Here is a 262,316-nt window from a genome sequence, read left to right on the forward strand (position 1 = left end):
CAGATGCAGATGATGGTCTGTCAATTTGCGGACCCATGGTCAGGCCATCATGATGACATTAACACTCCAAGAATGTCTGTAGCGCTCACTCTCAACCATCTTTCCACCCTCAGCTCGAGCAATGTAGGCTAATTCTTCCATGCAGAATGTGGATTGTTATGAGAGGTTGCTTGTACAGTATGTTTGTCGAACCGCAGGGCTCGCTCTTTAGGTATGCTTTGTTTTTTTTTGTATTCGGGGTGTATGCAACCCCTCAATTTGTGTTTGTCAAAAAGTTTTTAAAAATAGTTTGAATCTTAAAGGTGTGTGAAGTTTGACTGAGGAAGATGTGATTTTGCAGCTCTCAGCCTGTTTGATCCATACTGGAGCTGCGGTGGTGCATCAGACGGTGGAAGTGAGGACACATAACAAGACCCTCCTCATGCACCACTGAGGTCCTCCGGGATCTGACCATGACGTGCACATAATCTTCAAGTACTTTGAGGTGGTCAAGCTCACTTTAACCGGCTCCATCTCAGCACCTGGTTCCAGTCTCTTGTCCTCCTTTCTCACTAACCTTTTTTCTCTTAGTATTGTGATAGCAGCCCGGATATGATTTCATGAAAGAAAAATTTAAACAGATCAAGCTTGAGCTGCTGCTTTGAAGCCTTCGATGGTGGTGTTGACAGCAGCTACTGGAGCGCCTAATTAGGCTGCAGAGACAGCAGCCCTGTGAGGGCTCGCTCTGACGCAATTTGGAAGGAACCCAGCTAATGCCAGCACCATTGCAGAGATGAGAATATTCAAAATGACTGATTAGTCTCATACCGTGTCACTTACATCCCTCGCATAGATTTAAATTTCGGATGTAATAGACAAACCCTTTGGTAAGTTGTTAATCTATTAGCACACTGATCAAAAATGTACGATTTAGCGGGAAGTGCCTCATGTTTGATGTACAACCTTCTGAACAGAACTCTTGGCTCTGAGCTGCAACTTGATAAAAAATCAGAGGCAGGAAAGTGGAATGACTTTCGCCTGTTAAGCCAGCTTCCTGTATGGTGCCCCGCTCTGCAGGGCCTGTATGAATTAAACATGGATTAGGGCCATTATAAATGACGGGGTCAGAACAGCCAAATAGGGTTGGTGGAAAAACAATGCGACCAACAGAATCTATCATCTCTGCCAACTCAGTGAAACTTAGTCAAGTAAGGCCAAGTCAGCAAGTCTAAGACTTCAGCTCCACTGAATACTCCGAGCAGTGAGATGAACTCAGCCTCACTCAAACGAGTTTGACAGTAATGGCTGGAGATGAGTGGTTGTGTACTGTGGTGTTGCTGCTGGTACGTAGTCAATGATTAGCTGATAGAGGCTGCTGCTTTATTGCTCTCTTATTAGTTCACACATGCATGAAGAGTGAGATGTCCTTGACAGGCTATTTCTCATGTGCTTAAAACCTCTTAAGGTCACCTACAGGTTGTAAATGAGATCGTATATCACACTGGAGATCATATACGGGAAAGAAATGACAGGAATAATCAACCAATCAGTTTTAATTATTTCACTCATTTATCAGTTGGGACCGTTGTCTGCTTTAAACTTTAAACTAAAACTATAGGTTTAGTTTAGATAAGTGGCAGTTCCCCTTTTTACTTTACAAATGTAGTGTAAAGTGTAATCTCTGGAAGCTCATCATTATTATTAGGTCATTTAATCCCACAGATCATCAACTATGTAGCCAACTAGCCTAATATTGCTGGTTTTTATAACTTTACAATAATGTACAACACACCAAACACATGAGAACTGTCTGTCCTGAGTATTTATAAGTTTCTGACTCTGATGGAAGATGGGAAAGTATAAAAATTTCCCTCATATTACTGCATTTCTTAACTGCATCTTTCACCAAATCCCATATATTTGCACTTGTGTGGTGTGTGCCGGCGTAGTGAGATGCTCCAACACTTTCCACAAGATGTTCAGAGAAAGAAGTCTGATAGTGACTGAGTGTCATGCTCAGTCCTGTCACTGCTGCTGCAGCCTCCACTGCTCCAACTCGTTTCCTCTCATTGGTTCGTCACATTTGCATTTGCTCTCCACTGCTGACGCGTGGTGCCAAGATCCTGACAGCATCATCCAGGTTTTCACCGGGTGAAACCGCACAGGTCTGGCCTTTGTTATGAGGACCAGGAACAGATTAGTTGCTGAAGTGGACTCTGGAGGAATGTTGGGAGTCGACCAAAACACATCGGTCTCCTCGTGACAGACAAGTATAGATATAACATGTTGTGCCGCTGAGCTCAGTGAACCAGTGAGAAGTCAAAACATCACAACAAAGGCATAGATTTAACTGAACCAATATAAAGTTTGCCTTGAGCAAATGGAGAGTGTGTGTGGGAAATAAACAGACTTCATCTTTTGTGACACTGAAAAATTGAGGAACATTTCGACTTTTTCCCCTGGATAATGCATGCATACGCCTAATTATTTAACATGCCGTGTATATTAAAGGTTCAGTTCATGTTTATGTGCCGTGAAGGAAAGTTGGATCTTTGCTGCGAATTAAAATATTCAACTTATTTTACAGGGAAGATCTTACAGAATCAAACACACTGATTTGATCTCGTCCTGGTTTCTGTTCATTTTTAGTGGCATCCATGCATGTTTCAGCTTAATGCTGTAAGATTTAGTAAAGTCCCAGTCAGGGCTCAACTGGATGACATTTATTTGCCAAATTTATCAAAGAACTAATCGCCTTTTCCACTTTATCTTGAAAAACGTGGCTAATTCTGGATGATAATTAACAAAATCATATGGAGCTGCACGAGTTTTTGAATAACAAGTAGTGTTCATTAAAATGTTAAATGGATTGTCAATACACTAATTTAATTATCATTTATGACATAGAACCAGTGTTGTGTTTACACCTCCAGCTTTAATTAGTCTCCCAATAATTGATCTCATGTTCTGCCCTCTGAATACACCCTATAGCGTTGGTACAGTAACTACATAAATACTGGAACTGTCTCAGCAGCAGTCCAGAATGAATGTGAGAGTATTACCTTCACTAAGATCTCATTCTCTGAAACCCTTTCCCTGATTTAATCTTCTCTTCTTTCTACGTACGAATCTTCCCCGGTAATGAACCCAGCCTCTTATAAAATACTCTGAAACCATCTAATTGTACATTGCTAACCAAACAGATTCCTTTGTTGATTACTGCAGAAACAAATACAGGCCAGCTGGAACATTTCCAGGGTAGATTTGGCCCTAAAGAAAGAGGAGCTGGCAGAGACTGGTGGGCTTGGAAGGTGGCAGAGACCCTCCTTGGACTGACGGGTCAAGGACTTGAGTCATACGTCAGTGTACATCTGCAGCTGTTTGTCCTCATTTTTGTCAATAGTTCAGTTGCAAAATGTAAATGATAATACTTTTGTGTTTTTAGATGCTTGAATGGTTCGTGTTTTGACATTAAATCCGACATCAGTGATGCAACGTGCCGCAGAAGTGGAGAGATTTTATCTCAGATGACCACAGTGATAGTACTCCCGTGTTATTCCTCCTCTGGTGTTCCTTCTCCTCTATTGTTTTATACGTGTATCTGACTGTGGGTGTCCTGCAATGTTAGGATGACAGTATCTCCCACATTCTTTTTTGTCAGATAGACTATCGTCTAGTGTGGTCTGAAAGGTAAACAGGACCAGGGGGGAGTGGGGGTCTGGGAGTCTGTATTCCCTCCTCAGTGTCAGAGTCAAGTGTTAGCTAATGGAGCCTGTCAAAATCCCTGTAGCCTTAAACCACCTGCCTTGAGAGACTCTGTGTGTGTGTGTGTGTGTGTGTGTGTGTGTGTGTGTGTGTCAAATCACTATAGTTGTTCCCGCCAGCCCTGCAGCTAGACTCAATACTGTGCTGTCACACTTGATTTACACACTAAGTGGAAAGGAATTAATGCTGCAATTTATCTTAATTAAGCCTCAGTAATCCCGACAGAACTCTCTTAACTGTGACCTCGTGACCTCTAAATAAAAAAGGCTTCTGTGTTTACAGTCAATATGCTAATAGGCATCGCATCATTTATATTTGAGGAGGAAGAAATTTGCAGTATGTTTGTGTGTTTGATGAATATTGAAGCTGAAAACACTCTGTCAGAAAGACAGAAATCCCTTATTCAAAACCCTTTATAACAATTAGCCACAACATGTCAACTTAATTTCGTTTGGAAGTCCTATTTTGCCAGTTTTTCTCACTAACAGTCACTAATGTTAGCCGTGTGCTAAGCTAACTGGTAGCATAGATGTAGCATCAATGTTATGTAAGCGGAGAGTCATGGCTGCACAGACTGTTGGCTGCTGTGTATCGCCGTTCTTCATTGAAACATTTCTGTTTAGATTTAATCTTCGAGTCAAACTAAAGAGTACCTCATGTTTATTTTTTTTCTCCTTGTATTTAAAAGATTTTTGTACCAACTCAGGAATGGATCGTCACGTCAGTGTCATGTTGCGGTGAAAAATATCTACCATCATTAGTGCACCGTATCTCCGTGTTCTGTGTGTCTATTGTGTGTCTATTGTCTATTTTCTGACCTAAACAGCCAACCCTCATCCTCCTCAAGATCCAAAACCTCAATGCTCTGCTGCTGGTGTTCACCCAAGCACGGTTCATTCATGCTGAAGACAAACCGCCGTTCGGTCGACTAAACCCGACTCTCTTAACTCACATCACCAGCAGCAGCAGCTGTTACAAGCCACCAAAAGTGCTGGAAAGTAGCTAATGTATGCTGAGGAGGGGGTGTATTTGTAGCTGCAGGAATTTCAAATCCTTTATTGTGTGGTTTTTTTGTTGTTGTTTTTTTTACACCAGCAAGGCTTGTAGTATTTACTGAGGTACAGTATAGATGAAATGTCTGAAGAAGAGACACAATGATTTTTGCGCCAGTTATAGAGGAGTATGCATGATTTTGAGGCGGTTTTGCTGAATGCAAGATGAGATCAGTCTTCCTGTAATGAAATCTGTCTTTCCTGCATCACTTTACAGGCTCCTGCAGCTACTGGAGCGAATTAAGTATGGACCAGAGTTCCAAAACTGACCTATAAGACCGTCATCTTCTGCCAGGGACTCTGTAGATAAATAAACACAGCACCTGTGGTTATGACGTCTTCCAGTAAGAGGAGACCAACCGACCTTATCATTTAAATGCAGTGGTGAGTGTTGTAATTATCTCCAGTAATGAACCTGAGAGCAGAATGGTAAACCCAATCTCAGGGTCTAAATGTGGACTGGAACAGAACAGCCAGACTTTAAAAAAAATTAGTATCCTCCTCTCGAAGATGTATGATCTGCTTTCAACATCTCTCTTTGCTTTAAGACTGTTAACAAGACAGGAAAAGCACCTCTCCGTGGCGATTGTCCCCTGTAAAACTGGTCAACTTGTTTCCTGCTATTGAGCAATATATTGCTCATCGATATTTAGAGAAACTATATCCTGACACCAAACACGATCTGCTATGGTTCTGTTATGTAAATGATGTCTATTTTCAGACTTTTCCACGTTTTTTTATTTATTTATTTATTTATTTTCCAGGCAGGAATGTTTATTTTCCCAACAATTAGTATAGAAATCCTGAACAAACAAGATTTGTTAAGTTGTCTCCATTTAATTTTCTATTTTGTCTGTTCTTTTTTTCCCAATTATGTGCACACACACACACACACACACACACACACACACACACACACACACACACACAGCATACTCATAAGCAGTAATCAGGGGCTCAGTCTCTTGCTCAAGGACACGTTGGCACAGAGCACTCCTGGATCAAACCAACAACCGTTCCATTTCCTGACAGCTGTTCTAGATCCAGAGCTACAACAATTAAAAAAAGGAACATGAACTCCTCGTCAGACTCACTGCACCGTTTGTTTCTGTACAAAAAGATGATGATACTCATTTCTAGTTTTATATTGAATGTTAATGTGCCCTGATCTTCAGGTTTGTGGGCTCCTGATGGGACTCATAGACTAAGCTACAGAGAGCAGTGTGATAGGGGGTGTTAGCTGTGATAGCTCAGTCGATATTTAAAAAATGTTTACAATTACTTGTTTTCCCCTGTCTAATAGTACTTATGCAAAGTGCATATTGTGTTTATGTTGCCATCTTATATTTTTAATTCTCTCCCATGCGTGTTTTAACGTGCACTAGAATTGCCTCGCATGCAGAGACAATCAAGGTTTATTGAATCGTACTCATCAGATGGTACAGCGCACGCGAGGAACTGTGCTTCTTCCTGTCTTAATGGCAACACGTAACACTTTGTGCTTGTTGAGATGCTCTTGACTGGATAAATATGAGATCTTTCCTTCAAAACAACGGGATTTCATCAGCTGCAGCCGTCCGATTGATGCACTCTGACATCAACGCCCTGCTGGGTTTTTTTTTTAAGGAGAGTGTGTTCCTGTGTATAGGTTCCACATCAGCCCGCGTGCGTGTGTGCGAGTGTGTGTGTGTATTTCCAAGGCTCACTTTGAGTCAACCCAAAATCAGTGAATGAAATCGCATGATGTCAATGTCCCCTACGCTACACAGCAAGTGTGTGTTCTCCTTCTTTGTTCCGTGGAAACTCCATCCAGCTTCTCTGCCAGTCATCATGGATCAGCAAAATATCAAGCCAAGGAAATTTGCAAATACTGAGTATGTTCTTCCCAGATGGCGTGCCGGCTGTCTCAGCCAAACATGATGTGCATGTGCCCTCAGCTGCGCATATGAAAAAGTATAAAATGCTCTCTCATAAACATGAAAATCTAGCTGCAGTCTCAGCTTGTCATCCACGCTTGGCCATGGCTATATGCTCCCACATCCATCCACAGCACAGACTTTATCTCAGGATTCCTGAGTGGTTAGTTAGTCCACATGCTTATCTGGCTGCTGAGGCCAAAGTTAGAGTGCATGTGTAGAGGAAGGAGCACTTTCCCCCCGTGCACCATAGTAATAACAAGCCCTGCTGGATTTTCTTGCCCAGCACAGATTAGATCAGAGCCAGGGCTCGATGGTTCAGACTGCCTGAGAGCTCCAAGTCTTTGGCTTTTACCACTTGGACTACATGGAGGCCCTCTCCCCAGGGAACAGTACAGTTGAGGCCAAACAGAGTAGAGTGCTGCAGGGAACGTCCAAGTGCAACACATATTGGTCTGAGCACCAGGAAGAACAGACAGGAAATGACCTGGGCCTTTGGAAGTCATTAAACCCTTAATCTGATACCACAGGGACACACTTAAGCAGCTCCCATCACCATCATGGATATTTTATCCAGTCTTTCCACTGATTATTGTTTTTTGTTTTTACAGCACAGCAGACGGCGTTTGATTTATTTCTCATGATAGCTCGGTTAAATTATTAAACCTATTCATGTGGTTCATCATAATGTTAAACACATCGTGGAAAAGTCATTTAAAATTGTGTTGTAAAAGACACTCTCCCAGAGATATATTTGAAATAATAATTATTTGAACTCAAATCATTTTGAACTTTTTAATCTGCAAAAAAAGGATTTTTTTAATTGCTTTTTCTCTCTCTCTCTCTCTGCTGTTTTACCTGATTTTCTTTTTTTCTCTTTTTTTTGCTTGTTTTGTGTAGCGGCAGTGTTTCCATATGACACATCCCCCATGAGCATCAAACCTGTATAGTGAGAGGAACAGTGCAGTCCAGCGGTAGGGGGGTGTTTAAATTTTTAAACATATGCCATTTTTGCACTTTAATTATTGAAAGCTCCCAGTGAGCTGTGAATAACTTGAACATAATGCAGGCCAGGGCAACACTGCAGCAGCGTACTGTATCTTCTGAGGAGTGCTCCTCGTATCTGCGCGGTTACTATTTCCTGAAAGAGAGAGAGGAAAAAAAAAATCTGGTTGTTCGCATCGCTTGGCTCAAGTCGGGAAAACGTTTTGTCAATACACAAACAAGTTATCGCTGAAAGGGTCTTTAATCTCACTGATTGGAGCGTACACAGGAGAGTGCAGGAACAGGATGGAGTTCTTTGCTTCACCTTTGACCCACATGTTCAACTTCTGCCTCACAAGCAGGTAAATGTTAGTACAGAGATAGTTATTACATAAAAACTACACACCGCTCTCAAGTAGGTGCAGTGCAGGCATTTCCTTTGGTCACTTTTGGGGACTTTGACACACACACACACACACACGTGTTTTTTTTTTTTTTTCAGGAGGCACCTGTTCTAGTCCTGAGTTGTTCAATAGCAACACTTTATCATGGACGTGCAAAACACCCATTTGCATCTGCCTGAGGTGAAGCAGGCCGTCAGTTGACTCTGATGAGAAGTAATTCACATGAGTGTGAGACGTGCAGAGCACCTGCTGCCGCACACGTGGGACATTTGTAAATGTGTGTGTTGTAACCACAGCTACAATCTCTCCTAAACTCCAACCATTTGTTGTATGTGTCCAAACCTGACTTTACCTTCAGCTAAACCTTGGTATGTTAGAAAGTACGTTATCAAAAAGGCTGTTGGCTATGAAAGGCTTTGGACATCCTTGTAAATTGTTTACTGTCATGTTCACAGTTTACAGTCGTTGCAAACGAGACACTGTTGTTTGCATCTCCTGCTCCAAATTCTGGTGTTCTTGAAAGATGAACTTGGCTGCTGGAGTCTTTCGTCAGCCTCCCTGGCCAGGAAGATTGTTTCTTATTGTTTCATGATGAACATTTGGATGCTTGAAACCAGTTCAATCAGTGGTGATATGTGACGGGTAAACCTGCACATAGCAGCAGCCCTCTGGAACAGTGACTGGTCAGTGCCACTAGGACTGCAAACAGAATCCAGAATCCTGTCCCTGGCCTATTGATTAATGAGTATTTGAATGTAGATGCCTGTTTGCAGGGATGGAACATAACTCCTTTTGTCAGGAAAAGTACATGAATTTTTTGGGGGTCCTTTTTTTCTTGCCCAGGATGTTTCTCTTCAAATATACGACAACTGTATGACTGCACTTCAGCTCCAAGGCCATTACTCACCTGTGCATTCCTCATCCTCAGTCATGATTTCAACAGCAACTCCTATCACCTCTTGCCTTTCCTTTAAAGGCGACAAGGGTCTGTTGGTACAAAGTGTCTGTGCATGTACCAGGCTCTTATAAACACTCTGACACTCCTGGGGAAATGTTCACTGTATCCTGGGGCTCACACTCAAACACTCCGCTGTAAATTGCCTTCTGTCTATTGAACCAAACCTCTTTAGCTCTAAACAAAATGACTCAGATACAGATTATAATCCAGTAGAGTGTGTGTGTGTGTGTGTGTGTGTGTGTGTGTGTACATATATATGCATATATATGTGTGTGTATGTGTGTGTGTGTATATATATAATCAATCAATCCAGGTTTTGGTGGTAAATGGAACACACATCCGCTCTCAATGCCAACTCTAAACCTCTGTTTAAACAACATCAGTCAGAGCAAATACTATTACCAACAAAGCACTGCATTTATAGGTTAATCCAGCCAAATGCTTTTGCTGGGTCGCTGTTAGCTGACTGTATTAAATTTGTGGCAATTTCCATGGCAATCTAGTAAACACAGTGCTTGTCCAAGGGAGAGAGAGAGAGACAGAGAGAGCGAGAGAGAGAGAGATTCTTGACACAAGAGAGAAAAAAGCAGGACAACAAAGGGAAGATGAACTGCTTCAGTAACTGGTAGGAGTGTTTATATTGTTAGAACCATCAGTTTTAGCCAGAAATTCCTTAACAATTCTTACTTGTGCAGAAATTTGTGGGCTTCATATCGTCATGTGATGGCAAAAAAATTAATATGGCTTACCAAACTATCTATTTTTAAATTATTAGGAGTTAAATTAATAAAGAAAATCACGATTTCTTATCAATAGCTGGTAAATTAAGGATTTTTGGAGATCTCGGAAAGGAAGAAGTTTGCATATTATTCAGAGGATGAGATAGGGAGCAAATTTCTCTGCTTTTATTGTCTGCCTGATGTCATCAAGGGTCACAGGTCACAGTGGTTCGGTGTGAGCGCTTCCAACGTCAGCCATCACTGACAGGAAGTATTGTAGTTTTCTGTCGAGCAAGTTGGACTGACAATATTGGTTACCGAATGAAACAAGATTTCTATTTGGCTTTGCTCATGTAAACACCAGCGTTCATCATCGCAAATACAGATTAGAGGCAGCTGCTTTGTTTATTTGTGCTTATTTAGATCCCCACTAGCTACCAGAGAGGTAGAAGCTTCTCTTCCTGGGGTCCGCAGCAATTAAAGAAGCAATGAAAACAAGCAGTTCCACAACAGTAACAACAACAAACACCTATAGTAAGTCTATAAACTCCAAAAACAAAAACAAAACATTTGATACAGCTCTTCAAGTGCCCAAAGCACATCGGCTAACAAGCTAACACAGACGTTCACTCACCTGTCTGCTCAGCTCCAGGTGAATTTGAACAAATACATCACAGCTCAGATGCCTGTTGCTGCTCTCCGGTGCATTCAAGTTATGAAAATTGACCCAGCGACTCTCTGTGACTCAACTAAGAAACAAATCAACAAGGTCTTCAACTCGCTGGCTGTCATAGAGGACTGGGAGGTGAAGGATGAGGCTGAGGACCATTCACCTGCAACGAGTGTTTCAGGCCTCGCTGAAGAATAAGAACCGGAATCTTAGAAATGCCTCTAATTTAATCAAAGAGGGTGCTTCAAAGCGCGCCGGCAGGGGGCCAGACACCCCCGCACTGAGAGGGCCGCTTCTGCTCCTAGAAACCCAGCTGGAGCAGAAGGGAAAAGAGTTGACCAAGTTACAGGGCTATAAAAAAAATGAGGAAGTTAGTTTTGCGCACGAAGGAGGCTGGAGATGAAATCGAGACGCTGGACACACAGAATAAGCAGCTCCAGGAGGATGTGGACAAGTTGGACCAGAAGGAGAAAGTCTCAGTCAAGAGAGAAATTCTGAGACTCAAAGAAAGTTTGACCTGTCCAGCGACCATCTCTGCCAGTCAGAAGAGGACAATGAATGACGCCATGATGGCAACAGTGCATGAAGAAGAGTGGAAGGAAGTGACTGTGTAGGAAAGATGAAGACGTTTTATGGTATAAAAAGATCTGTGACTTTCAGGAAAAGCTGCGCTTAACCCAGTTGGAGTTGGAGAGAAACCAACATTGTTAATCTGCATAAAGTCCTGATGATCTAGGTGGTGGCGCCCCACAGAGACTTCCTCAGGTGGAGCGGGACACAGGAGACATGGAGGAGCGCATCGAGGAGCTGAAGGAGCATCATGCTGTGTTGGAAGCTGTAGAGAACGAGGCGCTTTGAATTGAACGGCGGGTAAAACGGGCAAAAGCTCCTTTTGGGAGAAAAGACAAAGAAATCAAACGCTTGAGAGCACGAGTCCGGCTCTGCTCTGTGTTTCTGTTAAACAACACGTTCTTGAATGATCTGGCAAAGATCTGCTGGCTGATTTCAGGGATTTGTTCACCTTACCTGGGCAGACGCTCTTTAGCTTTGCATGGCTCTTTGGTTGCAGATAATCAGTACGGACATATTCAAAGGAAGGGTTTTTTTTGTTTTTTTTTTAATACTACGTATGCGCTTTGTACATAAGAGGTGATTCCAAACAATATCAAGCACACAGGCCTTAAATCTTCATTCGGGTCTGCGTTGAAATTTGAGATGTTTCATGGCGTTCTGGGTAGATCTGCTGGAGGTGTGAAGATGTTGCGAAGGGAATTTAATCCTGTGTTATGAAGTAAGTCATGAATATCCTGTCAAATCCTGCTGTTTGAAACATTAAAGTAGCACATATAGCAGTCTGCAGGGCCTCATGAGCAGCAGCGGCACAGATCATGTGCCATTTTCCCCTGATGTTTACAACGCTCCGGCTCAACCAAATGACAACTGTAAGCTTTTAGAGAGGTCTCTCATTTTTGTCAGTTTACTTAAGACAGCCTTTCCACTATTAAATGACGTCAAACAGCCACTGCGAAAGACTAAATAGAGCTTTTTAAGTCTGTTGCCGTCTACACAACTGTCCTCACACTGTTCTTAATGGGAGATTTTTACCACCCCCCCCATCCCATCCCCTTTCTGTTTCGGCTGATGAAAAGAGCAACGCAAAGTGGAAGAGATGCTTTATATTTTCATTTTAAGAGGCAAAGACTTTGCCTTAAAAGTCTCTGTTTAGGGTATCAGTGGTGTAGGTGTTTCCCATAAAATGTTATTAATAGAGGAAGGAATGAGAGAGTGAGAGTTTGTGTACGGAGGTCTCAATCTGCCTGCTTCCTCTTGAGGGGCCACACACTTTATGGATCACTTCCTCCACTTCTCTAATACAAGAATGACCTGACGTGTGCTGGCGCCATGCTCTGTGATGGCAACCAGGATAAACGGTACAAACAGCACATGGCAGGTTAAAAGCCTTTTTCCCAAATAAAAGTTATAACGAAGAATCAGAGGAGAACAGTAAGAGATGAAGACCATATGAGATCTGATGAGCTGATCGGACACCCAGGACGAGTCTGCTGTTGTCTGTGTCCCAGGAACAGGAAGCCCTGCCTTTGCCTCACTCTGTGTTTAGGTGCCCGTCCGCTGTCATTGTCTGCTTTTTGTTGACCGCCAACACTCCGTAGGTCAGCCAAAATCTGAACTCATCAATCTCATCATGTTTTACAGTTAATCACCTGACAAATGATTCAGAAAAAAAGGAAAGAAAAAAACAAAACGGCATCAGAAAAACGTCTGCTGAGGTGGATTTGGCCTCAGGAGAGGAAAGTTGATTTGCAAGCTCCACTGAAAGCCCAGAGATGTTGGCTGATTCTTCGTGGTACCCTAAATTGTTCCGTAGCGTTTCAGTCCCTAATGATTGTTTGTGTCTGGCATTTGAAATACCAAAAGCATGTACTCGAGACTGTATGAAGTCCTCCCTACACTGCCAGACGAATTCTCCACGAGCATATTTACACCCCAGGAGGATAAAGTGGACAGCCAGCCTGGCAACGCTACTGAGTTATTATACATCATAGATAAGTTCAGAGTTGAGCCTTATTTTGACCCATCGTATCAGGTATTTTCTCTCATAGTACCAGTTTCTAATCTCAGGATTGATACAAAAGAGCAACTCTCTCCTTCTCAAACCTAAAGTCTCTGTTGTTCCCGCAAACATATCCATGTCCGTATCCCTTCACTCGAGGGGGAGAAACTCTGAAACCAACAGAGCAACAGCTGATGTGGGGTTTTTCACTGACACAAGAATTCACGATGAAAATATTAGGAAGATATTGATAAAACATTGAATTTGATTATTTGTCTTTGAGAGAAATAGATTTTTAAACATGTCTATTTTTGGCAGATGAATTCCACTCAAAATAAAGAAAATCAAAAAGAATAATCACACTGATATCAGTATTTTTTTTTATTATATCGATCACAACTGAATGTTTTGACGTTGTTCAATTGGTGTTTTGGCCACTAGAGGGCAGCAGAGACAAAGCTTAAAAACAACTTTGACACATTATAAGATTTTAAATTCGAACAAATTCAACTAAAATGAATGAGCATAATCTACATGCCTGAGGAATATAATCCAGCATTTATTCTCCTGTTATTAATCTTCCAGTTCTGCGTCCACTATGTTCTTGACCGTGTTTACCGGCTTGTTGCTAGCTCTGCCGTCTGGGAGAGGGAAGGAAACAGTGAAGATGAGGGCGGTACAACCAGAAGAAGCGTGCTAAAAGACCACGTAAACGGGTTGAGGAGGCATTCGGGTCTGGTGATTCCCTTGTCCACATATAGGCATCACACTCATGCTGGCTGTAGATTTAGTGCCATATCCTGATGTTTCTCCGAAAGGACTCACTTTAGCCTCACTAAAAACATGGCGTTATGGCTGGGAGCTCCAGCCAATTCACCAATCACCATTCACTTAAATGGTTAGGGAGATGAATGCAACGCCTTTTCCTGGGAAACTCCAGCAGTGTGGACTAAAAAAAAGTCCCCGGTATTCCACTAGCTTGAAGGTGAGTAGTTAATGTCAGATTTTACCTTTTTTAGGTGAACTTTCCCTTTAAAGTTACTTCATTAACACCAACCATGTGAAGCTATTAGCTACTAATATCTGAGAATCCTCATCCTACTCTGAGCCACTCACTTTTATCACGGTTGTTAAACAAGTCTACATCTTAATAGTGCGAACTGTTGAGTCCATTTCCACTGTCTGTGACACACACTTGTTTTAGCAACAATGTTCTGATACTTCAGTCACATTTAAATCCTTTAAAAAAAAAAAGAAAAAGAAAGTCTAAGATTCTCCATCAAACTTTGGTTTGATTTTTGAAATAAAAACACGGATTTCAAAAAAATGTCAGCTGCTCAAAACCTGAAAAAACAGACGTGTTTTTTGGTTGCGACTTGTGCATTTTTTTCTTCATCCAGTTGGCTTGGAAGGAGTTTCATCAGCCCGAGTCTCATGGGATTCTGGTATCCCACAATGATGCTTGTGATCTTTCAGTGGAGGAAAATCAACAACACTGGAATTCCACAGTTTCTCCCGATGACGATTCCCTTTGCGGGCTCTTCCAGGTAATTAGTTCTTTAAACATACAAAACAAGGCAGAAGTATGTTGTCGTCAATAAGAATTTGCTTGATTGTTGTTTGTGATGATGCTTAGCGGAAAAGCTGTCCATTACTTTCATCCTTTTTTCCTCCACTGGAAAGTTGCTGTGAAGCACTTTAGCCATGACCCTGTGTTTCCCTGACAAGTGAATAGAGCCTAAGGATCTGTTTTCTGGGCCCGAGCTCCCAACAGCATCCCTCATGTTTAGGAAAACATGTAAACTAATGTTGAAGAAGTAAAAGTGAACAGTCAGCTCCCTTGGCCTTTCTTTCCTGCCCCACATGCCCATATGAAAGCTGACTTTTGTGTGCTGGCCAACTTTCATACAAGGTGGACGACCGGTGTTTTTCCTGGCATGCCTTGTGCAAACATCGAGCGATTACACTGGGCTGCCTGGTGTGTCAAGCCGTGATCTACAGTTTTATTTTGCATTATTTGAGACTGCTTAGGAAGTAAATCTGCTCTCCACAGAACAAAAGAGACATAGATATATAATGCAGGTTCCTGCAGTTTCCCTGGGATAGCATAAATCCCGGGCTCAAGCAGATATCTAAGACAAGCACCACATCCCTCACCAGCTAACTGGAACATGGTCTGAGCGAGCAGCGGTGGCAGAGCAGCTTTGAAAACTTTGATCTGAAAAATTCAAAACTTGCATGCAACTTTCCCGAACTCTCCTCAATATATATGCAATAAATTGTGTGGCTCCTTTCCCGCTCAAACCTTGGAATTGCATTATTCATCTGAGGCGGTGTTTCAACTTTCTCTCCTTCTCTGCCCGCAGCGCTGCCACCCACATCAGTGAATTAAGTACCCGTCGTCTAATTCAGTCCCAATATTCCTCCCCATCATTCTCCACTAACTCAGCTGCTAGTCAGCACATGCATGTGCCGGGTGAAAAACTAGATTTCCTTAATATCAGACAAATTGAGATAATGTGATAATTATGTGTATATTATTAGACAAATATCAGGCCAATCTGAGGTGCATTCAGCGTGATAAGAATCTGTCCTGATTTCGCTTCGGTGCTCATTTCATTTTATTCATTCAATCTTTATTTCTCTCTCTCTCTCTCTCTCTCTCTCTCTCTCTCTCTCTCTCTCTCTCTCTCTCTCTCTCTCTCTCTCTCTCTCTCTAATTTTTCAGCCACACTGCCCTCTAGAGCTGCCAGAAGAATTTAATTAGCACGAGTTTGATGGAAACTTAAACAGTTCCACTGGTTTAACTTAATTTCGGAGGAAATATTCAAGTATTCAACACAAATATTCATCACTTTTTCTCTGGTGAAAATGAACGACAATTAAGATACTGAATATCAGAAGAAAAACAGCTATTGACAGTGCAAAGTGATTTTTAGTCAAAAAAAAAATCATCTGCCTAAAGTGTGTGTGAGTGTGTGTGTGTGTGTTAGTCTGTACTATAACCTCTGCTCTAGATACAGTATGTAAAAGTCGTTCAATGACTAGAGTCAGCGGTGTGTGATATCAGCCAGCATGGAGGGACGGTGGCAGGATGTCATCATTCACAAGTGGCTGCAATGACATGAACTCACACAGGATTTCTATCAGGGATGCACCGAATGTCCTGGGCTGACATTAATGTTAGAGATAATTTTGGCCCAGAGGGAAAAACAATCATAAAAAATATCCATTTCAAAGTCTGCAGCATCTTGGAGCCTTCTATCTCATCATCTTGATGAATGGAAGTCCTTCTGAACCTCTAATGTAACGTCGGCCACTGGCATCTGTGAATGACGTCTTATGTGCCAATAATCTGATGACAGTCAGCCAAGCAACCACTGGCAGACGTATTGTTGCATCCCTAATTATAGGGATATTAATATTTTTATGTAAGTGCTATGCTGCATGTCATTCTATAGCTCAGTCCTACAGTCCCGTCGAGTGTAGTATTTAAGCTGGGTTTTTGAGGAACAGTTTGTTGAACTTGTCCCAGCCACGGTTGTTGCTCCATTCCGCTTGGTGTTTTCAACATCAGGCCAGACGCACGTTTCTTAAGACAAAGGAAGAGGGTCCGTGTTCTAGGGTGCTCGGCGTGGAAGGCTCTTGTTCCGTGGGTGCTCCTGCAAATCTGTGTCCATGCTTAGGGTTAGATGAATGGCTGTGCCAGAAAGTGTGTGCGCACGTGCATATCTGTGGCATTTGTGTGTGCATGTGTGTGGGTGTAGATGGATGTCCGCAGCACGTCAGTGGAAACTTGGCCTTGAGCCAACCGTTGCCCATGTGGGCTGGTAAACACGCTGGATGGATCTCACTCTCCGCACATAAGTGTCAAACACAATGTAAACTTGTCTCCATCATTTCATTCAGCGGCTTCTTTTTCCTCTTCTGTTACTCTCTCTTTCAACTCTCACACATACTTTATTCAACATAGAAGGTATAAAATAACAAGTTCATGTGATCTGTGATAACTCCATCCTCCTTCTCTGTGTTTTCCTGCCAACCAGTGATGAAGCAGGCAGCTGTTTGTGGTGGGGAGTTTTAGACGCGATCACCGAGTCCAGATTAGCTGCAGGTGTAAATCACGTATACGTCACGCCATCAGTGAATTTTTTTTGCTTTTGAGCACAATCAGAGCGGAGTGGCTGCAGGGAGAAGTAGACGGATGGTAAACAACTCTGTAGGAAACAGGCTTTTGGATATTCTCACTTCCTGAGTATACATCAAATCTGTCAACTACTGCCCCAGAGGCCAGCGTAGGTCTGAGCGAGGTCACGTCAGACAACTGCCCCCACTCAACATCCAAACCAGATGTCTGATGAATTGCTCCTCATAAAACATTCCTACTTTACAATGGACCATGAGATTGCCAAATAGGGTAAGAGAGTTACGTGTGTAGTCGCCACTCATTCAAACTCTTAATTCATAACGGCATGGAGACACAGGAAGAACTCAGATCTTATCCTGAGAAGCTGTGGGGCTGAAGACTGTAGCCATGTATCTTTATTTGTCACAAACTACACATGAACCAGAGAGCGATGCTGGTGTGTTTGCTTTCACTTCTGATGACACGGGTGCTTTTCTAGGTATTCCAGATCTTGCATCGTCATATTTCTCTCCTCTTTTTTCTCTCGAGCCTACTAATACTACATAACGACACACAAGTACGGTCATTTTAAACAAGCTTGTTCTCTTTCTATGATGAGCGTCACAACATCAACACACCAACGAAATGGATGCGTGGAAATCTGCAGTTTACTGGCTCCTCTCGTCTTCGCTCTCTCTTTTCTTGCTCTTATCAGTTTATGGAGGAAATGTTTCTGTTTCTGTCATTTTAAATAAAACAATCCCATGAAGCACTATTTTATTTAAACCCCCCCCCCCCAAAAAAAACCAACAAAAAAAACGCCAAAACACCACTTACCTACAGGCTCTGATGAGGTGGAGGAAAAAAACAAACAGATGTTGCAAAGAATCTGTCACACCCGTAGCAGGCAGCTGTCTTGTGATACCCTGCATTGAAGGGGTTGTGTGGCATTCAGTGAACATGTGCTAAGAGGTGATGGACAGGACCTGGCCTCCTCCTGCTCCTATCGCCCCCTGTTAGCGCCTCTTCTCCTCTCCTGCTCCCAGCTAATCACAGCTGACAAGGGATACACAGGACTGTCTCTGCCTTTCTCGGCCTTGGGGAACGAGGACATGTAGAAACGTGGATTGAAGGTGAAAACAAAAGATTTTCAGAACATCCGCGTCAGAAATTCCTTCTAAATAGTAGAAATCTGTCTTTGGTCACAATACTCCTGCGGTGAGAGGACCAAACATTGGAAAATGTGGCCTCAAAAGAATTTTCAAGAGAGTTTGACTACGCGGTTACATGTGCATGAGCGTCATCCAACGTGAATGAGATGACATGTGCTTGCATGGCTGTAAATATCCATGCATTTGCATATACAGCTCATATGCACCTTATGTGAGAGGGTGTGTGATCCCAGGAGAGCATTACATGAACATCTGAGGGAACACACGTGTGCCTTCTGGACTGCGAACGCATATGCACACGGAAGATCTGCGTGCTGAAACATTGATGGAAACCGTCCACCGTGACGCAATGCATCATCAGTGACACTTAAAGTGAGATGAATATTTCAATGACCCGGTAGAGTGGAGACATTAGGAGTCAAGCTGGAGGGCAACCACCGGGACTATTCTGGGAATTTCACAGCAAAACAGTTTGCATGTTTAGTGCCCCCCCCCCCCCACCTTATTTGCTCATGTCAGCATTCACACACATTTTTCCTCAACTGCAAATCTGTTTATACCCAAGCAATTTTAAAGCCTTTGGTTTGGCTTGCAAAAATATTACACCAAAAAAAAAAAAAAAAAAAAACACCCATCAAAAATGCCACCACTGTGATCCAATATGAAATGTTTGTTTTAAGCCTTAATTCCACTCAGAGAGGAACCCTCTCGAAAAATATAGGTCATCTCCATTTTGGCTTTGGTGTAGTTTAAACAGGAGGGGGGGGGGGGCATGTATATTTATATATTAAAAAAGTAGGTTTAAACATTAGTTTATTAGTCAGATCTAGTGAGGACAACGCCTGCTGGGCTGGCTGAGAGAAGATTTGGTGGTTTCACCGCTGCTGCAGTATCTTGCTCCCTGTGCAGAGCAGGAACTCGGGGGTGTGAATGAGCTGAGACTCGCGGCTGGATTTGGAGAGCTGGTGACAAACACTCCGGATTTGTCCCTCAACGCGCCGAGCTCCAACCTGACAGACACGCGCCCAATCAGCTTAAATTCCTTAACAGCGTTTTTTGTTTTTTTTAATCCTCGAAAGTAACGGGAGACTCAACAATTTCAGCAGAGATCCGGGAAGTGGCTCAACAATGGACACAGTGAGCGCGTCTCATTGTCGCATGCTCACGGAATAATGGGATGGATGTTGTGCACGAACTCCCGCTGTTGTTGCACGGACGCGTCTGTGGAGCCACAAAGCAAAGAGGATGACAGCACGAGTCAAAGAGACGGTGCGCCACAAAGGAGGGCAGCGCAGGACGCGTGTGTGTGCAGAGGAGCGGTGCCCTAGATCTGTATAACATCTGAGTTACTCTGACATCCAGACTCCTTTCATGCTGTTTGGCCAGCAGTTCCTTCAGTCGCACCTGGAAAAACAGTGAATGCGTCCAGTGGCTGCACATCTCCATGCGTAAATGGAGACGCATCTGTGCGCATTCGCTGTGCCTTTTCATTATGCGTACAATAAATGATGTTTGTTCTGTCACAAACTCCTCTCCTGTCCCATGACCACGCCGGTATAGGTGCATTATAGACTTCCTCATACTTCATATGAGTGATGGCGATGTCTGCAGAATCTGACAGTACCGGTGCGCAGAGTAACACTCGTGAAAAAAGCTCCAGCGCACCGGACCGCAATGGTTATGTGAAAACATGTGTCGTCCCACTGCGCCCTGATCGAGACTACGAATCGTGGGTGAGGCTAATGTTCACCAAAATATGGAGTTCTCAGAGACTACGGAGTGCGGTGTGTGTGGGGTCGCTCTCGGTTTTTCTCGCTCTGTTGGTCAAATGTGCAGACTGGAAGGCTGAAGGCAGCAGCGGCAGCGCTGACAGACTCTCGCATTCATCGTCCCCCCTCCACTTTGTGTCAGGCTGCGCGGCGGAGCTGTTGCAAACTTGCTGGAGTGTGGTTTCACCGTTGTTCACCCTTGTATGTGCCTTCTTTTGGATCGGTGTGTACTTAATCCGCTGCGGGGTTCTAATCCAGACCGCCCTCTCCCTCCTAACCTTGTGCTACCTGGGTGAAGCAGCTGCGTGGTCTCTCCTAGACGGGACAGATGAGCAGCTCTTTTCATTCACTACATCGGCCGTGGTCGTGCTCCTCTGCCTGGCCACCGGCGCACTCATGGTAGCGCGGCTGAACCAGGGCATATCTGTGATCGTTTTCATCAGCATTGTCCGGACTATCTCGCTCCTCTCGCTGCACAAAGTACGGGCCACTTGGAGACCGTATGTAGCCTACCTCGTAGGAGTGCTGGGCATCCTGCTGGCGAGGTATGCTGACAAGCTCCTTCCCAACCAAGGGAGACACAAGGAGGGCTGCACCCCCGTGACTGGAGCCAGGGAAGAGGTCCCTGTATTTAAAAGACGCAGGAGGTCCAGTTCTGTGATAGCCACAGACATGGCACACAGTCAGTCCAACAGTAAGTCACATCGCCGGACCTCTCTGCCATGCATCCAGAGAGACCAGGTAAGACCTTTCTGTCCCGTTCAACTTTTTCTATTTCGTGTTTTCCTCGTTCACTGTCAACTTTAGTGTGTGAGGTGGAGAGATGGCAGGATGGAGCAGTCTGAGGCCAGTACATTGTGGATTATTGGCTGTTTATGATAATGATTCTAAGAATTTTTTTTTTTTTTGTAAATTATAGATTTTCTGCCTGTAAGGTAAAATAGTTCAATCACATATGCCACTAATCCAGTGGAGCAGCCTGACAAGAACAAAGAGTATTGTTATTACAATTATTGTTATTCAGTGTTTTCATGCCAGTGTGTGTTAACATTGCATTGTGGGTTCTGCAGTTTGTTTTGGTGTGTTTGGTCTTTTCATTTTTGTCATTTTTATTTAAAAAAAAAAATTAAAAATGTTTTTACTGTCCTGTTGTAAAGAGACAACCTCAGACACTGGAGGGCAAATAGACAAAACCATTTTACATCCACACATTTGTCAGTGTGACTTTAACTCAACACGGCTCATATAATGCCTCAGTGGTGATATATTTTTAATATATCGGGATATGCTTCACTAAAAGCCTCAGTTATATCCAGATTTTCAATATTTCATGTTGTGCCCCTCAGACTTATTGAGGTGATGTTTTTAATTTGTGTTTATATATATTGTTTCAAGTGTAGCTCTATTCTGCCTTGTTTGAATACAATTAAAACGTGGTATCATGTTGCTGAAGGGATGTTGTGTTTTCTTGTGCTAATGAGAGCTGAGGATGTCAGTGATTCATCTCATCCCTAATTATTGATGTCAAACATTTTCCCCTGATCCCTGAGTCGCTGCCACACAACTGAGATCCTGCATTTTAATCTTTCTGTCCTGCTCTGCAAAGGCACTTGCTTCTCATCACTTATTGCAAGCCTTCTGTTCTTAAACCTTAGGAATGTAGAAGCTTTTAAACCTTTGATACTGATACACATGCATACCTGTGCACTCTTAACCGGACTCATATCAGCTTCTCAGCCCTCCTTCTGGAAAATCATTGCGCATGCTGAGCGTGTGAATGGGAAACAGTTTCCTCGCAGTGATCAAAGCTCTCGTTGTGACCTGTCAGTGCGGTTAGGTTGGGAGATGAGAGGGTCCTCTGTCGGCCCTGGCCACTTGAAAGGTGCCCTCAGCTCTCGGGGCTAGTTAGCGCTTTAGTGTGTGCTTGTTTTTCTTTGTGGTCTCACACACACACATACACATACACACACACACACACACACACACACACACACACACACACACACACACACTCAGACATATACATAAACTGTACTTTAAAAACTCTTATTTTCTATTCAAATTTATTGGTTTTTACCTCTGATTTAGGTTTGATGTCTGTCCACTGCATTTTATGAATTCCATGAGCAGAAGTCGCCTTGCTTCAATAACGGAGTGAGGATGTATCTTTCTTTTAGGCTGAGTGATGATCTGGAAAATGGCCGGCAGTATGGATAACTTAATACAAGCATCTGCACAGATGGCACAGAATATTGCACACTTTACAGAGCAGTGCTTCAAATAACTGAAGGAAGATCTTCACAAATAACTTTTTAAGGGATACAGTAAATTATTTATATATAAAAAGAAAATAATATATTCGAGACATTTTATTATTTATCTATTTGATCACATTGTTGAGACATAATTCCCTGCTAAGAGTAACAATTAAAAAGGTGAGTCTATAAAATAAGATTTGTTTCTTTGTCACTGTATTTTTCATTTCATTTTCATCATGTGAGTGTACTCATCTGCAACATTTAACTTTTCCCTCTAGTAATGCAATACTTTACTTCTTATACATTAAACAAAAGGGGACGTGTGCATCCATTATGTTTGGATTCAGACTCCATTACTTTAAGGGATTCAAGATGGCGTTACTTAAAGAATAATAAAACAGCCCTACATGAAGACGGTAGTCGTAAACAGCTCTTGGCGATGCAGCCACAGCTACAGACCCATGTTACTCTGTTCTAGAGTTTCATCCTTGCAACGACATCCCAGTAAAATCAGAGCGGGATGGAACGACCACATGGATTAAGTTGGTAGCATCATGCAAGCAGGACTCGCACCTTAGCCATTCTTGGGCCCTCTGCTGAGAGCTGATCTCTACTACATGTTTGTGTTTATGTATGTAGAGACTTCATGTATTTCTGTTATTCTTAGGTGAATTAAGAATATACTTGATACACTATCCCCTTGCGCTCACTCCGGCCTCTGATATCAGGCGGTAGTGCGGAGCAGCTGACCAGTCATGACCTGCCTGTAATTGAGACACACATGGTGTACATATGCTGTCTTCACTGTGTCTTGTCTGTGTGGTCTGTAATGTGTAAACAAGCCCATGCTGACCCACACTAGTCATCACCTTGCTCACACAGGGCTCTGGCCTCCCTAAGGGGGGTCAAATGCACGTTTTGGGGGGCTACAAGGCAACAGCCACATGGTGACAAGACGAGGGGAGATTCCAGACGGTATGAACTGTCTGACTGACTCTGTCTGGAGGAAGAAAAACATCGGCAACAGAAGTAGATCCTCTCAAACTCAACGTCCTTTTGTTGTGTTCTGTAGAGTTATGATGTTTTCAAGAAGCGGTAGGAGAGCCATGGCAGGGAGAAGATCTGCTCTTTGTTGCCCTGATGATGTTTGCATTAGCGCTGTGTGCTTTAAGTATTTGAAGAATAGTGTGGAGTTGGATGACACTTGTAATTTTTTTTTCTCAGGAAGCTTCTCTCACAGACCTTGGAGCGTTATATAAAAGCCCTTCAGATTGATAGTCACTGTGTAAAAACAGTTTACTCAGAAAATAAATAGAGCAAAGAGGAATTCCTCTGTCTCTTCTCCCTCACAAGCCTTAAAGCTGCCATGTTGCCCTCTGCCGCTCTGCCAAATCCATGCTCCGAGGCTGCGCTACAGTCTGCACAACTGTAGATTCATTAAACCGCTATTTTCCCTCTTTTTGATTACAAATTGCCTGCCAGCATCCATCAGCTCACTAAGTAGGTGCATTTCACAATACCGGGGTCATTCTCCTCATCATGGGCGTAATAAAAGAAAGTCATTATCAGCTGATCTGATAGCAGTTAGCGGGGCCCTCTGAGGGATAGATGTTCTTCTTGGGTTAATACGAAATGACAGGCAAGTCTTCTGTATTTCAGCTGGGGATATTGCACTGGAGGAAGAGGTGTGGACTTGTGGTGTGGATCGCTTTTCACAGCGTGTAAGGAAATTTGAGTCCAAGGTTCTCCTGCTGCAGACATCAGCGCTGTCACAGAACTTTTTCTCCTAGCAAGCAGACGAAAGCGGTGTATGCTGCCAGTCTGCAAGACATGTTTCTAACTAAACCTGCCCGAGCTGCAGAGTTTGAGCAGAAGCTGATTAAGCGGGGAGGGGAGCAAACATAAGCAAGGTGCCTCTGGATTTTAGACGACCGTCTTTACGAGATGTTGGAAGCAATTCCCATTTCTGTTTGTATCTCCTCCCCTTCTACTGAGCTCTACTCTCTGTCCTCCCACTGACACCAACACAAATATTATCCCAACCAGAGGAGGAAATTCTTTCATAACTTGGATGATAAAGATATTCTTGAAATCTATGTTAATGACTTCCTGTGGAATGGGATCCAAACACAATTACTGTTGCTGTTGTAAATGTTTCCTGTTACGCTATTTTTGCTGCACCATCCATAATTGAATTGTGTTTTGGATGGGGGAGGTTGTTGATAGCCCGTAGGGCAGTGATTTACCACTGGGCCACTGCACACTCTCATCCCAAACAGCTTGTTTATATTCTGAACACATAGCCTCATGGGATATGATGGGTTTTCCTTTTTTTAAACTTTGTTTTCCTTTTGACTGGACAGGCTTCTGGGGTAGGAACTGTCTCAAAAAGCCTCCCGTGCGTTTGGAGAGGAAGCTGATATCAGCATGGGGTTGTGTGTCTTGTCATTGGACGATCCACTTCACGCTTTCAATTCCCATTCAGTCCTTGTCTATTAGCTGTGCTGTGCGTGTGTGAGGAGGCAAGGGGTGGAGGAATTGGGGTAGGAATGAAAGTAGGTCATTCGAGGTTTTGTTTAGTAGCCAGGCAAATCAGCAGGCTTACTCTTACCCCCATAAATGGTGGAAGATTCTTGCATTCGCCTGATACAGTGAAGCAACTTTGAGCGTGCTTGTGCTTCAGATTTGCATGTTGGCTCCCCTGCATGAAGCCACATTACTCTGGGTTTGTTCTGCGGCTGAGTAGACAAGGACTCCTTGCTCACATTTCTTTGTCCCTCCAAACAGACAGGAAGTGGTGAAAGTGATGTAGTGTCTCCCAGCTGTTTAAAGGATAACTTTGGCTAATATAGATTTCACCACTGTTTCTATCAGTTGTGATAACATTGTACTGACTACAGTCATTACTGAGATCTGGAAATACGCTGACATTTGCAGAGCAGAACAGTCAGATAAGACACGTTTTAAACTTTTAGCTAGATGATCTAAACCAGTAGTTTTCAAATGGATTCCTCCTGTAGAGCATTTATGTAAAAGATGTCTGTATGAAGAGACAATGGAGTCATTAAGTATGCCCTTGTAACCGCAAAACAAAACAAAACAAAACAAAACAAAAACACTTAAATGCTACATTTAAAACATCAGGAATCCTTCATTAAATGCATGGCAAACCCACAGTTAAGCAAAGATAGCACTTTATCTGCAGCTGCTGTATTTCTGCTTCATTTCAATCTGATGGCGGTAAATAGCTCTTCTCACTAAAATGAAAATATTTGGTCCACTTTAAAGGTCATTCCACTTCAAGTGTGCCAGGACTGGAGTTGTCACGAGCTTTAGGGCTCACCTCCTTAACTCTAAGCAGGTGGCAAACAAAACATGGAAACTTGGCTTGGCTCTTAAGTAGTTGTGGCATTTATTCACCAACAAATAGACTAAACTGTACACGGTTGGTACGAGGCTGAGGCGTCATTAATTGATCTGTTTTATTTCAGAATGCAGCAATGTCCACTGCACTTTAGCCTCAGAAATGTTCAAGGTAATGTAGCTTGCATGGATGCGACCACACTTGGTCAATAAAAGGGATTTGCAGATAAAAGATATTTTATTTAGAAAACTGAGACATCACCTTAACGTTACTCAGAAATGCAGACAGGCTATTTAGAAACTAAAATGAGCTAAGGTACAGAAAAATAGCAAAACTAGCTTAGCTACATCCAATAACTGACTATATTCCAAGCCAGTGCTATCTCAGTGTGGTCAGAATTTAACCAAAATATTTTTCTATAAGCCTGGGTTTCACAAAAGACACTTTGGTTGCCCATATTTTGCCTTTATAGTCTGGTATTTTATGAAGCCGGTGCCAGCAGCTGAGCTGAACATAAAGACTAGAAGCAGGAAGAAAAAGCTAGTCAGCTAGCACAGCTCTGACCATAAGGGGAAAAAATCTCCTCAACATAACAGACTTTTGTGTCGGATCTGGGACTTTAACTTGGACGCAGCCACTACTCGCTGTTTCCTCTCACTATAAGTTCCTCTGTAGTAGACTGGCATTGTCCCTTAAGCGCCAAATTACATGGTTCACCCACTTACTCCCAATTCTTTCCTTCATTCCTTCTGATTGAGGTGATCGGAGACTCAAGGATACCAGGACTGTATCCTTCGTCGCTCTCTTTCCAACTTCCAATCCTTCACAACGAACACGATCTGACTCCCTACTGATTACCATGGAATATATATATATATGTGTGTGTGTGTGTGTGTGTGTATATATATAGAAATATATGTGTGTGTGTAAGGATGTCTATGTGAGCATGTAAGGAAGTGTGTGTATAGATGTGTGTGCCAGCAGCTTGATGGCTGCCATCTGCTGCAGGCTGAGAGGTTGAATTCGCTCGGAGAAACACGGGGGGCCTCAAACCACAGACACAACCCGACGCAGCTGGAACTGCTAGACAGGCCTCCAGTCCTGACACACAGCACACATATTAACACCTCAGGACCCTGATAATTGCCTAGCACTGGAATAGAATGGCAAAAATCTAGGGTTAGGGTGTGTGTGTGTGTGTGTGTGTGTGTGTGTGTGTGTGTTTGTGACACAGTGAGAGAAAGAGAGAGAAAGAGAGAGACTGATGAGGACTAGATTACACACCCTCTTCTCTTCTGTTCTCTGTTCTAGACTAAAGTAATTATGTCACTCAAGTTTTCTGTGTTACCATAAGAGACAGACTATTTCAGTGATGGAGGTGAACAGAATGTTCCTGGAACAAATGTGTATGTCCATGACGGAGGCAAGTGTGTATGTTTGAGTTTGACTTGCATATTTGGTTCCAGGTATATGCATGAAAGGTTTGAATACGCATAGCCTACTGAGTTTTATCACATAAACGTGTTTTTGACAAAACCAGCAGGCATGACTTTGTACATTCTTAGGGCTGGCAGCACAGGAGGGTTTGTCACTCCCAAACTACAAATAAGCTGGTGAGGCCTCCACTTCAGTTGTGCATGTGCAGCGCTCAAGTCAAACAGTAAGAGGAAGATGTGTCCAGCTTACAGAAATTCAAAAGAGGAAGGGTTTGATCAATTAATTCCTCCTGCTCAGCTCCTGCCTTCACCTCAGTGTTCACCTCAGTATGAACCGGGGATGATTGACAGATGTGTAATGTAATTTCATGAGAACACAGATTTATCTCTTGTTCATCCCCCCTCACTTTCCCTCACTGGTTGGACGGTTAAACGAACTGGGATGGATATGGAAAGTCATAAATAGCGGATTGTGTTAATGCGGACCGGGCAAACCTGGTAAATATTCAACACTCATAACCTTCGTGCTCAGTTGGTCATTAGACCTGGTACAGAAAGACAATTTAACCCTTTTGTGAAAGGGTGCAACGGTACTGTCTCCTGCCTCAGGTGGCCCTCCTGTCCTGTTCCCACTTTCTGTCTCTCTACTTTGTCACTATCCTACTCACAGTAGGCAAACTGAATAACAGTGTACATAAATAGGGTTTACTGAGGGAATTCACTCAGGCGTTTGTATGTCAACTGTCATTTCTTAGTGTAGCTTCTGCTCCAGCTCACTTTACCCCTGTGATGCTATGAGCAGCTACATTTGCCAGAATAGAATGCAGTCCAAATCTGGAAAATGTTTCATTTAGAGCAATGGAAATGTAGAATTCAGTGTAAAATGTTCATAAATGATAGTATTTTATGAACTGCCTTCTTCCAAGGAAACAGTGCACAGATCAGGAAATGCCCGATCAATGAAATCTGCAATTTTCACTCCAAACACAATCATCACACTTCAGTCTGTATCAAAAGAAGACTGAGGTTTGATTCCCACCTCTTTGAATTAAACTGGTTGTGTGCAATGTCGAAGAAATCTCTTCTATGCAAAAGATGGGGACGTTAATAGGTGTCAGTCTGCATCCGGTGTGGTAAGACATCACTTTAGTGATCCGAATCCAACATGTTTGCCTTTCATCTCTATTTATCCTCTTAAAGGGCCTTTTTAATCACACGAGGGGGCCACCTTTCAGACAGTGAGCCTTTACATGAGGGGGCATTCCTGCACTCACCCAGTACGAGATTAACTGGAATGTGCAGGTTGAGCAGCCCTTGAAGGACAGGCCTGTGGGCTCATTCAGCCAACCCCCCCGACCCTTCTCTCCCTGTACACCCTGACCCGAGCCAACACCACCATCCAGGACTGTCACCAGGTGTGCAGCTGGCCTCTGCCGAATGAATAGACACTCTCACATCACCCCGGGAAGTGTGTGCTTGAGTGTCTGTGTGTGCATGTTTGTGAGAGCAAGGTAGAGGCAGACACAGGGGGGTTGTGTACTCCTGGATGTAAATAGCTGCAGTCAGTAGAATGTGTGGAAAACAAATGGAAGAAACAACTGTTAATTTCCCGTCTCAGAGGGTGCACGAGCACGTTTGGGGCAGACACGTCCCAGAAATTGATCTCGTGGCCTGTGATTGGTGTCCAGGTTCAGAGAAGAAGTGCAGATAATCCCTCTGATCCAGTCTGGCCATTGTGTCTCTGTTAGAAACAGTGCAGGCCACAGTTGCTGCTGCTGCTGCTGCTGCTGCCGCCGCCATGATTCATTTAATAAGCAGGAACATTTTCAACTACTCTGACTGGAGCTGTCCAATAAATTCAAGCATGGTCAGTTAGTAATTGAATATATATTTCAAGAGTATGACAAGGTAGCTGCTTTCACTGATGGATGGTTGTATTTAGTTGTCCATTGCCTCGTGGGTTATGAATGGCTGGATGTATTTTTTAATTTCCCTTAAAAAAAAAAAAGTGAATACGTTTCATAGACACAAAATATTTAAATCTTTCTCTTTGTGACCTTTGTCATCCTGGATAAAATAAGGTGTAAGAGATCTAAGAGTGTCAAGCTCCAACTTTGAAGTGAAATTCTTTGGACATAAATATGAGGTTTGCAGGCTGCATGTCTGTGTAGCTCAGTGGTGTAGTGCAAGGAAATGTGTTATTGTAACCTCTGCCTGGTGAGCCCTCCCCGTCCATCCAGCCTGCTGCCTCACTGGCTCGCCATGAGCCTGTCTGTCCCTGCAGCCAACAAGGCCTCTGCTGTTCCCCACTCAATGCTATGTTTTACTCTCTAAATATGTTAGAGAAAAAAAAAATCCGTCTGTACATCTGTCTGTCAGTTTGGTTATTTCACCCCTTGCAGGGGCTGGAGTCCCAGGGTTTGGGTTGAGGGCTGTTTTCTCATAGTCACTTCCAATTAGTCAGATATTAAAAGTGCAATTTCTCTGCTGAATTTGGATGATGTATACAGGTTCTGTATGAGTTAAACTGTTATAGGTATGCCTACTAACAAATAACAATATCGAAATAGATACTGAGTTCAGTGGTGTGCAGCCATTTCGGTAGCATCTTTTCTGAATGACCGAAAATAGTCAGCTGAAGGAGGTGAGTTATTTTTATCCGTCAAAAATAGCAGTACATGTGGAGGGAAATGACAAAAAAAAAGGATATTTTTACTCGGATTTTTAATTCTTTCCTGTTTGTATTTGTTAGCATCGTTCCCTCAGACCATATGTGGAGGTTGTTAATCAACTTTTTTCTTTGAATGTACAAAGCACAATAAATATTTAAAGGGTACTGCATGTCATCTCAAGTTCACTTATTTTGCTGAGGACAGCCTCAAAAGCCCAGAAATATTCCACACTCGCAGGATTTTTACTTTAAAACTCTGTTATAAAGTGCGGCTCTGAGAATGAGTGTGACGAAGGGGCCGTGACTTCAGTCCTCAGCTGGCCCCCCCAAATTCAACTTTGTATCCACGAGGACTGTAATAAAATCTACAGTACTTCTTTAACAACTGGCAAATAATCACAGACGCTCTGGAGGACAAGCTTGGCAAGGTCTCATTGATTTTTTTTCCTGTTATGCTGTGCCTGGAGACACTAAACAATGTCAGGGCTGATATGTTTTTGTGTAGGTGACATCCGTTTATACTTGGCCACAATCGATGGCTGAGAACAGCCGGGTGTGTGTGTGTGTGTGTGTGTGTGCGTGAGTGCGCGTGTGTGGGCATCCAGACAGATTCTGCATTGTAGAGATAGAGGGATGTTGGTCAGTTAAGCTTACCAGGTAATTTCTTTTAACCAGTTAAAAAAAAAAAAAACCTAAACGATGGCCTCTTGTTCAGACTGTGTCTTCACCTGGAAGTGAGAAGGTCAGGCCATTGAAGCATGTGAGCTTTGTTAATAAGGCGCATGGAATTGTTTCAGGAAACTGCAAATGTATTTACATCCACAGCTCTTCATCTACCAAGATAGCAAATTCCCTGTGTGGTTCTGAAACATGTTGTAAAAAGAGAGTGAGAATTGAAAACGGGACTGACAACATGGTTATTGGGGTTGGACCAGGCCTATGGGTCCTTTACTTTAATGGCTATGTGCCCGGGACTGCCTCAAGTTTCTCTCCTCACACACTCTCTCCCTATATAATGTTTTCCATTAACCGCTGTTCCATTCATACTCTGGCTGATTCCTGCCTCTTTTCCTCTGGGGCTGGACAGCTTAAATTAAATCTCCATACCTCCTGTGGCGGACACCTCTTCTCCTCTCTTCCTCTTTTTTAATATAAAGAGTTTAGTGTCAGGTCTGCCTGCTCAATGCAGTTTCGCAGCCTGATATCGCAACAATGCTTCTGAGACCACATTGTGATTTGGTCTTTTTTGAGAACAGTGCTACCAACTTTGTCAGTAATTCTATTACTCTCTTTCATCCTATTGACATTTTTATCATGTTTTTTTTCCTCCGAGGATAATCAACCCTTCACTGTGTGTCTTTTCTGTCATGGTCAAACTCACTTCTGTGTTAAGATTTAAGAATTGTGAGAGCTTCGGCAGGTGATTCATCAGGGCTTCGGAGACAGCTTTTCCATTGTAAGGATGAGGAATGGCATGTGGTGGTTTTGGCAAAGCTCCACAAACTGGAGAGGCAGAAGGACTTTTGACGTCACCGGGAAACGTGACCCACTTCTCAAGAGGCGAGGAGCCTTGGGCTGGTTGAGCAGATGTTGCACAGATGAGCTTGCACGGATGCACACACACACTGAACTACACACATGTGCATCTGCCCTGTACGCACACGTTCTGCTCTTTATTTTCCATGAAGATACAGACAGAAAATGAATCAATTGGTCAGCAACATTAACGGTACCTCGTTTGAGCTCTTGGTTTAGCAGATTTGTGAACTGATGTAGTCATCTTATGCACTGGCAGATGACTTAAGACAATATTAGCTATATTTGCATCAGGTCATATATGGATGATTTTCTCTAAGCTAGAGTTTAGAAATAAGCCTGAAGCAGCTCGGGATGCACCAGTCTAGTCTTGATATTGACCAGTACCTAAAATAGCTGGATTGGGTCTTGTCACAATGGGGCTGATGCCCTGTTCTGATTTGGTGCTGTGTAAAGAGGTTTAATGAAGGGGGAATCAGCAGAAGCACAAAGAAGATACAAGGCTAACTGCTAGCAGCTAACCAAAACAAACTAGCGATTACATCTGTTATGCTGGCTGATGTCCATTCATTGGTCAGCAAAATGGATTACATCAGTTGTTTAAGGGCTTCTCAGGCCAGCGTGAGGGACTAGTGTGTCTCTGTGTTTATAGAGACATGGATTAATAAAAGCATCAGGGATGCCATGATCCATCTCGGCAGAACGGCCAAAGCGACATTACTAGCAGCAAGCAACAAGGGGGTGGGCTGGATGTTTATATCAACAAATCATGATGCCGTGACTCTGAGGTAATTTCTGAGCTCTGTTTGTTGCATGTTTATTATCATGGATTACAGACTCTTCTACCTGCTGCAGGAGCTTACAGTGCTTGTGATTGTTCAAGTTTATGTAGCAATGAGCGCTATTACCAAGGAGGCTATGAGTGAAATTAGTGCCATCAGTGAGCAACTGGGAGTTCATCCCTGATACAATTTGTGCATTGCAGGGGATTGCAACCAACCAAAGAAATCGGCGCCAAGGAGTAATTATACAGTCAATTCAAAGCAATTTGCCAACTTTTTGGGAAATATGTGTAATGTCCATAATGTTTAGTGCCAGGCAAGTAAATAGATGCCCTTCTCTGTGTGCATTACTCCAGGCCCCCACCGACTGGCTGACTGCTTGTTAGCTTAGCTGCAATGAACGCAAGAGGTGAGGCAGTAGAAAGCAAAGAAAATTCACTCCACTTTAATGTGGATTTTACATGCATTGATAGGGTTGTGCTGCACATTGTGAAAAAAACTGCAAAACCACAAGATGTTTTGTTTTTTTTTTTTTAGTTAGATACGTACCTGGAACTACTTTTCTGGCTGAGCAGAGGGGCTTGACTCATCACCTCAAAAGCCTCATTGTAATTTCGGTTACCAAAACAAAACATTTGTTGACATCTACAAGAGTGACTGAGTGACCGTAGGCAAGAGTCACGGCATGTGTATTTCTATGTAATTGAACACCACAAGCAGAGAAGTCATCTCCTCAACCTCAACTCCACTACAAACATCTCCCTGGCTTTTGGGCTGCTGTCACCTCAGTTTTATTTTGTGAGAGACAGTCTAATCTCTTAAAAGCAGAGATAAACTTTTTTGTGGTTTCAAAAATGACACACTGTGATTCAGGCTTTAGAATGACGGAGATCAAAGTCAGAGATCAAAGTCATAACCCCCAAATCAGATTGCCAGGGAGGCTTCATGACACCATGCTTCTTATGACCCTTACCAGGTAAAGGGGTGGGGCATGTATGACATCGCATGACCGTCACTAAATGGTTTGCTGTATGTTGTCACTGCACTTGTGAGAAAAAAAAAGTGGACTACATGGTTTGTATCTATCATATTCATATTCAAGTATTGGATCAGAACTGAAAATGGTGCTTCGGGACGAGCAGCTTCTCCACTATGACTTTCAGCTACGTGGTTACATAAACCAGATGTAGCAAAGACCAGGTGAAGTTGGCCCCACGAGAGCCATTATTCCAGTTCACCACTGGCTCCTTCCTGCCCATCAGCAGTATCTTCCTCCTCCTCTTTGCCATCATTCATTCTAATGTTTCACATGTTACATAAAGCTTTTCCTTTTTGGTCTGTCAGCTAGTTAGTTAGTTAGTTTGCAGCAGGATCTCGTCATTGCTGATATTTGTGCCTTTAACGTGCCTAGTTCTCGTTCTACCAGACTGGGTAAGCTGACATACATTCTCACTGGAGCATTGCTAAAGCCCCTATCTCTTGTCTCTTAAGCCTCTTATTTGATTTGGGTTTTCAATAAAAAGTTGAGTGGACCATTTTTTCTTCTTCTTCTTCTTCTTCTTCTTCTTCTTCTTCTTCTTTTTTGTTGTCATTTTTATTGTAATGGTTCATCCAACAATCTGTTGCAGGTTTTATGCAAACAACACTAATCCTCCATTCTAACACTTCATCTGAGGGTATTTTCCGTGGTAAATTTCTTTGTGATTATTTTGACATGTATTTTTGGATTTGTCATACATGTCTATGTCCATAATAGGATAAGAACATTTCTCCATTCCAAAAAAAAGTTGCATTGCTTTGATTTCTGCCAAGCCACAGCTGGCAGAGTGTCTCCGATTTCTGAGAAGTATCTGCAGAATGTCCCAAATCTATGGAAAAGAGAGACATCAATGACTATTGATCTCAGTTATAATCTTGGCTGTGTGATATTGATTTGTTCATAATGTTTATTTTTTGTTTAATCTATCCTGTTTTGTCTTCTTTGGTTATTTTCTCCAGGGAAGGGTTAGGAGGTTATCGTCTCCGGCAGATGTTTGGCCGTACCTTTTCTTGGCACGTTTAGAATTCAGGCGAAGTCGGGAAAACAAAATGGTTGCTCCTCCAGTAACAGGCTGCTTGCACTGTCTATGATGAGCTCATTATTTCTGAAATGGCAGTGGTAATGAAGATTGGTCACCTTCAAGAAGCAACTCAATTTACTGTGACTGAGGTCTTTATGTTTCTTGTCACACCCAGCTCCTCGCCGTTACACACGGCAGACGGACATTGCATGCTTCCAGAGATTATTCCAGCTTCATCTCACCTGTCGATATTGTTGATTGATTACACGTTTGCTCTTGGATGTAAAATACGAATAGTAAAGACGGGACGAAAGAATCCTTAAAAAGTGGACGCATACGGGACGCACACCTGCTCAAAGGAGAGCGGAGCTTGTGATGTTACCGCAGACGTAATAACCATTCATTCATTTCCACGTTGGCAATATGTTAAGACTGATCCAGGGGCCGGTAGATGAAAAGGTCAGTGGCTTGTTTTGAGTGAGTGTAAGATTTCCATCATCACGCAGCACGCTCTACCAGGCCCGGTCCAAACTACACAAACAGTTTTCTCTGAAGCCCCCGACAGCCTCCATTCTGCCATTAAGTCAATAATCTGTCCCCACTCTCCTCCTCCTCTCTCCCCATCCCTCACAAATGACCTACTGTTAGTTTACGTTCTTCCCTTTTTACTTACCCTCAACAAAGCTTGTCCAAACAGCAGCATAACTTTCCCTCGATGTGTTTCCACTTTCTCCCACCGTGCCATTTTCCACAAGTCTTCCACTTTTTTTTTCTCTCTCCCCTCCCCACTTCTCACCCAGCACCTTTCATTGTTTCCAGACAGTGGTGAAACATATTAAGGGAAACATGTAGAACGGTAGAGTCTGTTTGCACGAAGAAAGACTGGTACACACATGAACACAGACACAGACACAGACACACAGACACACACACACACAAACGCGCGCGCAGTAGGAATGTTTCCAGGAAAGTGGCATCTGTGCAGCCCATTAGAAGGGGATTCACTGGACCTGTGCGGGCCTTTTACATATGGTGGTCAGCTGCTGAAAGGAACTGAAAGCAGAGGTCACGTTTTAGAGAAAACATTAGGGGAGATGATGCATGTTGGATAAAATGGACACACACAAACACAAACACACACATGCTCTCCCTTCAAAGTCATGTAGTGCTTTTCTCCACTGCCCTGTTACCATCCCACTGGCCAACTAGTTCACATCTGCAAGACGTGGCTGCAGGTTAGAGGTTCCAGCTACTCTTTGGCTGCAAGTAAACCTTCATTCTTACTCATATGTAGCCTCCACACATTCTTACATTAATGTTCTCCTGGGTCATTCCTTGAATCATAAGCACTTAAAACTTTGACATTTGTTTCTAAGGAAGTCTGAGGAACGTGCGGGTGTGGGAGAGAACACTAAGAGGCCTTTCAGAGGTAACAGCACAATTATTATTGCAGGAAAAACCCCCGCTACTGTAAAACTTGGTCAGATGCCTCTCTAGAGTGCAGTTGAACCCATTTTAGTGGGAGAGGAGGCTCCAGTGAGAAACTTAGGAGAGGTATTGTGTAGGTTTGGAGGAACTAAAGTAAGCAGGGGGTCTTCTGCTCAGGCAGCTGCAATTCATTAATATATTTATGTTTGCAGGTCTGAGTTGACTGGACCTGGAATGAACCAGGATGCTTCCTGAACACTGTTCTGCTCTTGTATCTTATTTTAATTTTTAACATTTTTAATGCCATTTTGCCAAACCACAATTCCTCTAAACACAGGATCATTTATCCGGACTAATTTAAAGGAATAAGCAAAAATAATGCAAAACATCCTGTAAGCAATCATTTTATGAAGCACAGTTCGTGTCGTTATTACACACACTGAGTGACTCTGACTTCTCTGCTGTGCAATCAACTGCTCTCACACTGTTCTGCTCTTTCTATTACTAGAATCATGTCGTTAGCTCTCCATGAGACGGCCGTGTTTACTGTAAACTAAACAGGTGGTTGGCAGCGGGGAGAACGACAGCTTTTTTGTAATGAGAAGAATCCGATCTTTTTTTTCTCTCTCTGAACAATCTAAGTATTTTTCATTAGCTAATACTCATATGATACTCACAATCTATATTTTTAGGGGATTTTTTTTCGATTCTTTAAAAAAAAATGTTGGGCCAATCCTCAAGTTGGATTGAGTCTCATCTAAAGCTCCTGATCTACTGAAGACGAAGCTCCCTCATGATCTACCGGATATCTTCATACAATGAACATTTTACCGCAGAGGCAATGAGAACAACTTCAGTCACCAAGGGTCAATTTTTATTTAAAAAAAACAACAACTTAACTTAATTTAAATAATGTGAGAAGTTAAGATAAGGTTGTTTTTTACTGAGTTCTTTTAATTTAATATCACAGCATGATGTTGTAAAAAAAAAAAAAAAGGTTGTTTTTCTTCATTTGTTGTCTTTAACAATCTTCTTTAACCACAAGCGGTCACGTCATAAAAAAATGTAAATGGTAATATTATTATTGTTATTATTGCAATTTTTTTTAAATTATCGTCAAGGCTGACATAAACCAAAACAAAAACGTCCACAAAACAGTCTAAAGTATCTTTCCAGGAAAATGTACTGGCAGAGAGTGCAGCCACACACACAGAGACACACACACGCACACACACACACACACACACACACACACACACACACACACACACTTGAGATAACTCACATGATAGTCGCTGAAGTTGGATTAGTTAATTAGCTAGTTGTAAAGAAAGTGTCTTACATCATCTTCAGTGAGAAATAGGAGTACTTTGCTCATTTAACATGATATGCTACCTTTGTTAACACAGTATGAAGCAATAGAATTACACGCAATGTGATTATCATTTTCAGAGGTTTGTCAGTAATGAATTTCATTAGGAAAGTAACTCAATCATCCTGCTTCAGATCATGTTTGGAGATCCTCCCATGCTTTTAAATGTCAGTCATATTCAGGTAATCTTGTTAGAGCGAATTTTAAAGAGAAAATGTTCCTTCTGGGTGGTATTTGGTTACTGGAAGCGCTGCCCTCTGGGATGATCTTGCTCACGTTGTGTGAAGATGTGTGTTGTGTTGAAGCACCTGGTCAGAGCCCAAGGCAGCGGATGTGGCTGTGCAGGAGGTTGCATGAATACGAGACTCATTAAGTTAACTGGCCTACCAGGTGGACTGCAGCTTGCAACCACATGCACACACACGCACACGCACACACACACACACACACACACACACACACACTCACATGGATGTTAGCGCTGCGATGCACAAATGTCTACATATGTGTCTCAGAGGGTGTTCAAATACGACAGGTTTACATTCTTTGCAGGGACAGACAGAGGGGAGGGAGAGCTTTTGGGATTGTAAACCTCTAATCAGATTAAGTCAGATATGGTATCATTGTAACCAGATTAGTGATGAGGCAGGGTATAGTATAACAGGTTTTGGCTAGTGCTCAGTCACATTTGTGGCAGAGAAGTGACATGGAGCGCTTGTCCCAAATGCAATAACTGAACTTGCATCATGCACATTAACAACAGTCTTAATTGCCAGAGTGGAAGAGCGATTGATATTGGATGGAGCTCACGCATGTAACATTTTGTCCAAACCCAGAGCGAGATAAAGTCTGAACATTCAGTTTTGATTGGAGCTACAGCGTGTCTTTTGATCAGTGCTAATTTGTCATTCATTGCAAGCCTTTTTCCAGGAAAAACAATGGAGAGCGTTGTTACAAAACTTGAACAAGCACAATAATTGCTTGACCAGCAGTTTCCCTTCCCGAAAATACCCATGAATATTTAGCAAAATGATTAATAAACATGAGACACACTCACAACCATTAATTAAGGCTTCAATGCAAATGGTCGTTGCAGTCTGAGAAGAGAACGAGAAATACTCCTCGCCCTTTTCAGAGGAGAAAAACAGACATAAATAAACCGAACTGCAATCTTTCTCAAGTTGCTTTGCTTCCAGGGTCCAGGTAAAACGCATGCTTGCTCTCCGTCACACTGTCATGGCCGACTGGTGCACTTGAATACAACTAAGCTGATGATATTGGTTACACCTGTGCTTTTCCTGCTGGGATAAGTCTAAAACTCTGGTGTGAAGGAGGCTGTTCTCCATCACTGACCCTCTCCCACGCAAGGACCGACTTCAACAGGTCGGTGGAGCCAACAAAGTTCCTCAGTCCTTGTCTTAAAAAGGCATTATGTGTCTGTTTATCAGGGAATGTTGTGTATCCAACGTGCGTTTCTCGTGTCAGAAATCATTCTCATTCTTGAAACCAGACACACTTGATTTCTTTCTCTCCAAAAGTTAAAACTACTTTTTTCTTTTAAGTACAGTGACCCTTGCCGTCTGTCTGGACTTACATAATGGTGTTGGGAATGCGAAAGGCATCGTTAATGGAGTCTGGATCACATGTTTGTCCCGGTGTACTCGTCTCTGATAGGCTCGTGCTCCTTAATTACCAGAGTGACTGTTTATCCACACTGTTTGCCTGGATCCTTATCAGCCCTAACAGTGTTTTAACTTCTAGTGGAGAATGTGTGGGAGATGGTAAGAGGAAGTGTGTGGTGTATGTGTGTTGTGACGCACTATAGTGTACATGTCACCTTACACGTTTGATATACTTTGTCAAACAAGGGTCGGATTTTGTGGAATGCACAACACCCAGATTCATGCCTGTGATATCTGGGTTGCGGTGATGAGGTAGTGTTTGCACGTCTCATTGTTGGGATGGAGAGTCAGCAGCAGTCGCTGAGGTCACGCTGGTGTAGAGGTTTCAGAGTGTTCAGGTCATTACCTCATTCCTCAGCACTCAGGAAAATGTTCACTTTGCTCCCTTTATATTACAAATCAGAAGCACTTGTAAAATTGTGGCAATTTTACAGAGTCTGGATTTTAAAAATGCTCATACATTGTTTCTCCAAGGCGGAGCTGAGAGAGTGTGTTGGTACTTTGAGTGTACATGCGTCTCCATATGCCTTGCGAGCATATGTGAGTGCGCATGTATATGCAAGCATGTGTGTAACTTGAGCTCTGGCCATCTCCCTGTGTGTGAGTAATGGTCCCTGTTTTATTGGTTCGCTCCTCAACAGACTATATGAGTAATCACATAATGCCTGCTCTGACGTCAGAGCTGTTTCCATGGTAACACAGTGCTCCCCAATCTGGGGAGGTGCTTTCTTTTTTTTTTTTTTCCCTCTTTCTTTCTCCCACATCTCTGCCTATGTGCTCTCAAAGCTCCGGCTCCAGATGGAGACATTACTCCTTGAGCTAAAATCACCTCCCCCTAATCTATCGTTTCACAGTGTGCTCGAATGATTAGAGTTCCGGACTTTGCTCTCTTTTACCTTCCACTTCTTCTTTTTTTCATTTCATCCCCATCTATCTATGTCTCACTCTGAGCCTATTGCGTCACTGTCCTTCTTTTAGTCATCTTCTGTCTCTTCTTGCCTCCCAGCTCTTTCATGATTAGCCCACATTTCACTCTGTCCTCTCCGCTTCCGTCTTCTTTCTTCCCATCTACAAACTCTGTAATGCCAGACAAACCGTCTCTCCTATTTCCACGCCAGATGTATTCATTTTTCTCCCTGCCTGTCATGCACTGTTGAATTCCACTGAAAGGCCGACCCCTCTCATTTTTTTCTACAAGCTCTTCCTCTTTGCAGTTCTGACTTTTCCGTTCTCTGTTCGAGCATGGGTTAGAGAGAAGTCGTGGATGAAAAGAAAACATCCTCCCTTGTGTGAATGTGTAGGATTAATACTGCTCCAGCCATTGCAGCGGACAATGAAGCAAACGGGAGTGAAAGAGAGAAATGTGTCTCTCAAGCAATATCGTGAGGAATCATGCAACATTTTATTCATTCAGTTTTTTCATTTTGGTTATTCTATCAAAAAGGTTTTGTTGCCAGAATCTATCAGGGTTCCCTGGATGGATTCCGAGGCCGAAATATCAAAACACCAATAAATAGGCAATCATGAGTGTTCAGCTAGCAGAGGCCGCTATGCCTGGTTAGCCGTTAGCACGATGAAGCGCTTAATAGCTCTGTGCACATCTGTTGTCATTGCTCAGAGAGCTGAAAGACTTACACTGTCTATTTCCTTCCCTGATTGAAAGTGGCGTAGCACTACAAAGGAAAATGGCATGTTTTTGTCTCCCAGACCCTGATCCACAACCTCTGCTCTGTCATGTGAATGCTCCACGCTGACTCTGTCACTCACCTGGTCAGGAGTGTGATTCAGTGGCTTACGGTTAAAACGGATTAGTTGTCTAGGTGACACGTTTGGGTTGGGAGCAGGACGGCTGTAATAGACTCTGTGTCCCTTGCTAATCAAGGGCCCGGCTCTCACAGGCGTCTGTCTTCATTTTACAATCAATTATAGCGCAGTGAAAAACAGGCCATCTAACACAGGTGCCTGTGTGTGTGTGTGTGAAGTTTCCCCGAGGATGTGTGTGTGTGTGTGTGTGTGTGTGTGTGTGTGACAGAGAGAGAGGGAGAGAGAAAGCACATAGGTGTTCATAAGCGCTGTTGTGTGGTTCCGTGTGGTTTGCCAGAAAGGCAGCCGTACCAGATGATGGTCATAAAAAAGTGCCACTTTACAGCTCAGCCTGGAGTCACGGCTGGGTTTCTGGCTGGCTCCACCTTGACTTGTTTCACAGGCCTGGGGAGAAACACTTTCAGAGGCATTAGTGTGTTGTTACATGTGACTGGAGTTTTGACTCTGGGAGCATTATCAAGCCATAATCCAACTAGCAAGGGCTTTATTAGGGTCCATCCTCCCAGCACAGGTCCCCTCAGTTTGGTTCTGACCTGTCAGCTCAGTTGAGGGATCGAACACAGACAAGGACAAAGTGAAGCCTGGATGGATTTATGCAGAGAGGATGTTTGAAAAGTGTCTATTTTTTGATTATTATTTGTAGCTCTCTGTTCTTTGCTTATTGCAAATTCAGCGCACAAATACAAGAGATGAGTATATGAGTGTATCCCAGAATATTCATGAAGTGAATCACTCTCATCAGTAATGCTGCCATGTTGCAGCCCATCAGTGTTAATCTACCACTTGCTATCAGGACTGGAATGAAATGTGACGTGAGGAAAATGTATTGTTCTCCTAAAACAATCTCCCTTCGACCTGACAGGCATCATTTAGCTTTTGGCCTCCAACTTCTGACAGCTCGTGATTGTTGCGTTGATTACTTCTGTAATGTAATCACAGATGCAGGTTTGGTGAAGCTGTGGCTTCTTCCTCCATTCTCATCCCCGACAGTATGATTGCAGAGTATATACCCCCCCCCCCCTCCCCCGCCCCCCGGTCATCTGCAGCAGATTCTTTTGCATCAGAGTGGTTCGACACAACTAATCAGATTATCTTTGAGATTATAGAGATAAATGTGCAAATGCTTTTTTTCAGCTGGAAAAAAAAGGTCAATTTACACTTTCTCCAAATTTCAATGTTAATTTCAGGGTAGCTATTTTATATTTCTGTGTCTTGGTGCGCAGTGCTACCTTGTGAACCGTGCTGTTTATGGCCCTATTTTATGATACCTTTCTACTAGCCTATCTGGCTAATTAATGGAACTACTTCCCATTACACTGGATTATCCCTTCCACTGGGCATTTTTCAAGCCAGAACTGTGAAAACAATCCTCGCTGATGGTCGTCATTTATCTGGAGTTGCAGATGTTATTTGTTTCTGTTTTTACATGCTTCACATAAAGTGCAATTACGGTAATTATAGATGAGAAGTCACACTAGCTTCAGGCTACCCCCCCAACGTGCATGTGAGGTGAACCTCTGCGGAACACAATCCTAAACCCCAAGATTCATCTATCTTTTCCCTGCTTGATTAATTATCCTGTCATTATTTTTAATTGTCCAATTAAGAGAATAACAAATTGTGTATTTGACAGAGCAGTGACTGAGTGAGGGTAAACACAACCTTCATCCTGCTTACATCACTCCATCTTCTCTTCTTCACATGGTAGCAAGATGAGCATGCTGGTCCGTGGAGTCTGTGGACCACAGCGTAGGGAGCTGAATGTAAAAGGCCAAGAACTCAATAAATTGTTTCCTCAGCTGTGCTACAACATAGACTGATTACGATATGTTAGGAATTTCGAAGACTTGTTAGAATCGTGTTTTCTTAAACTTTCTCTATTTTGAGGGGCTTGTGATTTTCGGAATGCAAACATTGAAGTTACCATTTTGTCAAGAGGGAAAAAGTGTTTTGTTTTTACACAACGTTTTTCTGAAGAGGCTGTAAACAATTGAAGACTGAATCAGTGTCTCCAGGATGACATGCTGCAGTCGGGCACCTGTAAACACAGTCCTACCTGCAGCGCCGGCATTGAGGGATGGCCCACCTGAGTCACTAAAGAGATCATTTGTGTCAAAACAGATAAATGGTTCAATTTCTTGACTATCTTTGCTCAGGACATCTATTTTTCATGTTTTAAAAAGCTCTCGTCTTACACAGTGGTTTCCTATGGGTGCTCATTAATGAAGTTAAATGCAAATGTTAAAAAAAAGATCGTTTTCTGGGCTGCACGGTGGTGCAGTGGTCAGCACTGTCGCCTCACATCAAGAAGGTTCCGGGTTTCGAGTCCCGGCTCGGGCGTGGGATCTTTCTGTGTGGAGTCTGCATGTTCTCCCTGTTCCTGCGTGGGTTCTCTCTGGTACTCCAGCTTCCTCCCACAGTCCAAAGACATGCAATTGGGGACGAGGCTGATTGATACCTTAAATTGAACGTAGGTGTGACTGTGAGTGTGAATGGTTGTTTGTCTCTCTATGTTGGCCCTACGATGGACTGGTGACCTGTCCAGGGTGAACCCTGTCTTTCGCCCATAGACGCTGGGATAGGCTCCAGCCCCCCCGCGACCCTTAATAGAAAGGATAAGTGGAAGACAATGAATGAAGATTGTTTTCTGCCAAAATATTACATCTTGTTATACAGTGTCCACTCAAGGAGAACACTGCATTATCATGAAGGGTTTTGTTAAAGAACTCACAGAGTTCATTGTTTAAAGCACAAAATTGTGTTCTTTGTTCAGTGCAGAATTCCACAGTGACTTCAAGCACAATACAAAACTCTTCATTTGATCAAAACTACTTTCTTTCACTCTCTTCACTCAAAGTCCCTCTGGTGCCAGAACTTAAACCACATGTGGGGCTCGAGATGAAAACCTCACTTTCCACTTTCAAAGTCCTGCTCTTTGCTCGCCCACCAACCACCTCACCCAGCTCCCTACTGAAAACAGAGTGCTTCGAACTCAAAAAATGCTGCCTATCGAAGTGATCAAGTCAGTGATTACATTGGTCACAGAACATAATGTGGTAAAAACATTATCTTCTGTTCTCATTCTTATATGCATTGTGCAACTAATTTTTTTGGTTTGAAAATATTATAGCAACAATTATCATTGACCATCAACAATAAATCTGTCTGTTCTGTAGCCTTGTCAGGCAGGTGAGGGGTAGCGGATTAATCTGTGCACTGTAATTTACTTAATCTGGGCAGTGTAATCTACTACGTGGCTAAAATAACATCTCAATACATAACTAGAAAATCTTTTTTGCATTTCACAAGAACTATATGATCAGGAATTTAAAGGTGCACTAAGCATTGTTGCACGATTTCATTTTTGCCACAAACCGTAGGCGTCTCCCCTTGATCCACTAGCTGCCTGCCCCTGAATACACTATGAAAAAGGTCTCTGGAGACAACACGGGGCTTACAAACGCCAAACAAACATTGAGTGCACAGGATGTGCACATAAATATAACACACCCCATTCCAGCCAATCACAGACAAGACGGTTGGGGATGCGTGTGTGTGTGTGTGTGTGTGTGGGGGGGGGGGGGCGTAGCACACATGCATACATTGGGGAATAAGCAGAGTCGATTGAGTAGTGTAGAAGCAAGCTGCTAGATAGCTGGATGCTGTCTCACAACTCAACACATACACTTTAGGAAATGGCCGAGGCGACCAAAGGAAAGACGCTAATTTTAAATGTATCAGCTGTAACTCATAACCTTATATCAAGAAGATATTGCATAAAGACTTAGAAAATAAATTTACTCACCAAACAGTTGGAGATTTCTCACTCATCTTAGCAAAGTTAACGCATCACAGGTCCACTTTCAATGTCGATGCGCGTTCGTGATATTTACAGAAACACGGGGGGAGGGGCGAACTTGCTCTGTGTTTGATTGGTGTTTACAACGAACGTCAACGGAAGTGACGTCAGGCAGCAAGCTTCGTGCACCTTGAACTACTGACTGAAACACTTCAACTGTACATTTCCATAAGTGCATTATACTGCGGGATTCTCATTGCCACTGTCGTCTTTTGTAATTTGAGTCGTCAAGTCAGGTCAAGTCAATTTCATTTGTATAGCGCCAAATCACAACAAAAGTTATCACATGACACTTTACAAGTAGAGCAGGTCCAGTACCACACTCCTTCAAAGAATTTACACCCAACAATTCTCCATGAGCAAGCACATCCTGCAACAGGTGACGAAAACCTTCCTTTTTACAGGCAGGAACGTCGAGCAGATCCAGGCTCAGAGGGGACGGACGTCTGCTTTGACCGGTTGGGGGGAAAGGGAGCAGGAGAGCGAGCAGGGTCAAAGACGGAGAGAGATAATGGAGATTTGAGATAGAGAAAAGATGTAATCTCCTACACAACAAGCAAATGCACAAAACATATGCCGTTTAAAATCGAGGTATTCATGCATATTTATGTAGTGAGTTGTTTGTTCCTTGTTTCCATCTCTTGACAGCAGTTTTGCTATTATTTATGGATTTCATGCAGCAATCTGGAACAGGAAGACATATTTCAGGCAATAACAGCTCATGAGCAGTCAACTTGTTATAAAAACAGATGGCAAACACAAAGTAATGCTCATTTATTTTTATCGGGAAGAGTTAAATATAGCAAACACAGGCCCAGTGAATGATTGCTGGCTTTTATAATATGTGATCTCTGCTCCCACCATTCTGCATCTGAGACGCTATCAGTGAGAACTGAGACAGATGAATGTGAGGAATGTGTGCTGACGTCATGTCGCTTCAGTCACATGGCTAGGTAAACACAAGTAGCTGTTTGGCTTGGTGTGTGTGTGGGTGGCACTAGTGGCTCTGAGCGAAACGATCCAGGAGCAGAACCCTCCCGCAAGAGAGATGTGCTCCATGTTGTTGTGAATAGAAGAACAAATGCTTTGTGTATTTTTATCAGGATTCCTTCCATGTTTAAACAGCAGTCTAACAAAGTTTTTAACAGTGTTTTCTTAACTTGTGGTGAGCCCAGTGCTCTTCCAGATCCTTAGCACACATCTGTAATAGTCTTATAGAGTATATAGTGTATGTTTACTGTGCACATTTATATGAATGCACACACGGACATAAAATATAAACACACAAAAGAACCTTTTTTGGATGTCTTCTACTTTATACTGCTACTCTATTAAGTTGTAGAGGTAAATATAGAATATTTACTCCTTTTAAATTTCAGGTAAAGTTACTTTTTATGTGTAAACTTCCTTTACATTTGAAAGATTCTGTACAGAGCAGTGGGCAGTCGCAGAGCAGCGTCATCTGTGGTTTACCAGCGTCTTGGTCAGAGGAACCAACAGGCCTTTTAACTCCTAACATGTACACGGCTTCAGATTCTTGAGGAAATGTTGCCTGGATGCTAACACACCAATTAAAAAATGAAAAAATCTTTGCTATGGGCTATTGAATTCAGAAAGCAGGGATCACTACTGTCCAACACTGCAGCACTGGTATGTTCACAGCAAGTCACATACTGTCTCCCTCTCTTAACGCTGGCAGAAAACCAGCTGTCTCCATGTTTGCCTCAGTGTCCACAAGCAGGCCCGTTGCTTCACTCACCTCCAAAGTCTGGCAACATCTCTGAATCTGCCTTTGCTTGATAAGAAATCACTGTTTTCTCACCATGAGGTGGAGAGCAGAAGGTGAGGAGGCTAAGTGGACACGTATCTGTGTTGCCTCCGGCTACGTCAGGTCCATCTCATTGTTCGCAGTTTGAAAGGTCGGCAGCAATGGAGGTCAAAATTGAAATAATGTGAACCCTCAGCGCAGCACCTGGTCTCCATGCCAATGTTAATTCACCTTGTCATCACTGGTTTCGACAGATATTTCGCTGACAAGCGTTCTAAAAGCTGGTGACACTGTTGACAGAAGCTGCATTGCTTCATCACCTCTCGGGTATCAAGCAGCTCGGCCGATCCAGGGAATGTTAATTCTGTTGCCTTTGCTTGCCCACCCATCCTCTCCTCTGCATGCTTCAGTATCTCCTCCAGTTAGTTCAGTGGTAGCATGATTCCTGTCCTGGTGTTTCCCTGTGTTCTATTTTTGTTGCAAGAGCTTCAGACATAGATTGTGTTCCTTTCAAGTTTGATGAATTGTAGTCATGTGCTGATGCAAATGTGGAGTCTGACTGCCACAACTGCAGCAACAAGGACTTGGGGGGTATATGAATAAAACCACAATGCAGCGTATCTTGCATTACTCACACGTGTGAAAGTAGAACAGAATTACTCTTGAGTATCTGCGTTATATAACTTCAGTACAGCTAAGCTAAATCATTGAGTCAGCAACACTGGTGCAGATAAATGTTGCTCTTGTTTTATCGTCCCGGCCTCTTTTGCAGCCTATTGTTCCTCCTCCAAATGGCAAAAATGTGAATGCTGTCTTAAGTCATTAAGAGAATTTTTGAAGTACATATTGATTGTTGTATTTTTGCCTTTCTCAATTAAATGATTGAAATATTTCTTCCGCTGCTGGCCACCAGTGTTGTAAACAGAATTACAGCATGTATCTACATAAATATTCACATGTTGAAGTATACGTGTGTCTGCAGTGGCCCTGTGAACACTGGGTGGTCCAGCAAAGACCTCTACTGGAACTATACATCACGATATACCTTTGCCAAAAGTATGACTGCTGCTGGAAGCGGTGACAACATATTATTACTTCACAATCTAATCACATCATAGATCATTTCAGCGAGCGGCACAGCGAGCTTTAAGATAGCGTATAGTGTTTAGCGCTGGCTGAGCCACACCGAGGCCCAGCAAGGCTGTGATTGAAGATGGTGGCTCTCTGTCTCTCATGGACTTTGCAGCCTCCTATTTCCCCCAGAGGAAAACTAGCAGCTCCTACATTTTGGATGCCACCGTTTCCAGGCTGGCTTTCAGCACAGCGGCCCAACGACTCTGTGCTTTAGCTTCATCGTCCCAGCAGACCCCTTCATTCCTTCTACACGGGGAACTAGAGCCCTCTGGGAATTTCACTGATAATGTGAGCTTTTTACAAGCTAATGGTGGAAACCTGCCCATGGGGCTAACATGAGCCTCTTTTTTGGGGAGCAGATTCTGTAATGCAAGCCCTTCCACCTGCGCACACACACACACACACACACACACACACACACACACACACACACACATACACACAGAGGTACACAAATGGTTATTAGAAGATGGTTTTCACACACACTTTGATGCACACACACTTCCGAGCTTCCAGTTATCAGTCAGTGCATAGGTGCTCCTCTGACTGTACGTTTACACACATTAGTGATTTATCAAGGACGGAGGGATGTGATTTAAAGGCGTATGCTTGAGGGAGCAGTCACTGTCTGTTTATTTACTGGAGTCCTGTGGGAATCTTGATGAGATTGTAAATGTTCTATGTGCAGCTGAAAAAATTGGTATGAGTGTGTGGTCCTCTCTCTGATGAGCAGAGACGGAACACACAGACCTTGCTGAGTCAGGCCTGTGAATAAAAGATGAAATAATGTGTGCACTGGAGGCAGCATGCGTGCTCAAATTCACATCCTTCTTTCATAACATTGCCTTTGACTGAACTCAGTTGTCAGATTCTCATTCTGTATTCACTGAATTATAGCAGAGCTTAAGTTTGAATCTGCAGCTAGAACAGTGCGCTATCAAAAAGTTTCTCATGCGGTTGCTCGGTCGTTAACACGACCATAAAGTGCACTGCATTTGCATCAGTTCTTAAGTCAAGGTTGGATCCAAATTGTTTGGTTATTCATGTCCTCATTAACTTGTTCTTGACGTAGAGAGAAATATTGTTGCTTGTACCAGTCAGACTTACAGCTTCATAAAAAGATTTTACAGTGCACTGTGAACTCAGCACCCAGCCCTGCCGTCTCAGACCGACCCTGTGCACCACTTGCGCAAATCTATCAATTTTTCATAGTTATAATCAGACCTATGGGCAACAAAACAGGGAAAAAATACCTCTCTTTTTTCTTCCTGCATTCCTAATGCAGTGACCTTTTGTAATGTAATTCATAAATGTTACAGAAGGTCTTTAAGATGACACATAAATCAATATTCTAGTTCCATTTTGTAATAAAAGCTCAGCTGGAAAATGCCCAAGTGACTGAAGGGCTAAATGACTGATGTGATTGATGATGGGGAAATGCACTCTTCATCTCAGTGCTGTCCGTCTTTATGATGAACATGAAACTAGGCCAATTGCACAAGAAAAGCATACAAGGGAGATTTGGTCCGGTCCTGTTGTGTCTAATGAGTTAATCTACTTCTTTGTGTGTTAGACAAGGAAGGAAAACCGATCCTACCCAGTTTATTCTGACATAATACTTTGCAGTACAGTAAACCTACAATTGTTGTTATACACTGAAGCCACTGTGGTTTAAAACACACAAAGCTCACTGGCACCTTGCAGACTGAAGCAGAGAGACTTGTAAAACAAACAAACAAGTGAGTGCTGTGTTCCCTTCTCAGCTCTCAAGGCCCCAGCAGTAATCCTGACTGGACCATTATACACTAATGGCTTTGGCATGCTCTTTTGAGGTGGCCTGCCAGGTCTACCAAGCCAGATCCTCTCCTTTTCACGCAGCTCAATGTGCGGAGCTGGGAACCCTAACTCCTGGACAGAGCCCGTGTACACAAATAATATTACAGGAAAATAAAAGTTTGTCGTTGAGATCACGAAACCATATGCATTAGGGTTTTTATACAATGGAAACAGGGTTTTGAAATAAGTCTTTGGGAGATTTTTTTTTTTCTGTTGACACATTTCACACCACCGTTTTTGAGGTCAGAATATGGGGTACTCCCTTTGAGGTTTTCTGTGTGCCATCTCTTGGCCTTCACCCTGGGAGATTGACAGATCTATCTCTAGAAGAGATTCTCACGGCGGGTTTCTTCTAGAAACAAGCTTTCTTGAGTCATTTAAGAAAAAGGAATGTAAATAAAAAAGAGACAAAGACGGTAAAGCTGAACTGAGGTAAAAACAAAAAAGTACAATATGTAAAATAAATCCTGACTTGTGAGTGTTTTAATGTCCATGCAAGTGTGTTGGCTGCGTGTGTTTAGAAGGCCAGTGACAGAGAGAATGTGCAGATGCCAAACAGCTTTAAGGTGTGTATGTGCTAATCTTTGCTTGCACAAAGTGTGTTCCTCATTCCCTGCACACCCACCCCTCCGCTTTGGCAGCCCACCTCAATAGTTCCCTTCCCTCAAGTGATGACGCAAATGACCCCTGATGACTGACCTGCTCGGTAAAACCTGTAAAACATTAGCCAGCTTGAATAGGAATGACTCTCCATATTCTCCTCCCAGCAGGCAGACAAGACGGGAGATTTATAAGTGTCCTCCCGGTGGACAACTGCTGCGTTCATGTTGGATGAGGGAGAAAGTGGGGAGAGGCTTTTTTTTGGAATCACCTGGACACAGAGCCAGATAGTTTGAGTCAGAACTCTGTACGTGCCTGGACTCAGAGCCTTTCTCTCATTCTACTGTATGTTGAACACTCCTCGATTCATTCTAATACTTTTATATACTTTCTTTCTTTCTTTCTTTCTTTCTTTCTTTCTTTCTTTCTTTCTTTCTTTCTTTCTTTCTGGCATTAGCATATTAATATTAGCTGGAACCCAATTTGATTCGGGGCAGTTCATGTAGACATTTTCAGAGGAAATTCTGAAAAAGTAAAAAAAAAAAAAAGCATTATTCAGTGCATTATTATACAGATGTGGAAGTGTAACAATGGTGCAACATTCCCAGCTTGAACAGGCAGTGTGACATGGCTCTAGACCGTATAGACAAGACATAGCTAGCATGATGCCACACTTTGATCAGTGAATGAGTTTTTCATTTTGCACAATAACACAAAGACGTGTTGTTAACTAAATGTAAGGGGCATAGGAGAGCAGTAGCCTGGCCGACCTGTTTGTTTTTAACCTATAAATAATGTTTGACGTTAAACATAACACAGAAAGAGATGAGGGAGATTGCAGGTTGAAGGCGCTTAGCTTTACTTTTCAGACTGGTTATAGAATCTGTAGTCCCAGTTAGAAATCCTCAAGACTGACTAAATTAATCTGGCGTGGCTACTCAGGGAAGAATAAATGTACTGTAGTGCACCATGCAGACCATTAAATCATCAATGTTTTCTGCTAAAATGCATCCAAAATTTTATACTGATACATTGACCAGTCATTCAACACTATCATTTTGTAGCGATGTTGTGAATATACATGGGAATAATCTTAATGAAACTGTCATCAAACGTAAGAGCAAACCAAAGATGATGCTAATTGTGAGAATACCTTCACCCGCAGATGAGAAACAAGATTACACCTCGTCTTCAAAGCCGTGCCGGTTTTAACACCCATGAAAGTGAGTACATGGATCATCGATTGTTGCCTCGATGGCTTACAGCTAAGCTGCTGTCATTTCTGAAGGCTTCATATAGTGAGACTTTGTAGAATCTGACCTACTTTTCTTTTTTTGTCATTGGAAGTGAAAGTGAGTACAGGGATGACTGAGTCAAGCACTGCAGACTCAGATTATCTCTGACAGGGAGCACCAATAAAAGAACAAAGTACGAAAATATTCAGAGTCCTTGAGGCGGTGGATGAGAGTCTAAGTGCAGGAGAGTGTGAGTGTGCACACAAAGGTAAAGCGGGCGTATGTGCGAAGTCATGACTTTGCAGACCTCACTGTGAGTGCGAGCATGGTGAGTTTAATTGGATAGTGTGGTGGTGCATAAAACCCCTGGGTCAAGCTGATTGGAAATCCCGCAGACTGATCCCGAGCTCTTCAGTGCTGCCTTAATTAACCCAACCATACTGTAAAATCAGCACTCTCTTTTTTGTCCTCACCTCCAACCAGGAGCACTGTAGCCCACAGTTCCTGTAATTGTGTCCTCACTGGACACTGAATTTGGGTCCCAGTATATCCAGTGTGTTATCAAGCTCAACACAGCTACTGAAGATCGAGTAGACACACATCCACTCTGCTCATGTGAAGCCAGTAATGAGGGATAAAACAGGACGTGGGGGGGGGGGGGGGCACATAGAGGAAGAAAAGAATGAAGCCCTGATCATGAATGAATGATTAAGAAACACTAGCAGATATCTGGCGCGGAGCTATATTAGGACCAGGCAGTTTCCGGCTCAGTTTCCAGACAGATTTGAAAAGTGCTCTGGAGTAATTTGATAACATTCAGCCGGGCTCATTTCAAGGCCTCAGGTTGATCGTGGGAGAGCGGAGACTCGCTATGGGCAATGCTGCTGAGGCACCCACCACTTCACACCCACAGGGAAGTGGTTCTCAACTGGTTATTGGCAGGAGCAAGTCAAACAACAATATTTTCCTGTAGTTTGTTTGTGCGTTGACACCATGGTGTTTATCCAGAACCTCAAAGGCATGGCAGCTTGCTGTGGGCTGTGGCTCTGAGCCACGGTGCTGGACAGAGCATGGTAGCAATACCCTGGCATCCATACTGCTGCCCTCTTAACACTCTGAGTGAGAGGGAGGCTGGGACTTTACTTGGCTGGCACTTCTTTGAGTCATAGGAGTGCAGCTCATTTACAGGAGGCAGCGGGTATATTGTCACTGGCTACATTCGTCCCTCCTCTGCCTTTTTCATACAATCTACTCATAGTTTCCTCGTCTTTTTTTCAAACTCACAAAATGACAAGACACACTGATCTCTGGACACTGATATATGTATCCCTATACCAGGACATGACTAGAAAGCTTGAAGGATATGTTTAGATTTTTCCGACTTAACTTACAGACAGCACATGATTGCACACTCCAGCCAAATTGGCTACTTCTGGTTAGCCCTTTGCTAAATTGAATATTGACCAATAATTGAACCATGGCCTCCCTCTTCAGACTTTCGTACAGTTACCAGACCCAAGGGTTGTGTGTTGCTCAAAACAGTTTGTCAACCGATTAAACGCTCCTTTCTTTCCTAGTGGGGAAAAGTCTTCTTAGACCACATGCATCACATGACAAATGGGGGAGGGGCATGGAAGTTAAAGTATTTTCATCAGATGAAAAATTAGCAGATGCCTCTCAATGAAAGAAGATTCATTAAATTTGTTTTTTACAGGAAAAGACAGGGATGTCAGTTAACTACACTGGAAGAAATGAAGAATAAAACCTACTGTCCTGATACTATGAATGAAGTGTGTTAAACTTCAGCTGAAACTCCATGGATTAGCATAGCATATTGGCAGCAGCACCGTAGTTCGCAGTCTGGTAGGTTGTGTAGGTCAATTGTCAGTTTCCTTACACCAACATGCCGTGATGATGGAGTATCTGTCTGCCACATATTTCGCCTAGAGTAAAAAAGAAAGTGGGAAATTTATAATAATCAAACTGCAACTTTGGAAGATGCCAAAGCTTTAATTTGTCTGGACTGCTGACATCACCAAATGATTTATCCTCCACCATGGATTCACTTCTCCTTTAAGGTCTGACCTCAGTTCATTAAAAAAATATCACCTCTCTATTGTCACGCAGATGAATGTTGGGACATTCATCACATCACTGGAAAAGTCACATCCAACAATAACAAACTCCAACATCAACATCTTGTTCAACATCGCAAAAGTCAGTCTGAGCAGGATTCACAGGGATTAACTGTTGATGGTGACGTCTGCCAGTTTCACACAGTGACCAAGACATTCTTCCATGGAAATGCACGCTGAATGTCATTGTCAAGTGCTGTGAAGACAGATAACAATTAGTCTCCGTTATGGACTTGTTGCTTTGGATACAGGCATGACAAATACAGACATTGGAAAATGTATTAGGGCTGCATGGTGGTGCAGTGGTCAGCACTGTGGCCTCACAGCAAGAAGGTCCCGGGTTCGGGTCCTGGCTCCAACACGGGATCTTTCTATGTGGAGTCTCCATGTTCTCCCCATGTCTGCGTGGGTTCTCTCTGGTACTCCAGCTTCCTCCCACCATCCAAAGACATGCAATTGGGGACGAGGCTGATTGATACTCTAAACTGACCGTAGGTATGAATGTGAGTGTGAATGGTTGTTTGTCTCTCTATGTTGGCCCTGTGATGGGCTGGTGACCTGTCCAGGGTGTACCCCACCTCTCACCCGTAGATCCTGGGATAGGCTCCAGAGCCCCCACGACCCTCAACAGGAATAAGCGGAAGACGATGGATGGATGGATGGAAAATGTATTAACCAAAACTATCTTCATCACTAGATACTAGACCGCTACTACGGAAAATAAGGAGTGCTGGACCCTGGGCGGGTAGCACTGTGGTTCCCAAGAATAATGGTGTATTTAAAAATATTGAAAATTTCATGTTTAGGAGAGAGATAACAAACAGGATTACAAATTGGTACAAGGCTTATCTTTAGTATATCAATAAACTGGACAACAACATGAGTCATAACACCTCAGGAAGTGAAGAGAAGTGAAATATTCCCAAGATAAACAGCCTCCTATTGGAGTTATGACTGTTGGGGAGCAAATTTGGGTGAATTAATGGTACAGTCACAGAGTGCTTGGAGGCCAGGCTGGATAGCTGTTGTGTGAGTCAACAGGGAACTTGAGACCAGTGTTTGTTCACCGCCTCTCATTGGAGATCAACATTGGATTCTTTAAGTATCATGATTGTTCCCAATCTTAACCAACTGGTAATTTATCCATTAAGAGAAAGAACATTTAACCCCAACAAAGTGGTCATTTTTATCCAAACCACTAACCTATACTAAATACTTCTTCTAACCCAAACTGTATCTTTTCTCTAAAACTATTAAGTTGTGTTTCTTTCTAACTACCTAAATCTCAACCACACCATGAAGGTGATTTAGCTTTCCATCAGTGGCATGTAAAGAAAAAGTGTCTTCCTCCTGTCAGCAGCATTGGACGTGTTATATTTGCCATTTTGGGGGTGAATTGTAAAGAACACAATTTGAACAAATGGAAAAAAGTAAGAAAAATACTTGATACACAAGATATTTGCAGTACAAACTGTCCAGTGGCAGAAGAGACAGTAAACCACTACAGGATCAATGTCTACAGCAACAAATGAAGTCTTTATTTGAACTGCAGTAAAAAAAAAATCAAGAAATTTGCATATATATGCATATTGATTAAATATGTATATACACACATATGAACACGCATATATACATATATGTATGTATATACACATACATATATATCTTAATATATAATGCAACTGTATGATATATGAAATAAACAACAAAAACACATCTATCCCAATTTTAGATGACATAAATACAAACATCAATCCAAATACTGTATATAACCCAAAACCATATAAATATAAACATCATCCAAATATTGTATATAACCCAAAACTATATAATTATAAACATCAAATATTGTATATAACCCCAAACCATATAAATAAAAACATCAATCGAAATATTGTATATAACCCAAAACTAAATAATTATAAACATCAATCAAATATTGCACATAACCCAAAACTATATAAATATTAACATCAATCCAAATATTATATTCAAACCAAAACTATATGAATGGAAATATCAAAATATTGTATGCAAGCAAAACCTATAAAGATATAAACATCTTTCCCAGTACATGAAATAAAAGATGTTCTTTTAGCTCAGTGGGATTTTGCTGCTTCACGTGCACAATCTTCTTAGTGGAAAGATCCCTCACTCGGCAACATTAACATTCAGCATGTTTCTTGAGAATATCACGCTGGATCATGAAAGTACAGTAAATCTCCTGAAAGAATTTCTAATGGAGCCCCAGTCCCATAAAAATGCCTCTGACCTTATTGAATGTGTCATGTTACTCTGGTATCTATAGCGCCGTGATTGAAAGACATGTTTTCATTTTCGGTCGACATAAATGTTTTTCTTCTGAGGACTGGGTTCAGCCTCTTGTAAATTAGAGTATCGCTGTGATGGAAAGCCACTGCTAGACCTGGCTGATTCACAGTAATAGAGCAGCATAATGAATCTAGCAGCGGGTGAAACAAAGGGCAAACTTCTACAAACTTGTTATTTTTCCCAGTAGGTGCACTGGAGCTGTAGGACAAAAACAAATCCATTTGGCAAGTTTACTGCTTCAGCTGTGTTGCAGGGCTCGACTTTGTCTATTAAAAAATAGGTGATATAAGAAATCGCTCATGAGTGGTTTTAACTCTTCAGACATAAAACTGGCAGCGAGTTGACTTATATTTTAAGTATAATCCTCGACGTCTCTCTTTCATCTTCCCGAAGCAAAACAAGGTAATAAAGCTGAGGCTGTTGTTATTCTTTTTCTTAGTTTTTATCACATTGTCTAAAAAGGATTAACAGGCTTGAAGAGAGAGCTACAGCTTTTTCAACAGTGCTATATTTCTTCTTACATATTGACCTCTGTGAGATTATTATGACTCTTATTTTCAACTTTTTCAGATAAATATGATTTCTTTTTTTTTTGTTAACTTCTCATCTTCCGACACTGGGGGCTGGAGTTTTTTTGTTTTGTTTTGTTTTGTTTTTCTCTTACAACTGGTAAAAGTATCCAAACAAAGAAAAACATTACTTTACTCAGTGTTTTGTTTCACGAGCACTACGTCGTCCACCAGTAATTTGTTGATTAACTAACCTCAGAGGAGAGAGCTCCACTCTGAGCGATTCAAATGTTATGCTCAGCTTGGATTTAATGTAGGTTTTGTTTGAGCACATCAAAAGGTACATGTCTGTCTCTCAGAGTATGGAGATAAAAGTTGAGGCTCGGTGGTGCCTGAAGCCTGGTAATACATGTGTGCACCTGGAGAACATCACCGCTCCTAGAACCTTCTGATAGAGCCGGACTCATCTCTCTGCCGTCAAAGCAGTAAAGTAGCTAATACTCTGATTTACAGCAGCTTATATCTCATACATGAGCCTTTAACACAGCTGATGACTTGCCTCAGACAGACATCAGGTATGGTTTAAGCGTGACAAGTTACTGCAAGCACTTGATCGAGCTCTGAAGTGACTCATGACACGCTGCAGCGAGAAAAATGGAGAAGGAGAGAATAACAAGTCTTGAAAGTAGAGCTGCTACTAATGGTTATTTTCATCATTGATCGATGAATTGCTTGGTTGATTAAATTTGAAAATATTCATCACAATTTCCCAAAGCCCAAAATGACATTGAAGTGAAGTTCAAATTACTTCCATTGTCCTTCCAGCAGTTCAAAAAATGAAGTTTAGGCTGAAAAAAGGATGAAACGGTAAATTGCTCATCCTCTTCTTCCTATAATGATGTCTTTATGGCCTAAAGTATGATTTATGAATGGTAAAAACTAGGACTGGCTCATTATGGTAAATCAAGTTATTAATACTTCAGAATATTTGCACCACAGCCCTTGTAAGAAAGGAAATAGTGTTAATGTACACACTGTATACAGTATTTAATTTAAAATTGAGATATGTTGAGTCAGGTTTGAAACAGTGATACTGATTTAACACAAATAGCCAGACAAACAAGAACAAAAACTCCTCCAGTGTATTTGTTTAGTTAAGAAGCATTGTGGGAAACCCTCTTAAACACCCCCCCCCCCACACACACACACACACACACACACACCGTCAGACAGGCTCCTTACAATGGTTGTAACCCACAGTTTTTGTTGTGTTTTGCCTCACAGCATGACACAGCTCAATGACCACCCATGACATTCAATTACGCCTGAATTATCATTTTATTTTTTATTCTGAGCTCCTTGACTTTGTGTGGGAAGGAGCAATTTGTCACAGCGACATGCTGGGTTTCTTCTCAGGTCTGAAGCACAAAGTCAGAGCAGAGGCAGGGAGTTAAAAGTTGAATTGGCTCAACTGCAACACTGAAAATTTGTGACAGACCTGCAGTGATGCATGCGGTGACTCCCAGGAAAGTGGAAAATGGGTTTACAAGGCTTGGGGAGGACACAGTGGCTGGTAATTAGACAGCATATAAATCCTCAGTATCAACCAACCCTGTAGACATTTAGTGAGGAACTACTGTTGAGTAAACTCAACCTGAAATACATTTGACATCTGTGCTTTACGGAAGGAGACTAAATTGACAAAACCCATTTTTTTACATTTACGAACCTTTCCATTCCACTCATTGCATCACCACTCATGCTCCTCCTCATTCAGGCTGCAGCACAGTATACTGTTGCTCTGAGATGTTGCTGCCAGCTCTGTTGTTGGACGCTAACAGAAACAGGATGTGCGGTGCAGTGGTTTGACCATGTCTCTGTCTTTGTTTTCTCACAGATGCTCCCCCGTTCAGATTGGGACCACAAGAGAGGCTCCCGGGGATCACAGGTTAGTGTTGTCCGCAGGAAAAGAGAAACACTCAAGCTAACAGTAATGACAAACAGCTGAAAGAAAAACACACACGTCCTCAGAAACTCCCAGATCTCTCGCTGTCACACACCTTATAAATGACGTCAATTTAAGTCCCACCACCAATGGGCCTCTTCATCCACTCTTTTGAGCTGTGGTTAAACAGCATGTCTCGAGGTGTCACTTCCCACCAGAGTCCTGGTTGTTACCCTAAAGGACCCTGAAGGTCTGTGATTTGGCAATAAGACGCTGCAAAAACCATTAGACGACAGGAAATGAATCCAGAAGGACTCGGCACAAGGGGACCCATGCTTGTAGAGGGCAACCACACACAGCCACATCGTCAGATCCCCGTTCCCATTTTTGGGAGGGGAATGTGAGTGTGTATGTTTGGGAACTGATGCACTAAGCGGCTGCAGAGCCACAGGGCAGGACTGTGGAGTACATGAAGAACAAACAATGCCCTTGGTTTTGGCATGGCCATATACAGTATGTGTGTGTTCTGCAATGCTCCTATCGGGAGGATATCCTCCTGAAATGAATAGACAGTGTCAAAGCTGACAGTGTAGATAGCAACAAATGCCGCAAAGTTATGCTTAGAGGGAAAAGTGGGGTTCATGAATAGTGATCATAACACTGCAGGGGCTGAATATGGCTTGAAATCAATCTACACGCTGTATAATTTCCTAGAGATGCTAAGACTCGAATAGCGGTGTATGTGTTTCCAAAATCTGCGTTACAGTATTATCCCACTGCCCCCAGGGCTCAGAAATGTTCAAACAGAATGTTGCTCTTTTGATAGATTGTCCAAAGATCATATCACTTTGTTATTTGGGGTTAGTAGGCAAGCACATATTCTTTGATTGATGCATTCCCTGAAGGTGCCATTTAGACTCAGTGGTCAGTTCAGTCTTTTTTTTAATTTTTTTTTTTTTATTTGGATTGGTGCTCCGTGTCCCTCAGTGGAATCCTGTAATAGTCCTGAGACTGACGAGATGTGTGAAAAGTTGAGGCTTATGTTGGCATCCCTCTTCATCTCGTGGCTGTTTTCTCTTGGCTCTCCTTTCCTGGACCGGGTTCTTGGTCGGAGAGGCTGGTAGCTTTTCATTATGCCATGGCACTTGGTTGCATGTGAAAATCACACACTGGTCTCTTTAGCTGGTGACCGGAGAGTTTGATTGATCTCTTCTGTGTTGTATTCGCCAACATGCACACATTAGCAGCCTCATTTTCCAAACCGCATTTGTTCCCTCTTGTCCAGTGCTTGCGGTGGATGTTTTAGCTTAAGAATTGACAGTGAAGTTATGTATGGAAAGAGCTATTTAAATATTTGCATTTGACTTGAAAACACATTGGTTTTGGAACATTATCCGACAAGATTATGGGGCTGAAGGGTGTTTGTAGGCTCAGATCTTTTGTCTGTTGTTCTGAATTACAGAATAGCAGGAGCAGCGGCCTCCCAACACTCCAAACATTTGAGAGGAACGTTTCTATAACTGCTGGTTTGAGAGTTCAAAAGCCTCACTGGGCCTTGTTCTGGATGGTCCTGTCATGACAGTCTAGTGGAGTATTTACTCATTAAATCCAGTCCTGTGACCTCAGTCTCAGGCTTGGGTTGAAAACATTGAAGAACCTGAGCTCTTGACTGTCCTCCGCCTGGAAAATAATTGGATCTGCCACAAATGATACAGAGCCATTAGCAATTATGAAACGCCTACTTTTTATGATGTGAAATGATGACCACCTCTGGGCAAACGGAGTGAAATTTAAACTACTTTTTATTTACGGCACGCCTGCTCAGTTTGCAAGATTTCTCCAGACTGGGAACTGTGCCTGCTGCTCGGCTGTTGATGGATATATGTTGAACCACTTGTATCGTGCTGTAAATCATTGCTAACTCATCGCCCAGCCAGCTGCATCTCTTTTGTTGGCCCTGTACATCCCAGCACCTCTTGCATCTTTCTTTTTGTATGTATGTATGTATGTGTGTGTGTGTGTGTGTGTGTGTGTGTGTGTGTGTGTGTGTGTCTCTCTCTCTCCCTCACTCTTTTTTTTAACCATACACAGCTCTTTGCTGGAATCAAACACCCTGAAATATGTGGGAGGAAAAACTTGCCTCTCCTTGGAGATGGAGCGACTTCATGGGTCAATTAGCATGATGTTTCTCAGTAAATCTTTAACGAGGCGCTCATTTTCTTTTGTTTTGTTTGTGTTGACTCCCCCCCACCATCTACAAACACACACACACACACACACACACACACACACACACACACACACACACACACACAGACACCCCTTTTTAATAAAATATGTAATTGCGTGAAATTGTGTCCCATACCTAGCTCAGCAGAGCTCCAGCCTGAGGTGCTGCAAAGGGAGTTGGGTGGCGGTGGGGGTTCAGGGCTTGTAGGGAAGCGTGGTGCCGGGTGTAGCTTTGAGGCTGCCAGTGACGATTTCTCAGTGGAGTTTAGTCTTACTGCTTTGCTGTGATTCATACCGTATCACTGGTCTGTTATTCTACGTGGAGGATATCATCATCTCTCAGGCTCCTCTTCAGCTAATCCATCCAGACAGCTGGACAGTAATCAGGACCATTACACTCACTACATCGCCACTGAAATATAAAGCTGCATGGTAATGATTTTTCAAAAATGCTTTGTAAATGAAATTATGAAACCAACCTAAGGCAAATAATGGATTTAAGTGTTTGTTTTTTTTAAATGATCACTTTATTCCCCAGCCTCTTCCTCAGCACATTCCTACATTTCTGAATGTTAAGATTTGTGCGGTGGGCTAATTTCAAAATAAGCATGGCAGTGTGCATATCTATGAGGCTTATGAGAAGTGAGAATTGCTTTCATTACTGAAATGTCTTTACTTAGAGGATTAAATATCTCTCTTTCTCCAGCGTAGGGCCCTGAGGCACTTGTCCAGTCTAACTGGACCAAATTTTCAGGAGAATCTCACATATCACTCTCATTTTATTGTAAGCTGAGAGAATTGCCTGTTTAGATGAGAGGTTACTAGTGCGTAGAGTGGACCGTGTCAGAAACTGTAAATATGTGAGCACTCTGTCTTTGCATAGCATTATTAATCATCATAAGACAAGAAGATCTAGCATTTTGTTTGCACATCCAAATGCACTTCATCTGTTTTACAGAGTTATTGGCAAAAACCATGAGGAACACCAGCTATCATGTCTCCATTGCTCAAGTCTGTTACAACAGTTGATGGCATTTTTTGGAATAAATGATGTTTTGAATGATGAGATACATTCATGCATGTGCGCATATTTCTCCAGCTCTAAATGTGCGCCCCTGCAGATGGAGAAACACGCCTGCATTATTTGATTTATACATTTGCCTTTTCTTCTATATATAGAATAATATATATCTATATGATGCATGGGGGTGTTTTGATATTTAAATCATCAGACACAGCAGAGCAGGGAAGAGGAGAGACTGCAGACAGATAGCTTTTTGCTCTTGAGGAGTGATCACTGCTTTGTTTTGACTGGCGCTCACTTTGGTTTACATGAGCTGTTGTGCGGGTGTTAATCTACGACGTGTCTATTGACTCGCTGTTCCAAACTGTGTTCAAACAGGCGGTTAAAAACCTTTGGTCATATTGTACTCTGTTGTTACTCATTGTAAAATGTCATAACAGAATGTTTGTGCTTGGTGTTTGACTTGGCTTTTTGGAAGTCATAAAACGATTTATTGTCAGTTTTGTCAAATGTAGCATGTCCACAAAAGCTAGAGGCTTGGGGCCAAATATTTACTCCTTTTGTGACCCGAGGTGCTGGCAACAGGGATCGGATTAGGAGGACCAGTGGGTGTGCTTGAGGCTGGGATCAATCACATCTGCTCTTCTCCTATATTTTAGAAGCAGTTTGCTTCCTTCATTAATTCATGCAAAATACCAAACAGTTGCAAGTAGAAAAGAACCCACACACTTCTAGAGAAATTAACTCGAATGACTGGATGTCCCTTTCCTGGCAGACACAGTCTTGCCCCTGACTGTGTGAGTGTTGCCTGTAAGAGAAAGCAAGACAGGTTTTATTGTTTCATATTTAAAGTTTATTCTCATGTTGTTAAACTGCCTAGTGGTGAATCTCATATCCTACATCACGTACTAACTGGAAGGTGAATATCTCAGCAAAGAGTTGTGTGAGCATGGATGGAATTTTCCCCACATATTTAAACAAATACATTAACAAACTGTAAAGACAAAATCAGTAAATGAACACACACAATTGATTTAAATAACTGTGTGCACATCATGGAATTTACCTCCTTGGCAGATATATCCAGCTTGTGAACATCCACCCCGTTATTGTCAAGGAAACTATTGGAGAAAGCAGTGAAACGATCCATCATAACATCTGTCCTAAAGCTCTTTGTTGTGATTCTTGCTGTGCTTTTCCCAGCCAGGGGTGACTCTCAGAGGCTCATACGTGATCTGTTCTTGCAGAAAGTGAAGCCCGCTTTTACAGAGGTGGCCATAGCTGATGAGTTGAAAGTGATCGTCTAACCTGACAGGAAACTCTTATATAACCTTTTGATATTATGTAACATACTCGGAATTTGATCTGTTGCAGGATGTTCATTGATGATTCCCAAGTTTTAGGTTGCAAATTGTTGGAAGATTAAGAACATCAGGAGATACTCAGCTTTTAAAGGATAGGTAAAACTTTTTGAGTTTGGATTTCACATTCCTTTTTTTTCCCATGCAGGCACCTTACTGTTATAGCTCAAAGCTCTAAACTCCTTGTGCTACAAGCTGCCTGTGAGGTTCACACAGATGATTTTTATAGGCATTAACCATATACTTTAACAATTTATAAAGCAGCAAGGTAATGACTTGTATATTCTATCAGGCAGGTAGTGTTCCAGGTCGTAGGAATAGGAAAAACAAGATCTCTGCTCTAAACATTTCTCAATTACCACTCATGCACCTGGAGCTTCTTGTGACACTTTATTTCTCGTATCTGATTTTGGGCATTCAAGAGAACTTTCACAGAAAAAACAAAAATGGAGAGATTGTTCTGTAATGTAAATTTGCAAGTATGTTTGAAATTCAAGTTTAATGATCAGAGGAAACAGACAGAAAGGGCTGTGGTATTTGCTTTAGCTCGAAAAGGTATCAAATTTACAGCAACCAGAATGCACCGGGTTTGTTGCCTCAGAAGCAAAAAGAAGCATCCGTGTCACCTCTCTGCAACAGAGTGGACAGGCCATTTGAATTTGGGGCTGTAAGGCATCGATCTTTCTACCGCTGGCGGGTTAAATATTTGCATCCTTGTCATGACATATATCTGATTGAAAATTGTCAAACTTTAGATTTAAGTAGATTGTTCTTGAAGCAGAATCAAACCCAACACATTCATCATACCCTCCCCCTTTATGACCACTCAGATCCAGTTCTGGATTAAGTCAACCTGCATGGCACAAAGCTTATCCTATTTGCAAAGCGTGATTTGTGTGTGTACTTGTGCTGCATGCTCAGGATAAAAGCTTTTCTGTGTTTTTTTTTATGTGCCAGAGTCACTGTGTATTTGTGTCTCAGCCTTAACGCGTCTTTTCTTATGTTTCTCTGAACTTTTATGTTTGTCGAAAAAGCAGTGGTGTGAATAACAGGGAATAAAGTGGTAGTTGCCGTGCCGATGTCTGCGTACTGCATGCACAGAGTGTGGGGTTGCACGCATGTGTATTTGGAGATCCGAGACCCCCTAAGGGTCACTGTTGTCTTTGTTCAGCCAGATGTTTTCCAGCAGCCACATTCTCTTTTACCCCCCTTCGTAAACTCTGAAATCAGCCTGTAAATGAGCTGAGAGACATGTGTTTATGTCTGATCAGGACAGAATGAATTAGAGTATCAGAATGGAGGAATAATATAGAGGAAGAAGACATAGAAGACAGGAGCACAATAGTCTTCTGTCCAGAAATACGAGTCATCTTACATGAGGTTTCCTTGTCTTTAAAAGAGATTAGTCCCAGAGCCTCGCAGGCATCGCATTTATCAAGACGTGTCAGTCAACATCACATGTGGAAGAACAACCTCACAGGTGAACACATACCTTTTTGTATTCCTGAGGACCGATAGGAAAAGTGTATAAAAACAGTGACCTATCTGATATGACTAGGAAAATAAAATGCGAAACCTTCACTATTCCCGCAGGTGGATACGAATGAAAGGTGCTCACACATGTGTTGTTCGAGCCAGCCTCCTGCCACTTAGCCAGTATAAACAGAATAATTCTGGGTGTCTGGCGACTGGTGTAAATGTGAATGGGACATTGGGGGAGGAAAATCTGATAACATTCTTTGGGCAAAATGAGAACTGGTGAGCCTCTTAGATAAATGGACTGACAGCCAAGACTGACCTGTGTTTAGTTGTGGTTGTTCAAATGGTGGAGGCACAGCAATTAAGAGTGCGTTGTGAACTTTTCACTTTCCGCTGTCGAAACAAGGCCGGCTCACACTACGCTGGTACCTTCAAAGCTGCAGGGCAGACAGGGAGGAACAGATGAAGGCTACTGGCCATCTGAAGGGTCGGGAGGGATAAAGTTCAGAGTCTAGCTGACTGAGACATTACTAATGCACAGATGAGCTGGAAATGTTTCATCTTGACATTCAGTTTAAAAGCCTGCAAGTATGTCAACTCCTTCCACAGTGAAGTACTACTCCTTTGCACATCTCCATATTTTTGCCTTCTCTGAGCTCAAAGAAGCCATATATGGTGTAGAATAAAGCCTTTGATGCATGAGTGAATCTATCAACAATAAAATAGTGCACAAAGCTTGGCAGACTCTCAGTCATGGGCTGTGATTTAAAGTCGCCCTAAAATAGCATAGTCCAAAATCAGCCGTCTATTGTTTTCTATATCTTTGTGTTGTTGTGCTTGGGTTTTGTTTATGGATATAATTTGTGGGTTTTCCCTGAGCTAAGTGCACTTTTAAAAGAAAATTTGGTTATGTCTGTATGCTGGATCATGCATTTTCTATCCACATGGGACAAAGCTCTGGATGAATGTTAATTTTTGCTGCTGTGTAATTGGTACCTCACATTATTTTACATGCAGACTCTCGCAATTTGCAAATCATCATCAAACAAGTCTTTGTTGTATCAACCACATTTGCAAATTAAATCTGAGTTATAGAAACGGAAAATTAATATTTTATACTATTGGTATATAAAATGACAATCTGTGACAAACCTTCTGAGAATTATCTCCTGAATAATAAATTTTAGCTTATTGTGTCATTGTCTGGTTCATAAAAATCGCCAGGAGGCAGGAAAAACACTTCAAAATAATTGCTAAAAGTGCTACAAAGTTTTCCTTTTGAAGACAATACATCACTGCGTTCAAGCCTTGTTTCTGCTGGCTCAGGTTGTCAAAAGAAATCTGCTATTGTGGCTTTAACTGAAACTCATCCTACAGCAACGTCGGAAAGAAAAGTAGGAAAGTATGTTACAATGATTAACAGAATATAGGCACTAGTTTACTTTGATAAGTCTCATTATCAAATGATAAAGCAGAATTTTTTCCACCCTTTGAGACTGAATTATTGATTCGGTCCAGTATTAGTTGAGATTATTATGCTGGGATAGAAATATGTACATACTGGTTTACTGAGAGATTGTTTTTACTGTTACCGCACGTGCACTGGTGTCAGGTCAACATATAAACTTTATCTAACTAGATGTGATCTCGTGCCTGCAGCTGCCGGTGGTGGCCACCTCACACCATCATGAGACAAGCGTTCCCCATTTAACATTGAAATTATAAAGGTTTGTGTTAAAATCAATAATCCAAAAGGAACAAAATTCCAAAGCAATAAACTTCTCAAATGAAGCATCTTATCTTGTTTAACTATTGACAGAAATCTTAAAGATGTTTTATAATCAATAATCCAATGTGGCCACCACAGGAAGTTAGAAACAGTGACCAAGAACAATAGGGATCCAGCTTAGACTGTATTGAGAACATGTGTTGGTGAAACAGTTCTTAAGATACGGTCCAGACACGAATGGCGAGTGGCGGCGGGTGTGGTAGCGGTTACAGGGGTGAAAATGTTTCAGCTCCGCTGTCAGCAGCAGGTCTTTCCACTCTTGGAACAGTATTTGCTCTGGTGCAGGATTTCCTTTTGTCTGGCAGGAGTCATGCTGGTCCAAATGCTTACGCTAACATGATGGTTCGCAAGGAGCTGAGTGCCACAAAGGAAGCCAGTGAGAACACTGTCCAATGTGGTGCATCATTATTTTATTGCCACATTTCATGAATATGAAAACAGAAACTATTGTTTGTTTTTTAAACCTTCTACATCATACTGCTCGTACTCTTACCCTCTACTCCACTCCTCCCAGGGCGGCTCCCTCCAACTCACTCACATTAACGCTGTTATTTTCCTGCAACAACATGAAGATGGGAAAATAAGGCCTCGCTTTAATATCGGAATTATCCTTTAACCGTCAAATCAACGAACAATGTTTCCCTCGTAATCTCCTTTATAAAAATTTCCTTCTCCCTACAAGTAGGAGTTTTGCACTTTTAGGTTGGGTTATGTACTGAACTATTTCCTGGCCAGCATCCATTACTTCCTATTTCCAGTCCTGTCCTCAGTGTTAGGTTGCCTGGCAACCAACTAAGACCTCAGGTCAAATTCAACACACCCGCCAAGAAAAGGTGCAGCACATTAAGAAAAAAAAAGAAAATTCAGTATTTCTTTTTGTAATAATGAAATTAACTAGACATTTATGTCAAAATCACATGATCCTGCCTTGTAGTTTTGCATTAGCGCCATAAATGAGCCATCCTGGGGAAGAACTGCCTTTAACCTTTTGGTTCAATTATAAATCCAGCACCAAGATGTTCTGTATATACTGTATATACTGTATTTCTTACTGAACACACACATACTATTGAACAGGATGTGACGTCAATGTGCAACATGCCTGCTTCCTCAAAAAAACTTCAACTCAAATTATTACTTAGCATCAGCTCCCATTAGCCACCTATTCACTGGTGTCTACTTCTCCTTTTCTGTCTCACACAGTCATCAGGCACCACCGTCATGGTGGATATTGCCGTGATGGGAGAGGCCCATGGACTAATCACAGACCTGCTGGCTGACCCCTCTTTGCCCCCCCACACCTGCACCTCACTGCGGGCTGTCAGCAACCTGCTAACCACCCAGCTCACCTTCCAGCCGCTGCACAAGCCACGCCCTGCTCCCCTACTTAACCCCGGCGATACCTACATTTGTTCTGACTCGGAGGAGGGACCTGAGAAGGGAGAGAAGACGTCTATCCATAAGGTGAGAAAATGAATCAAGTTCACCCAAACATCAAACTTCACATCAAAAGCAGCCAACATTCTTTTTTTTTTAGTGAAGTTGCTGAAATAATCCTTAGATGGAATTGTATTCACCTTATTAAGGCCAAATGATTTATACACCACACAACACTCAACACACGATCTTTTAGCCCACGTTTCAGCTAATGAGTGCTTCCTGCTCTCAAAGCTTTTAGCATCAAATGAAGGAGTGTATTTTCTTAGAGTTGAGTGAAGAAAAATATAGCACGTCTACTGCTCAGAGCACTGTTCTCCCTTTCATAGCCACAGCTGTGTCAACATGACAGATGTGCAGAGCCAGACGGTGTGTGTATGAGTCGAGTAGAAGAAGAGAGCGAATGCATCTCTCAAAAGGTTACAAAGAAGAACGACTATGTGACACATCTACCCACAACTATACATTTACATTAAATCAGTTAGTCAACAACTTGGTCCAAAGCGGCTTACGCTATCACATCGAGGGTTTTGAGCCAGCTTTGCGACACAGTCTTCACCAGCTTTCCTGAAGGGTTTGGTAGCATTTCTTTGATTTATTTTAAAGAAGTGTAAGAAGTTAAATTAATAACCTGAGTAGGGGGGGTTTCTCATTTCTGCTGAAAGATACCAAATGAGCGACTGACCCCGCATAGCAATGCAGGAGTGAGGTGACCCGCAAGGCTGGAGGAGCGTGGCGAGTTTTGGAACCTAACCGTAGATTACAGATTGGATCTAAGTATTAATCTGAGATTTTCTTAGCAAAGATCTCCAACCTGGGCTTCCATGGAAGCTGTTGTGGTCAACGGCTGCCCCTCTATTTAGCCAGTCCCTAGGCTGAGGTGTATTCTCACAGTGTCTGAACTTTATAAAAGCGGAGTGGAGAGCAAAGCTGCCCTCGTTAGGCCTCGTCTCCCGAGAGACGCCATGCCCAGCTCCAACTGCCTGGGAGAAGAAAACGGAGGAAGAGTGACGTCGGTCAGTGGAGGAGTGAGATGCTCGCTTCTTTGCCCCCTGGCTAAGAGTTAGATGTTTGTCCTGGTGCATACTGATGCGTTTCAAGCACTTTTTCAAGACTCATTTTTGTGTCTCACAAAGACATGCTTTCCATGCAGCAGAAGAAGGCAGCACAGTCACACATTCCTAAAGCTGTGCTTAAACTCTGAGCAGAACTATGTAACATTAATTGCACACAGATATTTGTAAAGACAGTTGACACTTACAGGCTTCAGCTGTTATTTTTGTCTTCGTTTCTTGTGAATGCTGTTGCTGATTGATTGTGATGCTGCAAAATCACATTGTAGAATCCACATTTGACTTCAAAACATGTAGTATGTCATCTTTTATGCATGTTTTTTAATAAAATTGTTGAATAGACTGCAATGTGTTATAAATAATTCCTCATTAAACATTATGATATCATTAGACAGTTTTTTGTGAAGAGCTGATATGTTTTGTGTTGATTATGTGTCAAGGTTTAGTGAGTACAGATTATTATTTTCAGATTTGTTCAGACTAAACTTGAAATAAACTTGTCGTCTTAATTCTGCTGAGATTGTAGTGAGGGGTAATAGTTGCATATTTCTTCATTATGGGAATAATTAAGTGTTCCTTAAACCAGGAGCATGTGCTTGTATGTGACACCTTGGTCTTAATGGGCTCATTCAGAATTCTGAGACGAGCGATACTGGGTCACCAAGCAGAAGAAGACTGAGAGTCTGCCATGTTTTGTGCTGTTCTGCCAAGCTGCTGCATGGCACCGAACAGATGGAGGCATCACAAGGACACAGACCGCTGGGATTCCAAAGAAAGAGCAAAGAGAAGACAGAAAAAGAAATGAACTGAGACAAACAAGAGAATGAGAGGCAAAGAGGCAGAACCTCTATGATGAAATGTATCAGTGCAGTGTGATTTTATACCATGGGGAGTCTTGTTAGCTCCACTTCCACTCACTGATGACTCTCCTTGTAACCAGCAATAAAAAAGAAAATAAAAAGCTTGTAATTATTCAAACCTATCTAGGTTGTTACTACCTGTGTAATTAATTTTTTATCTTGGTTAGATGCTGGGAAAAGTCATCTAAATGATCCATCCGACTGAAAAAAATGAATGCACATTATATTTTTCTTGCAGATGGGAGTACTTTTAAATCTTTGATCTAAACGCAAACACAATTACAGCCATTTTATTTAATCCTGCTGGGGGAGAGAGTTTTATTCATTTATTCAGAAGGGTTTTTCTTCTAGTGTTGATATTGCATTCACTTATTTTTCTATGTGTGCTCTGTATGTATGCAGCGTCTGAGGCGGAGTCTCCATCCCGGCCTTCTAAGGAGGATCTCTTCCACGTGGACGACCACCACCTCTGCCACAGGCCTGCCTACCATTGAGCCAGGGCCCGTCCGAAGGGACCGCAGTGCCAGCATCAAACCCTACCATGAAACACTTACATGCAGGTACCACGGCTGAATGACTGATGACATTTCTATTTCTCTCTCACAGTTTCTCATCTTCGCAGAGAGTGACTTTACTTAGAAAGTGCAGTCCCTTGTCTTCATTTTTTTTTCCACTTGCTCTATATTTGATGTATTTGAAGCACCCAAATACTCCCTGTTTTACCACCATTTCAACTGATTGGTTATTCAATACCAATTAATTCCTACAATCACGGGAAGGAAGACTCCTACAGTGGCTTTGACATCGTGACACATCAGTCTGAGGTTTATGAGGTCCATTCCAAGCGGTGTGGCTGTAGTTATATTGAAGACATCAGCATGACTGAACAGTAATGGCGCAGCGGTTCAGAAAAGGATGTGTGTGCAGTGGTAGCCAGAATGGAAATGTGCCCCACAGGCAAACGTATTAACCTGAATAAGTAAGAAACACATCCACTCTCAGTGCATTAGTGCTGAAGATAGTATGAGATGCATTCTACACAGGAGTATCATGAGTAGGGCCGTATGATGCTAATACAATGGAGGATGCGTGTTTTTGTTAAAGACTTGTCAGACGGAAGGCTGCAGGTTTGTGTGCATTCATGGGCATCATGGACGCATTTGTATGTGTGGTGGGATTTGTGCTTGGATAACTTTCTGGTTCACACACACATAGTAGGTGCCAGTATTGCTCCTTAATGCTCCACCTCATTGAGTGTTTTTCATTTGCCAAAAAGAGGCAAAACACACTATCAACATATATTAACATTGTGTTCATCCTGTACTGAAAATCTGATATCCTTGCAACCCTTAAACAGTCATCCAACATGCTTTTTTCTGGCATTTTTTTCAGTAAATCACACATGCATTAAATCTAGAATAAACACAATATTAATTTATTAGTAGTTATGAGGGATAAGTGAAGTATTTCAGCTTCATTTACAGTGAACTATTCAGTATAATTTACTGTGATCAGCGCAGAGATTACATTCCTTACAATTTGCGAGTGATTACTGTGACGTTATGTTTGGATAATCTTAGAACAGCTCAGGAGAAAGCATGTTTTTTTATGAATTTTCAAAGTGCTAGATTCCACTTGGAAGTGTTCAGCTGCGTACGTGTACTCGAAAATGAGTTATTGCGCATACGATGTTTTTATAACGTGAGAAGGCAAGCAGCACTCGACAACACATGCTCACTTGCTCTGTTGGCTCTCAGCAAAAAAGAGTTTGTTTCTTTTTTATATTTGATCTTCTCAGTTTCTCCCTTGTTGTGTTTGTGTCATGGCTGCAAGAGCCTTCAGACAGAGGCTAGTGTTTGTAAAGACAGATGCTTCTTGGCTACTCTGATCAGCACTATAGTATCACAAATGCATGCAGTACAGATTAGCGGTCAGGCAGCTAATGCCCAATTTAATTTAGTATTTAACTGTGTGTGTTTGTAGTGTTGTTGCTCAGAGTTTAATCCTCAAATGTTAAGAACATTTGCCTGATGTCTAAAGCAATGCTGGATATTCATTATTTATGTGCAGCAGTGCTGCAGAGAGCCATGTCTGGTGTCTGACTCAGAGACACGCTGCAAACAGTCTGCTTGAATTCAAACAATACTGGTTTCAAATGTTGAGAACTTGTTCTGATCTTTTTCAATTTTTGTGCAATTGCAGGTGAATAAAATGTTAACTTAACTCTGGTATTCAAATATTTGTAATTCTGATGCATGACTATTTGTTTCCAAAGCAAGAAAAATAAAGGACATTCTGTAAACCTCTGTACATTCTGTACAAACAGAATAGATCTAATAGGCATTTTTATTAAAGTATCTCAAATATTTACTTCACCATCCAGAGAGGTTCTAGCTAAAAAGTAGTTCATTGCCATCGGAAACCCCACAAACTTGCTAGAAAGAGTTAAAATTGAAACGAGGCATGACTGTGCAGGAGCAGGGTATCGGTCCTGTCTTCAATTAATTTAGAAACAAATTTTTTTCATAAATAGTTTTGGATGGGTTTGACGTCTCGAGAGCATGTGCCATTATTGTTTTTATTGTAGATGTTGAGACCATTGACAAGTGGAGCCAGTGATTTTAAGAAATATGTATTGAATTGTGATTATTGTGACCTGTATTTTAGTATGATTGCAATATCAGAGAAAATGTTAATATCTTCATTATTATTCTCGTTTTCACTAAAAACACCATTAAAATAATTGTAATGGGCTTTTATGAGTTTCGTCAGCTCATGTGACACCTCACTAACTGCTCTGTGCTACTAAATCATGTGTGTCAACGCTGTGATCACGTTTTTTTCTTCGTGTGAATTTATTTATTTATTTTTTGTGCATATTTCAGCTCAGATTGGAGAGTGTTGCACAGGATGTTTGTGCACTAAACAAGCCCTTCACTTGCAGTTTTAGAGGGTGTTGGTGAAAAAGTCTGCCTCTCACGTACCAGTGCTCAGCTCTCTGCTGGCCCACTTCTAGTCACATGACTCCATCTCTGGTGTTTCCTTCAGAAATGCATCTAATAAAACGCACTTAATACTCGTACAATTCAGGACTCGTGCATCCTTCATACCTTTGGTACCTTATGCTCTGTGAAAATCAAACTTATGAGCAGCCTTGCGCAGGGAGGAATTCAGCGTGTGTACTCTGCATGCTAGATTGTTTACTGTACCGTGTTAGCAGCACTAAAATAAATCTCCGCACTCTGTTTTGGTTTGAGAATTGTGTGGCCCGAGTCCGTCATCGCCTTTTTTGTGTCTGTTTGCACGATGGCAGCACAAAGTTCTGTAAATATAAGCCCACCGAACAGTTGTTGTACACAAAGACCCTGTTTCCTGGTCTTAAAGCTTAGCCCGGCCCAGTAATATGGCCACTTATGTTGGTGTGAGTATAAACAAACACCTGGGCCTCTCCTTCCTTTCACCAGAACCCCACAATTATCACACACATTCACACTTGGACACACTGTCACAGCTGCTTCTTCTGGCTGGGGGATACACAGACACAAACGGAGAGTACAGACAGTCTCTTGGTTTAGTTGACTGAGTAACACCTTATTTAAATTTTGTGTTAAGCATCTGGCTCTCATTCACATGATGAAAAAGAGAGCTGGCGAACTGTTTAATGGCAACTTGCTGTTGTTTGGATCAAACCTGGATGGTTCGATTAGCAAAAAGGCAAATGGCCATCTGTTTGGTGGGCTTCCATACAACATTTACAAATGTGAGGAGAAGAGGGGAGCGATGTAGTGACGTATGAAGCGTATTAATTTATTTACAGATAAAACAAAACAGCAGCAATCATAGCTGATATGTAATGAGTCATGTAAGAGAAGGGGGACAGAGCGAGAGAGCACATGGAGGGAAAGAAAAAGAACACATGGCTTCAATTGCCTTCTCTCTGCTCCATCATCAAATCTGTATAATCTTAATTAGGACATTAGGCTTTTTCCATCATGTCAGCGCTCACTGACATACAGTGTTTAAATGGAATAACACCAACTTCAAAGTGAAAATATCTGGCTTTTTTTAATCACACAGACACAATATAAAAGGGGCGATTGAATACACTTCTCTCGGCTCCAGCCACTGTGCCGTTATCTTCTTCACGTCATCTGGCTCAAGTGTAGGTAGATTACTGGAAGCAGAAATAATGGCTGCTGTGTTTATCGTGGCTTGGACACTGTCCGTTTGGGCTATGAACCAAAGGTAATCTGTCAACCTGCTGTGAGTGGTTCAGTATAAAATCTGGGAGTAAACTACAGCGAAGGGGGACGGGGGGGTGTGCAGAGTCCAGTCAGAGCTTATTGCATGCTTTGAAACATTAAGATAAACAAAATGGAAGGAGGAGAGGCTGTTCTCAGAAAAAAAAAAACAGACAATGTTGCAATTTAGGCAGAATTTGCTTTTGCAGGATAATTAACTTGATTAAGGCCTACATTTAAGAATGCCAACGTGCTTTAGTTTGAGAGTCTGTGAGAACAGAAGTCATTTTCCAGGAACAGGCTTCCACTTGACTGTTGTGCAGCACTATGACGTTTTTTCTGCAAAACTGGAGACGCAATCTGACCTTTGACCTTTTTCGTATTCGTCTGTTTTGCTTATTAACTTACTTTTTTCCTCACACCAAAGCGACGTCCTTTGCAACGAGCCACTCTGCTGCCTGATCATGTTGAAAAATAGAATCGATCATGAGGGCTCCTACAAATAAAAGTGCATTTTACCTTTGAGAAAAAAACAGCATAAAAAGTGTGACGTAATTTGAAAGATTATTTTACACATATTTTATTATTCAGCATTTAATTTATTTGCATGTTTATTTTTTATTTTTTTTTCATCTGGCAGACCAAATCAAATCTAATGGCAGACTACCCGTCTCCACTTTGGGCAGCCCTGGTTTATGCTTCTAAATGGAAATAACTGTACAAAGCACAGCAGAGGAAATAAAAGGAAATGCTGCAAGAGCTTTTTCCTCATTCCCCCAGGATTTCTATAAGTAACTAGTTCAGTTAATAGCTTAACACTTGAACAACTGCAACAATTGCACTTTTACGTATCATTCAATTATTTTTTTTTAATCTTCTCAAAAATGTGTGTGCAGTTCCAGATTTAAAAAAAGCACTACTCAAAACAAATGAAGATCACGGTCTGTTTCACAGAAACAGCACATTGTGAAAACCTGTTTTTGTGTTCCAGACTGAAATAATGTCCAGTTTTAACATTTAGCTGAACGATCCTCCCTATTAGACAAGTAAATGTTAGGGAAAATATTCTGTTTGCCATGTAAGAGGCAAGAAAACATACTGGAATGTGTTGAATTTGAACTGTAGTTATAGCTTTCAAGCTAAGTGTAGCTTCAGTGCTAACTACTGTGGCTACACGTTTTTTTTGTGATAAAAGCAAAGTCACTTGATACCTGACTACCAGATTCCTCAAGTGAAAATGGCTGGCATTCTTATTTACATTCTGCGCTGAGGGCTCAATGTCAGTAGCTGAGGTTATTCTGCTGCATTAGCAGAATTGGAAGCATAGCTGCCAGTTCTTCAACTTTCATTAAAAGTAAACCTTTTAAGCCAAGCACCAGTGCCTGCCCAGACCCCCCTGACAATAATGTACTAACTGTTCGCCCGCCAAACTATCAAACTATTTTATATTCCACACCTGCTAGGCATTACACACAGTGCTCCGACCTGGCCATGCAAACACAACAGAACTTTCTTTGTTGGGGCCTTAGAACCATTAGGCTGGGTGGGTGCAGCTCAAACGTGTTCAAGAAACAATTTATCAGAGGGAGATAGACACACTACAGGCCTTTGTGCTCCCTGTGACACCATGCTCTAACGATAGGCATTTCCTGCCCCGAGAAGGCAGGTTTTACAACATTTAAGGAGAGGTATTTTAATTGGAACCACCTACAACCTGACAGTGGCCTCAGAGGAGAAACACGGAAAAGCTGTTGGGAGCAGATCGGGAGGCTCCCCGTGGTGTCACACCGACACCGGTCTGTCGTTAATCTGAAAATGATGGACTCCCCGCCTAATGAGTCTTTTATAACAGCACCAATAACAGCGACTGTTTCGAATTTGCCATACAAATCCATAAAATTCACAAATGATTTTTTTTTCTCGTCACATCTGCACAGTGTCTGTTTAGTATGGGGACAGCACAGTAGGAATCCCATTAAGTTTTTGTCTTGATAATTTCTGCCAACTGGTGAGACATCAAAGACAGATGTAGCGAATGGCATTATTCCCATGATTTTGGCTCAGGTACAGACAGCCTATTTTGTTTTCTACAAGCAATAACACATGTACAATTCTGTCTTTGTCCCTCCCAGTGCTTTTTATATGAATATTCACTTTTTGGGCTTGATTGTTTTTTTTAATCAAATAACCAAAAGCAACTTTGATGGTAGACACCGTCGGAGGATTATTTAAAATTTGCTTCAAAACACATTTCTGCATTCGATTCTGCTGTTACGGTCCATGTAGCTAATCCTCTTTTCCATTCTAACTTGTTAAAATATTCTTGTCCACAGTTGCGGGAGACCATACATCAGGCTGAGCCATGGGGAGGGCTCTATAGACAAGGGAGACAGGATACCACGGTCAGGTACGCACTCAGGCTGCTCTCATTCTATCAACCACTCCCATTAAGCAGCATGTTTAGAGTGTTATTGGATGTATGATCTGTCATTTTTTCCCCCTCCTTCACATTCACAATGACAAGTTTTCATTGAAAAACAAAATTTTTCCACATTTGCACATCCATGTAACTCAGGAGGTTTCAATGTTTGGGAAGTCTGCTAACACCCCTGCCAGTTCGGAAACTCCAGCATTGCTTTGTCGAGACAGTAGACCTCTGAACAGGATGGCATGGTCACCAAACTGATTGCCTGGCCTGTTAATGCAAATGAATACTGAAGTCACAGAAAATTGAAAAAAAAAACAAAACAAAACACAAGCTTGCTGCATACAGTATATTTGCAACTTTTATAGAACAAGTCAACTTCTTGTTTTCACATACAAAAAAATCCAACCCGAGAACTTTTCAAATCTATTGACACACGATCTGGCACGCTAGGACTGTTGTTTCTGATTTTGCATATTGATTGAAGAAGAAAAGCAGCAGGATAGGAATTACTTTGAGCTCCCTGTGAAATGCTAGGTGTCATTCTGTCATGATCACACAGTAAAACAATTTTCAACTTCATACAGCTTAACATTTAAAAAACACTCATGGCTTGAAATTAAAGACATACCGAGCTCAGATCATCCAAAACACTAGATCGCAATGCAACACAATGCTACAACCAGAAACAAAAACACATTTTGTGCTGTATTAACTCACCATCATCATTTTGAAAAATTACAGAAGATAGCTAACAAGACAAAGACTAACTCAGCTCCCCCAAAAAAGAATAACAATGTATTCTTTCCTCTAAAAGGCACGAGTGTGACGTCTTTTTATTACCTCTTTTAATAGCAGAGGATCAAGTGGTTGTGTCATCAGACTATGACAGCACCCACGAAGCCAACCACAGTGACAGCAGTGATGTAGCACATACAGAGGAGGACACAGAAGGAGGAAAAACCTCTACTCAGAATGTCATCCTCCACTCACTAATACCTCCTGAGGTAAGATGAGGCAGAACTCAAGTCGCGTTAGGAGCCTCTGATACCTCCGTACAAACGGAGTTACACAGGAACAAGTGTTATGCCCACTTCTCTGGTTACTTTTCATCATGTGTCACTTATAGGACAAACCTATTCTGGCTCCAGAGCCGTTGATAATGGAGGACCTAGAGCCTTTGATGAGTCAGCTAAACAATTGGAACTTCCCCATCTTCAGCTTGATGGAGAAGACTAGCGGGAAATGTGGACGGATCCTCAGTCAGGTGAGTGCACAGTGATGACCAGGGTCGCAATCTGATGAAATCATACAAGATTTGGACCAAAAAAAATAAACAATTAAATGCTTAAAAAGTATTGAAATCACTGAGAAACATTATTTTCCTCACATATAGTTGCATATCTGTGCCTTCTCTTGCTTGTAATATATTATTCACTCAAACCAAGGTGACGTTCACAGAACCTCTGAGAGTTAGATTTTTGTTTTAGGTCTCTTACAGGCTTTTTGAAGACACCGGCCTGTTTGAGACCTTCAAGATTCCCGTCAAAGAATTCATGAACTACTTCCATGCCCTTGAGAATGGTTACAGAGACATACCATGTAAGATACATTTATCTCTGCTCCCCCCCTCCCCCGTCATTCAGAGTAACCTTATTTGCAGCTGTAGCATTAAAATCAGCCACTAGGGGGGAATATTACATCGTTAGTCACAAATTAATGACTGAGAACAGCTTTTATGTGAACGCTATCAATAAAAGTAACCCAACACTGCACCCTAGTGGAGGAGACCTGAACAGTCTTTTATTTCCTGACCCAGATCACAACAGGGTCCATGCCACAGATGTGCTCCATGCAGTCTGGTACCTCACCACACAGCCTGTTCCAGGTCTGCCCAGCCTCATTACTGACCACGGATCTGCCAGTGACTCAGGTCTGTACACAACTGATCTTGGTGACAGTGAGCTCTTGAGTTGATACCAGCAAAGAGAACAAATGTGCTCACAAAAGCTTTTATTTTCAGCTGTGTAAACTTTTTCTAAGCCATTCATGACTGAACAAAGATTTTCTATATGTAGGCCAGACTTCATTCTATTTTGATTTTTCCATGCCCCTGCAGCCTCACTTTCAGCAGTCTTGTTAATGTCAGACCAAGAAACCTGCAGGAGTGTGTCTTCTTATCCAACTCAGTTTGTCTTATCTTACTCAGGCTTTCGGCACTTGCTTTTACGTACCAAACACTATTTGAAGTTTAGAACAGCATGAAATTGCAGGCAGATTAGAATTCCCTCTCCCTTTCCATAACCTCATTTGTATGCCTTACTAGGGCGATCCCTTTGATCCACATATAAGTGGATTTGAGTGTTCAAATATGTGTATGTGTGTGTGTGCGTGCGTGTGTGTGCTCACGCGTTTGCGCGCATGTGTGTGTGTGTATGCACACGTGTGGTGAATGTGTGTTTGTGTAAATTGCACCACCCTGTACCTCACCCTCTACCTTTTGTCTGCTCCCCTGTGGCTAGACTCTGACAGTGGAATAACTCACAGTCATATGGGCTTCCTGGTTTCAAAGACCTACACTGTGTCAGAGGATGGTTATGGCTGCCTCTCCGGCCTCATACCTGCTCTGGAGCTCATGGCCCTCTATGTAGCTGCCGCAATGCATGACTATGACCACCCTGGGCGGACCAATGCCTTCCTAGTGGCCACCAGCGCCCCACAGGTACTCAAGATATTCAATTCATCATTTGGAACAGACGTAGTATCAGTATTAGAGGATTTTAATCTTCTCTACCTAGTCCATCTATTGGCAAGGTTCATCTATTCAGAGATCTCCTGTTTCTCCAAGTTGTAGAAAAGTTTTCAACAGAACTATCAGCCAAGTTTAATCACGAGTTACTTCTGCATCCTCGTAACAATCTGACAGTTGATAATTTTTGAATTGCTCAATCATCCAGCTTAACCTGCTTAAGCTTAGTGGGGGTCACGGAGGTAGCACTTCTGGCAGGGGACATCAGACTTCCTTTTCCTCAGTAACATTAGCTAGCTCTGACTAGGGGACACCGAAGCATTCCCGGGCCAGCGTGAAGATAATACTTCTGCCTGGTCCTCAGTCTGCCCTGTGGCCTCCTCCCAGCAGCCTAGAAAACCTCCCTTGGGAGTTGACCAGAGGGCATCCTTACTAGATGCCCAAACCACCTCAATTGTTCAACCAGATCAAGAGCAAAAGAGGCTGCTGGAGCACACAGATCAGCTTTGACAGTATTTATTCAGGTGCACAGCTGACCTTCTTCAGAGCATTGACAGGTGGAATTGCGTGTATTTCCTTTTCTCTCTTCAAACAGATACACTATTTTGTCTGTCTTTTAATGTCTCCTAAATCCAGGTAAACAGTCTCTCAGAATACTTCTTCTAACTTTTAGGTATTTTTGTAGTTTATGTAAATCTAAAGCGTGTGTGTGTGTGTGTGTGTGTGTGTGTGTGATTGTGTGATTGTGTGTGTGTGTGTGTGTGTGTGTGTGTGTGTGTGTGTGTGTGTGTGTGTGTGTGTGTGTGTGTGTGTGTGTGTGTGCGCGCGCACAGGCAGTGCTCTACAATGACCGCTCGGTTCTGGAAAACCACCACGCTGCCTCAGCCTGGAACCTCTTCATGTCCCGGCCAGAGTTCAACTTCCTTGTCAACCTGGACCATGTAGAATTCAAGCGTTTCCGTTTCCTGGTCATCGAGGCCATACTGGCCACTGATTTGAAGAAGCACTTTGATTTTCTTGCTGAGTTCAATGCTAAGGTAGTTTTAAAAATTGAGTTTGCATCATATCGCTAGACTTTATAATAATATTCCAAACATCCTGGTTTATATATCTAATTATATTGTTATTGGAACCAAATTGTCTTAGTCTGGAACACTTCAAATGAATCAGAATATTATTCATTCAGGCAAGTTTGTTCTATAAAGGTGCTTTCAAAAATGTTAATATCACAGCTTTATTTGAAGGACTGTTCTTTGTGCAGAACATTGAAGTACTTTCAATATGTTCAGCGGTGTCCTGGAGCTTTTCAGGAATTCCTGCAGACAGAATGTTGGCCCTGGATTTGAGGGTCTCGGGTTTTTCCATTGTGAATATTAGCACAGGGGTGGTGCTTGATGGCCAGGGTCTGTTAGCTGGCACAGAGTTTGCTGGCTTGGCAGTAAATGTATCAACAATCATTCTCACTTTATTGCAGACTGCTGCTCTTCTTGGAAAATAAATTAGCCTTTTGTGAAGTACCCATCAAACCTTGCACTTGATCTGCTCAGCTTCCCAGATTAGAATGATAAGAACTCTGGGAGTGAGTGATCTTCCCTCTCAAGACTGAAGCTCATTATGTCTAACTAGAAAACCCATTTGTCTTCAGCTGATTGTTTCAGCATTGGGAGTAATGCCTTATTCACATGTTTTAGTGTTGGAAAGTTCTTCGAAACAAGTTGATAATCAAAAATACCATTGGTCTTACCAGGAGACTTCACGACTAACTCAGAAAAGTAAAGCGGTCAAGCCTGAAGTGAAATGCAAAAGTTACATTTAAATGGATTTTAGTCTGTATACATTTAGTTTTATTCATGTTGTGTCTTTTCTCTGTGTAAATTCTGATTGAGTACAATGTAATGAATAAAATACACTATCTTAACACCCCAGGTCAGTGCCATCACGTTTAAAGAATATGTAGACACTGTTTTCTTTTCAATACATTTTAACATGTGGTTGTTAATCCTCCAGGTGGGGGATGATCCAACTACAGGTATTGATTGGTCCAATGAGAACGACAGATTGCTTGTCTGCCAGATGTGCATAAAGCTGGCTGACATCAATGGGCCTCTGAAGGTCAAGGACTTGCATCTGCAGTGGACAGAGGGCATTGTCAACGAGTTCTATGAACAGGTATGTCCGCCCTTGTTTGCACACTACAAATTACATTATTCACTCTGATGTAGGAATATGGGGGTTCAGCACTTGCCTGGTTTTAATCCTCCCTCACTGGGAGCCATAGCCCATCATCCCTCCTCAGGGGTGCCCCAAGACCAGTTGCTGGGGCCCCTGCGCTGTGAAATATACACTTTCTGTTTATCCACTAGTGTTGCTTCCAGTATCATTCCTAGGCTAGATGATACCAGACAATACCATCATTCCCACTTGATAACCACAGTCTTGGATTTCATGGCAAAAATATCTGCGTGGCAATACTTTCACAGTGTAGTTTTATGCCTCATGTTTTATATTCAGTGCTTCTATAACAAATTGAATCAAGGCTTTCCCTAAACCTAATACCAGCCAAAGTGACATTTCTTACACTTTGTCCCAGTGGCACTGAATTACCTCTAATCTCTGCTAATTACCTCTGGGTCAAGCACACCACCCCTGCTGCTTTAGCAAGGTGACACAATAATATTGTTACAAGTCACTTGGAAGGCTGTGGGAAATGCTGCAAAGTAGTGCTGCGACAGCACATGAAGTGGTGCAAGCAGGGTAGAGAAGCAGCATCTGAATACAGCGACTGACTTGAGAGCTCCGGAGTTCCAGAAAAATAGGCAACAGGACAACTTGTCATTACAGAACATGTTGCAACATGCGTTCGCTTAGTCATCCAGTGCTAGAAACCATGTTGCCAAAAGCTCGTAGAGGAGATTTGCTCACCATAGTGAGACACTTTCTCAGTAGACTGTGACGTGTGTATTGGGACGTTTTGAATTTATGTAAAAACGATTGTAACAGTTACATAGCTCCATGTATAACATTAAGCTTTCTCAATTAATATACAGTTTGACACTTAATGAAGAACCAGTTACATATATTAATTTATTAAACATCTCATTTCATGATGGGAGACAACATTCTTTGTGTTAGCAACTCACTGCTCAACTGACAGAGACATTTTCTGTACCGTGTGTGAGTTGGCACCTTGAGTTTGTTAGCAAGCCAACCAGAAAACACTGCAGTAGCTGAGGTTCATTCCCACACATATACAGTAGGTCTCATGTTTTTCACACAAGCTGCTGTACCTCACCTTCACACCATTATTCCCTATTTGTAAGGAATTTTAATTTAGATTAAAGTAGGTCCCGTCAGCTCCAGTTATTTCCAAGAAAATAACCAAAATTTAACTGGAAATTCATAGAAACGTATATATTATAGGGACACATTTGGTGGTGATCACTTCGATCATTCATTCCAACTGTCATACTGCACGTTTTGTAGGCTCTTCTGTTTTGCTGTAAACACCAAACTTCAAACCCAAGTCTTCCTGTATTTGCTTGCATTTATACCAGTTTCACCTATTCATTTTGGCCTCTGTTGTTCAGTTCTATGTGATGAAACTCTGACCGTGCTGCATTCATATATCTGGTAATTACTACAAGTGTCATGCATACATAGGGAGATGAAGAGTCTAGTCTCGGCCTGCCTATCAGCCCCTTCATGGACCGGGCAGCACCACAGCTAGCCAAACTCCAGGAATCTTTCATTACACACATTGTGGGACCACTGTGCAACTCATATGACTCAGCCAGCCTCATGCCTGGACGATGGGTGGAACCTAATCCGGACGAAGAGCCAGAAAGCACGGAGAATGAGGATGAGGATGAGGAGGATACCGCTGAGGAAGACACATCCACCAGCTCAGAGGCATCACGTAAGCACACATCTGCTATACAGCTTTAAACCTGAAGTAGTGGGACAAGCATGAACTAGAGGTGGTTTTAAAATGGAGGTAAAACATAGGTTTAATATCATGTGAAAAAAATACCAAATAACCAGTTAATTAGATATTCAGTTGAACTTTTGACAATTCTCTTCATTTTTGAACAAGGCACAACTAATGACTCAAAAATGCATCATGTATGTAAAGAACGGCAGTCGTCTGTTTACATTTGCTGTTGTTTCAGCCCTCCTGGATGATACAATATGATTCCAGGAAGGGGGAAGTGATTCTAGTACCCAAACATTGCCTATCACTGATTTATCTTGTTTGAACAAGACTCCACCATGAAAGCGCGGCCCTATTTATTATTTCTACTTTGAAGCTAATTTATAAAAGAAATGACATCTTAATATGTAGCAAATCCTTAATCTGGTTAGACTAGAAACAGGATTTACCCTTGAGGGTCTGTAAATGATCTCCCAATAAATCAGGATTTCCAGTTAAGTTGTTTTTGGATTGTTGATTTTTTTTCTCTTTCTCTTCAGAGAAAGCTGCTTCCAAGAAGAGGAGGAAAGTCTTCTGCCAGATCACCCAACACCTCCTGGAGAACCACGAGATGTGGAAGAAGGTGATTGCCGAGGAGGCACAGAAACAGGGCCAGGGAGCAGAGTCCGGTCATTTAAACAATGTAGCAGAACCAATCTTGGCTATTCATGAGGAGGAAGAGGAGCCCGGCAGTAGAGAGGAGCTGGTAGAGGGAGAGGATCCAGAGGAGGGGGTGGAGGATCCAGAGTGGCCTGTGTCTCCGCAGGAAGGGGAGGTGGACCCAGAGTGAATGAACCCATGGGAAACATGGCGTCAGTCGGGACAAGGACATGAAGAATATTTCTTTTTTGGTATCCTATCAACTGACTCCTGTTTTTGCCAGCACATCACTTAGACACAACACTGTAGATGTTTGGGAAATGTGTGCCTATAAAGAAAAAGAAAAAAAAAACAGGGTGGGAAAATTTGTGCTTTTACACATTTTATCTAATATCTTGTTTCACCAAACATTTAAAGGAGCTTTCCATATTGCAATACGGGATTATCCATGTACTTTGGGATTCAGACTCTTTTGCTACTGCCAAGAGAGGAGGAAGACTGGCTGCACAGACCTCAACCACAGTGTGGTAACACAGGACTGCAGAAATTTGCTGCCAATTTATACATAATTATTTTCTGAATGCAATTATATATAGACATCACCATTACTTGTACTTGTGTTTCAATTATAGCAAGAGATTTTGAGGTCTGACGTGGACCGTATATATGGATTATAAAGGGAGTTAATCAAATGAGGAACATTGGTGCATCTTCCTTTTGCCAAATTTAATCACTCACCCATGGGCTTTGGTATTCACAATCAGATATTTATTTTACATTTGTTGCCAAAGTACTTTATACCATTAAGTGTAGCCATATAAGTTTAAGAAAGGAGACTTCATGCTCCTCATAGTCTTTTTGTATGTGTCTTTAAATCATTGCGCTCGTATGCACCATTCCTCCACTGAAAACATCCATACAGTACATTTGAGTATTTGTGTTGTCTTTCATCTCCAATCCTGAGATACAAACACAATAACTGAAGGCGTCATTATGCCTAAAATTGTAGCCTGCACTGACAAAGCAACCGTGTTTTGTAGGAATTTGAATCTGTCCTGAATACAAAGCAAAAAAAAGGGAACAAACATACTCTGCATAAACACCGTAGCGGTATTTAGGGGGAAAAAATAAGGGAAAGAAACAAATAAAAGCAGTAATCCTACACTCATAAGACACAATAAAGAAGCTTTTATATAAAACTGAATACATGTAATGCTACAGCGTTCTTTGTCATTAGATATAAGCAGTCAAAACAATGCAACGTCCTTTTACTTCACTATCCATTTTTACTCTTTGACTGAGTTCTCCCTCTGTATGCTATTTAATAGTTACTGGAGCACCTGTGATGCTGAACTTTAACCCTCAGGAAACCTTCTACTGTTGAGATTCAAAGTTTATTACCTGTGAGGACAACAACAACAACAACAACATGCTGGTATATCAAGGTAGTTTAGACCATGTGCATAAACGGCTTAGAGCAAAGCTGAGTTCTATGCCACAACTCACCACTTTATTTTTTTCCTTTTATAACATCTTTGCAGATAAGCACAGAGAGTCTGAGTTTCTCTCCTGGCACCTCAGGGAGACATTAATTCTTTAGGAGCAGACAGTATGCGTGGGACTTGTCAGTTGGATGAAGCTCTTCTGCAACCTACCTGTCTTATAAATAAAATCCGTTGCAGTGATGATACATGTCGGAAATTATTCGGGCAAATATAGCCAGAAATATTTTCCACATATAAAGAATGTTGTCTAAAATCTACTTTGATTAAAGAGCGAGCTATGTTGCTACGTTTCCCTCCTCAAACAGTCATATTTGTCAGATGACCTGCCCTCTGCTCAACGTACTCTGACAAATGGTGGGGGAAGCTAGTGAGAGCTAAACAATGTCTGAAGGTTGAAGTTCTTTCTTCACTGACACTAATATGCACTGGATAGATCAAGTATGATTCACCTTCTCAGCTGTGACCAGGGCCCCAATCACGACTAAAATGTGTTATTTGATCCTTTTCACTCTGTAACTCATTTGCAGTTCATTTGGAGTTCACCCCAACTGGCTCTAAAATTTTGTGAAGCTTCAGTTTTTTGCACAACTATGATTTTATAACATGGGATAGGCTCCTCCAGCCCCCCCCCCCCCCGACCCCCCGATAAGTGGTATAGAAAATGGACTTATGAATGGATGGAGGATTTTAGGAACATGCAAACTTTTGGCACGACCACAGAGTTTAATTGTTATCATTACATCAGTGATACGATTTGTTTAAACATGATGAGCATCAATAGCATGTTCTTCACAGAGACTGATGGCATAAATGTCCTGACTTGATCCATGAGACTAAACAACAGTAATGATGCAGTATTGTAAGAGTCATGTGATGCCCCTCAGTTTTATCTTGAGGGAAAATCCATTGTGCATTTGACTGCAGAGTTAATGTAGTTGGAAGCAGAAATATCCCACTCTTCTTTAATAATTCATGTTAATGTTGAACAAGTGTGAGATAGTAAGTAGATCTTGAGTTAAATGAGGATAGTCCGCAACACTGATTTGGCGTGCCACATATGAGTGCAGTGAGGCAACATGTATTGAATTATCCACTGCTAATCTTGCAGAGTTCTCATGACCTACATGCAAGTTTGCGTTGCTTATGCAACACTCTCAACTCAGAGTGCATCACCACTCTATTCAAAAGTCTCTAATGGCTGTAAACATCGACAAGCTGAGAAGCATGGATGGCAACCGCCAGAAAAGATGTTATAAATCTCTGACCACAGTGTCATCCATGACAGACTTGTGTGTGTGTGTGTGTGTGTGTGTGTGTGTGTGTGTGTGTGTGTGTGTGTGTGTGTGTGTGTGTGTGTGTGCCGAGTCAAATAAATTGAAGGTAATTTGTTGGCTGACTCCTTACAAAGTCATTAGACGATGTTCTCAGAACGAGTTCAGTCTCCTCTGGTCTCAGATATGTCATTGAACATGCCTGCTGCTCTGATCCACCTTGAATGAGCTCGAATCACTACAGACACATTTTATTCAGTTTAAAAAGTTTTTGTAAAAGGATCCAAAATTGGGAATGCATCATCAACTTCTCTTTTTCATTTCATGCTTGCACATTCTATTATTACAGAAAAAAACTCACCAAAAATCCCTCTTTTGTGAATGTATATTTGTTACACAGGAACCGTAAGGGAGTGTCCATTTACGTCAATGTCTATTTGAACTATTCCACTGGCCACTCCAATGCATCTACAGTTAAGTAAAGAAGGTTGAGGTGATGCTGTACGTAATTATTCTCATATTAAATTGTTATTTGCAGAAGATTCTGTAGCATATTTCTTCTTGCGCTTCCTCTTCTGCTTAAGCCTGAGGATTGGAGATCTTCACTGGCGACAGTAGCCAACCATTCATTCATTTTGCATCTGTAAAGGTGACAGGATTCTGGCCATGGTGGAAATTATTTTACAGCGGACAATGGTTGCATTTGGCCCCCAGTCACATCAGTCTGAAGTCAGTATTTGCATTTGAGCCAATACATTACACCAGTTTTGTACTTCTTATGTCTTGATTGATTTTACCCGAGTGTCAGTACTTAATCACACTTGTAGCATAATTGTAATCATAAGAACCAAACGAGCTTTACAATTATGTAAACAAAATTTAGATGAGTATTTTTATATAGTTGACACATGATTAAATAATGCATTTCTTTCTTCTCACCAGTACCTTGCACTTATCACATGTACTAATAATACTTACACCATGAAGAATATGTCCAAATACACAGTGTGTGAAAGTTAAATCATTTCTTTACAGGTTGATGCTCCATTTTGTACAATAAACATATATGCTGTACAGTAAAGAAATTTTAAAACTACAAAACTCTTTTAGATATACATTATTTATTTTTACCATTTTGTAATTTAGACACTATACTGTAGCTTCAATATTGCCAGACTTACTGGAAGTGCCTATTGGTATTATGTATCATACAGTGAATATATTTGAAGATAATTAGAAGTTGTCACAATCTGAACTATGTGGATGTTGTAATGTGAATACATTGAATTACAAGACTATAATTTCTGTGGTATATCCCTGTGTCCGTCTGTCAGTTTTTGTATGTATTTATATTCTTATAGTTTACAGTCGTGCAGCTCTGCGAGGCCGCACAGGGAGATGAACGCTAACGTCGACATTTAAACACGCTTGCAATGATAATGGTAATGTGCTGATGCAAGGCAAGTATAATGATTATCACCAAGATCATCTTAATTCAGTGTGCTAGCATGTTAATATTTGAATATTTACAATGAACACAGAAGACAGCTAAGGACGACTGAGTGTATTATCAATCAGTATTGTCATAGAGTGTAAGACTTGTCCCTGCCTGGTGTTACCCCCATGGAGTTGGTGAACGAAGGCATTCTGTGACAAACACAGCAGAAAATAAACGATACAAAACCTAGTAACTTGTTACTATAGGTCATGTGACAGTGGAACTATTGAAAGAAGAAAATGTTGTTCTGCATTGCAGGAAAAACAATACATTTAGCAGAAAGGGACGGTGAATTGAGGTGGTCCTATATTTCTGGTCTACTAATAGCTGGTACTGGTTTGTAACCCTGTCATAAATTTTGCAGTATATTGAAAGCATCATCAGTTTTCAAAGGCAGTAGAATGCATTAAAATGCACGTGTCCAGTCTTGTACTGTTAGATGGTATAAAAAAATTGTAGTCCCTGTGATACTTGACAAGGTCGTTACTGAAAAAAGAAAAAAAATACATAATAGTTATGTAATAGTTGGTAGCGATTTGGAATCCCAGATCAGTTTAGATGAAATGGATGAAAAAATTACTATATATTGAAAAAAGTATATATATACATATATATATATATATATATATATATATATGTATATATATGTATGTATATATATATATATATATATATATATATATATATGTGTGTGTGTGTGTGTGTGTGTGTGTATATATATATACACATATATATATACACACACACATATAAATATATAGATATAGATATAGATATGCAAAGTATCTGACGTATTAAAAGGCAATAACAAGAGGAGCATCTTATATTTCCAGGCTAGTATCTGGTATTGAGTTTGACAAACCAGGTCACATGATATGGAAGCTGTTCAGATTTAAAGATGAATTTTACATTGAAATGTTGTTATTCCGAATCCATAAATTTGTACAAAAACAAACAAACAAACAAAAATCGACCTAGTCTGTAAGATTACCACGTGATCTCACCGAGTAACTGGCCGATATTCTCTCGCAGTAGAGCCCTATAGTTCTCGCTGCTGTCTGGGACTCATCACGTGTGCCTGTCTGGGAACACTGTGCATCGTTTCTACCGACACACACACTTCCTCCTGCACCACCGAGCTGCATGGACACGGTCAGTGTGTGGAGTCATGCTATGTGATAAACCACAAGAATCAACCACAGATGTCGATGAAGGACACGCACTGAAAGCGTCAACGAGTTGGGTAAGTCATGAAGATCATTACTCCTGTTATCAGTATGAGTCTTGATATTTTCATGCTTGCAGCAACGATGGAGAGTAGTTTACAGTGGTTCATTAATCGAAAAAGCGAAATAGACAAAGTCAGTGAAGCATCAAGTCTGCGTCAACAGCGCACAAAGCTGCTTGTTGAGAGTTTGTCCATTTCTCAGCACTGATTGATTGATTGATTGATTGATTGATTGATTGATTCAACTGACTGGACGTGGTTTCACAAATAACTTTGGTTGACTGGATATCTTTAAACTTATCGCAAGTCTCTTATCTTGTGTTTGTGTATTAAACATTACATTGTTTGAAATTAATCGAAGTTGAGTCTTAAAAAAATGTATGAATGCAGCATTGAGATTTTATAGGTACAACCCCTGTCAAGAATCCTGGTCGAAAATCGTCAAACCACTGTCTTCAAATGACAAAAACTTTAACTAAATATGAATATAATTCTGAAATCCCACTTTAACACTCAGGTGATTCAGATATTAATGATGTCACCTAATTTGTAAAAGTCAGCATTTCACTTTAAATCCTCTCATAAATTGTGTTTTTAGTCAAAGAGGTTTGTGAGAGAGAAACTTCTCCAACGTCAAGCTGATCTGCACCTGTCACCCGCCATGCAGATGTCATTGTTGTCATCGTCATCATCATCATCATCATCGTCGTCTACCACTTTATACAGTAAGGTTGGTCTGGGTCGCGGGGGCAGCAGCCTCAGCAAGGAAGCCCAGACTGTCCTCCCCCCAGCCACTTCCACCAGCTCTTCCAGGGGAATCCCGAGATGTTCCCTGGCCAGCCGAGTGATTATTAACCCTCCAGCGTGTCCTGGGTCGGCCCTGAGGCCTCTTCCCAGTTGGACATTCCTAAAAAAAACAACTCCCGAGGGAGTCTAATAGATGCACCCTACCCGGGTTCAGGTCGGGCCTGCCGTTCCTCCCAATCATGCCCCTCAGGTCACACTATCGTTGCCCACGTGAGCGTTGAAGTCCCACAGTAGGACAATGGAGTCCAGAGTCAGGGCACCATCCAGCACCCTTCCCAGGGACTCCAAAAAGGGTTGGTATTCTGAACTGCTGTTTGGCGCATAAGCGCAGACAACAGTCAGGACCCATTCCCCAACCCAAAGGCGCAGGGAAGCAACCCTTTCGTCCACCCCAAGATACAGGCACAGAGTCTGGGGGCTGTCAGAAACCCCACCCTGGCCCTCAACCTCTCACGTGGAGCAACTCCAGCGAAGGAGAGAGTCCGACCACTCTCAAGGACTTCAATTCTGGACCCAGAGCTATGTGTCGAGGTGAGGCCGACTATATCTATCTGGTAACGCTCAACCTATTCCACCAGCTCCGGCTCCCTCTCCGCCAGAGAGGTCACATTCCATGTCCCAAAAGCCAGCTTCCGTGTCTGGGTATCAGACAGCCAAGGCCCCCATGTTGGTCTGTTGCTCAAACCACACTCCACGGGTCCCTTCATGTTCCTCTTGTGGGTGGTGGGCCCATGGGGGGACGATTCCATGTAACCTTTTTGGCCTGGGCCCAGCCGGACCCCATGGACCAATTACCAGGCGCTTGCCAATGGACCCCTACCCCAGGCCTGGCTCCAGGGCGGGGCCCCGGTACCACTCTGGGCTGGGTACACACACCCTAGTTCTTGTGTCCATGAAAGGTCTTTTGAACGGTTCTTTGTCTGGGCCTTCACCCAGGACCAGTCTGCCTTGGGTGACCCCACCAGGGGCAAAATGCCCCTGACAGCATAGCTCCTAGGGTCATTAGGGCACTCAAACTCCTCCACCACGTTAAGGTGACGGTTCCAGGAGGAGGACGCAGATGTTGTGATGGATATTCTGTTTATTTTTGTATGATATAATGTGTGTATGTTAGTAGTCTGTTGTATGGTCATTTAATATTAACCATTACACTAAAACAATAAAATATATGTTTTTTTTTCCCCACAAGTGTGAGTTAAAGCAACTGCAGCAAGTACAGTAGAAGTAGAAGAAGATGGTCCACGCTGCCAGAGAGAGCTGCACCCTGGACAGCTGTCCCCCCTCAGCGCTAAAGAAATCCTGTCCTGCCACCCTCAAGGTGACTTAGCTTCCTTCTGCTCCAGTTTTTTGCTAAATCTGGTCAAATCCAAGTGGACTCAGAGGCGTCTTGATCTGGTTATCTCAAGAAAAGACAGAACTTTATATTTATTTGATAATAGCAAAGTTTTACTATGCAGATATTTCAGTGTGAGAAGAGTCTGAGAGGGTGAAAACATTCATCTCCCCACCTTATTGAAACAGCTTCATATGACTCACGAGAACACAAGACACAAGAGTGTTGCAGTTTGTTAGCACTTAGAAAGACTTAGAGACCCTTCATCCATGTTTTGGTGAATGCACTCTTTGTGTGTGTGTGTGTGTGTGTGTGTTTCATGTCAGCGGGGGAAAATGCAAAAGCCTTCTCTTGAGGCGTTTCTGCATTGATTTTATTCAGGCAAGTCATTTAAGAAGCAAATTTGGTATGGCTGATTAGCAGAGTGAAACCCCCTCAGGCATGTGTATGTCAGTTTAAATTCATGACTGTTTGAACACACACGTCCAGCTTAAACTGGACATAACACTTGTTACTTTTGGGGTTATTTAATGACCTTGCGAAGTGTTGAAGCCCCTTGTGGTCTTTGCACTCAGTTGTTAAATTGCTGTGAGACATTTTGTGCTTCAGTAAAAGAGGTTAAAGGCTCTGAACCCCTTTGCTGGATTATGGACTTTGATTAAAAAGCTGCTTAGTGAAATACTTGCAACTGCTAGCAACATTAATGAAGAATTCCAGTTAAGCTGCCTTTTGGTTCACGTGTGTTTTCTTCTGAGTTGTAATCCCACAATGGCCGTCTCAGCATGGATCCTTTGACACAACCTCCGTTCACCCAGAGAGAAGTGTTTATGTCTGCCTGTGGCACACATGTTGATCATAAAAGCAACACTATATTGGTTGTGATTAGATTACTTCAAAACGTGTTTCCCTTTGCTGTGACACAATAACAAATTTAGTAAAACTAAACCATGTATCGCAGCCTTTGCATGTTCTTGTCCACTTGCTGCTGTTTTTTTCTTGCTTTGCTCATTCATCACCTTACCTTGGAAAAAAAGAGGCATCAACAAATAAAAATGCTAATGTGAATAATCTAAGCTCATGTAAATACCAATAATATTCAAACAGACATTTCTGTGTTTTCTCTGCAGATGTTCCTGGCAGCTCTGTCCTTCGCCTACTTCTCAAAGTCTTTATCTGGCAGCTACATGAAGAGCACAATTACCCAACTAGAAAGGCGGTTTGACATCCCCAGTTATCTGATCGGCATCATAGATGGGAGCTTTGAGATAGGTGAGTTTTTCACATTCATATACATTTTTGCTGCATTTCAATACAAGAAAAGACAGAAAATAAATGCCCGGTTAACTGTAAATGTGCCAATATTCCTGTGAAGCAGCAGTAATTTTGGAATAGAGGGTTTATTTTTATTTGCATAATTGCACAACAGACTTGGGGTTACTCAATGAAGTGTAATATTACTTTTGTACAAAAACAGACTTTTCAAAGTTCCTTGGAGTCAGACCTGTGTGTGTGTGTGTGTGTGTGTGTGTGTGTGTGTGTGTGTGTGTGTGTGTGTGTGTGTGTGTGTGACAGAGAGAGATATTGCACAAAAACCTGCATGCAGAAAAATAGATATTGGGTGTGCACATTAACAAATGTTTTACTTTGAATAATAACAGCCATATTAATCTAAAAACATTTTAAATGTATATTGATTTTTGAAAAATAAGAAAATTAAAAGTAAATCATCTCCATCTGTTGTTCTGTGTATCTCAACCCTGCAGGGAATTTGTTGGTGATTGCCTTTGTGAGTTATTTTGGTGCGAGGCTTCACCGACCCAAGATCATAGCAGTTGGATGTGTCTTAATGTCTCTTGGGACCCTCTTGATCGCCATGCCTCATTTCATCTTTGGCCGGTAATGAAAATGTCCTTTTCTTGAGTGTATTTTTGTCATTTGAATCCCTGACGATTCACATTGTGAGTATCTAACAGTACCTGATACTTTCTCCCTTCCCTTGTTTAAGAGTCACATTGGTATTTTGTACGCAGCTACAAGATCCAAACATCAGTCCGATCTTCTGTGAACTCAACTGGTAACGTCTCTCCCTGTCCAGCAAGTTCACCTGAATCCAGTGGGCCTGGTGACAGACCCACTATACTGCCCTCTAGAGGTGAGACCGGGAACTAGTTGAATCCTCACTGTCAAGAAAACATTTGAATCTGAGGTGACTGTGAGTGCCTGACATGATTATTAAGAAAATAGTATTTGTTTTTTTAAAGTATTTGGAACAATTTTGTTTTTTGTAATCACTTGAAATTTAGCTCGATTTGTTGTTTTCTGGTTATCTGTAGACTGCGAGCGAGAGTCCAGTGCGTCCATGTGGTTCTACGTGCTTTTGGGAAATGTTCTGCGTGGCATCGGCGAGACTCCGGTTCAGCCATTAGGAATCTCCTACATTGATGATTATTCCCAGTCAGACAATGCTGCCTTCTACATTGGTAACTCCCTCATTGACTCACTCTCTACTGATGTCCATTTACTTTGATACGTGTTCAGTCTTTACAAAAGGCAGATTACATTGACTTTACTGTTACAGAAGCACACAGCAAATTATTAAATTTCTTCAGAACTGAGCTTCTAAGTGGATGTTGAATGTTCCCAAGTAAATAAATCTTTATTTGTTGTTTATTACAGGTTGTGTCCAAACCGTGTCAGTTATCGGTCCTGTCTTTGGGTACCTGCTGGGGTCGCTGTGTGCTAAGGTCTATGTTGACATCGGTTACGTGGAAACTGGTGAGTTAGGTCAGGAAACTTGTCGACTGATGTTGAACATGTCAGGTTGTTAGTGGACACGGCAGTAATTTACACTTCAGGGATTCACACTCTCCTCTTAAGTTATATTTTTGAAACGCTATGTTTTTTCGGGCCCCTGGGGGCATTGCACAATAAATGCAATATAGGAAGTAACACTCTGTCCATGTTCAGGAAGGTGGAGCTAAAGGTGGATTAAGACCAGAATAGAACAATAAACAAAATAAAACAAGTGGTCAGCTGATAGGGTCTTGGTGGTCAAAGGTCACATGTTTTTGGCGCTACTCCAGAATAAACCTATTAAAAGAAAGATTTCATCCAAATATCTAACAGCATGAAATCACGCAGTGATGACAGTTGATAGTGTAATGTCAACATGATTTCCAGCTGAAATGCCTTCTGGTTAATCCACCAAAAAAAAGGAACTATATTATTGGAAGTAAACTGCAACTCTACTGTTTGCTGTTCCTTTGATGAATGCTCACACCTTTTTGGAAGGATTATTACAATAATCTAACTCTGGTCGTTATGTTGTCACAGATTCAGTGACTATTACTCCCAGGGATGCCCGCTGGGTGGGGGCATGGTGGCTGGGCTATCTCATCGCTGGTACCATCTCACTGGCGTCTGCTGTTCCATTCTGGTTCCTGCCCAAATCACTGCCGGTGCCGGTGGATAAACACGATAGCAGCTGCACTCCAGAGCAGACCAGGTTCATCATGGATTCCCCAACCATGGCGCATAAACTCAGACCTGAGGAGCCTGTACATTTACACCAGATGGCCAAAGGTGTGGTTACACCCAAGTTGGAATGCTGATGAAAAAAGAGTGAGAGCGAAGCCTCCTTTCTGTTCATCGTTCATATTCTTTCCATACAGAGTTTGTTCCTGCGTTGAAAAGTCTCCTAGGAAACCCTGTATACATCATTTACCTCTGTGTAACCATCATCCAGTTCAACTCTCTCATTGGCATGGTCACCTACAAGCCCAAGTACATCGAGCAGCACTACGGTCAGTCAGCAGCCAAAGCCAATTTCCTCATGGGTGAGCAGAGTGTTTTTATCTTTCCTAAAATTAACCCTATTTTTTGTCTGATCAATTCATCTTTAGAGGAGTTGCAAGCTTGCGTTTCTTCACTGAAAACTAAGTGTTGAAGGGTTAAAAGGGGTGTGAGTTGGATGGTCAGCTTTACTGCACTTGATGGATATTCTGAAATGACAGACGTTGACTTGGAATGAAAGGATCCTTTAATTAAGTCTTGTTTTGTCTTCCTTTCCCTTTTGCTTCAATTTTAATTTTACAAATCCTCATTTGGTGCATTTGCTCCTTGCCCCTCCCAACCGTCACAAGTCACCTTCGTCTTTAATGATACGACTTCCGTGAAATGTCAAATGACCCAAACTATGTTGATGGGAATGAGTGTTCTGACCTTTAGCTCTTCTGGGGAAATGTTGTGCTGTGTGGTGTTGCACTTGTTCAAGTCATTTCCTGATCCTCCATCTCCTATAAGGATCTGTTTTACTCTGCGGTTTGGTCAGGAATGATCAACATCCCGGCTGTGGCCCTCGGGATGTTCTCTGGAGGAGTTGTCATGAAGAAGCACAAACTAGGTGTCATGGCAGCAGCTAAGTTGGCCTTTGGGGCCTCCCTGCTGGGCTACTTCCTGTCCCTCTTTTTCTTTGCCATGGGCTGTGAGAACTCCAAGGTGGCTGGAATCACAGTTTCTTACACAGGGTATGTGGCGTAGCCGAAAATGTATTGTTCGAACTAAGGAGTTGGGTTTGAATTAATGAGCACATTTTCTTGTTATATTCCATACACAGAAAAGGTCAAGGCTATCTATTCAATGTGTTTTCCATTTTTTGGGCAGTATATACATTTTCTTCCTGTTTCCTTCCCCTGCAGACTGGACGTCTTATCTTATCACGAGTTATCTCTCTTCAATGACTGCAATTCTGATTGCTTGTGCTCAAGTGGGGAGTGGGATCCTGTATGTGGAAGGAACGGGATCACATACTTGTCTCCATGCTTGGCTGGGTGCAGTTCCTCCATCGGCTCCGGCAGAAACACGGTTAGAGACACGCAGAAAACTGTGGAGAAACATAGATTGTCTAATTCCGTATTTCGCCACAGAGTTGTCTGTTTTGCTGAACATATTCACTTGGTTCCATTTGCTGATCCCCTCTTAGTCTTAAATAACATTTGTATTTTCAGGATGTTAAACACTCGTGATTCAAATTGTGATTTCATCAGTTAAATCACTGATATTTTTATCTGCAACACTGTACACACAGAAATGGATATTGTCTTGAAATTATTTGCAAAATCCCATCGACTGTATGTTTGAGCACACCATGTTTTGAATAAGACTGGTATCACCTCTGAGTTGTTGCTTTAAACTCTGAACTTGCAGACGCAAGATTTATCTCTAAGTGTTTTCGGATGTGCTTCCCCTCATCTGCCATTGAATAACTAACTCTTTTGTGTTCGCTCTTCATCAGGTGTTTGGCAATTGTAGGTGTGTAGCACTCACCGATGCCAGATCAGGCAACCTGACAGCCACGCTGGGCCACTGTCCACGCAGAGACAGCTGTGACAAAATCTTCCCATATTTCTTGGCTCTGTCTGTCCTCAGTTCCTTCATCATCTCCCTCGGGGGAACACCTGGCTTTGTGCTGCTTGTCAGGTCTGTCAACACCCCCCGAAACACACTGGAATCATTAATTTCACATGCACATGATTTATGAGCAAAGACATTTTATAAATAACTCTAAATGTCAGAGAGTTAAGATGTTTATCAAAGCCAGTTTTCTCTTTTGTACCTTGAAGCTTATACATATATTACCCATGTGCAGGTTTATTATATATTCCAGTATAAATGTTTGTCTGCTTTAACGCATCAGTGTTGTTTCTACAGATGCATCAGGCCGGAGCTGAAATCCCTCGCTCTTGGAATCCATACACTGGCCACTCGCACTCTGGGTGAGAAACATCTTTTATGCAACAGTCACTGAAGTTATTGTATGTTGGAGTGAGCAGAATTAGTTTAGCCATGTGTGCTGTACTGTATGTGGTTCTGTAAACAAAATGTAAATATACTTAAGAATACTATTCTTTCTCATTTTAAAGGAGTTTTTCATGTGTTGGAAAACCTGTATTTACTGTTAACTGTCTAACATTTTTCAACAGCGGGGATACCCGCCCCGATATACTTCGGAGCCTTAATAGACAAAACCTGCCTTAAATGGGGATATAAACTGTGTGGAGGAAGAGGAGCATGCAGAATATATAACACCTCAGCTTACAGGTAATAGGAGCTTTTTCAAAACTTCACTTTATTTGACATAATAGCATACAGAACTTCAGAATACACATTTACAAATTTGATAACACATTTAAGACTTAGTCTGCTAATTCACATGACCGAAAACACTGAAACTGCACTAAAATGATCCTGTGAGGCTCCATGAAACAGATATGATGTTGGAAAATGTATGTTGCTGTGCTCGCCATCACTGAGGCAGAGTAAGTTTGGTGCAAGGGTGGTGGTGCTGGCCCTCAGGGATGGGGTGAGGGTTGTGATCGCCATTTTAGTTGCAGCCTAATTCCAAGAATTTACATTTAGAAAGCCACGAATCTACCAGGGACTTGGAGGCTGAAGCCGTATTTGCAGAAAATAATATGTTTTTTCCATTGCATCCAGTGACAGTTGGTATTTCTGACTCCTGGAAGACCCGTCCACCTGATATCGTGCATGTTCACGTTGCAGCACAGTGTGGTCACCAGCTGTGACATACCCGATGATGTCATTGACTTTTTCATCTGATTGGATTCTTTGAACTCAACTGAAAGCGTGCAGGAATTCATTTTTCTTCTTTATTCTGATGTCTGTCAGTAATGAGAGAGCCAAGTATGGAATTAGTAGTAGAGTCATGCAAAATTATGTAAAAATGTGTGTGTGGACTTGTAGCTTGATTCAGCCGCGAAATAATTTGGAGCAGTTTATTGTGCAACAATATCCCTTTTTCTTGTTTTTGTAGGATCTTGTACTTGGGCCTATCACTGGGCCTGAGGGCTATCTCTTTCTTTCTCTGTATTTTGGGCTTCGCTGTACTCAAAAGACACATCAAGAGGGAGGAGGAAAGTACCCTGAGCAACAGGGCTGCAGAGCTGGAGTCACTGAGAAAAGACGAGAGCTGCTCCATACACTAAACAGTTTTATAGTGGCCTTGGACTACTATCCTGGCAGAGAGACTCGCCTCTCCACTGCCCTCCAGAGTGCTTCACATGTAGGGAGGAACTTGCACAGTGGACGCTGTTCAAACATGCAGCATATGTGTTCGTACAGCTGATGTATAATAATTGAAATAAGGGCATTTTTTATTAAAAGCAATGCTGTTTCTAGAATCAAATACAGGTTTTTTTTTTTACAAATAGAAAAAAATGATTGCCTCATTTTTTATATTTTACATGTTTAAAAATGATCGGATCAATTGGTATTAAAACTGTAGATTTTAATAAGATGGTGTAAATAGTATTATCAGTCTTTTTGAATAAGTATGCACGTCACCTGAATTCAAAATACATGCATTAGTGAGCCAAACAATACATTAGTTACCAGTTACCAGAGCAGCAATCTTTATATATGAGGAAATATGAGCCACCAGTTTGCCATTTATAGAAACAGATTTGTGATAAAATAGATGGACTTTCATACGCATCTTTGTTAATTATAAGAAATCACCATGAGCCTCCTGTGACATTGGTTAAATAAAAGTAATGTGCAATAAAAGAATACTTTTGTACGTTCATGTTACAGAGTTAAGAGAGAAGATTTATGCTATCTAAAAGAGTCCAATCCTGTTAAACAGCTTGCAGTTTCCAATCCAATCAGTCATGACATACAGTATCTACTGGGTCCAAACACAGACGGAAAGTGAAACGTGTAACAGACATCAGATATGGCCACTGCTGGATTTCTGTGTTTTGCACACAATCCTGTTGCGATCCAGTGAAAATGAATCCAAGGAGGATGGAGAATCGATCCCCGGACATCTGACGTCTACTGAACCTTTTTGTCTTCACTGCTCTGGAGATTCTGTGGATTGAAACAAAGAATCCCAGAGGTGTTTGGGGGGTCAATGACCAGTACATTTGACTGAGTATGTGTTTGTTCACACACACGCCTCGGGTAACTGTGTCTGTGTCAGTTGCCCTACCTGGAGTTGATGATGTTCCCTCAGTAGTCTGTCGTACTCTTTTGCGAGACCTTTGGACTGCCTGGTCATGGCCTCCACCTCAGTGTGGGACTTGTGTACAGCTGCACACGCAAGCAAACAAACAACAGTGCATCCATCAATTACTTTTGTCATCATCACTGTCGTCTGGAAGTTTAGATTTGTTGGTTTTGTCTGGTGATGTCTCATAGGGAGCTTTTATGAGCCATTTTTTTTAAGACCTCTACTTTTTGAAACTACAGTGGATCTTATGTAAAGGTCAGCTCACCCTCCTCTGCCGCCTTCAGTTGACCCGCCAGCCTCTCAACCTCCAGTTTCAGCTGCTGCTCTTTTTGTAACATGGATTTTTCCTCATCCAGGAGAGCCTGCACACAATGGATTTTCTTCAGGTGTCAAGCTAACGTAGTGCAGTACCACAAACACAACTGTAAATCACAGGAACAACATTCTGTGTGATATCTGTCTCTGTCTCACTCTAGTTTTTTTTTTTTTTCATTTAATTCTCCAGTAAATTTTAAGGGAACTTGTGCATTTGGTGTATTTCTATAAAGGTGTCTGAGCAAATAAAGCGTACAAAATGACTTTGTACCTTAACAATAGTTTAGGCAACATTACACATGGCTGTATCAAGCAGTGGAGGAAGAGTCTCGGCCATCTGAAGCAGTCTACCAGTGACAAATGCGGGAGCCTTGAGGAATTACTTCCAGTTGTCAAGGTGTCTGGTCATGCCAGCAAGTATGTGCCGTGGTGTCTGGGGAGGAATACTAAGTTCGGAGTTGGGGAGAATTCGGGAGGATGTTGGCAATGGAATCAGACGGTCACACAAGTTGCAGATCCACTACATCAGAAAATGTTCACCAAAATATTTTTTTATCTCCTATTTGCACTTTCACTCGTTCTTCAAAAAAAGGAGGAGTCTATTTTGCACTGTATAAATAAAGGGACTTGATATGATAAAGGTTACAGCATTCACAGTAGGAATGAAAAGGAAAGTCATCAGCTTTGTAGGGACCACAGCTAAATCTCACTTTTTTGAGGGTCAGGTTGTCTTCCTGATGCTGCTTGGCTGCTTTGACAGCGCCGTCCACCTGAGCCTGAAGACCTGCACTGTTGTCCAGGGTGACGGCCACCTGGTTGAGCAGGGTGACAATCCGACGCATGATACTGTGGTGATAGAGGAAAATAGTTTTTATTGGGTCAGAGAAGAAAGATAAAACATCGATGGGAGATTCTAACTGTGCGATGTCCAGCACACTCCGATTAGAGTGAATGTACTGTACATTTATGTCTAACAAAATAGGACTAACAGCCACAGGAAGAGAGAGAAGCCAGAGATGTAGAGGTTCCTCTGGGCTCTGAACAGCTTCATGTGATGGTGATCGAAAAGATTCGGGCTGAGTTTGGCGTCGTGCATGGGATCAGGACCTGAGTACTTCTGTACCTCCCGGACTGCATCTGAGGGACGAGAGGGCGACAGAAACACGATGAATGTCCAGGCTGAGCGGTCAGTTCAGTCAGGGTTCTGAAATCTCTCTCTCACACTCACCACAAAATTCTTACCGAGGAAAAGAACAACAAGGACCATGATCATAGTGAAGAAGCATTTGTTCCAGTACGGTGATAACCAGTTCCATATCCGCCAACTGAAAACGAAACGCCATCTGTAAAGGGTGGAGGGGGGGTCATTTATTTGTCATTATTTCCCCAAGGATCAACAGAGAGAGATAATTCCAACAAACTGTTGGTGATTTGTGATTTTTTTTTTTAATCTACACACACACACACACACACACACACACAAATGTGAATGATGAAGCTAGCCGTGTGTTGCTGGATGAGCTGATGCGGTTAGGGGTTGACTTGATGGATCGCTCTACCTCCGCGCTGATATGAAGGGTAGACACAAAATGAGGTTGACAGCGATCTCTGCATAGAGGAAGAAGGCCACAGCCGTCCACTGGAGAGTCATCCTGTCTGATTTCCTGGAGAGATGACAGGTTAGATGGTCCGTATTACTATGCTAATAAGAAAAGAATGAATTAAAGAGGACATTCCACTGGACTGATGGAACTGGCTTTTTTTTCTTCTTTTTACCGTGACAACTGCATTTTAATATTTTTTTCAGCCCTTCTTCTAATAATAAACATTTATTAAATGGCATATGAAAGAAAACCCAGGACACAACTACATTGTGCAGACTTTAATTACCTATATTAGGAAATTAAAACTAAGAAAACATAGTTTTAAGGATAAAAAAATACAAATAGGCACTTACAGATATTTTCCCTCCTTTTCTTATTCAATCCACACATATTTCACTTGATGCTAATGAGCAGCTAATAGTACAACTGTCCAAATATGTCTGTTTACAAACTCTTAAGTGAATCATTTGGAATAATCCACCTTTAATTTTGATCATCCAGCTGAAACACTCGGATTTCAGATGAAAAACAATTACATGTCCTTCAGCTCAACAGTAAACACGGGCTAGTGAGCTTTTGGCTGAAGTAAAAGTTTTTGTGGATTCCTGAGCATACAAAGAAAAGAAGCAGCAAATTATACCAGATGTACGTGAGAGTTTTGAAACAGGCATTCGTGGAGAGTTCTGCTGTTGTCCGGTACCTTTTAGCTTCCTCTCACATCCTTCATCTCTCTTTAAGATGAAGGAGAACAAAAAAAAAAACCAACCATCTTCGTGAACTCAGGACTACTGCAGTATTTGTGAATACTTGAGAGCACAACAGTGGATATAAGACACAATACTGGATACTTCATTTTATGATTATATGTATTGCATCTTCAAATATTAATCAAGACAAAGCGCAACATACTTTTTTCATAATATAATGTATTATCATTGTGTTATACAGATTATTTCCATACATAATAGAGCATGTCATGTTCTCTTGACTGGTTTCAGGAGAAATATAGTTAAAATTGTTAATATCACTCATTTATGCATGGAGGCTTAACGTAAATAAACGACAGTAGACTGGTCGTTTGTGTCCACACTTGTGAACTGTCACTGTCCAGGCCTGCAGGCTTCCAGAGCCTGAAGCTATTTATAGGCTTTTACCTCCAGGACTCTCTGTCGTTACAGCAGTTTTATCTTGGGTTCCCGTTTCATTCAAACGTGTCAAAAAACAAACAAAAAAAACGAGCAGTATAAAGACAGACGCACCTACCAGGTGAAGTTATGCGATCAGAACAAGTCCAGGAAAGTCCCGAGCCGCGCGCACGAGCTCATGCGCGTGCACACCGACAACAGCTGTAAGTAAGTAGAGAATCCGGCTCTTATTAAAAACAAAAACAAACAAACGAACAAAAAAACTGTTGGTCCCACTTGTCACTCTCTCTCTATCTGTTCTTTAGATTCAAAGAGTCGTTGTCAAAGTCCACATTGGTCACTTTCTTGCTCTCCTTGCGGCTCTTGGGTACTTTGACCGAAGTGTGTGTGGGTGTGTGAGGGCTTGAGTGTGTTGTGCCTCTCTCATGTTTCATACCGCGGCACCAAAATAGCAGTCTGTCTGAGGAGGGTCACTCAGCCTTTTTACGTAAATTATAATGCAGTGTTTATTATTCATCACCTAACTTTTAATAGACCAGCAGCCATGTGCTCCAGATTGGCAGGGCTCGTGCACAAAAGGCAACCAAACAAAAGTCCACAAGGGGGCGATATCATCTAATAATATGATCAGTGTTTGACGAGACGAACGTTTGTACACGGCTGCAAATACCAAGAGATTTGTGTTCGATTCAGTGACCACGAAACCAAATGTGCCTTATGTGCTGGACAGATGCTTGCAATCATTTCTAGGTTTTGGCCTCAGATACCAACAGATATAAATATTGTTCAATGAAATACAATGCAAGCTAATTGGAAAAGCTTCATCTTTACAGCACAACATAACCTTGTGTCTGTCTGTGCTTTTTTTTTTTTTCAAGGATCACAAACAGCTATTGGCCTGCTCATAAACAGAACTGACCAGCGGAGACTGAGGGAATTCTTGAGCTTAGCCTTCAGCAACGCCCATCCTTTTGAATAATGAGATTTTTAGACTGAATTCGACACCCAGGAATGATCTGTGTATTTTACCCTCTCCGCTGTATCCGCCAAGACTCCCTCCTGTGCTAGAGACTGATAGCTGCTATCCTCTCTTGACTGGATCTCTCAGGAGTGTGGAGGAGCAAAATGTTTACAGCTGCACTCTGTGATAGCTTTTTGAAAGCGGGCAAATGACTGTGGCGGAACTGAATGTGCTTTGATTGCTCTCGTCTCTTCAGCATCACTGAGGTCGCAGCTCAGGAGAGCAGAGAGTCATTACTGCAAAATGCTTCCAATAAGCAGATGGTCAGGCTATGATGTTAGCGTGTTTGATGGAGTGTAATTCATTGTACTCTGACATACATTTCCGTCAGAAGAAATGCTCATCATGCAGCAGGCTTTGGACATGTTCTTGATATACGGTGCATTTAATTTATTCTTTATTTTGGAGATATATTTGCAATTCTGAAAGCTATAAATATGTACATCAACAGACATGCTTGCCAGCTGTGTCCTATTATGATCTCAAACTACAATCTTTGAACCATAGACTGAAAAGCAATTTGTGATTCCATGTCTTGCTGTTCCTGTGTGATTCCTCTGCGTTCTAGTAGGATATGTCGGTCCCCTTAATTGTTATGTGTGTAGCATGGGGTGTACTCACAGTTATTTATACCCTGAATGCCTCCAGAGAGAGGTGTCCATGTATGTATGCTCCTCGTGAATATCTGAGCTCCTCACCCCGTCCCGGAGGGCCAGCACAGACTCCCCGGAATGGAAACTTATATGCTTTCAGTCGTTTGCTTTCCGTCACTCCCCAAACTTATGACCAGCCGAAGGTTGGAATATAATTTCAGCAGTAAATTGAGAACTTGGCCTTCCAGTCAAGCCAGGAGCATTTTCAATATAACAGTCCAGCACCAACATGCTGGCGGTGCACCTATCTGTGTTTATCATGATCTAACCCTCATCCGTGAGACACCATCAACATGGTTTCATCATCAGCTCCATATTGGTCCCATATATATATATCTGACCTTGTGGGTTACTAATGGCAGCAGGAGTGGACTGCATGTGGGGCATTATGAGCAGTGACCTTAGCCCCCCGCAAGGTCTCCGTACAGTTGACAGTGAAAGGTGGTTATCAGATAAACATGGTTCCGTCTTGACCTTTATTCCATTAAATTTTCACCAAGCTTCGTATCGCCTCATTGCGTGCTGGGGGTCAAGACCACCACCCCTGTGTGTGTGTGTGTGTGTGTGTGTGTGTGTGTGTGTGTGTGTGTGTGTGTGTGTGTGTGTGTGTGCGTGCATGCAATGCACCACTGAGGGGTTCAATGGCTGCAACAGCCTGAAAACATATAGTGCATTAAATACTTCATCTCCTCTGTCCTTGCCCGAGGATGTCAGCTGAATTCAAAGATTCCTTAAACGTGGTTTGCCTGACCAAACACCCAGCCGTGGTCCGTATTCTGCACCTCTGCCAAAAAATGCCTGAGCTAAGCCTTTCCTGTCCACCCTGACTCATGTGAAGCCGTGTCTGAACTGTTCAAAGCTACTTAAACAGCCCGTCAAGCATTAAAGAATTAAATAAATATTAATTAAACTCGATACATCCTCTAGTTTGAACTCTTTTTCGACATGCTGAAAAATTACTGTCGATGAGGCGCATGTGGGTCATTTTGACACTTCTTGTAAGTCCGCACTCAGAGGCAACCCACAGAGAGTGGGCGTTGCAGTTTACACAATTTGGACTCACAGTATATTGTTCTACACATATGCGGTTGTTGAATAAGAAACCCAGAGATCATGAAACCTCAATATATTAGCAGTTTCCTTGCCGCATGCAGTGGAATGTTGTTTGAAACAGGAGTGGCATCCCTTTCAGCAGGGGGCTTAATCGACTGCTACCAGAGATGTGGTCAGATCCCTAAAATCGTACTGCTGGAAATACTTTAGCCCATAAATTGTGAGAAAAACACCTGCGTTTTTAGGTAAAGCTTCATGTGTCGTTACATCGTGTTTCCGGCTGGTTTAATGACACCGGCAGACTTGTCATTGCTCTGATGATCTATATACTTCAATAGCGCCGAGCTGGTTGTCTGACATTTAGCTGAAGATGAAGACTGTAAAATACAATATCTCTGAGTCATGGATAGATGGCTGCGTTAGAAGCCTGTCAGAAGCAAATCAGAGCTGGAGAGAATGAAAATTTATCCAGCAAGAATGACCTCCAAAAGCTTTATTTTTGGCAACTAAATACAACACCACACAATATTAGTGGATTTCTCAATGCCAGAATCTGAAAATCTTTTCAGTTTATCCTTGAATCCCAGTGCATGTTTGAGCTACATTTGATGAAAATTCCCTCAAAATGTTCCAGAGATATCGCAACAATGAGAACGGGACGTGTACAGATGCATCTGTTTGTATTTATGGACAACCTGAAAATATAAAACCTCAATTACTCTAGATTCTCTTGGTGCTGAGGCAAAAAGAAGAACAACAACACGTATTTCTCTCAAAAAGCTGTACAGTACGTACATTTTCTATGGATCCATAGATAACAATTTTAAGGCAGATGCTTAGTTGTTTTTGTACAGGTATTCTCCTTTATTGCCATAATTATTTTCTCTCCATAAATGTCATCTATTGTAACGGTTATTTTCTTAAGCAGCTGCTCATGATGAGGACATAATTTTTAAATATAGTAGGTTTTACATCCTTCCAGACACCTATAATAATTCTGTCAATGCAGAAAATGACTTGAAAGGATTTCTTCCACAATCCAAGTTGCTCAAAATAGCTCGTGCCACTTTACAACTACACTTTGACAAAAGAACAGTTGATTCTGTTAGTCATTTTTTTTTGTGGTTTCTGAATAAAAATACTGCCACTATTGTGTCAGAGACGAGCTGCCTGGCTGTATGAACGAGCTCTGTTTGTGCTGGTCCCGTTCATATCTTTCCATGTGGAGAGAAGCGTGGCGGTATCACTCGATGGTAGCCATCGCTGTGAGAAGAGCTGGAGGGCAGCAATCTACTGCCTGCTGTCTCCCCTCTCACACACAGTGGTTGACACTCTGTCACTGCCTGATAAAATTTTTGGTCTGACACACGGATGTGCGCACAAACTAGCTGCTCTTAATGGAATAGACACATTGTTGAATATATGCCTGCATGAACGCACACACAAGCAGACACACGCACACACACACACACACACACACACACACACACACACACACACACACAAGATCTGGCATGCAGTCACCCTGGCAAAAATAAAAACAACTTTTGACCTTTTGTTCATATTTGTGGATTGAAAAGATAAAATACTTGGAAAAAAAGTGAAGTTTTCTACAAAATTTAAACCAACTTTTTTTTGGGAGTTTGTACTAAGCTTTTATAACATGAGCAACTTAAGTGGACGATGTCTATTTTAGCAAGGGTAGGTTTCCTGATCCCTGTTTACCCTGCAGGATTCATTTCTACTCTGATGTACTAGTGGCTGATAAGCCCTGATTTGTCATTAGACATATGTTCTCTAGTAATAAAAACAGCAGTCTACACATCATTGATTCAAAGGAACACCAACGTATTATTTCCTCCAGGATGAGCAGCGATGCGCTGAGGTCGTAGCAGGTGGGGGTCATACTCCTGGTTTTTATCTCAGCTGTAGATGTCCTTGCACCCAGATTATAGCTTGTACATGATAGCATTATCTTCCAACACTACAAAATGTCCCTCCATCTCATTAAACGTGAGAGTAACATTTGCAAAAATGACCACAAGCCACAATTTGTCAAGCTGTGCTGGCTGGCGTGCTCAATTCACTTTCTTCTTTTCTACGATAGCAGAATTACAGGTGAGTGTTCGCTGACCTAATGCAATAGAGGCTCCATACAGACAGACTAATGTGATTTTCTGGGCTTTTATTATGTGTCTGTGGCTGGATGGAGAGGGGCCCTGAAGAGATGGCATCTGATTCAGGGATGGCTGTAAGAGAGGGAGACATAACACGGACAGCAGCAATAGCAGCATTAACGCAGAGTATCTGGGAGGAGGAAAAGGACACACCAAGGTCAAGTGATTGTAATAACAGAGAAGCATCATTGAACCTCTACTATTGACTGTGGTAATGTATGACCCATTTCCCTCTCTGTAGGTCACCTCAGGTAAGAGATGGTGGTGGCCTGCTAACCAGATTCTCCTATATGTTAGCTGTTGTTTGTACCCATGGCAGCAGTTTCTAAATGTCAATATAAATAAAGGTGATCCCACATGGGCCGAAACGGTCGATACGGTTGATATCAGAACAGTCACATGCATGGCTGATAGTCATTGATTGTCATTTATTGAGGGGTTTTTAACAAAATGAATTTCTAATCTGATGGATGTTTTGTCAAATTGCAGCCATATAATCTTCCCACTGGCTGATATTTTTGGAATTACATTCAAGAAAAAAGATGTCACTGTCAAAATATACTGTAGTGTAAGATGCATCTTATGCTGTAGCAGTTTTTTCTCAAGCACTGGGTCGAGGCCTTTGACTGGGCCATAAGCGCCTTACTGTGGGCCACCGTAAGCTTTGAAGACATTGCAGTATTAAAATAAGTATTTAAAAAAAAAAAGCCATCTTCAAACAACAGTGTCAATTCGAGACGCTCGGTTTGGCAGGCTAACCGTGATGTGATGAATAATGGAAAAGCTTTTGAGGCGTACACCCATACATTTTTAAATAACCTGGTTGTTTTTATTGTATTCGTTTAATTCCAGGGCTCCCATCTGTGTAAGAGGGAATGGAGTTGTAAGATTTAATTAATAATTTTAAAATAGATTATTTGATAAGAATGAAATAGATTATCCAAAAATAATTAAAACAAAATTATGGGTCATGGCACACCATAAGTATAAATATATGAGCTTGAACCCCTTCCTCAGACTTCACTGGCCAGATCTTAAAAAGATTGTTGATGCATGTCACATTAATTTTAGCTCTATTAAGATACACTTTTGTGATACTGAATCCTTTTAATGATCTTCATTAATCAATACTTTGTCCGGGCTGGTTTTCCACCTTTGTTACTTACTTTCAAGTTATTTCACTGAAAAAAATAACTTTGGGACACAACCGAGGTCCCAGGTGACTGCCTCATGTTCACCACTTCACAGTAGCCTTTATACCCTATTATTTTGGTACGGGTGTAATTTAATTAGAATATTTCAAAATCAAACTATTGCTGTTTTGCAGCTGTTTAACAGAGGAAAGTGCTATTAAAAATAAAAGTGCATCCACACTGCGTTAGCTGTGGTCTGGCCCCAGGCCTCTGAATCGCTGCCCACATCTGCCAGTCAGCACCTTTATAGGTGGGATCAAGGTTAGGAACGTCACCTGACTGTGTTAGAGCCAGAATCCAGATAAATATAGAAACAAGGGGAGATAAACACTGTTGCAGCTACAGAGGCTGCCAATGAAACTGAAACATAACAAGTTTGAGCAACACAATCAATTCACTTCATGTCTTTAAAAGACAGCTTTACCATCTTCCAAGAGCAATTAGAAAAAAAAAACTTTAGCTTATAAAGTCCCCATCTGGTGAATATGGTAAAATTTAACAGGGAAGAGTAAGTGCCTGTTGTTATTTGTCCCTTGATGGCCTGAAAGGAGGAAGGGAAAGTAAAAGAAGCCTAGACATTGGGGTCACAGTGATGAGCTGCAATTCATCAGAAAATCAGACTCTGTAGGCCTCATCAGTGTGCTACACCTGAACAGGGAAAATAAATTGCGACATCAAAGTCTGTTGTCCGTTTAAATAGTTTTGGTGTTTGGGGGATAATTTTAGAAGGTAATTAAAGCAAAGGATTTTTTTTTCAGCAGCACTGATTAAGCCTGGAAATGTACCTGTAATTGTGGGGAGATTAATTTTTCAGTATGCATCACGAAGGCAACTCTTTAGTTATTTACTGAAAAACAGAAGTCTGTACAGTTATATTTTGTTACTCCAACTTTGAAGTCTACATTGTCACATTTTAACTCATTCATATGTGAGTTGAATTTGTCCTCAGGCTCAGTGTTTTGTCTCATAGGTCATTTTCCCTCCGTGGTTGGCTAATCTGTCGCTGGCTATGATCCCGTCTCCACTCTCAATCACAGGCATGCCCTCAAGGCACCGTGACATCCACACTGCCTGTTTACAGCAGGGTCATAAAGAACCTCGGCTGCATCAATATTCCCATATCAGCCCTATCTGTTGCACTACAAACCACACACTGACAGCCAGAGAAGCATCTGATGGAGGTTGTGTAATCACTCTGCTCGCCAACAGCTCTGTGCTCGCAGGATCTAAAGGGCTCTTCAATTTTCTACTGTACCTGAGACAGCAAAGGCGTAATAAGCTCATTACTGAGATGTACCATGGAGCACAGTGTGCATTAGCGTATGTGCGTGTGTGTATCTTTATGCATGCATGTGAATGTACCGTGTATATCCACATGTTGGAGAGCATGTGATTCTTGATCCTGGGATTGTAATGAAGATAGCTGGGAGGCTAACTGAACATGGCTTTATATGCTAATGGACATTGTAACTCTGCATCTAGATTTGGTATTAGTGCACAGACAGAATATAATAAGCTGACAGCTTCTCCTTGGAGTATCATACAACTGAAAATCTTCTTCAGCTGCCTGAATAAATTATTCCAATTTATTTAGGGCAAACTTGGTTCGTAGATACGTTGAGCCAAAAATACAAGACGGACTGCTTTATAATCTACCAGCACCAGCCTCATGGGAAATACAATTCCTCTCTTATTCCTTGGCAAACAAAAGAGAACAAGCGCTACAGTGCTACAGTTGATGCACAGGCAGAGAAGAAGAACTTAATTATCTAATATTATGTATTGTGAAAAGAATCTTTTATTAGGCCTTCAAGACTTTCGCAGTAGTTCTTTATTGCAGGTATGAATTTGCTTTTGCGAAGAGAGAGTTTGACTAGTTTTATTAAAAACAGGCAATTTGAAAAAACAAATATTTTCAACATTTCCCATATATATATATATATATATATATATATATATATATATATATATATATATATATATATATATATAACTTATATTGGCCAAACATGTGAGGATTATATTGTTTTTGAGGATTTAAGTAATACGTGGGACGGTCCCTCTGTGAGGCTGTGCGTCATTCATCACACCAACATAAGGCAACAATAGATTTTCCATTTGGCTCAAACTACGGACTGTTCAAGTCAAACAGCCCTGGTTTTTGATTACATCTGGTTCGTGTCAAACAATCTGATGAGGACCTCGGTGTTCTGTTGTGTCTGATGAATGAGAGTGCTCCTCTCAAACTAAAAGCAGCGACTGCTAACAGACCATAACTTCTGAGCTTTGGCAACACACCGCGTAAGCTCCTTTACTGTTTCCTTTCCTACCGCTCCATGTTTGACCTGTTATTGTTGCATCCTCATACCTACAGATTCATTGCAGTTTGCAAGCCTTCCCACAGAGGGCTCTCAGGCAATAAGGTCAGTGGCCTCTGGGGAATGCAGGGTCTGGTGTCAGAGCAAGTGGCACGGTGATGGATGGGTGTAATCTCACAGCTGTTACAGAAACACCAACACTTAACTTGGAGGAGGGGAGAGTAGGAATACTTTCACTGCTTTAGGTGAGAGAACACAAAATTTATTATAAATATACATATACATAACAATTCCTACTTTTATCTCTCTCTCTTTCTCTCTCTCTATATATGTATATATATATCGATCTTCCTATACTGTACATGTATTATGTATGTACACAATGTGCTGTAAGTTAACGTTACAAAAGCCATGCAATACCTACAGTACAGTATATGGTGTATCTATGAAACCTACTTTTGTTTTCAATAAATAGTAATAAATTATCCACCTCTTGTTTTTGTACATTCTATTGCACATATTATTTACATAACTGCTTTGGATTAACATTTTCCCTTTATTGTCATGACGTGATGTCATTTTAGCTGCTTTTTTTCTTCTTTTTTTGACGGTAGCTTAAAGATATGAGTTCCTTCACTCCACATCCTCAGAGGACAGACATTTCTGTCGAACATCTTTGTCCTCAAATGTCACCTTTTTGTTCCTCTTTGGGTCGATCCAGGAGTTGTGGATAATGGCATTATTAGGGGTGGGGTCTGCCTCAATGATTGACACCACTCTTTTCTTCATTTTGCTTTTCAGGACTTTCTGGAATTTCTGCCTCGTGAAGGCGTAGAGTAGAGGGTGGAAGATAGTGGTCCCATAAGCCATGACTAGGAAGCCCAGTCTCAACTTGACCATCAGGTCACTTGGGCCCATGCTGAGGATGACTGTGTTGAGAACTGTGATGGGTGTCCAGCACAGCAGAAAAGTAGACACAATCAGGAGGGACATCCTGAAAACCCTTTTTTGGCGCTCTCGCCTCTCTCGATGGCGCTTTACAGCCCTGCGTAAGGCTATGATGACAGAGACAGATGTACGCATGCCCAGCGTGGGGTTGCGGCTGCTGCTGCTCTGAGATGCATCTGTCGCCTCTTGCTGCGTTGTCATGGCTGTCATGGATGGACGTTTTTTTCTGCGAGCCTTCTTCTTCTGTGAGGCATGAAAACGTGTTCCAATGCGAATATTGAGTGCCTGCAGGATTTTTGAGTAGGTGATGAGCATGACAACAGCAGTGAAGAAGAAAATGGGAATCTGAGCTATCAAATGGTAATAGAGGCCCAGTTCTGTGTAGTACTGGTTGGTGTGGACCACATTCTCCACCACTGTCTGGTTGAGTTCAGCATGACCCTGGGCAAAAAAGCCCACCTCAATAAAGGGCACCAGAAAACTCACAAAGGATAACACCCAAATGGTGGCCAGTAGTGCAAGGGCACGGCCCATAGTCAGAACACGGTTGGCTGGTTTGACTGAGATGTCATAACGATCGAGGGTTATGGCAAGCACGTTAGCAGCCGTGGCAACACTAGCAAAGGAGACGCAGGCCTCGTGGAAGCAGCAGACCAGGGCAGTGTCTCCCTCCAGGGAGAGCAGCACTACCACAATGGTTAGAGGGATGCAGCATACACAGACCAGCACGTCCAAAACATGGAGGTTCATAGTGACTATGTTACTAACAGAGCTAATGAGGTTCGACTTCATACAGTAGAGGGCAAGCACAGTGAGGTTAGAACTCAAGCCCAAGAGGATCTCCAGCATGAGAAAGCCAGTTATGGAGACCTGGAAACTAACAGGATAGGAATATGGGCTGGATGTTGCTGGACTCATGGTGCGGGTGATGGGTTCAGTGTTGTCGGTGACCGTGACGTTGCTCATGGTGGCTTCTTCTTTCAGGCAGGGGAGGATATGCATTATCCTGCGTGTTAGAAGAAGAGAGAAAGACATTTTTAAAGAGGCAAGATGTTTGTGTTTGTGTATCTCTAAAATGTGAAAAATGCACTTAGAGTTTGAGTGAGAGCAGGCGCTTCAATTTGACTGGAACTTTTTGTACTATCATGCCCTGCAGAAAAGATTGCTTCACTTCAAACTTGGTATGACTGATAACTATTATTCAGATCGCTTCTATTTTTTTTTCAATATAAACATCCTCGATTGGATGGGTCACTCTTGTGTTTTAAATTCTGAGTATGAAATATTGCAATTCTAAGGTATTTTGTGGCTTAGTCCCCCCCCCCCCCCCCCCCCCCCCAGCATATACTGATTCAAAATCATAGTTTTAAAGTAGTCAGCAATACTGCATGAAATGGGAGATATCATGACAAGGGACAAAAAAACACAATGAAGAAAGAAGAATTTTAGAGTGTTCGATGGAATCATAATTCCAATGATAAGGCAGGTGTAAAATTACTTGTCATGGTAATTGAACTCATCATTTTTTGTCAGAACCTAGTAGGTGACTTATGACAACAATGTTCTAAAAGTCAATCATGTTCTCCTCTCAGGTCTCAAAGATGCACTTCAAACACATTGTGTTGGACCGATAAGTGCATAAAAACTCAAGGAGAACTGACATGAATACACATGCACTCTAGACTTGATTAAAATAACTGATAAGCACATGCAATATTAAAAACCTCCAACCTTCCCTCGAGAAGTAAATCTGATTTGAAAGAGACACCAGATGATATGGAGAAAAAACAAAAGGTTTCTAGTAGTATTTACCCTTCCCTCCAGCACTATCTGAATACCAAGGCTGTGTAATCAGGCCATAGAGTCCATGTTAGATCCACAGAGACGAGCATCACATCCAAACATAGCCATTGAAAAGTGTTTCCGCTCCAGCAGAACTCTCCCCAGTGAGGCTTTTCCTTTCACTGTTAGTCCTTTCCAGAGAGGCTGACAGCCAGAAAAGCACCTGTCCGTCTCACCAAACACTGTCTACTGGCTGCCAGCTTTTTCGTCTTGAACTCAATGGCAAGAAAGCGAGGGATCGGCCACCTGCATCCAGGAGTGATGTGACAATGTAGGCTAATGTCCTTTACAGACTTTTTCTTAGACTGGTTGGTTTACTTTGGTGATAGTGGAAGGGTTGACGGATGAGTGGAACAGTGATAATACGTCGGAACCACCTCCTGTTTATAATCTCATGGTATTCCCATGCAGGAGAGACAAAGCCAGGCAAGAAAACAAAGAAATGCAGACTCGTTCCTCTGCACAGGGTTGGAATGCACTGCTTGTAGTGAGATCCAAATCCGTGCTTTCTGTCCCCAGTGACAAGACAGTGTTCAGATCTATAAATGTGAAAAAAGTGTTATATCCATTAGCTTGTATTCCAAGAGTCAGAGTATCTCAGTCAGCCATAGATTCCCCACTGTACACCATAGTAATGTCCAGGATCTATCCAGGAGAGGTCAGTGCGTCCAGGCAGCGTCCAGGCCCATGCCTCCCCTGGGAGCACTAATGGAACAGGCCTTCACTGTGCACCTTTCTCATCCGTTTCAGCGCGCCTGGCTCCAGCCGCCATTGACTTGTAAATCGAGCACAGGTCTCCAGTTTGCCCCGCGACATGCTGAACCCTGAATCACTGGAGATTGCGTGAGCTGAACAGATTAGTAGAATACATGTGTGTCCAATCACCATGACGTGTGATCAGCATGACATTTTCTAATAACAGTATTTATACGTGAACGTGTTGGTGGTGGTGGTTGGGGGGGGGGGGGGGTTGATACAGCAATTCAAGAGAAGGTTATCCTCTGGCAGAAGTAGCAGTCACTTCATCCGCCTGTTAGATATTTTGTACAAAGATGTTGGACCAGAATTTGACTTAAGGAGGCAGGAGTTGCATACAATATCACCCCTCTGTCCTTCAGTCCCGCATCTTCCTTACACGGTGCCTGAAGAGAGAGAGAAAGAAAAGGGTAGGGTAATGGATGATAGAGATAGGGAGAGTAGGAGGAGTAGGAGAGGGAAGTGTGGGGGATGCATTAGTGAAAATAAACATATCGTCAGTAGAGAGGCAACAAGGAAAGCCTCATTAGCATAGCAGCAAGCCTCTGATGTCTTATCGGGTTTCTGTGTTTTGCATGATGAACTTTACATCTTTATTATTGCATTAGCATAACTGTCAACTAAGGGCTTGCACAAAAACATTTTACATTTCAGCCAACTAATTTCCGATTCAAGATCAGCTAAGTAATAATTGGCTATTCTTGCTGTGTGCAAATTTTTAGAGGAAAATGCTTGTTGTAAATTATTCGATTCACTTTTACAGCCAGAGAGGTGATGAAATAGTCATGCAATTTTCATGACAGGGATTAGAGCTTTGATGCCACATGATTCCTTCGGAAACTTGTTTAAAAAAAAAAGACATGGATGTGTATGTATATGCGATCCATGTTAACTCCTTAGGGGAAGATGTCGGTCATTCTTCAAGGTTGTAGCAGAACGGGATGTCATACTTAAAGTATGTATGTCAGTCAGCTCATACGGACCATACTTGTCAGCCATGCAACAGGGATTAAGTATGCATGATGAATTCTATAAATAGGACATCAAGTTTCTCATTTGATAAAACCTCACTGTTTTAAATCGAATGTGTGTGTGTGTGTGTGTGGTTGTGTGTGGTTGTGGCAAGACAAACACAGCGTACAGTCTGGGAGTATATATGCACAATCAAAAGCTTATTAGAGTGTTATGTTAAGGAATTACTGGTTTGAGGCTGAAAATGCGTGTTTTTCAATCCATCATAAGTAGGTTACACTATAACCATAACCATATTTTTTTAAATAAAAAGTCAGACAGTGATAAAAGAAAAATCTAATCCCCTGCAATTGTGTTTTTACCTGGTGGCAGATGTTTGTCATGGATTCTTTGCTGCCACATACACTCTCCTCAGCCGACTACTACAAATCAAACCAATAAGTGGAGTGCCCCATCATAACACAGCTAAACTCACCATGCAGGGTAAACACAGATGCCTCACAGCTTGCCAGGACACCAAGCTTTCCAGTCTCCAGCCAGCTTTACAACAATCTAGGTCGACTGACACAAACTGTTGGTTTATCTTGTGCCCCTTCTAGCAGTAATCCAAGAATTAGGACTGAATATTGATGAACATATGAGCCTCACACAACTGACAGATGTTCCCTCCTTCCTGACTCCCAGACAGAGAAAAACAAGTCCACAGAGAGATTAGTCCTGACAGGGATATTGGTGAGATTCTTCTTTTCCTTCTCTTGTCCCCTCCATGTGGACTGGTGTGTGAATACTCTGTTGGACTCCCTCCCTGCTTCACTGTCTGGATAGGAGTGCAAACCATCACACTCCTGGTATCTCTATCTCCCGCTCTGCTCTACTCTCTCTCTTTCTCTCTCCCTCACCCCCCCCCTCTCTCTCTCTTACTGCGGAGGTTTGCGGTGCTCCCCCATTCCTGATTGGTCTTCTATAATAGGTTTAACCATTTCATGTCCATTGAGGGGAGGTATTTCCTTTTGTTCTGACTCTATTCGCTCTTCCCTGCCGGTGACTCTGACATCCCATGTGGGGCTGTAGTGATTCGGAGGAGAGGGAGAGAAAAAAAGCTACTATGCTTTAGCACAGGGACTTCAGATGCCACTGCACTACACATACAACCTGCTGCTGCAGAGTCAAATAGGCAGACTGTTGAAGGAAAAACAAATGCTGGGATGATGTTTTAATTATCCCTCTCTCAGTATTATGTAGAAGTGTTTGTTTTTGTACTGATTTTGCATGCAAGCATGACAGAGGCAGCAAGACTGACAGAGAGAAGATACATTCATGCAGCTGTGAGTGGGAGATTGTGCAGGAAAGAAAAAAAGTCAGAAAAGAAGAGATAGAGGATAGTGACTCAGATTGATAGTTTCAATTAAGTTGGTCTGTCAGATCAGCAGGAGGTTGACCACCATCTTTTCCTTTGTCAAGGCTCGTTTATCAAATGCAATTATTGCCTGAGGGCATCTTGGCATCTGACAGCCAACCGGAAAAAAAGAGGAGGGCAAATGTCGCTCTGGCGTGGCTACCTGATAAACCACCATTTAAGTCCACAGAAGATGCATCAGGGGGTGTTATTCTGAGGGTGACAGCTTAATAATTGCCCTTTGTCAGGAGGATATTTCGTTTGCTACAGAAACATTTAAACTTGACTTGCCCTTTGGAACATCAATCAAAGGTTGTTCCCGTGGTAATGATCGGTAATAATGATTGATTCATCAAGCTAAAGAAAATGAAGAGACAATTACACTGACAAACTGCTACAGGTTTCTCAGATGTGAGAATATGGTCGTTTACTAGGTAAAACACACTGGATCAATTTGGGCTTTGAGAAATGGGGATATTTTCCATTTTTTGTGGCATTTAAATCCAACTAAAAAGTAATCAGCAAATAAATTGACATTAAGAACAGTCATTGTAGTCGTACACCTCATTCCGACAGGTTTACAAATGAATGTGTCTAAATGGCCCACATGTGTCTGTGGACTTCACATGTTGGAAAATAGAGATCTAAAGAATTCCAATTCCATACTGATAGCCTGTTTTCCTGTATATTATAGATATCATTGACATTGTTATGTTCAGGCGGATTCAGGCAAAGTTATGGAATGGAGTCTTGATCACTATGAGGATCAGCAGCATCCCTCTGATATCCAATATGTGAATGAAGGCAGCTAATCTGTAAATAAGCTCAAAATTAGCGCCTGATCCAATGTCCCATCTCTTGTTGGAAGTGTCAGAAATGACACTGGATCCAGTGAATCACAGTGATTGCCAGACCACCATTTATTGGAGGATTAAGTTGACTGAATACTGTCTGGTTTTTCGCACTGCATTACCTGTAGCTTGGCACGTGTGGCCGCGGGGATTCTGTGTGTGTTTGAATAGAACGATTTGAAGTTTGACAGATGGACAGTAGGGATCAAGTCTGTGCCTGTTAAAGTGTCAATCTTATTCTTATCCACGTGCTTATCAGGGAATTTGCATGAATGTGTCTTTGCATGTGTACAAATACACTCTATATTAGTGACTGCTTCTCGCCTGAGGTCTATTTACAAGCATCCATCAGTCAGACTGTAATTACACAGCTCATCAGCGGGAAACAGATTCTGTGTATCTGCATGGTAGACGCGCATTGAAGGACTGACATCCTGACGAGCTTGGAAAACTGGACACATGTATGAGAAGACCAAACCGAACATTATTTAAATTATGACTGTTCACAGTTTGACGAGTATTGAACACGCTGCTGCAAAAACACTGCAATCCCCAAACTTCAGAGTTAAATAGAAGAATGATGTTAATATTTCATTCCCATTAATATTTAATCCAGCTTTTTCTCCCTGTCCCCGGTCTCCACTGTCTGATATTCACTAGCTTCAGTTTTTCTTCCCTTTCACTCTGAATACCTTCAGACGTCTGTGGGTATGTTGCGTACATGTATGTGCTTGTCTCAAGTGTGCCTGTCACACTCATTGCATGTTCACAACCTCTTTGGCACAGTGTGTGTGGTGCATCGGTGAAGAGCACCCTCTCTGGCCCGGATTCTTCAGATACAGGAGATGCAGATGTGCCGTCAGAGGCCATCTCATTTCAAATCCACGCTTTGCATGCTAAACATCAGCAGGCAATTGTGCGATGGAGGGATGGAAACCCAGTGGACCCAGCACACAGACTTTTATCTCCTCCCTGCAGCAGGCATCCTGCACTTCCATTTGGTGCCACTGTGATTTGCTCTAGATTGCTCAGCACAGAGCTAATAAAGTGTCTGCTTCATAAGTTGTGGCAGTCTGTTGTCACCACCTTTATTTGAAGTGACCTGTCGCAGGCTTGTTGATATGAACCAGAATATATAGATGATGATGATGTCCTCCTTGAGTATGTGGCTAATTCTCTAATATCTTATCTCAACCATGAAACACCACAGTGAATGTCATTGCATGCGTGAAAGGAGCAGTCCAGGGGTAAAGTATATTTTGTATTAATTAGAAGGCGATCTGCTCTGGCCTCAGTCCCAGTGTCCCTTTTGATCTCTGCTTAGATAAGAGATGAAAGTACCCGGATAAAGTACAAGAAGAAGAAAGAGGGAGAATCCACTCTTAAATATTGATCAGCAGCAGCTAAAGATAAAATACAGCGTGGTTTCCACATTCCCTCCTTTCCTCAAGTCCACTCATTTCAAAGCCCTGTGATCTGCGATTTGTTCATGAAGCTCCTCCTTCTGTGTATTTATGGGCTGATATTAATACAGATTGTGTGAAAATCTTGAACTTTTGCCAGTGATTTTGGATCAACTGTGGAAGCGAACAAGATACAGTGCAAGTGAACTAAATGACAGGGTGTTTTGTTTTCTCTGCAGCAATATGTGAAGCAATCCAAGCTGATATTCCACACATGCATGTGTCCAGGACCAGACAATAGCCTCCGTCACCTTGTGGTGGCCCACTCCATATATCGTATAAAATTAATAACACCAGATGCCCACATGTGGAAACGTGGGATCAGTCTTCAGGGAAATGTAACCTTTCTTTCCCCATGCAGGTCTTAATGCTAAAACAGTTCTGTTTGGGCCTGGTATTTACTCTACTATATTACTGTCTCTTATCTTGCTACAGCTGTTTATAAAACACCAATTTGTTTGCAATTTGTATAGAATTCATTAAAAAAAATTGTCCAACAAGGCATTTTCAGGGTTGATTCAAAGCCAGTGCCTTTTCTTGAACCAGTTCTTTGTCTTTTGACTGCCAAATCGCCATCTCCCAGCCAGGAAAAACCTCTAATCCAAAGATGAAGAAAAAAAGCAAAGCTTCATTATGAAAATATGAAATTACAACAAGCAGCATCAAAAGTACCTAGTAAATGCTCTACTGTTATTTTCATCTCTAGTTAAACCTCAAAATGTTGTATTCCACATTCACGCACACATACACTGTTGCCGGAGGCTGCGATGCGAGGTGCCAGGAATATTTGACGCCCCACTCCAACTCCTGAGCAACAGCCAACCCGTCATGCCCAGGTGAACTATCAAAGCCAGGAACAACACTTGGAGAGAGATGGTGTTGTCCACTATTATTGATGCTGTTGCTCCTGCAGTGGTGGGAAAGAAGAAAATGCATAAGACACACAGCAGTCTAGCAGGTGGAAAAGCAAACAGGTTTGCAGCTCTGAATCAGAACAACTACCAGCCGAGGACTATTACTGTCTTTGCTTTAATGGAAGGGGTATGAGAGAGTTTCAATAGGCAAAATTAACCTTTTCACACTAATGATATCAATAATTTTCTGTGTTTTGAATACTGAACAGACATGTCTGACAAGCAAAATTTACATATTCTTTATGTCGTTCTTTGTCATGGTCCTGCAGTTATCACTCAAATGCTGTTATTTTAGCATTCCCTCACACTCAGTCACTCACTTCCTCTTGCTTCAGTGAGATATGAGCTCTGTAGTCTGCTTGTGATTTACGGTCTAGCTGATATTGGGGGTCAGTAAGGTGAGAGCCATAAAGCAGAACCAGGTGAAGTCAGCTGCTTAACCCTGACCACGAGGTTAGGGATTATCCATGCCGCCTCTTCAATGTCCAACACTCCCCTACACACACATACTGTACATGTTGGTCTTGGACACATTCTTTGCAGTTTCCTGCTCTACTGTGACCTCCTTGCTGTTCTCAGTCACTGAGAGGAACAACTTCTTTTCCATCAGCCCCTCAGAAGTTGTCCACTTCCTGTCACGGCGTAACATCTGTTTACGTTAGCCATGTCAAAGAGCATAATGAAGGCGTGGGAACGCAAGGGAGAACATAGGGGACCCCACACTCACCCATGGGGAGGTGTGAGTACAGTGGAAGGCTGAATCGTTGTGGAAGCACGTAGAGGACAACCACACATACTCTTCAGAGAAACACAGATGCACATATTTATAGTCCCTCCTTCAAGCACTCAGCCATCAGAGGGTTTGGTGTCAGTCGTCTCATTTTAACTGGTCATGGTGCTTCCCCTGAGAGTTCAGTGTTGGCTAAAAAAAATTCTCCCTCAGCAGCTAGTGGACATCTTTTCCACTTGAGGCTAAATAGGTCAGCTGAATCTTAATTATTCTTAAATGCTTAAATTGATTATTTTTCATGCCTTTTTGTGCAAATGGCATTTCTTCCCCGGAGGCTGTGTATCTGTGTGTTTGCAGATGTGTTTGGGTTATTAAGAGCTGAGTCTGCCATGCTGTCTTTGGCCTAATCCAGTCAACCCCATTGGATTTTTGACTCAATGTCTATTAATACCATGCCTTATCCCTGTGCCCAAGGGCCATGGGGGAGAGAGAGGGAATTCCCCTCACTGAAGAAATGACCTGCCAAGGACTACAAAGACCATTAGGCTCTGAAGGCCACTGCAACAAAGACATGACTTCTTAATGGAGCACAATGACATTTACTGCCATTTTATGCTATTGTCACAGAGTAGTAAGTCATTATGGAGCTGCAGTTACTATTTCATTCAAGTAATTTGTCCATGTCAGGTTACTCCAGTGCTGGGGAAGAGGAAATTGACCAAAGTTTGAAGAATGCCAAAAAATGTACTGATTTCTCACCCTGACAATAAGCTACAATAAGGGAAGCTACAATAGCATCCAGCTAACTACGATGCCAACATTTTGGTTAGGTTGAGATGCATGTAGCTTTTGATTTATAGGTGAGAAAATGAAGGTGGGTGGAAGAAGATGGGGACGTGTCAAAAACTGAATACTGCATGAAAGAAAACTTGTCAAGCACACGGTCAATTAAGAATTTTTAACTGTTTCCGATGTTTCGACACAGCTTGTGAGAACCAAGTACCAAACACTTTAGTAGAAGGATGTGTGAGGGTGCCAGATTCCAGGCAGCAACTATGCTTTTCTCACCTGCAACTTTAAGTGGAAAATGTACACAACAACTGTGACTAAAACACTTTGCCAAAGCATTTTTAAATAGCTGTTTTTTATTGTTGTATTTTACAGTGTATCTGGACATAATATTCAGGTTTGCTTTGGTTTTGGCACAAAAAGAGTTTGGGCTCAAATATGCACTTTTGTCTTTTGTCAAGATCTTGTTTGTGCCAGCCAGATTGTAGCATCTCCTATTGGCTTGAATGGTTTGACTTTCGAGCTGAAAGTCCATTGCAACCCTAACATAACAGGTGCAAATGCCGTCTTGTACATCGAGGGCTCTGACCATTTGTCAGTACTTGACAACCTGGGATGGCAAGAGAGTCAGAGTGCTCGTTTCCACCAGGTAAAGGTAAAGGATTGTTTTCTGTGTTGGGCATTTGGGTTAGTTGTGTGCGTGTGTGTGTGAGACGCTGATGTATCGTGTGCACAGTTTGCAGCAGAGGGAGAAGATGCTCTCAGCAGGAACATTACGTACAGTACATGTGCTGATGAGCCCACACACGAATGCAAAGAAGGATTTGCAGTTAGAACACTGTCTCTTTGTGGTTGCTGGCACCAATTACTGCCTGTGTTTTTTTTTCTTTTGTACCTCCTCTAAGTTGTAGTCTTTAGGGGATGGATGAATTAACCTCAGATAGATGGGTCTGTGAACACCAACAGAGGGCCCACTACAAAGCAGAGATACTCATCCTTGTACACGTACGCATTTATTTCCACACATGCCCATAAACCACTTTTTTTGTCTCTTGAATGTCCTGTTTTAGATGAATTGTAATGCCTGCGGGGTGAGATGCGGTATTACTCCTTGCAGACACAGATGCCATGACACCAGCCTTCCCTTCCTCAAACTGCCTCTTCTCTCCTCCTCCTTTCTGATGCCTGCGCCTATGTCCCTTCCTTCCCACTTTCTGTGGAAGCACCTGATGATAATTAGCCCATGCTAGCTGTCTTCTTGTGCCTGTCCCTAGTCACACCTTGTCAGCGAAGCCTCTCTTGACGGCATTCCACCACTAATGGGCCACCGCCTTGGCTCTGACAGGCAGGATCTTCCTCAGCTGCTACCTCTTCATTAAGGCCTGCCTCCAGCTAGTGAGGCACAGAGATCAACACCTTTGTCTCAGTGTCGGCTCCACCAGCTGGGGATCCTTACAGAACCCCTGCTCCTCCCTCCTCACAGGTCAACACGCATGCCCTGATATATATACACAACATACAACTCGTCAACCTCAATACACTTGGCAGCATAGTGCAAGTGTATATATGAATGTCTCCTCTTGCTCAAAGTGTGAACTGAACGAATGTAAATGCAAAGCCTTGATATCAGTCACACCTCTAACCAGTTAACTCTCAGCAGAACCTGCGCAAAAAAAACGTTACAGCGATATTTCACCCAAAAAGTGTTTTTTTGCCTTTCAGCTCATGAATATGTTTTTCCTTCCTGCGTCCCTTCCTCAGGACTCCAGAATGCGGAAAGTGCCAGCAAAATACATTTAGCTTGAGGCTAATGCTGACTGATGCTAACAACTATTACAGCAATGATATTACAACAACAGCAAAATAAAGTGTCAGGCGCATCATCCACATCTTCACTTTCTAGCCATTTACTCAATAATCTAGTCACTCTCATTTGAGCATAAAATATGAATATGCTAGGTGGTTGTGCTCATAGTGGTCATAATTTGATTGTTTGAGCTTAAAGTGTTTGTGGATCGCCAAGACGACAGCTGGATAAGACCTTGAATACATTGTCAAGACTCACATTTGTGAATAATCGGGAAAAAAAATCCAACCTGTTCATATAACTGACATTTTCTTTCCGTAGTATCCAGGAAGAAAATGTCAGTTATATGAACAAGTTCAATCCAGCACCAAATAACTGCACCTTGATAGCTTTAGAATGAAAGATAATCTGTTCAACTATTTTTAAAATGAGTGAATTACAGCAGGTTATGTTGTTGTAGAGGATCAGACACACCAGGTCCAGACTCCCATGTGTCAGTGGGACGACTGCTGTCCGGTATCACAGTCTGTGTGGGTGGCAGCAGTGGGGTGTTGGCCCTGCCTGTGGGCGTACCAGGCTGTTGCCATTAATTGTCTGGCACAGAGTCAAGGTAACACGGCTGGTCATCACTGTCAGCACTTTACTGTCATACTGTAACACCACCAGGATTTAGGTGTATGCATGCAGGTCTGTGCACAACGCAAGTGAGTTATGTTTACACAATTTATTCTTTTCCGTGTTTCATGATGAGTCATAGTGGATTGGCAAACTAATTCTATATCAATGCGACCTTGCTGATGACATCGTCGCTGACTCATATGCGGCGTTGTTATATGTGCATCCTGGGGTGTGCGTTCAGTTTGTATCCTGTGATTAAATACTTCTAGCCGGCAGTGTCACAAGAAATCATGCAGTTGTTCATTCTAAAGTCGGAAGAGCCAAGATTATTAGTCAGATATTTCTTTGGCATTTATTTATTTAGTGATCATTTCCAATTAAGTAATGTTTGCCTCTGCTGTGAATTAGTCCCTCTATCAGCATGGAGGATGCTGATGCTCAGAGGCTCTTACTCATCTCTGCAGAATGTGAATTGATTGTATTTTATCCAGGCAGAAACCCAGGCAGGGTGAATTGAACTGAGAGGGAGGCGATGTAAAGTTGAGGTAGACAAAAGGTCTGCAGTAAGTATACAGTCCTCTCTCGTGGTAGAAGACACAAGGTATTTAAACTTATTCATCATCATAGTAAAAATAGAAAATGGATGGTTACCAGCACCAGTATATCAAATCTGTGATGGCTGACAAATACAGATTGTCCACAGACTGTCCACAACCTCCTTCACTCTCCAAAACTGAGTTAAAATAAGCTAAAATAAGCTGAAAAAGCCACTACAGAGCCTTAGTTCGACATGTCCTCCTACTGTGTGTGTACAATTCCCGAAGTAAAGCCTGCAGAGTTTTACAGACATGTATAGAAATGAATGTTTGAATATGAATCGTTTTCAAATGAACACAATTAATATTCAAAGACAGCATTTAGTGTTTTTAGGCCGAAGTCCCATCAGCCAATATTGAGGATCAGGATTTATGATCCGTCCTGCAAGCCACCACCGGGGCGATCAAGATCTGATTTCCTTCACTTTTGCTGAGCTCTCATGGCATCCATGTTTATGTAGTCTATGATATCAGTGCATCAGAATCATACAGTGTTAGTGGACACCTTCACTCATATCTGCATTAGTTCTTGTGTTATATAGCCTAGCTGTAATGATCTTACACTTCAACCATATTAATGACAGCTAGGAAACTGATGTATATATTCTTGGGGTATTTAAATGTTGGATGTGATAAGCCATGAATGCACAGGGACTTATAAACAGGCTGTTTAGTGGGCCCTGTAGGAAGAGCCTCGTATCATTAAACAAACAGATTAGATTTTGGTTCCACTTGACAAATTGACTGTAATTTCTTTTGCTGCCTGGATGATCGGTAGAGATTGGATTTCTACTGGGCTCTGTAAAAAATTCACAGGAAAGCATTAGCAGAACAAACATCTAACAAATCTCTGTCTTGATTTAAACACACTTTTTGCACTTCCCAGAGACTGAGAATCAATTTTGCATAAAATAAAACTGTTTTTTTTTGGGGGGGGGGGGGGGGGTCTCCCATATGAAACAAATAAACACTAAAGTTACTGCTTGCAATCTGAATTATCAACACAGGTTTTTTTTGTTTCACCCATGAGGAAGGGATGTATAGCTGAAAGACATGTGAATGCGAACTGATTTAAGCAATGGATAAATGATCTGTCTGTGTAACTGGAGTATCAGAATTACTAATCTTTGGTGTCCCAAACAGGAGAGATCTCAAACAGGAAATGCATGTTCTCGTGCCAAACATGGGAAGCAGATGGCAAGCAACAGGGTCCTGTCAGTCCAGGGTAATATGGAGGCTCAGAGTTGGTGGGGTGCACATTTGGAAGAAAATACAGCAAAAAAAAAAAAGAAGTCAGGATGGATGACATCAGGCCATCTGTCTGCATTACAACAAGGTGCCATTTTTAAGAGGGTGGAAAACTCACTCCTACTCTTTCTTCATATTTGGTCCATACTGCAGATAGCACGTAACAACTGTGCTTTTGCCTCCTCTGTCTTTGACTTTTTATGCAACTGAATCCCACATTAGTCGTTTCATAATGTTGTTTTTTTTTTCATCTCTTAAAGATTCTCCATCTTTTAAAGGAGAACACATTGTGGCACTGATGTTCTGTTACTATCATTGTGCCCTCCTGTTTCTGTCCCCCTTCTCTCTCCCTCTCTCTCTCTCTCTCTCGCTTCGCACCTGTGATCTTGGGCTACGTCAGGTGCGTTTCCCGGTGGGAGGCCAGACTTTCCCTCTATTTTAGATGATGATTGAGACATAGAAGCTGCCTGGAGAAGGAGGCAATGAAGTTCACACACATGTAAGGAGCATTCCGGCTGTTGCCAAGTGTATACGATTTTTTTCTGCCCACACACTCAGAAGTCCAGGAGATGTGTGTCTGGGCCTGGCTTAGAGGCTGCTGGCTTGCTCTACTGTAGCAGGTGGTGCACATTTTTCCATGTACAATGAAACACTAAGTGTAGGCAGCAAAGAGGGGGTGCTGTCATCTATTCTTGCATCGAACACTGTGCCACTTTATGGCAGAAGAAATGGTCACGTTGTACGAATGCAGTTTATTCTGACAACGTTTCAGAGTTATTTCCAGAATTACACAAAACTATATTGTATACTTTGTGAACAATAGGTTTCTCAGAAGACTTTTGAGGTTTGTTGTCATCTTTTTAAAAAGACCTATACCAGAGACGGTGATCCGTAATATAGCCTTTATTATTTACGCACAGGTAATAAACTGGAACATGCTTTGAATTATTTAACTTTTCTCAAATATAAAAAATTCTGAATCCTGGACACTTCTTTATTTTTGCAGTCAAACAGAGACCTCCATCACAGGCTAAAACATGTGAATACAGGCTTTATTTGAGAGGTTTATTGTCAGAATATTATCCAGTTATTCCAACCTTGTATCACGCTGTCAATCAAGGACACACCTTTTTTTTGTGTGATGTTTTCATTCACCCAAATTTAAATGCTGTGTCATATCTTTATAACTTTTTTTGGTTGATAAGCTCAGTGTTTCTGAACCAAACATAGTCTCCTTACCAACACTTGACAAGAGCAGACAGGGATAATATGATGACAACGTCTGCAATAGGAGGAAGAGTCACACTTGTGGTGTAGGACCTAAACTGGAAGAATACTTAATGATGTATGCAGGTGAAGCACGGAGGCAAAAACAAGACGTGAACTAAACTGGCAGATGATTTGACAAAACTAAACTAATGACACTAAAATAAACAGGTGGCTGAACATCAAGGCTGTGGGCTGATTAAGAAACAGGGCTGGAACTGATGGAGACTGATTAATTAACGAGACAGGTGTTCATTGCTAACAAGGAGGGAAGTACATCACGCAGGAAGTGCAGCTAACAAGGATGCAGGAGGGAAAATGTTTCAAGATAAAGCAGGAACTAACAGGGTTTCACCAACATAAAACAAGACAGTATACTGTATACAACGGAATTGTTGATGCAGTTATTTTATAAATGCATTTTAATTTTGTTGGGGTATTTTTGTAATTGTCGTAATTTTAAAAACACTGTTTTTTTTACTTGATTTCGATTTTGCAACATTTAGGTGATGCATTCTCAACATTATTGTGAATCAGAGCTTTCTCATTGTTGGTTAAATAAATGTTGATTGAATGAATAAATTATTGAATGAAAAATACACACTAAAAAATAACAACAAACATTAAAAAGGCAGTTTGTGATTGGTATAACTTCAGTGTCCAAAACTTACATTCAGCTAATTGGACAGTGACCATGAGACTGCTGTTGCTGAGATTCCCATTTTCAAATGGAAAGTTTTATCACAATCTACTAAACATCCATCCATCCATCCATCCATTTTCTACTACTTATCCTGTTAAGGGTCATGGGGGGTCTGGAGTCTATCCCAGCAGCCTTCAGGCTTGAGGCAGGGTTCACCCTGACAGGTCACCAGTCCATCACAGGGCCAACACATAGAGACAGACAACCATTCACACTCACAGTCACACCTACAGTCAATTTAGAGTATCAATCAGCCTCGTCCCCTCTTGATGTCTTTGGACTGTGGGAGGAAGCTGGAGTACCAGAGAGAACCCACACAGGAACAGGGAGAACATGCAGACTCACACAGAAAGATCCCATGCTGGAGCCAGGACTTTAACCCGGAACCTTCTAGCTGTGAGGCAACAGTGCTGACCACTGCACCACCACCCAATATACTAAACAGTGAAGCTTAATCCCAACCAGACCTTTGCTGAGCTACATCATTGATTCTTCAAGGGATTTTGTGCCATCCGGCTGTGTTTTTGCTCGTAATATGTGATATGCTATGTCTCCAGAGATAGTGTGATGTGTATCCATGGTTAACAGAAATCTACAATCCCAGCATTTTATTCTGAATCGTGTTTGGAATCCTCACCAAAGTATTTTCTGAGGGCTGAATATATGTGCTGTATTACATCTAGAACCGTGCCGATCAGTGGAAGATAGGGCCAGTTTAAGATGGTATTCTTTTTATTTCTTTGATGGACAACTCAGTTATTGTTCAGGTGCACCTTTTTACCACATTCAATGGAAGTCTGAATGTCACGCAAGGTTTTTTTTTTTTTTAAAACCCTACTTAAAGAACACAGGCTCTGTGTCTGCTCTTATCATCATGACCCAAAAAAGTCAAAGAGAATTCAGGGGGGCATTGCCCTGATTCAGACAGAATCCACATGCAGGTCCGACATAAGGATGAGGGGCGAGTAAAAACAGGGATGGAAAAAGTCATGGAGATAATCCCTGCGTTCTCTGAGCAACACTTGAAGTTTAGATATTATGCAAATCATTCAGCCAACCATTGGTTATCACAATTAGGATTAAGGTGGGGCCTCTTGGGATTATGAGCCACATTCATTCTTCCCTGATTGGGAAGTTAAAACCTTCTATTTGTAATGGGCAGAGAGTCTACGTCACATGGGATTATTATTCCTATAGGTGCCATTTGTAAGGGTTCTCTCTGTGAGCAGCTCAGCTACTTGAATCTATCATGCAAAGTGTTCTATAACATGAGTCGCATACTTTCTGAATAAATGAGCTGTATCACTCATCTCAGCAGAGCTCAATACACACTTAGCAGACAAGTATACGGAGGACTGCGTCGTCTTGCAAGTGAGTCACAAATGTAATATTGATTTTCCTCTGTATTCTATAAATACTGCACAGCAACCTCTGTAAATCCATCTACCCCCATCATCACTGTCATAATAACATTTAATAGAATTTGAGTAATGTCTGATGATGGGCCCAGCTTGTCCAATTCACAAAATATGATATGCTCGGGTAGCTCAGGTCATAATATTTGATTGCATCTTTTAGCAAGCACTTCTAACGAAATATAACAAACTGCTACAGCTTGATGTTGCATTACAATCACGTAAAGCCGAAATCATTTGCATGCTGCTTGTAGTATTATGGATATACTGTCTTATTTGTGCAAAACTCCTTCATTCAGAGGCGAAGGTATCCTGTTTTCCTGTGTGAAGCCGAAAAAATTAGATACATCTTTGTTGCAGAAATACTTTCACCTCAAAACGTCTCTTGACCCTGAAATGTTATTTGATGAAGACATTTGATTTCTTGTTATTCCTTGAGCCTCTCCTTCATTTTGATGTGTTAAGTGTCTGCTTGCTTTACTCGTGCAGGAATTCACCTCACACATTGCTCAAAATGACAGATTTTTCTGTTCTGCATTGCTTTGTTTACTTCTAACACCATCACCCTCTTTCCATTCACCCCCACTCCCACCACCTCCCCTTGGGCAATGGGAGCTGAGATGGAAGGAGAGATGGATGATGTTGTTTTGAACTGTGACATGTCTCCATGCAAGTCATTCCATTATTATTCATAAATAATTGGCCAAGACCGTCTGTGGGAACTATTTATAGAGCTGATTGCTGTTTTGCCAAGGAGCACAAACTCTTACAGCTTTATTTCTTTGCCTTCTCTTTCTTTTTCAGCCAAGTGAGAACCTAACAGAAGTTGCTGTTGCTGTTTTCATAGACTTCCTCTTGAAGCACCTGACCTCGAGTTGAAACACCGGTCATACGCTACCGTTAGCCAAAGAGATAAATGGAGGGAAAACGTGTAAGGTATTGATTCAAACTTTGTCATCTCACTTCTTCAAGCTGAAATCTCTCTCAGTTTAGAACTAGCGTTTAAATATGTTTGGCTGTCTTTCACTGGCAGCCAGCAATATTAAGTCCATCTCTCTTCTACGGATCTATCTTCTACTTAAGTCGAAAATCAATACGGACCGGAGAGGCCAGTCACTTATACTGGATTAGACAGAAGCACTGATCCTGCCCAGACAAATAGCCTGCAAACACAAGAATCACTGTTCATTACGTCATCCTTACACCACAAACCTACAAGCGCCATTATTTGTTTTTGTACGTGAGTGTTTTTGTCCGGACGTACCAGTTGAGCTTCCGCCAACAGGTTCTACAACCTAAACATAGTTGTTTGTTCCCATCCTCTGATATGACACATTTGTTTCCTTTGCACCCCAGTCACAAATCAATGTGGGAACATTTTGTGATAAGGCACAAATGCACTTGCTCAGAGTGAGGGAAACATCATGGTTTGAGCTCTCATAAGCACATTTGTTAAGGTGTTTTGACTCTGAAAACTGAAAAAGAACAGCCATCTCCTGCTGCGGGGTCCATCACAACAACGGTCTCTATTCGCTGCTGGCAACAGAAACAGGATTTGAAGTCAAGTACTTGTCCACACTCAACCAACACACCAACCTACCTCCTCCTGATAATTTTTACCACCTAATTTTTCTCTTTCCTGTGGTCATAGTTTATACTTTCAAAACCTATCCAGTCATTTTTCTCGCTGTAGACTGTATTAGTACTTAGCATGCACAGTTGAATCGTTCACAATGCCCTTGAAGGTTGAAAGTCTGTGTGACAAAATGAGCAAGGCGTCTAAGCAGAGAGAAAAAAAGGGGGGAGAGAGAGAAGGAAGTAATCAGATTGGGGACAAAAGAGTGGATTATTTAGCCATCATGGTTCATTAGGATAAGCCCAGAGCCTTCTGGTGAATATTGCATGAGAGTGTTAGATGAGAACAGATGAAAGGGAGACCAGCACAGCCAAGTCGCTCATAAACATACTGTACTGTAGATTTCATTGCACTTTTGCAAGATGTAGCTTTGAATTTGAATAAGCAGCAGAATGAGAACAGAAGGTGAAAATCAGATATTTATTTCTTTTTTTTTGGGGGGGGGGGTGGTGAGGTTAATGCAAGTTCCCTCATTCATGTGGGATTAAATAGGTGCAACACAAGGCTTCACAATCATCAGCCAATGTCAGGTCACTGTTTCTGCTGAATCAGGATATTTGAATGCGGTACTCTGAACTTGAGAAAAAAAAAAGATAAAAGAGAGAGAATAGCGCGAGGCAGGTAAGGTCCGAGCCTGTGCGACGATTAAAAATTCAATTTCAATCACAAGTCAGAGATTTGCATGTGCTGTCGCAAAAGAACCTTTGCTGCATCGCCTCTTAAAGCGTCCCATCTCCTCTGCAGCGTGACAGCATGAGAACATAGCTGGAATGCAGAATGACAAGGCTGTGTGTTAGAAACAGTCGGCTGTTATTAGTATGCAGCATGTGCCCATCTTGTCTGGGCTGGACCTTTGCAGAACTCTCTCCCCCAGAGCAGCAGATAAATTGCCTGTGAATAGAGCAGCTGAGGTAAGTACGTAGCATTTTCTATACAAGGAGATTTTTCTAGTGTTGCTGGATGAGCTCCACACTCAGTAGTCACAACAGTCTAAAATACAGGAGTAAAGGGTCAAAGTTGAACTTCTCTGTAATACTGCATGGAGACAGAGATCCACAGAGAGAGAACCCTATTAAGACCTGTGCTTCAGCGGCTTAGCTCTTAACTCCTGAGTGAGTTTTATCAGAGAAGCCCCCTCAAGCATGACCGCAGTAATGAACCTATTAGCCATGAAATTGACTTTTCCGATAAATAGGGAACAGATGACAGTTTAAAGGACCAATTTTGCATTTCAACTCTTTTGTTTGAAATTCAAAATTACATTTCAGTACTTTTTTTTATTTTCAGTGACTGGATTTGCACTTATGTGCACAGATTTGTCATCATCAGATTTTCCTCTGAGCGTTTGTTTATTTTAGTGTGCTGCGCTAAAATAATTTGTCCAGTTTTCTCAGGTAACGCATTAATCCCAATATTGTGTTTCTAAAGTATTCAAAGTGCAATAATGGTTATATTCAAAGCAGTGTATTGATAAATGATTCAGTCAGGTCATATAAACCTCTCTGTCTCCTAAAATATCATTTCAATCAATCAAACTTCCGAATGTCGTTTTCCAGATGGTTTGGAGGGTACTTTCAAAACTGCCTCTTTCAGTCCACAGCGGGGTCGTTTCCCATCTTGATGCAATACATCTGGACAGGTAAGAACATTGCAATTGTTGCCAGGTGTTTACAAAAAAACTGACCGATCAAACAAGCAGGCTGAGACATTGTTGAAGAGTTGGTCTCACTATACTTTACAACTTAAACACAGAAGATACGTGCAAATAAAATAAAATGTACAAAAGTGAAAACACAGGAACTTCTTGTATTTACTGTCTCGCTCCTGCCCAAAACACATCTGCACACAGTGAACGTGTCACATTTGTCCTCTTTTAGAGCCAGCGAACCAGCTCTTACTGTAGGTGCATCACCTTCACCTCATGCGGTTTGTAACGACGTATTTTTCTTGGATTTCCTGAGTTAAGACTAAGCTCCATGATTCGCTAGCAGTAAATGAACTGTGGGTGTGGAACAGCCCTAAATACCTTTCCTCACTGTCTAATGATGAATGTGATTTGTTCGTCTGCTCATGTGGCCTGTCCACCTCAGAGAGTGAAGGTGGAACAATGGGCCTCACACAGGAACTCCTTATATGAACTAATCTGATTTTAAGTGGCAGTTGTGGTACATGAGGACACCGCCACCACTTTGTTGGACCTAACATGGCACACTTTATCGTCTTCCTTCATCCACAGAGGGAAAACCTTTCCTGACAGGTTCAACGTTTTATTGCCTCCGAGTGGCAGAGTATAATATCGTCTCGTCCATCTCTGTGACGTGTCATCTCATTAAACACCATCAACTCAAATCTTTCTCTCTTTCCCTCTGTCACAGTTCAATGCTGCTGTAATGACACATCCTAGAGTCCTATATTTATATTTTAGAATAATTTCTGTTGCTCTTAAATGACTTATGACACAGCTAAACGTATGTTTGTCTGCTGTCAAGAACAGCAATTTCAAATTCCTCCTTCTACTCATGGATTACACTCCGGGATTGAAACTGGACCACAAAGAGAACATCGTTTTACTACTAAAGACCCATAAAGTGCACATGAGCTCAGTTGTACAAGAAATTGACTTTGAAGGGATAAATTATGTTACTAATGCTGAGTATTTGTCTTTTTTAGGCTATTGAGCATTAAGTATACTTTCTTTGTTGGAAAACCATCAGATATACATCACTTTTCTGAGCACGGATCTTTATCATAAACTTTTCTATTTTTCTCCTTAGCGGGTTATATAGAATACAAGTTTGAGGGCAAGCTGCCTTTGGGCAACATCAGCTGTCAAAAGATAAAGCAGCATATATTTTAAAAACACAGCAGCTTGTTTCACTGAATGTTACTTTCAGCCTTATTCTGAGCGTGTTACCCTCAAACCAGTCTGTGGCCTGCTGCTTTACCCCAGTAATATCAGAGCTGCTTGTGTGAGGATCCTGCAGATTAATGCTGTTAACGTTGTCGTCTCTGGCACTGATGTTTATGCTTTGTTACGCTAGTCCTTTTAGGAGAGGGTGTTCTTGTTCGTGGGTTCTACGTCAGAAAATGCACTGTTATCATTACTTTTTAACCAGCAGTCCATGTTTGCATCCTTTATCAAGTATGTTTAACTGAATCGTGACATAGTGAGGCAGCTAGCAAGAGGTGCTGCGTTAGAGAATGTGCGCGCTGAGGTTTTGTCTCTGATTTGTAGTTGTTAATCCTCCCCTTGATGTCAGGCCCTGAGAGAGACGGTCAAAATGTCTTTTCTGTTAATAAATGCAAAAACCCTTTGTAATAATCTGTCATTTTAAAAATGGACATTGTCTTGTTCGTGTGAGGTGCAGGAAGGCATAAGGATGGTGTTTAATGCAGCAAAAACCTGGTCACATCTAACGTGTGCTCCCGCTGATTTGGACATGCGTTTTGTCACATGCAGCTCATCTGGATAAAGTCTAGATAAATGTAAGGTTGCAGTGCAGCTTTCCACACATTCAGTAACTTTGATTACACTGCTAAATGAATACCACGTACATGCATGTATTCATGTGACTTGCATCAAGTTGAAATGGACTGAAACAAGAAGTACTGGCAGTCAAGTTTGCACAGACGTCTGGTGAATCAGACTTGGAAGTGTGATATGATTATTGCACTCAAAAGATGTTAAAAAATTTATGATACAATTGAAATGTTTTGCACAAGGCAACTTTAGACTGATTTATAATGTCACTGCGCTATTGACTTTTAAACATTCAATCGTGAAGACACTACAGATTCTGACAATACTTACTGAAACTATTCTAATCAAACTCCTGCCATCCGCGTGGAGAGCAGTCAGGTATGTTCTAAAACAGGTGGTTTTGGTATTCTCTCGATAAAAAGCACAGAATACCAAGGAACTTCAACTGTTGCTGGTACCAAAAAGCTTCTGCGCAGTCTCGGTGTGTACAGAGTGACCCCACAGCACTTTTCTATTTGCATGGACATCCAATTAACATATCCCATTGTGTTGAGTGTCAAACCCTGGTTGATTGATTGTAGTTCTGCGTTGCACCTCTCTGCTCAGCTGTGCAGTGACAGAAAGGACACACACATGAATAATGCATGTCTCTATCAACCCATCTTGCAAGCACAATGCAAAGAGAGAGAGAGAGAGAGAGATGGATAGATAGATGGAGAGGGGAACAGATGGACAGAAAGTATGCCGTCTCAGGTTGATCAAGATTCGCGTGCTGTACATGAAATCTTAAGTCTGGTTGACACAGTCGCTGAGACGTGTCCAATAGAATTTGAGCAGTAATATCATAGTGACCTGTGCCTTTCATTAAGCCGCTTGCGCTCATTCAAGATGACCGCTCTTCTTTTAAATTCATTGTGAGACTGAAATTAAAAATGCTTTCAGGGGGCAAAGTCCCCCCACTAGCTAATCTAATTAAGGGTCTCCTTTAGACTTTGAAGGTTGCTCTCAGAATTTATAAGCCGTTACATTGCCATTCGCTCTTCCAGAAAGCAACCTGAATTATTCAATACCTGCAACAATACAGCGCTAATTCTTGGAGCTTAACATTACCCTTGGAATGTGTTATGCTGTAGAAGATACTGTAAGAAAATATCTTATTTGATCAATCTTGGCAAGCCGCCACCCATGGCTGAGGGTCTAAGGCCAACATATCGAATTTGTATCAGGAGCTCTGCTCTTTTTTTGGAAGCAGCTTAATCACTCTGCGGCAACATTGTATTACACTCAAACAGCCTGGAACAACAAGAATATATCAGCAGGCTTTGTTCCTGAACACACCATTAGGCAGTATTTTTACATCATTATTGTTCTTGCTGATGAATGCAAAGGTGACTTCATGTGAGCTCAGAAAGGGGGCTGACATTTAATCTTCTTGTCGGAGTGTTCGTAGCAATTAAAACTAATCAAGATACATAACTAATAATCTCCAATAAATTCTGTTCACATTCACAAGATGGCTAATGGTATGGTAATTGTTAGATAAAAATAACTGATTCTGTACTTTTAGTTTCACACACAAAAGAAAGAGACCGACCTTTATCGCTGTACTTTGATGTCACTTTAACTCTCCACCAAACCTATAAATAACAACTTCTAGACAAATAACAAAGCCACAAATTTTATTGTGAAATTAGCTGCAGAGGCTTGTTTTAACCTTGGCAGCATCCACAGGCGCTAACTTTGCTCATGTAAGAGGAGAATAACAGGGAAGGAGGTGTGGTGAGGAGGCATAATGCATAAAAGATGAACCATTAATTTTGGTTCCTCACTGTGTGTGTGTGTGTGTGTACGTGAAATCATGATGATGATCTTACAAAAATACAGAATGCATATAAAAAAAAACCAATTTAAACATTCAAGCAGACACTCTTAAGTTCCATGGTTGTTCCATGAGGCAAGACAACAACTACTTCATCCCACCATCAGTACATCAGCAAACCATATGACAGAATGGTATTTCTACTTTTTCTTCCTCCTTCTCCAAGAGATAAAGACAGGTGCGTACCAAAATTAGCAGGCCGAGTCTGGTGAAACTTAGTGGAGGAGTGGAGCATTGAAAATAGAACCTGTAACACACAAATCACTGTGTGGATGGATACATACATAATTGATTGCTCCCTGTAACATTACAAGATAGGCCATTTAATTGTTGTTGTGTTAATTATGATGCTGGATGGCCTACACCATCAGCAAGATGCATTCACAGTGATTTACAATCATTGTTGTCAGTGGTTGAGCACTAATCATTTTGTGGAAGCTCTGGCCGGGAATGACGGATGCCCTCAGGACCCCAAAGTGAAGAGAAAGTTGGGGAGGAAAAGAGGAAGAGGAGGAAGTTTAACAGGTCACAGGTGTGGTAGACGTGTGGTCCTGAGCGTGTGAGCTTCAGTTAAAGTTGTTGTGAGGATCCTCAAGTAGGTGATTATTGTCATCTGATCAGCAACTTCAAGGAGCTGATCATCACCATCATCCTTTGATTGGTTTGAAACAATCACAAGAAAAAGGGGGGGGGGGGAATCTGTTAATTAAATCTGTGGACATTTTCCTGAAGGAAAAAATGGCCTGTAATGATAAATTTCGCCCAAGACAATCAAGGATTTCCTCAGCGTCTTCACCTGGAGGTGTTAAATAAGCTGCTAGTGATGGTGGAAAACTATGAATTCATGCAACTGTCTTTCATTAACAGGATGCTACCTTATCACATATCCTGAATTCTGTTGCTAGCAAGCCAGATGGCTACTAAATTTAGCTGGTAGTAGAACAATATAACACAATACACTTGATTGTCATCTTTGATAATTGTTTTGGGGGCTTAGTGTAAAAGAACTGCATGACTTAAGACTTACTGTAAGAACAACATATTGCACATCATCAACAAATCTGACTTAAAAGGACAATGTTATACTGAAAAGAACATATTGCTGCACTAAATTTTAGCCTTGCTCAGTATTATGGACAGCCTGCCTGTCATATCAAAGTCTCTTAGGGGACAAAGACCTATTACCTCATATTATGTCCCTGCTGTTCTAGATGTTAATGGAAGACAAGGCAAATTAGTTTTTATATTGAAAGAATTTTCTGTCCAAGGCTAAAAGAGGAGGATATGAAATTCCAGCATCCTCTCAGCTAACAGGCTGCTTGTCATCGGCGGTCCGTCTTGCCTATGACCTTCTTAGTGATGTGAGGAAGTCTAGATTTGTAGCGTTGAAGCTGAGTGGTCACCATGCCGGTATCCTATATCTTATTAGGTTCTCTAAAACACATACATGATTTTCTGGTAAATTCCATACACATAGTCTCTGCTTGTGCCTGGAGCATAGACAGTTGACAAGGGGCTTCCCAGGTCAGCATGTTATTGATGCAGACGCAAAGTTACTGTACCTGAGTAATGGGGTGTTGTGGAGAGTCACTGGTCTGTGGTGACCTTCTGCCTCGGGTTCAAACACCATCTTTACAAAGTTTTCTTCACATTCAAAATGAGGTAGCTGGCATCACACCAGAGTACAACGTTCTCTATCTCAGAGTAGTAGGATAATGCATCATTGTCTCTACAATAGGAGGGTAGCCCTATCATCACAGAATCGGAACATGTAGTTATTCAGGTGACCGCTCAAACGCTGTACCGGAGAGGTCACACATTTGGAGCCAGAGAGGGTGTTTTTTGACATGACATATAGAAAATAGTGGTGCAATTCAATGATAAAAGGTTGACACTCATCGGTGTGAATAATTGTTTTTGGTTTTCACACGTTTGAAAAGGGGATTAATGCTCTGCAAGGCTGTCACCACTTCAGCCTAACCCACTTTTATGCTTTAGCTTGCTTCCTTCAGTATTGTGTGTGTGTGTGTGTGTGTGTGTGTGTGTGTGTGTGTGTGTGTGTGTGTGTGTGTGTGTCTACCTGCTGCTGCAAACCCATTTCATCCTACATCATTCAGAAAAAAAAACAACAACATGTAATGGTGAATTATTGAGCTTTAAAATAATCATAGAATAAAATCATGAATTCATATTATTGCAATGAACAGAATGAGAATGTATGGCTTGTGGTAATGTGTAATCGCCCAGTTTTTACAGTGAATGTGCAGTTTCATAATGTATCATAGACGCACTTATAAATCACCCATAGACCATTAATTGGGCTTCATATATAATCCTAATAAATAATCTGCTACTCTAGTGGGTTGGTGTAAAATACTGCAGTGGGTTCCATTTTATGAAGACTAGCATGATACTTTTTGTTTTAGGTGGTAACAGTATGGGTGTTTCATTTGAAAGGAAAGTAATATTCAATGTTTTTTTAATGCATTTTTGTATTTCGATTGGTTGTAAAATAAAAAAATTACTTCAGATTTCTCTTTTTCAAATGACTGGCAAAATTTCCAAATGGAAATAAATAAATTCACCAAAAAAAAAAATTCTGATTATCAAATATGCTGATGTGAGACACTCATTATATTTCATAACTTTGCTGATAGTATTTATCCATCATCCACTGCTGATGAACAGTCCAGCCTAACGCACAGTGCTGTTATATGTGTCTTCAAAATGGCATTAGATCTTCCTCCACCCCTCACAAAGTCCATATTCATGGTGTTTGCTCTCCATCTTTGTCTCTGCCAGTGAAGGAAAGACTGTCAACTAATGGCACTGAGTGAAACATAAGATCTTCCTGTCCTTGTAAGTATGTTGCTGGCTGATGGATGTCATGGTGTGTTCTTGTCCTTGTACATAAAATCCTCCCATTTCTGAATCCCCCTGAGGCAGCAATTAGCCCTCAATCTGGAAGTGACTAATGGCTTTCTAATTGAGTCTCCACAGGTAGTGTACCTGTTTGGGGAGGTTAAACGGGAACAGTGTGGGCGAGGACACCCATCTCCCCTGTACTGTTGTTTTTTTTGTTGGGTTTTTTTTGTTGTTTTTGATATGTCACAGCCAGCAGTAAAAAAAAAACATGTATTCTATCCTTTGTCTCTGTACTTGTTACCCCACTGCTCCAAATCAAGCCTGCTGGTGTGTCACGCTGTTCAACTCATGTCAACTCGTGTCATCTCTCCCATCTTTTTGTCTGTGAACAGACAAGTGTCTTCACAACAAATGTTCTTTTTTATATATATATAACAGATTATGATTACGATGGGTTTTGCTTTTTTAAAATGATATTGTAATGAATAGAAATAATGCATTATAGGCTGCAATTTTGATTCAGAACCCAAGTACCCATTTGCGGAGGAATGTTTTAGCTGTATTAAGTTGGATGTCACAAGTATAAGGGTACATTTTAGGCTTTAAAGAAAAAAAATGCATCATTGCGATAAATTCACTTTTCTATTGCATCACCACACATCCTTTTTTCTTCTAAAAGCCTCTCATTCCAACACACCACACAGTTCTCTACACCCCGCATTGTGACTAGCCTCTTACCCAGCTTCAATCTTCTTTCCAATATCCCTCTCCTAAGGTCCATTTTCCACTCTCTATTATCATTCCCTCACAGCGCTCTCTTTTTTGGAGCCCACTTGTCATCTCCAACTCTATCTATAGGTTGTCCTTTTAAAAGCCTTTCTTTTTTTTTCGGAGCAGATAAAAGGGCAGCATCAGCATCTGGAATAACAAGCTATTTTCCCCAATCATTTTCCTATTAGAGTTTGGAGCTGTGGAATGTGATGCTGATTTCGGGACTGGGTGCACCTACGTCAGACTGCTGCAGAGAAGCTTAAGGAAAAGTATCACATCTCCTGTGCCCCCCCTCCCTTCAAATCAGCAGCTCTCTGTATTGATTAGTTTGTAGTGCATTAGTGCCTAAACATGGACTCTCACTCTCAGGCTGGTAAAGCAATAAAAGGCGATTGATCACTCTGCTCACCTGACAGCTGCCAACTTTGTGTACATACTAAGTATGTTTCCCTGGCAAATGCCTGATATGAGGTAACACGTTCTTCAGTAATACCTCAAACAGCTGTTTCTGTACAGTAGTTCAATACAAGGCTTATTGTAGTGTAATGTGATCATAAATCACCGATTGATATATTATTTGAAATCCTTTTCAACCAAGTTTGAGTGTACAACATGATGTAAAGCATCAGCAAGTGGCCTAGAAATGATATTTATGAACCTGATCTTGACCTCTGACCTTTAGGACAACAGCACAAGCACGCAGACAGTGATTTACCTCACAACCCAGACAAAATGTACATGCAACCAGTTAAATCATAAATACTGCAATATTATCAAATTACTTTGGTGTATATGGGGGGAGGGAAATGCCAAAATATAAGAGCACTTTTCTTCCACAGTTAATGCAAATATTCTATGCACATTTTTTGGTGAAAGTGTAACGTATTAGTAAGGTTCAATTATCTTGTCCTGAGCTGTGCTTTAGTGTTGTAAAAAATGAGGCTTCATGTCAGGGTGAAGACAGCTCCTTCCTCACTCTCTCTTGTCTGGCACAGAGCCGTTTGTCTCAGACTTTAACATCTATTAATTATGAATAAAATGAAATTTCACGTTGTCATTGCTCATTTTTCACATCCTATTCACACCATTAAACCCTTTTTTGGGCTGCTGGCACGGTCTTTGTTATGTTGTGTGACAGTATTAAGCTCCATACCTCAATATGTTTTGAATACCTGAAACAGGTTGCTGTTTTCCTGCACAGCACTTTCACCTGTGTGTGTTTCTGATAATTTTGTTTTTCTTAAAGTGGTTTTTGAAATTGAATTCACAGATACAAGTGTGTATTTTGTATCTCTTTCTCACTTATTTTGCTCGGAGTGGTGGAGCAGAAAATGGGAGTGTGTGCTGTATTATATTGTGCGTGCGTGTTTGTGCTCCTGATGTTTATCATTTTGTGGGGACATTCATTTGTTTACAGAGTCATATTTAAGGGATTGTCTTTCTTTTGAGGATAAAAACTCAGTCCCTGTGATGTAAGATTATTACATTTTAGTGTAAAGTCTTGTTTTGAGGTCACGTCAGTAGGTCACCAGGAAATTAATGTCATGTACTGTATTTTCTATGATAATGGGACATCTAGTATATTTTTAGTAGAAAGATGAGAAGAAAATCTTTTGCTTTTCAGATTAAGTGCCATTACATTTTTACAGCCTCTGGTAAACAAACCTCTTTAATGACATTATACATGATGGAAGGGCTGGTGTTTGTGACAGTGATGGAGAGAAACAGGAAGCAGGGGGTGGCTGTGTGTGTGTGTGTGTGCGTGTGTGTGTGTGTGTGTGTGTGTGTGTGTGTGTGCGTGTGTGCGCGCGCACGGAAGGAGATGAGAGTGAAAAGCAGGGACGTGAATGTGTGATTAATGCAGCATTGCCCTTGCATGTTTCAGAGAGGAAAGAGGACGGAGGTGAGCCTATAACAGAATTAGCATTCTGCTTGTGCTCCTCCAGGAGTCTGCTCTGCCCCTGTACAGATGCTCCACTGGCTTTCAGATTACTGAATAGACACTTCACAGGCACTTCAGTCTGGATGCACATCAACCAGCTGTTTTTCAAAACTGCTTTATGTCCACTGCTTATACTTGGGGATCTATTTATGTGTAGTTAATAAGAAATATAATTTGTTGTGGTGTCTCATCTGCTCTGATCTATGCATGTTGTCTCTCCATTTTGGTGTCATATTGAAAACTCATCACACATTTAAATCCTATATGCTATGCTGCGCTGCTAAAGCCCTTTGGGGGTTTATATGGAGTAGTGACAGCAGGCTCTGTAGGTTTAGTGAAATGCAGTTGCTTCTGCATAAAGAAGAGCTGCTGGCCTGATGGTGCAACTTTTGACATTTCTAGAATTGTGCTGCATTATAATTTAAGATATGAGCACATCTATCTTTCCTGCATATCTGGGTTCTCCGCACTCATACTGCAAAATAAGTTGTCTTTAATTACATTCCTTTCTTCCTACAGTACATATGATGGAAATGGTAGTCTAAAACTGGTGTTCCTGACACTTCATGGAATCCACATTACATACAGCACCTTAAACTAAACTCCAGTTCTGGGTTTTTATTGATCAATCAATCAATTAATCAATCAATCAAAACTTATTTATAAGGCGCTTTTCATACATACATGTAACTACAAGTTCTTTACATAGACAAATAAAAACATTCCCTCAAACCCCACCACCCACCCCATAGTTCACCCACACGCAAAGGCCCTGTTTCACTCATACACAAACATGCACACAGTGTAAAATAATCTGTCTGAAAAATCTCAAGATCTTCAAGTTGAGCTCAGAATTTTCTCTTGAAGACAAAAAACTGCTACTTCTGCTGTTTATGAAGGTTTTAGCTTCATCCGTGGGTCGTTTTATCTTGATAAAGCCTAATTTGCTGAATAGTTGCACTATTGATCAGCTAAACCTAAGTCAACTCTGAAAATTTTGTGTCAAGTGCAGGCCTTTTAACTTTGCCTCTTTTTTTCACTCCTTCTTACCTTTTCTTTCTTTCCTGTTGTGTGGCTGCTGTCTCACTGTTGGATGTCACTGGTGTTATTGTTGTTGTTTTTATCACCCCGATTGCCCATCAGGGACAAATTGTCTAATATGAACTTGATGAATTTAACGATCGTACTTTGTAAATTCCTCAAATGCAAATGCAACCAATCAGCTCAACATAATATTCTGCATCCTGTTACAGTCTGACAAGGTCTTCCTAGGCTAAATAATTCATAATAACATGAGTGTAGAGTACAGTAGTATTTTGAATATATTGTGAGTTTTCTACTGCAATGGAAGAGCATAATAGTGCAGGGTTGTCTTTGGTGGCTCAGGATTGTGTTTTTTTTTTTTTCCAAATATTTCCATCCATCCATCCATCCATTTTCTTCCGCTTGTTCCTATTAAGGGTCGCGGGTGGGTGGAGCCTATCCCAGCAGCTACGGGCGAGAGGCGGGGTTCACCCTGGACAGGTCGCCAGTCCATCACAGGGCCATTATAGAGAGACAAACAACCATTCACACTCACAGTCACACCTACAGTCAATTTAGAGTATCAATCAGCCTCGTCCTCTCTTGATGTCTTTGGACTGTGGGAGGAAGCTGGAGTACCAGAGAGAACCCACACAGGAACAGGGAGAACATTCAGACTCCACACAGAAAGATCCCGTGCCAGAGCTGGGACTCGAACCAGGAACCTTCTAGCTGTGAGGCCACAGTGCTGACCACTGCACCACCGTGCAGCCCCTCAAATATTTCCAAAAAATCCAATTTTTGCCCCTCCGAGTGGTTTAGACCACCTCATAGTGGTAAGATTCCTGTCATAGGGACCATTTGTTTTATTGTCCTGGTAGCAGTCCAGCATTTAAACATCCTCTCTTGATCCATTAAACTCAGGTCATTACAGCTTTCAATGTACCAATCAATTCCAGCGTTTGCTCTCCAATCCAAAGTGTCCTCCTCCTCCTGTTTCCCCTCCGCTGGGAAATGTTTGCACATACAGCTTGTTAGGATGGTTGCTTCTAGGGCTGTCCCGATCAACTTTCCTTGCTTCAATTCACAATATTAGTAACAGCTGATATTATCTGACAGAAACAATGCCTTTAATTTTTTCTAACATAAGCGACAGCCAGCTCCAGTCTAGATCTGCCACCTGAATGTTTTATTCACTGTAAGTGATAATTAGCTCAAGAGCTGAGGGGATCTGGGTATTTCATCAATTCGCTGGTGACTGAATATTTTTTTTGATATTTTCACACATTTTCACTGCTTATTCTGCAGAATGCCTGCAGCCCAGCTAGAATAAAGGTAAGCAGCACTGAAATACAAGCATGAGGTAGACAAAATAGTCACATGCAGTAATGAAAGGAGCAAATTTGGATTTTTATTCTTGCCGCTAACAATTCCAACTCATTTATTTGGTGTCAAATTGTACTGTTCTGTGGGCTGGCTAGTGGTTCATGTCCCAAAAGTTCTAAACTGGTTGAACTTCTGTTTTCCAAGTCAATTGTGCAAATGGTACAGTATGAATTCATCACTAGAAGCTATTCATTTCCCATCATATTTGTATTTTCACACAAGCCCACATTAGTCAAACTTCACTATCTGACACGTTTTATTAAACACTGATTGAGACAAAGTGCAGGCTTTCACACAACATCCCACAAAAATGTCACCTTCTTTGTTGAAGAGCTTTGCATAAATCAGTTTTTGCGTTCAGTTGTCATCCCACATCCATCTGTTTACATCTCCATCCTCTGATACGATCAGTCTTATTTGTCTGACATATTTTATGTCTGCATAATATTGTGGATGATTTGTCTTTATTTTGTGGGATTGATAAACATTGTTAGCCTAAACAATGTGTCAGCTTGCTCGAGACATATCCAGATGTCATGATAGATCATTTTCAACATAAATTATCATGATTTAGGATTTGCAGAATCAGTTGGGTATTTAAAATAATAAATATATATTTATTACGCACAGATATTTTGTCGTTGAGCTTTCCATTTCATCACACCTATTGTAACATCAATGGTAAGTATAATGTTTCTGTGAAAGGATATAATAGAGTCTTCGAAGGTATCATTTTTTCATGAAGGGTTTCAGCTTCTGTCAACTCAGTGTTGTACTGCCTGTGCAAGTATTTTTTGTCACCTTCTGTCTCATTCCTCTGGGGAAATAGATGAGAGCGTCTACGCAAACAGCACCAAGGATTGTTGCTCCACAAACTCTGGAAAAATTCCTTTCTTTTTTCTGATCTGACATGAAAACATTTTCTTTTTTTAACCAGGTTTTTACCAAGGTGACACTTGAATGATCTTCAGATAAGATTTACAGATAGAATCAATGGCTTTGTGTTGCATCTCTTACAACATTGATGCAGTTAGGATAGTTATGAGTATATAAAGTGGATGCAAGGAGTTTCAAATAGCCATCAGGCTTTACTTTTTACCTGTCAGACTAAACTGAGGGCTTTGGAAGTGGGACCTGCGATTGGTATGCTCTGTTGCATTTGTGTTTGAGGGTGAATAAGTCCAATCCTCCAACAGCCATCTGCTTTCTCTGTAGATTTCCATTTTATTTCAGTCTGACTCATAATGATCATTGAGTGACTTCTTTCCCCTTGTCTTCTCTCTACATTTCTCTCTTTTTCTGTTTATCCAAATGTATTTTTGTTGCATTGGTTTGCAAAATTCTCTGCAGTCTTGCTATAATTAAGTTGCAAAGACAGTTGAAAGGACAACGATCTCAATTTCTCTGAGATGCTCAAGGTTTCTTCTGTTATCGTCCCCACTGCTATCACCACATGCTGTCTCAGGTAGTAACTGTCGGGCCTCTGTAGCTTTTTAAAACAGAATCGTGTAAATGTCCTTCATTAATCCTTCAAAGTTGGAAATGTCACACATTGACAGGGACTAATATAAGCTGATAATTGGTGAATTAGTTCCCTGGTTTAAAAGATTTACAAAGAAACATTTCACTTTCCTTCTCACATGAATGTGGGACAAAGTTGAAAGTATTCTTTGTACTGTATGTATATGCAGTATTTGGTCTATTTGACCTCAGACACTCCATTTTGGAATAGTGGAGCCACTTCTTCTTCTTCACTATTAGTGCAACAGCAGATTCTGAGATGCATGTCTCCATGTTTTAGAAGATCATTTCGTATCGAAGAATGTGCAAAACCCCAATTAAGGGGTGATGTGGCATTTTTTTGAACACCAGTTTAAGCTATTTGAGCTGTGTAATTCGCAAAATCCTGGAGGACACATGGAAAGCTCCCCAGGAACAATCATGTGAAGGAGACAGTAACAGTTGCCAATAATACATTAAAGAAATTAAGTTTAAAAAAAGGTGTTGACAAATTAGCAAAACCAGTCTGTCGATCTTTCCGTACACGCACATCCCAGAGGTCTGTTTTATTCAGGAAATACATCGTGTGTCTGCCTTCTGCAGAATCTCTGGTTTGGGAACAACAAGGCCCTGCTTGGGTTTATAATTCTCTGCTCCTGCATCTCACACTCTGGATGATTTTCTCTCCTGTCAAAGCATAAAATGATAGTGTGTTGCAAATGATTCATGATCAGAGCGGGTAAGGACAGAGCCCATAAAATGATGATGATGGTGCTCCATCTCAACACATGCAAATGTGTACACAGAGCCAGTGTTAAACTGCAGCTACCAGAATGGATATAAATACTGCATGGGCTGTGTTTAAAGTCCAATTGAAATGTAAGTGCTTTTAATGTCTGCTAAAGCATATTAACTCAAATCCAAATCCCTTCAGTTTCCCCCGTGTTCTTCTTTGAGGGAACAAACTCAAAAGCATCAAAGCAAAATAATCTATGTTACTGCATATAGATTAGTATTATACTTTAAATTCTTTGCTTCATTCTTTGCATTTTGATATCTGTTTTTGTAAACTAGAACTTAATGGTACAAAAATGTAAAGCAGTGCTCTGGCATTGGCCAGACAGCAGCCTGCTGTTTTACTGATTTTGAATGACAACCAGTTACATCCCTGCTGAAGCATGAATCTGCACCTTAGCTTCATGATTCGACTGCAAAATAAACAGCTCCTTCCATCAGTTTGCAGGCTATATAGCTACTTAGCTGCTTAGCTGGGGTTCACGTTCAAATATCACTTCAGCTGCTGTTGCAGTCATGGCTTTTCAAAATGCCAGCTATGCTGGTAAGGAGGTGATCCCGAAATATTGAGGAGGTTCTTGTTAAACACTGAGAACAATGTCGCGATCACTTTGGCGTGCACAGAGAGGATTGCTGATGTTTACGTCACCATGAATGAATGAATAGTTCCTGTTTTCCACTCAGCGGCTGGTTTAGGTGGAGCCTGTTAAAGGACTGAAAAGATTCACAGATATTTATGAATGGGGCTGAGCAACAAGTTGTTACCATAAGGATATTGTGATATTTGACTGAATAACATCTTGAATTGGATATTCTGGAAAACCATAAGTGTCTTTTTCTGATTTTAACTGCCGCTCAAGAGTAAAGTGATGTGTTTTTTCTGAACTTACCAGACTGTTCTATCTGTTCTCTTTATACATAACTGATGATTATTTATGAAAGAACCACAAACAAAACACTTAGGTCTTCATTGGTACCATGATTGATGTTGAAGAATTAGGTTATCAAAAACAAAATACGATATCTGATTCTGTTCATATCACCGAGCTCTATTTATGTACCAATTATTATTAAAAGATTGATTAATATAGTGTCTTCAGAGTTTTGGTAACTCATTATTATCTGCTATGTAGTCCTCAATTCAGAGCTATGGAATCTCTTTCTAATGACTCACTGAGTATTAGTTTGTTAGTCATTATGCACGCTTTTGTGTTACACTGCTGCTCTGATAACCTGACAGCTACTATTAGTGTGTCGTTATCAACAACTGTCAACAAACAAAACATGATACATGTAAAATTTGCCCAATGTCAGTATCATTTTAATCATACAAAACTATGTTCAGTTGTTGGAAAATCATGAATTTGACAACAAGAAGTGTTTATTTCAGCTGGACGTTCCGTTTCACGCTGAACAGTTTTTTTCCATTTTGTCTCTGCTTTTCCAACCTTCCATGTGAACGCAGCCTGGACTTTTACAAATCAGAGATACAGGATAGCTTCTAATGTCTTTATTTCTACGGGCTATAAAAGTGTTCTTCATAAAGTCATGTAAATAGTCTACGTTGCAGTCCCTGATCTTTTGAGTGAGACTTCATATTTCTGTAATGGACGATGTGATAGGCCACTAGGACCCGGGTCCACTAACAGGCAGCTTCCGCATGTTTTATTTTTCAAACAATGTATCACGGTCCTCCTCCTGTGCCCCAGGTTTGAGGCCGTGGTCGTCATTAATTCTGGGCTCGGTTGCTACAACCCATTACAAACCCGCACCTCCATCTTTGCTCACTGCTAATGTATTGCTTGGCTCCTCTCATTAATAAATCGTGCCGCGTACAGCTCGATGGGGGAAGAGAGGCGGGAAGTGGGCCGTAACTGAGTCTCTGGGCTTCATCCTGGCCCATCTTGGCACTTGGAGGCAGTTGATGGCAATGAGGTTATGACAGACCACCTGCAGGCTAATCACTGCTATAATCTTATAGTTTAGCCAAAATTCAACCCATCTCAATGTAATTGATAGAGAGGGTTTTCGTTTTTTTTAATCACTGCATACTGATTATGAAGAAGGTCTGAGGTTTTACAGCGCACACTGTCAGAGGTTCATTCATAAATAAATGACTATTATTTACATGATAAATGATCTTTCTGTAAGAAGCTCTAAGCCTGCTCCTTCTTTTCATTAGTAGGAACTGCCCTCTAAATTATTGGCTGGCCTTTCATCCTGTCACACACACTCGCCCCTGCTCTTGACCTCAACTACTCTTCACATTTACATTTCTGCTGGAGGGACAAGAGCAATCATGTGCTCACGATTCATTCACTCTGTCGGATCACAGTGTTTTGATATTTTCCAGCTCAATATTGCGGTTTTCTGTAGTCACTTATATTGTGTTAACAAGCTGTTGAAAGGTTTCTGGCATCTTTCAAAAAGCAGGGAAATGCTCCTCAAAAAGCTCTCTGGGTACAGATACTGAGCAAAACAGTCATACAGCACAATTTTTATTTCCTATATATATGTCCTCTTTGAAAAATACATATCAGTCAATGTGATTCTCAGGAATTTCTTCACTCTAGAAACATTTGTACGAACGTCCCTGTAGCTTTGCTGTAATAAATATGAATTACAGCAATGAAAAGAGAACCTGATCAATTTGAACCATCTTTGAATGATTATAATGTTCAAATGAACAATCATTCACTCCCTTTCCAGAGATCCTCCAACAAGTTGTCGCAAGTCCAACAGTTTCACATTCCCCTCCCCTCCATTAATGAACAGTTGGAAAGAGAAAAACCCCTCTGCTCCAAAGTCAAAACAGCATGCCTGCCATGTTGTCAAAGTCAGCAACAAAACACTGTTGATACTGCACTTAATCTATGCTGGGACATCTGTTTAGCCCACTAACATGACAAGGTTGCAGCAGCCTGGGAGTGGCCTTGGAGGGCAACAAGCCCACCGCATTCTGGTTGCTGTAGATTTTACCTTGAGATATAGAGAATATCACAGCCCTTGTGATAAACTTTGTCTGCTCACGTTGCACCATTTTAAAACAAATTAGCTCATCTTTTCTGCAAAGACAGTCCAGTTTTACAGTTTCATAAAATATTTCACAACTCCCAGTGTGTATCTCCGTTATATACAGTGCACTTCCCTTGTCAGACTAATTTAATGGTCACATGGTTGAATGACCTTCGGGTCATCTTCTCGGCTGCTTTCCTCTTCCTGTTTGGTTGTGCTACAGTGCTTGTTAGTAGCCTACATCGTTAGAAACGGCTCACAGGTTCACAGTGTTCCATCTTGAAAATTTTATGTATGTGCAGTCATTCGTGTTTATATTGTGATTAATTTCATGTAGTGGCTGAGCTGATTTTTGTTTTAATTGCTATCAGCACATGCTCTGTATTTCATGCTTCATATGGTTGATTATAATTATGATAATTCTCAATATCATAATTAGATCTAAACGGCTGCAGCACTCAGAAACAAAAACAACTGGATACAACAATAAGATTTAAAAGTTTCCTAATTCAGTTTTACCTGAATACGTCTCACCACATCACCATTTTTGATTGGAGAAGGTTTCTTGGATTGCCGGAGCAAAAAGAAAATACGATTTCTGTGCAGACACAGAGGCTTCAACCAAAAGGCTAAATGACTTTCTGCAGTCCCACATCACATCTTCAGGAAATGATTCAGCCAAAATCACAAATTGTGACATTGGCAATGATGGTGTTTAAATTTGCAGTGAATAAATACCACATTCCAAGCATGCCACAATCCATTCCTCTCATACACACAAGCAACGGATTATTAATGATCATTAAAAGAAAGTAAAAAGTGTGTGATCAGTGATTTGTACAGAAGAGGTGTTTTTTTTTATGAGGACTGTGTGATGTGGTGAAGAAGAACAAGGTAAAAGTGCACATCTGCTCGTTGGATTGATGATTATCACTCCACCGTGTTCCAGTTATTCCAATTATCTCCCCCTTGATGACTTGGACAGTTTATCCTTTTATTCATTCAAATGCAATACATCAGCCAGATAAACGAAGCAGAGCGTTTTCTTTGTGTGTGTGTGTGTGTGTGTGTGTGTGTGTGTGTGTGTGTGTGTGTGTGTGTGTGTGTGGAGATCGAACGGTGTGTGAGCAGCATTGCTTGGACTCCTCGTTTGGTGGTACACAGAGAAGCTTCCTCATTAAATCTAATGGTTATTACAAGGCCAGCTCCCATCTACGACTGACTCTCAATGGAGCATCAGCCGATACTGAAAAATATTTTAGCCCTATCAACGTGGAATCAGATAATTAGGGTTGTCAAAAATCACTGATTATTGTGATCAATTTGTTCATAATTGAGTTGTTGGGCCCTGATGTCACTTTCTGGAAGGAATTGTGGTCTGAGCTGCTCTGTAGATGATTTTTGGCTCGTATTTTTTATGGCTATTGATATATACTTCTAAAATTGATATGTACATTTATTCAAATATGAATCAGAATGTATTTGAACTGAGACATTTATATGCTCATCACAGCCCAGATTTATATATATATATATATATATATATATATATATATATATATATATATATATATATATATATATAAAGCCCTAAAGATCATTTCAGCTGAAGACAGCCAAACTATTCACTTGATCATTTATACAAGTTGCTTCACTGTCCAATCTTTGAATTTTTCTCTGCACAGTTTACGATTATAAAGGGTCAGATCAGTGAATCTAATGAGTCAATGAATCATTCTGAGATCTGATCAAGGATCAGAGGGGGGAGTTACTGTACAGTGGATGTGTCTGTCCTTAGGAGGGCTTTTCAACATAATCAGAAACAGATTTAAATATCTTTGTATTTCCCTCTCTTCAAACTTTATGTATTTTTTTTTGTATCAAAGCAGTGAACTTGACATTTTGCAGTTCCGCAAGATGAGTTTGTAAGTTGCTAACAACTGCATCATATAAGAGCAGATATTCATTGTTTGACCTCCATACGCATAAACCAAGTAACTCTCACACCACCGCAGCCCAAAGCTGTAATGGTTGATAAGCTCTTCCTGAGTCATCTCTTAACCTCTGTGGAGAAGTTAACAGTCAGTTTCTGTAATTTAACGTACAAGTAACTGTATAGTTGCAGCTGGAAGGTACTTACAGTAAATGCATCATGATACTGGAAGATAGCTGTGAGCGGAAAGATTGTATACAAAATATTAAGAACTGATCCCGACGGTTTTCAGAAATCATGCTTAAAGGCCTGTATTTGTGGTGTTACAGTTTAAGAGGATAGCTTAGAATGTGGAACTCGCAGCTAGACAGGGTTTCTCTTCTTTTTAGCTGAGGAGATTACAGAGTGTGGATTTAAACGTAGGACTCGTGAGGATGGCAGTACACGTTTGTCCTCCTTTTACTTTTTGCTTTGAAATATTCAGCGTTATGAGGATACGCCATCAGTTGTCTATAAAGATTAACTAGACTAGAAGTACACACATCTGGGGGTGAAGTCCTCAGATGAGAGCCGTTAACTTTCGACCATTCCCGAACGCAGCATGACAGCAAAGAGTCGACACACAAGGGAGTTCCTGAAACGCAGCTGATAGCTCAACACCAGTTGGAAGTGTGAAAGTCCAGACGTGTCTCCATCTGTCCAGAAGCAATATGAATTTTAGTTTGTTGCCCCCTTTTTATCGCCCCTTTAGCCAGCTAAAAGCCATGTGCAGCAAAGCTTGAAGAATCATTTTTTTTGCCTGCATGAGGCTGTAATAGATTTGTGTATCACTTCTAAAAACAGTTAATATGTCCTCAACTCAACCCCCCCCCCCCCCCAACCCCTCAAAAAAGAGCATCTACCACTTGAAATCCACTCTCGGCGAACCAAACCCAGATGCACTAGAAATAACAGCAGTCCTGTTTGTTTGATAGTGTGGTAAGAATCAGATAACAAGGGCGTCAATACAGTCTCCTTCCTCGACCTCTCCAAATATTCCCGTCTGTCTCTTCCCGGGAGTGTAACTGTCATCTGTAGCCAAAGCTCAGTTTCTCGGCTTAGAAGATCTTCTTTCCTAAAGTGGAGGTTACACCAGTGCTTTGTATTTCATCCTCCATCTGCACAGAATTTAACCTTTAAAGGCAACCTATTATGCACATTTCCAGCACTATATATATATATATTTTTTTTTAAATTTTATTTTATTTTTAAATTTCAGGGCCCTTTTAGCGTCTGATTCTTTAAAGGAACATGCCAACTTTTGTAGGGGAAATTCACTTATTTACATCTTTCCCAGAACACAAGAAAAGACAGATATGCTTCTCTCCTCTGAGTGTGCGGTAGGGAGCTGAGACCCACAGAGACAAGCTGACTTCTATTTAGCTTAGCATAATGAATGGAAATGAGTGGGAAGTGTTACATCTGTCAAAAGTCATCAGATACATAAATTTCAGGATCTTTGTTTGTTATCTTAGTCCTCCCTTACAAATTCAGCCATGATTTACAGTAGCAGAAGTTTAGTTGACTTCTTGGAAGTAACAGTGGGGCTGCGTCAAATCACTGCATCATCAGGAAAGAAGTTTGGGCTCAGTGTCTGACAGTAAAAAGCAAGTATCTTGAGATTCTGAATTGTTATTTCATAACAAATATTAAAGAATTACATTGTTAGATCATGAAAGATTCTTTTAGATAAAAATGTATTTGATGAATTTTGACTTTCCAGTACTGTTCATGGTGCTAAGCTTACTAGCAGTCAGCTGGTAGCTGAAGGTCTCAGCTCCTGAGGACAGAAGGGTATCTATCTTCTTGTCTGGTTCAAAGAGGAATAACCCCCCACCCCCTACCTAAAAGCTCCCTTTCCTCTGATTGGGTAACTTCCAGAGCCAATCAATATCTAGGGCTGGAGAGCACTTTCCTGACTTTCCTTAACACACTGAAAAAGCACATTCGATTTCTTTTGTGAAAACCTCCAAAACATTAAAGTAGCCTTCACCAGAGCAGCCATTACCTCAGAGGCAGGTGCTGCTGGTCAGTGGGCGTGTCTCGGGACTTGATTGGTGCACTGCGACTGATATATAAACATATTCACGACAGTTTGGTGCACGCTGAACATGGACAAAACATGTACACCAAAGACTTATGAAAGCAAAGACAGCTACCTCCAGTTAGCCTGCTTACTTGATAAATAATAAACCCGTTTAGATGTTCCATCTTTCCAAATAGAAGAATTGTGGAAGTGAAACAAGTGAGTTGTGGGATATTCAAAACAATTTATTCACTGTTTACAGGCAAAACAGTAACAACAGAGTTAGCTCATGGTGGAGCACTTGATTGACACCTTTGTTGACAGCTGTTTGTTATAACTGTTCCTTGCCAGAAGATGGAGACAAATGTTCCACAGTGTAGCTTTAAAGTCCAGTCAAAACAATATATGTTTTTTACTGTTGCATTTGTTCTTTCAAGATTTCTTTCCATTTGTGGTTTTACAGTTGTTTGGAACAGTGTTTTATTTGTTACCTTCCAGTTTCATTTGCTTCTTTCTTGTGGATGTCTGAAGGAGAGCAGAGCAGTCCAACAGATTGTGGGAAAACACTTTCTCTTATTTACATCATGTGTGATATTCACCAGGGAAGAGAAACAACAAGACCACAATGATTCATTTATGGGCTTTTCTAAATGTTTAAACTCGACTTCTATCATCATCAGAGTCAAAGAAACTGTAGCCTGCAGTGTATTTCTGTCGTCCCTCTGCAGCCGGACGACGCGTGGAAATCTTTCTCTATGTGGAGTGTCGCTCGGTCATTGGTCATATTCAACCCCAGCAGCAGCCAGAACATGAGAAAGTAGGTGTTCTCCTTCAACACTAATGGCTTTGTTTTTCTTTCTTAGCAACATGACAGCCCTAACATAACATTATATCATAAAAAATAACGTATGGTCAAAATTTTCTTGTAATGGAATAGTGGTGAAGAGCAAGGCCACAGTTTTACTCCAGAGTTAAAAAACAGATGACTCCCTCCGTGTTTGTTTGTTTTTTTAATTATCCTCTGTATTCAGAACTTGAACAAACTCAATCACACGTTTGGGAGACATTTAAGATTTTTTTGTTGTTGTCTTATTGTAGTCTACTGACACAGCATCTGTCTCTGAACCTGTGCATTCATTCCTAATTTAATACAACTATTGAATTTCCATGTTTTACACTGTGCACCATATGGCATTTGTATACTTTCCTGAGAACAGAAATGAATGAATGCTAACCAAATGAGCAGATAGCACAAATCCTCTTATATTTTCTGCCCCGAGAGGAGAAAAAAAGATGATTAATGCACCCTTAATTTCACACCCTCTTAAACTTATTTCTTTGTGTAGTATTAAGCAGTCATTTTATCAGAGGTGTGGAAATCCACTTCTCCTGGAATTGTGAAGAGTAAAAACCTGAACCTAGTGTTTTTCACCCCTCAGCAGTTGCTTTGTCTGCACTTTCGCCACATTTAGGTCATTTCAAGGAGTCAGGTCAAATTTCTTTTGTACCCTGGCTGGTTCTAATATACTCAAGCCCTAAATTGTCTTTGATGGACTTGTAATTGCAGATACTTGTTAAAGGAAGGGGATGGCAGCACGCCTGGTTAATGCAAGGTTATGAAGACAAAAACATCCAAATCAACCACCCAGAAAGTGAGGACAGTACAGCCAGTAACAGACGAATTTCAAAATGTGGTCTCTTGGTGTTTCCTTCGCACGTTCATATTTTCCTTATGTATCCATTAAAAGCTGGGCTAGTCTCCCAGCACACGGTGCTCTAGAAATATCTGCAGGTGATAACTAACTGAGGTATTGTAGCAGGTGTCCTCTCACCTTCTCCATTATGCATGCATCATACCTGTGGGTGGAGGTGGTAATTAACTGTTGCTTTGCCATATTTAGACCGTTGCCATGACGGCTCCCTGAGTGTGTTTTTCTCTCTTTTCTCGCCTTTATTTTCTCAGTAACTTTCGGCCACATTCTGTTTTTTTTTTTCTTTTGTTGCATTTTTCCCTTAAGATTTGTGTGGTGTTTCATTGTTTTCTCTTTCCGTATCATGGGGTTCGCATGCGTGCGTGCATGCGTGTGTGTGTGTGTGTGTGTGTGTGTGTGCGTGTGTGTGTGTGTGTGTGTGTGTTCACAGGTTCGTGGCGGTCCTGACAGGCTGACAGTGCCATCCATCATGATCAGATCAGGTCAGAGACACTGCCCGCTCGGTTGAGGCCTGCAGGTAACACAGCAGCTGCATCACAGCGGCTCAGTTGACATCCATCTACAGACTGTCACTGTGACACATTCTGTCTTCTGTCCACCTCAGTCACCACCACTTTCTCAGGACATTGCCCCACATAAAATAGACCTTTGTTTTTGTATGCCAAGTAGTAATAACAATAGCAATCGCATTGCCTGATTTGCTCCATCGAGGAGCCAACCATCTCTTGTGTGTGTGTGTGTGTGTGTGTGTGTGTGTGTTTGTGTGTGTGTGTGTGTGTGTGTGTGTGTGTGTGTTTGTTTGTTAGCAGGATATCTCAAAAACTAATGGATAGATTTCAATGAAATTCAGTGGATGGAAAGGTAGTTAATGTTACAGGGTACAAGTGATCCATCTGGATCAAATGGCTGATCCTTGAATGCAAGGTTGCTGGTGTTATTTTTCTGGACCTGTCATAGATGAATTTCAATCCAAATCCTTGAGTCCACGTCAACAACAACATTTTGGGATCTCGAAATTATTGATCTTATTGTTGAGGTAGTGGTCAATAGCTCCCAAAAACCTGAGCATATCAAGAGGTGTAAGTGTTCCTGTAAGCTCCTGGAGATGGTATGGATCGCGTTCTGGGTCGGTAACAGGAAGACCTATTTTTGTAAGCATCCTATATCTGAGTGCTTTGTGGCTGATGCTGAGTTCGGACCCAAGTTTGCTAATGCACTACTTTTGGAGCTTTTACAGTAAATGGCTCTAAAGTTTGGCTCCAGTAGGTGGATGAATAAGATGCCATTTTAGAACAGTAATACTACACGGATTATCTAGAACTCTCTGACGTTAGCTGGGGAAACACGTCAATATTGATTTCATCTTTATTGTTCACTGCACTATATATTTGTATATACAACAAATTCAAATTGTCAAATTCTGATGGTGACTCCTCTTTCTCTTTCATCCACAGCAACTATTCTTTGACAAATAGAGTAATAAAGTGAATTTGCAGCCTCTGGTACAATATTAACATCCAGGATCACAAATATTGAAAGTAGAAGTGAGATAGAATCAAAGGTGAGCATTAGTTTAAGAGGGATATGACATTTGAGAGATGATATCTAAGATCTGCAGCTCTTCCTTGTCCCTTTATTACACTGCTGATCATGAAAAGAGGGGATGTAGGCCAGACCCACAAATATTAATATGAAACTGTAAATCAATCGTGCTTCTGCTACTTTTGGTGAGTACCTGCCAAGGTTTATTTACTCGTTATATTACTATTTTCAGTGGTTTACAATATTCCATCTTCAAGTATTTGATCATAGTGCGCTCAAACGGTGTGCACACAAGTCGTGGTCAGCATACAAATGGTGGTTGCGTCAGTGTGTGCTGTTATAAATCTACAGGACTATTATAGATGGAGGCGCTACCATCATTGCCAGTGTTATAAGGTTGTGGGGGCATGAACATCTATGAGATGATCAAGTCGGCCATTATGGCTGTTTTATTGAGCTGAGCCGCTAACCTAACATTGCTGCATGCAGGCTCTCAGTGGTGTACCTTTACATGGGCGGTGGAGCTTCCAGCTAAAATAAGTTAGTCTACTCACAAGAAATAATTTATTTTGCTTTTATGGTGACGTTGCATCAGACTAGGCTCGACTGAGAAAAGGCTGTAGTCAGAGTTTGTTTTGCTAGAGGTGATACACACACACACACACACACACACAATCAGGAGAGCAGATGTTAGTGATTTGTCTGTATCGCAGGCAGAAAGCGAGAAGGTTTTCATTGATGTTTCCAAGGATGCAATAAAAAGAGGCCTTCAAGTTGGCTGCCAGGTTACAGCGTTCACCTTTGACTCGTAAATGGTGTTTTGCATCGTATGAACAACGTAGTAAATCAATGAGCAGAAGAAAAACATCGAATTTGAAATTACTTTGCATCAATATGATGATGCCTTTTATTCGTCTGCTATCAAATGAAATTGATTAGCTAAAAGGAGACGTTCACATTCACACATTAGATCTTACAAAAATCCTGCTCTATATTGGGATTTATTTTCAAAAAACTCATTCATTACATGTGTATAAACAAGTAAATAGCCACAGTCGCACAGTTACATAACCGCTGTTTTGAATTCAGATGTAAATAGCTCAACCCTGACTAAGTCTTAGGATTAAGATAATCAAATTAAAGACCAAATAGGGAGCAGTGTGTGTTATTATTTATGTCTGAATGTGTCACTGTGGCAGTTTCTTTAACCTAAATTATGAACCTTCTTTGACGTATGATTGTTTGTGTTAATGATATTGTTATACTCTTTTGTCCTGACATTATTTCCCATAAAAGCAACTGCACCCATTAAAGGAGCACGGCAACGTTTTGGGAGATACGCTTATTTGTCATCTTCCCAGAGCCAGACGAGAAGATGGATTGTAGTTTTAGAGTCAGATACAGAACCAGAGCTACTTTCCCTGGCTAGGTGCAGAGATTTGATGCAGCTCCTCAGAACTTCAGACCATAACATGAGAGTGACTGTTACTGCTGATCATACTTTGTAAGAGAGGATGAGGATGATTACTCTAGGACATTCTGAATCAGATCTGTCTGAACCAGGAGGAGCACCAGTTTTTGGAAGCTGACACATGTCGTGTATCAATAAGTAATAATCATGATTGCATGCTATCAGCAACAGCTGTTCTGCTGCATAACAACATGTATGAATTAAGTTAGACAGCTGTATAACGTCAAACATTGTCTTTGTTGGTCTCCTGATTTTACTGCATCCCTCTCTGCAGGCAAACAACGCAGGTAGCATTCAATGCCCCCCAAGCAAAATGAAGCAATAACCTTGGATGAGCGTTCAATAGTGAGTAAATGACAACGATCTAATTATCTTTAAATTCACCGTCCCACAATATTTCAACAAACATGAAATGGCTTCCAGCTGAGATCTCGTTAACCAGCATTTTATGAGATCCCAGAGAAATATTTGCTCTAAGTGGCGTCTGAATGTGAGTAGAGTCAGGTGAGTGTCTCCGGCCTGTCTCTCCAGTCCTCTCTGTCACGTGTGACGTCTCATTAGATGTGTGCTTTAGGGCTATTGATCTCTTGGATACGTTAATTACGTTATCAAAGCTGGAGTTGTGTCTTGTGATAGAGTACACACAGGAAATGAAGATACAAGCCTGATTATGTTTACGGTTTCCCCGTCATGTACTGGACTGGGTCTCTCTGTCTGAGTTTCATTTCTCAGAAAATAATCAATGATTGTGGGCGGTAATAAAAGCTCATTGCATCTCATTTTATGGGTATTTTATAGAAGGGATGGATTTGACTTCTAATTTCCTTTTCATGTATTATGGCTATTGCTTCATTATTAATTTGCCCATCCCAGTTTCTAAGCAGACATTTCAGATATACAACCAAAAATATTGTGGACTGTCCTTGTTGGGGGGCTGCTCTTACTGATTCTAGTTATATGATCTTTTATGAACCATCATGTTCTCTCAGACTTTTGAATATTTGAACCGTTATTCTTGGTAGTTTAACTATATCCAGACCTGAGGGTAAAGACCACATTCAGCTTGATTCAAACTAAAACAATCAGTAATATGTTAAGAATAAGAATCTCTTCTTCTGAAAACTTGCAACAACAAACATCTCATTTCATTTGTAAAAGTACAAGTATAAACTTTTCCAACCTCACTAGCTGCACATAATAAGATCAGTGTGCAATAAACTGTCTGAAACCCAAATCTGTTCAAAATAAAATAGAGAAAAGCATCACATTTTACTTTTAAGATTCTTGATAGCTCATTTTTCTGTTGATCAGCTCCTTAATTGTAAGTTTCAGTGAAAGGTGATGGAACCTACGATGAGGTTCAGATCAGATGTAGTTGGGGTGTGTCCGTCTGCATTGACTGGAATGTATGCCAGCGGCAGTTTGGAGCATCCGGCTGCTCCAGATTAGTATGCCACGCAACCGTTGTGACCTGGCTGCTCTAAAGCTGTCGTTGACTCTTGTGTGATTTCTGTCCTCTTGTCTGTTCAGCTGTCAGACCAAAGTGTAAATTCTATCAGCAGGGGTTTATTCAATTCATTTCACCGTTGGCTGAAACCTGTGGACCAAGAAAATGGAATGATTTTTTTCTCCCCCTTTCACAATGTTCACACACCATCCAATTAGGACCCCCAAAACACAAGGGAGAGAGCAATATGCAGGCAGAGACGTGAGCAGTGTAAGAGCACAAAAGAAGAGCAGTAGTGTGACAGGTCAGAGCATATCGGGGGAGAGGAAGACAAATGAGGAGAGTTTCATTTGAAGTTGCTGTCAATCTGCAGTGTGTGTGTGTGTGTGTGCGTGTGTGTGTGTGTGTGTGTGTGTGTGTGTGTGTGTTTTGTTAAACTGAATGTATTTCTTCCACGTGATCAGTGTGACTCAGTCCATTATTTCCAGTCCTCCACTTATTCCTTCATGTATAGGTGTATTGTGTTTTCTTCAAACACTCCTGCATATGTCAGATCGTTATGAACAAGTGTTTTTTTTTTAACCCAGACTATTAAATTAATAATTATTAATTAATATTAAAGCTGCCGTGTAGCTATGAGTCGAGGCTGTGTGCGTCTATGTGATGGGGTGGAAAAAGGAGGACGATAAAATGAAAAATAGAGGGTCAGTCAGCAGAACTGTCTAGGTCAAAATGATCAATACACCTTGAAATCGTTTCTCTAAATCCCACAGCACATTGCCTGAGCAGGGATTAACACGTTGATCCATGCCAGATAGCAGAAATGTATGCGTAGCCTGAAGTAAACATGATGATTTATTACAAACATGAATACAAATAAATAAACAACAATAATCAAGAAAAACTGATATCCTATAAGACACCCAGCCACAAAACATTACGGATTTGTGAGTTATGAGGATGTATAGAGAATAATGAGAGAAAACTCCATAGCAGGTAACATCAAACCTGGAGTGACAGAGGTTTGAATCGGGTACCTTCTGATTGCTAGACAGAGCTGAATTACATGCAAAAAGAAATGTGAGCAAGGATGTGCAGTAATCAAGTAAATGCATAGAGGGAACAGCTGAGAAATGATGAGTAAAACGCTGAGGGATCGTGGGCTTGTAGTGATGTTGTGAATAACAGCAGATTTCCAATTCTTGTCAAAAAATTGTGTCATCGAGATAAAAGTCTTTCTTAATGTCAGTGGTGATATTGTTAGCTAGAATTTTAAGTGGCCATTGCTATGTTATATCAGTTTAAACCACTGTTGGCTCCATTTTTGATCAATCAAAGACCTGGGAGGATTGCTTGAGGATGGCAGTCCGAAGATGCAGTTTAGCTGTTCTGGTCTCCATTGAGGGAAAAATGCAGGTAGGTTTAACATGTTCGGCAGTTTTGGAGGGTTTTTTTCAGCTAATTTTTTTTTTTTAATTGTTTCCCGTTTCCAGTTTTAAACTTAAGGATCGCTGTAGCACCACCAGCTGGACTGATGGCCTGCAAAGCCAGCTGATTATGTTTGGCACAGAACTGGACCTCTTTGCAAAGTTGTATTTTCATGCACGGGAACAAGGATTTCCTCAGCAGAAAAAAAGAAGGAAAAAAGCAAATAAAATGTAACCAAAAAGAGCACAAATCCTTCTGATTCTGTATTCCTCATCATACACATAGACATTTGTGAGCTCTTGACATAGTACGAGGTTGAGGTTGTATGAAGTAACAGGACACTCTCACATCCAGACATCATCACGTCTTCAAAGTTCACACAGAGGGGAAGTGTCTTTATTGCTTGTATGGGTGATTGGCAGTGAGGTAACTGTTAAGGACAAGAGGGGATTTAGACATTTTGTGCCTAAAATTCCTTATTGCTAACTTCACTTATTGTGCGTATGTGGATCTACAGTGTGGAGTGACGTTCAGCCAAATCCCAGACGTCTAACTGATCTCCTTACTGTCTCCTCCCGTCTTGCGTCCCAGAGATTATTCACACCTGTATGACAGGTTTGCACCACACGTTATACTGAATAGCTGTCACCTTAGCCACTACTATTTTGTTGTAATTATTATTGCTGTCATTATTATTTCTTTTTCTTTGAACCTTTCATTATTTGATCCCACATGGGGTCAGAGCCAATCAGAGGAAAACCAGTCACGAAAATTGCTTTGTGAGCCTCATTCATGCTTGTTTTTTTAATACAGTTGCTAATATGTTCAATAAAATCATTTGTAAAACTTAAGCATGACAAACAGGAAAGCCTTACATTGAAGCCATAAGGCTTAAGGTTTGTATTTTTCTTACTCACAGAGGCATCGGGCTCAAGAAGATGTTTTCCAGAAAAGAGCCAGCCATGTATAGCTCATCAAGTACAACCCACGTGTTTTCTATCCAGCTGTACACTTGGTAATCCACCAAAATGTTGATTTGAGTCTAAAACAAAGACGATTCTAGTTTGGCCAAGTTCCAACATTCAGGTGAACCAACTTGCTTGTGCTGGTTTCCGTTCATTCACAGTACTGCCGTACCTGAAGGGCTGTGGTTTGCTTTCAACTCACTGAAGCGTTTGTGGTATTTCCGAGCATAGGATAACACAGGACACCGAGGACTTGAACTAAACTGGCTGACATGCTTGTGAACGGACAGTTTTTTTCTGCCACTTGTTGTTAGCCTCATTTTTCATTAGCTTCAAGCTAAATGTACAGTGCTGTGGAAAAGTTTTTGCCCCCTGACTGATTTTTTACTTTTTTGCACCTTTGTCCGACTTAGCCTTTTCAGATCATCAAACAAATTCAAACATTACACAAAGATAACCCAAGTATTTAAAAAATGCAGGTGTCCTGTTGTGATTTTATTTGTAAAGAGAAAAATCCTATCCAAATCTACATGATCCTCTGTGAAAAAGTAATTGCCCCCTTGTTAAAACGTGAGGTAACTGTGATTAATCCTATTATTGGGGAAAGCTGAGTTCAATTTCATGGCCACACCCAGGCCTGATTGCTGCCAGACATTTCCAATCAGGAGACCACTACATAAAACCTGTCTGACAAGGTGAGGTAGGCCATACGGAACACGTGTCATCATGCCACGTTCCAGTGAGCTTCAAGAGCAAACAAGAACGAAGATTATAGAGATGTCTGGCCTGTAAATCTTTGGGACTCCAGTGGAGCACTGGCAGAGCCATTATCCAAAAATGGAGAAGGCATGGCACAGTGGTGACCCTTCCCAGGAGTGGCCGACCTACCAAAATTACTCAGTGCCTCAGTCAATGTCCATGTTCACGACTCCACCATTAGAAAGACACTAGGCAAAAATGGCATCCACGGAAGAGATCTGAGGCGAAAGCCACTGTTGACCAAAAAGAATATCAAGGCTTGACTCACTTTTGCCAAGAATCATCTCGATCATCCCCAAAGCTTTTAGGAAAATGTCCTCTGGACTGATGAAACTAAAGTTGAACATTTTGGGAGAAATGCATCCCGTTAGATCTGGCGCAAAAAGAACACTGCATTTGACAAAAAGAACATTGTGCCAACAGTGAAACATGGTGGTGGAGGGGTGACGATCTGGGCTCGCTTTGCTGCTTCCTGGGTGACTTGCCATGATTGATGGAACCATGAATTCTGCTCGCTACCAAGAAATCCTGGCAAAGAATGTTCTGCCATCAGTTCGAGACCTCAAGCTAAAGTGCGCCTGGGTTCTGCAGCATTCTCTTTCAGCATTCTGGAGTAACAAAGAACAAATGAACGAGGGGGGAAAAAAAACATCCGAATGACCTGAGGACACTTTTTTGTGGATACTTATAAGGCAAGAGTTGATTTAAAGTTAACAAATACATAAATGTGTAATGTATGCACCATGACTAGTGATAATTTTTAGAGGGATTCACACCAGAAATAATAAATGGATTACAAACATCACTTCAGCACATACAAGGATGCAGACACAGTCCAAAAGGTTCAGTCAATGTTTAGACTAAACCTCAGTATGAGGAAGAAATATGATCTGTGTGACTTTGACAATGGAATAACTGATGCTGCCAGACAAAGTTTCTTTAGTATCTCAGAAACAGGACCTCCTGGGATTAGCTTGCACAGAAGTTTCTGGACTCGACAGCGACTCTCTTCCTGGCAGGGATTTGTAATATGTATGCAGGGGTAGTCTTCTCACCAACAGCAAGTATCATCCTATATTAAATTGACTCGACCTTCTGTGGTATTTGGAGACAAATGTACCTGCGAAGACTATCTGGCTGTCATGCTACATTCGTTCAAATCATTGATAATTGGCTAATATGAAAATGAAGATATGTGCTTTTGAAATCATGCTGCTGTTGAGAAGTTGAGAAATTTCTATTTTAACAGCTTTGATAACGTTGCAGCTTTTCAAACTAATACAGTACAAAAATGTGCAGTGTATACACACTAAATAATATATCCATAACAAAATGCCATTTGGAGATGACTTGCAGGCGTAAACACAAAGACACAGAAAGTCTGCTCCCTCTCTGTGAATTACTACAGCTAATAGCCCCTAATTAGGAAGCCTTGATTAAGGTGCTGCTTCTGATTTAAGAGGAAGTCAGCAGTGATGATCCCTGTCTCAGTTTCTCTCGGTGTTAATTGTTCGTTTTTTTTAGTATTCATTTCTTCTTTAATTGTTCCTGTCAAAGGACCTTTTATAAATTAATGCAAAAATAAGCCTTTCTTGACTGACTTAATTAAATGAATTGAAGTATAAATACATCCCCACAATATGCCAGGCTAGATGGACCATTGCGTGGTACCTTCTAGATAGGATGTTAAATATTTCAGCTTCATCTCAACTGCAGTGAGGCAGTCATTCAAACTTAATATTAAAGTCATACTTCACAAAAACAGTGTATTTTGCCTTTCAAGTACCCGAATAGAATGAACAAAGGTGTTTTTTTTCCCTCCAGCATCGTTTCTTTGTAACTCCAGAATGCAGACAGAGCCAGCCACGTAAATGTGCAGGAGGGAAAAACCATCCTCATGAGCTCAGACTTGATGGTGAAGCTTTAAAATGCTCTTAACCTTTTTTTTCTTTTTCTTTTTTTTTTTTTTGCTTTGCCATTGTGTGACTAGGACAATCAAAACTTTAAAAATTAATTTTAAAACATTTTCAGGGTGAAATTTTAGAATGAAATGGCATGAATCAACATTGTTTCATGACTGGATAACAATAAGTATCAGGGCCTGTTTACCACTGAGCCACAACTACCTGTCAGTGGTGGAAAGTCCAAATGGGACAAAAACAACAACGTTATCAGAGTTCAATTCCTGCTTTAACAAACCACTTGAGGTACTTTTTGCCAAGCTCTGTTTAAAATTTTGGAGCCTCCACTTGAGAAAGCAGCGAGGTGGCTGTTTGGCTTGAAGGGCTTTATAAATATGTACTGGTTGCTTCGTACCAACACCAAGGGCCAGCCAGCCTACACTCTTAAACTAACTGATATGTTAGTGTGTGTGTGTGTGTGTGTGTGTGTGTGGTCTTACTTCTGCGTCCACACATTACTGGGCAGCTTTGCTTTCCTTCCATGACACTGACACAGTGTTTTAATTTGCTGCAATGGGACAGGCTTTGACAAATGCTTTTGATTTTTGATAGTATTGACTAATTTTTTTATGTTAACCCATTAAACTTACAATACCACAGAGCCAGAAAACACATCTGACTCAATTTTCCATTTCCCCAAAATGAGTTTTGGATCATTTTGGAGTGCCATGTTACAATAATGCTATATTTAGAAAGGCTTGAAAAGCTTTCAGTGTGTTGATCATTGTTATTTCATGAGGCTATGCAGTGCTATGAATCTACCCCTGTCAGACTACCTATTTCCCACATGCAGACAAGCAGAGCCCTCAAGATATTTATAAATATGAAAATAGTAACCTCCCAAATGTCCATAAATCACTTGAGGGGTCTTCTGTTTTTCCCCTCTAACTTTCAGCAAGAAGAACATTATTTCTGCTATTCTAATAGTATTAAAAAGACAACTGCAACACGTCAGATACAGTATTCATCATGTAGACACTCATTCTATTCCCTCATTTACAAAAACATGATTGAGATGGGAGACATTTAGATAATGAGTGTCCTCCAAAGACCAAAAATTACACACTGGCGCCCTCTGGCTGGCTCTTAAAGTTGGACATAAATTCTGCATTACCATTTTTAATCATTTCTATCAGCCTGCACAAGCATCCAGCAGGGCAAATTAAACAAGTCTTGCAAATCCACTGTTATATAACCGGACATTTTTTATTCTGACGTAAAAATCCAAGGCGTCTTGGAGAACATTGTCTCCAGTTAAAAGGCTACGATAATGTGTTCTTTCATTCTCATTTCCTTTCCGATCCCTTTTCATCTCCGTGTAAGGAGGAGGTCAGGGTTCCAATAAGTTTAAGATTCAGTTAGTAATGTTGTCCTCTTTCAATCCGAGCGTGAATAATCCTGCTGCAGTACAATTGCTTCTCTGGAGGCTTCGTTAGTATTTGTACACCACGTTTTTGGATGTTGCTGACTGGCACTGACACAGAGGAATAAAACTCTCTTTAGATGTGTTATTATATGGAAACATTAAGCTTTACTTGTTGGATATTTTTTATCAATGGATACTGAGAGCCCTTAAAGCGTGAGATAAAATTCACAGGTGTTTATTTTAAGGACACCCACTTGTCAATGAGAGGAAGATTAATATGCAGAATTGAGCTGAACACACAAGCATCCCTGCAGGTCCTGACGACAAAATTAAAAAAAAAAAAAAAAAGAACCGAACACTTAGGTAAGATGCAAGTTTTAAAAAATTATTTATAATATGATACAAGTATATTTTGTGCAATAGGTTGTTGGGGGGTTGTGAAACCTGTACATCATGAACATAGCGCTAAAAAAAAATTCAACTTGAATGCTGAACATGGCTACTGGGCCATGATAGAGTCAAGTGGCTAACTATCAAGATACCAGCTGTATTATACAAATGGTTTCCACTAGTATACAATGGCTGTATAGGATTAGATTACATATGTATATAAAGTGCAAAAGGAATAAACACTTACAGTGAAGCCCTGAAGTGCTTTGTGAGTGTAACCCACCACTGAAAGCCTTCTCATCACATGACCAGGTGGCTGAGCAAAAGCAGTCTTAAGACTTGGCAGGGTAGTATTACAAACTGTTGGCCATAGAGCCGCTGCAGAGAATATACTATATAAAATGTATGAAAGGGTTACCAATCTCTTACAAATATAATCAGAATGAACAGGTGTGAGAAAGTTATCTAAACCCCCCCCCTTTTTTTTTTTTACAATTATAAATAGACACTTGTGTGTTTTCTCTATACTGAAGCGTAGCACCACAGGCTCTCATTTTCCTTAAACTTGAAATATGAAATAACCTGAAATAGATGAAAAGATCCATTCTTATCTCGGAGGAATATGACATCTTTTACATTTAAGATATAAGAAAATATATGCATTGTTAGTGACTACATTACATGCTTGGTTTATAGTTCATAATTCTGGTTTTCTTCTTACTGGTGCATCTCTATAATGTTTCAAGGTTAGAAAAGCAAGTGAAATCAGCATCACAGTTGAGTCTCAAGAATACAGGAGAGCAAAGACGTGTCAAGCAATCCATCAGGCTCCATGACAAAAACCAGCAGCTGAGGATTCTGGGGGATTTATCTAGGTCTGCTGGGAGCCCTGGTGAAAGATGACACAAGGTTTAGTTTGAAAAAAACCTGGATGAGTACAAGTATTAGTCAACAAGCTACTGGATGATTGAGCTGACATCGGTCATTACCGAGTTAGTTCTTTTGCGTTTCCAGCAGTCTGGATTGAGCCTTTTCTGCTCCTCAGCCAGAGCCTTGGCCTCCATGGTGTACATCCTCCTCTCCTCGCTCTTCATCTTCTTCCACTTGTCACCCAGGATGACACTAATGGCTCTACAGGGGAAAAGTTGAGAGTCAGAGGATCAAGAACTCACATTTAGGGGACTGTAAAAGCCAAAATATTTCTATTTTCAACGACTTCTTTTGAGGACAGTAGGAAACGGGCCTTGACTTGTATCCAATATCCCTGTCAATGTATCCACCAAATGATATAAGATGTACTGTAGGCAATGATAAACAAGTCAGAGTTCTAGAATAAAACCTACAGTATATGCTTCCAGACCGACTCCGTCACCTTTTTATCCAAATATCTCATCATTCCAATTCCATTCAGTAAAAGATGATGGATTGCACTGAGGTTTGGGGTCAGATCTATGATTCATTTGTTAAGTGCTCTGAAAAATTCCGTAAAAGATTAGCTTGGTGTAATGATTTAAACATGGACATAACTGATGAGGAATGGAAGAAAATCCTCCATCAAGCACAGTTCCAACGATTAATATGTGATTGAAATTAGTGCAGCGCAAGTGGATAATATGAACATACAATTCCATTGGATTGATGCAAATATTCCCGATACTAGTATAAAATGATAAAAGCTACGTAACTTCACTGTCTGCGGCCATGTCCAAAAAATTCAAACTTTTAGAGAGAAATTACTGATGTATTATTGCAACTTATTTCAACAGAAATTCCTGAATCCCCACAGTTTTGCATCTGAAGTCTGTTTACTGTGGAACCAGAAATTAATCAAATATTCTTGTATGCTGTTTTCTTCCAAGTTAAACACTTTATCACACTGTTTGGGAGAACGACAGAGAAACCAGACACTGACTAGGATTCAGAGATTTATATGGAGAAGTTGACATTTACTATGTAAGGAAAATCCATAGTCTTTCAAGAGACATGGAGACAAGTTTTACTACTTATGGAAGATTAAGTATTTATAATAAGTAGACAGATTATCTTTTAACTCTGGTCTACCTGCAGATTATTATTATTATTATTATTATTATTGGTACCGGGTAATCTTGATAATATGTGTCTTTATGTAGATAAATATGCCCTTGAGAATATATATAGTTTAACACACTCTGTCTTGTTCAGATCATCAATATACTTGGAAAAAGAATAAAACTCACTGTTGCCTTGGGTGTTTGCTTCAGTCTGGCTCTAACATTCCTCAACTCTGTAACTTGCCACAAATATTAAAGTCACGTCTTCGACGTGTCATAATACAATCAGAGTCTGAGCCCAAGTCCAGGAAGAGTCTGGGATTTTGGCTCTTAAAGGAGGTATTGTCTTCAGAGGATCTATTACATTTTCTTTTTCTTTTGAGGCGAGAAAACGCTCTGAAGTCTGCAATATTTTTACAAGATCTCTAAAATATTTTCACAACCTCCGCCAAGGATTGAATGTTTTCGATGGCGTCTATCTGACTGTCAGCAAGATTGCCCAAAACTGTGAAACGGATGTTCACTAAACCTGGCGCGGGGGTGTTGTAGGGCTCAGGAAGAATCCATTACATTATAGGTTGGATGAGTTGTAGCACCACCTGGTGTCAACAGGAAATTATATTTTTGTATGTTGATGTACTCCTAAGTGGGTTGAACAGATCCATCATACTGTAAATTTGTTCAGAAACAACTTCAGACTCGGTGGTGTGTTGCAGTGATGAATGTGAGTCTCTATTTATAAGTGTTACCAAGGTGAGGCATCAATTTTGATATTTCATCTTGGAACATGAGTCCCAGTGGACGTCTGTGGGAAATGTGGAGAAATTCTAACAACCCCCTCTGGAGATGCTGATATGGGTGACAGTGACCTTGAGCTTTGACCACCAAAGTCCAGGTTCATATTTGAGTACATTTCTGAGCCAAATTGGAAAAATTTGTTAAGAAGAATGAAACGTATAGACAACTTGAACCCATGATGGCTTTGGCCTCCTGCTTTCACTGGTGCAGCGGCATAGAAACTAATAGACACAGTAAATATTCTTAGAAAATGAAATCACACTTGCGGTTTTACAGGCTGACTTACAATAATCATTCTCTACGAATACTTAACATTATGAAAATGCTCTCTTAATTAGATCTGGTGAAGGAGCTCATCTATTGCAGCATGAGTGGAACCAATGTTGCTCTTGCCAGGAAATGATTAAGCAAGCATAATCTGACTGTGGCTGTGGTGTAAGGCCATTTCTCATGGGCTCTTCACTAGTGGCTCTTAAAGAGAGGAAATCTTCTGCTTTACTGTCACATTTTTTCGCAGCTGATTCAAGTATTAAAACAGGCAGCACATCAGGATAAGGGTCACTAGATGCTACACGACTGCCAAGCAATCACTGAACCTAAAGATTCACTCTCAACATGATTTGTTTTCCTGCCCAGTGGAAAGAAAAAGTGATAACATCCACCTTTTGAAGACAGGATGAAAAGTTGACATAACAATGTATGCTCCACAAGGAATCCATAATATACTCATTTGTAATCATGAACTGCGCAAGAAGACTCCAGAGAATAGGTTCAAACCCTCCTTAGTCTCTCACCTCTACACACTTGTTTGATACAGCTGCCCCCACTCATGTATGGGAGGAGGGAGAGAAACCTTCAAACACTACGGATGAAGCCCAGTGGCAGCTTTAAGGTCTTGAGGGTTCATGAGGCATTCTCTTTGTGTTAAACTACAAAGTGTCTCATATGATGCCACAGACTTTTAATCTGGAGCTCCCACTCTGAAAGCACTACTCCTTAAGTTTCCATGCCAAGTAAAACTCAGGGTTTTTGTTTTTGTTTTTGTTTTTAATTTTGCAATCTATCTTATTCATTCTCAAACATCATCCCTGATTGTAACATCATGCTAATGAGAAGGACAATGATATCGTCAGCATTGGTAAATATGTGTCATTTTGAAATACCTTTATCAGTATGATGAGCATAATAGTAAACTTCTTCATCTTTGCTTGTATCTTTTGTTTTCCAATAATGAACACTGGTCAGCCAAAGCACAAAAATACCTGACAGGTTATGAACAGAGCATAATACTACTGATCTGCAGTAAATCCCCCCCACATGAAGACTATACTGTTCAGTTTTAATGGAACCTGTTTGAGGGAGGAGTGGATTTATTGCAATGGTCATTTTGAAGGCTGTCGTTTTATGATGCTCTTGAACTATACTGTGTTTTATCTAAAGCTGTACACAATATTTGTCCATCACATTTTTATGAATTAAGGTGACAAAATAAAAGCAGTACTGCTAAACGGCACCAAAAAATAACAGCCTCCAAAATGACCATTCTCTATATGGCTTTTATGACTAAGTGAGTGGAAGCAGTGAATCTCAGTGACACACCTGTTATCCTTCCCAGGATACATCTGCGTGTACTCCACTCTGTATTTCTTGGCGAAAAGCATGAAGGCATTCATTGGACGCTTGCATTTTGTAGGTGTGGCACCACTGGCTGTCCCTGAGGCGTGGCTCCTACTTGACTTGCCACCCGAGGATTGTGGGGAGCTTGAACGCTCAAGTTTATCACAGTCTGGACTGACCGCACCACCGCTGGACAGGGAGGTCCTGCGCTGACGGGCCATGCTGCTGAGAACATACACTGCTGAGGAATCTAGTGGCGTGAAATCATAGCTGCAGGAGATGAGAGGGAACACAGAGAGACATAGATTCATATGTTGATAAGGCTGATAATCAACGGTATTAGCAGGGATTTGTTTAATATGAGCTGTACCTTCTGAAAGTATCAAAGACAACAGAGTCATCGCAGTTAATTGCATCTGGGTGGTTTGGCGGCAGGCACATATCGCCTAGTTGCATCTCATAGCAAGGGATCCCATGGTGCACCACTGTAAGGCTCGGATAGAAGGAGGACCACCCTGAACATTAAAAAAACAGATTGTACTTTCATCTAAAAGCTGGTTGTTCAAACAAAAACTCTATTAAAAGTCTTTTTTCTTGCCAACATGTATTAATGATCTCTGCCAAAACAAATTCTGAGGCCCTCTCCAGTCCGAAAAGGGTTTTTCTTTTTGTTCCAACAGTCGAATGCTTGAACTTTACTATGTAACACGAGGTATGAAACACAGTCATTGATGAAAGTGTCAATCATCTCTGTCTTAGAGGTGAAGTTTTCAAGCATGATTTGTAATATCAACATTTTCAAAGCTGAAACTATTCCAATAATCAATGTATACACAAGCATGGTGTGAATGCTTGAAGACTCAACAACACAAATAAGCAGCGGAAAAAATTGGGAAATGAAACATATATGAATAGTCCTATATTCTGGATTGGATAATGTTATTCAACAGGAGCAGTCTGTCAATAATAATTTGATCAAAAGAAAATGAATAACTACCTGAAGAGATTCAGGGTATTTTCAGGGGAAAAAATGTCAAACTCGCTGGTTCCTGACTCTTAAATATAAAGATCTTGCCTTTTTTTTTTTAAAAAATAATTTTAAATACATTGCATTTAAACTGTGCTTTTGTGAGTGCTAGTTTACAACCACATGAGAGAACAGTTTGATGATGAGGAGGAGGAGAAGAAGGAGAGGAATGATGTAAGACAAAGGATTAATTTCATTGATCGTGATGTACTTGATGGACGCCCTGGGTGACTGTATTACCCAGGGAATGGGAAAAAGATTCCACTTCTAAATGACTCTGATTGGGATTTGGGCAAAAAAAATCTTGATGGGAACTTCTCTGTATGGATATGAGTATTTCCTGGGGCTTAATATATATAAAGATGGAATCTTAAAAAAAGAGATATATTTTACCTTTATTTCTGACAAAAAAGGGGTGATCCAGTCTGCATTCAGCTGTTAAAAGACCATCATCTGATGAACCGGGGTCAAAGGTCAGTTTCAGGACTGCCTGGCCAAAAGATACAGTCTCTTCATGGCTCACCAACTTCAGTCCATCTGAACCAAACCTCTGTAAAGAAACAAAAGGCCCCTCAATCACCAACAAGACATACTACCACCACAGCAACAGATAGAGCAACACAACATAGTGCCTGAACTGTTGTTTCGATGACACTACAGTAATACAGGCAGTAAATGTGCTAGATCAAACACTTACTCTCATCACTATACTGTCTGCCACCTTGTGACCATCTCAAGAACTTGTACATTCTCTGGGTACTTCATAGCAGAGGTTCTCAACTGTTGCCATTTGCATGGTTCGCAAAAGTGTGAGTGGGGGAAACAAAATTTTGAGGAAAAAAAAGTATACACATAATTTCTAATCCTGTCGTTTTGTTTTTCACGGTTTTCCCATGATGTAGTGTGTATCCGGTAGCATTGTAGAATTGTTGCTAGACCACATTCATTTGAGCATTTGTCAACAGGGCCAAACACACATACGACACCAAATATGTCAAATATGGCTTTTGTTACAGTCTGTTATTATGCAGGTTTCAAGATGAAGGGTTGGGTAAGTGCTGCTGATTGTTCAGTCCTTACCCACAGATATATCAACAGCTGCACATATATTTACAATTTTGAAACTTAATGAGCCCTGAACTAGCAGTTTGGGTTTATTTCTGTTGAATACAGCTGCATTTGAAATGTAATGTATTGAAGAGGGAACATGTTCCTCATGCACTTCCATCTACTGGTCACTAGTGTTCATTACACTTACTGAGTTTACTGAGTTTTGAAACAGTGACACAATGGGATGATTTGCTCTCTCGCTCAGGTCCAGGCTGCACTAGTTTTGACAACATAATTTGAGTGGTCGAAATTTTAAGAAATTTGGGCACAATTTTTTATTAAAAAAGAAGATGCATGCTGACTGGTCCAGAATCACTGCATGCACTCATTCACAAGCTACAACACAATACTAAAACAAAAGGTGTACACAGAAGTATTCTGGCATCTAAATCCAGCTATTAGTTGCCTACCTTGAGAGAGGAGGTGGATGGCATCATAGTGTCATCATCCGAGTCGTCATCAGAATCCCGCAGTTCATCAACTTCCTGCCACTCCACATTTGGACCTCGATGGAAGCGCAGGCGGGTTCCTGAATATCAACAATGTGAAATGATGAATCAGCAGATGTGATGTGTGGGGGGGGGGGGTAGGAAAATGCTGGAAAAGAATGCAATATTGCTGTTTGGACAACAGAGGTCAGACAGAACATGTTAACATCAGAACAGTGGCGGCAGCTCTCCAGCTTCTGTCCAAATAATTCAGCAGAATTTAGAATAGTTGTAGCTTGAAGGTCCCAAAACATTTTAACGCATGAATTAAATGTGATTGTAAGATTTCATTATAATATCTTTTTTTTTTAATCTGTAAAATGTTATCTTGACAGGTTTAACTTACAGATAAGAATGCAATTGTCTCTCAATTCATAGCTGAACATATGGATGAATTATATGAGGTGATTTTCCACAAAAGGAACATAAACACAGAGGAAAAGCTCTAAATCTGCCATTTCAGCCTTTCCGTTTACGATGCATTGCAAATTTAAAAAGATGTAATCATTTCATGACGGCACCAATTATAATGCAATCCTCAAAACTTGCAAAAACAAGGACAAGTACTACAGGCTGAATAAGTAGTAAGACAGCAAAGTGGAACTCAAGACACTGTAGCACAACAACCATCAATTCTCTCCTCGCTGTTGTCATTTCAGAACACTCTGCCTACACTACAGTTTAAAGTGATACTTCACCCAAAACTTGCATTTTGCATTTCAAGCACTTACAAATCTGTGTCTTGAGGTCACAAAGATGTTTTTGTCACCACTAGTTTGTTTAATTTTAGTGTAAGTTAAACTGTTTATGGATTACTGAGCATACAGCTGGGGAAAAAAGACATTGATTTTACAAGACAAAGGTTTATGGACAGTTTTGCTGTTTTTGAAGCTGGTGGTAAATATGGGCTATTTGCTTCAAGCCATAAATGCAGACATTTTCTGCATTCAGAAGTCACAAAGAAATCATGCAACAGTTAAAATGTCCATGTGAACTCAAGACACCCCTTTGTGAGTACTTGAAAAGCAACTACATTTTTGAGTGAAGTATGACTGAGCTTTTGCAAACAGAGTCTTGTCATGCAGAAATGAGTGTGTGTGTGTGTGTGTGTGTGTGTGTGTATTGATGGGCTTATACGCCTGCATCTATGTTGGTATGCACGAACCCTTAAGGAAGCAATGCCAGGCTGTGGAGGGCCAGGAGTGAGACCAGGCCATATCTTCATCATCAGAAAATGAGGAGGACATCGAGAAAACTCCAGACTCTGATTCACTGCTTGCCTGTTGTACATAATAAAATGCAATCAATTCAACTATAAAATGAATGGCAACGTGGATGGAGGCTTTAGTGACACTGAATATATAAGAACATAAGAACAGGATCTGAGGATTTGCTTTTTACAAATGAAAGGTTACCCTGACACGCCTACGCTCCCTGAGGTGACCTCTGGAGGGGTTGGGTGCACTACTGGCTAACGGAGGACGGGCGTAGGAATGTAAACTGTTACTACTGCCAAAGATGTGGACTGGAGATGATCTGAAAAAAAAGAATTTTTTATATATATATATATATAATATTAGCTATCCTTATCACAAGTGAATACATTACTGTTATAAATTGTTTAAGACAATAGAAGTCAGAGTTAGTCAGTATAAGTATTCAACTACACAAGAACAATTTACCTAGTTTATTACACAAATTACTTTGCAATATGCTGGTCATTAGGATATAAATGTGTCAAGTCAGTGTGCGTATTTAAAACAAAATTATGAAAAATCTTCGACTCATATCATGGCTAACTTGTTGATTCTACTTTCTGAAAAACCCACCAGATGTGCATCTGTGTTATTGCATGTACTGTCTCCTTCTCTTTGTGTGCTGGCCCATACACGCATTTACCAAATTTGACCAATAAGGATGAATGCAAACCTCTTATGTGGGGTGTCTTTCAGCAGTGGGCTCTGAGGACTGGTGGCAATGTTGGCCAGCTCAGCAAGCCAGTTGGTGCTGGGGGAGCAGTTGAGCTCCTGGTGAGACACTCCTGCTCCAACCTGAAACAACCCCGGAGACCTCTGATCCTCTTCCACCTCCTGCAGCTCTGGCATGTCATCTGGGGAAAGGTCAGCAGTAATATACATGATGAATGTGTACAAAAGGTCAGTGTTCATAAATATGCAACGTGATTTACTGCTGTTTTACCATAATCCATTTGGCACCCAGGTGAAGAAGGCAGGTCCTCATTACACTTGAGCGGATCATACGACTCATCCATTCTTGCAATGTTCTGCTGCTTACTCTTTTTTAACAATTTTAGGCTCAATTTACTCAGCTTCCATCCTCATACTCTGCAACATCAGCTGTTTTAAGTCAAAACACAAAATTTATGTAAGTGTGGGTTTTTTTAACTAGCACTACACTCTCACAATAATGAAAAAATAACTGTAATTCCATGAAACAAGATTTTGTGTGTGTGTGTGTGCCATGTTGTGACAGCAATGTCATGGTTCATTAAGACATGATGGAATACATCCACAGCATTAGAATCATACGTCATAACAAAACCATACGTGAAAGATCTCATACAGAAAATTGCATGTCAGCAAACTAAAAAAAATCAATAACTGGCATTAGCACAGCGAGATATTTTATGCATTGCATACATTAAATGTAAAGGGTAGGAAGCTCTGGGGGAGTCCTTTGTCTCGGCAAACCTCTGGTCATGTGACCCACTGCGTGGAGGCCTTGTTTATAAACTTAAGAGGGATTTGACGCATGCGCTCCAGTGCTCATTCATTCATAACTGCGTAGCCAAAGTGATAAAAAGCAGCATAAAAAGTAATGGGAAAGAGATTCATTTAAAATCTGTGACGCATTCATATGCTTTATATAATCCTAAATATGACTGTATGCTAGCTTAATTCTGGTCTATCGCGGTGAATAAAATTTGTAAATTAAAAGTAGCTGTGACCATTAAACACATTCGATAAATGAAAACCAGAGGTCCGACCGAACTGCAAGACGCTCGGCAAACCGTTGCTTCAACTGCGAGAACGCGGATACTCTGACAATAAATTCAAATTGCCCGTCAATAACATGTTTAAAGAACATAATCTTCCTTCCTTAAAAAAAAAAAAATGCCAGGCCTGTCCCCCCCCCCCCACTCGTCAAAAGCAGCAGCAGTGTCCTCGGCTCAAACTAGGAGCTGTCGAGTCTGACACTGTAAACAAAAGAATGTCAACAAGTTGAGGCATGACGCAACCTCCCCGTCCCGTTCAAAATGAATGACAAGAAAACCTCTAGCCATCTTTTAACGACACTTTTCTACTAATCGAAGCCTATTTTTGATTGCATAACCCGTGTGGATACACAAAACTGCTGTCGGGTTGTGTTATCACCAAAACAACTAGCGTCACAGCAGAGTGGGGGGGGGGGGGAGAGAGAGAGAGAGAGAGAGAGAGAGAATGGTCAAACACAAAATGTCAGTCGACGATGAATAAGCGCTTGACAACCACGTAAAAATACCGCGTTCAAAGTGTAAAGACGCAATTCACACATTGCTCGTGTTAAGTACGAGTTTGAACCTTTTGTTTCTTCGAATAAAGTAGACAACTTTTCACTTACCAGACCTGTCGCCATCAAGAAACTCTCTGGCATTCACTCGAGGGCTGGGAGTGAATGTTTCTAGAGAAGGCGTCCTATTGGTCCACAACAACGCCAATAACAAGAAAACAACAACGCTATTGGCTGATGTGGTTGAGAAAAATATTAAAGGCGGGAGATAGTTTGTTGACCATCGTTTCATTGGATGAAAGTACACGACTGTTATTACCCAGTAACAGCTGATTGGCAATAACAGGAACAATACATGTTGTTTTTATTCCAGCAATGTTGCAACTACAGCAAGTAATTGCTGACACTGTTTTCTATAATAATATTCTTTCACCTGTTGTAAAAGTATTTGCTTTATCAATGAACCTGTGTGTGACAAAATGAATGACTGTATGAATAAAGAATGAATGAACAGGATGGAAACGCTACCATGCCTCAACAATAATGAGTCAAACAGATCTAAAAATGTTCTTTATTGACATGAAAAGTGAAACATACCGTACTTCCAAACATTATTATAGGTTTGCCTTTCAAAATTACCATGGCTACCTGCACACGGGGGAGATAAAATATAAATTCTTAAATATCAATAAACAAACTTTAAACCAGGGCTGCCCAAAGTAGAACCAGATGTATGATAATAATTACAATCGCAATATCAAAACTTATTGATTAAACCTATCAGAAAAATACAGAGTAAATCACTGATTCAGCTCTTGTCTTTCTTTTGGGGAGGGAGGAGGGGATAAAATGCTCATTTATTATGTAGTATCCCAAACTAGAAATTACTATTTCATAATTTGATAGCAGAGAGACTGCTCAGGACCTAAGTGAGGAAAGACAAAATTCAGAGGCAGAGGCAGTGACACATAAACCAAAGGTAATTTGACAACACAAAATGTGTTTTAATGTTCAATTTTGAACTTCTCTGGAAAAAGGTTTGGGCACCCCTGCTTTAAGCACGTCGCAGCTGCAGTAAACCACAGAAAAAAATAACGACGACTCTAATTGTTCAGGTGGGGACCAACTGCAGTTTCCTGTTGAAAGGGAACATTAGAATATATGTTTCCAAACAGTATTTGGTAGAGGTAGACAACATTAATGGATGCCATAATCATAATGTATGCTTCACTGACACAAAATAGCATGACTTGTACTATACATAAAAACACAAGAAAATTAATTGTCTTAAGACAATACTTATAATAACGACAGTCTAGTGGAGAAACCTATTGAATTAAGTGTTGGCCTATATAATAGCAGTAAATACTAAGTTTCAAATGGTACAGCTCTGTGTTTTCTTACAAAACTATCAGCTACCTCTCTGAAGATTTTTCTAGTTTTGTTGTTTTTTTTTTTTTTTTGCAAAAGCACAGAATTAGGCAAACAGCCACAAACATTTACCCACAATGTTACACAGTTTATGATTCATGAGATTAACAGAAATGTGCTCTGTGCAAATGTTGTAGCACGGCCAAGTCTACATTCCGTAGTGGTAAGAGGTGTGAACGATGTTATTCAAACGCAGAATCAAATCAATATCTTAATAAATGTTCATCCCTCCAGTGCTCTTGCCAAAACTTACGAGAGGGCGACCTTAACTGCTTGCTGTGGGTGTAGCTATAACACTGTGGAATAAAAGGTGAGAGTAACAAAAGTGTTCAATATACAAACAGATCTGACTGGTAAAATGTACACCGACGTTTTAAGGTGAGAGGGGCAAGGAATCCAATTTAGCTTTAAGCAACTTTGGCTTTTGTTTGTTTAGTCATCACACTCTGTGGCAAAATATCTCATCTGAGAAACGGAGGCAGTTGGATTAATCATCTGACACAAAAAAGCTGCAGTGTATATAGTCACATTTCTTGTAAGAAAATCTTTAAGTAGTAATGGGGGGGGGGCAGCCTTTTATTTCATCCACCAATTCATGGTCCCTTTGGAAGCGTCTCATGCAATTTGTTGCTCAATCTCAGCGCTACTTCCAAACAGGGTGACCAGCTGCTCCTCGTAGTTAGCAATGTTTCGCTTCATGATGTCCATGCATGGGCCGAGCAACCTCTCGAAGGCTTTAACATCCATGACTGGCAGACAGGAGAAAAGAAAAGTCAGAAACAAGTAATGCAACACATAATGAAGAATATAAAGTAATATGGCTGATACATTGGTAAATGTTGAGTCTATAAAAAATATAAGTTTTCACAGAATTACAAAGGAAACGTACCCAAGCATTTGACACTCCCTACAGCATAAGCTGATGCAGCTCTGGGCTTATTTGTGACAAGCGCCAATTCCCCAAAATACTGGCCCTTGGAGCATGTGGCAATTTCCACCTCCTCTTCCTCCTGGTCTTTTTTCGTCTGATAAGAATAAAACATTAACATTAGCATTATAAGATGTAAAAAAAGAGAGTTTCACTGCATGAGCTGCGTGAATAGAATCAGAAATAGACATATACCCTGCTTCTCTTCATGGTGATTCTAACTTGGCCAGACTCCACAATGTAGAAACAATCAGCCAGATCCCCCTGTTAACGCAAAGCATGAGCAATGCTATTATGTTGTTAAGGAAAATGTGTTAATAATAGTTCTAGTGTAAAATTAGACAAAAGATTTGTCACCTGAGCAATAATCTGCTGGCCATCATTGTACACCTTGGTGGAAATCACATCTACCACCTTCATTCTCTCTGAGAGCTGTGGATCAAGGGACATTTAGTAAACAATGACTAAAGACTGTATTGCGGCACAATTACACTGACAGACAAAACCAATGTTAACCTCTAGTGATGTAAGCAGGGGCAACGTTTCAATGAACGCCTCGTACAGCTTCCTCTTCTTAGCGTTGTTTTTCACTATGATCCTCCTGAATGTCAGACGATCCTGAAAGAGAGTTTCAGAAGCCGAACACTCTTCAGTTCTCAATTTTCCTGCACTCTGTTGAATTCAGAATGACTGAGCACACATTTATAATTGCCTTAAAGCCCCGGATGTCCCTGGCTCCCTCTCAACAAACAAGTGATATGAACTAGTTTGCAGCAGGGGTCACTGTTCACTTGATCTGAACTCAGCGGAGCACCCTGCAAACCATAACAACACTGAATATTTCAAACTGCAGCATCCGTGTGCTGAAGTGGGTTTTAGCTTCTTGTTCTAAGCCTCAATAGCTGCATTTACAAGGAAATTTCTTTCTCTTTTTTTTGGAATCATTCTGATTACAGATTCTGCCTTAACTTTAATTTACACGGATGGTAAATATCATCAAATGAGATGTGCATGTATGAGCCCCAGAGCATTTAATCAGAATTCAGCTTATTTGACATGCTCAAAGAGGTTTTGCCTGCTGTAACCATGGTGACGTGTCTAAAGCAGGAAGTGGTTCCGCCTGTCAATATAATTTCAAAAATGAACCCACGTTGTTTACAGAGAACAATACTTCATAATAAAGCAGTAATCTCAGCAGTGGCTTTTGGGTTTTTTTTGGCTGTTGTTATTTTGCTTGATGGTTCACTGAATTCCTGTTTTTGTTAAATATTTCAAACGTTTGTTTGAACAACTTGTTATGTCAAGCCTTTCAACCATTTCGGGCTCCCAGCAAAAATGTTGTGTTGGCCACAGTCCGGTTTTGTTTGGGTCCCAGCATATTTTTATGTTCCTCCCACATACATGTTTACGTCACTTATGCAGGGCAAACATGCAGAAAGAAGATATTTTGTCCAAGAAAGACAGAGAAATGCTCAGATTGAGCATTTACATGGTCAATATTTCGCTGGTGAAAGGATTATCAAAGGTTTACAGCACTCTTCTCAACCTGATTGGGAATTCTTCAGCTCAGTTGTTTCTTCCAGCTGAGGTGAAGATATGAGACAATTATTCTGATTGGGCAATTACTGTTATTAATTCAAGAACATTGTGGTCCATGTAAATCCAGCTACTGTTCGCCATTTCAACAGGACTCCATATCAATCAGTCAAGCAATCAATCTTTATTTATACAGATCCAAATCACAAGGCACTTTACCACAACCTTAGAACCTTCCTCTTTAATTCAAATGAAAGAGACCCAACATTCCCACATGAGCAAACACTCGGCAATATTAACAAGAAAAAGCTCCCTTTAAACACGAAGACACCTCAGGCAGAACCAGGCTCAGAGTGGGTGGCCATCTGCCTCGACTGGTTGGGGTTGAGAGGGAGAAGGAGCGCGATGGGGATGGGGCGGACAGCGTACTATTTATTTATACATTTTGGCCACAAAGCACACAAAAAGAGGCATTTGTTCTACAGGCTACAAAGGCAGCTTCTTTGGGTGATTTTGTTCTGTATCAACAACAAGCTAGCATGGTACAAACTTGGAAAAGATGTCATAAAGTCAGACCAAGTTACTGAGTAGTCAATTGCGGTGATCTTTCCTTGCAGGCTAGTATCAGACTGATGAGCCTGACTACTGTAGAACACTGTCTGCTCGGCATAAATGCTGCTTGTTCGCCAACTGAAACACACTCGACTGAGGATACAGCTGCAACCAGCCCGGTTTGCATACAGATAGCATAACAAAGCTGTAAGGACGTGACCCTCTGAGTCATTAATACACAAACTGCATCACAAAAACAGAATCAAGTAGCAACTGAATATTCACAACAGCTACTGTGGCCACACTTGGGTAAATAGTTGGATGCTGTAATAACATCATTGCTGTTGAGAGAATATTATTTTCCCTCCATAACTCGTGTCCTCTAGTGCATATATGCTAAAGCAAACAAGTTTTGTCTGGTTTGTCTGAGCTGTTGAGTTCTACCTTGGTCTCACCTGTGGTGCTATGCTAGCTAATTCTACATGTAATATGGACATTTATTGTAAATCATAAGAGTTGAAAGAGTGATCAGCACATTTGATTTATTGGATTACTCACTAGGCACCAAAGGGCTCCAGGCAAGGTGGCGATTATTGTGGCTGCCCTGGGAGTGTTGTACATCAACGCCAGTTCTCCAAAGCTGCCTCGGTTGTCATAGGAGCCTACCAGCTTCTCTGTCCCATCGACCTTCACGAAAATGCTAAATGTCCCACTGAATGGAAAATGAAGAACAGAAAACAAACTCAAAGAGATAATATAAGGACATGACATGGTGTATCCCCCCAGAAAATGTTCTAAATAATTAACTCTGTCACTAAGTGTGAAACAAACCTTTCAATAACATAAAAGTTGTCCCCATCATCGTTCTGATCAATAATGTGTTCGCCCTCTGTGCAGAACTTCTCAAACATGGCATCCAGCACCTCAGACATTTCTTCCTGTAAGGATAAACAATTTAACAATCAATATTTGAATGTAAGTCTTGAAAGTAACTATTCTCTACTGCTTCAGCTGCTTAAATGTACCAATTCTTTTAAAAGTCATGCATGGTGAACTGAGTTGAGGCAAAGAGCTGCTGACCTCCATCCAGCCGTCCATTTTCAATCTTATTTTCTTAACCGTTAAGGGGGGGGCTTGAACCTGTCACAGCTCACATTGGGTGAGAGGTGGGGTTCACCCCGGACAGGTCCCCAGTCCATCACAGGGCCATCAGGAATCAGTTCAGTATCTTGCCCAAAGATCATTGTCAACGGGGGAAGTGAGGATCGAACCAGCGATCCTTCGCTTGTTAGACGACTCTACCACTAAGCCATGCCGACCCCAGAGATGCTGTCCTTTTTGAGTAATTTAAGGAATGTCAAAGAATAAATCATCAGAGTACTTATGGAATCATTTACTTACCGGATCTAAATTCTTGAACAGAAGAATGTCCCTACATGCTTCCTGTAGTCTCTGTCTCTGTTCATCTGTTTTTGGGTAGGTGACCTACGTATTAAACCAGTCTTGGTTAACGGACATGTAGGCAAACATCAAGCTACATACAGAAAATTTCAAGTCAGACTTAAATATACAATTTCATTCAAATCAAACCAAACTAGAACGATTTACCCTTGGCTCCTTATCTTCATCATCTTCATCGGGATTGAAGGCTTCGGCACACACTGTATTACAGAGAGCAAAAATCTGTAAACTCACTCCCAGAGAATTTAGCAAGAGTGATAAGAATCGTAGCTCTCTGTTTTATACATTGGATTAAAACCGTCAATACAAACTTTTACTTGAACAAACGTATTCATACAAGAATCATATTGTCCTATCAATATTGTGCATTGTGTAAAAATGCCAAGATAGAAGACAAAACATCTAGTACTCTATCAATATTGAGTAAAAACTATTTTTTTTTCACATGCACGTACTGCGCACTTTATTCAGGCTGAATTCAAGTCTACTTCAATAGTGGAGTCCTGCTGCTTCATCATTTCAAATCTTTAACTATGAAAGGGAGGAAATGTGCTTAGAAAAGTGTGATCAAACATGTGTCCATTCAGGTTGTCGAATATCAACTCTCATCAGAAGTTTTTCCTCTGAAGCCAGAGGATATTATTAGCAGCAGCAAATTTCCAGCTACATCATTCACTGACATCGTTACCGGACTTAAAACAACTTAAGTTCACAAACTGATGAAACAGCACTAAAATGCTGATGACAGTGAGAAAAGACAGATGGAAAAAACACTTTGGTGTAGTTTATACTGGAGCAAATGCGTGGCATTTATATACAGTATTTCTAGTACTGACACTCTCCAGGGGGGGTTCCTCTTGACAGAACAGGCTTTTAACAGCAAGATGAAACAGGCTGCAACTGACAACTCACCTGAGGCTCTTCTGATGAATCGGTTTATTACCGGAGCTGCAAAAGCATAAATATATAAATTCTGTAAATCTTACAGCAACAAGACAGAACTGGGTAAATGCACTGTCCGGTATCAACATGGCCTGTGTTCATTTGGGATCCATGATAAGCCAAGCCGCTTTGAAGTGTGGTTACCTCTTTGGATCAAATTCAAATGGAAAAAAAATTCAAATGGAAAAAGGCTCAAACACAATGGCTCACTATGAAATATACATTAGCTGGGAGACCTCATCCATTAATTGCCTGGCAGCCAGTGTTGTCAAAATGGAACATCAGTTGAACACATACTGAGGATGGGGGCTATTTCACGACCCTGAAAATACTACACTACTGAATCTAGCCTATTTATCCTGGTGTGAACATGCCAGCCATCCAGACTCCACCACTCATTGGGATGCTGTGTCAGAGCTTGGGTGGCTATGCTGCTGCACCTTATAGCAATCTGGCACCAGCTACTGTCTTGAACATGACCCACTTTGGATGACAAAGATCGAATTATTCCTATTTTTGCATTGCTTGCATCATAGGGGAACATGATTTTTACACATTTATCTCTTTGTCATACATCTGATGAATGTAGGACGTGATCGGGCCTGCTTCTACAGCAACCAAAATACAGGAATTAGAGCTGCGCTCTCGTAATCTCGCACACCATGCTATTTTTGTTGAAATTTAACGATGCCTTAATCCCAAAACGCAGAGATGGAGAGCAGGACACGTTCATTATAGCGGCACTCAGCCTCCGTGACCATATAAGGCAAATGACAGAGCCATGGCGGATGCAAGGTGGCGGGCGCTCAAGCATCACTGCGCCCAATGTGTCTTTACCAGAACGCACATCCATAAACTGTTAAATACTAAATATAAGCAAGAATTCACATGGATGTCTGATAAGCGCCTGTGTTCGCCTACCCACGAATTCCTCGTCATCGTCGTCCTCCTCCTCTCCGTTTTCCGAATCGATCTGCATGGCTTCGTCAATGAAATTGACCGCTTTTCCAGGTCTCGGGGTGGAATTTTGGTCATTGCCAAACGAGGCCTCTTTGGTCTCACTGTCTTTCAGCTGAGTGAAGTACTGTAACGCAAACTCGAGCAGATCCCTGGGCTGATTCCTCAACACTTCCACGGTAAAGCTCTGTAACAGCTCCGTCAGTCCCTCAGGAATTTCTATACTCATTCCTGTTCTCAGTCTATGAATGAGGACAAAACCTGCTGCGAATCTGAAATAATCCAACAACAACAACCACAAAACCACACACACTTGAGATTAAAAAAAGTAATCCAATATGCAGGCGGGTGTCGTCAGGCCACCCAGTCAGTGAGCCATAGGCAGCAGATACTCTCTTTTTAGTGAATGAAAATGGCTCTGGATTTTTGGTCCAAGCATCCTCTCTTGCTTCTGGCTACAGGAAACCCACGCATGTGACCCAGGAATCCATGGCAACCACCTATCCAGGGATTGCGTATGAGCAGCAGCGGCGCAGAAACTGCAGTCTGTCGCAAAACGCATATTATTGTTGTGTGTATGTGTGTGTGTGTGTGTGTGGGGGGGGGGGGGGGGGTAAAAAAAATAGTAAAATGTCCCGTCGTCACATTAAATATCACGAGACATTTCAGAACATTACGTCTACGGGCGGAATGAGAGAAAATATTACTGGACCGGACCCTTTTTTTCCCCCAATTCTTTGAAGCCCCCTCCCACACACACACACACACACACACACACACTTACAAAAATCATGTCATGATTCATGCAAAATCTTAACAGGCAAACATTAACATCCATCATAACTGTTTCAAACCTTTTGCTAGAGCACAAGTATTTAATTTAATTGCATTAGAATTTTAATTCACAAACAAAACTTTTTTTTTGTTTTTTGTTTTACAGGCATCTCTCGCAGACATAAGCTACATTATTACTATCTTAAAATAGTATTGTATGCAAACATTTGTATTTTTAAATTCAATCATTATGATCTAAATCCATACACACTTTTATACAATCTAGCTCTTCCTTGACATTATCTCAAAGCGTTTCTTAAAGCTGTAACACCAGGAGGTTTCTCTCTGTTGTCATCGGTGAATCTCTCAGGTCATTCATCTGAACTCAACTCAGCAAACGGCCAAAGTACGTAGAAATCTATGAACAGGAGAGCTTGTCTTCACAAAATGTAATAAATAAAAGTGCATTTTAATTGAATTTTGCGCGTATTTATGAGTGAAAACTAGAAGTACCCTGCTGCAATTTGAGACCTCTGCAACATGTGCCTGTCACAGTGACCTTGACCTTTGGCCACCAAAATCTGAGGCACTCTGTACATATAGGGAAAGATTTACAGCTTCAAACATTAACAAAACAAAAATTTAAAAACATATATATATATATATACATATGGAGCTGGAGTAGGTCTCCAGTGCTGACCTACGACTGCTCACTCTTCTGTAACAGACGCTTTAAATGCCGATGATTAATTCAACTGTAAGATATTATGTACAGTAACAATACAGACTTTCCTTCTTCCCTATCAGCAGTCAGACCACTATTTAGGGACGGAGAATATTTTCCTGTATGAAACATATGAGACCAACAAATGTTCGACAGCTTTCTTTGTGTGTGACATACTGCCGTTTCTGAATTTGAGGGAGCAGATGGCAAATAGACATAATGAGTTAACAATAAGCAGCATGGAATCATCTGAGGAACTAAATATCCACCAGAGAAATGTTCCGTGGTCATTACTCATCTGTAGCTCCCCTGTGAGACCCCTCTCTCTCCCTCTCCCTGTTGTGGCCCATATCTGTCACCCTTTATTAAGACGGCATTCTCAGTCAGGAGAACATAGAAGAGCGAGGCCACAGGGTGACCTGCAGCGCTGCTCTGCTGTTGGTGCTTAGCTGAGCTCCTGTACTCACCATGAAGGCTACAGGCTTCCAGCGCGAGCAGGTTGTACAGCACGAATCCTTCCTGGAAGCTACTGGAAGGAGACATCAGATAGTTTGTCAGAGAAACACTGTGCATCAGCTCTGCTTTCTCAACAGTAGATCCTGAAATTGAATGCTTCTCTACAGATCCAGGCAGCTGTGGGTTTATTACAGGTCAAAAAATAAATAACACAAAATTAAGATGTCATTCTAAAAAGCAACACATGGGAGAAAAAAAGGTGGAACAACATTATACATTATAATCCTCAGTCAATCTATCATAAATTACATTTACCAGTTAAACAGATCACCCAGCAAAAATAATTTTCATACAAGAGCCCTGCAAAAACAAAACACCCCACCATCATCAAAGTTCCGATGTTAATGATTATTAGATTTTACTCCACCCTCACTGATCTCAGTGGCGAAATACTGTAAAATGTCCTCGGTCGGACAGAAAAGATTTTACAACACCACAAACTTTGGCATGAAATACAGTGGAGGAAACATCTCTCTCTCAGTCTGCTTACACCAAAGCTGAACATTGACATGCTGCCACCTGCCGTAAAGTTACACCAAGTTAACTCCAGCAGCAGATTTTTTTTCATAGGTATTCTGCTCCATGTTAATCACTGCAGAAGAAGAAGTCTATACGCAAGTGAAACAGAAACTGGCAGATGTGAGGTCAATATCCAAATACAAGACATAACACATCACATCATCTTTCTTCTATTAAGTTCATTCCCAGATCACATCATCCTTCTGAACCTGATCATCACTAGATGTGTTTCATCAGCTGAGAAAACGGGCCGCCGGTTTAGTTTTCAGCCATCATGGTGAAATGCGGTCTTCGAGACACTGCAGCGGGAAGGATTTTTCAAATTTTTAGCACATACTTGTTTGTTCTGGGGAAGATTGTGTCACCACTGAATGTGGTCAGAGTACTGGAGGCAGTGGGGTCGGAAGTGAGGAATATGGCCACTTGTTTTGAATTGTTTGTGCTGAAATCTGATCGCAACAGACAGAATGAAATGCATATCATCAGTTTTCTAAACGTAATCGGCAAATTCTACAGCAGATCCAGAAAAGCACATGACATTGTGAACAAATGGAGGGAAAATGCACAATTTTTTTTTTTTTTTTTACCCTTGATCACATTTGTATGTTTTCTTCATTACTTGTTTTCTTATTTTTTGGTGTTAGAATCAGAAATGTTCACGTAAAGACTGGAAAGCAAGATTTGTGTCTGAGCAGAGATCATTTCAGGTGCAACATCAGAAAGCGCATTATGTGTAACTGTATAAGCTGGTAAGAGGATGTTGAGCGGTGTTTCTAGTGAGTCCGGAGGCTTCATAAGAGGATTTTGGGAACCGTTTGTTTTTAAAATTAATATGAATTTAAATCAGCAAACATCTAAACATAAGTATATTTTTTATTAACCTTTTAGCAGTAAAAACATACTCCTGCAGATTTAAAATCTGAAATATTATGAATTGCAAAAAACATTACATTTCAAATGACATCTGAGGCTGAAGCTTGCACTGTGATGAGTCCAGTCCCCTTTCACAGGCGGAAAAGGAAAACCCAAGTAGCACAAATACAAACCTATTTCCAAGCACTGCCACCTACTGGGCACAAGATTATAATGCAACATGTTGTAGTTTTACTGAAGCCATTTCCTTTATGCTTAATCAGTTTGCAGACTTGTTCCAGTCTTTGTTCAGACTCTGCATTAAATAGAGTAACAATTCTTCCAGGTGTCTCACCTGTACATAAGAGGTGACATCAGGTCATGAAGGAAGTCACTCAGATTACCTGAGTGTGTCAATATAACCAGTTACAAGAAAATAGCCAGTGTTAAAATCTCATGTAGTGCTGCATTTAAAAGTACTAACACTTTTGAACAATCAGTATTCTTATTACCACAAAGCATTATATGATACGTTTGTGGTCTTTTAGTTTCCACAACTCCTCAGTCGTGAGATAAGCTCAAACAATTTGCTCTTATCAGATGTAGTTGTGATAAAAAAAAATAAAATAAAAAAAAACAGACACAGCTGATAGGGAGAGGGAGTCAACAATGCAGTTTCCACTGAAGCTTGACCACTACCTAGAGACAACTTCAGATGCTTGGACTTGAGGTCAAGTTCTTTTTTCCGACCACATACAGACGAGGGAATACAGCAGCCTCGCCTGTTGATAATGCTACAGAGAGAGATCCGTGGTTCCCTGTCTGTTGTTCACTTCTACGGTTTTAATAGTGGTGAGACATTTGGGTTTTCTGGAAAACACAAGACAGAAATTTGCCCTTCTATTAATTCTACATCCTTTGCCTGTTTGGGCTATTGCCCTGAGTTTGTCTGTTTCCTTTTACTGTTAAATAATTTCAGCAGTATTTGACCAGTAGTTCTGTAAAAATAAAGTTGATTTTGTCTGATAGTTGTGTAAAACCTGGTCACTAGCTGTCAACTGTCGTTGGGAGTTTTTAAACCAGAATCTGATTTCGTTGTGTAAGTTTTCGTTTGTCATCTTCTCACATGTCCAGTACCTGCTGTCACTTCAATACACTCGGTTTCCCAACACCAAACAAACAGCATCTCTCCTTTTTTCAGGAAACATTTATTCGATCAAGAGACCGGATCGCATCTTCCCATTAACAGGTCAGTTAAATATTAACAAATTTACAGTCATGAGGAATGTAATAAAAAACAAAAAAAACCAAACAAACAAAGCTCGCCTTAAAAAACCCCAACCCAGGATAACATCGACCACGGTGGCACTGGAACCAGACTCAGATCCAGGTTCCAGCTCCATTGTTACATGCTTCTCCATTCAGTGTTTCACAGTTCATCTTTGTCTGTTGTTGTCTGAAAAAACAAAACAAAGAGTTAGAAAATCCAGCAGAGGCGTACCAACATATCAATTCTTAAACTTAGACCCATAAGATACCACAGCACAAATTCTCACCGTTTCTTCATCTTCCTCAAATTCCCCATCTACAGCTTCTTCTTTATCTTCAGAGTCTTCATCAGCAGCCTCTTCAGGCTCTTCCTCGGGCTCCTCCTCAATCTGCAGGACAGTCGCATCACTCTTATTATTCACAAAATATCCATCCACTTCTGTTCCAGCATCCTCAAATGAACTCAAATGGTCCTCCTTAAAACAAAGCTGAGTCTTTAGACTTGAATTACGCCACAAAGATCTGCTTCACTGGCTGTGACAGGACTTGCTCCCCTGAACAGAAACCCATTTGCTAGTCAAATATTTCCGCAGTTAAATATGGCAGCCGGTGTCGACTTGCCTGTTCATCCAGAGGTACGTTCATGCTCAGCCTGAGCATGCGCTCTATCCGATCTCCGTAGGCCTTAGTGTCAGCCAGCTGGTACCCTGAGCGCAGCGTGGCCGTCTCAAAAAGAACTGTAGCTAGATCTGACGCAGTCTGGTCCTCTGCGTCATCCTGGCAGACGAGAAATTAAAACACATGATCAGTTCGATGCACCGATTGGTTCATTTTGATGTACAAATGCACAATGAGGAGAACAACACTCAATTGTGATAATCCCCAAACTTACAGTGACTCGTTTGAGCATCTGCTTGATGAGGGGATGTTTGGGGTTGATCTCTAATGTTTTCTTCTGGCTGGCATAATAACTGGAAGAGGCGGTGCATTTTTATAGCAAATCGTATGACAAACAGGTTTGCATTTCATGGCAGTGATAAAGAGCATAAACACTGGTACTCACTTTGTGGAAATATCTTTTCCTGTCTGGTAAGCCTGAGCCTTCATGATCCTCTCCATGTTTCCTGACCAGCCGTACTGACTGGCGACCAGAGCACAGGGGGAGTTGGTTAGCCTCTGAGAGAGGATGGCTTTCTCAACCTGTAGGGGAAGGGGGAAAAAAAATCCAATGAAATAATCTGACTGACAGAACAGATATAAGTTACTGTCAGAGCAACACTTTTTTCCTATGAGAAGAAAATGTGTTTCACCTTGTCCTTCAGGGCTTTCTCCTTGAGCCAAGTGGTGAGAGGTTCAAACTCCTTCTCCAGGGCCTCCCTCTTCTCTTTGGCCTTGTCGCTCTCGTCAAATTTAACACCCTCCTTTGCAACATTCTGGAACCGTTTTCCATCAAACTCTGGTAGTGCCTGGATGCAGTACTCATCCACAGGCTCTGTCAGGTAGATCACCTCATAGCCCTTCTTCAGCAGCCTCTCTACAAAGGGAGAAGCTTCTGCCTGCAGAGGCAAATAAGGGCAAAGGTTCAACAATTGTTGTTCCATTTCACTATCAAGCCAATTTTAAGCCAACTGTGGATGCGTCGCTAAAAAAACCCGCAGAAGGTTTGTTTCCATCGACAGTTTGCCGATTATCAGAAGAGGGCGGAACAGGCAATGTTACCCCTGGCTGTGGCTGCAGCAACAGTAGGGGAGGAATTATGTTCTGTTGCAATGATCTTTTTGATCCAGCTAGAGGTCGACATGTTGCCTGCTGTCCACAGATGAAGATGTAGTTTGTGGATATTCAGAACGACGGCGGAAACAGCAGGTCGGACACGCAAGTTTAAGATGTGCTACATCAGAGCTTATTCTAAATTCAGGCTTTTATCTCTCTTATGTGCACTTTCACTTCTTGGTGGGGGGGGGGGGGCACTTCAAGCAAGTGTTAAAACTTTGCAAAGTTGATGAAGTTTCCATTTTTTTAAAACATTTTTGCAGTTTCTAATCGACCTTTTGATGAAATACTTCAAATTGTGCATCATACACAGACCCAACTTTGGTCGCAAATCCTTCATTCAAGCCATGTTACCATGGAGTCATTTTTTTCATCGTTTATTTGAAAAGTGTGACTAAGCTTTTATAAAAAGGAAAATATTTTTATATATTTCTTAAAAAAAAAACATTCTTCTCACCTCCTTCCTGCTGGTACCAGCCATGAAGTAGATCTTTTCCTGCTTCTCCTTCATGCGCTCCACATACTGCTCCAAGCTGGATAGGATGGTATCGCTGTGGGAGGTCTGGAAGCGGAGCAGTTTGGCCAGACGAGTTCTGTTGGAGTGGTCCTCAATGACACCCAGCTTGATGTTGGTTCCGAACTCCTTCCAGAACTTGTCGTTGTACTGCTCCTCTGCAATCTTCTTGATCATGTCCAATGTCTTGCGCACCAGCTTCTTACGGATAACCTGAACAGACGCGCAACAAACAGTTCTTTGGTCTTGTCGCTTTTCCAAGAAGTTTAATATTCAACAATAATGAAGCATCACAATCAAAAACTGAAAATGAATAGAATAATCACTGATTGAATGTGCTCACCTTGAGCAGTTTGTGCTGCTGCAGAGTCTCTCTGGACACATTCAGGGGAAGGTCATCTGAGTCAACCTGACAAACAGTAAATATTAACATGGTGCAGGCACCATTTTTGCCAGAGCAAACAAGTTTCTATTAGCAACAGCGTCATCTAAACTGGAAAAAAGGGATAAACTCACCACTCCCTTGACGAAGTTCAGGTACTTGGGCATCATGTCGTTGAAGTCGTCAGTGATGAAAACTCTCCTGACAAACAGCTGTGACAAAGACAGACGTGTGAATACTACTCCTTAACACAAATCATCAACCCCAAATACTGCTTGAAGTACCTACCTTGATGTAGTCGTTCTTCTTGGAGCCGTACTCGTCAAACAGGCCGCGAGGAGCCGAAGTTGGCACAAACAGGATGGACTTGAAGGTGACCTCCCCCTCAGCTGTGAAGTGGATGTGAGTCAGAGGGTCGTCGTTGTCCTGTAATAAAAAGGATCATTTTTAGTTAGTTTACATTATCAGTTAACAAATATGTGCTACTCATCAGCTGAACAAGGTCCTGCCCAGTGCCACACCTTAGAGAAGGTCTTGTAGAAAGCTTTGTATTCATCCTCCTCAACCTCCTTAGCTGGTCTCTGCCAGATGGGCTTGATATCGTTCATCAGCTCCCAGTCCCACACGGTCTTCTCCACCTTAAACAAACATCAGACAGGGTCAATTTCAATTTACTCACCAGCCCTTTCTTACCACACAAATCTAAAGATAAATCAAAGTGTTCAACATTACCATGCGGTACTATAACGATGAAATAGTTATAACTGTACTCTAAGCTAGATGAGTCATTTTAACAGCGACTACCCACCTTCTTCGTCTTGGGCTTGTCTTTGTCCTCCTCCTCCTCCTCTTCGACCTCCGCCTCATCTTCACTAGTTTCTTTCTCTGGTTCCTCTGCTGCCTCAGCATCTTCCTCGATGGGCTCCTCGACTGTCTCAGTCTGGTGTGGGGGATTACATAATGCCTCTTTGTTCATATTCATATTTGACAGTTTTTAAAATCATCGTGCTGTGATAAAATTCAAGAAATGGTCAGAGTGGAATGAAGTGTCTTAAATAGTCACCTTGCTGGCCCAAACATATATGGGGAAGTTGATGAACTGAGAATACTTCTTGACAAGGTTTTTGATGGTTTCCAGTTCAAGATAGTCCGATGCCTCCTCCTTCAGGACCAGTCTGAAAAAGAGGAAAAAAGGTAGGAGAGGACTTTGTTAACAATGACACCAGCAGCAGATGTTAAACAAGAAACTAAACTGACTAGAGACTTTACAGATAAATACAATGATTTAAACCTACGTGATGGTGGTTCCTCGGCCGAGTGTGTCCCCACGTGGGTCCTCGATGACGGAAAACTGGTTAGAGTCAGACTCCCAGATGTGCTGGGTGCCGTTGTTGTGCTTGGATGTCACAATGACCTTGTCTGCCACGAGGAAAGCAGAGTAGAAACCCACACCGAACTGGCCAATCAGCTCTGAGGTGGACTGATCCTCAGACTGCATCTCCGTCATCTTATTAAGGAATTCGCTGGTGCCAGACTTGGCGATGGTGCCCAAGTTCCTCACTAACTCCTCTTTGGTCATTCCAATACCAGTGTCGGTAACATGGAGCATGTTCTTCTCTTTATCAGACTGGAAATAACAATAATAAGTTACCTACAGCTTTTGAAGTGCTTGGTTCAAGACTAACACTTAAACACACATCTCTTGTGCATACTTTTATTTTGATAGTCAGCTCTTCGTTGGAGGCCAGTGCATCTTCGTTGGTCAGTGACAACAAGCGGATCTTATCCAGGGCATCTGAAGCATTAGAAATGAGCTCCCTAAGGAAGATCTAAACAAAAGAAGAGAAAAAGTGATTACATCAAACCTCCATAATGACATCTGAAAGACATGCTGCACAATTGTAAAACAATATACCTCCTTGTTCTTGTAGAGGGAGTTAATGATCAGCTTCATCATACGATTGACCTCAGCCTGAAAGGCATGTTTCTCTGACTTTTCTCTGATTTCCTTCAACTGAGCTGCATTCAATCCATCCAGCTGGATAGCCTCCTCCTCTCTGAGGCACACACAGGTGAGAGCGGGGAATTACAATCATATCACAGTACTCACGCAAAATTTGTGACACTCAAGAAATCATAGAACAGCAAACATGCAAGACTATTCTCCCTTTTGGAATTCAGCATCCAAAGCCAATTTCATGAAGGTCCTATTTAAAAGAGATGTGCCATCAATGAGAACACAGCAAAGGTTTGACACTACTTTAGTTCCAGGGTTGCTATGACCATTTGTGTACACAAGCTTGGGTCATGTTGACCTTGTGTGCGTAAACTCGAGGTTCAGCCGACCGGACGGGTTCAAACGACAAAACGAATCTGAAAAGATACTCAGTGACACCTACCTCTGAACCACCTCATCGTCCGTTCTGGAGCCATCCCTGCTCTTTCCTAGGTCCTCGTCCACTGTTCCATCCACGTCAAGTTCATCTTCTGCTTTTACAGCAGCTATGAAGCACAGATACGTGTTGGATTAAGACTCGAGTGATTCACTGGGTGTGTGCCTGAATAATCAGGCAATTTTGATAGTCTTAGTAAGCTCTGCATACACTTCACCTGGATAATGTTAGCTAACATCAGGTACATTCTGTAAAACATGTTATAAGATGCACCCAACCAGAAACTTCTAGAAATTGGAAGTAGAAATCATGAAAAACGACGTTAGCGTTGTCCTGACGTGAAGACGTATCAACGATGTAAAAACGTTAGCAAACACCCTAATTGAGGATAGGAACATGTAAGCTATCAGGTTTCTAGTCATGAATGAGCAAAGACAGCACAGAAGAAAATTGAAAGCTAGCTTATAAGCTAACGTTAGCTTCAACATCTACCAATACAAATAGCGCTAGAGCAAGGATTTTCGCTACTCACCAAAGGCTAAAAGTGCTACTAGAAGACCTAGAACCCATGCCCGTTTCATTTTGAGATACTGCCTAATTATGAGTCTTCAGCTCCTGAAACAAAAGCCGGGGATCAGCGCACGTTGCACTGCCTTAACGAGAAAGACTGACAGTCTACCTCCCCGACCAAAAGACCCCACTCTATTAAATTCAACACAACCGACCAATGGCTGCGCACCACGCACAACCTTGGACCAATCACAGCAGAGTCTAGCGTACATGCTATCCAATCAGATCCTTCTACATAAGTCAATACCCTAAAATCGTGGCTGGACATCATTGGCCAAGAATGAATAATCAGCACATCACTTCCTAAAAGTTACCACTCAATGTTGAGGGGAAAAAAAAAATGGTAACATGTTTGTCACACTTTGATTTATTTACGCAACAAGTATCACACTGAGGCGTAGCGTAGTTTGAAGACTGGTTCAGATTTAAGACCGAACTGCCATTGTGACATATTGTCTCTGCATTCCAGGTCAATAATCCGTCTACAAAACTGTTTTTATCCATATATATCTGTGTAATGTAATAGTTGACTCTGTCTCTATCGTACCTTTCTTAAGATGTCGTACGGTTATTGTTCACGGTTGCAGGCGGAGTATATTGATGTGTAGATCTCGTCTGTATAATTGATATATGTCCACAAGGGGGCATTGTTGAACTGTAATATAATGAAATGTGAATAATGGCAAACAATCTTTCTTTCTTTTTTTGTCATTCAAATTTTTATTGAATTTTTCAGAAAAATAAAAACAAACAAACAAACAAAAGAACAAGACACAGGTTCAAACACACGTTTTCTCTTCGGTGTGACTTCGGTGTCGACATCCTCCCACACACAAAAAGGAGAGATAATGAAATCTAAACAAGTATGAAACATAAGGAACGTACAGGGAGAGAGAAGAATTCCATCAAATAAACAATACAGGGTGCTGCATTTAGTCCCGGGTCTGCTGTGTGTAGCTCCAAAAAAGTTCCCAAGAGCAAACAATCTTTCTTTACATTCTCGAACTTGATTTTTTTTTTTTTGTGGTAAACTTTTGATTTTTTCATGCTTGAACCACCTGTAGACGAATACAAAGTGTGTAACACCATACACATCTGCATTATTACGCTGCTGGTTCGACCTGTTTAAAGGGTGTGTACATGGTTGTGTCGACATAAGTGATCAGGCATTGTTATATTAGCAATATTACAGTTCTAGGGTAGTGTGTGTGTGTGTGTGTGTGTGTGTGTGTGTGTGTGTGTGTGTGTGTGTGTGTGTGTGTGTGTGAGCGAGAGAGAGAGAGAGAGTGAGTCAAAATTGTTAGGATATTAAATGTTGATAATAAATTACAATTTATGAAGGGGGATATGCATGGAGACAATGGAGTATACAGTAATTATATATCACCCTATTGTGCAGGTGGAATACTGCTGTTAGTATACTGCATCCAAATCAAATCATTGCACAGTTAAAAGATCAGTCAATTTATGAAGATTCTGATAAGGTTTGGATGAATCCAAATGTGAACTTAGTATCTCAGAAATAATAATGAAGGGGGAGTTGAAGTTCGAATGGATCTTGGAGGAATTCCATCATATAGGAGAGAACGATGAGCATCTCAGTGTCTCTTTTGACAGTTGGCCATGCTATGATGACTGATCACGCAACGCATGTCGTCTGTATTTTCATTCTTATTTTTAGTCGTTTTTTGTTCATTATCAAATTATATGGTTATGAAGTCTACAAACTCTTTTCTTATTTAATACATTTTTCAGAGAGCCTGTCACCCCTTTTCAGTATATTTTGCCTTTTCTTGCCTATTTTTCTCACACTGAATTGTTTTTTACTCAATAAACCGCTACGCTTGTTTATAATAATAACAATAATAATAATAATAATAACTCTCGTATATTGTGTTATTTACTTGGGTGCTTGGCCTATAACGTAAGTGTTTTTGTCTGAGGAATAAAGTTTTAAAAAAAAACACTCCGTCACATATCGCAGCTGTTTTGACTTGACTCGCTGACTGGCTGGGACCTTGGCAAATGCGGAAGTGACGTAGGACAGAAAACACAGGGACGGGTTTGGTATTTACTCAAGAGTCGACCCCATGCGTTCATCTGCGAGCACACCTCGACCTACACGCCGGGCTGCTGTACTCATAGCTCGGCTATGGCGCCCTTGTCTCTGCCCCTGTCCTTTCTCCTGAAGCACGAGGCGAATATGTTTTTTAACGTCTTGAAAGGCTCGCACCCCTGGCCATTTAGGTGTCGGTTGTGGAAAAGGAACTTCGGTGCGGTATCCCGAGGACTAGGTCAGCTTCTGTCAAACCAACCGGGTGTCAAAAGCTGCGCAGCATCTGTGTGCAGCCGCTCGTCAGACGGCGGCGCCACAGAGAGGCTGTGGTCTGTGTACAAGGAGACCAGGAGACAGACTGAAGGTAAGATGCTAGCACAGTAGACAGCAACCATTCAATTCCATTACAGCAGGACGGGAAACACTCGCCCCCCCCCCCCCCCCCCCCCATACCGCTGTTATAGGAGTAACAAGAATAGCACGAGACATGCACTAACTTTTTCCCACCGCCATACTGTCTGCTACAGGCTAACACCAGCAGCCTCGCTGCAAATGTTGAGGTATTTTATTGTTGTTAAATCAATACTTGCAGTGATATTGTTTGGAGAAACTCTTTTATTTAATTAATGCACCAGTTGAAATTCTGGGTTGATGTCGATAGTGTTTTGTTGGGGGGGTTTTCAGTGAACCTTTGGCTGGTAGTTGACACTGGTGATGTACCAATGTATTTGTTTGTTTCTACCAATGCTGATTGTTTTTACAAATGTTTGTGCCCTCACTCCATGCGGGAAAGTCTAAACGCTGAAGCACACAAGCTTTCAATCATAGTATTTCATAACATTCTCAGACAGGAAGTGGATCAATAGTGAGAGTTTCGCCTCGGGTGTGTCTCCTCAGATCTGATCCCAGCTATTTCCACAAACTCTGTCAACCCCAACACCATCTTTGCCAACAACGAGACGAGCCTCCGCGACATCGAGATCTATGGCTTCGACTACGACTACACGCTGGCCTTCTACTCCAGCCACCTCCACACCCTCATCTTCAACATAGCACGGGACATCCTCATCACCAACCTCAGGGTGTGTGTGTCCTCTCTAAAGCCTGACATAATGGAGTGTGTGTCAAAAGAATAATAAATAAAACTGAGTACCGAGTCCAATAAAATCAGCTCAGATTCTCACTAGAGAAACTGTGAGGCTGCATCATCAGGCTTGTGAACATTTCTTGTAGCATTGCTTTTTTCATGTCTCTTCATGTGTTACAACACCACCAGCTGAAATACTTCATTGCTGCTGTTAAATGCACTACATCTCCTCACCTCTTCTGTTGTCATTCAATGCGCCTTTGATTTCTCTTTTGGTTTAGTATCCAGAGGGACTGCGCAAGTACGAGTATATTCCTAATTTTGCTGTAAGAGGACTTCACTACGATGTTCAGAAGGTAAGAAGAACTTTGTCCAACGAAAAACTGTCCACCTCCATCATTCCTACAAGGATCGTTTTGAAAAACGCAATTTATTCGCTACAGGCTCTGCTGATGAAGATCGATGCTTTTCACTACATCCAGTTGGGAACTGTTTACAGGTACATGCAAGATAGAAAATCTCACATGGATTGTTTTTTGCTCTGTCTTGATGTGAAATATTTACAGTCACAAAAAAAAATCGAATATTTTAACATTTTGGCTGTCGGATTATTGTGTGGAGGTCAGTTTGAATGGCATTTCAGTTAACTGCCTGAAATGAGGTCTGTGGTTTAAAAACAAGAAAAGGTTATGATATTGTATTTGATTTTGTCTTTAAAAAGGCCGTTGCTAATACGTGTTTATAGAAGACTAAAGAGATTGTCGTAACCTAAGAGAAAGAACCTACGCGGATGTTAACGTTCCACAAAATGACGCCACTCCTGCAGCTCTTTAGCTATTATCATGACTTCTGTCATGTTCTCCTTTCCAGGGGTCTCCATCCAGTTCCAGATGAAGAAGTAATTGCCATGTATGAAGGTTGTCATGTACCTTTAGAAATAATGAGCGACTTCTATGGCAAGGTGAGATCCCCGTCACACCTGTTAAACGCAGACCTAAAAGAAACAACAAAAGGATATGTTTGCCTCTGTCCTGCAGAGTTCTCATGGGCACACTATGAAACAGTTCATGGACATATTCTCCCTGCCAGAGATGACCCTCCTGTCCTGTGTCAACGACTTCTTCATGAAGCACAACATCGACTATGAGCCCGTCCACCTTTACAAAGACGTGAAGGTGAACTTTCTAGTTTTCATTCTGCTTAAAATATTTGCAGTATTCTGATTGTACAGCAGCACTGCAGTGCCCCAGTGGGTGTAAATACACAACATCCAGCCACATGTACCGTACTAAACTGTTAGTGTATTTACATGTTTTCTGCATGCCTCGATACAGTTGCCATTCAATGCCGTCTTAATTTTAGCTCTGAAAACCCAGTGTCTAATTATAGTGGAGCAGGCCAGCATCTAGCCATCTGCGTCTGTTCTCTGGTGGCTCTGCAACTTCAGAGGGAGAGACGCGAGAACTCAGCACCGTGTTCGCCCGTTGAGGGCAGCTGTCATACTGGTCCTGTCTATTCTCTGTGACACTCTAGTGAATTTGACAGATCGCTGTCATTAAAAGCCCTCACACATGCATACACACACATACACACGCACACTCTCTGTTCCATGAACGCCTCTTATATCTTCTCAAGGACACCCTTGTGAATCTTCCTCTTGCCAAGCCTGATTTGTAATTCAAAACTTAAATTTTGGTGTAAATGGAAAAAAAAAAAAAAATTGTACATAAAACTTTGTAAGTTAACTCTTGAAGGAGGAAGTCCCAGGGAGAGCGTTCACTGATTCAAAAGCTGCTAAAACATGGGGTGGAAGCTGTCCGTTACTAAAGTAACAGAACTTCAAGGCTTGCTTTCTTCATATTTAATTTGTATTCAAAGACTCACTTTCTTTGTGCTTCCAAGTCAACCGTTTATAGTGCAAAGTGTTGCTACTGCAGCTGAATGCTAACACTGTGTCAGTCTTGACTTCCTGTGTGAATGCTGCATACTTTCTTCTTCTGCACAGGAAGCCATTAGAGATGTCCACGTCAAGGGCATTATGTACCGAGCGGTGGAAGCAGATATTGGTAATATTCTTTGATTTATATAACATTGTTTGAACTGAAAATTATTGAATCTGTGTTGTTGACAAAAAAAAAAAATCAGGAATAATCAAGACTGTATTACATGGTGGGGAAAAAGAGTTTTGTTTGCACACATTATCAGTACCACCAAGTTTTCCCTCAAAGCCTACAGTAGTTATCTGTCTCTCTCTTGATCTCTGCTGTCTTATTTTCTAGGGAAATACATTTGCTACGGTGAGCAAAGTCACGCTGTGCTGAAGAAGCTGTCAGAGCACGGAAAAAAGATGTTCCTCATTACCAACAGCCCCTTCGACTTTGTGTAAGTTTGAGCAGCAAACAGAGCGCAAGTGGTACAGTTAATTAAAAATGTCAGGTATGAGCGCTACCTTTTCAAAAAAAAAAAAAAAAAAATTGGTGCCTTTTTATAATCCCTTGGTTTATATGGATGGAAGCACACAACGTAAGACTGTGTTGTGAAGTATTTGTAAGTCGATGGCTCTGCTAAGTAGATCGCGTCTAAAAAATCAAGTCAAACCCAGGCTGGTGTTTCAGACACTCAATCTCACTACGACAGCAAGCAATCTCTGTCTCTGCTATTTTAGCTACAACCAGTCACCCAGTCGACTTCAAAATTGGTGGGTACTTTGCTGGGGTTGTACTACAGTACAGTCCTGAGTGCCAGGTCCAATGTGTGAGTGGTTTTCAGACATTTGGCTACAAGCTTTGCTGTTAGGGATGTCAACTGGTTCTGTCTCAGTGGGCCTGTAGGAAGAATTGTCGCGTTAGGATTGGACGGCTGTGATGTTTAAGAATTTAATTCTCGTGCCTTTGCACCATACACTTGCTCTCCTGCTGTAACGCTGCTCCGACAAATCTCCCGCCAGTTAAGAAGAAACCTCAAAGCCTTTCCTTATGTAACAGCTGACATATGAATTTAACAGGCTTTTCTACACAACATGGATCCATAAGTGCAAAAGACACAGTTCATGTGCATTTAGCTGATGGAAAAGTAGAATTACACAGACCTCTCCAACACCACCAGCACCTCCAGTAAATGTCATTTTGTTGCAGCATTGACACTTCATGTAATTGTGAATTACCCCAGACATCGAGAGCAGTATTGTTCAAAACATTAGCTACTGTTTCTACAGCTGACGCTGGTAACGACACATTATCTTTCAGAGCAGCCTGTGACGTAATGTCCAGCACTTAAATTTGAAAACTTCAGTTATTTTGCTTTGTTTTTTGTTTTACATAAAACTTAGAAGCAGTTTCACGTAGAACTAGAAGGCATATCGCATATCTCTGCCATTGCAATATGACATTGATGATCTTGTGCTGACAGGCTCTTGGAGGCATTCAGGCGTCAGCTAATTCTTGTGAAAAAATATTGTGTTTTTGTTGCATTCAACAGATATGTGCCAAAATTTAATGGATTCCTCTTTGACCCTTGCTTTATCTTTCCACCAAAGTCGGTGAAAATCGGCCTCAATTTTTACGTAATCCTGCCAAATGAACAACATGCACTAATCACATTTACTTCATTGGTGGCTGGAATTATAAGCAGAAACTCCATCCATCTTTTGGATAAAATAGAATAGGATGAACACGCAATATTGTTGCAGGCCTTTGCATCACTCTGCTCTGTACCATGTGATCAGATACTTGTTACAGTAGCCAGACGTGTAAAAGGTAATTACGTGAATGTGTGTCCTTCCAGGGACCGAGGAATGAACTACATTGTGGGGAAGGACTGGAGGGACCTCTTTGATGTTGTAATTGTTCAGGCTGACAAACCCAGTTTCTTCAACGACAGAAGAAAGTAAGTGTGCTTTAGTGTCTGCTCCCCATTTTGTTCCTCGTTTATCCCACCAGGAGCCTCATGAACGCGCACACACACACACACACACACACACTCACCTCCAGCAGACCTTGTACTGTACTTTATTTGTACATTAAATGTGGACTGAAGCATGTAAGCGTGTCATGTTTCTCCTTGTGTGTTTTGCCCCAGACCTTTCAGGCGAGTGACAGACAAAGGTGCACTGCTTTGGGACCGAATTCACAGGTTGGAAAAAGGGCAGATCTACAAACAGGTGTTGTGCCAGAAAAACACTACTGACACGCCAGTTTAAGTCTGAAAAGTGACTCCTGGATACACCTTGTAAAATACATGATTGATTTTGTTTTATGTTTTTAATCACTGTAGGGAAACCTTTATGAGTTCCTGAGACTCACTGGCTGGAGAGGATCCAAAGTGCTCTACTTCGGCGATCACATCTACAGCGACTTGGCAGTAAGCAGCAGCAGCGAGGCATTTTTATGACAAAGGACTCACTTGAAATAGCACACAAGTTTTAGTACCTTCAAAGATCACGATTTGATGAACGGGGAGAATAATCCTAATTGACCACTCTCCTTTTAAAATCTTTTTCATATGTCTGTGTTACTCTTTAACTGCCTGTATCCTGATGGAGGTAAAATCTTGACGTGCAATCGTGTGAGGATGCACATAAGGACACACAGACGTTACAGGGGCTCTGAATGGAGTTTGGATGGCCCTTTATTGACGATCAGTGTCACCTGATATATAACTCATACTCAATCTACAGTAGAGAATGATCATTTCAGTCCATTTACTCTTTATACCTGGAGACTTGCCAGCCGCTGTCTTTCAGCCAAGCTTGACAAACTAACCAGCATTAGTTTAATGCTTTGTCACTGACTTACAACAACATTGATATGTGAATGTGTGTCTCATCAGCTTTAAGTGATGTTAATGATTTGGCATAATGCCTCACCGATGGCCGGCAGCCAGCTGTCAAATATGCCATTGTGCTTATTTAGGATAGGAATGTGTGTGTTGGTGTGTGTGTTGGTGTGTGTCATACACGCGCCACAGATCACAATCAGCCTCTCTTGACTGTAGGTCATTAACGCATATTAACACATTACTCTTCATCGACTTCTATTTTCTTTCATCTAACGTGCAATTACACTGATTGTGTGTTTTTGCTGGAAGTGTGACGAGAACAGGAGTACGCAAACAGCCCTGCAGCCGCTGTAGTGCTGGCGCTTTTACCACGTCACCTTTCCAGACCCAGGCTGTACGTTGTAATTGTCACACTAAGATGGTCAGTGACGACCCACTCAGTGTCCAGCTGTACTGCCCAGCAAAGTGTTAGCCATCCCATGCATCCCATTTACTACAGGATGAAGATGACTCTAACAGGGAGTCTAACAAGGACTTATGACACAGAACTCAGACTAAATTAAAGCTGCCCAGAGGAACATTGTTTGACATTAAGCCAAACAAGTGACGAGTTGCTAAAACCCTGATTTATTAATGTGTTTGTATGTTTTAGGATCTTACGTTGAAGCACGGCTGGAGGACAGGTGCCATCATCCCTGAGCTGAGGAAGGAAATCAAGATCATGGACACGGAGCAGTATGTTCACATGATGACCTGGTTGCAGGCGCTGACTGGACTTATCGAACAGATGCAGGTTTGGAGATTGTGGAAATATTTTTTTGTGTTTGTTTGGTGCATTTTGTCCCTCCGCTCAGCTCCTCTGTACTTCTCCCCAAACAGGTATACAGGGATCCAGCATCTCAAGCTGTGGTGGAGGAGTGGATCAAGGAAAGAGAAGCCATGAGGTAAAGGAGAGATAACACCTTTGAATACTTCTGAAGATTTACGGATTTCTTGCTGAGCTGATCCAGTCTCAACTTGTTGGTGTGTGTTCTTATGGCAGGCCACAGACAAAAGACATCTTCAACGCTCAGTTTGGGAGTCTCTTCCGGACGTACCACAACCCGACTTACTTTTCCCGCCGATTGTCTCGATTCGCTGACATCTACATGGCCTCTATCAGCTGCCTGCTCAATTACGATTTCCAACACACCTTTTTCCCTCGCCGTACTCCTCTGCAGCATGAGTCTCCTTTCTGGCCGGAACACACTCCTGGAGTAAAAACTCAAAACTCCACAGCACCAAAGTCCAGTTAGGCGAGTGGAGTGTTAAAGAGGAGTATCAGGGAAGTCAAGAAATGAATAATGACCTTCTCTGACGGAATGTTTTGAGGTAATTAATTTCAGGAGACGCATGCTATTATAGCGTATTGGAAACTATTAGTTAACGTTGAACCTGTCTAGCTTTAATCATGTTAGTTTTGGCAATGCTTTCGATGAATTGTGTGTGCAAGAAAAACAGGATCAAGCACTATTTTATGATAAATTAAATTATTCATTTCTTTTGCGTTTTGCATCTTGTGTTTGATATTTTCATGCACACATGATTCGGAACTCTGACCGCACCGATTGGTTTGTGTAAATGAGATACAGCACAGACAGATGATGCATTTACACAGTCTAAACAACAGGGGGAGTCACACACTAACTTTATCGTGGTGTATTACTGATAGAAATTCTACATCCTTTTTCCTTTGTCTTTTTATAATTTGCATCTAAAACTATGAGTACCTGTAAGTGCTGACATGTAACAAACTCTTTTGCCTTAATCTCTCGTTCACATCACTGCAATGAAGATTTTTGTAGCCTGATATGATACACGGTAATCAAGCTTTTTCAAACTTTGACAGCAAGCTTCACGTCATTCAGAATCGTACTTTGAGGTCCTTATTGCACACCGATGTACTGTAGTGTGGAGTGTTTTAATAACCAGGAGTTCTCAAAGCGGGGACATAGATGGGGTGTGGGGGGGCTCGAGAGAGGATTTCTAGAAGACATAGAGGCCTTAAGTGTATCTAAAGATGAAAATAGTTGAATATAAAGTCAATCCAAATTTGCTGTGCTTGTTGGGATCGCGAGTTTCTAGCGCCTTTACTTTGGGGATCCTGAGCTGAAAGTTTTGGGAACTTTTGATGTAACCACATTTAAACAACATCCACTATGTTTGATTTTAGCAATGAGAAAATGCAATTATTTGTAAGGGAAACTAGAACATTGTTGCTTTGATTGTTACTAGTGCTTCTGTACTTGCCGTGAAGGCAGCCTTGAGTTATGTCTCCATGGATATCTGTCGAAAGTGAAAGATCGAAATTGATGTATTTGATAATTATGCTTGAATCTTACACTTTTGTAAGTATTTTAAAAAGAAAAGACCTTGTATGTTTATCTGTAGAGTTCAATGGGTGTTTGCTCATTTTTCTTTTAAGGAAGTACATTTTTATTTCACTATTTATTAAAATGGTATAATGATCCTAGTCAAGTGTCCATGTCTTCAATTCAAAGAAACTTTTTGGGGGTTATGGCTAAATTTTCTTGATTTAATTAGCATCTTCTCATTGAAAGTCCACTTGTGTGATAACTTTGCTTTTAGCTGCCTATAAAGGAAAAGGACATTTCCAAATTTGAAAATTAATTTGAAGAACTGATTGATCCCTTCTTAATAGCTCTCAACTTTCCAATTACCATTATACCAGCAGGTTTATTGAGGTTAATCCCCCTAAATCGTGTTAGGGACCCATTTCTTATATTAAATTTAGAGCTCTCTATATCAGACAGACTCACAATCTGAGATCTTGGAAACAAGAAAAGCCGAGAGGTTGGATCAGATATGACAAGATTAATGACGCCGGGTCCTGAGCTGAGCAGAGAGGCTGTGTGTTCAGTCTCCGGGCTCACACTTGTTCCACCAAAGCTGGACTTCATTTAGGCACCATGGATAGTAACAGCACGCCGTGGAGCTCTGGCTCGCATCCTCCATCCATCCAGGCTGAGGTGGTACCCACCATCTTCCCGCGGGTGGGCTACAGTATACTTTCCTTCCTTATGTTCATCAACACAGTTCTATCAGTTTTTAACAATGGTCTGGTAATAACCGTGACCCTGAGGAATCCGTCTCTCCTAAACCCTATGAACATTTTCATCCTGAGTCTGGCGGTGTCTGACCTCATGATAGGCCTGTGCGGCTCGCTGGTCGTCACCATCACCAACTACCACGGCTCGTTCTTTATTGGGCACGCAGCCTGCGTGTTTCAAGGATTTGCAGTCAATTATTTTGGTAAGTACACTTACGGAGCCTTCATTCACATAGTCTGTGAATTCATTTTGGATGTTTGAGATGATGCTTTTCCTTGTTGAAGCATTTGTTAATTTGAGGATGAGAGCCTGCCACATCTCATATACCACTGTGTTTCTCATAACTCCATCTGCTCAGTGAAAACTGTTAAACGAGCAAGAAATTTAAGCAGACAAATGTGTAATCTTATCTCTTCCCCAGGTTTGGTGTCTCTCTGCACTCTGACTCTTCTTGCCTACGAGCGGTACAACGTTGTGTGTAAGCCCAAAGCTGGTTTTAATATGAGCATGCGGAGAAGTGCCATCGGGCTTTTATTTGTCTGGGTCTACTGCTTGTTCTGGGCTGTGACCCCCTTATTTGGCTGGAGCTCTTACGGACCTGAGGGAGTGCAGACCTCTTGCTCTCTAGCCTGGGAGGAGAGGTCATGGAGCAATTACAGTTATCTCATCCTCTACACACTCCTCTGCTTCATCTTCCCTGTCACAGTCATCATATTTTGCTACTCTAAAGTGCTGAATTCCCTGAACAAGGTAGGTTAATGATGGATTAAAACTTTTATCTCAATATACTCGTAACTTGTTATCTTTTATTTGCTCAGCTGAACAGGAGTGTGGAGCTGCAGGGTGGCCGCTGTAGCCAAAAGGAGAATGATCACGCCATCAGTATGGTCCTGGCTATGATCATAGCTTTTTTTGTGTGCTGGCTGCCCTACACTGCCTTGTCAGTGGTGCTTGTTGTGGATCCAGAGCTCTACATCCCTCCACTGGTCGCCACCATGCCTATGTACTTTGCCAAGACGAGCCCTGTGTATAACCCCATCATCTACTTCCTCTCCAACAAGCAGGTAAGACACACAGAAAGCACAAGGTAGACATATTTGAACAGCTTGCGGCACCTTATGTTTCCTGAGAGTGTGTTTATGTTGCTTTTTTTGTTTTTTACGAACAGTTCCGTGATGCCGCTCTGGAGCTGCTGTCATGCGGTCGTTACATTCCCCACGGTCCTAGCAGTGTCAGCATCAGCATGCGCACCTTGAACCGAAGAAGCAAACTGTCCTCTTTAAGCAGGAATGTCAACACGCACAGCAAAGTGTTGCCTCTGTGACATTTTGTCCAGCGAACACAGGAGGAAGCTGCCGTGATTGTTTACTGGTGCCTCATCAAGGACACAGAGAGTGCCATGTCATTCAGAGAGAACACAATCGGCTCACAGACTGATAGCTGATCAACAGAGGGCTCACAACAGCACCACGAAACCTTGTAATACGCAGGAATACACTCCACAACAATCTGAGTGCTTTCACCTTTTGTTACCACTGATGCTAAATCTCTCTTTTTGAGTCTGTAGTTTCTTTTGGCATTATATTGCAAAGATGTCCCTGTATTTGTTCATTCCATTGTTTTTTCCCCCTTCTTAGAACAATGAGAGTATCATGTCTTTGTTTCTGTTTAGATCAATAAAATGTTTTTTTCTTATTGATGCTTGCAGGTGTGTGTACATGTGGAGGACAGAAACAACGCTGACTGAAACGCCTGTTTTGTGAGAATTGTAGGTTTTGACAAGAATAGACAAGTTGAATACAGCAGGAGCAGCGCGAGGAAGTGAAAACCTTTGAGACATTAATAAAAAAAGCACAGCACCTGTTTTCATACAGCGAAGAATCTTCCTCATCTCACGCCTTATATTTTCAGTGTTGGGGAACGCATTCTTCATGACATGAAATATTAATTCATCCTTAGACTGTGCAGCACTTTTTATTTTACAATGCATATGTTTGAGAGATTTTAGGCCCTTCTCTCTTACCCATCTACAGTATACAGTATCACCTCCTCAACACTGAGAATCAGGACCAACCTTCTCCCTCTAAATCTTTCTTTTTGCCAGCACTCATATTTCTCTGACATCCAAACACAATTTATTTGTTCCAATCTTTATTTTAGAAACCGTGAAAACAACACAATATGTTCTCTCTCAAATTGTGTGGATGGCTTGACACATCAGACCAGCATATTTTGAAGTCATTGCTGTAATACCCCCACAATCACATCAGAAAAAAACATGGGAGTTTGAATGCAATTGTTCTGCCTCACCTACTACATATTATACCACTGAGAATCAAGGGAGTCGCTGAGGCAGTGACATGTCTTGGTTTGCTTGCTCTGAGCTCCGCTGTAATTTCTTATTTCTATTTTAATGTGTTTTATATCTTTATAGGCGGTTCAGAGGCGGATTAGGCGGTTCAGAGAAAGATGACATAATGACAAAATCTGTGGCTTGATTCAAACGCGTGACACGTCCTGCATGGCACATGTCTGAATCTCCTAAGTCAGCAGAATGAAGATTATGCATTAATGAATACCAATGACGCAAAAGGACAGATTTTTTTTTTTTTTTAAAGAGGAAATGCAACTGGTGATTTAGGATCTTTTTGGGGGGGGGGGGGGCTGGGATTTAATTTGTCTCAAGTGTAATTTTCATCCGTCTACTTTATTTCATCTGTTCATTTTATTCACCTATTTTTATTTGACTGGCGATTCTAAAACATGATTCTGTTAAGTACCTGCAAAGACAGCTGAAATACTCCACTGACAATGAAATGTCTATATTTTCTGCAAGAGGAAGTGGAAGAACAAAAAAATCCATGCAAGTGCCTGACTTTATGTTGAATTTTATTCCTCCTAATTTCTGATCAACTGATTCCCTCCCATCTTTAAACATCAGATTCCTCTCTGACGTCAGATTGGCACTCAGTAATCTTAATTTGCATAGAGAGGGAGTGAATTCATGTTTTGCCTTCTGTGCTGGATGGAACAAATGTGCATGTGATGAATTCAACATTTAAGAACTGGTCTGCTCACTCTGAGCAAACATTACTGATGTCTTTTTTTAACTTGATGCACCAGGCTATTTGATTTATCCCTTCTGAGACACGTTAAGCCTTTTTATAAATGTGTATTTATGTATTTATTTATTTAATCTTATCATTTATGTATACAGTAAGGTCCCACTGATATACGGGATCTTCATCCGAGGGATCCTGCTGTCAAATACGTACAGTTTCAAATGCAAAAATTTCACAAAATAAGACACATACTACATTTAAGAAATTAGAGGAAAAGTGTCAAAGAAAGTTTTAAACAAGGAATAATAAAGGTGGAACCTGCAATATCCAAATCAAAGGTTATGCAAAATAGCAACATGTTTCCTTCAGGGCAATATGTAAAAGACCTATAAAGGAATTCAGAGGAAGGAGCATTCAAGGGTAAGGGGATTTTGTAATTCCTTTCATGCCCAAAGTGCATGGAAGGTGAGAGCAGTTTTATAAGGTCCGTTTAGTTTGGTTTTACTGGTGAGAAATGTGAGGATGAACTTTGTTTTGTGGCTTTCTTTATTTTAGTTCCACCATTTTTATCCTGTTCCATTGTGATGTATGAATATCAGACACTAAATAAAGTGTTTTTTTAATTTGCAGCATCCTTCCTATTCAAACAAATTCATTTCATTTCACCCCGATACGATTTGTCTTTGACTTCCAGCATGCAGATATAACGTTTAAGCGGAATTTGATCATTCTAATATGCAGGATGGTCAAGAGGCAAATATATTGTGTCAATCTAATCCCAGATTTGGCATGGCGCACAAGATTAAATTTTAAGCAAAGAGCATTTCACACTTTATCGCCAAACAGGATTACACAATGTCATGTAATCCAGCAGCATGGCTCCTTTTATTTCCTGAGCCAATTCAAGAACTCCCAAGTCTTCCATCTGGCACACTTAAAGCAGAGCTTTAAACCTTTGTGAGATACAGGTTTAAATGAAATGGACAGCTGCTCACTTCCTTCACACCGGTTGCATCACAGAATCGTGTCGTCATTGTTATTGCATTTCAGCTCGGAGCTTGGCTTCTCAAAGATAGATATAAGGTTCAGAGTGAAATAGTGATGTAAGTAGTTTTCAATTAACAACCATCCTCTTCTTTTTTTCCCTTCCTCTTGTCTCTTCTGTGAATACGCAGCACAGTTTTTAATGAATGTGAACAGTGAGAACTCCCGGGTGACCTCCTGGTGCTGCAGGGTGATAATGAAAAGGGCGGATACTCTGGCTCAACTGTCCAAGCTGCAGGTTCATCCAGTAATATTATTATTCATTTTGTGGAGAATCCCACGCCGTCAAGAGGAGCAGACTCAGTGTATGTTCGGCCAGCGGATTAAGATCGGAGATACAGAAGTTAACATGTTGATACTTTGAGCCTGGAGATGAGAAGCCATCCTGTATTTGCTTGGGACTTTGGGAACAGCACCATTTGGGAGAAATACATTGACATCGCTTTTGTTGTGGTGAACAGCTTGATTCTGTTAACCACTTCTGTTGTGGGTATTGCAGCAAATATTTTTGTCATACTGGCAGTCTGTCATCAAAAATCCCTGCAAACGTGGAATAATGCACTGGTGGTGAACCTAGCAGCTATAGACATTCTTCGCTGTGTAGTCGACTGCCCCATTCTCTTAACCATTGTTCTGATCGTGTATCAGAGGAGGCGTGTGGACGAGATGATCTGTCATGCACAAGTGGTCTCTTTCTCATTCAGCTGCTGCGTCCAACTGTTAACGCTGGCTTGCATAAGTGCGGAGAGATACCAGGCTATTGCACAGCCCTTCAAAACTAAACAAAGAAGAAGACGGATTGTGGTATTGATTCCTCTGACGTGGACTTTAGCTATTCTGGCGGCTGGTTTTTGCCTGATGTTTTTTAGGGACTCACCCGTGCATGTGAAATGCAAAGGATCCCGAGGAGATGAATCATCTTATGATACCTTTGGACTTTACATGTTGTTCCCACTATGGGCAGCTTGTTGTGGTGTCATCATTGGATTCTATTCTCTCATATTTAACCTTGTGAGATCACACAATCGTAAGATATTTGACAAAGGTACCTTTCCTCTTTCTAAAAAAGAGGAAACAGAGAATGAACAGAAGACAGAAGAAACAGCCACTGGGAAAAATAATGGGAATGGACATTCTGGACAGAGCCTTAGCAACAGTGTTGCTCTTGTGGAACTGGTGACACATGTTGAACCAAATTCATCTTTGAAAGATTCCACTGCAGCTTTGCTGACCTCAACAAAAGCACCACAAAGTGCATCAATTGGGTCAGAAAACAAGGTGGAGTTGAAAGATACAGTGGAGATCACAGAGTTGGAAAGCGAACCTCATCCTGCTGAAGTGCAGACTGATAAGACATCCTTTAAAGCAGAGCAGTTTAGCCCTTTTTCCATGAAAGTTGAGGCAAAACCATTCAATGGAAATGCTGCTGCTGGTGTTAGAAACTCAACCACAAAACCACAGAAGGTGTCAGGCAATTTCAGCAGAGAAAAGCAGTCCAATGAGCGAGAGAAAGTTGACAAAGCACCCTCTGAAGTGCAAAGTCCCGATGTTCCCTCCTCACAACAGTTGGCTGATCCTGAATCCTCTTCTGTTTTGTTGATTGAACAAGTAAAAAGCAGAAATGGTGGAGAAACAATTGCTACAGTGGAGCAAGTTTCTTCAGTCCCTACAGACTCAAATAAAGTCCCGGAAACAGAAGCTCCAGTGAAAAATCTGGAAGTGGAAGGAGCCGTTTGCATGATGCCTTCCAAAGCCAGTAAAGAAAGGGCGAATAAAATTAAAGAAAGTAAAATGGCCAAGCGTGCTGGCTACATAATCATAAGCTTCCTCCTTTTCTGGCTACCTTTGATCACAACTATCCTGGTGAATTTTATCATTCATGAAAACAAGAATACAAAGGTAAGTGTGTGTAGAGGCAAGGACTCGAACGAGCATTGTAAAAAACACAATGTAAGATACATTTTTGTCTTATGGCAGTAGCTGGCATCCATTTTGACTGATGGTTTCAGTCCCCTTCCTCCCCGAATTACAAAAATTATCAGTCCAGCAGAACAAGACCTCATTTAATTTACTTACAATTCCAAATACGTCAAGCAGATATGTTTAATATTTGACACCGTGGATGTGTTGTTGGATGTTCTTTAACATCTTATGTTTTTCATTTGTTTCAGATTGCAATCTTTCAGGATGTGGAAGTTCTCTCAGTGTCTATTGAATGCATCACATCACTGACTGACCCAATAATATACGCTGCAGTCAACCCTCAGTTTCGGACGGAATTTTATAGACTCAAGAGCAAAGTTCAAACTATCTTCACGAAAAAATGATTCATCTCATGTGTCTGCCATTGAGCGGCACTGGATGAAATGACAGTATACAATAAACGATAGAAATTATTTTCTAGTTATTGTCCAAAGTATGAACTGAATTAAGATGTTTAAGCATGAATTTTCATTTTGATATGCTGCTGTGTTAGCTTTTATGCCGACTGACTTCTCAGCAGTTATTCTAATATGGAAAAGCTGCTGTTAAAACCAGCCCGGACCGATGTAATCAGCTCAGCGGGACACTGCTGAGTTTTCGCCCAAACAATCACGCTGCCTATTTGTCTGTCTCCTGAGACCCTGCAGCCCGGACCCACCACTGGGCAAGTCAGGTCCTCACACGTCCTCCAGCAGCACATAATTATTCTTCTTATTAGAGATGCAAGTTGAGTAATTAGGCAAAGCATTATGAAATCCACCTTTTTCTCACCACAAATAAAAAAGACATGGGTCATTTAATGGATGTTTCAGTAGAGCTACAGTATTTATTTTATCCACTGCACCAAATGCACAATGTGTGATTATTTGTCCCTTTTCCTTACCCTTTATATATATACTCCATGACAAGATTTGTATTTCATTAAAAGTGTTGCAGAATTTACATCATAACACATACCAGCCTCCTTGTGTTTCCTTCCATCAATCTCAATTTTACTAACAAATCTCCAACAGGAAGCAGAGACATACTTTTAATCAAACAGAATTTTGCAATGACAGCATGCAAATCCTTAATTCAACCAGTTAACAGACAGAAATATTTGTCAACTAAATCTAGAAATAAGAGCTTCAAATGCGGTTGATAAAGTTCTGAGATATTTACAATATGAAAAATGTACAAAATGACCCCCTAAACAGTGAAATCTACCAAATCTTTCTTTTGAATATAACAATTTAAGAGGAACTCAATGGGGTGGACTTTAAACACGCTTTCATATGTTTCTCCAGGTCAATACCTTGTGTCCACATTGGGGTTAGCATTAGTTAAGTGCTGCTGGGAACATTCACTTGAATTTCTACCTCATGACCTAACTAATATGTACCCTTTATATTTGTCAATATCAACTGTTATTTTATGAAAGTGGCTTTCACACAGATCCGTGTCAGGATGTCAAATATGTATGCTAACACAAATTTTTGTCATTTTGACTTTCACTTGCACATTTCACAAACATGTCATGATGCGTAGTATATTTTACTCATCAAGCGATGACATCAACCAGTTAATGAATCAGTTAATGAATATTCACAACAGTTATCCATTCCAGTGGATGCATGTTTTTTTGAATTTACAACAGTGAGGGGACTAGTTGAAACCTCGTAATCGAGGCTTTTTAAAACAAACTGGGTGGTGGGTGACGTGAATGTTTCTCATGTGTAAGTAGACTGATTCAGTATTCACAAAAATGGAACCTCCATAAATGAATATGTGTGCTTTGTCATCAGAGGCCGTCAAGAAAACATCTGCCTTTCATCCTGTGGATCAGAAGACAACGAATACGACTGCGTTACATATTCAAAAATAAAGATTTTTCTCAGTATGTTTAGGCAACAATGATAACCACGCATTCCCGACACTTCCTTGCTCTTCTGTGCTTAATGGAACAAGATCTGCTGGTCGCTTTTCTTCCAAGGCAGCTGTCCACATTACTCTAATACCATGCAGAGTTTGACATCAGATGAGATCACTACTTCAAAAAAACCCCGACCTCTGCTAATCTTATAATCCCTCTAGATTATGGCAGGTTAATGCTTGGTGGTCCCTCTCCCCAGCATCTGGTGCTTCTTGAGACCAGTTAGCCGATCAGATAGGCATGGCATCTACAAGGCAGATACTCGGACAATGTTGCTCTGAGAGTATGCAGTGGTGGCGGTGGAGCCGTCCCCATCTGATGAGGTCACCACCGGGGCAGATAGGCTGACCATGGAGGGAGTGATGTAAGATTCGCCACACTTCAGGGGCACAGTCTCATCAAGTTTGGCATTCAGGCTGGAGCGACTGTACAAAAAAACATAAATGAAAGAAGATGAGAAGCCTGATCTTGTCTGTATTATAGAGTCCTTTTGTGTATTGCCATAGTAAAAAAACACGATTGAGTCATATTCAGTATTCACATTCCTTTTTGCAAATATAAAGGAGAGTTGGTTCAATACACTCATTCAATGATATCTGAGTGTTCAATGTAGACTGTGCAGCCTTTGTCGGAGTGATAGAATATTACGTATATGAAACCAAATATAATACGCCGTTCTTTATCTCATCTCTTGTTAACTCATGCATTCATTGTCATGTCATTATCTGGGTCACGTGGTTACCTTTTATCAGCGCTGGCCTTTTTTTATTGGGGGGGGGGGGGGCAGCCTCACCACCGTTGTCTGTTTTTGACCAGAGTTGGTCTCTACGAGGGCATAAATGTGTTGTCCTCTTTGATGATTAGCCTCTAATACTGTTTTTCCATCATTCCTTCCTCTGTGGTTCATTTATTGTGTCTGATACATTTTGGAGAGCCTGGAGCTCTTTCCTGTCTGGCCCATTTTCACCACTATTCTGGAGGACCCAGCAGACTGTTGATCTTTGGCCTTTCTCTCTCTCTCCTTCTTGCTACTGAATGACCTGCATTTATCTCTATAAAACTAAAATATGTTCCTTAGAAATGCATTATTGTGCGCACACTCTGTCACGTCGCATTAAAATCAAGTTTCTCACAACAAATTAATAATACCACCTGCAGCCAAACTCAAGAATAATCTCACCAAAATTAATTGATCTGTTCTCTCAATTTATGAAATAACAGGTTTTCAAACCCATCCTGTGTGTTATCTGCATATGTAGCCAATTCCATTTTCGCTTGCCTTTGTTCTCAGATATCTCCAATAATTCCCCTGCACCCAAAATATTAGATGAATGAAATTTTATTTGTGGCGATTGCAGCATAGAAAACTGAATTTTAGACATTCGCAGGTAAAGGGAAACATGTTTTCTGTTCCACAGCGGTCACTGGGAGTCACAGGGAGCAAGGACGATCTCTTTTTTAGAAAGTTGTCACGCTGAAAACTGTTCACAGCGAGTTCTGTGGATTATCCAAGCAAACAGGGCCACTGAAGGACATGTTGCAGCTGCTCACATTTTCTATGCTTTCAGCACAACAAAATTCAATTATATTTCATGGTATCAGGTAGAACACAAGAATCTCAGATAAGGATCCTTCAACCTTTGACAAATAAAACCCAAAATTGTTGAAACACTCCAGGTAAGTGGTTTTGTTGTTTGTGTGGTAAAACCTTCAGTATTCTTCAGTGCTGTTTTGAAGGAAATTTCACTTGAATCCACAAAGGAACGTAATCTTAAACCCAAATTTGGACATAGATGGCAACTAGGAAGGCACAATATTTTACAGGAACGTGACAACTTATTTGCTAAAAGATGATATTTACCTATGTTATCAGTAAAACAAGTGTGTAAGATATTAATTTGTTCATCGTGAAAAATACATGTAACATTTTTTTTAAATTCTGAAAACATTTGGAAAAGCCCATAAATGGTATATTCACTGTTTTGTCCTAATTACCGATGACCAAAGACGAAAAGACAATTTTTTAAAAAACTTTTTTAAAAAAAAAAAGGCCAAGAGCTGCCGATAAACATTTTTGCATTTTCCCAATAGCATCCATTTGATGTAAACCTCTCTATAAAAAAAGGGTCTATTTGTGTGTTACATAAATCCACTAGCCCATAAAGACCAATCAAAACCATCATTGTAATACAGAGCAGTGTTTTTATTTTGAGAGTCAGAAAGGAAAGAGCAAGAAGGACAGACTACCTGTTGGACACTGGCCTCTCTCTTATCTGTATGGTACTGAGCTCCTGGTTGTTTGTGCTTGGCAGGCTGAAGCTGCTTTTCTTCCTGTGGCGTCGACAGCAGCATGAACTGAAGCCGTGTGGGGAAGAGGACAGCGAGGAAGTGCGGGAGCCCGACTTTTTCATAACAGAGATCTCCATGCAGTTGGCCTGAAACGTCTGCTCGTCCACAAACTCATGATTCTGGAGGGGAAGATGTTGGATCGTGAATACTGCTCATGAATCATTAGTACATCGGTGCTTTGCTCCACTAAATGGTGAGTAAAGATGTTTCACCATAAACACTAAACAGACTGAACAGAACTCACAGCAAAATTGTTTAATAATTGGAAAATGAATCATCAAGGGAACAGAAATATATTGGGCCAGATGTCCATATTAATTGCCATCTGTGGAAACATTCACAACTGTTATCCCTGTGACAAATGAGCGTGACTTGAAGGTCATGATCAAAGTGGGTTTCACTGTGGGCCAGCAGGTGGCAGAGTAACACCATGCAGTACTGACAAGATGCCTCCTTTCTTTTACCTTCCCTCTGTCACACCTAATCTACCCTCTGCCATCAGTGATGCTCTCGATGAGGGAGAGTTGATGTTAGCATGTGCACTAGTGACATCTGAACGCCATGAGGCCCTTATGGAGCTTTTGCCAGACGACTGGTGAGAGATCATTCACAAGGAAGAACACTGATTTCCCGTCTGTCCAGGTCTGTACAGGGTTTAGGGCTGCAAGTGCAAAACTCGTGTCACAGCGTACCATTAAAAAGGCTCTTAGATCTCTAAATTATGGATAGTGTAAAATCAAGTATGCTGGTTTGTTTTGAAGGAATAATATTACTGGCTGGCAGAGTCATGTTATCTTTAGCATGTTGCTGGCGAGGGGACTCTACATTCCCAGCCCCATTTACAGCTATTTTTAACTCCTGCTGCATATAAAATAGATTCTACAGTTTGCGCGTGGATGAAAAGACTCACTTTGATTCTATTTGCTACACACAGTATAGCAGGCTGCCTCTATTGTTGATCCATAGCAGACTGCAGAAGTGATGCAATTTTACATAAAAGCCACCATTTGTACAGTGAGCTATTTTACACTCAGTGTTTAACCAAAATAATACAAAGACGAGCGTGTGTGTGTGTTTGTGTGTGTGTGTGTGTGTGTGAGTGTTTTCCAGTGAACTCAGCTTTTACAGTTTAGAGAAGAGGATTTTACCGTGGTCTTCTCTAGGCAGTGCAGCAGGTGATGATGTTGGCTTTCAAAAGGAGGGCTGGCGGTCTTCCCCACCAGGGCTTGTCCTGCCTCCTTGGAGGCCTTAGAACACAGAGAGCAGGGGAAAAAAAGTTGAGTCGGTTCAAACTCCAGATAGATTGAGGAAAGGAGTTTCAGGCAACAGCCAGCTCAGTGATGTAGTGGAAAGTACACAAAGCATAGAAGTTCGAAAATGCTGATCTGTAGCACGGCAGCCAATCTACTGCAACCTAGCGATGTGCGGAAGCTTTAGAGATGCACGGAGACAGTGACTGACTACAACATGTTTCAGTGATAGATTGGTTTTTAGCCATTTTTTAATGCTGTTTTGGTGAGAGGGACCAGAAAAGTTCTAATCAGAACTGAACTCATTTCAGTGCAAACAGCAGTGGCACACCTAGACACAGATCGAACAGCTTGCACCAAACACACAGCACAGAATCAGAACCACAACAACACCACACACTTTGATGAAGCTCTGCACGGATCTGGGATGGAAGATATGTTGTGTTAGTTTGCACTACAGCCTGGATGCTCTAGAAATAACACACAGAACACACAGCAGATCAGAAACAGAGTTTAGAGGAGACGCAGGCTGAGCAGACAGCCCCCTTAGGCGACCTACTGTCCAGTAAGTCTTTGGTTCCCTTCTTCCCCTCCAAACCCTGTTGGACAGACATGCAGAGCTTGGTCATGAGTCAGTGTGACTATAATGGCTGGGCTCCATCACAAGGCAAGTGTGCCTGCCTGGCCCTCCTGCTGTATGGACAGAGAGAGACTGTTGACGAAGCATGTCAATGTTGTGGCGGAGAGGTGTGGTGTAAGAGAGAGAGGACGATTACACGGAAGCACTGAAATGATAGCAGGCCCTGTGTTACAGCATGAGAAGCCCCCCCACCCAACCCCCCGGAGTGTGGTGGCATGGCCCCCGGGCAGAGCGGCATGCAAGCATCAGCGAGGCCCCGGTCAGTCAGCCCCCAAGCCGCTTGCTTGGCCCCGTTACCTCCTCCAGTGAGTCGATCAGGAGCCCATTTTGTTTGTAGCGCATATAGGCATTAGTGCCTCGAATCTTCGCAGCACGGATTCTAGCGAGCCGAGTTTTCTGTTTGAACAAACAGACCTCTGTTTTAGCCTCTGACGGTTTGCCTGTCACACTAATTGGCTCTGTCTCCCTCTGGTAGCCACAGTATTTAGAAGCTACGCTCAAATCTACGATTAGGAAATTCTGCTTTAGCAAACACTTTAAGGAGAAAATGCTCATATTGCTATTGAAAAGCTGCTGACATTCTGTTCTGAAGATCATTTGTTCAGTCTTTGTCATTCCCTCTCTTATTTCGTTCTCCCTCTGAAATACACTCGAGCAAGTTTAGCCGCCAAATACACACACATACACAGACACACAATAAAAGATTAATATTCAGGAAGATAGCGTTTGCCTTGTCATTCTGTTATGTGAGGATAAGACAGGGACAGAAGAAAGAGGCAGATAGAAGCAAAATAAAGAGAGATAGCGAGTAAAAAGGCAGAGGAAAAAAGGAGAAGCAGAGGGAGGAGGGATGGGGGGGGAATCAGTACCCTTTGGGCTCGTCGTTTCTCTGCCCGCTGGCTTTGGTGGTAGATGCGGCTGAAGTTTGACACTATGACAGGGACAGGCAAGGCAATGACCAGCACCCCACTCAGAGAGCATATGGACCCAAACACCTTCCCCACGATTGTTTTTGGCACCATGTCACCGTACCTGAAACACAGAAAAACAGATAACACGTTGAGTGGAGAAAAACAAGACGAAAACGGCTTTTAAATAATGCAACCTGGAGTTTTGTTTGTAATCATGTTAAGTTGTTGTGTGTTTCATGTTATTTTTTGATAGTCTTGAAATAGTTACAGTGACCTTGGATTACTCCGACTTCAAGCAAAAAGTCACACATTTGAAGTAGGTGAGAAATAAATAGGACTTTTATGATGTGCCTGCTTCCTGCCCTACTTTCTACATGCCATCGTGACGTCCCTCTTTTAAAAACCTTGTTTCATATATAATTACTCACCTGCTGGCACCGGCTAATTCCTTCATGTCGTGACCAAACATGCTACATATCCCTCGTGACCTCTGTAAGCCAAACAGCTTGTGAAAGATACGCGGAGGAGTATGACACCGAGTAAAAGCAAAAAGGGGAAGGGAACAGCATGATGCCGAACCCTGGGGAGATATTTTAACTCTGGAACTCAGCAGCTACCATTTATGTTTTTGTTCTAGCTCGTACATAAAAGTGGATCTTGAATATTGAATGCAGACAGCGAGTGAAACCACATTAAGACAATGCATGTTTGAGCTCACAGAGAAAGACATACACTTTGAAGTGAATTAATTGTACATGATAGCGGTCAGAGCACCTGATACGTTAGGCAAAACTTGTGCTTTTCAGTATCATGCAAACGTGGGACAGACTACATACAGTAAGAACAGATGAATCACTGTACATGTGTCAGATGAGACAGAATCAGCCCCATTAAGGAGATTAATGTTCCTGTCTTCTATCAAGCAGTCCAACCTGTCCGAATTCAAAATCAAACTGTCATCTGGATGTCTTTTTCTTTATATTATCCACCTGCAGTGCTACTGCATACACAGATGGAATTTTTTTTGTTTCCTTCTAAACACCTGAAGACATTACTTGCAATGTTCTGGCAATGTTTTCAGCGGGAAGTTGTTTTTGTCCCCTGAATGTTCATCTCAAAGGTAGGACAACATTCCCTTAAACATTCTGTTGGGGGATAACCAAAATATGCCCGAGCATTCTTTTTTTTAACATTCCTTTCTGTTGTTGTTTTTTTTCAACTGTTTTTAGACGGCAACATTTGCGAGGCAGGATACAGAGTTCAGGGTGTGATGTTCTGCAAATGATCCAGCCAGGAATGGGAACCTGTAAGTTGTGGCTGAGGCCACATGTTCTTCTGCCGGTCTGTGTTCCTGGAGCTACAAGTCCAGCATGTAAACAATGCTCTAAAAATGATTCATATCTAAAATCAGTGACACGTAACATTCTGGTTAAAGTTATCTACAAGTTGTCTTACGGAAAAAGTCATGATCTTATGACAAACAGATTAAAAGAGCATTTTGAGATAGTTTATCCTTTCAAATATTTTATAAGATTAAATATTTGCTTAGACAAAAAAACTGGAACAGAAACACTCCGAGGACATTATCGAGGCGATGGATTATAGACTGTTAATCAAAAGTTCAGCAGCACTGCAAAACGGTGCAATTTGAATAGTCGGATTTAACAGCTGAAATTTATTCTTCCAGGAACATGAATCAAATGCCATTTAACAAATCAGGACAATGATATCGAAAATCACATCATCTAAATTTAAATATTAGAATCTCTTTCCCTTAAACATCATTCGCGCACAGATGTACTGCTGGCAACATTTAATTACTTCAGCCATGCATCGCCAGTCACCTCTTACCAGCGCTTGATCAATCAATCACAGCTGTGAATGATTATCGATGGAAACGTAATCACCTCGCGTTCAGTCCGCCTGCTGAGCATGCGCAGGAAGGCACCGGAGTGTTGGATCATTTTAACGCCTAATTCAGTGGATTTCAGGTGGATCACCAGGTGTCAGGGTAAGTGCTTTCTCGCCTCGCTGCTGGCATGTTTGCTGTGCTGCTTGTGTATCTGTGGATCAGCTTCCCCTGCTCTTTTCGAACTTCCTGTCGGCTGTTTCTCTTGAGCTCTTCACAGCTGTGCTAATTAACGCAGGTGAGCTGGCTTGGAAAATCAGTTAGCTTTGACTAGTAGCACTTATTTTATATTCAACATTTCTGCATGCATGCAGGTGCATGCAAATCCTCCCTCAGTGTGTTTCGGGCTGTTCGAATGCAATATATGTTCATGCTATAGTAGAGCTGTTTGGACTGTCTTTGTTTCTGTCCAATCATTCAATCTGTGCTCTCAGCAGGGTGCATTTTGTTGTTCGGGCCTCAGCCCGGAGGTACTCCGGAGCGAAGACCCTATCATGTTTGTTTTACCTGTTTCTTGGGCTTTGTGAGCAAATTCACTATCTTACCTGCAGCCTGAATTTTAGCCTGTTTTTTATCAAATCAAATCTGAGCAATTTGAAAAACTGTTTAGCTTTGGTGATGCTGAAAATCAACCTGCTGTTATGAGAGCAATTCATGTTTTAGTTTGTCTACCTCCCCTGGTTTGTTCAAAATATATCTGTTATAGAATTTACATTGACTGATTACCACATGGGTGAAGTGGCTGTATGCCCAGGCAGGGCCCCAGAGCCAATAGGTTTTTTTGTTTTTGTTTTTGGGGGGGGGGTGTTACAATTTAAGAAAAAAAAAATTGGAATGAACATTGTTTGAAAATGTATATCATATCAATGTTGTTTTAGAAATTCTAAAATGAAATCGGTAATGTGTGATGGCACAATGATGTCGTGTGTGCGCTGGGGGTCAAACGTACAGCGCGTCTTTAAATGGAGAAGCGGGTGAAACAAACAAAAGAAACTACAGATGCTGCTTTGGTGCAGCAAATTCCAATGATTTCAACATTTTTCACTAAAAATGTGAGGCAAGGAGATGGGAGTCTTAGCAGCGGTGCTGGTACCACAACTCACAATACGCATATTCACTGATGGGCATATTATGGACCTATTTAAGTGCAATACAAAGAAAACAACCAGCCAGTGCTCACTGCACTGTTTCACACACACGTCTTCCATGACACAAATAAGATGACTTCAGAACCTCTCTTTTTTTTCCTCTCAATTCCAAGGTATGGCAGTTACCTTGCCATGCCTAAATGACGCCTATGCTGCAGACCTAAAATGACAGTAATTTTTTTTTGTGTTTGTGTGTTGCCTGGTGTTACGTGCATGATGGGAATAGTGCCTTCGCGCATGCACTGTTTGCGTGTGTAGGCAGGGCCTGTGGCGAGTTTGTCGCATTTCCGCAGAAAGTTTTACACCACTACATTGATGATGCTCTCATGCTCTTATTTCGGGCATGAGGTATTTTTAATTGAGTGTTTTTTGCCTGTACGCCTGTAGGGGCAGCGTAGTTCCCCTGGCCTGTGTGTGTCTTTCCCACCCCATTTGGCAGATGGCGGCACAAGCGGTTGAAGTCGCTGCTTGATGTGCTCCTACTGCTTGTATGATTATGGAAGCTTCTTGAATGTAGCCGATGTTAATTAATAAGCAACTTCTTCAGATGCAACAGTCTGCTTCTAATCGATGCAGGAGTGATCCCACATGACATGGAGCGAGCGTTAGCTCAGGCAGGCCACGTAAGCCTGCCTCCATCAGCCAATCACCTCCACCAGCACGTTCTCATTCAGCCACAGCTGTGCATGAGTGTAGGCGGGAGTATCATCAGTCTACCTCACATTCATTCTGCTCGCTAAGATTGCACTGAAACTCACACTTCACCATGCATCATTACATGTCTCTCAATTTGACCAAAAATATTTTCAAGTGGCCAAATGGTGATAATTACTTTTGGAGAAATGACTTGTCCTCACATTTGTGTATTTCCTGTAGTTATGATATTTAAGGTGCCTTGGTTTGTGCTCATGTTTTATGTCTTCTTCCAATCTATTTACTCTTAGGAATTGCTAACTCTGCCTTCTGGAGGCATGTGGGGGGTTTAAGCTGCTGTTCAATATGCTCATACTGCTACTATCACATAGAAACCCTCCAGCCTAAGCCTTTCGGACAAAATTATCAGATAAGTAGCTTCTTAAGATTCTATAATTTGCTTTTATCTGGGATGAGAGTGGTCCTGACTGAACTGCTGGCTGGGTAGTTAGTACAAGTAAGACAAACGAAGCAGCAAACACTGGGACATTGTGTTGTCACACAGAAAGGTGGTGACAAATCATGACACAATTAGCGAGCAAACCTTGATTTCTTAGAGGCAACTGATCGCACCAGACCCAAACCTGCAAATAATGAATTCAAATCACTTGAGCATCATTTGCATGCTCATGAATAGCTCTATGCAGACACATTGACCCACAGGAGGGACCTGCTCTAAAAAAAGAGGCCAAAGCACTGATTCAGAGGGCGTCATTTTTTGCTGGTTATGTGTTTCCCGTGTCTCCTTAACACCTTCCATGTGCTGCAGAGGATTGCAGGTGGGTGAGATGAATGATCGCGGCCCTAATGCGCAAATGACCTGAGAAGACCATTACCTCCCGAGAGTAAGATGAATGCAGGTAGGAAAGGACATCAGCATTGCTCAGAGGCTGTGACAGCCGCACGTCTCTCAAGTGAGGCCAGGAAATGTGAATGTATCGCTACACGGGAGGTTGACTATTTCATAAATGAAGTTGTCTAATGCCCATGGCCGTCTGCTTGAGTCATTAGCTTCCGGTTTCCATCATGTTGGACCCAGCAGCCTGAGCTTTTACAGAGCTTGGGTGGAAAGATGTAAAAGTGGACATTTTAATACCACGCTTGATGGGTCTTCGTGTACAACAGTTTGCTTTCAAGTTGAGTAATCTCACACAGATGTCATTAGTTTTACAGTTCATTACAGGTCAAGTCATTTCCCTATGTAATCACAGTCCAAGCCCGAAAGCAGGTGTCAATAATGGATTCTGGACATACTGTTGAAAGCCTATTAAGCTGGACAGCATTGCCGCACATGAACGTAACTTCTCACATAGGTTTCATTGCAGCGGGAGGAGGGGCGAGATGCTCCTGAATGTGAAAACAAGTCTGCACAGTCAACTGTGGAATAAAATGCATTGCAGTCCTTTCGGCGAGCATCATCTTTTGAAGGAAAAAAAAAAAGGAAGCAAAGTAGTGAGCAGGTGAAAAAAAGAAAAGAGCAAGCGCACTCTGGAGAGAGGCACTAACAGTGATGGATTGTTCATAAGGGGAAAGCTGAGATACACAAAGCTCTGCCTCCTGGATGATGGCAGAGGTAGGAATTAACAGCAGCGAGAGATTAAAGTAATGTCCCGGCTTTGTTCCTGTTGTCTCCAACTACCAGGTACCCACGTTTGCAACCCTTAGCTGACATGGGTGAGACACGAAGATGGATTGCCAGATCCTTATCCACCCTGCAGAGGAGGAAGAGGAGTGTCGGAATGACGGAGTATCAATTCCCCAGTTCCACCCACCTGAAACCACACTGCGCTCGCACATGCACCGGACTTAACAGCAGCGCATTCTGCTGAATTGTCCTACAGTGAGATGACAGCATTGCAGATGAAGCCCGGCACAGTGAGAGAGGGAGCGAGGGAGAGAGTGAAACTGGGGGTTCGCCTCAGACTGTGTAGGAGAAATGTCAGACTAAAAGGAACATTTGGAATTCCAGAACCGGGGATGAATGTCCCCACCCACCTTGGATAATAGACCAATCTAACATTCATGAGACCCCGTGTCAACCTGCAAGACAGAGTTTGTGCGGTTGACCTTAAAAGCAGTGCAGTGTTCTATCAGAGGGCTGCTCTGAGACAGATTTCTGTACATGACCTCACTACCTCACAGCGAGTGTCAAGACCCAAAACATGGACACGCCTGGACACACAGGAACCTTCACACCATGAGCAGGCACACTTCGATGTGTGTGTGTGTGTGTGTGTGTGTGTGTGAGTGAAAAGGCCTTTAATTTGACATCTAGTTAAACCAATCCCCCTTCCTAAAAAAGCAATCTTGTTCCTTGATTGTCTTCCAGAACCCTGTGTCTGAAATCTGACTGCCATCTGGTTAGTAGGAAGAGAGAGAGAGAGGGTGGAAAAAAAACAAGATATCTGGATGACTTTACAGACGTGTCATTTGTGTATTTCTCCTCGCAGAGACGGGACAGGTCCTCTTTTTACAAAATGAAACGCATTTTGAGGTGAAATGACCTCCGGCAGTAAAAACCTGACCCTTTCTGGCCACTGGATCTGTTGCTGCCCTCGAATAAGCCAACCTCTTCAGATGTCTGTGGCGTCGGCAGGAGAGAGGCAACACTTGCATACAAACGTGCCTCCGAAGTGAGCACAGGTTCGAGTTTGTGATGTTTCCGATTCCAATCAAGAAGTCTAAAGTAAGGCCTGCTGTCCCACCGACTCACACTCCAGATGAGATCACTGCCAAACAGCTTAGCAGTGCTGACAATTAGGATCTAAGGAGGATTGTGGCAGATCTTTCAGCTGGGAGGGCTTTTGTCAACAGCGTTAAAATCCAATCACCCACTGGCACCTCTGTCATGGTACTTCTAGCTTCCTCTTCCAGAGTTTCACTGTGATACTAACTTTCCTCCTGTAAAAGTGTGTGTGTGTGTGTGTGTGTGTGTGTGTATGTATATGTATAAACTGAACGACACTCCAATGGCCAGATGACATTCAGTTCCTCTGATGTGATGGTGGGGGGGGGGGGGGGGGGGGTGCGCTGTGATGAAGATAGTGAATCTGCTGGACTGTAAGGTGCCATCCTATTTAATCTGTCATGGTAAAAGGCATTAAATCTCTATTTCATCAAACTCCACTTTGATCTGCTCCACTTTGAAATTTCAATGGGACGAAACTAATTTGATTAATACATTAAACATTTTGATTCATCAGCTGATTAGAATCAAGATGAATTAAGCGCACACTCCTATCTTGTGCACTATCTATTCCAGTTGTTTCATGCCAATAATTACAGAGGGGCCAGCCATGTGTTAATTTGAATCTCAGTTAATGTCACCTTTCCCCATGAGATAGATTTAAAAAGATCCTTCACTTAAAAAGTGATTTGGGGGGGGGGCTTGCAATTGAAATACTCAAAAATAGGTGTCTTGAGCTCATGAGGATATTTTGTCTTTCCTGCAGTAACTGCAGCTGGTGATGTATTATTGCTTAAAGCAAATAAGTGATGTTTGACAATAGCTTCAGCGACAACGCAAAATCCAAACCTCCCAATTTCAACTAAAACGTTTTTATGGAGAACTTAGTGCATGGTTGGATAATGACATCGTGTATTGTATCAGACGATGTGCTTGAGAGTTTGTAAACTGACATTTCTGGACAGTGTTGCCGTTGTGAGCCATCAGTTGTTAGTTTGGTTCATAGCCATTGGATTCAAGCAAGATATTCGTGGCTGGCTCTTTCTGCATTGTGAAGACAAAAAGAAGTAATGCTGCAGAGGAACAAAATGTCTTCCTGTGCTCATTTGTGAGTACTCCAAAGGTAAAACACACTTTGGTTGAAGTATTGCTTTTACTTTAATCCTGAGACATGCCCACTGCGTTCGCTCTCTTGTGTGGTAGTGAACTTACTACAAGCTGCAAAACACAAAGCACTCATTTGAAGAAGCTCTTTACTGGAAAAACGTGTCAAGGTCACTCTCTTGTAGGGTGACGTTGGTATTTTTTTTTATTTTTTGATAATTTCATAAATACTGGTACTGTCAAAACATTCTTTCTGCATGAAGAGTCCTCGATTTGTCTTTGAAAATTCTGTGAATGCATGATTTTCTCTTTGACCTTCACCAAACATCCAATCTGAGCCTCCTATCAGTGCCTCCTGAGGTAATTCCCCTCACTCGGTTTCACAGTTTAATGGCCCCTACTACTCAGACAAGCCCTCGAAAACCTGCGAGACCAAAATCTGTCAATTATCCTGAATCTCCGATACTGTCACTGACTGTACCAATCAAAAGTTGATAATGACACAGAGAGGCAGAGCAGGGGCGACTGGATAGCGGCAAGGTCGGAAAGTATCCGATACCCTCATAGTAGCTACATCCCCCGTGGGCGTGATGTGAAAGTATCGCTACTGCTGAGGATGAAGGGGTGTCAGAGTGGACACAACATTGAAATCTTATCTGTCAGAGCTGACATGGATGTGATGAAGCTTTACACTGACCAACGGAGAGAGGCTACATTTTTTACAAGTCATGACAAGGAGCAAATGGAGCAATGCTCCGCGACAACGTGGCTCTCTGTATCTTCTCCACGAGGCTGAAAGAGTACAATATTCATCCTTGCTGACAGTTAAATAATAGATGTACCAAAAAATGTAATTTTCCTCCTGAACTCCATCATGCCCATACAACTATGAATTCAGAATCTCAAGGAAATGGATTATACTGCCTCCATGTCATAGAGGCACACTAACATCAGTGACAAGAAATATAAATTTTTCTGGGATGTATTTGTGAAGACGGCAAGATTTATGAAGTACTGCAGGAGAGGTTCTGAGGGCGGTTCTGTCATATTAAGAGCCCTCATAAAAAATGTAGTTTGTAAACCAAGAAAGAAAAGGCTATATATGATCATTCTTTGCTACGCCAATAGGCATTGCGTATCCGACCCCTGAGTAAGGCAAGATAACTGCAGCAAACAGAGATTGCTGCATTTAGAGATAAACAACGCTAGCTTCTTGAATAAAAGAAGCCCCTCTCTGGTGTATGATACATTTATATTATTGATGAACCAAATGTAAATCTGTTTTGTGTTTTGGTCAGTGTGTTAAAATATTAAGAACAATCTGTATTTATCTACCTCCGCCATGAACAGACTGTAAGAGTGAAAATAAAATCTTTGCAATGCCAGAGAGACTGGCAGCAACACTAGCAGATAACACCCTGCAAGAATCTTTCAATGCAGTGGCACGGCTACAGTATGTTCCTCTGCAATGCAATCCAGAGGGAGATATACCACAAGGTTTCACAAATCAGAAGCACAATAAATGAACATGATCTCCAACATGATCCCTGTAACACCGCGTATCATTCCTGGTGTACTGCAGTGCATCTCTAGCTCCAGCCTGGGAGCACAACATCCAAAATGCTCCCTCTCTTGGGTTTGAACACCAAAGACTGATGGGATTAAGAGTGTGTGGGCTGATAGGACTCTGCTCTGATGCTATCCCTCAGATATACATCATTATAGAGGGGGGAATCCCACAGGCACTGGGATTAGCCCGCTAGATTTTCACTGCAGGTGATAAGGGAGAGAAGGAGAGGCTGGCAGAACTACACAACATAATGGGGAGATAGGAGAGCGGAGATAGGAGGGAGCCAGAGGACTGCACTGCCTAGCGTAGTGCATGTGGTTGGGGAAAACAGTGCTACAGTATGAGAAACTGCAAACAATAGCTACAGGGAAGGACAACTTTGAGCCAGGTGAACATCACCGACTCAGTGGGTAAAAATTGTTCTGCCTGACTGTTGTAATAGAGTGGAGGGAATGTGTGAGATGATTTCTTTATGCTTCCCACAATCCAGCTGAGATTTTGTCTCTGCAGACTTGTGAAAGGATAGAGCTGAAGGTTAGCATGTGAAGCTCAGAAGCTATACAGCGAGGCACGCATAGCTGCATGCCAGTCGGTGTTAATGTATTGTGAATGACGACTTCGTGGTGCGCCAGTGTCAATGGGGCTTTGATCTTCCAGCTGAACATTCACCCTGGAGTGTCAAGAACTACACAAACCCAATAAAGGCCAGTAGAATTCTTCTCTCTTAACCAAGCAGACACAGATAAACCATATAGAATAATCCCCCACATATAGCTCTGGCAAAGGCACCTCAGCCTTCTCCCGCTCACATATCAAACATGTATTCCCTCAGCCCTCCAAATCCCAGCTTAACCCTCACCCCGCGAAACCAGGCGGCTAGTTATCACCACGGCTTTGACATTAGCATGCAAGCCCTCTCTCATTTGGGAGATCTTCTTAAGAGTCAGGGATGATAAAAAGCTTTCTTCTCTACCGCTCTTCCGTTCCTGACTTTGACTCACCCTTCCTCTGCCAGGACCTGCCTGCCTCTAACTACCAGTTAGAGATGAAACGCTTCATTCGCTTTCTTTTTCTCCTCTTTTTCTATTATCATGCTCTGCTAGAACAGCCCTGCTTGACATTTTTTCTTTTCTTCTGCTCTTCTCCGATCTCTCCGTCTTACACCTGCTGACACTTGAGAAACAACTGCTGTCCTATGCAAAAACCGCTGTTTCACTGCTCACTCTGCTTCTCATCTTCACCATTTTCACCGAATCCTTGGGCAGTGTCTTTAATTACTGGATGGATGGTTGTTCTGCATTAATAGGCATTTTACACGGGTTAAGTATCTGCATGGACCCATTAAATCGCATGCTATCCTGCAAACATGCAACAGCGAACGTAACCATTTGTATGTGTCAGAGGGAGGTCTAATGATGCAAGTCTTCCATCAGTCTTGGCGTGATGAAACCTAGTTAAACCGACTGAACCATTGCTTAAAGATTAATTTGTCATTTCCTCACATCCTCCTCACATTTCTTTGGAAAGCCAGAGGCTAAAAATATTGCCACTACGTCAGTATAATACTTTGATAATGTAATTACAGTGCTTTGTGGCTGAATTGGGAGGGCAAAGGAACATGAAAGAAGAACAAAGGGGCGCCAGAACTATAGATTACGAGAGAACGTGATAATAAAAATCATCAGCCACTCGAGCGATTATGCTAATGAACCGTATTCATCGTAGCTTAATTGGCATGTGAGCGAGAGAGGGGTGGCATTTTCTTGCACACGCCCAACACAGACCTTCACATCCCAGATATGCAGTTAAAACACTGAAATCCAGAGATGACCGTTTCACAAGCGTATGGAGTCGTACCAGCGTTTGTTGTTTCATTGTCCTCTGCAGCAGGGAAAAGAGGAAGCTGCTCACGTGCACCTACGGAATCCCACTTTCCATAAGGACCTATGCTAATGGTGTAAGCTTTTAAAATAACCCCTGTGACCTTTGTTGTGTGTTCAGGTGATGGAGAGGAGGAAAAACATGAAAGGTCTTGCGGATTAGCGCCTCTGTGTTAGAAAAGGGAAGTGGTCCAGGAGCCTCATCACACTGACAGCAGATTAGTGCTCCGCTGCACCAGAGCAGACGGTGCAAGATTAACTTTGATCTGCAATTCCACTCTGAGCAGCCGGATATCAGCTCTCTTTACCAAATGGCCCAAAACTTAAAATTTTCAGTGTGAGCACTAGTAATTTACTACATCTAAAAATCAGATAATGGCAGTCAACAGCATCACCAGGTTTTTAGCTCGCTGACTCTTGACTTCTGGTCACCATTAAGACACATTTACATGTTTTATTAAAGCAAAAGTGCGTCATGTTTTCATTACGATGAACGTTGCTTAGATTCAAACCCACGCCGAATGAGTTCACACAATGCCCATTAAGCTCATCACCGCCAGGAATATCTCACTTCATTTCACAGTATATGGAGCTTCAGGTGATACTTAACCAGAAAAAGTGAAATTTACTTTGCCTGTACTCTCGAAATGTTTTTTTCCCCCATAGATTCTTTGACTCCAGCATACAGAAAAAGCCAGCCACATATATTAAGCTTGAAACCATTAGTGATCTACCACTAAGAGCCGCAAACTGTCGAAATTATCCATTTAGTATAATCTCCGTAATCTTAATCCACGTGCACTTTGATTTGAGCTGAAACCAAACAAACACTTCGGCACTTGCTGATTCATTGTAGCACCGAACCTGACATGTTACCGTTTGATTTGAGCTCAAATCGATGCAATTAAATTTGTGGCGACACTCTTGGAGGATACATGCTGCACATGCTCCATGACCAGAGACAAGCCGGCGGAGCAGGCCACTTGCAGTTTGGCTTAGTCCCCTGCTAACTTCATTGTGGACAAATAATTCAGTCATGCAGCTCTTCTTGACTTTCCAAATGGATCAAATCAAATTTATGTGGGTTGTGTGACACTCACACAATTTATCCACCATTTTTATATCCAAACTGGAGAAGGTTATAGCGGAGCCAATGAAATGGTCACATGTCCACGCTTGTTTCTCATCTCTCACTGCCAGGAAAGGGTGACAGTAACGTTGTACTATGACTTTATTTCAAATAAGCCCATTTGAGTCAGTTACTCTGTTGAATGTGGAAAATATTCACCATGCCATCCCAATTTCCCGGGGCTGAAATAGAGGGTAGCAAATCAAATACTTTGCAACCAAAAGTTCAGAATCTGTGAATTATCTCCAACCACGAGAGACAAAATACAGTAACAATGTTTTTTTTTCTCTTCAGATGGCGGACCCAGTGACCGTTTGCTAGATGGATTAATTTTCTGCCCATCAAAGCGATTAATTGACTGACTTTGTCAAACTCTTATTCCTAAGGTGAAATTTCATTCTTAAAAATTGGTATGGATAAAATCACAACAGTTACTGAGTTTGCATGTCAAGAGATCCATCTCCATGACAACTGAGCCCAAAGCTGATAGTGACAGAGAGAAGTGTTAAAACTGTGTAAAAAGAGTGTGATGTGGTTGAAAGCTCCAGAAAAGCCTGTAAACAGACCTTGATACCTTTGCCGAAGAGGTTATGTTTTCATTGTCTGTCCGTCAGATGGATGATATATAAAATACTCGGCTGATTCTCTTGAAACTCAGTGTCACCTTTGCCAAGGATGAATAAATGTGATCAAAGATTGGAATATTTTCGTTTTTCTGTAAACATCACACGGACCTTTACATCTCATGGAGGAGTACTGAGTCTGTTTCATGGAATGGCTATTTCTATGGCCAATAATTAACTTTAACCTCTTGGCAGTTGTTACAAAGAAAGCTAAAAAATATATACCAGCAAGACACAAAGTAACCATCTAAATTAATGGCTAGAAGGCCAAATTTATTTCTAGAATTGGAGGAAAGAAGAGTAAATAAAGAGATGGGGGTGGGGGAATAATTGATTATTCTCTTCCCTCAACACTTCAAAGTTCTGTTCTCTGTTTGAGCTGCTTTTGAGGCTCAACAGCTGCAGCTCCTCTTCATCATGTTCGGTATTTAACTGTACACTTACAGTAGTTAAATGTATCATATGGGACACTGTGCATACACAGAACATATTGAATTGGCCTTTGTGACACACAAGTAAAAGAGGCATTTTAAGTTCCTCTGAGAATGTCTGAAACAAACATCAAGGTACAAAATCCAGCCATTTGAAAAAGACAGCTGCAAGTTCAAAGGAACACTTTGAAAAAACAAAAATCTCCCAGTGATACTGGGGGGAACAGCGGAGGTTGGGATGAGAGAAAGAGTGCTGAAGCGTAAAAATGTACTGAGCGCTCTCTCGGAGAAGTGTGGACAGCAGCCAGGCTGGTGACAGCAGTGAGCCCAGATAACAGCAAGTACCAGGAACCAGTGAGAACCTGTGGGGAAGTATTGAGAAGAACGGCATCTCTTCTAACAGTTGCTGACTGGCCCCTGGGGCAGAGCAGAGCTGCGAGCTGCAGCCATATCTACCACCTCCCCGGCTCCTCCATGTTGCTCCGTACGTATGGGGACATCATTACTTTTCCCATTTCGCTCCACAGGACTTCTCCTGTCAAATCAAAAAATGACATGAAAAATAATAACTCAAGGCCATGGTTGGAACAACAACAACAAAACTGAAAGGTCATTTTGCTGATGAAAATTGGTCTTCCATCCACACAATCTATCAGTCATCAGAGGGTTTACGGATATGTCTGCTTTCAGAAAGAGAGGTAGCCGAAGCCTGAATTAAACCGACCCTGGGCCACAAGGAGGAAGTATGTGTTAATGACACAACTCCCATTATTTATAACTTCAACATCTTTGCTACGGCAGAGGACAAGCCTCCTGATGAATAATGATGTTAACACTCTGAAGGCAGAGTAAAAAGCACAGCTTTGGCTTCACCGTGGACGGCACATTCGGATCTACCGTTGACAATCGTGAGTGAATGAAGGTTATTCATTTTAATCACACTACAGCACGCCCTCCCTCCTACTATCCCGTGGGGGCTGCTATATTTAAGCACTTTTTCATTTCTTCTCCTTTTTTTGGTCTTGGCTGATAGCAAGGCAATCGCTTTGTGGGACGTCTGCCCTTGAAGAATCAGACAACAGAAGGAGATATTTATATATACTGTAGATGTGAAGTCAGTGAGAGCTGTATCAAATTCAACGCCTACCTCTTTGACTGTGTTGTGTTAAGGAATCAAATCAGAGATTTTTTTTTTCCACTTCCCCTTCTTTTTTTTTTATTTAAAATGTTTCCCATCCCAAAGTGAAGCGATGTTTTTTTTTTTACCTGTACTCTAAGATTAGAAGGCCGTCCTGGGGGAGGGGGGATGAGTTGGAACGTTCCTCTCTCCTTTCTCCCATTCATTTGCTTGCGTTCTAATTGGACTTTTCCATCTGTTGAGGTCTACAAATTGTCTTGTGGGAATACTGTGGCTAAAACATCCTATCAAACACCCAAATGCATCAGGGACAAGCTTCTTGGAGCGCTGCCATACCAGGCACTGAAAGAGTAGTCTGCTGGGTGTGTATGTGTGTGTGTGTGCGCGCCTGTGTGATGAATAAGTAGATAAACACTATACGCTGAACTCTGATATGAAGCTGGCAGGATTGGCCACTCGGAAAATTAATCTATCTGCCTGATAGCAGATTTGTCACTTGCAACATACTTAATAAGAATTATTTCACTAGATGACAGTGCTGATAGGTGCCCGAACCACAGTGTCCCTGATATTGACTGAATGTCACATGCACATCTAATAAATGATTCTCCTCTGCAGTCCCCGAAGATGTTGACCCCAACAGATGAGATCTTCAAATTCTGGAAAATTGTGAAGTTGTTTTTTTTTTAGTTTCTCACTCAGTTGTTAATGATTTGGGAAATTGTGTTCCTCATGCTTGTCACTCTTTACATCCCATTGACCGGGAGTTGACGCTCAGGAGCGAGCAGTGGGACGTGTGACAGTGTATTTGTGGGGATGATTACAGCCCATTAACTTTGATGGATTCCATTTCATAGAAAAGATGATGGGAGTTAGAACAACAGCGGTGAAGCTTGTTTTGTTGTTGTTGTTGTTATTTTTTTCGTTACTATCGTGCGTGGATGAAATTGTGGAGAAGAACCTGTAGGCGTAAACCTCGAGCAAAGTTCATGCAAAATTGATTTTTAGATCTGAATGAGACCCCTTCACCTTTAGAGGTAATTGAATGTCACGTTGGAGAGGATGATGGTGGATATGTCTCCATGATTCCCCAGTGACCTTCCGAGGACCAGAGGATCTCAAACCCCTACACATGCTCCAGGCAGATAGGTCAGGAATGTAAATGATGTGGGTTTTCTGTGTGTTTGCATGTGAGAGTGTCTGTATGTCCAAGCAAATGAGACGAAGCTGGATGTGAAATTGATTGCAGTGTCCAGCTTTATCAGTGCTCATGTTTAGGTGACTTTCTTCTCAGCCCAACTCGCTGGCTTGTCTTTCTGGCCAAATATGTGGCTTAGTCACAATGAAAGAAAAGGCCATGCATGAGAGAAATCTAACTCTTAAGCTCCTCCACAGGGATTAGGGACAATTGGCTGAGGGGAAAAATACAAATAATAATCAACTGTTTATGGTTTTCCACTAATACCTTGAAAAAGAAGCAAAAATCCCCACATGGAAATGCAATCCGTAAGCGGTTGAGATAGTGCCTGTGGAGATACACACAGGCAGGAAATCCCCAAGGTGGGAGCTGAACCCACACTTCAATAACACCTAGACAAACATATCAATCTACAGTAGCTATCTAATCTATTTGAATAAACCGTTTACTTTGTTGGCATTTTAAGTCTAAGAAATCTAACCAGTGCAGAATCAGAAAGTATTGATAGGATAGGATTAGGATTTGGATTTGTCATTTTGTTGTCATGCCTCCGCGTCAGCATGATGTCCCGTTCTCCATCCACTCTTGTGGCGGGAATGCCTTGAGGCAGTATTAAATTGGGAACAAACGTCTACTTGGACTCAAACGATAAACTGATTAGAACCTCAAGTCAGCGCAACCTTCTTAAACATCTTTTTGGCTATAAATCAAGAATTAATTTTTGGAAAAATGACAAGATACCACACAAAAGTCAAATAGGATAAGATAGCAAGGTGATGACGCTTATAACCTCACTGTGACTGCAAAAAAAGAAACCAAAAATCCCGACATTGTTCAATGGCAAAAGTCAGGAATAGAAAGGGTACACCAAAGGGTATTTTAGACTTGGGACGGATGGATTTTACTGTAACTTGGTACAAGTGAAAGCCCACAAGGCAGAAAGTCTAGTTTTACGTGAAAGTTTAGTTGAAACAACATTGTCAGAACTCTGTGCGGTATTTCTGAGTGAAACTGCATTAATAAACAGGTAATAAATTTAGTAGGAATTTTATTGGAATGCTGAAAATTGGGTGTATCCTGAGTGTGTTGTAACATAACGTTAGATGTGGCTGCAATGATATACAGTGAGGGGATAGCAGTATTTGTCAAGGAGAGAGATTAAGCACATATTCTGTGCCATGTAGTTGAAGCAATCCTCTGTAAAACGCCTAGGGCATAATCTGGAGCGCTGGCATATCCCACTTTCCTCTGTGAATATCGTGGAGCCAGTGGGTCAGAAACCACAATATTTGGGGAAAGCAACCTGAGGTTGAGGTGGCGAGGAGCCGAAGACATGTGGACATACCGTTTTTTGTCATCTAGCTAACAACGTAGCTCATAGACATACATGCTGGTAAAAAAATTGGTTTAGTTGGCAGGTGGATTATTGGTTTTGTAATTTGTTGGTATATGCATCCCAAAAAAAGGCATTTTTCCATTTCCATCCGGCTTGAGTGAAACATGCAGTGGTATAATCAGAAAATAAATGATTAAAAATGGCATGTATATTACTTTTTACTAATGATGCTTTCAGTTGTTAGCAGTATTACTCGTCCGGCTAATTTTCCATCCATCCATCCATTTTCTGCTGCTTATGCTGTAGAGGCGGGGTTCACCGTTGACAGGTCGCCATTCCATCCCAAGGCCATCACATATAGACAGACAACCATTCACACTCACAGCCACACCCACGGTCAATTTAGAGTATCAATCAGCCTCGTCCCCTCTTGATGTCTTTGGACTGTTGGAGGAAGCTGGAGTACCAGAGAGAACCCACAAAAGGAGAACATGCAAACCACATACAGAAAAACCCCTTGTTGTGAGGCAGCAGTGCTAACCACTGCACCACCGTGCTGACCCACCCCCTGCTAATTTTAACAAGTTAAATCCTGTGGCAAGGTTTGGTCACTACATTAGATTCCATTTGTCATGTTTTTTGGAGTTCAGTAGAAATGTAAAGTTCCTTCACTTTCAATCATGTAAGTTGCGCTGCCCTGCAGTGAATAATCAAATACAGAAGTCAACCTTGGTGACATTTGAAGGGGGATTTGCTTGGACACATAATACAATGTCATTTCATTGTAGAAGGAAAAAGTGGGTACTCACATTTTTCTACATTCGGTGTTGATGCAGACACCTGGGAATACATTCCCACTGATTTATGATATTGGACTGTAAATCCTGCTGAAATACAGAAGACAGACACTGATATGTGCCGCCCTCCACCTGTCATGTGACTGCTCTGAATTACTGGGGTTTGGGAACAATAAAAGCATCATCGCCATTTCCATTTTCGAGGATTTATTGCTCAATACTTTTCAGCGCAGCAGTAAAGTGTTCAATTAAAGCAAGACACCGTCGGTTGTGATTTGATCAGGTGGTGTTTTTTTTGACCAACTCAACTCCAGGAACCTTTTTGACACAAAATAAACATAAAAACAATTAAGAGCTAAACTTCTTGCAAGATTTTATTGGAGTGGTTGTATTATTCTGTCCACTACCAATATACAGCAGCCTATAAAAGTAGCTGGCAGTTATCTTTACATCATGATAGATAGCCAAATATGAACCCAATATTTATCATATTCATTTGTGAAATCGCTTTCATTAGAGCGGCTGGAATGATCGGTTGAAGATGTCTGAGGGTGTGAAGGTGACATGAAATAATGGTTCTATATGAGCGCCATTACTATGCCATCAATCCAAGGAGGACGCATGGAGACAGTTAAAGAAGAAGAAAATGTTAGGACCGTGATGGTGACACTGATACACCTGTACATGAGGAATCAGTTGGAGGTGAAAGGAATATATTGCCCTGGAGCATCATGGCCTGTGTAGTTTCTGTTTGACCAAATGGCCTACATTAGGTGATATATTTAGCTATTTATAGAAGCTGGGGCATGCAGGAAACAGCTGCCATGCATCAGGGTGACAGGCTGACATCCTTCATCTCAGCAGGACCTCCCTGCCAGGCAGACAGGAGGAAGCTCTTAAAACCTAAACTGAAATGGGACAGAGCCTCTTATCATTCATACTGCATACAGAAACTAATAATCTATGGAGCCTGTGGCGAAGACTTAACAATGAAACTGGGTTAGCAGTCACTAGCATGGGAGGCTTGATTCACAGCCACACTTGTGTGCTTTACAGAGATCTGTATTCTGCCTTTACAATGACCACTCTGGAATTCATTCAAGTGGTATCAGTATTGATCATGAGGAGCTTTTATTGTGCTATCCTGGCGCTGTAAACTGGCACAAGACTCCACAGAAAACGAGACGGTTCATGAAGAGTGAAAGAGAGCTTCAAACTGACAAAAGAGGCTGAATTAATATTCATGTCCGTGCTATGAAGCGGCTCTCGTTTAGGTGTTATGAATGGGCTGTAAACCAAGTTTCAACTAATGTGTAACCATCAAAGTTTTACCACCGTCTCTGAGACTGATGACAAGCCATGCCTTCTGTTAATCGCTCACATAAAGTCTACATTGAGTTCAAACAAGCTCTCAGGATACAAGACAGTGACTGGTGTTAGCATTGCACACTTTAGTACAATGAGAGTGTGTCACCATGAAATTAATCTCTATAAACAGCTTACGAATGCAGAATCTGACAGCATAATACGCCTGGAAGGATTGTTGTCCTGTTAAGTGTTGAATCACACTTGAGCAGGTAACATGGAGAGCAAAAAGAATTGCGGAACACATTGGCTGTGCAAGCCCATCTGCTATTGTCTAACTATTTAGCTTTTTCTTCCCTCATGTTGTAGTTAATGTTTCGCTTCAAAAACTTTCTGTCTTAAAGCTTATCCACAGAGACAGCCAGTCGCTCCTCAGATGAGGTGTCAGACGGGCACGAGTTACATCACTCTTTGAATTCTTTTCTCTTTCGTTCCCGCAGTAGACTGATGATTGCTGTTAGCTATAATCTCTGAATCTCTGCTGATCACAGATGTTTGCTTGTTGGCTGCGGGTCGTTTTTGATGAAGAGACAAATGTCAGGGGGAGGGACACTCACACTCTTGGCTTGATAAAAGCTGGCACGATTTCAAGATATTGTGTTTGCTATGCTGTCCCATGCGCCTGAGAGTAATAATCGGTGCAAAGAGCAATCTATGCCTCCCAAAGCCCTCGGAATGATGGGTGGGACTATCATCGCCTTACTCACAAGTTCTTGCTCTTCTATCCATGCTGCAGAGCTGGTGTTTGAGGTGGAGGAGGAGCAATGACTGGGTTGGGCCTGGGGAAATTAGTTAAAACGTATGCTGTTTCAGTGTTTAAAACATGACGGAGACATTTTAAATAAAATAACGACCATTATTACATGCCAATGAGTAGTATAATGTTCAGACAGGCGTGGAGACACCAAAATTTTACAGCTCTATAATCCGAAACTTGTGCTTGTATGCTGATTAGCTCCAGAATTACACAAAGGTAACAAGAGCAAGGCCGGTGACTTGCATATGTTTAATGCTACAATTTATTACCCTGACGTTTTTTTCCCACTAATGTGACCATGAGGGGATTGCTCATACATTAATTCCTCTGTTATTTGAACGCTATATTCTCTCTCCTCGACTTGATAATTAGTTTTATGACCTTGTAGTGAAACCTTGACCATGAGAATGTAACATTTATCTTTAGAATATGTGTATAATTCAAATGAAAGCTGAAGACAAAACAATACATTTCACAGGTGGTTATTGGCCAAAATACTCCAGAGAAGACAAAAAAACAAACAAAAACAACATAAAAACAAAGGCAAATACAGAGATACTGCAGGTTTCACACAACGCAAGTGTTTCAAAAGCCATTTTTTAAACTACTTAAGAGCAGTAGAATCGTTAATAACCACTGTCTCTGATCAAATTAAAACCAGAGCTAAACATTCTTCAGTAAAATGTGCTTCCTTGCAAGTTTGTCGGGTTTTAGTTTTGATAGAGCTCGTGTTTCTCTATTAGTGAGAAATTAGACTGCATAGCAACAGGGAATGTAATTCTGTCCTTGCTTTTGTACCATGAATCAAATGATAAAGTGGTGTTTCTTAATTTTCTTACATCTTATCTTCTTGCATCTTATTTTTTTCCCCCCAATAGTGGTTGAGAGACTTTCTTCATTTACTCGGTAGGACTTAGCTGCTGTGTGTAGATGGAAATTTTGGTTATTGATGCTATCGGGCAAGGCAGCACTAAGGTACCATGGGCCCCAGGGCTGGGACTTTTTCATGGCCCCCCTCCCCCAATTGGCTCAACTGCTGTTGCATCCAACCTGCCCTCTGCAAAAACATCAGCCATGCTTCATTTGCTTTTTATTTCCAACAGATTGCACTTGTGGTTGTAGATGACTGAGGGGTGGGGGGGGGGGCATCTAGAAATGAATGGGCATCTAATTTTAGCATCTAATTATTGAAAATGCTGCAGTAAAACAATATGAAAATCCTCAGAGATACCCAGAGACTTATAGTGGAAGAATATGCTGGGGTTTATGGATAACTGAAGCTAACAATGTGATTTGATCATTTGATGCAATTTTGTAGCTTGGATGGGATTTTGCTTTGCAATGAGATTATAAAAATAATGAAGTTAAAGAAGAAGAAAGTAGTGACTTTCCCGTTTTAAACAACCGTCGTGCCGTTTCAGAGTTTACGAGGTGCACAAATGCACCACGGTCCCTTGTTTTACAGTCTGCGGTCAGCGCTTTACAAAGCAGTGTAGATATGCATTCAGTCCGTTTCTTTTCTCGAGTGGGAGAGACTGTGTCTTTAGTGTGGATATGATGTGACGATAAGGTTATAGTGCAGAGGAGGCTGGAGGCAGCGGTGTGAGACGGGTGTGTCCATGCTTGTTGGGTAGAGGGAGACAGTGTGACATCAGGGTGCACAGCTCCAAAAATAGACAAGGATTTTATTTTCCTGATTTTATTAGATGTATATAAACATCTTCTCCTTGTGAATGAATGTTTGGGCTTCCCTGCGTGGGTCTGATGATGTAGAGTTTGATGCTAAGGTTATTTTTATGCTCATCGATTTAAAGTGGAAATGTTTTTCCTGGTCAGGGAAAATCCGGTTTTGTTCAGGGGGTCCCACAAGCAGGATTAGTGACATCACATTTATTTGGATGCTAATCCTGGTCCAAAATTCAGCATGTCAAGATTTCCTTACAGTGATGTAGGAGACATCTTGTGTTCTGCGATTAATTGTGAAATGAGAAATATATGCATATTCATATTTTCATTTTTACTTTGTAATGAAGGAGAGGGGAGTGGGTGGCATTTTAAGGATTTCAATGAGGCAATTATATGTTTTTTTCTGCAAAAACCATGTTAGATACACAGGATAATATTAATTAGTGTGTGCTTCTATATGTGTGTGTGTGGTGTGTGTGGGGAGGTATTAGATGATGGGCAAATCATTTGGTGGTAATGAAATGTACTAAGAAAGAGATTAATGATGAATTCACCTCATAAAACTTCTTCTACATGATGCTGCTATTGACAGTAAGACATATTGGTTCCAGCACTGGTGATTCAGGCGCTGGCATTAGTTGGTGTCAGTGGTGTCACTCATCCAGAATAGGAGCTCCAACCTCTCCTGAAATAGTTGCCGTGTCAATTGATTTACAGGCTTGACAATCACAAAATCTTGTATATCTTTTGAGGAACACATTTCTCCTGATCCCGACATAATTGCACCAATCTAAGACACTGGGGTTGAGTTGAAACTAAAGAGAATCCACTTGCAATTCTGTTGTATATTTCAACAAAGTGATGAGGAGGCATTATGTGTGTCTGCATACCAACCAATCTCCATGACCAGACACGCCATTTTCATCTGTATGCAAATGTTGAGTATGTAAATAAGCCACGCAGCACAAGAGGAGGACATAGATTTGGGGATTGGATTTATCATTTGTACTATTTGATCCACTGATCTCTTGGCATACACTTTACATCCAGTATCTTTTATAACATATCAACTTTCTAGATGGAACATGGCCGGCAATATTTCCTCATTTCATTCACTCACTGGCGCTGGGTCAGGGTTTCTAGCTGTTAAATTGAATGGAAGCGGAGCCAGGCAAAGAAAAGGCTCTCTAACAACAATGAAATTGAGGTGATGTGTTTTCTCAGATATCTTCTTATTTCCTAATGCAGTAATGCTGCATACCCTCTGACTAACTTTAATCTTGTTCCAGAAAATTCCATTAATCTTTTGACGTTGCTTACAATACAAAGAAGAGGATGAAAATGCTGAGCGGTGGAGAAAAACACTGATGCCATATTTTACATCCTCACACCACGTTACCCAAACCCAAATGCTGAACATGATCGTCTATTTCCCTGTTTTATGCAGTGCATTCAAAGTGAAGTAATGAGCCCCCCGCCCCCACCCCCGCCCCCACCCCCATCCATGGCATGAGTGTTACTGATGCTGCCTCGACGACGGGGGTTGTCAAAGAAATCGAATCAAATGGAAGGACAACCATTTTGTCCTTGCCATATAGATTATTTATCAATCTGACCATCCGCAGTGACGCATGCCTGCTTTTAGAGTCAGCTCACACACACAGTATACCACATGAACCTACCAGCTGGCCATAATCTGTTTTTCAGTTCAGGCTTGACTGACCACAAATACTTTTTTTTTTTTGACATTGTATTCAATAGAAAATAATAATATACTATTAATATGTAATATCAGGTGCAAATGAAAATCCTTGACGTTTCTACTCATAAAACTACATCAATATGGCGTAGTAAATCTGTAAAATATGAACGACGATAAAGAATTCAGCTCTACCTCCCTTTTAAATCTCAGATCTGCCACACTTGAACTGTACGTGATTTAAAAAAAAAGAGGATGAAGAAAAAGCAGGCCCTGTGTATGTTCAATTCCGCAAAAAAAAGACCGTCACCTCCCCCCCCACACACACACCCCCACAGATGCCGTCTTTCACAATAATCTTAATCTCCCCTGAAGAGGGCTGCCGGTTCCCGCCCCTCACTCTCACTCCTCCATTTCACAGTGATTTGCAGAAAGGAGCTTGCACAGAACACATTTCCCTGCCAGGTTCCCCTCATTAAGTCACCTGTCACTTCAGGACCATTATACCAGCCTCGTATTAGCATCACCTCTCCTCCCCAATAAAGAACCTGAAGGGGCACTGTGTGGCTACAGGCTAATGGCAGCCTACACACCTCACATCAGCCGCTTCTGCTCTACACAGTAATACATCACATTGCTTCTAATGGATTGCTGATTTTCATAATGTGCATAACATACACAATGCCAAGTGGTGTAATGTATTCTACTGAAGACAAAAATTACACCCATTGCAGTACATCATCAAACACACCAAATGTTCTCACTGACTGTAGAGCTCATTTAGAAGAAAAAAAAAAGAGAAGAAGAAGAGTGAAATCCACTGCATTGCCTGCCAGGGGCACGGTAACTTATCTAACCACATGAGTACTATATCATCAAGAATGCATTTGTTATCTCTTGGCTACAGATACAGTTAAACGCCCTCCAGATTGTTCCTGTACATTTCAATTATATTTGACATGCAGAGAAGGGTTTGGACTTCAAAAAGCTGCATCGCAGCGACCCGTGAAGTTGACGCTTTGCATGTAGGCTTTGATTGCCATGGGGTTGAGGTGTCAAACTGGCAAGCATGATAATGGTTATACTTCGGGTGGTTTATGGGCCCTACAGTGACCCTCGTGTCTGTTAACCTTGCCTTCTCTGTCCTATAAATCCTTTCCTGAGAGCTTTATAGGGCTCACTTGTCAAGCCTTTCCAGTCGTATCTGGTGGGTGGAGCTGTAGCACAGACAAATGACATGATGATAAATTACGTTGAGTGACTGCAATGTAAGTTTGTTGCACCGTAGGACAATGCACTCACGTCACAGCAAATCAGGAATTAGAACGATCACTCCTCTCTGTGTTTTCTGGAGGCTGCAAGAAGTCTACTGACATCAGGACTTGAGGCAAAGTGTTTGTTTAAAAAAAGAGAGTGTTTGCATCAGAGGTTAGGGCATCTAATGTCTATTAAAGGTGATGTCTGTTTGTGTCCAGAGTGTGTGCCTCGATGCCCGGCTAAAGCCTGTCTTCCCCACTCCTCTTCCCTTGTGGGTTGCGCTTGATTTCCGCTGTTTTCACAGCTGCTCTCAGCAGTGCACTCCATTACACCTTAAATCACTTAAAAGATCTGAAGCACCAAAAACTCCCTCTGCAGCTAATTCACCCTGACTGTGTGGATCATCCAGAGAAAACAAGAGCCGGCAAACACTGCAACATCTGATTCCCGCCACATAAAGGGCAATGCTATCTTTATATGGGAATCTATTTCTGCCTTGAATGCTACCAAGTCACAAATTATATTTAGAGCTTTGGTGTACTTTTCAAACATGTCAAAGAAGACAACCCCATAGATACAAATCTCCTATTTTACACCCAATCACCCCATTTTTGAAGATCTTGGCAGGAGCATTGTGTCAGAGGAAGATTCCTCTTTGTTGGTTATCCGAGAGCAGCCGCAGAGATTAGGCTCAATAAAAAAGGAGGGATAAGTGGGTGTTGTCCTGTGTTTGGTGGCACAGCGCAGTAGACACACAGAGACATGACATGCAGCTGCACACTGCTATTGATTCTCCATTGGTCTCCAGGCACCCTTCCTTTTCATTCAGGCTGCCTGCCAAGTGCCTCTGAACAGGAACCCCTGCTCCCCCAATGTCTGCACGTCTGCTTAAGCACAATCAATGGGCCATCAGCAGGGGAGAGAATGCACACCACTGTCTTTACTTCAACTGTGTGTGAGTCAGGGAAATTGAAAATATATGTAGTGGAAAGGCATCATGATACCATGCAGGCATAGAGCGTCACTGACTATCAGAAGGAAATCAGATGCTTTCTAAGGCTCCAAATGGTGGTTCCAGTCAGTGGCGCCCCTGCTGGTCTGTAAAGAGCTTATTTGCCAGTGAATGCAAAGACTCTCCCATTCATATCAGACTTAAATAACTATTTGCTAGATGTGGATCAATTTTTCTGCACGCTGAGCTCTGAAACAAACAATCAGAATAAGTCATCTCCTCTGATCAGATAAGCATTTGAAGCTGACTGGAGGAGAATATATCAACATTTGTCTCACCTGAGTGTTTTCACCAGATAATGACAACCACAGTGCAGCTCCACAACAGGATTTCTTGAGATATGTCTTTAAAAACACACCTCATGAGAAATGAGCAGACTTTGTCTCTCAATGTGGTGGGGGGGGGGGGGGTTCAGTCCTCTCCTCCGGTGGTCCACTATGCAGCATTCTGCACCACTGCAAGGCTTCAGTTCAGTGCAAATCTGTCAGCCCGGCTGTCACGGCTCACAATAGAGTGACACAAACGTCCCCATTACAGAGGACATTTCAGTTTTGTTCTCGCATGGCGGAATATCTTTTTCCAATCCATCTTAAACAACACAAAGGGATTCTGAGATGAATGCAGCAATATCTTTGTTGCTCCCAAAAGATAAACACTCTCCCACACACAACATCTGTACTTTATATCTGAATGCAAAGCAGAGCCGCTGCAGCAGTACGTCTGAGGTGGCAGCTCCCATCACCGGATCGTGCATATCACTAATTATGCTCTCATTTGTCATTTTGTGGCTGAGTGGTAGTTCGACTGGTATTGACTGAGTACCGGGGAAGCTTTCTGTGCCATTAAGAAAACAAGATATCTACTAGTCCCTCAGCCTGAGCGCAGTTAGTGTAGTGAGCCAGTCTTCTTAATAATACGAGCAGGAATATTAATAATAGATATGTTGTCTACAGATGAAAAGTACAGCCGTGTGTCCAGGTGCTGCATCAATGCAGACGAAACACAAACGGCATCGATATCAAACACATGAAAGACGCAATTCAGGCTGTTTCATAATGCATGAAGATTGTTAAATTAGGAGCACTGCAAATAAGTTTTAAAAATTATGCCTCACACCTCTCAGTCAGGAAGTTGAGATGGAGTGCACGCAGCCCCGGGCAATTTATTTGGGAATATTTGAACTGTGATGCTTTGACTTTGAAATTAAACTATTTCAAAAGGACCTCATTCCAATTTCATCAATGGTGGAAAAAAAGGAGGGCTTAAAAGAGGGGGAGGGGGTGGCTGTTCAATCTCGTGCGTGCTGCAGTTAGAAGAAGAAGAAGCAACCGGGATATTTTTATACACACATTAAGAACGGTCTGATTGTTTCCCGCCGTATAACTTGTAATCACGCTCCAGGCTGCCAAACGCCACGTTCACTTTATTATTTCGAGGAGATAAAAGCCAGATGGCAGCCTGTCGGATCACTGGCACAACTTTTCAGCACCTTGGAGAGCGCGCCGCACCCACAATACCGAGCGAGCCGGATGGTAATAATAACAATAATAGTAATAACCCACGCCGAGCGACTGAGCGCCTGAGTGCGCTCATCAATACAAATTAATTTGATGTAATCATCTTAACCGCGTTTAATTATTTTATGCTTCATCAGCACATAGCGAGGCTGACGTTGTTCCTGAGCATTAAATTAGCAGTCAAATATTTACTGTACCCTGCTGTGTGTGTGTGTGTGTGTGTGTGTGTGTGTGTGTGTGTGTGTGCGTGTGTGTGTGCGCGCGCGCGCTTAACTACTTTAGCTCAAGCACCGCACTACTGCTTCAGTTTGGTCTGTAAATGCGGCACGGATAATCACCATCATTTCACCGTTTGTACGCCTTGATGTATTTGGTCTTTAGATCTAATATAGTCTTTAAAGTACCCCCCCCCCAACACACACACACACACACACACACACACACACACACACACCCGTCCCCTGATTGGCTAGATTGTTTGTGTTCACCTTTCTATAACGGCGCAGAAGTGAGGGATGAGATAAGGGCTGCTTGTGAAGTGCGGGCTCATTGATAGGCAGTGAATGCAGCACAGAAGCTTCTCCAGCAAAGCCTGTGATTGGTCGAGCGGCCCCCGGCGCTCGGGGCGGCTAATATTCCCTACAAATGCACACCTGTGGCCGCAGCACAAAGGTTCAAACACGGGCTGGAAATCTGTCCTGATTAGGCTCCCGTGTCGCTTAATAATTTAGTTTTACCTCCAGATACAGCTTTTAAAAAACTAATCTCATATTTGCTCCTGTTCGAGATAACACACCGTATACGCCAAAAAAGGCAGGCAGTGATAACAAGCTTGAACGATTTTATGAACGTATGCAGCCACCTACCCAAGTGTTGTCATGGTGACAATGGTGTACCAAAACGCTGCAGGGATACTGGTGAACTTGCTGGCTGAGGAGCCTTTCTCTGCATAAAACATGACCGTTGCAAAGATAATGATGGCCATGGTGAGGGAGAATAGTAGGAAGCCCAGCTCGGAGGCGCAGCTCTTCAAGGTGTAGCCCAGGATGCGCAACCCCGCGGAGTGTCGGGAGAACTTGAAAATCCGAAAGACCCGGAAGACTCTGAGCGTGACGAACGCGCCGCTCACCTGGTCATTGTCCGTCATGACCAGGCCGATGTAGTAAGGCATGATAGCGACCACGTCAATGACGCTCATCACACTTTTCATGAACTTGTACCTGCTGGGAGCTGCGATTAAACGGAGGAGATACTCAACCGTGAATATCATGACGCACGCAGTGTCTAAACAAAAGAAGGCCAGCGCGTAACGGTCTCCACAGGAAACCTCCTTCGACCTGTTGGGCAAAGTCCCACACGGCACCGTCTCCACCACGTTGGCCATCACCGATATGGCAATGAAGAAGCCTGTGACATAGTAGAAGACCAGCGCCAAGGTGCTGGTGTGAGGGTTTTCAAAAGCCCGCCACAGGTACTCCCGGAACGTCAGGTTCACCGGCGTGACGTCATTGTTCATGTCCATCTCCTCATCGTCTTGAAGTCTCTCCGCATTTTCGCGCCTCCGGTCTTTGTATTCCTCATAACAGCAGTCCCCAATAATCTCGGGGATTATACCAAAAAAAGCAAGCTCCTCGTCGTACGCAGATATGCATTCTTGGCGCGGATAGTGTAGTTTCCCCGTGCGGTAAAAATTGAGGATATGTCTAAAGATGTCAGGGTCGCGGTCGAAAAAGTACTCGTTCGTTTCTTCGTGGAAAAAGAAATCTTTCTCCGTGCTCCCCAGCAAAGTGTCCGGGTACCTCTCCAAAGTGGTTCGCCACGTTTGAAACTTGGTGCCACTCACGTTGAGGATGATGAGTCCGTCCTGGGCTTTCCTCTTGTCCTGGGGAGGGATGGGCATCGGGGTGCTCGCCACGGGCATCCATCCTATGGCCGCCGCTCGGGCGAATGGGAGCCATGCCGCTACACCTGCTGCCATGCTGACCTATAATGTTTAATACGACCCTGCTCCGGTTATCACAGTGCTACGGCTCGGGGATGAATTGCATCTGCAGGAGGAACAGCAGAGACACGAGTGGTTACGCTTGTGGCTCACCTCGGCTCAAGAGGATGTGATAAGAAAACACACAAAAGCCTTTTACTTAGACTGATACTGCGCATAGCCCTGTTGAGTCTCACTCTCCAGCCTCATCCAGTGTAACTGTTCAGTTACGGGAGACCAATTTGCGGCAGAAATGTATTTGGGAAATCGTCGCCAATCAGCAAGAATTTTTTTTTCCTTTTTATTTTCTCCTTTCTTTCTTTCACTGAATATCTAAGTGAAAAAGAAAACCACCTACCTTAGGGAAGGCTGCTCTTTAAACTGCCTCCACGGGGAGTTAATAAAATACCAATCCTCGGAAGAGACTACTTGCGATTCCGCCACCCATCTATCTGTCACTGCAGCCAGACGACGGAGGGGAAAAAAACCGTACAGTAACGTCGCATCAACAAGTTAAACAATTCAGCTTCTCGGCATAACATTCATCCAAGCGCGCTATTTTCCTCCTCTCTTCATACCATCCGCAAGGCGACGGTGCTCATGCGTTTTTTTCCCTGCCGTTGCAGCTACTCCTCAATAAACTCCTGTTCCTCTCGTCTACTGCAAGACCACCCTCCCCCCTCCTCACCACCGAGCCGCGACTGTGGAGAGAGGAGAGAGAAAATCATATGCAGAGAGAGGAGTGGTCCTATCTGCACCCAGAAATTCCTCTGCTGCCTCGCTGTAAGGGGAACTAATCATTGTGTGACGGTTGTCAAAGTAGGCGGCATCTCCAAAACCTCAAGTTAAAGCTAGTGTGCGTGTGTGTGTGTGTGTGTGTGTGTGTGTGTATCCTCTACACACCGCAAAGCCTCATCATTACCCCAACTGGCTATACCTAAACTATAATATTACACCTAAATAAAATATAACACGGTTTATTGTGGCACATAACTGGTTTTCCGTGTGTAGCTATTGTGTAAATGATAGTTTTAGACTCGTGTTTTGTTTGGAAGAGAAAATAATACGATTTTCTGATCTGTTATAAATCATGGTCAATATTCATTCTTGAACTGCATCGTTTATTTATGCTGTTCAACAGGCTTACGCTGCTTAAAAGGTCAGCATCATCGGGCTACGCTGCTCTAGTGACATTTTCCAAAATAACCATAATCAATGAAATGTCTCTTGTGTTCCATAACACAAACCTGGCATCTCTCGGGGGGCTTGAGACAGCTGCGCGCACTACTAAGCATGTGTTGCACCGTGGACCATATTTGGCTGCAGACTCGTGCATCAGGACACGAGAGGCGGCTGAGGTGTAGCCTACGTCCCTGCTGTGCCTTGTGCTCCATCAAGAGTTTTAGCCATTTTTTTGGTTGTTTTTCAGCACCATGGACAGCTTCCGAGCTTCTTTGCAGACATCAGTTTCTTGTGCTTAAGTGTGCGTGCAGTTTACAGCGCCTGGCATACATTGTCGTCAGTTATAGATCTCCAGACTCAGCTGAGCACTCAGGGGTTCAGAGTCATGCTTAAGTACACACAGCTGCTGAGCTTCTAGAAAATGGATGGTCTCTCTGACCATTAACCCAGACTCGCAGCCCCAAACCAAAATGAGGTGTAGATTCTTCCTCTTTGGAAATGCTTTGCAGCTGTTGCTCTTATCCAAAGCTCTGTAATTTGCAACAAGTGAAAAGCAAGGGGGCTCAGTGTCTTGCCCAGGGACAGTTTGACATGATAAGTGGGCTCTGATGGACACGTTACATGTTGCACCATTCAGACCCGAGGCCTTTTGTTTTCCTGCTCTTCAGCCATTGCACTTCACTCAGCCTCTGGTCCCCTTTGGCACAACGCCTAGTTTTGTAGGATGAATGCACAGGACAGTCAGTCGTCCCATTAGTGTATGCTGAGCATGTCGGAGCACACCCTGTGTTCAGTTTGAGCAGTCAGGCCCAGGGGCTATGTATTCATTAAGGCATTTAAATATTCCAGCGGTTGCCAAATGACACCAAACACAGGCGTCCCAGTGGGGCTGGAAGCCAGACGAGCTGCAAGATTGTCACAGCAGCACAGATCGCCATAGTGTTTTCATTTAAACAGGGTTATGTATGGCCTACTTTAAGTGAGGTGTTGTAGTCAAAAAAAATCTCTGCCTGGCTGATAATTTAAACTTTCTATAAAATCAGAGTATGAAGAAGTAGTCCTCCACTCACCAGCCAACAAACTTTGGCTGGCTAATCTTCTCAGTAAGTGCAACCACAGTTCAATCAATAAAGTTTTTTTTTTTTAATTTATAGAATTGAGAGCATTTTTAAGATTTTGTGTAAGGATGCAGCAATCGATCGCTTTCGTAATCTTGTATTTTATCATTTGATCGAGTAGGCAAACAAGCCATGTCCCTGTAGCTAACATAGCAAATGAGCTTAGCTTGAGGAATTTAAGCATGAATTTTGCAACATGTGCCCTAATAAACATAAATCTGGTGCTGCATCACTTATTGATCCATAATGGCTACGTGTCTATTTTCAACTGCAGCGGAAAAAGCTGCTAGCGTTTAGCTTCAGCTAACGTTAGCTTGTGGCAGAAACCCAATCAGTTAAAAGCTTTGCTACTGAAAAGCTGTTTTTGAATCGCTAAACACTGATGCTGCTACCATGATACTGAAACATGCAATGACAAAGCCTGCTGGTGTACACACAAACCGCACTTGTTACGGCTGATGTTATACACACACACACACACACACACACACACACACACACACACACACCGTCTCCAGTTTACACACCTACCAATGTTAAACACACACTGATCTTTAGTCTGCAACTGTTTCGATACGTTTCACTCCTTGCTATTTCCCGTCAGCACTCACCACCACTGAAAATAAACACCACCGTGACCCCTAAGCAGTCACATGGTTTCAAACAAAACCTTGAGGTGGAGGATTTGCAGATTTTTTGTTATGAAGTTACTGAAGGGATGGTTTCAGCCCTTGTTTGATTTATGGTGAGGGAATGTTCCTGACACCATCCAAGGTGCTGACAAACTCTTAGGTACATGTCCTATTTGAAGAAGTTCCAAGGTCATTTCAGATGATTGGTGTTGACACACAGCCGTGCAGATGATTTAATTACATTGTCTGTGTGTTTATGGATTTACACTTTGGATCAAGTAATTAACATGTGTCCTTAACAAGGTTGAACAATTCATCCTGACATTTTTGTTGTGTTTTGGATCACTTCAAGGGTGATTCAGTACCGCCATTAAAGCATACATCTTAAAACACACACGCAGGCATCATTGTTTTCAGTGGCGTCCAGTAATGACATAATCACGCTTTTGTCTTGTCCTGCCAAATAGTGCTTGTTGACATTTTGAACACTTGTGAAGTGATGCTGAAGCCTTTGGGATTAGGTTGTGTAACGGGATGAAATTTGTAAACAGGTCTTTAAGTGTGCTTAGTGTTGTAATGCAGAGGCAGCCACCCAAAACAAACACACTCGCAGGCTGATAAAACTTTAGACATTCATCTAGGCGTTTACACGCAGACGTAAGCATCTTTTTGATCCATTATCCAGAAGTCTGTCCAGTGATGTAGGCTGGTGTATCCACGCTGCCTTCTGGACGCTATATTTAGGCAAGTTCAGCTCAGTGAGTGAAATGATAAAACAGATGTTTCCCCTTCAGTAGAGACGTGCCAGGGCTTGTTAGGCAAAAGAAGAGGGGCAGCCACCATTTCATTCTGGTCATCAAAAGAGAAACTTAAAATATTTGAAGCTATTGAAGTGATAACTTAAGATGAGGCAAGTGAACATAATGAAGCATCTACAATACAAATAGTTACATTAATGCCTACAAGGCCTGTAAAGACAATCAGACCAGTGCCTTTCACTGGATGGGACAGTGGTCTTGTTTAACCTCATAATAAACTCTATTTTTATGGAGCATTTCAAGGAAATGCAAAGTTCATGACAAACGATAAAAGGGTAATAAATAAAAAGCCAATAGGATGAGCAGTAAAAATCCCAGAAAGGGTTAGAGGCGAATAAAACAGGCAAATTACACATAGTTCCCTATTTCAGGTCTGGAAACACCCTGGCGTGTTTTATGACATGCTGCTAATGAAGTCATGAATCGTCCTCATGACCTCTGGTCACAAAGACATTCTGATATCCTCAGGTGAACAGCCTACAGCCACACAGCCCGTCTTCCACCACGTCATCTCTCTCAGCTGCCTCTGCCTTTCCTCGGCTCTAATGAGTTATTGACCCCCTGCGGATGTGTAAAATAGTGGAGGTCCTCTTGGTTCTTTATTGCATATGGCAGCTAGTGTATTTGTCTGCATCTCTCCGTTTCTGTGTGTGTGTGTGTGTGTGTGTGTGTGTGTGTGTGTGTGTGTGTGAGAAAGAGTATGTGTACACAAGCATGCACTCATGTGTGAAGCTATTTATATGTGTTCATGGGTTCATGTTTTCGCAATACATACTGCAGTGAAGGGAATCGCCCAGAGCGGACAGCTGATATTTGTGCTTGAGGACAGCATGGCTGGTTTTATCTCTGTTTGGATTGCTGGGATAATCTGTAATCTAACAACTGCTGTTTGTCAAAAAGCTGCAAATAGGCCATATGGGTATGTGAGGTCGACAGCGCTTGTAATGCTACTCGTCTTTCTTCGCATTAAATGCGTGTTCATGACGCTTAATAGAGACAAAGCTTGTGTAACTGCTGCCATTAAAGGCTAGCAAAACAGAAAAGCGCTACAGTATCTAGTTTTAGTTTTGTTTAAATAATTCTATCATTTATATACAGTAGCTATTATCTGAATGGGAAACGGTGCAACAGGGACAAGTGTTCCTCCCACTAGCATGTTTAATTGTTTTTCACCTTCTCACTCTGTCTGTGGGGAAAGTAGCTCTTGTCGTTTGGTGAAGAGGTGTAGAAGGGATTAAATGAGAGAGGGGGTATCTGTCACTGTGAATGGTTGCGCCTGTAGGCCTAGCTAAAGCACATAACTGCAGTGTGCGTCTGGGGCTTTGAGAACTCCTTCAATACAGTACATCACTGCACGATGAGCCATGAGTCCTTTAACTACCACTGCACAAGGGCACAGCAGCTGGAAAATGTAAAGCTTGGCCATGAAACTAAGCTGAACCATACCCTCCTTCACCTTGGCATGACAGTTCAAACTTGTTGTATTCCCACCAGCCTTGGGGCAGTGCAGAAATATACTGTTGTGTGTTTATATCTCACAGTGTGTAATTAAAACCCAAAGACAGCATGGTGCCCTGCTAGCAAACCCTCATTGAAATAGTAATTCTTTTTCAAGGACATTGCATTGTTTACCCACCACATCTGTTGAACACAATCCCCATTGCAGAGGTACTGAGCAGATGCTTTGTGAACATTTCAACACGAGGCTTTTAACGAGTTCACACTGTCTATGCAGACACAGTCCCAAATTGAAATGGAGCCTCTTTTTTTTTTTTTTTTCCAATTGTTGCAAGCGTTGTAACCTTTGTTCCAGCTGCTTCTGTGCATTGAAGTGACGGCTGAGAAAAGAGAAATTAGCCATAGTGCTCAGCTCCAGATCTGATCGGACATAAACCTGCACATTCAGAGTTCATTACCCATCATTGGTGCACATAAATTCATGACGGTTATGTTGGTGCACATGGGATTGCATCCAAGAATGAGGAAAATAAGATCTAATCTGTTTCACCACTGAAATCACATTTGTTTGGCAGATGTCAGATACAGTTTCACTGGATTTTGTTCAAAATCTCATTGGCATTTCAGATGATTGATACTTAAATCTCACCGGCTTTAATACTGTTGGCTCTGATTCAGACATTTAATCTATTTTTTGGATGTGCTCTCTCTTGTGTCTTTTTGAGATGACCCTATACTGAGGTGACATTTCATAAATATCCACAAGTTCACTTAATCAGTGTTTTCGCCACACTCGCCGAACTTCTCTCTAATCCATTAAGATATATACGCGTGTTTTTAGTCATTCTGCTCTTCTCTGGAGGGACTTGTCACGGACTGCTACGCAAGGAGAAACTCTAATTCCTAGATGACTGTTATTACAAGTGACTGGGACTGAGGCAAGGGTCAGGAGGGGATTGGACTCTGTGGTAGCGTTGTTTGTGTGGGCATTGACAGTGTGGGCTTCTCATGACGTCATTTGTCAGGAATTGGCATTGGCTGGTCTGACCGGTGACATTTGCTTTCCCACCATGTGGCCCCTGTACTTTGAGGCCAGATGGCAGATGATTCCTCCAAAGCAGACGACACACAAACAGTGTATATATGCACGCACGCACGCACACACGCATATAGGTGAATGCTGACAGAGAATTTTTGCTTCACTCAGCAGAGGGAGAGGGGCAAAGCAACAGATCGATTTGTCACCAAAAAATAATTTATAAAGTCCTGATAGCATGCCAGAAAGTAAACTTGGGGAAAAGTGGATGTATTATGATTGGAGCCGGGTGGATCAATGCTTTCTTCTCTCTGTGAGGCCCAGCTTGTTTGTTCAGGGAGAAGTATTATCACAATCATTTTCAACCTCCCTTTTATCTGACTGCAAAATTTGTTTCTCTTCTGCTGTCTGTCTGGTGCCCTCTGCATCCATGCTTTTATTCCATATGAAGGAATCGGCAGTCATCTGTGAGTCGTATACAGTGGAACAACACTGAGGATGAATTTGTCATTGAACTAAATATCTTGTGATGTAGTTCAGAAGCCCTGGGAGGCAATTGTTGAAAACATGAAACTTTGAGGGGTAAGCAAAACACATTTTATTATTGCAAACACAATACAAAACATACATCATATAAAAAAACAACAACAACAACATCATACAGGAGAGTATTTACTGTTCGGTTGCAAGGAGGGTGGTCAGTAAAAATTGATTAGAGTGTCCATAACAGCAGTCACATAAAATACATAAAATAAAAATATGTCACATTGTCAGGGGGGTGAAGCAGATAACTTCTTAACAACTTTTGAAAACATGAACAGACTTTGCCACTCTAATACTGGATTAGATTGGTTTTTAGAAAGAGGCTAAGGTTAGATGATCTGATTGGTCTAGAGGGTTGCCGATGTTCTGAGGCGTATGAAGGGCCAAGGCCATGAAGAGACTCAACTCAATTCATTTCAATTCAATTCAAGAAACTTTATTTATTCCCGAAGGGCAATTCAGTTCAGAGACTTCTATGTGATTAACTACTACTATGCCCTGTTAGGCTAGAGTTTGGGAACAAATTACGATTGGAGGTTAAAACGGTTGGACCCAAATGCAGGAATCAATAATGAGGGACAATGGGGGAACCAGTTTTTGAGGGTAACAAGGAGGTCAAGCTCATGTTGGAGTATATCTGGAACATGATTTAGAGGCAAGACAGAGGGACAGACACACTCCCAAGGGCAACCCTGGCACTACAGTGATGAGTATATCCAGAGGGTGTACCTGGCACTGGCACAAAGGAGAGGGCACTGGGAATGGTAACCCTGGTGCTGAGGATGAGACATGGAGCCAAAAAACATAGCAAGGAGCTTCAGCTGCTGGTTATGGACCCCAGAGACTTGGACTGCTGGAGCAATGGGTCTGAGTCTGCTGAACTACGGAGTTAGGAGGCCTCTACAGCATAAACATTAGGGCTGCAGTGAAATAAAGTTGAATGTCTCTCCAGACAGGGCCTAAGAGATTGAATTTGACGGCAGGAACCCATCAGACTGGGGGTTCAACTTGGGTGGTTAGCAACTTGGGTGCAGAAACAGCCTGGTTGTTTGTGAGGATGTCAAACAGCTCAGGAACAAGAATAACCTTCATCTCCCAGGGAATTGAGATTGCTGGATGGACGAGCAGCATCAGCACACAAAACAGCTTTTTCTTCAGTAACCAAGGAGGCAGTAGGGCCCACAGCTTTGAGGTCTGTGCCCCACTTCAAATAAGCAGGGTTTAAAATATGTAAACCACATTCTATTTCATATAGCTCCTGCTCTCTAGGGGTTTTTCTAGAGGGACAAGGATGAAACAAGACGTAGTCTATTCTCACCTGGGTCCACCTGGTACCACAAGCACAGACACAGCTCCCCAACATCCCAAACCTAGCTATCATGGTGCTGTCATGGTTATTACATAGTCCCTTATGCATCTTAGTGACTCACACAGTAAAACACTGCCAATAAAGGTGTCCAATAAGAAATTGGGCAAGTGGCTCTCATGCATGCGGGAGAACGACATCAGTCACACTCAAGAATCAGTAAGTCATAGAGGAACGGGGTACATCCCATAAGTAAAATGGCTAAAAGAACATTGAGAGGACGAGGAAGCTGCAATGCAAATGTCTTCCACTGTTATCCTCAATGCAGAGTTGCACAGGATTACAATCCACTAGTTGAGTGATGCTCTCCAGGGGGTCCACACCTGAAGACAGGTACGCCTGTGAAACACATTCACGCAGCCATTTGGGCAAGCATTGTGCAGAGGAAGCCCTTGAGATTATTCTCTGTAGTGTACAGGGAACAGCATGCACAGGGCAGAATAGATGAGATATGGCCCTCTCCTCTGATTTGAGAGGAGGGAAGAATCCATCCGGAATAGTGCTAGCAGCCTGACTAATCTGCACCGCTTGTTCCACGGGCAGGGCACCTGGTTGAACGGCAGGCGACACGAGGAACATGCCAGCAGCGTGATGTTGTTTGGCCATTCCTGCACCTCGATGGTGCACTGACGGGAGTGGTCCTCCAGTTCCTCCACATGGTCACTGGACAGGAGCGGTACTAACTGTCTTTTTGCCACTACCTTGGCTTACATAAGACCATGTCATGAGGAGTGAGGGCCAACCAAGCAACAATTGGCAAAGTGATCAAACCTCTTAATAATCCTCGATTGACAAGCAGGGCAGACAGGGACAACACTTGAGGAAGATGTTTCTGTCGGTTCTCGTCTGAACTCTGTCAGCAGCTGCTGTACTGCTGGTTACTCAAGAAGTGGAGGGAGCCAATAGTCTTGTCTCAGCATAATTTATACAATGGTAAAGTGATTCTTCATCCAAAAAGTGTATTTTCCCTTTGAAGTACTCACAAATAGGTATCTTAAGCTCGCAAAGACGTTTTCCCCTTTGCATTACTTCTTTGTGATTTCAAAAAGCAGAATATTCTTTGAGGTTTCTTTATCCAGCTTTATGCTCAGTAATCCACAAACACTTTGATTTTAGCTAAACACAAACTATATAACACACTTTAAGACTTCGGTGCTGCAAGGTTGAAATTGCAGTGGCTGCCGTGCTAGTGATAGCCTTCATGGGTGGAGCCAGCATGCGAAACAACTGAAAAATACAGTGGCTGATTGACTGATGGAAAAAACGGGAAACTCAACTGGTGAGAAGGAAAAGAGACAGCACAAGAAATAAGATGAGAAATAAGACAAGAAAAATACTGAGTCCGTACAGATTAACCAAAGTCACTGAGTCCAAAACAGTAAATACTAACGGTCCACCCAGAAAAAAACTAGAAGCCCGGACGGGACCATAACACAAATCAATTTAGTCTTCATGAAAGTTTTATTTATCAGAAGCATCGTAGCTTGAAGGAAGACTAAATGAGGAGCTCTCTCTCAATACATCATCATAACAGCAATAAGGATCAGCACTTTCATCTGAACTTCTTTTGAGCTGCTTTTGTAAAGAAAGCACGCAACACACAATCAGAGGACAATATAGGAACAGAGACGACAGGAAATTGACATTGTGATCAATCCCTGAAACACTCAATTCAAGCTGCATATCCACAATCAGTTCCCACCCCCAGTCTTTACCACCATAGTATAAGAGTGTGCTGCAGGGAGGATGTATCTGGTAGGTCAACCCGGAAGTTAGCATCGCCGTGGTTATGCTGAACCAAATGACAGCGGGAAAACACACTGGATTTTTGACCCTTGCAAAAAAAAAAAAAGTCTGTAGAAAAATAAAAAGTTAGATGAGGAAGATGATCTTTTATTTCCGTAGCATAAATGCAGTGGTTAGCAGCACCAAGCTATCATAAAGCTATGCAAAAGCTACACTGCCAACCCTCGACATTGATGTCACAACTACCATCTCACTTTTGCTGTTTTTGGCGTGATTATGTTTTTTGCCTCCTTTAGCCACTTATCAACAATTGGAGTTTTTTGATGCATTTGTGCATTTCAAAAACTAAAGTGCAGAATTTACAGATGTTTCATTTTGTAGCGTGAAATATGAAAATACACTGAGCTAGTAGGAACCTCAGACCTTATTCAAGGCATTTAATGAAGAACCTTCTCAGGAAAGTCATTGACTTTGAAATGAGGGAACTGGACTTAATTCCGGGTTTCAAGCTCACTAAAAAATGAACAATTATCTTCTGCTTCAAAAACTTAACAATGAAGACACACTTAAAAGGAATAATTGTTCAGTCTAGTATATTATATAGTATAAACATGCCTCTGTTTTTCTGACTGAGAGAAAGGGTTGATAGAATTATATTATTGATATCGTAGTAATATTGCGGTAACCTCATGTGGTCTTTGCTGGCTGCCGAGAAACAGTCCTGGACGTAATCCCCGTAAAAAATGAATTGTTGTTTTTATGATTCACTTTAACTGCATGGATTAAGCAAACAGCCTATATCAGCCTTAATGAGTGAGCTCTAGGAGTGCTCAGGGTTGATTTTATTACAGGGCTCAGCTATAGCTGGTTCCCATGTTTTAGTTAAGCTAAACTCAGAGGCTGCAGTTTTATATTTAATGGGCTAACGTACATGTAAGAGTGGTATTGATCTTCTGAGTTTACTCCCTGTTCGCATAGTTTCAAAAACTCCAAACTATTCCTTCATGTTTTCTGCAGTCTTAGAATGACATCAGCTGCTAATTTGTGTGATAATGACTCCTCGCAGGCAGGATCTTTAAGTATGAAAAGAGCAGTGTTGATAGGCAACGTGTCATCAGCTCCACTGAAATTCCACTGTGCTTCCAATTGTCTTACCCTTTTAAGAAAATCTTTACATGGAGCAGCTTGATGCAAAGATAATGATGTAGTTCAGTCTCACTGAATGAGCAATATAGCAAATGAACGAGTGAGCCGCAATGAATTATGAGATAACCTGCCCATTAACGATAGAGGAGAGGTGTTGAGGTCATCAGCTCGAGAGCAGCTGCTGTTGGACGGCAGTTCAATTTAAGAGGGGGTGGACCATCCTTTGAGAGTTTTGTAATTAATCAAAGTCCCCCCTTTAAACGAAACTATTTCACGTTCAATTTTATCTGATCGTCTCCCACATGCAAAGCCCTTGTGTGATGTGAGCCTATATCTTAATTACTCTCAGATCACTGATACCCCCCACCACACGCGCACACACGCACACACACGCACACACACGCACACACACGCACACACACGCACACACACACACACACACGCACACACACACACACACACACACACACACTTCCAGTATCTCTTGAAGAGACAGAAAATCATTTTACAGCTGAGCAGATAAGTCCCTATGCTCCCTTTAACAGCCCCCCTCGCCAAAGCACATCTGACAGGACTCTAATGACAGACAGGCGGCGAAGGGTCTTGTTCCGTTAATTCCTCGTCTACATAGTTATGAGCCCCTCACACCCATGATGGATTTCAAGTTGAGCCTTTGTAAAAATGTTATAATTTCAAAGCAGACATGCATTGTTAATATTGCTATTAATGGCAAAGGCGTCTGGAACTGGTTTTCTACTGTCCAAGTTCTTCAAGTTAAGTGATGGATGATTATTGAACTCATGTTTGGCGACGGCTACGTGCATCTGTGTGTCCTGCTTGATTACCTATACAGTACTGAGGTTGATAATCACTGAGTCTAATTTGATGGTTGGCAATAAGAAAACTGAAGTCTGTGGCAACATGTTAAATAATGAACCTTCTTCATTGTGTTTCATGGTTGTCTGACGCAATGAGGGAATTTCTTGAAATTTGGCATAAACATCCACTGAGATTCAAGGGTGAAATGAGACTATCTTTGTGGTACACGGTCACTGGTCCTCTAGTTTGCCTGAGTGTGATATCTATTTCTGCCTTGAGACAATCGTCCAGCAAGATTCATGGATAAGCTGAAATGATTTAGGAAGTCAAAGGTCACCGTGTCTTCAAATGAACACAGTATCTCAAGAATGGCAATTTCAAATGTGACGCAATCACCCACTGGGACACAAGGATGGCCTGAAATCATCCTGGTGGTTAAAGGTCAAAGGTGTAACAGGCACACATCTCAGAGGCGAACAATTGTGATGCAGTATTTTTGAAGTTTGTTGAGTTCTGCTGCGGTGAAGCGTTCAGTTCCCACAGTAACGAGTGGTAAAATGTAATGTATATTGTGTTCATTTATGATTTATGAGTAATTAAAAATTTGTGTATCTGAAGGAACAACTGCAGTAGCTATTAAAAAAAATGATTGCATGTGCTTGTTTACACACCTGAATAACTACACAGAAATGGTTGGGACAGTCCAGATTATTAAAATCTGGAAAATACTCTGAACCGGCTCACAGTGAAGAGCCTGGAGCCGCTTGTCAGAAGTCATGATGGCTGCAGCACATACAAGCTGTAGGATGACAAAATCCATTGTGTCTTTTGATTCTAAACTAATTATAAATCTTCCAATCTATAAATAAATCTGTCACATTGAGTACAATATTTTGATACGCCAAGTCATGTGTTTCTTTATCTGTAAAAGGAAAAAAATGCCAGAGGGCAATGTTGCTAAGGGGCTACGCTGACAGCACAAGCGCGCCGTTGAATTAAACAGAGACTGAAATAAATAAAAGGTGAGTGACCCAAACTAAAGCACTGATATTAAATAGATTCCTGCATCCATTTCATTGTGCCTTCGCGAGCCTTCTGTCTGAATTAGTGGTAAAACCACATTTTTAGTATAATTTAAGATTCTCATTATGCTTGGGCTCTCTGCTTTGAGAATAAACATTGTTAGGGTAACTATTACTGCATAAGCAACACATACTCACCTGTGGCGGTTTGTTTTACCCACCAGTGGATGGATCAGCAGGCAATTGTCTAATCACCTTCTTTCACTCTTTCAGCTTGTTACCGGCTAATTGTGCTCATTTAAATGGCTCACATGTGTAATTACAGCCGTCAAGCAGTCCCAGGCCTAACAGGTCAGCTTGCTGAGAGGGCCAAGCCCATTATGGAGACAGTTAAGTTATGATCATAGCTGTAGACCAGCTGTAGTAATACAACCCCCGGGAACAAATGCCAGACCCTCACAATGGGAAAATAAATTGTTTGTTTAACATAAAACGAGGTGTGTATGGTGTGTAACTTTGATTAGCATAAATGACCATAACTCAATTACGGCTCATCAGTAGCTGTTGTTTTCCAGCCCTGCCATTTCAGCTCTGAATGTTCTCTAATGATGAAAACTTCTACTTTTCTTCTAACATCATATAACGTCTAATTGTGTTAGTGAAAGCTAATGATGGCAATGAGGCAAAGCTCACGCAGTTGATTGTTTTCTTGCTCTGTTTTCCGGGGGAGGGAAGGATAGCGGAGGAGGAAGGGACAAACTTTATACAAACAGTCCTTATTTAGGATGAAGAGAATGCGGTGACACTTGGAGGATTAGCAGCAGTATTTTCCATACAGCAAAAAGTGCTCTCAGGACACCGTCAAGTCTCACTTTCCCTCTTAACTCTGTTTCTTCCTCTCACTTTTCTTTACTCCATTGCTGCACTCCCAGGAGGTGAGAGAAATAAGCCCTGAACTGTTGGAGGAGATGAAGAAGAGGAAGTGAGAAAAGGGTGAACAGAAATTCACCAGGTGATTGACTAAGGTGTGTGTGTGTGTGTGTGTGTGTGTGCGCGCGTGTGTGTGTGTGTGTGTGCGCGCGTGTGTCTGTGTGTGTGTGCGCGCGTGTGTCTGTGTGTGCGTGTGCGCGTGTCTGTGTGTGTGCGCGCGCGCGCGTATGTATGTGTGTGAGAGAGAATACACAGACAGACATCTGGGGACGTCATGGTTCCTGCAGGCTATAAACCTCTTGGTAAAAAAAAAAAACAAAAAAAAGAAAACAGCAGCAGTGCAGATCTGCAGCTGCATTAAACCAGTGCTATGGCTGCTTTATGGACTGTGCCGATCCAATCAGAGCTCTAATTAAACAAGAGCCATGTGAGAGGAGTGTAGCACCTCATCGCCCTCAAGAAAATGTTGTTGTTTACAAGAGCCTAAAGACTCTGCACTGTGTGACTGCTCCAGCACCATGTTGACATGGCGGTTATATTATGAGCAAATACAGTCTTTTTTTCTTTTTTTTTTTTTCCTGCATCTTCTCTGCTTAAAAGAGCTTTGGCAAGGCAGACCCAGGAGGCTGTACATTCTATTTCATTTCCATTTGAAAAACGGTGCAGTGGAAATGACAAATGTGTGAGGCCTGTTGAGGAGCCTTCAGGGCAGTAATGTAAATAACAGATATTAATCATCTTCTCCAAAGAGGGAGAAACACGCCTCACAGTCACAACAAAGGTCACAAATCCGGCCTACGCCTTCACATCTTCCAAACAAGAAATGACACACTCCTGACAC

The 262,316-nt window shown here is 41.6% G+C and overlaps 10 protein-coding genes and 2 long non-coding RNA genes across 19 annotated transcripts; 6 read left to right on the top strand and 6 right to left on the bottom strand.

The window, feature by feature from the left end:
• The first annotated feature begins 19,218 nt into the window (after window positions 1-19,218).
• Window positions 19,219-87,532, top strand: LOC147259098 (cGMP-inhibited 3',5'-cyclic phosphodiesterase 3A-like). Of its 2 annotated transcripts, none has more exons than XM_086209328.1 (14): window positions 19,219-20,827; window positions 57,804-57,854; window positions 66,937-67,197; window positions 69,506-69,663; window positions 75,678-75,751; window positions 76,625-76,776; window positions 76,899-77,036; window positions 77,260-77,371; window positions 77,589-77,702; window positions 78,292-78,491; window positions 79,352-79,555; window positions 80,526-80,687; window positions 82,179-82,434; window positions 82,989-87,532. In XM_086209328.1, exons 1-14 carry the CDS (start codon window positions 19,913-19,915, stop codon window positions 83,276-83,278), a joined length of 3,087 nt encoding a protein of 1,028 aa, XP_086065454.1. In that variant the 5' UTR covers window positions 19,219-19,912; the 3' UTR covers window positions 83,279-87,532. The 2 variants fall into 2 exon arrangements, with proteins under 2 accessions (XP_086065454.1, XP_086065455.1); XM_086209329.1 differs by having other exon boundaries at window positions 76,628-76,776.
• Window positions 87,533-88,428: 896 nt separating this feature from the next.
• On the top strand, window positions 88,429-99,363 carry LOC147259099 (solute carrier organic anion transporter family member 1C1-like). Of its 3 annotated transcripts, none has more exons than XM_086209330.1 (15): window positions 88,429-88,605; window positions 90,587-90,715; window positions 91,858-91,999; window positions 92,494-92,626; window positions 92,761-92,882; window positions 93,064-93,210; window positions 93,407-93,505; window positions 94,064-94,312; window positions 94,402-94,566; window positions 95,061-95,256; window positions 95,428-95,593; window positions 96,024-96,208; window positions 96,440-96,504; window positions 96,712-96,829; window positions 97,563-99,363. In XM_086209330.1, the coding sequence occupies exons 2-15, from the start codon at window positions 90,632-90,634 to the stop codon at window positions 97,732-97,734; spliced, it is 2,043 nt and encodes a 680-aa protein (XP_086065456.1). In that variant the 5' UTR covers window positions 88,429-88,605; window positions 90,587-90,631; the 3' UTR covers window positions 97,735-99,363. The 3 variants fall into 3 exon arrangements, with proteins under 3 accessions (XP_086065456.1, XP_086065457.1, XP_086065458.1); XM_086209331.1 differs by having other exon boundaries at window positions 94,402-94,533; XM_086209332.1 differs by having other exon boundaries at window positions 97,226-97,711.
• On the bottom strand, window positions 96,934-102,190 carry LOC147259100 (B-cell receptor-associated protein 29-like). 2 transcript variants are annotated; one of them, XM_086209334.1, is made up of 8 exons: window positions 101,945-102,190; window positions 100,637-100,741; window positions 100,320-100,420; window positions 100,067-100,214; window positions 99,788-99,923; window positions 99,028-99,124; window positions 98,742-98,842; window positions 96,934-98,620 (listed from the first exon to the last, which is right to left on the bottom strand). In XM_086209334.1, exons 2-8 carry the CDS (start codon window positions 100,726-100,728, stop codon window positions 98,585-98,587), a joined length of 711 nt encoding a protein of 236 aa, XP_086065460.1. In that variant the 5' UTR covers window positions 100,729-100,741; window positions 101,945-102,190; the 3' UTR covers window positions 96,934-98,584. The 2 variants fall into 2 exon arrangements, with proteins under 2 accessions (XP_086065460.1, XP_086065459.1); XM_086209333.1 differs by having other exon boundaries at window positions 101,941-102,190.
• A 7,714-nt stretch (window positions 102,191-109,904) lies between these two features.
• On the bottom strand, window positions 109,905-115,616 carry LOC147259101 (G protein-coupled receptor 22-like). The gene is made up of 3 exons (XM_086207847.1): window positions 115,235-115,616; window positions 113,002-114,173; window positions 109,905-112,195 (listed from the first exon to the last, which is right to left on the bottom strand). The coding sequence occupies exon 3, from the start codon at window positions 112,189-112,191 to the stop codon at window positions 110,875-110,877; it is 1,317 nt and encodes a 438-aa protein (XP_086063973.1). The 5' UTR covers window positions 112,192-112,195; window positions 113,002-114,173; window positions 115,235-115,616; the 3' UTR covers window positions 109,905-110,874.
• A 15,461-nt stretch (window positions 115,617-131,077) lies between these two features.
• On the top strand, window positions 131,078-153,830 carry LOC147259102 (uncharacterized). Its single transcript, XR_015116828.1, has 3 exons — window positions 131,078-131,102; window positions 131,748-131,830; window positions 153,575-153,830. It is a non-coding gene; the product is annotated as an uncharacterized LOC147259102 (long non-coding RNA).
• An 11,490-nt stretch (window positions 153,831-165,320) lies between these two features.
• hbp1 (HMG-box transcription factor 1) lies at window positions 165,321-176,650 on the bottom strand. Of its 2 annotated transcripts, none has more exons than XM_086209336.1 (11): window positions 175,621-176,121; window positions 175,160-175,317; window positions 174,890-175,070; window positions 174,376-174,496; window positions 174,126-174,240; window positions 172,883-173,001; window positions 171,756-171,912; window positions 170,706-170,850; window positions 170,318-170,605; window positions 166,877-167,018; window positions 165,321-166,776 (listed from the first exon to the last, which is right to left on the bottom strand). In XM_086209336.1, the coding sequence occupies exons 2-11, from the start codon at window positions 175,230-175,232 to the stop codon at window positions 166,759-166,761; spliced, it is 1,359 nt and encodes a 452-aa protein (XP_086065462.1). In that variant the 5' UTR covers window positions 175,233-175,317; window positions 175,621-176,121; the 3' UTR covers window positions 165,321-166,758. The 2 variants fall into 2 exon arrangements, with proteins under 2 accessions (XP_086065462.1, XP_086065461.1); XM_086209335.1 differs by lacking the exon at window positions 175,621-176,121 and adding an exon at window positions 176,582-176,650 and having other exon boundaries at window positions 165,322-166,776.
• A 1,259-nt stretch (window positions 176,651-177,909) lies between these two features.
• Window positions 177,910-184,841, bottom strand: prkar2b (protein kinase, cAMP-dependent, regulatory, type II, beta). Its single transcript, XM_086209338.1, has 11 exons — window positions 184,242-184,841; window positions 183,291-183,326; window positions 182,526-182,578; window positions 182,319-182,402; window positions 181,749-181,855; window positions 181,476-181,629; window positions 179,346-179,447; window positions 179,187-179,261; window positions 179,025-179,093; window positions 178,791-178,926; window positions 177,910-178,650 (listed from the first exon to the last, which is right to left on the bottom strand). The coding sequence occupies exons 1-11, from the start codon at window positions 184,504-184,506 to the stop codon at window positions 178,517-178,519; spliced, it is 1,215 nt and encodes a 404-aa protein (XP_086065464.1). The 5' UTR covers window positions 184,507-184,841; the 3' UTR covers window positions 177,910-178,516.
• Window positions 184,842-188,851: 4,010 nt separating this feature from the next.
• On the bottom strand, window positions 188,852-194,691 carry hsp90b1 (heat shock protein 90, beta (grp94), member 1). The gene is made up of 18 exons (XM_086209337.1): window positions 194,526-194,691; window positions 194,000-194,102; window positions 193,516-193,657; window positions 193,313-193,429; window positions 192,896-193,227; window positions 192,664-192,775; window positions 192,409-192,540; window positions 192,122-192,238; window positions 191,889-192,026; window positions 191,735-191,812; window positions 191,562-191,627; window positions 191,162-191,431; window positions 190,242-190,487; window positions 189,995-190,131; window positions 189,824-189,902; window positions 189,553-189,708; window positions 189,219-189,320; window positions 188,852-189,118 (listed from the first exon to the last, which is right to left on the bottom strand). Exons 1-18 carry the CDS (start codon window positions 194,572-194,574, stop codon window positions 189,092-189,094), a joined length of 2,403 nt encoding a protein of 800 aa, XP_086065463.1. The 5' UTR covers window positions 194,575-194,691; the 3' UTR covers window positions 188,852-189,091.
• A 1,897-nt stretch (window positions 194,692-196,588) lies between these two features.
• Window positions 196,589-204,994, top strand: nt5dc3 (5'-nucleotidase domain containing 3). Its single transcript, XM_086207848.1, has 14 exons — window positions 196,589-196,983; window positions 197,517-197,701; window positions 197,988-198,062; window positions 198,150-198,205; window positions 198,577-198,667; window positions 198,744-198,881; window positions 199,712-199,772; window positions 199,986-200,088; window positions 201,490-201,591; window positions 201,784-201,865; window positions 201,979-202,065; window positions 203,135-203,275; window positions 203,362-203,426; window positions 203,525-204,994. The coding sequence occupies exons 1-14, from the start codon at window positions 196,716-196,718 to the stop codon at window positions 203,775-203,777; spliced, it is 1,707 nt and encodes a 568-aa protein (XP_086063974.1). The 5' UTR covers window positions 196,589-196,715; the 3' UTR covers window positions 203,778-204,994.
• A 457-nt stretch (window positions 204,995-205,451) lies between these two features.
• On the top strand, window positions 205,452-207,129 carry parietopsin. The gene is made up of 4 exons (XM_086207849.1): window positions 205,452-205,794; window positions 206,014-206,342; window positions 206,411-206,656; window positions 206,761-207,129. The coding sequence occupies exons 1-4, from the start codon at window positions 205,452-205,454 to the stop codon at window positions 206,914-206,916; spliced, it is 1,074 nt and encodes a 357-aa protein (XP_086063975.1). The 3' UTR covers window positions 206,917-207,129.
• Window positions 207,130-212,014: 4,885 nt separating this feature from the next.
• On the bottom strand, window positions 212,015-248,549 carry LOC147259108 (A-type voltage-gated potassium channel KCND2-like). Of its 2 annotated transcripts, XM_086209341.1 has the most exons (7): window positions 248,018-248,549; window positions 246,545-247,726; window positions 218,702-218,864; window positions 218,130-218,228; window positions 217,091-217,189; window positions 215,841-216,061; window positions 212,015-214,018 (listed from the first exon to the last, which is right to left on the bottom strand). In XM_086209341.1, exons 2-7 carry the CDS (start codon window positions 247,654-247,656, stop codon window positions 213,841-213,843), a joined length of 1,872 nt encoding a protein of 623 aa, XP_086065467.1. In that variant the 5' UTR covers window positions 247,657-247,726; window positions 248,018-248,549; the 3' UTR covers window positions 212,015-213,840. The 2 variants fall into 2 exon arrangements, with proteins under 2 accessions (XP_086065467.1, XP_086065469.1); XM_086209343.1 differs by lacking the exon at window positions 218,130-218,228 and having other exon boundaries at window positions 212,019-214,018; window positions 248,018-248,473.
• On the top strand, window positions 220,595-225,489 carry LOC147259109 (uncharacterized). Of its 2 annotated transcripts, none has more exons than XR_015117159.1 (3): window positions 220,595-220,754; window positions 223,263-223,353; window positions 224,136-225,489. It is a non-coding gene; the product is annotated as an uncharacterized LOC147259109 (long non-coding RNA). The 2 variants fall into 2 exon arrangements; XR_015117160.1 differs by having other exon boundaries at window positions 220,753-220,890.
• Window positions 248,550-262,316: the final 13,767 nt, after the last annotated feature.

This window comes from Aulostomus chinensis, chromosome 7, assembly GCF_037954235.1.
Source record: "Aulostomus chinensis isolate RoL2024-O1b breed Wild chromosome 7, RoL_Achi_v1.0, whole genome shotgun sequence".
Classification (NCBI taxonomy): Eukaryota; Metazoa; Chordata; class Actinopteri; order Syngnathiformes; family Aulostomidae; genus Aulostomus; species Aulostomus chinensis.

What these genes read in the sequence shown, in the direction of transcription:
- LOC147259100 (XM_086209334.1), bottom strand. Translation starts at nt 100,728, where the DNA reads ATGACTCTCCAGTGGACGGCTGTGGCCTTCTTCCTCTATGCAGAGATC. An exon ending in TTCTCTCTCTTCCTGTGGCT is followed by an intron (nt 99,924 to 100,066) that starts GTTAGTCCTATT and finishes CTATCACCACAG; the next exon opens with TATCATGCGTCGGATTGTCA. An exon ending in ACTGAAGGCGGCAGAGGAGG is followed by an intron (nt 98,843 to 99,027) that starts GTGAGCTGACCT and finishes TTGCGTGTGCAG; the next exon opens with CTGTACACAAGTCCCACACT.
- LOC147259108 (XM_086209341.1), bottom strand. Translation starts at nt 247,656, where the DNA reads ATGGCAGCAGGTGTAGCGGCATGGCTCCCATTCGCCCGAGCGGCGGCC. An exon ending in GTCACCATGACAACACTTGG is followed by an intron (nt 218,865 to 246,544) that starts GTAGGTGGCTGC and finishes TCTGTGTTTCAG; the next exon opens with GTACGGTGACATGGTGCCAA. An exon ending in AGAAACGACGAGCCCAAAGG is followed by an intron (nt 218,229 to 218,701) that starts GTACTGATTCCC and finishes TTGTTCAAACAG; the next exon opens with AAAACTCGGCTCGCTAGAAT.
- hbp1 (XM_086209336.1), bottom strand. Translation starts at nt 175,232, where the DNA reads ATGGATGAGTCGTATGATCCGCTCAAGTGTAATGAGGACCTGCCTTCT. An exon ending in TGGGTGCCAAATGGATTATG is followed by an intron (nt 175,071 to 175,159) that starts GTAAAACAGCAG and finishes ACCTTTCCCCAG; the next exon opens with ATGACATGCCAGAGCTGCAG. An exon ending in CTTTTTTGTCAGAAATAAAG is followed by an intron (nt 170,851 to 171,755) that starts GTAAAATATATC and finishes TTTAATGTTCAG; the next exon opens with GGTGGTCCTCCTTCTATCCG.
- parietopsin (XM_086207849.1), top strand. Translation starts at nt 205,452, where the DNA reads ATGGATAGTAACAGCACGCCGTGGAGCTCTGGCTCGCATCCTCCATCC. An exon ending in ATTTGCAGTCAATTATTTTG is followed by an intron (nt 205,795 to 206,013) that starts GTAAGTACACTT and finishes TCTCTTCCCCAG; the next exon opens with GTTTGGTGTCTCTCTGCACT. An exon ending in TGCTGAATTCCCTGAACAAG is followed by an intron (nt 206,343 to 206,410) that starts GTAGGTTAATGA and finishes TTATTTGCTCAG; the next exon opens with CTGAACAGGAGTGTGGAGCT.
- hsp90b1 (XM_086209337.1), bottom strand. Translation starts at nt 194,574, where the DNA reads ATGAAACGGGCATGGGTTCTAGGTCTTCTAGTAGCACTTTTAGCCTTT. An exon ending in TCTACAAGACCTTCTCTAAG is followed by an intron (nt 192,027 to 192,121) that starts GTGTGGCACTGG and finishes TTTTTATTACAG; the next exon opens with GACAACGACGACCCTCTGAC. An exon ending in AGAAAGCCCTGAAGGACAAG is followed by an intron (nt 190,132 to 190,241) that starts GTGAAACACATT and finishes CTTCCCCTACAG; the next exon opens with GTTGAGAAAGCCATCCTCTC.
- prkar2b (XM_086209338.1), bottom strand. Translation starts at nt 184,506, where the DNA reads ATGAGTATAGAAATTCCTGAGGGACTGACGGAGCTGTTACAGAGCTTT. An exon ending in CCCTGCTTACATCACTAGAG is followed by an intron (nt 179,262 to 179,345) that starts GTTAACATTGGT and finishes CTTGATCCACAG; the next exon opens with CTCTCAGAGAGAATGAAGGT. An exon ending in AGGGAGTGTCAAATGCTTGG is followed by an intron (nt 178,651 to 178,790) that starts GTACGTTTCCTT and finishes CCTGTCTGCCAG; the next exon opens with TCATGGATGTTAAAGCCTTC.
- LOC147259099 (XM_086209330.1), top strand. Translation starts at nt 90,632, where the DNA reads ATGGTCCACGCTGCCAGAGAGAGCTGCACCCTGGACAGCTGTCCCCCC. An exon ending in AGATGGGAGCTTTGAGATAG is followed by an intron (nt 92,000 to 92,493) that starts GTGAGTTTTTCA and finishes TCAACCCTGCAG; the next exon opens with GGAATTTGTTGGTGATTGCC. An exon ending in CCTCATTTCATCTTTGGCCG is followed by an intron (nt 92,627 to 92,760) that starts GTAATGAAAATG and finishes TTTTGTACGCAG; the next exon opens with CTACAAGATCCAAACATCAG.
- LOC147259101 (XM_086207847.1), bottom strand. Translation starts at nt 112,191, where the DNA reads ATGCATATCCTCCCCTGCCTGAAAGAAGAAGCCACCATGAGCAACGTC.
- LOC147259098 (XM_086209328.1), top strand. Translation starts at nt 19,913, where the DNA reads ATGGCGATGTCTGCAGAATCTGACAGTACCGGTGCGCAGAGTAACACT. An exon ending in TGGTTACAGAGACATACCAT is followed by an intron (nt 77,372 to 77,588) that starts GTAAGATACATT and finishes TTCCTGACCCAG; the next exon opens with ATCACAACAGGGTCCATGCC. An exon ending in CGGATCTGCCAGTGACTCAG is followed by an intron (nt 77,703 to 78,291) that starts GTCTGTACACAA and finishes CCCTGTGGCTAG; the next exon opens with ACTCTGACAGTGGAATAACT.
- nt5dc3 (XM_086207848.1), top strand. Translation starts at nt 196,716, where the DNA reads ATGGCGCCCTTGTCTCTGCCCCTGTCCTTTCTCCTGAAGCACGAGGCG. An exon ending in GACCAGGAGACAGACTGAAG is followed by an intron (nt 196,984 to 197,516) that starts GTAAGATGCTAG and finishes GTGTCTCCTCAG; the next exon opens with ATCTGATCCCAGCTATTTCC. An exon ending in ACCTTTACAAAGACGTGAAG is followed by an intron (nt 198,882 to 199,711) that starts GTGAACTTTCTA and finishes TCTTCTGCACAG; the next exon opens with GAAGCCATTAGAGATGTCCA.